Source organism: Anolis sagrei, chromosome 3 (genome assembly GCF_037176765.1).
Source record: "Anolis sagrei isolate rAnoSag1 chromosome 3, rAnoSag1.mat, whole genome shotgun sequence".
Lineage (NCBI taxonomy): Eukaryota > Metazoa > Chordata > Lepidosauria > Squamata > Dactyloidae > Anolis > Anolis sagrei.
This window is the reverse complement of record NC_090023.1, coordinates 246,550,165-246,776,821: the sequence shown is the minus strand read 5'-3', so window position 1 is coordinate 246,776,821 and position 226,657 is coordinate 246,550,165. Positions and strand designations below refer to the sequence as shown.

Below are 226,657 nucleotides of genomic sequence, written 5' to 3'. Positions count from 1 at the left end.
TCAAGCAGGGAAGGCTTTTCCCGCCAAATTTTGCTCTCAGAAGCCTACCAAGCAGGGAAGGCTTTTTTCCCCCTCCAAATATCCCTCTTAGAAATCTGCCAAGCAGGGACGGCTTTTCCTGCCTAATTTCGCTTGTTGGGAAGGCTTTTCCCTTCTGCCAAATTTCACTCTCAGAAGCCTACCAAGTGGGAAGAACTTTTCCCACCAAATATCACCCATGGGGAGGGCGTTCCTCACCAAATACTGCCCTCAGAAGCTTGCCAAGTGAGGAAGGCTTTTCCTTCCCACCAAATTTCGCTCTCAGAAATCTGGCAAGCAGGGAAGGCTTTTCCCACCAAATTCTTCCTCATGGGGAGGGCTTTTCCTGCCAGATTTGCTCTCAGAAGCCTACCAAGTGGGGAAAACACCCCCCCCCCCCCCACCACCAAATTTCAGTCTCGGAAACCTGCCAGGTGGGGAAGGCTTTTCCCTCAGGCCAAATTTCGCTCTCAGAAGCCTGCCAAGTGTGGAGGGCTTTCCCCACCAAATTTCACCCACTGGGAGGGCTTTTTGCACCAGATTTTGCTCTCTGAAGCCTACCAAGTGGGGATCATAGAATCAAAGAGTTGGAAGAGTCCTCATGGGCCATCCAGTCCAACCCCCTGCCAAGAAGCAGGAATATTGCATTCAAATCACCCCTGGCAGATGGCCATCCAGCCTCTGTTTAAAAGCTTCCAAAAAAGGAGCCTCCACCACACTCCGGGGCAGAGAGTTCCACTGCTGAACGGCTCTCACAGTCAGGAAGTTCTTCCTTGTGTTCAGATGGAATCTCCTCTCTTGTAATTTGAAGCCATTGTTCCGCGTCCTAGTCTCCAAGGAAGCAGAAAACAAGCTTGCTCCTTCCTTTTACCCAGCAAATATCGCCCTTAGAAGCTTGCCAAGCGGGGCTTTTTTCCCCTCCAAATATCGCTCTCAGAAACCTGCCAAGCAGGGAAGGCTTTCTCTCCCACCAAATTTCACTTCGGAAGCCTTCCAAGAGGGAAGCGTTTCCCTCCCACCCAATTTCGCTCCCAGGGAGAGCTGTACCCACCAGATTTTGCTCTTAGAAACCTCCTAGATGGGGAAGGCTTTTCCCGCCAAATTTCGCTCAGCAGGAGGACTTTTCTCTGCTGCCAAATTTCACTCTCAGAAATCTGCCAAGCAAGGAACGCTTTTCTTGCCAAATTTGGCTCGAGAGGAAGGCTTTCCCCACCAAAATTTGCTCTCAGAAGCCTACCAAGTAGGGAAGGCTTTTTTCCAGCGCCCTCAGAAGCTTGCCAAGCGGGGAAGGCTTTTCCCTCACACCAAATTTTGCCCTCAGAAGCTTGCCAAGAGGGGAGAACATTTCCTGCCAAATTTCACCCACGGGGAGGGCTTTTCCCGCCAAATTTTGCTCTCAGAAGCCTGCCAAATGGGAAACGGTTTTCCCTCTTGCCAAACATTGCCCTATGAAGCCTGCGAAGTGGGTTTTTTCCCACCAAATATCACCCTCAGAAACAGGGAAGGCTTTTCCCTGCCACCAAATTTCAGTCTCACAAACCTGCCAAGTGGGGAAGGCTTTCCCCACCAAATTTCTTCCTTGTTTACATGATAACTTTACTATTCAGGGATTTTTTTATTAGTATTATTATCCCGATCTTAAAGGCACTTCAGCATGGATCTGCACTGCAGAAAAAGATCACTGGGGTTTCCTAAACTTAGTCAAGGGCCTAAATAAACAATAGGCCCATTGAATCCATTAGATCAGGCATGGGCAAGCTTGGGCCCTCCAGGTGTTTTGGACTGCAGCTCCCACAATTCCTAACAGCCGGTAGGCTGTTAGGAATTGTGGGAGTTGCAGTCCAAAACACCTAGAGGGCCCAAGCTTGCCCATGCCTGATCTAAATAACACAAAAGTCACCCTCACCTCATGAAATGCCAGTTAAAGTTTTGGAATTGTCACAGCTGGCAGATCAAATAGGCTTTAGGGCAAATGAAGGTATTTCCAAAATGCCATGAATTATTTAGATTGAGAACGCACTTTATTTTGAAAGTGTTATAAGAGATATTTGAAGGGGTCACTTTTTTCTCTTTTTGTAGAAATAGAGGGTCTAAGTCAAGTCAGTGAAGTCTGATTTGAAGTTGTCCAGGTTAGGTCAGGAAAATCTATTTTAGAGTGACAAGGCCTCCATCTATATTGACCAAGTAATGCGGTTATTGAAGACAGATTTTCCGATGCAGATGATTACATAGTAAATCCTGGAACCAATTTAAGGCCGGCATGGTGATTACACAAACCACAAAGCACTGGTGGGCATTATGGGTGTTCTTTGTCTCTCTATTGTGGAAGTTTGTTATCTGGCCACCACAGTTTGAAGATAGCTTCCATCTGTATCAAATGACCACTGTAGATGGCCCAAGTTAGGTCAATTTTTTTAAGGACCAAGCGTTGTTCTTTGGCTTGCTGTGAGTTTTTTTGGGCTGTATGGTCATGTTCCAGAAGCATTCTCTCCTGATGTTTTGTCCACATCTATGGCAGGCATCCTCAGAGGTTGTGAGGTTTGTTGGAAGCTAGGCAAGTGGGGTTTATATATCTGTGGAATAAGGTCCAGGGTGAGAGAAAGAACTCTTGTCTGCTTGAGGCAAGTGTGAATATTGCCATTAGCCAGCTTTATTAGCATTGAATAGCCTTGCAGCTTCAAAGCCTGGCTGCTTACTGCCTGTGGAATTTTTAGTTGGGAGGTGTTAGCTGGCCCTGATTATTTCCTGTCTGGAATTCGCCTGTTTTCTGAGTGTTGTTCTTTATTTATTATCCCGATTTCAGGGGTTTTTTAAAATACTGGTAGCCAGTTTTTGTTCATTTTCATGATTTCTTCCTTTCTGTTGAAATTGTCCACATGCTTGTGAATTTCAGTGGCTTCTCTGTGTAGTCTGACATGGTGGTTGTTAGAGTGGTCCAGCATTTTTGTGTTCTCAAATAATATACTGTGTCCAGGTTGGTTCATCAGGTGCTCTGCTATGGCTGACTTCTCTGGTTGAATTACTTTTCAGTGCCTTTCATGTTCCTTGATTTGTGTTTGGGCAATGCTGCGTTTGGTGGTTCCTATGTAGATTTGTCCACAGCTGCATAGTATACGGTAGACTCCTGCAGAGGCGAGAGGCGCCCTCTTGTCCTTTGCTGAATGTAGCATTCATTGGATTTTCTTAGTGCGTTTGAAGATTGTTTATAGGTTGTGTTTCTTCATCGTCTTCATTATGTGGTCAGTGGTTCCCTTGGTGTATGGCAAGAACACTTTTCCTCTGGGTGGATCTTTGTCTTCACTCTCATAGAATTATAGAGTTGGAAGAGACATTGTGGACCATCCAGTCCAACCCCCTGCCAAGAAGCAGGAAATTCATATTCAAAGCATGCCCGACAGATGGTCATCCAGCCTCTGTTTAAAAGCCTCCAAAGAAGGAGCCCCTCCAGCCCCTTCTGGCTGATCATGGTAAACATGTTTCAAAGAAATGCATCTGTCACTACACAAAGTGTGCTTAATACAAGTAGTGTTACTTTTCACTTTTGAACACAACTATTTAACAAGTCCCACTAAGATCATTAACATTGTTGCCATCTGTGAACTCATTTATTTGCACAACATTTCTATGTAAAGTGTAAACACATGCAGAGGAATCGAGATGATTTATTGTCTTATGTCCTGAATTTCTGGGAAATCTGTTACAATATTCATTTTTACTGGGCTCAAGTGTTAGATTTTACTTATATCCTAATTTTCCCAGCCACACTTGGAATTAAGGTGATGGACAACAAAATTAATTGAAAAAGTATAAACACAATGACAAAAAAATGGATTAATGAGACACAATAAAATTATATTAATTACTAATAAATAAAAGTGATGTAATAATTTATTAGCTACTTGAATGAATAGTTTTACCTTCATCATTTTCTGCATAAGGAAGTCTGAAGGTTGATCAATTTGGGTCCATTGGCATCCAGATTTATCTGCTTTTACCTGGATTATATGGCAGTGTAGAAGGGGCCTTATTCTTATGGTCTAGTAGCTGCTACTGCAGAATCTTCCTGATTGATCAGATTGGAAGGTGTTGGGTAAAATACACACAAGTTGCAATTTCCCATGCATGAGTGACCTTATCTCAGAAAGCACAGGATGTTTGTGATGAGATCAGAATTGTGTGCTCCAGACATAACAGGACTATAAATTTATAAAGGCCAGAGCAGAGCTGAACCTTATGCAGTTGGTGATAGTGGGCTCAAACAGAAATAAATGTCTAAGATGATAGTAAAAATATATATTAAATCAATAGGTCCAAAGGCTATAGTTGTTTGTGATTTCACAATCATGTCTAAGATGGATATTATATAAAAATGCTGCTAAAATTCATATTAATGTATATTTATTATCTTTTTTATTTAATTGTGTATTTATTGGTGTTTTCATATTGTTGGAAGCCACCCTGAGTCCCTCTTCGGAGGTCGAGAATAGGACAGGATTCAAGTGTTCTAAATAAATAAATAAATATTAATAAAGGCATCAAAATTGGAATGATGTGTATTATTTTTCCCACAGAAGTGAACTTGGTTACATACCATTTGATCCATCATTGATTTGGTTTCATATTTTAATCCTGTTAACATTAATGAAAATACATTTGATTAATACCCAAATAGATTGATTGCAATGGATTATAAAACAAGATGTATGTTAGTCAATTGAAAAAGTGGGAAACATTATTTTGCAGTTCTAAAATGACATTTTTATGCTGGAGAAAATAGCATGGGTTGGGCCAAGTGTGATATAATGTGTAGAAAGTTGGAGACATGTTTATATCTCTATTTCACCTCATTGTTCTCAAGTTAATAAGTCATTCCTATTAAGGATTGTTGTGATGATAACATGGAATATGGCTTGACCATGTGGTATGCAGACAAGACTGACAAAAAAAAACAAGGCATGGAAGAAAGGAAACCTTGAAAAAATCATGTAACTATGCTGAAGAATACTCCTTTCACTGTAAATAAATAACCAAACTTCAGCAACTTTTCTCATGGGCTAACAGCAAAGAAAAACTGTTGAGACAGAAATAAAAGAATTTTTAAAAGGGGGGGGGGATATTTTGAGAATATTCATACAGCTGCATGAAGGAAGTTTTTAACTTTCCAGACACAATTCCAGACATATCCCAGATGTTTACATGACAGGCTGTAAAACCTAAATTTAATTTTATCAGGATAAGCAGATGTTTATGTATTCTGGAAAGATAAGTATATCATTATTTATGACACATTGACAAATTTATATCATTGTTTGTTTTTTCAATGTTACTTTAGGAGACATCTCTTAGTATGTTTCAGTTTTGCATTCATCCTCAATCAGTAAATTATAAATACTGATGTCCATAGAGAAAATATACATGAGGCCATTCACTGATAAAGACTCGAGGATTGTCTGTGAAACAGATGGTGGTCACATTGTCCATCAATAAATGACCCACAATGTAATTACTGGCCTTGTTGAGATGCTTTTTCCTTAAGCATCCAGGAGAGGGGGTGCTCTGTGTTGTGCTTGGAACAGTCGAAGGCATGTTCTGTTCAGACTTGTTTGCTTAGGATTCATCAGAAAATTGCTACAGCCACTTAAAGAGAAAGGAGTGAAAATGGTGAGTATATGATACTGACCTAGTTTGCGCAGTCAGTTTCCCACTTGTTAAACTAATTCAGCAGCCAGGAATGAATCGGGAATCTTGCACCTCTATTTCATAGTGTCCTAGTTTGATTTAACAACATTTAAGGATTTGCTGTTGCAAACAACAGCAAGTGTTAAATTGGGAACTGTGGATTAATGTTTTAAATCCAAACCAATTTCAAATTGTGGTTAGTAAAGTGTGGTTAATCAGTTTTCAATAAGCTGCACTTCTCCATTTTGGTCATAATGGTTCACTGTGGTTTGATGTTTATTTGGATACATACTGCAAGTCGCTTCTGGTATGAGAGAATCAGCCGTCTACAAAGATGTTGCCCAAGGGACACCTGGATGTGTAATCCTGCGAGGAGGCTTCTGTCATGTCCCCCAGTGGCTTTTTTAATTTTTCGTGTCAGGAGTAACTTGAGAAACTGCAAGTTGCTTCCAGTGTGAGAGAATTGGCTGTATGCAAGGATGTTGCAGACGCCCAGATGTTTTCTTTTACCACCCTTGTGCTAGGTTTCTCTCATGTCCCTGCATAAGGAGCTGTAGCTGATAAAGGGAGCTCAACCCACTTTCCCCAGATTCTAACTGCTGACCTATTGGTCAGCAGTCCTGTTGCCATCGAGAGTTCCCCAGTGGCTGATAGAAGAGGAGATACCCCCTGGGCACACAGAAGAATTGGCAATCTGGAAGGTGCTAAACAGGCCGCTCTCTGGCACCACGAGATGCAGAGCCAACCTTAAGAAATGGGGTTACAAAGTGGAGTCCATGAGATGTGAGCGTGGAGAAGAGCAAACCACAGGCCACCTACTACAACGACCACCCTGTCACTTGTACAATGGAGGACCTTCTCACAGCAACACTAGAGGCACTTCATCCCTCTTCTCCTTTAGAAGGAAATTAAAAATGTGGTTGTGGGGTCAGGCCTTTGGGTAAGCTTGCAGACCTGATGACAACAATGACGACAACAGCTATGGAAACGGTTTATGGACAAGTTTTCAATTACAGGACTTGACGGAACAATGGCCACCAGACCGACTTTCTTTTTAGTAGACTTTATCATATTAATCTAATGTTTTTAACTATTTATAATTATTGTTTTTATGTGTGTTCTGTTGTGTTGCTTGTCGGCATCAAATATGTGCTGGCTAGAAGCCGCCCTGAGCCCCCCCCCCCCCCCCCCGGGGTAGAGAAGGGTGGGGTTTATTTATTTGTTTATTCACAGCTTTTATATTCCACCCTTCTCACCCCGCAGGGGACTCAGGGTGGATTACAGTGTACACATATATGGCAAACATTCAATGCCAATTTTTGACATACAAACATATACAGACATACACAGAGGCTATTTAACTTTTTCTGGCCGCCCGGGGTGCTGTCGCTTTCATCGTCCATCTGCGACGCTGATGAAGCACTTCCGCATTCCCCGCATGCTTCCCCCGCTGGAATGCTTTGCTGGAGTCTTCTTTATGGCCTCATAAATCAGTTAATTTAGCCACCCCACACTTTAAGGTGTTTCCTAATTTTCCTACTTGACAGATGCAGCTGTCTTTCAGATTGCAAAGGTCGACAACAGGCTACACACAATTGGTTGGAAACCCCTCCAACCCGGGCTGGCTTCGAACTCATGACCTTTTGGTCAGAGTGATCTTAATGTAGCTAACACTCAGCCAGCTGCGCCACACCCTAAATAAATAAATAAATACACAATCAAAGCATTCCCAACAGATGGCCATTCATTCAGCCTCTGTAAAAAGCTCAAATTCACACTTCCACTAGTTCTTCTACTGGTTGTATTTATTTATTTATTTCGTGTACTTATACCGCGCCCTTCTCAACCCCCGAGGGGGGACTCAGGGCGACTTACAAAAAGGCACAATTCGATGCCTACACAGTAATACAGATAAAATATAGACAGCAATTAAAACAGTTATAACAGTTAAAACAATCAATATATATCACAGTCAATAAAAACCAATCTTATGCTCAGCGTTTGCAACTCAAGAGTCCATAATTTCATTCCACATTTTCCATTCCTATCGGTCGTCATTGTCCTTTATTTATCTGCCAGATTGCCCAAACGCCTGGTCCCAAATCCATGTCTTTAATTTCCTTCTAAAGGAAAGGAGGGATGACGATGATCTAATTTCCCCAGGGAGTGAATTCCACAGGTGAGGGGCCACCACCGAGAAGGCCCTGCTCCTCGTCCCCGCCAATCTCACTTGTGATAGAGGCGGGGTCGAGAGCAGGGCCTCCCCGGAAGATCTTAAACTCCGAGGTGGGACGTAGATGGAGATACGTTCGGACAGATACGCTGGGCCGGAACCGTATAGAGTTTTGTAGCTTCAGGAAAGATCCTCTTCACAATGAGTCAATCTGGTTCTTGGTAAGGTAGGTAATTAGTTGTGTAAATATGAATGGATAAAATCCCAGCTTCAAAACATTTTTCATGAATTGTGTGGCCTTTGAAATAACAGCAGGATCCATCTCTATTTTGTATTTCCAAACAAACAAAAAGGATCAGCACTGAGCTCTTCTATTGTCTTATGTCATACTAAGCTGTGATGTTGTGTCCATTGTGACATCAGTCATTGCCACAGTTTCTCTCACACACTTCCCCTGGTTGTAGCTTCAGGAAAGGTCCTCTTCACAATGAGTCAGTCTGGTTCTTGGTAAGGGCCAAAATAGGTAAGCATTAGCTTTGCTGTGTGAATATGTATCTTTAGGAAATGCAAATGAAGTTGGATTATATAGTGTTAGGAATTTTGGGAGTCGAAGTCCAAGGGTCTGGAGAACAAGCCCTATGAGGAGCGGCTTAAGGAGCTGGGCATGTTTAGCCTGAAGAAGAGAAGGCTGAGAGGAGATATGATAGCCATGTATAAATATGTGAGAGGAAGCCACAGGGAGGAGGGAGCAAGCTTGTTTTCTGCATCCCTGGAGACTAGGACGCAAAACAATGCCTTCAAACTACAAGAAAGGAGATTCCATCTGAACATGAGGAAGAACTTCCTGGCATTGAGAGCCATTCAGCAGTGGAACTCTCTGCCCTGGAGTGTGGTGGAGGCTCCTTTTTTGGAAACTTTTAAACAGAGGCTGGATGGCCATCTGTCAGGGGTGATTTGAATGCAATATTCCTGCTTCTTGGCAGAATGGGGTTGGACTGGATGGCCCATGAGGTCTCTTCCAACTCTTTGATTCTATCTGGAGAGAGGGAGGGAGGGAGGGCCCAAGTTGGCCCATGCCTAGTGTTGGATTTGAACTTTGAAAGGATGGCAAGAAAGTCCCTCCAAAAACCGTTAGTGACGTCAGCCCCACGGCCCCGCCCACTGCCTTTAACGGCCACGCCCCCTCTTGGGCTCGAGGCCTCCCCTCGCTCTTCTTCCGTTTACTTACGAACTGAATCCCCAGGCAGCCGCTGATTGGCTCGAAGCGGCCGGCTTCCCTACCGCGCATGCGCAGCAGGCTGATTGGGAGGGAGGGGAGAGAGAGCAGGGTTTCGCCGCCCGGGTTGGGACGAAGGAGGAAGGAGCGAGTTTCGGTGCGAGGCTGAGGTAAAAAAAAGGATGAAGCGATGCATAACGATACATAAAAATATAGAGGAAATGCTGAGGAGGCGACAGAGACCGGTTCCGGTTCGTCCCCCTTTTTCTCGGGTACTTTTGAGCACCAGGCCTCAGTCTCTCAACTGGAGCAGATGGATTGAATCGGTTCCTGGATGGTAAACCTGAAAAGTATCTGTTGTTATTCAGTCCTCAGAAGTCTCCACAAAGGACTCCATTTATTTATATTTATTTTATTTCAGGGGAATGGGGTGAGCTCCTGCTGTTAGCCCCAGCTCCTGCCGACCTAGCAGTTCGAAAACATGCAAATTTGAGTAGATCAATAGGTACAGCTTCTGTGGGAAGTTGTACCTATTTATATTTATCTTATTTCCATCCTGCAGCGGGTTAAACCTCTGAGCTGCTGAACTTGCTGACTGAAAGGTCGGCAGTTCAAATCTGGGGAGTGGGGTGAGCTCCTGCTGTTAGCCCCAGCTTCTGCCGACCTAGCAGTTCGAAAACATGCAAATTTGAGTAGATCAATAGGTACAGCTTCTGTCTGAAGCTGTACCTATTTATATTTATTTTATTTCTATCCCGCAGCGGGTTAAACCGCTGAGCTGCTGAACTTGCTGACTGAAAGGTGGTCAGTTCAAATCTGGAAAGTGGGGTGAGCTCCCACTGTTAGCCCCAGCTTCTGCCAACCTAGCAGTTCAAAAACATGCAAATGTAAGTAGATCAATAGGTACATGTTCTGTGGGAAGGTAATGGCGCTCCATTCAGTCATGCTGGCCACATGACCTAGGTGTCTACGGACAATGCCGGCTCTTTGGCTTACAAATGCACCGGGATTGTGGCACAGCTGGCTGAGTGTTAGCTGCATTAAAATCACTGACCAAAAGGTCATGAGTTCGAAGCCAACCCGGGCTGGAGTGGGTTTCCAATCAATTGTGTAGCCTGTTGTCGACCTTTGCAACCCAAAAGACTGTTGCATCTGTCAAGTAGGAAAATTAGGTACCACCTTAAAGTGTGGGGAGGCTAAATTAACTAATTTATGAGGCGATAAAAAAAGACTCCAGCAAGCACCCCAGCAAAAAGCATGCGGGGAATGCGGAAGTACTTCATCAGTGTTGCAGATGGATACTGAAAGTGACAGCTCCCCTGGTAGCCAGAAAAAGTTAATGTCTATGTCTGTATATGTTGTATGTCAAAATTGGCATTGAATGTTTGCCATATATGTGTACACTGTAATCCGCCCTGAGTCCCCTGTGGGGTGAGAAGGGCGGAATATAAATACTGTAAATAAATAAATAAATAAATGGAGATGAGCACCAACCCCCCAGACTTAATGTCAAGGGAAAACATTTACTTATCTCTTCCTACGGAGACTCAAAACAGCCCACAATCCAATTCATGACAACTTAAAATATACAACATTAAAACAGTATTTATTTATTTATTTTGTATCGAAAGCATTGCAGAAATTAGTATAAAACCAATAAAAATAGAAGGAGTGCAGGTGGCTAAATAGAGCAAGAGCAATGGCCTCTGTACATGAGGCAGGGCATAGTGGACATATATGACTATATATGTTACTTGTATTCACATGATCTTATAATGGTAATAGGCCAGCAAAGTGGGATATAACTGGAAAATTCAGAAATATTCATATGACGATGAATACTTGTTAGGACTAAGGGAAAAAAGTACAATTTAAGATGCAGCAGACATCTGTTTAGAAAGCTACATAAGTAATCGTAGCGATGTGGGAGTATTTCATGCACCAGATTATAGTAAGTGAAGATGTAGAGTATCAGATATTTTAAAGCTATTTCACAGTTTAAACAAGCGATGTTTAAAGAAAATGATAAACTGAATGTGCCCAGTGAACCTATTTTCCTCAAAACAAACAAGTAAAGGGATAGAAATAAATCACCAACTGAAACTAATGAATATTTTAAAATTATTTATTTCGTATCAAAAGCATTGCATAAATTAGTATAAAATCGATAAAAATAGAAGGAGCACTGGTGGCTAAATATCTTTTGACCAAAAACAGGCAAGAGCAATGGCATTGTCTGTAGCCTCTGTACAATTCTTCCTCTGTACATGAGGCAGGGCATAGTGGACAAGCATACAGATGCGGAGTTGTCTGTTCTGCTCCACAGTCACATAAGGTGTGGGGTTCTTTTAGGTAGTGTCATTTTGCCAGGTTGTCTCTTGATCTGCCCACTCCACTTCGGAGTCTGTTCAGGGACTTCCAAGTTGCCCATTCTTGGTTTGCCCCAGGAGGAAGACCCTCGTGGGGGGCCATCCAGTTGGGATTTCCTGGTCTAGTTGCCTAGAGGGATACCCTTGCTGTTGCTGGGGGGATACCAAGAGGAGTGGTAGTTCTCATAAAGCTTTCCCTTGATTTGAGTCTACTGGGAGGAGGCTGGTAGCCATGTAGTGGGTGGCTTTCAGTGTTCAACCTTATTTCTCTCACATTTAGCAGCAACTTCCCGTCGCACATTGGGGGAGGGGGGCAATGCCAGCTAGCTTGTAGAGTTTATCAACAGGTGTAGGTTTAAGACATCCTGTGATTATTCTGCATGTTTCATTGTTTCATTCAATGCTATGTTCACCTGCTTTGCATGGGCAGGCATACTCGGCCGTATGATCTCTGAAAATGATAAAACAGTGTGATCATTATATTGGTGCTTTATTTCTAAAATCATAATGTAATTTGACATTTAATAGACTTTTCCTAAATATCCAGCATTTTCGCTTATCCAGCGTCCTGCCAGCCCATTTATGTTGGATAAGTGAGACTTTTCTATATTATATTGTATTATATTATAACATTATCAATATTATATGTATATACAATATTAGCATACCATGGGCATAGGCAAACTTTCTAACTTGGGGCAGCATGGCGGGCAGGAGTGGGGTAGGTGGGCCAGGAGGGAGGGGGTCTTCTCCAAGTCCCTTTCTTGCCAGGAGGGCTGGCTATTCAGAGAGGATGTTCTCGCCTGTCACACCCACCTCTCACTTTTACTCTCTTTTCCTCCACAATGGGTTAAACCCTTGTGCTGGCAGGACTGCTGACTGAGGTCAGCGGGTCAGCTCCAGCTCCCCATGCAGGGGCATGAGAAAAGCCTTCCATAAGGATGGTAAAACATCAAAAAAAATTCAGGTGTCCCCTGGGCAATGTTTTTGCAGACAGCCAATTCTCTCACACCAGAACCAACTTGCTGTTTCTTAAGTCGCTCCTGACAAGGGGAAAAAACCCAATACGCATGTACATTTCCTTTTGGAGGCTCAGCCTTTACACAAAAAGGAGTGTATGGGAAGGGATGGGGGTCCATTTGAGATGGGGGTGGTGAGAAAGCTGAGAAGCAGCTGAAGAGAGATCTCCCCCCCCCCCTTCTCTTTTGGAGGCAGAAAGTGAAGGAAAGACTTGATCAGGATGAGATGGTGGACAGGAGAGAAAAAGTGTATCCATTAGATCCCCATATTTGCCTACTCTTGATATATAATCCTAAAGCTGGAAGAGACCCCCAAAGGCCTTCCAGTCCATCCCCCTGCCATGCAGGGAGGCACAACCAAAGCACTCCCAATAGACACTCCCAATAGACAGCCTCTGCGGAAAAGCCTCCAGAGGAGACTCCACCACACTCCAAGGTAGTCTACGCCACTCTCCAGGATGTTCTTCCCAATCTTTTCAGTCAAATTTCTTTCCCTGTCATTTGAACCCATTGCTCCCTTGTGCCCTGGTCTCTAAAGCTGCAGAAAAAGTTTTCCCAATCCTCCTCAATGGGACACCGAAACATGGTTCTCAATTGTCTCTTCTCCCAGCTAAATATCCCCCCCCCCCCCGCCCCGGGAGGAAAAGAGGAAGGAAAAAGAGAAGAGTGTAAGGGAAAGAGAAAAGGGAAGGAAGGGTGGAAGGGAAGGAGAAAGAGGGAGGTAAGGAAGGAAGTGAAGGAGAGAAGTCAGAAGCAAAGAGAGAAGGAAGGATAGCATGGTGAGAGAAAGAGGACCCGAGAAAAGAGCCCAAGGGGCTGCATCCAGCCCCCGGGCCTGGGTATACCCATACCTGGTATAGCACAGTATGTGTGTCATATGTTATTATATTATACTACACCACTATGCTGCAATATTTTAGTATAAGGAACCCTCCCTTCTCCTTTAAAAAACAATTTAAAAACTATTTCTGTTCATTGGCATACGGAGAGGAGGACTAGAAGTTTACATATAATTAATACACTATACTACCATTTGGAAATTGTCATTATACTCTAGCTCAGTTGGTTTCGGCTTAGTTGGTACCATTGGTTCTGCTGGCTTTATTGGCCGCATAATATTTTAATAACTGTTTTAAAGACATTTTAAGTGTTTTTTTTTATATAATTTATGTTTAATGTCTGTTATGTTAGATGTAAATCAATTGATAGGCTGTGTTGTTATTTAATTTTTGTTATAATTTGGTTGTAGATGTTGGGGTTTTTTGGGATCCAAATGGTTTGTTTTTGTATTTGTACCTATGAATGTATTTGGCATTTAATGTTTGCTATTTTTAATTGGAATCCATTTGGAGTCTCCTCGAGGAGAGAGGGTGGAATACAAATAAAGTTTATTATTATTATACCACAATATATATAATATGCTACTAGTATATTATACTATTTGTATTCTATAATATATTGTACTATATCATACATTGTAGTATATATAATATGGAATATATTACAACATTATATTAAAACCGCCTTGAGTCGCCGATAAGGCTGAGAAAGGTGGTATACAAGTATAGTAAATGAATAAATAAAATAAAACAATATTATATATATTACAATAATGCTAATATATTATACCCTAGTTCATAACCTAGTGTTTTGTGTTTTTATTGGTGTTTATTGTAAGGCGTTTCTTTTTTGGTGACTCCCACCCCATCAGTGTGCATGTGGTAGTGCTTATTTAATTATTCTATAGCTATTTGCATTAAATCAATCATGCATCAGATGTTGGAGTGGTCTAGGATGCTGGAAAAGTGGATGGGTATTTATGACATCTGCAGATCAAACACATGTATTTATTTATTTATTTATTTGCTTTATTTCTATACCGCATTTTTCAGCCCAAACAGGCGACTCAATGCGGTTTACATTCTGTTTTCTTCCATGGCACTTTCCCCTCACAGAAATGCCATGGTTTGTGAAAGACAGTTCTCAGAAGAGTAATTCACTTTATCCTATGTGATTCCTATCAAAACATTCATGCACCACATATCCTATAAAGGTTTTAGCAGTGTTGAAAGTTCATATCATGTGGATGAAAGTCTTAATTATAGACCACCTATTCGGCAAACTGAAGGACACCCTGCATTGATCAAGATGAAGAGGATGACTCCTTTATGGCAGCTGCTAAACTGTGGCTCAAGCATGCAGGCCCTAGTTCCTAGGTGGCATAAGGCTGTTGAAGGGGATGGGGAGTATGTGGAAAAGTGATATTTTGTTCCTAAAGCAGATAATAAACCATGGCATCAGATTGTTGCTGATTAACAAAATGTGGCTTTTCTTCACAGGGTGCTTTACACATTACAAAAGGCTAGATTTTAACAAACCACATCAGAGTTTGCGATTCTTTGTAATATCCCATGTGTCTTTAAAAACTGCTTGGCTCTGGCAAAGTAGGTTGTCATCTAAACAGCTGCAGAGGGATACTGGGGGTTAATTGTGTGGACACTGCTCCTGGGTATTGACCATTTGAATCAATGTGCACTGGGTCTACTGTATCCATAAGGGTTTGGTTCTGGGACCTTATATGGATGTGAAAAACAACTCGCCATCTTTGTTACCTTGGCTGTGTGAAAACGTAATTCTGTTATGTTGTTGTCTAATTTGTGGTAGTGTCTTTATCACTTTTATGTAGTTGTTTTGATTTGAGGAGTTTTGGTTGTTTAAGTTCTGTTAGCACCTTACGGCACTGAATGTTTGCCGTTGCTTGTTGTAAATTGGGAGATATGGCGGCATATAAATAAAATTATTATTATTATTATTATTATTATTATTATTATTATTATTTGAAACAGAAGATGAGTCCACAGCAAACAAGATTACTCTGCTGGCTGTTGTATTGTATCACATGTCAGACACTTCCCAAGTCTCTAGGACTGTGTGATGTATCGGCGAATAATGCATGCAGATCCCAGTAAGGTAGCCTTTTGCAGCTGGCAGATGGTAATTTTGTTAACGCCGATTGTGTTTAAGTGCAGACCAAGGTCTTTAGGCACTGCACCCAGTGTGCCGATCATTACTGGGACCACTTTTACTGGCTTCTGATGATGATGATGATATCTTATTCAATGGCAACACGCACACATCAGTGTCTCCACACTCACATCACTGCCATACAGGGAGTGACAGGTTGAATGTGTGGAACAGGCAGATGCAGAGAGTTCACTGTAAAGAAAACATTAGCTATCGTTTAAAGCTTTAAATCACAGTGAGTTCTTTGGCTAAAAAGTAATCCAGAGATGTAGCAAATATGGTTTTTAAAAGTTTTTTTAAAAAAACAAACAAAAACAAAAAAACATTTGAAGGCAAAATATTTGAAAATTCCTAATTAGAGAAAAAAGTCAAGTATGAGTGCTTTCTTGTTAATGCATTATCAAAGGATCATTTTAGAGCAAGTATATTTTAAAACATTAGTTTTAAATTCAGATTGTGCAGGGAGGAACTTTGGACATTTTAAAGAATTCAGGCTGTTCATATTTTTTAAAAAAAATGTAATTTCTTCATTTTTTTATTGAATTGAAATAGAGATCTAATTATGACCTTTTGTAACAATATGAAATAATCTGAATGTTAGGTTGGTCTTTGTCCAAGGAATGCTGATACATGTTATAAAACTGGTACTGAAATTTTGCTGTGGAAGGTACTTTTCACATATCCTCCCGTAGTTTGGTAACATTAAGGGGAACCATTTATGGTTTTTTCTTGGCAAAATTTGTTCAGAGGGGGGTTACGTTTGCCTTCTTCTGAGGCTGAGAGAGAATGGCATATCCAAGGTTCATTCAGTGGGTTTCTATGGCTGGGTGGGTATTCGAATCCTGGTCTCCAGTCATAGTTCAATGCTTAAATTTTTAAACAGGGCCAGGTCACAGTCCCTCAAACTGTTGGAGGGCTGGATTATAGTTTGAAAAAAACATGAATGAATTCCTATGCACACTGCATATATCTTATTTGTAGTTCAAACAACACTTAAAAACAATACAGCAATTTAAAGCTACCTATTCGACCGCATCTCTGCCTATGAACCCACCAGGACTTTGAGATCTTCCAGGGAGACCCTGCTCTCGATCCCGCCTGCTTCTCAAGCTCGGCTGGCGGGGACGAGAGATAGGGCCTTCTTGGTGGTGGCTCCTCGGCTGTGGAACGCCCTTCCTACGGACATTAGACTAGCACCATCTCTAATGGTATTCCGCAAAAAAGTGAAGACCTGGCTGTTTGAGCAGGCGTTCCAATAATTAGTGCAATGATTGGTTAATGAACACTGGAATGGAACAATGGATGACGAATCTGGAACATGTTTTTGATGACGAGGCGACAGTGAATGGGTATTGTAGTAACTGTTTATTAATTGTGTAATGTGTTAGGTTGTTAACTGTTTCTATACTGTAGCACTGAATTTTTGCTGTTCGTATTTGTTGTGAGTCGCCTTCGGACTGAGAACAGCGGTATATAAGTAAGATAAATAAATAAATAAATAAAATGAACAATTTTAACAAATATAAACTTATTAGTATTTCAATGGGAAGTGTGGACCTGCTTTTGGCTGATGAGATAGGATTGTTGTTGTGTGCTTTCAAGTTGTTTCAGACTTAGGTTGAGGGCCAGGTAAATGACCTTGGAGGGCCATATCTGGCCCCGGGGCGTTAGTTTGAGGACCCCTGGCTTAATCCATCACACCATGTTGGCTATGATAATTATAGAAACCTTCAATTTCTCTGATCAAATGTAAAGTTCTATATGTTATGTAATTTTGGATTACTGATCTTGGTTTTAATGTACAAAGAATAGTACTGCCTTAAATTAGGCAATCTCTTGGTTTCTTTAAATCTTATACATTTTCTCATTTTACACTAGCCATATTAATCATGGAAATATGAAAACCTATTCTGAAGAAACAAGGAAATTTAGGATGCTTAATTTTTAAAAACCCCCAATGAACAAGTATTTCATACTGTCTCTGCAAAATGTATTCCTTAATACTCTATTCAGATAACTAGTTTCTTTTTTTTAGCAATAATGAGCCACTGCCACTTATATGGGAACATATTTTGCAAGTGTTCTTTATTTACAAACTCATTGTTTAGTAATTATTTGGGTACTTGACTCTTAAGCAATTCAAGTAATGGAACCTGTGAAAGTAACACATAGAAATGCTGTAGTGTCATTTGTTGTGGAATATCATCTTTACTTGGCATTGACTGCTTTAATTTATGCTGGTGTTCGTATTTGAAAGGTTACAAAAACTTTTTACTCATTTTATTTTAAAAACTGAAACTAGTTTCCCATTAGATCAAATTATACATGCAATTTAAAAAATGACTGAATTACTTAATATGCTAAGAAATCTAGAATAAAGACTAGTTTCATTACACTGTGTTGTAAGACTGAGGTTCTACTTCACATGTGTGGAGAATAATGCTCAACATTCACATTTTTGTGCTTTTCTTCCTGAGGTAGAAACAAAGCATTAATATTTTCACTATATGTTTATTTTTAGAAAATGCATCACTTCGAAGAGGAGCTAACATGTTCCATTTGCTATAGTATATTTGATGACCCCCGTGTACTGCCATGCTCTCATACATTTTGTCGAAATTGTTTGGAAAGTGTTCTTCAGCTGTCAGGCACTTTTTCTATATGGAGACCTTTAAGGCTTCCACTGAAGTGTCCTAACTGTAGAAGCATTGTTGAAATTCCACCAACGGGTACAGACTCTTTGCCTGTAAATTATGCATTAAAAGCCATCATTGAAAAATATCAGCGGGAGGACCATCCAGATGTTGCTACATGTACTGAACATTATAGGCAGCCATTAAATGTTTACTGTCTTCTAGACAGAAAATTAGTGTGTGGCCAGTGTCTTACAATAGGAAACCATCATGGCCATCCTATTGATGATCTTCAAAGTGCCTACATGAAAGAAAAAGACACACCCAGCAAGATGCTTGATGAGCTGACTGATAAGCACTGGAGTGAAATATGTTTGCGTATTGAATACCTGGAGGAACAGAAAGCTGAATGTGAAAGCATTGTTCAACAGGATAAAAAAACTGTGTTGCAGTATTTTAAAAGGCTTAGCGATTCGCTTGAACATAAAAAACAAGCTTTGCTTGCAGCTTTGGATGAAGTAAACATGCAGATAACAGCAGAATACGAACCTCGCATTGAAAACCTGAAAGCAGTACGAGAAGAACAACTAGACCTTATGTCACTCAATAACCTTATTCAGAATGAAGAATCTCCCCTTTTGTTTCTAGAAAAGGTTGAGGATATACGTCAGCGTGTTAAAGCATTGAAGAAAAAACCTTTATTCGATATTCCATCTGTTGAAATCTATCCACGAATAGAGCAAGTGTTGGAAGATGTGTGGAGCAAAAGTGAAATCAGTCTGGTCAACAACATTCTCACTCCTAAAATAAAACTGATTTCAAAAGAAAAAGCTCGTTACACTGGCCATGGACAGAAAAATAGATCATCTAAACAAAGTTTGTGGCCCTTAGAACTTTGGGGACTTCTATTGATTTTTTTGGTACTGGCTATTGTTTACTATGGACAACATTTATTGTCATTTATAAATAAAGTGGCCTTTCCATATGTTCTCAGTGCCTTTCAAACAATTTATCAAGACACAAGTAAGAGATTGCAGGTAGCCGTGGAAACTTTGTGGCATACTTCTAACCTTTTTCTTGAATATCTATATAGTGTGCCCTCTCCCATGTGAATACTGTTGTGTTAAGCAAAAGAGACCTTATGGAGTGTTAAATGGATTTTTAGCCTTAATATGATAACACTGAAAGATAGAGTGATTGGCAGCTGGTTCAAACTGACATTTTCAGAGAGAGAGGGCTATTCATTTCAGCATAAAAAGGAAAACAATAAGGAAAATGAGAAATATGCAAATTGTGATCCATTAAACCTTTCTGTCTTTCTGTACCTCTAACATATCCAACTCCTAGGTCTGAAGAAATGGACTGATAGCAATAAATAAAATTCATGCTAAAAATAGCAGTCACATAGATGTTTTAGCTTTTCCTGTTTATGCTCAAACTGAAGTTATCCTAGAATGGCAAATGTATACTGTATATAAGCATCAGTATTTAGTATAAAGATCAATTTTGGTTAAGAAATGGAACCATCTTATTTGCATTTCTAATCCTCTTGCAAATATGTCTACAAACAGGTAAGAGCAAAGAGGGTTAAGCTATGACCCTCCAGATATTTTTGAAATGAAACTATTCACCAAAAGTTAAGCTACGGATTGATGAATTGTAGTCTGACAATGTCTGGAAGGCAGCCACATGCCCACTACTAGAATTAAGGCCAATGGAGATGCAGGCCAGATTGTGATTTGTCATGATATCCACAGCTGCCTTGTGCTGCCTTCTCCTGTCCTTTACATTTTTTCATATTTTTATGAACACCTTTCCTTCCTATGAAAAATATCAGAAATAGTAACATTATAGTTGCAAATGGATCTAAGCATTCTTTAACAGTTTAGAAAATTTCTTTTGCTCATTGGTGTTTAATATCAAGCATCAAAGACTCAAAATGTATTTTTTCAGAACAAAGTGTGATGTATCAGTCAATTCAGATAGAAACACTTAGGGAATGTATAGGAGCTTTTAATTTTATAACTCCTGTCTTGTAAGTTGTATATGCATTTTAGTAATCATATGAAGTACGTATACAAAAAGTTTGTTTTATCCCTTAAACTTGATTTATCATACCTCCAAGATTTTAGCGGACCACTTTGTTTCAAGGGCTGATTTACAAAATTCACTGTAGGTACAAATGCTTGTTATTTATTAGAAATGTAGAAAAGGCTTTCATTATAAATTCCACTACCAACTAACTTTTACTTAGCTAGAGAATGGTCTGTTGAGTTTCATGAATTACACAATTTAGTGCAAATCCCTGGGGGGTTTCTTGTTTTACTGCTCAGTAAGGGTTTAAACCTCTGCCACTTTTAACACTACTACTAGAATATTTTAGTTTATAGATATACTAGAGTTGTACATGCTTTGTACATGCAATTCACTGTCTCTTTCTCTCCCCTCTAGTATATATGCCAGTGAAACTTTTACAAATATTTGCCAAGGGGTGCTACAGCAGCTAACAAGTGTATATGTTACCACAAAAAACAGGGAGAATTGTGATGTTTGATGCAAAGTTCTGCATCAGAAGTACAGATCTGAGAGTGAAATAAATGTATCTGTAACTTTGAAAAAATCTTTACTTGGTTTGATGGGCCTAGGTATTGTAATAATGTGCCTGGTGGTAAGTTCAGCAAATTTCAATGTGGCAGCCATTTGATTACCTACAAATCTTACCACAGATCAAATTAGCGATTGTATGTGGGTAATACACTATTAAATGATTGCCAAGAACAAGCAGGTTCTATGGCATTTGGATTTGCTATGCCAGTGCTTATGTGAAAGATAATCTATGAACTATAGGATATCTTCGTCTAATGTATTCTTTATGCTTTCTAAATATAATATTTGTAATAAGTTATTTTTCCAGATTTTAAGAATACTGAATTTGTATTTTTCCATGTACTGTTTTAACTTCATGAAACTATTTGTAAAACTGCTCTAAAATATTTTAAATAAAAGCCAAAAAAATCTTCCACTTGATCAGATAATCCTTAGAATCATTATTTTAAAAACTTATTAAAATATGATTACAGAAAGGAAAATGGGAAAAGGAAATATGAACAAAGGCTAAACCTATATTACATGCTGTGTATTTCATATCCCTTATTCTAGATTTTGGAATGCTTGCATATAATGAGATATCTCGGGAGACGACCACCAACATTACATTTTCTGGCAATCATAGGCTACTAGAACTGGATGCCATTTCAAGTGGCAAGACAAAGAGCCATGGGTGGAGTGTCCCCCTCACAGCAGAAACCCTACTCTTGCTGCCCAGTTGTGAGGTCAAATATTATAACAGAAGTAATGCTGAGCAAATACAGGGTTAGTCAAAATGCATAGGCCAATAAGCCATTGTACTTTGCTTTAAAATACTTTGCTTTACTCCCATCTTGAAAGCATATTGGTCAAAGAAGAGTTGCATCAAAATACTGCCACTCACGAGTATCCCTTCTTTGGCAGCAGCTACTTTCCCTGTGTTGGAGGGGAAACCAAGTATGGGAGCTAAACTATTCATGGGTACACTTCTTTGTTTTGGATGTCAGGGCACAATCTGTAAATTTGGGACTTGATGACCAATATGGTCGGTTGATTCAGTGTTCCTGACTAAAATACCTTCTAGCAAGAAATAAACTGCCAAATAAGCATCAGTATCAGTTGATGCAAACTCATATAAGCCACAACAGGAACCTGATAATGCTGGAACCCGGGAAACTGCTTTATACAGAATCAAACCATTACCTTTCTAGCTCAAAAGTTTCTTCACAAATTGGTAGTAGCTTTCCAGAGTTTCAAACAAAATCTTTCCCAGTTCTACCTAGAGATCCAGTGAATAACATCTAGAATATATGTCCTATCACTAAGATACCAGAATTAAGAGTGTAATCTTACTTTCCTTGTTGGTCCTCCCAGTCCTGCAAATGACTGCACCATTCCAGAACCACTGGATAATAGAGAAAGTTTCAGTATAGAAACCACACTATGAGTTGTTCTGCAGCTGTTTGCTTGCTTTACAGATTTTTATATATTGCTTCCATGTATTAGAACAGACTTTGGTGTTCAGGAACTTCAGTTGTCTTAGCAATTCACTTATGCACAAAAACGCTTATAGAGGTCTAAAGAAACAGTACACTAGCTTATATTTTATTTGAGCACATAAATAAAATCAGTATAAAGGTTTTTAAAAGTCATTTTTCTTATCAAAACAAAACAGTATACAAATATGCTGGTTAAACAGTAAATTAAGAGCTGAAGAGCTTAGCGTCCTTAGAGAAGAAAAGTCTCAGACAAAAATTAAAAACTACTTACAATGAACTGATGTTAAATATTGAGAAATGTTCACTAGAACTTCTACTTGGTAAAATGAAGGTAAGTTTCACAATCAGACGCACCCTATAGAATCAAGTTCAGTGAGTCCTTTTGATGCAATCACTTTGGGATTTGTTGCAACACTTTTTGTTGTATTGTATGTCTTGTAAATGCCAATTAATCTGTCTGCAATTTCAAACATATTGTTTCGAAGTGAAATAATGATGAACTGTGCATTTTTGGTTTGCTCCTGGAAATAAAAATATAATCAGAATGAGTATGCGAAAGTTTTTAACAGAAAACTAGTGTTACAATTTATCCAAATAAATATACCTTTCTTGATTACCAAGTCTGCTTCTTTGTTAGTTACTAAGCAAAGTCCCAGTAAGTATCAGGACCAGTACAGGCATTCCCCAAGTAACAACATAGGTTCTGTAGCTTTGTTAAGTTGAATTTGTTTGTAGTTGGAATAGGTACATTTTTTTGAATAACTCACCAGTACACATATGCAAATTTTGTTAATACCCCCATGTTGTTTGTTTTGCTACCAGTGCTCCTGTTCAGAAGATTACACCTCACTTTCTGTCCTTGTAATTATTGGATTTTGAAAAAAAATGGTTTGTTGTAGAAACAAGGATAGGTGAAAAAGTTTCAGTGGATACACCTTTCCCCATGGTAACTCTTTCAGGAGTAAATTTCCTTTCCTAGGTGTAGATTTCTCTCACTTCTTGTTGTCTCACCTTAATTTGTAACTGTGAGTAAGTCAGATGTTTGTTACTTTGGGACTATCTGTACTTTTTTTCATTGGCTTGAACAAGGATATAACTCAGATTTCTACAGGGAAGAAAGCTAATGCCCCTATATACTCTATGCCAGTCTTAATTTACACCATTTTCTAACATCTTTACAATCAACAAACTCATAATCTAGACTTAGCATCTCTTAATGTTATGTTCATGGTGGAAATGACGAGCACAATCAAGATTTAAGCCAAGTAGTGCATCAACTGAAGAATTCCATGGTGCTGCAGATCAGAATGCTAGGAATGATTGCAGCGCTCTCCTAAGCAGGGGCTGCACTAAAAGCAGCAGCAGTGACAGGACCCCTAGGTGTCAGTTACCAGTTTCAACACAAATAAAAAATTGTCTACAACTTGAAGAGGAAAATCTACTTGAAAGACTATCTCTCTGCGGATCAAACCAGAAGCACCCCCCACCCCAATCCTTACCTCCCCTCCCCAGTCTAACCCGCTTCCCTACCTTACTGTCAGTCCCCACCTCACTCCCCTTTTCCCGCCAACTACCCCTAATTACAACCCTTTCCCCTTAAACTTTCTTGCTCTCTCTCTCTTACTTTTTCTTTCTTTCTTCAATTTGATTGTTCCCTCTTTCATTGTAAGTGAAAATGGTAGAAATGGTAGAAATAAAGATGATTAATAAGAATACAGAACTGATATTTTTAAAAATGAAATAATTCCTGTCTCTCAATAGCAAAAAGCAAGACCTTAGTCTGTCCTGGCAGCACCAACCTCTACTTTTTCTGCCATTATGCTAATTCTGGTCTTTTTGAATGAGTGGGTTGGAAAATGGTATCAGTGACAGCGCTGGCCCTGAGATGGCACTGGTGCTTCCTGCTCCCCACAGAATGACTTTCAATCTATCCACAGATAGTGCTCAAATCAATGTATTGTCGAAGGCTTTCATGGCTAGAATCACTGGGATATTGTAGGTTTTTGCGGGCTATATGGCCACGTTCTAGAGGCATTCTCTCCTGACATTTCGCCTGTATCTATGGCAAGCATCCTCAGAGGTAGTGAGGTACCTCACTACCTCTGAGGATGCTTGCCATAGATGCAAGGCGAAATGCCAGGAGAGAATGCCTCTAGAACGTGGCCATATATCCCGAAAAAACCTACAACCCAATGCTCAATTCCATAGTTTTGGCCCCAAAACCTGCCCTCAACTGATACAGGTTCTAACTGTAGATTATTTTGATACTAAACAAAAATATGCAGATTTTGGTGACTTGTGCAATACTTACGTATATATAAAATGCAACAATAGATACATTTTTAAAATCAAGAGCTGCATCGATTTCATCCATGAAATAGAGAGGAGTTGGCTTATAATGATGCAGAGCAAAAACCAAAGCCAGTGAGCTTAGTGTTTTCTCTCCACCTGACAAGTTAAAGATCTTCTTCCAACTTTTCTTTGGTGGCCGGACACTGAAATAATGAATTTATTATAAACGTTACACTTGTTTCTAGTTTCATTTAACTTCAACATTATGACTGTTAGAAGCACGTTACATACATTAATGTAGTAATTCTACAATAAATGTTTAATGTATTACAGTGGCATAGTTAAAGCATTCAGGGCTATCCTTGAAGGATTTGGAAGACATTGATGGTAGTGAAAATGGAACAGTTTGATTACTGACGGAAACATATAGAAATCACTCTGAAAGAAACTGCATGGGCTGCCAATGTGTTCTTAGTCCGATATCACTTAAGAAAAGTACATGCCATACAAACCTGAATGCGATTCCTTCAGAGAAAGGATCCAGGCTATCTACAAGCTCCAGCTCTGCATCTCCTCCTAATGTAAGCATTTGATAGTTTTCCTTTAGTTTATTTGTTATCACATTAAACCCAGTCATAAATTCATTAAGTCTATTTTTTCTAAGTTCTTCATAAGCTTCTCTAAATCGGTCTCTCTCATTGGTAATTTCGTCCAACTCTGCCACACGTTTTAAATACAGCTCTTCCTAAAAACAAAACAAAAAAATCACAAAACAAAGAATCACACTTAAAAACATCATTTACATTTAATATACGTAGATTAAAACATAAACACTGATGACATCTGTAAAGAGGAGCGTATATGCCACCAATTTGTAACGTCTTAGGAGAGAGGAGGGACGATTTATTATTTATTACTCTTAATGGTGCCACCAATGTGTGATGTGAGGTATTATTGGGAGATATGGCACACTGGACGCAGAATTAATGGAGATGAGGCAGTCTTCAAACAAAAGAGAACAAGTTTATTGAGCACAAAGCGTGTGGTTGCAAGTTGTAACTTTTCTTATAGAACTCAGAATAATGCTTGGTTAGTTGAATGTTACACTTTTTCAGGTTATACAGTATCTTCCTGAGGTGAAGCACTTATTACAGAACAAAGTTCCAATACAGGGATGTCTCCCTTATCTGATCCTCCCTTGATCAGATACTTAATAAGCTTATTCTTTAGCCTTTCTTTAGACTAACGGAATACTGGTTATGTTTCCCTTATCAGACTCTCTGGCTAAGAAACTTCCAGTAGCTTAATCTGGCTTTCTAAAGCCTCGAAACTTTGCTTCACAATTCACTCTTTTACAGCTATAACCTCCTAATCTTTCCTCTACCAATTCCTCACCCTCCAATCTTAACTCCTGACTGCTCACTCCTCTAACCCTAAACCCTAACTCTGACTGAACTTAAACTGTCGTTTTTCAAACTCTCCCCTCTAAGCTCCTCCCACTTCTCTACAGCATCGTCTCCATGGTAACGCACTCCTCTCAGCTGTGTGCTCAAATATTCCAGCAATGTGAGGTAAGAATGCCTTTTTAAAAAACAAAACAAAATAATTATACCTTTTCTATGAATCTCAAACATATGTTGATTTAAAATAGCTGATTACCACACAAACTCTGTTTTTAAAGGATTGCTTTTGCAGGGAACATTCATATTTGTATTGAACCAATTTAGTAATTGGTAAACATACATGTCCTTCCTATGATTCACCCACAGATCATTTAGAAGTTTCAGTTACAATTTCTGGCTGCAAATATGCTACAGATTTTAACTGGTTAAAATAATTATAGTATGATATTGAAAAAATGCTTACCTTTTTATTATATTCAGCAATTGCACCCAAGTTTGGTTTCATTTCATGACACTCGGCTTCTAGAAGAGCTATCTGATTTTTAATAATATTGGGATCTTTAATAGCTTCAAGTTCATCTTGACTGAGCACAGGAAGTTCTTCCGCTTCTTTGTCTTCCGTGGGATGCAAAGATATTTTCGATATCTAAAATATATTTTCATAATTTAAGGCCACAGATGTATAGCTAGACCACACTCGATCATTGAAAAAGCAGTCTCTTGGTAAAGCATAGTATCAAAACCAAGAGGTCTGCCGTTCCCATTTCAGATACAGTGTATCCATGCTTGATGCGTAAGGACAGAAAATGTCTCCCTGGGCCCAGAGAACCCACAATGAACAGGTTTCTTTGAGGGGGTCATCAGTGCCCTCACAGAAATGGGTCTTGCGCCTGCAGGCTCACCATTGGAATATTCTAGAACAGTGCTGTCAAACTTGTGACTCTCCAGATGTTTGGGCCTCCAAATCCCAGAAGGCCTTGCTAGCTTGTCCAATGGCCAGGAATTCCAGGAGCTGGAGTAAAAAAAAAACCTGGAGGGCCTCAAGTTTGACACACCTGTTTTAGAGCTTTGTAGTCCTGGGAGGAGCTTCGCTTTATCGTCTCTTCCTCACAAGCTCAGTCCCAATATGACTTTTCTCCTCAGTTACTTGATCCAGCAAGATTCTAATACCGGTCGTTAAAAAAAAGAAGGGAAGAGGGAGGGTTGTATTTGGGCACAAATTGCTATCTGAAGGAACACAGTTGCAGGTATGTAACCCGTTTTTTCCCCTTGTGGTTTCTATGCTTCAAAACAAATGTGTGATTAACAAGCTACCATAGGTAGTGGGCGAAGCCACTGAAAAACAGAAGAGAACACTGCCTGATCAAAAGAAGCATCCCGCCTGAAGTCTAATTGGAAATTTTGAGTGTGCTGATGAATGCATCCAAAAACCTTAAGCTGTCAGCATACTGCAGTGAGCTCCCCATCTGAACAGAGTCTAGTCAGAGTGGGTCTGGCAGTAAATACATCACTTCTGTGATCAAGTTAGTAAAAATGTTGGGAGGGTAATTGACAATGACCAATGGGAAAAAGATTGGGAAGACATGCAGTGTTTTATATGTTCTAGCAATCAAAGAAAATTGTATAGTACCTCACAGATACTAGCTAAAATATATAAAAGCAGGAAAGATTTATGCTGAAAATGTGTGTGAGAGAAAGGTACACTCTATCATAGGTTATGGAACTGTAAAAGAGTTAAGAACTATTGGAAGAAGATACATAATACAATTAATAGTATTTTACAATGAGAATTAGAATTAATGCCGCAACAGTTTCTTCTCAGCGTGATAGATGTACAAATAAACCTACAAGGAAAAAAATTATGTATATGATTACAACAGCAAGGATAGTATTGGCAAATACATGGAAAATAACTAAAGCACTTTCCATCTATTTGCAACTGAAATTAAGAGAAATCGCAAAAATATGGACTACAATAACGATGGGGTGCATAAAGAGTAGGAGAAAGCAGAAAAATATTTTAAGGAATAAGTCTTTTAAAGCAAAAATAAGCATTGTGTATTTAAGTTTTTCTTATTACCAAATTAAACGCAAGAAGACTTAGGACGAACCTCTACCTCAAAGGTAGGGAAGGAAGTAATGATTTTGTATTTATTGTTTAATTGGATTATGTTATGTTTGCTTGGTTTGTATGTGTCTTTTCTTCTTTGCGTCTTATGGTGTTGTTGTTTTTGTTTGTTTTCTTTCTTAAATTAATACAAATATATATATTTAAAAACCAACCATGGAATGACTTGCCGGCAGCTAAATCAGCTGTCAAAATTAAAAACACAACTGAAGACCCATCTCTTTCAGTAGGCCTACCCAGTCACTTTTAACTTGTGATTTTTAATCTACATTTTAATGGTGTGGTCTTGTGTTATATGTATTTTAGTCGTTTTATTGCTCTGTTGTACCTCGCCTCAAGTCACAAGGAGAAGCAGGCAATAAATTCCTTCTTAATACATTGATTTTATCACAAATTGGCCTTCAGGATTATTCTACAAATAAACAGAATCATGCTGATTCAGGGTGAGAGAACAGATTATCAAAACTCTTCAACTTGTCCTTCTCCCTGAAGTTTTGAGCAGTAGCAATGATTCAGCATGATTAACATGTCACATCTAGATTACATATTTTATGTCTGCCTCCAATGGCCAATCAGTTTTCAGATTAGGAGATCTTAATCCTGACTGTTTCATAAGGGTGGGGGATTTATCTGCAGATGAAAAACATGCTATCAAGTTCACAGCAAGCCAGATTAAGCTAAAACAGATCATGATTGATACGTTATATAGCAAAACAGGCTGTTTGGGCAACAGAAGGGTGCAAAATCAGGGGCAGACAACTCTTCATATGATGTTCAACAGCAACTGCCATAATCCCTATTGGATGTACAGTCAAATAACATCTGGAGAGCCACAGGATAACAGTTTATAACTCTGTATGCTTCCTAAAACAGCCTTCCCTGGGCAAGATTTATATTTTTTTTTATCTGAATGTTTTTTCAGGAACTTGATGCATTTGTGTGTGGCCATATGCGATATTTTTATCTATGTATGAAAGCAATTGGTCAAACAGGCATTTTGTTGTTTGAAATTAGTACACAATAAAATGTTCATCACCTCTTTTTGCCAATACTTAATCTTGGATTGATGCTCAGCAACATGACTGTCTAACTGTTCCATTTTAAGTCTAATGCTCAGAGCCTCTTTTTGAATCAAATGCTCTTCTTCTTGGATAGCTTTAATCTTCTGAAGCACAGAGCGATGCTCCTCTTGGATCTCTGGTAAAGCCTCCTAAACAAATCAGAAGTTAGACATTTTAATATCCCTCCATTCCAAAATTATCGCATTACACCAACACAGTTATTATTCAAAGTTAAGAGAATTGAAAAATTCCAGTGAACTTGTCGCAAATAACATCAAGGCTAGGTTTTGGTCAGTTCTTTGCTTCTAAGAAGAGTAAAGATGAATAAAGTAATTTTAAAGCTTACAAATTATAGTGTAATCACTCTTATTTTTATTTAATATTCTGAATCTCAAAAACTGTCAATTGTACAAATTGCCAAAAACATGATTAGATTGTCTGGTCTTTGCAATTTTTCACATTGATGGTGTGTGTTTGATGTAAGTAAACAAGAACAGAACATTCTTCAGATGTGCCGGTTGATACTTCATTTTTAAGGGAAATTGTTGTAAAAAACTTGATTTGCACCACTTGTGTCCTCTAATCAAGTAAGAAATACCTCTCACACATATACAGAGTGACAGACAGGTTTTTCTTCCTTTCTCCCTGAAGCCTGAGAAATCAAAGCATCATAAGTCAGACACGGAACTCTCTGAAATTATCTTTACAAGAAAGACACTAGTTTATACCATTGTCACTGTTACTCTTAAAATAAATCTCAACTTTTAACAAAAACAATCTTCCTTTTATCCTATAGGCCAGTGGTTCTCAACATTCCTTAATGTTGAGAACCACCCCTTAATATAGTTCCCCATGTTTTGGTGACCTGCAACCATAACATTATTTTCGTTGCTACTGCATAACTGTAATTCTGCTACTGTTATGAATCTGATATGTAGGCTGTATTTTATTCACTAGACCAAATTTGGCACAAATACCCAATATACCTAAATTTGAATATTGATGGAGTTGGGATGGGGGATTGCTTTGATCATTTGGGAGTTATAGTTGCTGGGATTTATAATCCCAGCATTTACAATCAAAGAGCATTTTGAACTCCACCAATGATGGAATTGAACCAAACTTGGCACACACAACTCCCATGACCAACAGAAAATACTGGAAGGGTTTGGTGGGTACTGACCTTGAGTTTTGGATTTGTAGTTCACCTACACCCAGACAGCACTGTAGACTCAAACAATGATTGATCTGGACCAAACTTGGCATGAATACTCAATATGCCCAAATGTGAACACCAGTGCAGTTTGGGGAGAATATACTTGACATTTGGGAGTTGCAGTTTCAGGGATTTATAATTCACTTACAATCAAAGGGCATTCTGAACCCCACCAATGATAGAATTGGGCCAAACTTCCCACACAGAACCCTCATGACCAACATAAACTATTGTGTTTTCTTATGGTTTTTGGAGACCCCTAGGTTGAGAAACACTGCTTATAGACAGATATTATATCAGACATGGAATTTTAATAGGATGGCAATAGAACATGCCGATGTTAATATGATTGCAAAAGGAAGAATATGGCTTAAAGTGTTAATATTTAAAGGCTATAGAAGACCGAAGGAAATTTGTCTATCTGGGCAGCAGCAACAGTTTTAACAGAAAGTATCTTCAGTGGAGTACACTATATTTGAGTCTTCTCTCAAACACCACTTCCGCTAGTGCCGGAGACCCATCATAGGAATCATTACTTGTAGTGAAGCATTACACATTTTGCATAATATAAACACATTTAATATTTATATACTGCATTGATTTTTAAAGTCACATTCCATCTGAAGAATATAAGCCAATCTCATACATACTTCAGCTTTTTTGCTGTCATTCATAACTACATCAGCTCTTTCTTCCAGTGCAGTCAGCTGTTCCATTAATTCTTGTAAGTTCTTTTTATTCTCTTCAATTTCTTTCTCAGTGCGAAGCACGGCATCCTCTGATTTTTTCAAGTTTCTGAATATAATAAAGCAGATGTAACGCTTCTTCTTTAGTTATATTTAAGAATTTGAAAATAATCAGCTCTCTAAAGAAATATAAGATTGGTGCCAACAATTTCCATGCTGTTTCATAGCCACATGCAGGTCACCCTGCTTCTGTGGCTTGGCACCTTTAGCAGCTACCATTCCTTCCGAGTCCATCTGCAGCTCCATCTGCCCCTTCTCTCTAAAGCAAAGAGACTTCCGTCCTACAAACATATTCCCAATTGTAATGCATAGAAATGAATTGTAAACATTGTCGAAGGCTTTCATGGCTGGAATCACTAGGTTCTTGTGGGTTTTTTTGGGCTATAGAGCCAGAGGTCAAGAAGCATTCTTTCCTGACGTTTCGCCTGCATCTATGGCAAGCATCCTCAGAGGTAGTGAGGTCTGTTGGAATTAGGACAAAGGGTTTATTCCACAGATATATAAACCCTTTGTCCTAATTCCAACAGACCTCACTACCTCTGAGGATGCTTGCCATAGATGCAGGCGAAACGTCAGGAGAAATGCCTCTAGAACATGGCTCTATAGCCCAAAAAACCCCACAAGAATTGTAAACAGCTTTGGAAGTCAATTTTGAATGAAACAATAGTAGCAGTATAGACACATCACACACATAACACACTTGCATTTTTACAAGCGCGACCAGCATACATTTTGGCAATCCAAAATAACCGTGAATATTCATTTTAGACCCCCCCCCCCCCAAATACACAAATAATAATCTCACTTTTACACAGAAAGCATTTCAAAATCTGTGTATTTCCTAGCAAACAAAATTACAGATCTATATTTCCCCACATATTTAACATTTTCTTAGTGTTCCCTATCCTTTCCCTGGCTTTTACTCCCAGCTCACTATGCTCTATCCTACTGTACATGCGACTATATACAAGTTCATACACCTAACCATAGGTGACAATCCATGCACAGAAAATGTTTAGAATGTAGCCTCTTTAGAAAATACTGAGAAGCAATAATCATGTTGTAAATCCTTTACCAAATCCAGTAATTTCTTTTGTTAAAAACCGAAATACATCTATAAAGTCATACTTACATTTCTATATTGGCACACAAAGGACACAAAATCATACCTGTCTGCTGTCTTGATGGCCACCTGAGCTTTGGTAATAGTAGAAGTACACTGATCTATTTCCTTATTTATTTTATCAAGATTATCTTGCTGAGTTTTAAGTTTTTTATTGTTAATTTCAACTATGAGATTATGTAGTCTTTTAACTTCTGTTTCCAGTTTATCAGCCTTTGCAGCAACCCGATCATACTCTATCAAAGACATATGATGAAAATAGTGAATATTTTAAAAGTTATTTCACAATACTTTGTTTTCTCTATTTCAACAGACAGGAATTTTGAAGTTACAAAACTGTAGGCATTGTTCATTTATTTTTTGCTTCAGAAAAAAATATTTTCCTAAAAGGAAAAGCAAACTTATTGAATAAATAGCAGTTATGGCTTATCAATGGATATCCAGTAAATCTGAATTACTTTATCTCAGACATAATTTTCTACTCCTGGAAAAATCTATAATGATATATCAGCTGAGGAGGTAGTCAGACTTTACTCACAAGTCCAGCCTCAGGTATCCTGGACATTAACAATGCCTACATCAAGTATGTATCTTTTATATACCTGATAGTGTAGTCCCTGTGGCTATGATTACATGGCATTCTTAGAAATTGTGAGTCATCCTATGTTATACATTTAGATTATTTGTTGGTTGGTTTTTTAAAATTGTGGTATTAAATGTTAATCAGTTCTGTAATGTATTTTAAAATGATGTTAAACCAATAGTAACAAAAATTCACTTTGGATTTCATTCAGAAATGTAACACATTTCCCCTACGCATTGTTGTAACCTACAGCACAGACTTCTCAATAGAAAAATATGCAAAGATACAGAAATGTTTTGAAAGAGTTGCTGACAACAAAAATATTAAATGAAAGATCACACTGGTAATGAATTATTTACATTACTATTTATATGACTATATTATTTACATTTTTTACATGACTATATATGTTACTTGTATTCACAGATCTCACAATGGTGGGATACTGTATAACTGGAAAATTCAGAAATATTCATATGATGATGAATACTTGTTGGGACTAAGGAAAAAAAGTACAACAATTTAAAATGCAGCAGGCATCTGCTTAGAAAGCCACTTAAGTAATTTTAGTGATGTGGGAGTATTTCATGCACAAGGTTGTAGGAAGTGAAGATATAATCAGATATTTTAAAGCTATTTCACAGTAGTTTAAACAAGCGAATTTAAGTTTTATAATAACAGATCCATTAAAGAAAACTGAATGAATGTTTTAAAATTATTTATTTCGTATCAAAAGCATTGCATAAAATAGTATAAAACTGATAAAATAGAAGATATGCAGGCAGCTAAATATCTTTTGACCAAAAACAGGCAACAGCAACAGCATTGTCTGTAGCCTCCAACAATTCCTCCTCTGTACATGAGGCAGGGCACAATGTACAAGCATAAAGATGCAGAGTTGTCTGTTCTGCTCCACAGTCACACAAGGTGTGGGATTCTTTTAGGTAGTGCCATTTTGCCAGGTTGTCTTTTGATCTGCCCACTCTTCTGAGTCTCTTCAGGGACTTCCAGGTTGCCCATTCTTGGTTTGCCCCTGGAGGAAGACCCTCGCAAAGGGCCATCCAGTTGGGATTTCCTGGTCTAGCTGCCCAGAGGGATACCTTTGCTGTTGCTGGAGGGACGTCAAGAGGAGTGGTAGTTCTCATCAAGCTTTTCCTTGATTTGGGTCTATTGGGAGGAGGCTGGTAGCCATGTAGTGGGTGGCTTTCAGTGTTCAACCTTATTTCTCTGACATTTAGCAGGGGGGGATGCCAGCTAGCTTGTAGAGTTTATCAACAGGGGTAGGTTTAAGACACCCTGGGATTATTCTGCATGTTTCATTCAATGCTATGTTCACCTGCTTTGCATGGGCAGACCTATGCCAAACAGGGCAGGCATACTCAGCAGTTGAGTAAGACAAGGCTAGGGCTGATGTTCTTCTTAATTTTGGGTCTGCATCCCATGTGCTGTCAGTAAGTTTCCGCAGGATTTTATTGTGTGCCGCTACTTTGTGCTTGGTGTTCAAGCAGTGTTTCCCATATGCTAGTGTTCGATCTAAGGAGACACCGAGGTATTTAGGATGGAAACAATGTTCAAGTTCTTGACCTTCCCAGGAAAATATTACCTTCATTTGTATCAAGAACCCCCAATTTAAAATATTTCTCCAGAAATTCTGTACTTACAGAACACAACCCTTTTAGCAAAATAGCATACCATTTATTTTTGAAATATTAAAGGATCAATAAAACCATCAAAACTCACTTTTTATTTTAAACATATTTATCATATTATAAGATAGTGAGCTTCATGATTATGTAAATCAGAAATTATGAATTTGTACTCATTCATATTTCAACGTAAGATATACACACCTTCTTTGAACTTATTACACTTTTTCTCCATGTCTTTTTGCTTGATTTTATCTGGAGCTGCAGCAATTACATTCCCTTCAAATTCTTTAACTTGAATTTTTAAGTGAGCTTCTTGCTCTGACAAACTCTAAAGTATAAAAACAGGCTTGTTACTTTTCTGCACAATGTATTAGGGTTTCTAAGAAATAACCATGATACTTATCAGATTACACCTAGCAGTACACTTCTTAAGTCTGCTTCCCACCTGCGACTTCTAGTAAGCATGAGCAACTGGAAAGCACTTCCTTCATAGAAGTGCTTTCCAGTTGCCCATGCTTCCAGATAAAATTACAAATGCATAGCTCTGTGCTGAAATATTTTCCATCAAGAAGTATATACAAACGAAAACAGTTAAATGCCCAGTTAGGTCTTGGGTCATGAAGGTTGAGCACTTTCAAACTGCAACATACATATACTCCCCCCTGACCATTTGACAGAAGATCAAAGGAAGAATAACTAAGGGAATAATAATTTTATGTATCTTCTGGGAATAATCCTCAACATACTGCACCTTTCCTACCATGTGACAGGGAGGGATGCAGTTTTTAGGATTTTGTAGTTGTAGTCCAATGCAAAAACTACTATGTCATATGCTAATGTATTATATATTATTATAAGGAAAAGAAGATCTAAATAAAGACAAACTCAAATGAGAAATAAGAGATTTTGGAAGTGAAGGGGGAAATGCTAAAACTTACCTTTTGCAAGGCAAGATTTTTTTAAAAATGAAGATGACAGAAATAACTGGCTAAAAGAACGAACTTTGGGCTCCTGTCTCCGATGTCACAATGAGGAGAAAATAACCCACGTGACTGTGGATTGCTCCTTTGCAGCATCCAATGAATTCTTCCAACTCCTACGCTGGCAACTTTTAGACAGAAATCTATAACTAGTGAGCAGACACAGTGCTCACTGGGCTTTGTAGGGAGAAGGCCTATTAGGTTTTTCCTCCTATTTTTTAAATGTATAATTTTGGATTCCCCATGTGTGTTTTAATGAATGGGTTGTGCCATTGCCACTACACACATGTGTGAGGATTTCCACATGAAGATCAGTATTAGTATTACCTGAATACTTGCACTGTACTTTTCTAAAGTGTTCTTCATTTCTCTGACACTCTGACGCAATTTTAATATCTCTTCCTCCAGCTGCACTTTACATTCCTGATATTGTTTTGCTTTTTGGGAGTTCTTTTGAAGCTGAGATTCCATTTCATTTACCTACACAAAGTTATAATGTAAAACCATTAGTAACATACATGTAAGCATATAAAGAAATGGCTGAGTTCATATTTTATTGATAAAAAGTTTAGTCACAAAAGACATATGAACAATATGTAAGTTTGCCAGCAGCAAAATAAGTAGAAAATAAGAAATGTAAAAACGGGTTGCTTATCTGTAACTGGGCTTTTTAAGTGGTCACCTGTGTCCTCACACAAATAAATTTTGCACCTATACAGAGCCATCACCCAGAATATTCTAGAGCTGAGTAGCTGGCAGTAATCCCACCCCTTCCCTATCCAATGCTCCTATCTTAGTTCACCAATCAACCATTACTTTGTTTCATAAACCGCCATTTAACACAAGGGACCTCTATGTGAGATCAGTCCGGCAAGTTTGTGTCACCAAAGTGATAATCTCTGGCTTCTACATCCAATCTGTAAGGTAGATGACTGCAGTTAGGTTGCTGTTTTACAGAAATTGTGACAACACTTCTAAGCAAAGTAGTAGATCTAGGCTGGTTCAAACTGTACAAAATCCAACTGGTATTGGACTCCTGGCCAGTTCATAATTAAGTCTGATGGTTTCAACAACTCATTTGGAGAGACATCTACTCCCACATCTAAGGCCATCATGGCGAACAAACAATTTTTTGATTGAAAGGTTGATGTGAAGTTCGCATAGTAGGTAAAAGCACATTGAACACTAAATGATTTATCCAATAGAGCAGATGGTTCCCGATAACAGCTAGTTAACAGTATATCTTGATTAATACAAAATTGAGATACAATCTTGGGGATGAATGCAACCTTGTCCTTTATGGTGGAGATGGCAAGTTTGTACTTAACATCAATGCTGATATATTTCTTCTCAATAGTGATGTTAAGTACCATCCAAGACATCGGTTACATGAAGGAGATTTTCTTCTTGATCTGAAACATGACAAGAGACTTGCTTCGATACTCCCTGGAGAGGTAGGGCTATGTCCCAAATTATCTGTGCTAATTTTGAGGCTCATACTTGGTATTTCAAAATAGGACACAGCTTTCAAATAATGTGCTACTGTAATGTTTGCAGCATGTGAGGAAGAACTGTCTTCTTCTGCTGAAGTGGTAGGAAGAGATGCCCTTGAACATGATGTTGGCACCAATGATCTAATTTGTGCCAGTATTGAAGACTGATTTATCTATAAACAAAGATATTGATCCTGAGGTCTTCCCTTGAGCAACCTATTTCTTTGGGCTTAATGCTTAAGACAGAAGTATTGTGGATAATGGATCATCACCATCGGGGTATAAATCATGAACTGTTAGGATCACAACCTAATCAGGGTAGCAGAGTTTATTTGGTAATGGATTATCGCTGAGTATGTAGATATTTTATTTCTGTATGTTTTTCAGCATGACGAACATAGATTTCATTTTAAAGATAGCAAGTTTTGTTTACCGATAGCTTCAGATACAGGCACAATTACTTTAAAGGTTTAAAAACTTCAGTAACGTTTCAGAGAGTTTGTATCTTGAACTTATAATCCTTAAATTTCTTCATAAACTATGTTGCTTTATGCAGCTCTCTTTAATAGCCTTAACAGTTTCTAACTTCTAGCTTCTGCACTCTTGAGACTTCTACACTCAAGCATATTCAAGGCTCAACAACACTTCTCTAGCAGTCATTCCTCAACTGACATTTCCTGTCATCCTGTTTAAACCTGAACATTCTAAACTGTCACTGAGTCAGTCACGTGACTTGCAGCCCTTCCCACTGCTTTAGGTATATAGAGACAAGGAAACTGCAAATCGAATAAGATATATACTTCAGGTTATAACAGACATATTACAAAACAGACAAACATCATATAGAGGAGGCTTGAGAAGGTTGCTTCCCCCAACAACAAGCAGAAAAATGAGGTTGTTTTCTTGATGCATTGTCAGTTACTCCTCCCAACAGTATAATCAGTCCCTGTGCTCTATTCTTTAGAGCCTGGCATGTGAAGTTTTGGCAAATTAAAACAAATTAAAATGTGTCATTTGCCCAAAGAAAATAAGTACTGTTTATAAGCATCACGAAACGATACTTTGCACCTGCATCATCATTTAACGCTCACCAAGAGTCATTAAATAGGGAAGAAAAGGCTTGTTTAAAAACACAGGTTTTAAATAAAGAAGAAGAGGCCATAAAATAGAGAAAGAACACAGATTTTTTAAAAATAGAAATAATAGGGAGACATAATGACACAAGAGGGTTATTTGCAAAAGAAATGCAGGCAAGTTCATATGGAGCCCCCAGTGGCGCAGTGGGTTAAACCCCTGTGCCAGCAGGACTGAAGACCAACAGGTTGCAGGTTCGAATCCGGGAAGAGGCAGATGAGCTCCCTCTATCAGCTCCAGCTCCTCATGCGGGGACATGAGAGAAGCCTCCCACAAGGATGATAAAAACATCAAATCATCCAGGCGTTCCCTGGGCAACGTCCTTGCAGACGGCCAATTCTCTCACACCAGAAGTCACTCCTGACACGACCAAAAAAAAAAGGCAAGTTCATAGTGCCCAGTCAGAGAACACCCTGAAAGATGTGAACTCTCTGGCAGACAAAAAGAAAGAAGTAACAGTTGATTGTTGGATCCAGACAGGCACATGGCATAGAGAGAGGTACGGGTTACTGCCAAGATACTTCTGGTATATTTAGACGATGGCTTTGTTCCTATTTACATGAGGCAGATACCATGAAGAAAAAGTTCATTTGTCTGGGAATTGTGGGCTGACCAAGAAGCAGGAAATGGAGATTCAGTACAACAAACTAAAAAAGGCATAGATAACAGAATTTTAATTTCAAATGCAGTGTTCATTAGGTAGGATCAGGTTAAGGGTAAACAATTGTAGTATTAGCCACTCTACTTAATTTATTTCTGGAAGTTTGGGGATGGGGGAGCTCTCATCAATTTAGAAATTATTTCATAATTCACCACTGTCTTACATAGAGTAGTGAAAAATAAGGACATTGTATCTTTTAGTACAATGGGTTAGTATTACCGAGATAGCTACCTTGTCAAAGTAAGTTATGAAAGGCTATGCTGGGAGATGAATTAAATGCTAGGCTAAAATTCACCTAGGTTTCCATTCATCAATATACCCTAAGTTATCACTATGACCAAATGCAGCATGAAGCCAACTTTATTCTACAGATACTGAGGAACACAAGACAACTGACAGAATATGAGCCTGCTAAACCCCAAACATTGAACTCCATTAACTCAACTGTTTCTCTTATTGATAAGAGTGCACTGAATACCTTAAAGTATTATGATATCACAATATTTTCTACTAGCTTTGTTCAGCTTATTTCTGGAGGAAAAAATTGAGAATTCAAATGATCAATAAATGAATTTGAAGAATACGGCAGCCATCTTTCAACCAAAACTTTCTTGAGTATACTAACCTGATCTTCTGATGTTTCAGCTACAACTGAGGATCCCATTCTACCCTTCATTGGTTTTCCACCACCACCAGTCATTGTCCCTATGGAAGAACCAAAACAAAACGAAATAAAATATTACTGCTACCAATATCACAGTCAACTTTTGTTTGTAAGTGCCATTAGGCAGCTTTGACATACCCGACTGTTCTATTATTTGTCCTTGCAGGGTTACTACTCTCCATCTCTTGTCTTTCTGGAATGCAACTCTGGTAGCTTGATCCAGGTTATCTGCTACCAAAGTATCCCGGACCGCAAAATAAAAAGCTTGGCGAATCTTCTCATCTTTAACTTTTATCATGTCAAACAGGCGTGGAGTATTTTCAGGAGTCTGAATTTTGCCCATGCTTTTCTCCCACACTGCCATCTGGAAGAGGATAAAAAGTCTCACAAAAGTAGCAGCATGAAAAATCAAGAATAATCACAGTCATCTGATAAACATATTACACTTCTGAGGACATTTTTTTTGCATTTTGATTGTACTTTTTAAATAGTACAAGTCAAAGCGGCTTTCCTCAAAAGGAAATTTCACTGTATCCAGTGGGATTTTGTCTCTCATTTAATGTTCTCAGGATGGCTGTCTACACTCTTCTCCTTTCAGTTAAAACAATGACAGTCATTATGGCTGTGCTTTGACCACATAAACTTGCCTTTGAAGTAAAAACTGAGAAGTCTTAACACTTACAATCAACCATAAACATATCCTAGTGAGACTATTTAAACAGAGTATAATAAGACCAGTCTTATTACAATAGCTAAGAAACTTTAGCATATGTAATCATAAATCGTAATAAACTTGGAAATTAAAGGTACTGCAACAGGCCTGATGCCATTTTGGAATCTATGAACATTTACTACATACAAAAGAATATAATGTACATCACATACTACTAAGTTAAATGAAATAACTGTGAAGTGCACAACAGAACTGAAAATGAATAAAACCCAAGGAAAATTTATTCTAGGCAGATTTTTTTAGTTCTTCCATTTCATCAGTGTAAAAGTACCTATCAATTCTTTTTCATTGAAACTGATACAAACCTTGTCAAGGCCTATAAAAGTTGCCACTCCAATATTTTGCTTCTTTAAGAAATTAACACATTCTTGAGCGGTATCAATTGTATCAACAACTATGTGGTCGAGTGCCCAACATGATGAGGAAATTGCAACATCATACTTTTCATCTATTGCACCTAAATCACCCTATTGGTAAAAAAAAAGGAGAGAATTTAATGGATTAGGTAACAATAGACATGAGTATGATTTTGTTTGTTTACTTCTTTCCAAGTCCCACTGATTTTATAGGAATTCACATTCAAGTACCGTATATACTTGTGCATTTTTTAAAATATCCCAAAAACAGATGTTGACTTATACATGGTCAAAATGGTAACTCTATGTGCTCCACCACCATTTCTGGCCTGTTTGAATTTCTGGGCAGGAAAATGGCTGCAGCTTTTAATGACATTAACCTTTTCTAGCTGGAAGAGCTGAGGGAGTCAGTACTTCTTTTATGGTAGGGTCCCTCTGATGGACTCTTTGCTGCACCAACAGTTGTATGCAGTCAGCTTGCTTGTCTCCTCCCTTCTCCTTCTCTGAGAAGGTGAGCAGACAGGCTGCGAATGGAGAATGGAAGCTGAAGAAGGCAGGCTACGAATGGAGAACGGAAGCTGAAGACGACGGAAAGGGATTCTGTCTCAGTGGTGTGCAAAGAGACACCAGGAATACCACAGAACATTTGGTTCAAGAGGTTGATTTCTAAAAGTTTGCCTGCACGCTCCAACTCCACTTCACGCGCACACACACCTGCCCTCAACTGCCCACAGCCACCCACTTGTTCCTTCTTCCTTCCCAACCACTCTGAGAAATCAACCAGGCCTGCTGTGACAAGGGAGGGCAGGCAAAAGACAAGAAACCAGCAACCCCTTCAGCTAAATATTTCTCAGTGCAACTGGTGTTTCATCACTCTCTATTCAGATTGATGCCCCTCCTGCAGCCATCCTGCTTGACTCCTCAAGAGAAATTGCGGAGAAAGAGGAGACAAACTGGCAGGTGTACAGAACTAGGGGGAGGAGCACAGCCAAATTGGAGCAGCCCCTTCAAAAAAATTCCTCAGCAGCACCAAAGTTGAACCCTCAATCTCAAAATCTCTCCCTCATTTATACTTCAGGGCAACTTACACAACTAAGTATATATGGTAAGTATTTTCATTTAAAGAAATGCAGTCATTCTACCTTTCAGAATACCCATGTAAAAATAAGAATAGCAGAGACAGTGGCCACAGCCTTTAAGCAGGGCTAGCTACAATTTAACCTAGAGTTTTAGGAATAGTTTGCTCTACAATAGATATGAAAAGTGCCATATCCTGCTTTGTCACCAGTTCAACAGCTGCCCCCTTCCCCTTAGCAGTGAATGTATTTAGGACTGACTGAATTACATCCAGGAATCTGTAGGATAAAACACTAAGAACAGAGAATGTGTATGGTATGGGGAAGAAAGCTCAAAATAACATGGCCCACAGTTAAGATTCCTAAAAGTTAAGGACTGAAGTCTCATTTTGAAGAGATTTACTTTATAACAAAATTTAAGGAGTTTTGTCTTTATGTTCTTTTTTCTCCAAAACTTTATTTAATTTCTATTTAGAAGATGCACTGATTTTTTACATTATATCTTCTTTCATTTAGAAAAAATCTTTAAATCTGCAAGAGGGATCAGATAGTCTTCATCCCAAAATATGGGAATAGTATATGACCCAGAAACACCAGTTTGTGTTGCCAAATTATTTTGTCAGCCACAATTCTCCAAATGCCTACCCAGAAGGAGAGGAAGGAAACCTAAAATATGGCAAGGGAAAAAAAAACACCTTACCAGTCTTCCATATATTCCAGGAATGCTTCCAGATTTCTTCTGCTGCATTAAAGCTTCAAGAACTTTTCCTCGACTTTTATTTACTGCCAATGAGCTTCTGGCTTCTTCCACTTTTTGACGCAGATCTTGAACCAAAGTTTTTATATTTGCTTCTTCTTTCACAAGTTTTTCAAGTTCATTCTCTTTCTTAAAAACAGGGAACCAAACTTCATTCTATTTACTACTCCACAGGAATTAATAAAATCTGTTTTAGAATTACTCATTGTTACATTAGTTGAAATAGTGAATGTGCTTAAATGCAAATAATTCTAGCAACATTTATCTTTAGCAAAATAAACTGGAGAAAGGCTAGAATGCACTGGTATTTTCTAACACAAAATTCCTCATTGGGAATGATGGCGCAATCCATTCAAGATACTGCAATAATGACAATGAATGACAGTGGGACTTCTACAAGGAAAACACCTTAGCTCAATCTCTGTAGATGAAATTATTAGAATGTTATTTATATTTTGTTCTACAGCTCTCTGTAATGACAGAAAAATCATTTAGGGAAGAATATGACACACTATTTCTTTGAAGCAAAGCGTGCACCAGTGCCACCACAGAATGTATTTCTTATTATGTTCAGTGATAAGATTTATTTGGGAAAATTCTAAATTAGATTCTTTTCCAGTGACCTAAATTGACTGGAGTCTAATTTAACGTGTGATTAGATCAAATTGTATTTCATTTATCTCTCTGATTACAAACCAAGTGTCTGAGATTATAATGTATTTTTAAAAAAACAGCCATATAATTTAAACTGTGATTACATAGGCAGTCATGCCAAACTGTGCTAACAGGTAGAGCTCTGCATGTCATTCTAAACATGTTTTTTGAATTTTCAGAAGTTACTTTGTCTCTTTATTGCGATATGAATCTGTACTTTGTTTTGAGTTAAATTATACTGTAATAGAGGGTGACTCGTATGTTAGAATTGGATTGTACAGCTGGCAAGAAGGAATAACTAGCTCCCAGGTGACAAAAATGAGCCTAGTAGTGTGCAAATATTACTGTCTTTATAGAAATTGAAACCAATTCAAATTTGTTTGAACATACAAATTACCTGGTTTTAAGAAGCTGATAGATTTCTCCATCAGATTCATTTTACGGATGTTAATAAAATTTGAAAATTTTCTAAAACATACGTATGTTCAAACAATAGAATATATCTGCATCACGACAGTACACTTACGTACTGCTACTTCTCTATTCACACTGACACAAATATTGTACTCAAAAATCCACTACACCCATCAATTTCTGAATGTTATCCAATTTCCTTAACTTTTCAAAAGTGGCAATCCTATCACTTAGGATATTGGCAATATTCTGCTTAATTGACCACGATACATAACTATGATAATAGAGCTATACCAGTGACATGATTTACAAAAATGCTAAAGATATGTAACAATGTCCAATGGAGCACTGCACAATGGAGGATGCCGCTGTTCAACAGATCATCACAAAAGGTAAGGGTATTTTTACAGTGAGACACAGGGCATCCATGTGCCCTTTATTCAATTAACCAATGCCCTGTAGCTGTTTCGCCATCTCCTTGTACTATCACTGTGCAAGGATAGTCCGTTTGACCGAATGCCACACTGTTACTCAACGGCCATGCCGGTCAATTCACTTGTGCAATAATCCTGACGGTGCAGCTATGACAATATTCCTCTCCTGAAAGGACCATTCTGTAATGGCCGCCCTGAGTCCCCCCCGGGGTGAGAAGGGCGGGGTATAAGTAAGTGAAATAAATAAATAAATAAATAAATAATTCATAAACTGTGGAATTTTAAACTAATTTAGTGTCGTAAATTCCCAATAGGATTCCAGCTGTAGTTTGATTATTTCAATGATGATAATACACATTATCATCTTCTAGTAACCTAATCTTACAATTCAATACAGAAATGTTTTGAAACATAGTGTCAGAAACATTCTTAAAAATAACAATGAGAAATCTTCCTACATATGTCTTCATTTCTTACTGTTTTACAAGCATTAAGATATACAGTGTTACAAATATTATTTTACTATTGGTTTTACTATTGACCTTGCCTTTCTGATACTCATGATTCTGAGAGCCCATTAGCACTTACAAAATTACATGTTTAAGAAACAAAGACATAAAATCTAACCTTCTTTAGATCATGTTCAGCTTGAGGTAATTTTGACTCCAATTCTTTGATAGCAGCTGTCCTTTCCTTAAGTGTTCCTGAAGCAGTTTGTAGAGCTCCTTTCGCAGTTTCCAACTGAGATACTGCAATATTATGACGACTAAGATAAATATCAAGTTCAGATTTTGCCACATCGAAATCTGAACGTGCTTCATTAACTGTTTTGCTAAATTCCATGAGTTCTTTTTCTTTGTTCTAGAAAAATGAGGGGAAAGATTTTAAAGAAATGTGTTACGAAATATTTTCCCCCCATATAAATTAAGAGTTAAATACTTCCAGTTCTTCTTTATGAGAATATATTTCATTCCACCTAAATAATAGATTAGAATTGCAATTTCCTTCTAAAGCTCTTCTCACCAATAATCACACCATCTTAGTCCTTGAGAATTGTTGAAATCGGGACCCTTTGACTCTTTCTTCCCAGAAGAGGTTTTTTTTTTTTTTGCAGCTATTGGTACTCCTGAAAAAACTTTCAGGAGGGGTTAATAAAATGAGACTGAACTTACCATGAATGTTCATTTTCTAATTGTTAGAACAATCCACTATGATTGGATTTATCCCCACATGCCAACTGGATAAAACAGGAGCCCATGTTCTTTTTCAGTTAGGCCCCTTTCCCTGACAGTTTGATTATCTAGTTCTACCTATGCAAGATCTTCTTCTCTTACTGAACCCTAGTTCTTTCTTTCTTTTTTAATTTAAGGGAGCATGTTGATTGTTCCTCCTCCCATCCCAGTATGAATATTTGCATCAAGCCCAGTCTTGGGAAGCCATGAAGCAGTAAGCCACTATTATTGAGACTGAGTCATTTTCGGATGAGCACATTAAGTATAAATTAGTGATTTCAACACAATTTTGCTGAATGCCACCTGCATATTGATCTAATTCATGATCTATATAAACAAAAGTCAAAATATATGTGTATGTATGCATCTGCCTATGATTGTTTGTATTTTTCAAGATGGCTCTCACATCTGGAGAGCCCTGTGGCTCTCTGGCTATGGACCAAACTTGGCACATATACCCAACATTACTAACAGAAAGCACCGGAGGGGTTTGAGGGAAACTGACTCTGGATGTTAGGAGATGTAGTTCACCCACAACCAAAGAGCCCTCGGAATCCAACTGAATCTGGACCAAATTTGGCATACATACTCAACATGACCAATTTTAAATACTGGCGGGGTTTGAGGGAATTGACCTAGAATGTTGAGAGTTGTAGTTCATCTACATTCAAAGAACTCTGTGAACCCCACTGATCTGGACCAAGCGTGGCACACATATCTATTATGATCAACTTGGGGGCAAGTTGATCAGGCGATGATGGGAGTTGTAGTTTACCCACATCCTTGTGCATTTTCAAATAGGACCATACATAAAATTCAAAAACAAACAATTACTATTTTTAATATTTATACTTACAAAAATCTTAACCTAATAATCACTGGGTACCTAAGCTAGCACATAATAAAAGTTGATGGTTCAAACCATCCTGAATCATCACATATATATATTCCAGGAATGTATTTCTCCTGAGATGGGATAAATTATGATTGTTGGTTTTACTGATGGGTCTATGAATCCTAATAAATTGTTTTTGTTGTTCAGAAATATCGAAGTAGCATAAGCTATACTTGTAGCCACAGACTTTGTGGAATGGGGTCACATATTGCTTGGTCTTGGTTTGTGGTCATAACACTGAAAAATGCATGTCCTCATCCACCTATCAATAACTATCTTCAATGGTATTTGTCTCAAATTTCTAGGTACGTAGAAAACAAAGCTCGTGAATGTCTGAAATCAGAAATTCTCTTCAAAAAGACCTTACATCCAAAGTGTGCCACCAGTGCTACCCTGGATGATTTGGTCTTGCACAATCAAGGCTCTGCTTTTCAAATATATCCTGGATCCACAGTATGATTGCCATGACAATAAGTGATGCTGTGGAAGATGCCAGAATAGGGTAGAGACCTCATGAGAATGTTTGAGAGAAGTGCATGCCACCAGAGCCTAAGGATCAGATGTCCTTCCTAAGGCAGCAGTGTATTGGTCAGAAGTGCTGAAATTGGCCATTGATGAGACTGGGATTAACAAGATTCATAGCTTCTGGAGGAAGCGTATATAGCTTTGTACTACATCAATTCCCTTCCTGCTTTATATGGGGTTATTATAATATTATTATCTTAATTTATAATATGAATGGATTTATAATAATAATAATGGATTTTCCCATTCTTATTTAACTATATAATTGAATTCAGTGGAAAAGGAAAAAGAGACATTCATGAGGAGAAGTTGATTCTTGGAATCATGGCTGTCTCTCCGCTGGAAGATTCAGGAGTTAGAGGTGTGGAAAAATCAGACTGGGATTCTGCTGTAACTTTTAATAAAAGAGGAATACAACTATTTTTATGAAAATCTCTTTTTCCATTCCAGAAACTGACAATTTTCACACTTCAGAGTCAGAAAAATCAGTGAGAGGAGTTGAGTGAAGATTGTGACTCCTCTTCACGATCTTCAAAGGAATGAATTACCTCTGTTTCTGAACTTGTCTGTAAGAGCTAACTCTGCCAAATTCTGTGAAAGGAACTAGAGAGACAGGAAAAGCATGTGATGTAGATGGGGCAAGAGTTATCCATATCTCTTTTGGATATGGAGGCTGGGGGTGGGGTGGGGGTGGGCAATTGAGTCAATCCTTGAAGTTCAGAAAAGTTGTTTCAGCCATGAATCCTGATTGGAAAATGGAAAAGGAAATGAGAAAACCATTGGAAAAGCTTGATCAAAATGGCTGACTTCTGCCTATGATTCAAAATGGCTGTCGCAATATGTGCAAGAGCATGAGTATAATTTCTAAAATGGCCACTTAGAGCTAGCTTTTTGCTTTCATTCCCCTGAGTAACCTGATTTATGGAATTAAGGACAGCAGATGCCATATTGAGCTGCAGTGGAATGGGAACATAGTCTCAATTCTGCTGTTATAGTATATGAAACTACAATGAAAGCAGCACTATTCAAAATCATGGTTTCTGGATCAGTGCTACTCCCTAAGCAACTAATTTCTAGTTCCTGGCAAAAGTTTTCAAGAAAGAAACAAGTGTACTGAGTGGTCATAAATACCATGCCAGTTTTTGGCATAATGGCAGTGGGGAAAACAAGCTTATACATGTACTGGGTCATAAAACTGGCCAACTCAAATTTTGGTGCCTGAAATGTTAGATCTGTTTCTGGATTTGTTTGACCTGCTGATTCCAAAAATGGCACATTTTCCTCCATCAGTTCAAGTTTTTGAGATACATAGGATATGCCATCCACCAGCAGCCATCTGTTCACCCATAAAGAATCATAATAACCATATCTAAAGAGACTAGAGCTGATGTGGTCTATCAAATCCAATTTTCTGAATCAGCATCTCAAATAACCCCAGGAACACTTCTAAAAACCAAGACACCAAGTTTTTTTTGGTTGGGGCTGTGTAATTCAATAGAAAGAGCAATGTTGTATGCTAAAATACAGTACCCTAGAATTGTAGTACTGCCTTATTAAGAAAAGCCAGTGTTATGTTTGTTGCTGAACCGTCGGTGGGCAGATTCACAATCCAACAGAGTCCAGTATCTTGTAAGGTAGTAGTTTATTTCAGACATAGGTAACCAGATAAAGCCTTGTCTGAAAGTTGTTTTTCAAACACTGCTTCTAGTATAAATACACTGCAGCTGTATTAACAAGGGGCTGTGTCTTTACGGCACCTTACACCACAGCCACTGTACTAATGGCTCAGTCTTTAGTCTTAAGTATGCCAAGAAGTCAGAACAGAGCCAAAACCAGAGCTACTATAATGTAATAATTTACTTCCAGAAAATGTACTGTACTATGGTAGGCCTTTAAATTTCTACTTTACTCTTATAAAGGAAAGCTAAACAGAGCTCATTTTGGGAGAAATGGATTAATACATGGTCATTATCAATGCAAACCTCTTTCTCTTGCTGCAATCCTTGGGTTTCTTGTTTAAGGCTATCCATAACTTCTTTGAGTTTTTCTTCTACTTTTTCCTTTTCTTTTTCTAGAACTTCTCTGTTTGTTGTTGCTTCTTTAATGGTAGACTCACTATTAGCTGGAACACTTCTCAAGTCTTCAACCTATGAAAAGGGTAATGGTATTTTTTGAATTCTTCTAATAACAGAACCATTCACCCAATATGAACACTATTACTTTTATAAAAGAATTATGTGAAGTTAATGTCCAGATAGCTGTTGGAATATGTACAGATTAGAACAGCTGTTCATAGTTTTAAAAGAACAGATTAAGAAGCTAATATTCAATAGAGCTAAAGACATGATGGTTACTTACCTGTAACCATGTTTCTTCTAGTGGTAATCTGTGAAATTCCCACATATGGCAGTTGCGGCACAGGTGCATCAACTACCATATGTGCGCATTTCACAGAGATCACAGAGAAGAAAAATGACTTACTATAAAGACGGGTATTATTATTGATAGTACAGTCAACGCGAAAGTCGATGTGACAATGTGTACTCTTACAGTAAGGTTCACAAGGAGCGAGACTTGTGTTTTGGCTGTACTTCTTTGTCATATATGCCCATAATCGGAGGCCCCCGTTGGCACAATGGATTAAGCCCTTGTGCCAGCAGGATTGAAGACCGACAGATCAGAGGTTCGAATCTGGGGAGAGAGGGTTGAGCTCCCTCTGTCAGCTCCAGCTCCTCATGCAGGGTCATGAGAGAAGACTTCCACAAGGATGACAAAACATCAAATCATCCAGGCATCCCCTGGGCAACGTCCTTGCAGACGGCCAATTCTCTCACACCAGAAGGGACTTGAAGTTTCTCAAGTCGCTCCTGACACACGCAAAAATGCCCATAACACATTTCTTATTCAGGATAACTAGCATGCAAGACACCACATCCATCAATTTTGGCAATAGCCAAACAACTCACTTAGTCTTTGAAAGAAGACTTGAATTTATGCATATCAGTCCCAGTTTATTGAGAGCTAATGGCTACCTGAGCTTAAAAATATTTATTTAATTTATGAAATGTATGCCCTGCCTTTCCCCAGTCAAGGGCCCAAAATATATGCCATGAAGGCAATAATTTCAGAATGCTGCTGTTTTCAAAATACACAATTTGATCTGTATGGAGGCAAAATGAACCCATGTAAAGTTGTTTGATTATGATGTATTTTTAAAGCGTTTTTAAAGTAATTTTACTTTTGCATGATCTGCCTTGAGGCAAAACAAAGTACAAAAAGATATTTTAAGAACACCTCTCTAGCTACACTGTCTAGGCTGTTAGGAATTCTGGGAGCTGAAGTCCAAAATACCTGGAGGGTTAAAGTTTGCCCATGACTGCCCTAGGGTAACACTAGGATCAACTTTTTAAATTTTAGAGAAAAATCAAATCCACAAAAAATTAAAACCATGAACGAGAAGGACCGACAGGATTCACTCAATACTTTCAAACAAATCTTCAATTACACAGCAAAATCTGCCTGCCATAGGCTACCCAGTAAGAAGAGGTTGGTTGCACCCAAAGGCTGCCTAAGAACAATACTGTTTATATAACAAATTAACAGGACAAAACTCCTCAGCCCAAGTTTCCTGAAAAAGTAATAATACTAAATGCTACATTCGTACCTTTTCTTTATCTTTCACAAGCTGCTTTTCCAGTTTTTTTGACTTGCTCTTCGCATGCTTTAGTTGTTCCCTTACTTGAACATCTTCCAAATCCAGCTGTGTAAACTTATTTTTGTTTTCTTCTATAAATGTTGTGATTTTATTAAGTTTTCTAATAGAAGGAAACACATAAATAACATTTGCAATCAGTTTAAATAATATAGTAAAACTGAAAAGTCATCAATATTTTTATTACATAATAATAATATTTTTGTTACCCCCCCCCCTTCTGCTTGAGGGGTACAACATAGTTTAAAAACACCATTAAAACACAACACAATTAAAGTATACATATTAAAATGCACAGGACAAAAATTAATACAATACTAATAAAATGTAGTTAAAATTCACTTGTTTAAACTTTAAAATATTTAAGCACTAACAGCAGAATGTGTACATATAGCACTATTTAATATCTTGTAAATAATGCAAGTAACATAACTAATGTTTACTTTTCCACGTCTTTTAGGGCTGATTTCTTATCTTTCATTTCATCTGCCAGTTTGCTGCTTTTCTCATTAACTTCTTTAGTTTCTTCATGTATTTTTGCCTTCTGTGTTTCCAGTTCAGTTATTTGTTTCTGTAATTCATGACTAAAAAAATAAAAAGTTAGTTTCATCTTATAATATAATATATATAAAAACAGATAACTATACAATCTAATAAAAAGAAATTAAAGATTTGTTTTATTTAAATTAAAAGCACATGAAAAATGTTCTACTAATTTCACTAAGCATTTTATAACAAGACATTATTAAGTTTTGAAAGTTTTTAGTGCAACCCTAATCTTACTCCAGCCATGTCACCATGCTGCAGGTAAGAAATTGCATGGTGAACAAATTCTAGGAAAATTGATTCATTTTAATGCACAAGTTTATTGCATTATCAATTCAGGGCACCTCCGAGCACATTCTAATGGTATTACTTACATGTAGTATTGACATATTTTATTCTTTTCTTTGAACATTTTGTTCTCCAAAGACAGGAATTCAAGTGCTTTGTTCCGTTCTCCTTCTAAGGCATCTTTTTCTTTTTCCACCATTTTAACTCTGTTCAGCTAGATAGAATATTAATGAATGCTGGAATTGCTTTAATTACAAATACATTGTATAAATACACAGGCAATGATAGGGCAAGTTTCTAAGCTCAACTCAGGATGTTAATTTTCATTTACAAAGCCCTAAAAGGTTAGGGGCCTGGATATCTGAAAGGCCACCTCTTCCATCCAAACCTGTCTGCGATGTGAACCTGTCTCCCCTGTTGCACACATGCTCCGAACCTGAGCGCAGGAAAGCCAACAATGAAGCATAAGCCAGCAAGAATTCTGTGCCATTATCCTTCAATATCCAAACATTGCTACATATTAGGTTCTTGTGGGTTTTTTCGGGCTATAGAGCCATGTTCTAGAGGCATTTCTCCTGACGTTTCGCCTGCATCTATGGCAAGCATCCTCAGAGGTTGTGAGGTCTGTTGGAAGTAGGAAAAATGGGTTTATATATCTGTGGAATGGCTGGGGTGGGACAAGGAGCTCTTCCCTGCTGCAGTTAGGTGTGAATGTTTAGCTGATCACCTTCATTAGCATTTGAAGGCCTGCCTGAGTCTGGGAAAATCTGTTGCTGGGAGGTGTTAATCTGTGCCTGGTTTTTTCCTCTCTGTTGTTTAGCTGTTATAATTTTAGAGTTTTTTAATACTGGTAGCCAGATTTTGTTCATTTTTATGGTCTCTTCCTTTCTGTTGAAATTGTCCACATGCTTGTGGATTTCAATGGCTTCTCTGTGTAGTCTGACATGGTGGTTGCCCCACCCCAGCCATTCCACAGATATATAAACCCATTTTTCCTACTTCCAACAGACCTCACAACCTCTGAGGATGCTTGCCATAGATGCAGGCGAAACGTCAGGAGAAATGCCTCTAGAACATGGCTCTATAGCCCGAAAAAACCCACAAGAACCTAGTGATTCCAGCCATGAAAGCCTTCGACAATACATTGCTACATATTGTTTGAGCAACAATATTTTTGGTTGTTATTTCCATCTCTACCTAACAACTGACTACTAAGGTCCTTAGCCAGCTAAGTTTATTCTGTAGAATTGCCAATCTAAGAATTCTCTATAGGTGCATCCATGTTGTTAAATGAATGCAGGTTTGACACCACTTTAACTGTCCTGGCTCACTGCTCAGGAGTGTTGATCACAGTGGCGCAATGGTTAAACCCTTGTACTGCTGGACTGCTGACCTGAAGGTTGACAGTTCGAATCCTCAAGACAGGATGAGCTCCCATCTGTCAGCCCTAGTTTCTGCCAACCTAGCAGTTTGAAAATATGCAAATGTAAGTAAATAGGTACTACTTCTGAGGGAAAAACCAAAGAGACGCTCCAAGCAATGTTGCCAACCACATAACCAGGAGGTGACAATGCTGGCTCCTTGGCTTGAAAATAGAGAAAAGCACCTCCCAGAGCCAGAAATGAGCACCGCCTCTAGAAGCCAGAAATGAAAGGAGAAGCCTTGCTTTTGTTTGTGTTTGTCTCATGTGACTGTAAAAGACATTGAATGTTTGCCTATGCATGTAAATGCTGTAATCTGCTCTGAGTCCCTAGGGGAGAAGAGCAAAATATAAATAAAGTGTATTATTATAAACTGCCTCCCAAAGGAAGTGAGACTGTCCCCATCCTTATGGTAGGTATCCAAGATCACATCTTTTCCAACTGTTCTTGAAAACAGGATTGGTTATGTAACTATTTTATTGTTTTTTATACACTGGTTTATAAAAATTATTTCAGGGGAATGAGTTTGTATGTTTTTATCTAACTCAACCTATCAGAATGAGAAACAACAGTACTTTTAACCAACAACATTTCTGTAGCATTCATACCGGTTGCCTCAGTCTGCAAGTAATAAGCAGCATTCCATAGTACATCAGAAGCTAATTGTGAATTGCCCAAAAGCTTATAATTATGTTTAAAATTTTATACAAAAATAAGTCTTACCTTTTCACCTCTCTGTTCATTTATTATCTCAACTCTTCGACACAGTATTTGAATAGGCTCTTTTAACCGTCCTGATCCTATTATATCTTCTAAATATTCAAGCATGCCTTCATCGTGTTCATTCTGTCCTTTTGCTTTCATCATTGCTATTTGTTCAACTTCCCCCTAAAATGGGATTTGACAAAAAGTCTTGCATTCAAGTCAAAGAGACTTCAAAACCACAACAGGTGACATGAGATGACCTACTGTTATTTCTGGTAACTTTGGTTGTATTTATACAGACCCCCACATTCTAATTGAATATGGGGCAAAAATAAGAAATACTGTATATCAAGACTTCTCAAAGCAGTAGCATGGTGACACATATAACAATATAATGAAGTTACAGTAAAACATGATATACTGCAAGGTACAATATAGAGCAAGAGTGATGAGACAGAAAAACAGCTATACAGTGTGCCCTATATTTTTATAACTCAGGTTTCCTTCATATTAGCCAACATTTCAAAGAGCATTTCAAAGGTTTCACCAGAAATTTAGTTTTGAATAGTGTTATGAACTGATAATCAGGAAAGAAAAAAATGTGATTAATAACAGATGTGAATTTTTCATGAGATAACTACAAAAAAACAGTATTCACGGGAAATCAGATAGTCATGGTTTGAGACTTTTGAAATTGAAAGGTATTGTTGAAGCAAGGGTACACCACAGCAAAGAAGATTGTAAAGTGGCCAAGTGCTCAAGGTAATTTTTTTTTGGGGGGGGGGTACTAAAATGTATAAATTTAAGTACATTTGAAATGAAAACATTACACTTGGTACTCAACTTTTGTGGATTTGATTATTTGCAGATTTGATTAATATATAGGAATTTCTAGGTCCTCCAAGGCAACTCTATAGTCATCGACCATTGGGTAATCCTGGAAGACCTAGAAACATGTTCTCTTAGGTTAAAAGAATAGTTTTTTCATTTTTTACAGGGATCCTGCATCCATCATCACTACAAAAATGCAGTCTGTTATAATTAATAAAAAATTCTTCTACTCAAAATAAAATTCCACTTATAATTAATAAATCTAGTAAGCAGAGATCTCAGGCAACTAGCAAAATATTCAAGAAAATCACGCTTTAAATGAAGAAATCATATTTTATAATATAGTAAAACAGTAAAAACTGTATTATATTAAGTTAGGTTTGTTTTTATTTGCCTTAATTTGCTTTTAATTACTATATTTCAACATTAATATCAACACAGTTTATGGCATGAGATAGCATTAGTTAGGTCTATTTTTAATAGTGACTCTCAAGCAACAAAAACTACATTAATCTGGCATCCACCCCATGGGTGCCGGTTAACTGAAGATCTATTACATACATTTATATATAAAAATGCCTTCATGTTGCCTGTCAACTTATACGCATCCATGAATTTCATAAGGTTTTCTCGGTCAAGAAACACTCAAGAGGTAATTTTTCCAGATCCTGCCTACAGCACTATGATGGTCTCCCATCCAAGTACCAAACAGAAATGACCCTTACTTAGCTTCCAGGTTCAGTCTAGAGTGTACTACACAGAGTGGTTTCCTGCTAAATTAGAATGATAAAAACTTTTATTTTAAATATAATGGGGAATACTAGGGGATGCAATCTGCTGGCCATATTTTGCACAACTGCCTTTGGTCCTTTTCTTTAACTGCATGAAAATACTCAATGTAGAACCTTTCCATTGCATGAAGAAGCTTCATGGTAGTGCTAAGTCAATTCAATTGGAAAAGCCATAAGACAAGTGGCACCAGATTTTACAACTAGGATGAGTTTCTTTATGAGGAAATAAGACAATGTTCATCTCCCAGAATAAAACTAATGGTGGAAGGTCAAACTGTGCAGGCCAAACTCCTACACAAAAAATTAACAATTTTTCAACCCAAAATAACAGAAATAAAATTTAATTTAAGGGTTAGGAGAACCAATTTCTTGTAACCCACAAGCAAATCCAAAGTAGTAGCACCATACTTGCCCGAATTAAGGCTAATTTTCTTTCTAATTTGGGAGTAGTGAACATGCACGACAAATTCAATTTGCTACGAGAATGTTAGAAACCCAAGGAGGTAGAAAATTGTTTTCTTGAATACAAATATTTCATAACCCTTTATGCACAAATTGCCTTCCTGATCACACAGAAATTAATGAGCATAATTGGGGGGGGGGGGGGGAGCAAAATTATTATAAACTAAGTTTAATCCAAATTTAATTCATTCTTCAAAAGTCTACTTTATCTTTCATGAATCACCTGCCTCCTAAGAGACATTAATAAAGTGACTGCAACTCCATTTAGCCTATTAAAGGAAATGCCAACAGAGCATACAATGTTCATTTATAGCAATTCAGTCAGGAAGATTCTGTTCAAATATGATTGTCATGCATCATAAATTTTCAGAAAGATGCACTATATAAATTGAAGCCTGAACCAGATAGAAATTCAGATACATTGTTCAATGATATAGACTAGTGCCATGCTAGGGTTTTATAATTTGCTTTGCAACATGCACATGACATTTCTACTTCAAATTGGTATCATTATACTTTAATCGAATATGTAACTAAAATTAGTAGCTATTATAAGGGTTTATTACAAGGTTGAGTAAGTAATCCCACTATAAATTAGAATACAGAGCAAAAAAGTTGGTGAAGTAAGCGATACATTTTTGCCTGATAATGCAAAAATGACATTTTTGTCTGAAAGTGCATTGAAATAGTAACTAGGTGTTAGATAAACATGAATTTTAAAAGACATAAAATCTAATAACTGTTTCCTTTTAAAACAGTTATTATATGATCATTGGGGTTTTTTTAATGAGAAAAAACTCTAATTCTGAATCTCTGTCTTACTATGAAATAAAATATCTGCTGCTTAAGGTAAAGGACATTACTAATATGGGGAAATGATTTGTGATTTTTTTCTTGCAGATATAATAGTAGGCTAAGCAAGTGGCATTGCAAAAATATAGCTATCAGACTGCAGGAAAGTCTAGTCCATATTTCAGCAAAAGAATAACAAAATAGACTTGGGAAATGTAACTAACTGTTCACGTCTTGCACTCTATTTGGCCAAAAGAAATTTCTCTTGGTCCACACATGTAATAAATTTATAGTTAATCTCCTAGATTAAAGTCATAAGAAAACAGCAAGTTGCCTAGCAAGCAAGTACCCTTTTATGTCTTTATGTTTATACAAAACTAAGTTCACCTGTAACCAACATGCAACATTAAATGTGAAGTAAAATTTAATGTTAAAACTATCAGTTTGCATCTATAGTACAGCTCAGATTCTCTTGCTTTCCTTGAAGTCTTGAAAGAAACTCATCCAGCTAAGAGTCTCAACACTAGCATGTTCATCTCTCACTTCTGATAATTTCACTGTACCATTACATATATCAGCTTTCAATGTACAAAAATCAGCTAACAAACCTATCTACACTTTTCTGCAATTTAAGAATGCATTACTCCAAGCATAACTGTATTACACCTGTAAATAAATTTCTACTTATTTTTGTCAATATCAACATTTTAAAATTAGAAATGTGCTTAACATTTATTTTTAAAATGCAAATCGTTATATTGCTATAAACTTGTGTGGATTTAGATGGATCTTATTTTATTATATAACTTCTATATTTTGGCATCGAGAACACATATTGAAGAAATATTTGAGAAAGAATCCATCACTACTGTCTTTTGGGGGGGGAGTGTTTGAATACATCACTCAAATTACACAGGAAACAGATCTGCATGGATGGCTAACATATCACTTTACTGAAATAGTAATGAGTGCTATTTTATACAATTACAAGCTTTTTATTGTATTATTAAGTGTGAGTAATGTTAGAAATTAAATAATACAATCTACCTGCAATTCAGCTTTTAAAAAATCTTTCACTGAGAGATTTACCAGTAATCATATACTTAAAACTTCCATTGAAATCAAGGATTTTACTATGACTGGATAATACCTCAATTCCACAAGATTCAATATTGCTTTCTAAATAAATCACAGGCATGTGTACTAATTGTGAGACAAAAACAATGAACCAGTGTCCTGACTATTAAGGTTTTACACAGGAGTAAAATGTTGTGTGAATTTTTAAAAAAAATTTTTAAAGGACAATGATTACATGCAGGAACTAGTGTACATTTCTTTGGGGGAGGGTATCAAACTATAGCAGATGTTTCTTTTTAATTCTGATGAATTTCAGATAGGTTTTAACATATGACACACAAAACTAGCTAAAACCTTTTTCACTAGACCATGAATCTACAGTTTGAATTTAATCAAGGTGTATATTCATGGTCTAATGAAAAGGTTTATAGTAGAACCACACCCATATACTTCAGAATATTTCTTTGTACTATCATTTCTTATTTATATATTAAAACTAAATTATGTTTGAGATAAATTGTACTTGAAAATCATAGAACTTCTTTGCATTGGAGGTTTTTTTTAAAAAATACCCTAACTTTATTTTAAAAACATTACATTATTAACAATACAACCTTGTACATACAGAAGTCACACAAAGCCCGGGTACTCTTCTCAATCTAAGTACCTAAAGGATAATAGTCTAATTACACCATGTAACAGGAATTTTGTTCCTGGATTATAAATGTCATTTTCTAATTGGCTCTATCATAAAAACACAGAAAAGGTCTATTAAACCCCCAAAACTTTCTTTTTGCAGGACATTCTGCTGCACATTTTGCTACAGTTCTTCAATGATTATCTGCTAAGAGTCTCAATCGATTAATTCAACATAGTTTGTGGCAGCCACAAAACAAAGTTTCAAGAATATAACAACTTTCAAAGTAAGTACCGCACAATTAAGCAGGAAATAACTTTTTTTCCAAAATTTGTTACATACTGTGATGTAATTAAAACTACTTAGTCATTTCTGTATTAAACTAGAATAAGAAGTAGACATAGGTTTTAATCATGCACAAAGGTTTTTCTTTCAAAATATATGTGCTTGTTCCAATCAAAATTTAAAATTTGGTGGTGCAACTTTAAAAGGGATTTATTAAATCACAAAATTGACCCTCAAAACTTTTCTGGAATTATTCACATATTAATGCAAGTGATCTTTCTGACACATTGCTCTTCTGGCCTTTCTGAATATTTGAACACTGTAGTGTCACTAGAGGATTGGGGAGGGGAAACACCAAAAAAACTGCCACCACTGCAATTTCCAACTTATTTCACCCACATGGACCTACTCCACTGCACTTTTTCATTCTGGGCCAGTCAAAAGTGGAGAGGAAACTGTAAACTCGGAAGTAAGCAATTTGAGGATTCCATACTTAGGGTGCCTTCCATCTTAGCCATTGCTGTTGAGACCTCTGCTGCCCTTCCTTCTTCAACCAGTGAGGCCTCATCCTCATGCTTCCATCCCAGTTCCTGCTCTGGCAGCGTGCTTCTCACAGAGTGCCAGGAATGCCCCAGAACTGCTGTTGTCATCAGAGGAGGCTGCAGCCACCAGCAGCCCTCATATTTACTATAGCCATCCTGCCGCTCAAAAGTCAGAGGAGTGTACATTGCTGCCGGAACAGGAGCACAAGTCCTCATTAGCCAAGGGGATTATAGCAGTGGCTGCTGCAGCAACAATTGGGAAAACGGGAGGTGGCATTGACAAAAGGGAAGAGAAGTGCTTACTTATAAATAAGCCACCTACTCTGAGAGTCCCACAAGGCACAACATAAAGATTGTTGTACTGGATGAAGTTGATGAAGGTGACACCATGTTAACAACCTTAGGTTACACCAATTCTAATGGCACCACTGTCTAGGTAAGAAAATGGCAGCAGCAATGGTTTTATTTAGCATTTCAGTGCTTCTGTTAGGTTATCCTAGGACACCCAAAAACTCTCACCTTTCTCCACTCTACTCAGAGAAGGGGATTGATCATCTTTGGTTAAAAGTTAAAACTATGCCTTCATTTTTATTTAATAAAAGGAAGTATCCTAAGTGGCAAAATGCCTTTTTTGAATGCTTGGATGGGAAAATTGCATCAGTGACAGGCAGGAGCAGCTGGACCCTTGAGGCAACATTGACAATTTCCCGTCTCCGTGGCATGACCCTCGACTTATCCATGAGTCTTATCACAATCAATTATTTTGACTCTAAAACCAAAACAACAAAAACATTAGATTAATTTATGCATCAGTATATATAGTATTTGGAGCCCTTAAATATCCACTAAAAGCACTGACTTTGGTTTTAGAGTTTTAACTTTTAACCAGATGATCAGACTCTTAAGAATTTATTAAGTGATTGAAGAAAAGATGTAATTTAAAAACTGCTAAAATACTATGCAAATAATTTCATACAGACATACTCCAAAATTAAACTGAATTATTTAGTTCAACCAGGGTACACCAAAATAAATGCTAACATAGCTTTCAAGTGTGACAGACAAATATCAATTAAGGTAAAGGCTTTAAAGTTTCAGTCACAGTAAACTTTTTATGGCCTAGGAGATAAAATATAAATTTAATGCAAGAATACCACTTAGTCTCTTATAACTGAATCCATTACGCCATTCAAAAAGCATATCCTCTAGTATCAAACCAATAGTATTAAATGCTGATATTCTATGCAAAAGAATCATGGGGAAAATAACTTGCATCTAAGAACAAGCATTATATATTTCATATTTACTTCAATGTAATTTGGTTGCGATCAAAATGATTTTATACAGAAAAAAATCCTACGATAGTCCATTCCATAAATGTTGAAGGGACATTTCAGAATGAAATCCAATATGGTGCAAAGAACACTGACAATATTGCTCCCCTAGTGAAAGCACTTACCACTCATGCATTTTGACTGTCTGGGTTTAAAACAAACTTTGTTATGAACCTGATGCTAGCCAACAGCCAAATACAGTAAATCATAATAGCATCTCTAACCTCTGGTTCCATAAGCTATTACCCTTTAAATTTGAGATAAGACAACTTTGTGCCTTCCAGATATTTTGGATTCAAGACACCCCAAATCCCCATGCAGCAATCACAGGCTTGCTCTTAAGAGAATTGTAATGCAAAATATCTGGAGGGCCCCTGTTTGCTTGTTCGTGTAAGATAATCTATTGACCCAACCAATGTGGTATTGGCCACCAATTTTATTTATAAAATCAAAGCACAGGAATTCAAAGCTCCATATATGGTTTGCTGTAAGTAGAGAATAAAATAACTTCCCCACAGACCATGTCTGGTAAAGTTCTCCCAAACAGCATTCTATAGTTGAGTTCTAGTGCTACAAGCTAGCCATACTCTCCTAATAAGCAAACACCAATAGAAGTTTTGTACCCAGAAATATTGCATTTCTTTCAACCTGTTCAGTTCCCAGGTTATGAATATACCCATCCAATCTTAAAGTATGAAGCAGCGACTAAGTTTAGAGCATTTATCTTTGGAGTTTACAAGAACTTATACCTTAAACCATTCAGATACTAGTTCATACATTTATAGACAATGTATGGCACTACTCAGTGTATTATACTCTACTACATGGTAGGTCTGCCCACTGTAATCTCTTTGCTCACCAATTTACTACTAGTTTTCCAGCTTGTAGTAGAAACTCTTCAGATCACTATTAACTCAACTTCCTGGGAAGCTGGAATTTAGCCTGCAAGTCAGTGAAGTAGCTCAGCTCCCTTCAAAAGTGTACACAGAAGCATGGAGCAACAGACAATGCAAGCTGAATTCTGCTTGTGGAATAAGATTTTCCCATCTATTTCCCTATTGCAGCTTTGTCCAGACTGCTCTGAAGAGACCTCCCCGCCCCAACCTGGAGGCATAATTGAATACTTCTCAATTCCAGCAGAAGAAACTGTTCCATTAGGATAATGTGATAACATAATAAAAGCCATATTTTGTGTAAAATTAATTTTCAGTTAGCAAAAAATCATAAGTAAACATGTTAGTTAAATAATTATGCCAAAAGAAAGAACACAACTTATTATCCAACACCTATTTCTTAATCAGTTCATTTTAAGTATCACAGAGTTAGCATGCAGGTTGCTTAAAAAAATATCTGATATACAATTAACTTATTTTACCATAATAAAAAATTAATTTCTAGATATGTTTATTCAGATATAAACCTGACTAACTTCAATTATAATTATTACTAGGAAATGTATAAACAACTAAAGGTTTAAACAGAATTTCCAAATTTACTTTACAGAAAATGTCTCCAACCCTATTTTCCTTCAAATACATTGAACTTTCATCATCCTCAGACAATATGTACATGGCTGCTAGACAGCAAACTTCAGAGAATGATTTATATTTAATTATGACATATTTTTCAACCTGAGTAAAAGGGGGGGAATCCCTTTTGGGGCAACATGGCACTCAGTAAGGTTAGCCAGAAGTGCTGTTATCTTGACTTTTCAAATCAAATGCGAACTACTCCCCCCCCCCCCCCAAATCCCTTGTGGTGAAATGGCTTGCAAGACCCATTGTTGAAAGTAGCACAAGCCACATCGTAATATGGCTGATGGAAGGCAAAGTATTTCATAAAATAGTATGCAAGGAGACCACACTCTACCTTTAATTTGGGGCTTTTTTAAGAAACAGAGTTTGTAATTCTCAATATAGAAATTGATATGGATTCATTCATGGATGTACTTTGTTATGAAGTGATTAATCTTTTAAAATATGAATGATCCTATCTATGTATCATTAATTTATGAAACTGAGATCCAGACCCTATTATGTTATATTGGTAAATGAAAGTTAGACTATAATCATTTATGACTTTGACTAAATAAACTCATTATAGCGCACTATTTTTAAAGACAAAGCTTGAATAAGTTACTAGTGTTCTTAACTTATGTATATCTACTATTCATACTTCACATAATCCTGTTACTTTTTAATTATAAAATATGATTTCTAGAAATTTAATGAAGTTAAAAATCTGATTTTATACTTGTATTTGACAGAAAAGCACCAATATCTATTGTATTCTTACATAAACAACTTTATATTTAAATGTATGAGTTTATACAAGTGTAAGTACAAGTAGAAAACTAGGCCATAAGGAACCTTAAGCACACATAAATGCCTCTGCAGAATAATACTTTTTGCCTACTCCTTTCAAGCCCTTGTGCTATTTCAAAGAGCATTAGAAAATACTCCTGCTTAGGTTGTATGGGAGCTGAGGGCCTAGAACTCACCACAAGGCTTTTCACTGTTTGCTTGGAACTGATAAGTATTTTCTAAATAAATTCCAAATGCGTGATTTGTGTGCTTTAAAATTATTCCAGAAGTAACCCATAAAATTACCAAGTGCACTTAGCTCCAGTACATTTAACTTAATTTCCAATATTTTTTTTCAAAACTGTATAAATTTTTTAAAAATCATTATTTCTTAGTAAATATGGGCTATCATCACAAAACAGAAAGTGGAAATAACTGAAAGCTACTTCCTTTTTTCAGGGATTTTGTGTGTGGCTACAAGTGAAATATCAGTTATATAAATTGCAAAGACCAACCATTAATTAAACCTGTTACCAATAGGTTTTTTTAAACCCTTGTCTTCCACTGCTGTGAAGGTAAAATACCAACTGCTTTCAAAGGCTTTCAAAAGTCAAAAAAGTTAGAAGACAATGCTACTGTTTATTTCAATCACATAGTTAATTCTGCACTGGCAATACAGAACAAAAATAACAATGTTGCTTAATCCCTGCCACGCTTAAGCAGCACAACAATATTGGGGTTAAGATTATCTTTACTACACCAATATTTACGTGCTGCTAGGGCGGAACAAGAATAACAATTGTTTTATTCACCTGGCTATCTATAATGCAGAAATAATTTTCAAATGATTCTCTTCTTTAAAATTCTAAAGCAGCAAATAATGACTTGCATATTTACTATGACATACAAATCATGATGTGCTGCTAGAGTACTTTAAAGCTTCCAAAACATAAGACTCAAAGGTACCTATCCCTATTTAAAGACAAAAAATATATTTAGGAACAAAATAGTCAACATTACCTGTAAAATCAAAAACCTATTATGATCTAGATCAATTCCATGACTCCGGAGCAACAACCCTACATCTTTAAATGTTGCTTTCTTTCCACTGATATGGTATACTGAAGAATTATCTTTGTAGGCTGTTCTGGAGACATAGAAATTGCTATTGGGAATGACTTCATAATCATCCCCTTCCTGTTTTGAAGGAAAACAAACCAGAAAAACAATTGTTAGTATTGAACCACACGTCTATCCAAATTTTCAAAGTTAAACTGTTTTATTCTCACAAGTCTGAAAAATCCTATTTCACACTACCACTGAAACTCATAAATCTTATAATATATGCACCTTATTAGTCATGCCAAAATTTGTACTGTCATATAAGTCTTGAAAATACAGAACCTTTCCATATAGTCTAAGCCCAGTAGCAAAACATTTGAACAATCTAATGTACTGTCCAAGGTCTTCTTTTGAATAAATTTGCAATCTCCACTGGAATTAATCCAAGATAGACTGTATATAAGGGTTGTAGCCTTAATGTTTGTCAACCACTACCTGGTAGAAAACATGCTTCTCTCCCATGTTCTTCCACTCAACTTATAAAACAGCCTGTCAGTTCAGGGTTACTACTAGTCTTTAGCAAGGAAACCCCTCAAAATCTGAATACTGATGCTGAACCATTCTGAATGGGCAGCTTGAAAAAAAAGTGGAATAGTATGAAAATAATTCAAAATGAATTATATTACTCACTATGCTTAATAAACTTTCTAATAAGCCATACACAGCTTTTGTGACATACAGCTTAAAACCCCACAACATCTCAGTTATGTATAAAAATTGACTGTTTTCCTATTCTATTTTTTTTAAAAATAATGTAATCCAATAATAATATTATATAGAAAATTTGCTTTTAAAAGGTTTTTTAATAGTAAAAACTGTAATGCAGGATTAGATATGGTTAGGTCATGTAAATAGGGGAAGCATTTTCTGCTTAAAAATATGCTAGAATTAAGAATTTCACATATATATATATGTGTGTGTGTATATATATATATATATATATACACACACACATACACATAGTACTCTCAGTTAACTAGAAGACAAACAACCAAAACTCTCAAGCAACCGGGAAAAAATCAAAGAAAATACTGCATTCACAGCACCAGTTTTATAATATGTTACATTAAGTTACGCTTGTCTTTGTTTATCTTAATTTGCTTTTAATTACTGCATTTTCTTAATAGCAAAATCAAGTCAATTTTTTGGTATAGTATAGTATTAGATAGGCCTATTTTTAATAGTAACTCTCAAGCAATCACAAACTACTTTTATCTGGCATCTACCAATCCCCATCGTGCCGGTAAACTGAGAGTCTATTATATTTACATGCAGGCTGTAATAGCAATTATGATAGTTTAAAAAGGCAACATATCATATCACCTACAATTGTACCCTCTATTGCCCTTCACCAAGCTCTCATTCTGAATGCTAATTCCACAATATTGATCAAGATAGTGTTTTGAAAGAAAAAAAATCTGAATTTAGAATAATGTTTTTAGGAGGAGAAGGTAGTATCAAAGATGTGCAAATCATGTACTTTTGAAGAGATAGATAGCTCCTAATGTTTTATACCTAATGATAAGCAATACCAAAAAGGTTATTTTTAAAAAGCCAATGATGACCTTATGAGGTCCCAATAAAGAATATGGTAATAATTCATAAGTTATTAGGTGGCAGATCTTCCACAAAATAAAACATACCTTGTCAATGATCTTCTGAAAGTGAACTTCTATAGTGCAGCTCTGAATATCACTATGTTCATCAGAGTTATGTATCAGTACTGAAAGCTTTTTGGATCTTATTTTTTGTGCTCGATAACCAAAAACAAAGAGCATGGAATCAATCACATTAGACTTTCCACTGCCATTTGGTCCAATAATGCATGAAAAACGCTACATAACAGAAAAAAGAGAGCACTCCAGTTTAATAGCTACCAATAATTATGCTTCAATGCTTTGTAGACAGTTTAAAATACTGTTACACCTAGTGCAGGAAATTGCGAACTACTGGAAAGCTTAGTTTTTACAGCCAAGGATAAAAAGTACAAGCTAGTCAAAGACACCACCTATTAGATCAAATTTCTAAAGTTTTATCCTGTAAACTTTGAAAAATGAGCTGAATCCAGTAAGCAGAATCTTATATAGAAGCTTCTTCACAATTAGTATCACCATTAAAATCAAAAAGTTTCAAACTAAGCAAACTTGAACTTTCTACTTTAATTACTGGTCATCATTCAAAGGTAACAGGGAACAAAACATTTGTTTACTTGTCACTAACTCCACAAAAATCAATGTCTTAAAAAAAGAAGTAGACAATAGCAACTGAAAGTCTTTCATTTCTTCCCCTACCCCCCAGGTTAGTTGGCAATATGAAGTTACTCTTAACTGTAAGCAGCAGAATAAAAAAAGGCTTTCCTCAGCTTAGAAATAATTTAAAATAGAAAGGATACCTTATGAAATGGTCCTAGAATTTGCTCCCCAGCATAAGATTTGAAGTTCTGGTTTACAATGTGAGTTATCATGAGACGAGGAGCTCCAGCTTCATTGGTCATTGCTGGAGGTGGGGGAGGAGAGATGCTACTCAAAATCTCTTCCAAACTTCGATTGTCAACTACTTCGTCTGAGACTGCTAGAGACAGCCAAAAAGAAGCAGAGACACACACACTTATTGGCTACTTACATCTATAAGTACCTTATTAATAGAGAATAAACAATAGAAGCTAGGACCCTTCCCTTTAAGATCCTCTGCTATAGGAGTGTCAGCGCATTTCTACCCATATGCTTACTAAGGGAATCAGATATGTAATATATCTCATATGGTTTTATTGAATTATTCACAAATTAGGCAAACATTTCACCAAGCAATATGCTGCTACAAAAGATACTACTGTTACATCTGATTCATATAAATCCAAGAAAATAATCAAATATTGCTATTGATTTGCAATTCCAGGCATATCCAGAGCTTACATATAGTTTTGAGGACATGGTATGGGGACTGCTGCACAATGACAGCAGTAGTACTATTCCTCAAAGACAGGAAGTCTGTCTGTCTGTCTGTCACACACACACACACATAACTGGGCACTTAGATTTCAACAAGAAGCAGGGCCTTTTTTAACTCCTTGAGGCAATCTTGTCTTTGAATGACTTGATGAGGAACAGATTATAACACCTATTCCTCCCTTTTAATGCAGACATATAAATAGTAACTGACTAAGAAAACAAGCAACAAGTAGCTATTTTCACATATCTCAAAATTGTATCTGTTTAAGCTATTGGCCCACATTTCTAGCATTTGATGATCTAAGACTGTAGAGTGAATAGCAGAAATAAGCATTGGATAGTTAGGAACATCAAATATTGCCTCTAACACCATTAAGAGTTAACACTGAGAAGTAGTGTATAAACCATCAAAGTATTACAAATATCTGTGCACTCCTAACATCAAACAAGCTATCTGTAGGGCCAGGTTTATACAACAAATATATCCATTTGGTAAGAGACCGACCTTGCTGGGGTAGTCCAGTCACATGTCTATTGGCTTCAGGTTCCCCGTCATTAGAGGATTCCTCCAATGGTTCATTGCTTTTACGTTGGACTGCTGTAGATACTTTATTTCTTTTGCTTGGCATGATTTCTGTTGGCTGTTCAAATTCCAAACAATCAATCTATAGAAGGATTGTACCTTTGTTGCTAATGCAAACAATGAAATCCAAACACCTATGCTTAAAGGTGTATCCTTAGCATTTACTAAGTTTCAAGTCATTTTTGTAAATGACAGGCATAGGCTTTCACACTTCTAATACACAACCTCAATACTAGGATAGGATTGTACATTCCAGCTCATAATTTACAGCTGTCATACAGAGTCAACATATGAAAAAATTAAATAAACTGGCAGTAAAACAAAAATACAGGCGGTTTTCTGTATCCATGGACTCAGCCACCCACAATTTGAAAGTATTTTTTTAAAACATTCATTTTGCAAAGTTATATAAGGGGTGCCATTTTATCACAGCAGTTAATACAGTGGGACTTGAGCATCCACAGATTTTGATATTCACAGCGATCCTGGAACCAAACTCCATTGGATATTGAGGACCCTTCCTAACTATTCAGAAGGATATAAAAATATATGAAGACTCTGCTGTACACAAGTGTAACTTCTTACATTTCATGTGCACTTTTAAAAAATATAGCAATATGATTACGGGGTTGAATTAGCAGAGTGCTGCTTCCTCACTCGTTTTTTAAAATAAAATAAATAAAACCTCAAACTGCCTATGAATGTCTTAATCCAGTGACAACTGGACTGAAAGAACAGTTGTCAAGTTTTCGTGAAACTTGATCAGAAAGTTTAATACTAAACACCATACTCTGTGATATTTAACACTATGGGGGAGTTAAAAGACAAGGGATGTTTAATAGATGTAATGGGGTTTTTTTTATTTAAAAAAAGACAGATCAGATCATAAAATTTCAAGTTTTAAAAAAAGTCTCTCGATGAGTGTCGACCCCGTTTGGGAGTGGCAGTGACTAGCATGTCTTTTAAGATAACGGTGCACTTAGGGAAAGTATTGCAACTGTTCCATTTCGCTGACATTCATAGCTTTCGCACACTCTGAAAGAATTTAACTGAAGGAACCAACGTTTGCTTTTGAGGGCTAAAAGGAAGCAGGCTCCTTCAAAGGGTGTCGTTTTATGCCACAAGAATTGTGAAAAGTTAGGCGTCCTCATAAACGAGTCAGGCTTTTTTTTTTAACCTCCATAAATCCATCATCTCTTCCCCACTCCCCCCCCCCCCACTGAAAGGGGTTAGAATTTTTGCCAAAAACACTTCTGGAGTTACAGCCAGATATCACTCAGCAGCTCCGGGCCAGAAAACCCCAAACTCCACTATGAACCGAATGTCGAAGTTTTTAAAAATAAATACTTTGACGTACTGCAAGTTGCCTCCCTGAGATTTAGTGAAGACCAGGAACAGGCAAACTTTGGCCTTCCAGGTGTTTTGGACTTCAACTCCCACAATTCCTAACAGCTTACCAGCTGTTAGGAATTGTGGGAGTTGAAGTCCAAAACATCTGGAGGGCCGCAGTTTGCCCTTGTTTGGTATAAACCCATATAATGCAGCTCACTTTGAACTACATTATTTAGCAGTGGAGATCCTGCCTTGGAGATGCCCTTTTTGTCGCCTTTCCATTCCATTCTATTACTTTTAAGTTTTTTACTCTGGTTACTTTTGGGTTTATATAGTATATTTATATACTGTCTTTCTCATTGGCAAGAATTCAATGCCACCATACATATAATAAAACAATAGCTAAACACTGGCATATAATTATAAATTAAAATCACTAAAACCATATAAAACACTAAGGCAAAGCATTAAATCCTAATATAAATATTAATTCTTACAAGTTTATATTGAGGTTGTTTTTATTCACCGTTTCTGATTTGGATTTTTCCTGTTTGCTTATTATGGCATTAAGGCAGGAATGGGCAAACTTTGGTCCTTCGGGTGTTTTGGACTTCAACTCCCAGAATTCCTAACAGCTACTGGCGGTTAGGAATTGTGAGAGTTGAAGTCCAAAACATCTGGAGAGTCGAAGTTTGCCCATGCTTGCATCAATGCCATAATAGACAAACAGGAAAAATATGAGATTGATACATGCTTGCTAATGTATTGTCGCATGCTTTAATGGTTGGAATCACTGGGTAGCTGTGAGTTTTCTGGGCTGTCTGGCCATGTTCCAGAAACACTCTCTCCTGACATTTCACCCACATATATGGCAGGCACCCTCACAGGTTGTGAGGCTTGTTGAAAACATTAAGGCTTGCCTTAATAGCACAACCGGGCAGTGTTTTAAGACTGCGGAAGGAGGTTCTGTTGAACTTCTGCCGTCACTAGGGTTGGTGTCACTCTGTGTGGTAACAAATAGTGTCGACCCTTTGGACCTCCTATTGGACCACACCAGACTCCATAGAGTGTTGTAGCTAAATTACTTGAGAATGTGACAAAATCAAACACTATAAGAAAGTTCAGTCTACTATGTTAATAATAAAATATATTGGGTTGTTGTAGGTTTTTTCGGGGTGTATGGCCATGTTGTAGAGGCGTTTTCTCCTGATGTTTTGCCTGCATCTATGGCAAGCATCCGGTCACTACCTCTGATGATGCTTGCCATAGATGCAGGCGAAACATCAGGAGAGAATGCCTCTAGAACATGGCCATACAGCCCGAAAAAACCTACAACAATCAGGTGATTCCGGCCATGTAAGCCTTCGACAATACATATAATATATTGTATGTACATATAATATTGATATTATAATGTAATACAATACTACTAACAATAAATAATATAATAATTATATATGTATTACATGTAATATTACTAATATTGCATTATAGTGGTACAGTACAATATAGTAATATATAATATTTTGCTATGCTAATAATATATTGGCCATGTTCTAGAGGCGTTTTCTTCTGACGTTTCGCCTGCATCTATGACAAGCATCCTCAGAGGCTTGTCAGTTGTGAGGCTTGTTGGAAACCACCCTGAGTCCCTTAAATAAATAGGGTGGGTTACAAATAAATTATTATTTTTTTATCATTATATTACAATTGGTAATTGGTAATTTTTTATAAAAAGTAGGACCAGTTTCTCTGCTGATTAAGGCTTATTCATTTTCATTTAGGAAACAGGTGAAGACTTGGTTATGGAGATAGGCATTCGACGAGTGAGCCAACACCCTGAGATATGGATGGAGGATGATGAGCAACGATTTTAGTATGACAGGTCGCAGGTTCGAATCAGGGGAGAGTCGGGTGAGCTCCCTCTATCAGCTCCAGCTCCTCATGCGGGGACATGAGAGAAGCCTCCCACAAGGATGATAAAAACATTAAAAAAAATCATCTGGGCATCCCCTGGGCAACGTCCTTGCAGACGGCCAATTCTCTCACACCAGAAGCGACTTGCAGCTTCTCAAGAAGCTCCTGACACGACAAACAAACAAAAAAAAGTATGATGACTGACCATTATAGTTATTGTATTGTCGAAGGCTTTCATGGCTGGAATCACTAGGTTCTTGTAGGTTTTTTCGGGCTATAGGGCCATGTTCTAGAGGCATTTCTCCTGACATTTCGCCTGCATCTATGGCAAGCATCCTCAGAGGTAGTGAGGTCTGTTGGAAACATGGCCCTATAGCCCGAAAAAACCTACAAGAACCTAATTATAGTTATTGATTGTAATTGCTGTTTTAATGTTTTACTGTAATATGTATTATGATGTTTTATTGATTGTATGTGATATTATGGTTGGAAACCGGTCTGAGTCCCTCAAGAGAGGTGAGAAGGCCGGTATACAAAACTTTTAAATAAATAAATCGACGAAAAATAATATTTTCAAAAATTAGAAAAAATATTATCTCCTGTGACAACCTTAAAAAAGCATAAGGTTTCTAATTGATTGTAATTGCTGTTTTAATGTTTTACTGTAATATGTATTATGTTGTTTTATTGATTTATGTGATATTATGGTTGGAAACCGGTCTGAGTCCCTCAAGAGAGGTGAGAAGGCTGGTATACAAAACTTTTAAATAAATAAATAAATAAAACGACGAAAAATAATATTTTCAAAAATTAGTAAAAATATTATCTCTTGTGACAACCTTAAAAAAGCATAAGGTTTCTAATTTCTCCCATTAAAAAAAATAGATAGATCCATAGAGGCAAATTGTGGCGGGGAAAAAGGGAAATTAAAGAATGCCGCCTTTTTCCTTTCTTTTAAATTCAGACTCCGATGGAAAACAACACCTCATCTTGTCTATTATTATTATTAATATTGATCATAATGATCATGATTATATTTTTCCCTTCAACCCCACAGAGAAGTCATAGACCCCATTTATGGGGGAAGTTTCTCTCCTCTGATTCGAGTTCCTCCAATATCTCCAGAAGCTGAAGCAATCAGTAATGGTCACAGTATGAGCAGCGATGATTTCCAAGCGTGGGGCTGCCTTCTCCCCCGCTCCCGGGATCCCAAGGCCCGCTTACCGTCCTGCGCCTCCCTTCAGAGCTTGCTCCCTCCGCTCGCTTCCTGCCTGCAGCCTTGGCGGCTTCCACACTCGAAAATGGCGCCCAAACGGCAAACTCGTAACGAAATTCGTTAGAAATGCGCAAAGCATGCTGGGGGAAAAGGAAAAGGGGCGGGGCTTCCACGGGTTTGAAAGGAGGCGAAAGAAGAAGGGAGGGGGGAGAGGAGGGAGGAAGAAAAACCCCCTCAAGCGCCGCCATCTTGTTTTCCCGTTAGCGAGCTGAAAGGCGGCTGTAGTGGCTGTAAAAATGTTTTCCACGTCAGGAATTAGCTTTTTTTCCCTCTGTCTTATTTTGACTCGTGGAATTGAGCAGGTATTCTTATTTATTTAATTTTGCTATCAAATCTAAATCGTATGGGTTGTTTTGCCGATATAAAGACGGTTTTTGACAGGTCGGCGCTCTGACGTCACGACGGGTGTGGGAGGGGGGAAGGAGCGAAGAGTGCGATCGGAGAGGAAATCTCGCGAGAAGTCGCTATAGAGACGGAGCGGCGTCGCCAACGCAGGGCTTTGGGCGCGAGCTGAAGTCGCAACAAGGCTCCTCTTGGAGAGACTCTGGATTCCCTATTTATTGGCTTCTACAGGTAAGGGAGCTGATTTTGAGGGTCTTCAGGGCGTAGGTCTCTGCACTGACATTCCACAATGGTTTACATATCTCTTAGTTTGGGTTGTTGTAGGTTTTTTCTGGCTATATGGCCATGTTCTACAGTAGTGGTTCTCAACCTGGGGTCCACAGATGTTTTTGGCCTACAACTCCCAGAAATCCCAGCCAGTTTACCAGCTGTTAGGATTTCTGGGAGTTGAAGGCCAAAAACATCTGAGGACCCCAGGTTGAGAACCACTGTTCTAGAGGCATTCTCTCCTGACGTTTCGCCTGCATCTGTGGCAAGCATCCTCAGAGGTAGTGAGGTCTGTTGGAACTAGGAAAAAGGGTTTATATGAGGAGTTTTATTTGTTGGATCAGTGGCTTAAATCTGGGTTTAGAAGGTTGCTTTTACATATTAATATATTGTTGTAAAATAACCTGAATCACCATTAGTGAAGGAAGATAGATGCTTTTGAACTGTGGTGTTGGAGGAAAGTTCTGAGAGTGCCTTGGACTGCGAGAAGATCCAACCAGTCCATCCTCCAGGAAATAAAGCTCATTGGAGGGAAGGATACTAGAGACAAAGTTGAAGTACTTTGGCCACATCATGAGGAGACAGGAAAGCCTAGAGAAGACAATTATGCTGGGGAAAGTGGAAGGTAAAAGGAAGAGGGGCCGACCAAGGGCAAGATGGATGGATGGCATCCTAGAAGTGACTGGACTGACCTTGAAGGAGCTGGGGGTGGTGACGGCCGATAGGGAGCTCTGGCGTGGGATGGTCCATGAGGTCACCAAGAGTCGGAGACCAAGGTAGAGACATCTCCAGCTTATCCCCTGTTTGGGTATCAGCCAGCACGTCAACGACTTAAATCTAGAAATAGTTTTCTAAGATCTACAGAGACACTCGCTGGAACACCTCAGCAAGCGAGAGTCCAAAAATGGCAGGCTCAAACCCAGCACCTCAACCAATGGCTGATACCCAATGAGAGACTCACTCCTGGGCACACAGAAGACTGGGTGACTTGGAAGGCACTGAACAGACTGCGCTCTGGCACCACGAGACGCAGAGCCAACCTTCAGAAATGGGGCTACAAAGTGGAATCCTCGACATGCGAGTGTGGAGAAGAGCAAACCACTGACCACCTGCTGCAATGCACCCTGAGTCCTGCTACATGCACAATGGAGGACCTTCTTGCAGCAACACCAGAGGCACTCCAAGTGGCCAGATACTAGTCAAAGGACATTTAACCAACTACCAAACTCACAAGTTTTGTATTTTTCTATTTGTTTGCTTTGGTCTGTTAGAAATGTAATATAATGGACTAGTTGCTCTGACACGACAAATAAAATAAATAAATAAGTCGGAGACGACTGAACGAATGAACAAAAATAACATATCTGTGGAATGACCAGGGTGGGACAAAGGACTCTTGTCTGCTGGAGATAGGCGTGAATGTTTCAACTGACCACCTTGATTGGCATTTGAGGGCCTGGCAGTGCCTGGGGCAATCTTTTGTTGAGAGGTGATTAGGTGTGTCTGATTCCCCCCCCCCCCCCCTGTTGTTTTGCTGTTGTAATTTTAGAGTTTTTTAATACTGGTATCCAGATTTTGTTCATATTCATGGTTTCCTCCTTTCTGTTGAAATTGTCCACATGCTTGTGGATTTCAATGGCTTCTCTGTGTAGTCTGACATGGTGGACAAGAGGGATCCTCTCACTTCTGCAGGAGTCTACCGTATACCATGCAGCTGGCAGAGGCGGCCCGAGGTAATTTTCAACGGTAAGCAAACAGTATTTTGGCACCCCCCACCCCCCAACCAATCACTGATATATATTTTCTGTTCGTCATGGGAGTTCTGTGTGCCATATTTAGTTCAATTCCATCATTGGTGGAGTTCAGAATGCTCTTTGATTGTAGGTGAACTATACATCCCAGTAACTACAACTCACATATGTCAAGGTCTATTTTCCCCCAAGAGCGCCTCAAGAGCGCCCCTGGGCAAAATCAACTATACTGCAAATGCTTATTTTGCGTAATGGGTTGAGCTGTCCTTGAGCTGTGGACAAGCCTACATAGGGACCACCAAACGCAGCGCCCAAACACGAATCAAGGAACATGAAAGACACTGCAGACTACTTCAGCCAGAGAAGTCAGACATAGCAGAGCACCTGATGAACCAACCTGGATACAACATATTATTTGAGAATATAGAAATGCTGGACCACTCTAACTACCATCATGTTTTCTGATGGTCTTTGGTGACCCCTCTAACACCCCCTTGCGACCCCCCTCAGGGGTCCCAACCCCCAGGTTGAGAAATGGTTCCTTACTATCTATCTCAGGCATGGACCAACTTTGGCCCTCCAGGTGTTTTGGACTGCAACTCCCACAATTCCTAACAGCCCAAGCCTGGCTTAGGTAGATAGAGCTGAAAGAGAGATATATAATCCCTACAAAACACTATCTACTATTTTGAAACTGGTTGCCTTTAAAAGTAATTTTCCAAACTCTATCCAGGCAAGTTACATTGCACAGGGCTTTTAAATGTATTCAAATGGCACTTGATTCCCTGCTCTAACCCACCCCACAGAAATTTCCTTTGCTATATTAGTTTTACTCTCGGTTGATCTGCTGAATTTGCTGAATGGTTGGCGGTTCCAGTCCGGGGAATGGGGTGAGCTCCTGCTGTTAGTCCCAGCTTCTGCAAACCTAGCAGTTTAAAAACATTCAAATGTGAGTAGATCAATAAGGTACCGCTCTGGAAGGATGGTAACCGAGTTCCTTGCAGTCATGGTGGCCAGATGACCTTGGAGGCATCTATGGACAACACTGACTCTTCAGCTTAGAAATGGAGATTGAGCACCCCCCCTCCCAGAGTTGGACACGACTAGACTAGACTAATGTCAAGGGGGAAAGCTTTACCTTTTAAAATGCTAGTTTGAACATTTTCAAGGCTGCCTTTCGCTTTAGACTGGCTCTTTATTTCAAATTGCTCTTAATCTGTCTTTAAAATAATATTTTTTGCTTGTAAAAAAACTTAAGAGTTTGGGTTTGCCAGTTCCAAGAGCCGACCATAGTTCCCTCATCTCTTCCATCATTCCGAAGGTGCAGGGAGATCTCAAGCAATTCCTAACAGCTTCTCTTAGGAATTGTGGGAGTTGAAGTCCAAAACACTGGGGGGGGGGGCAGGTTTGACCATGCCTGTTCTAGAGCAGCAGAAAACAAGGCTGTTCCCCCTTTTCTTCAGACCAAACCACATCTGATTGTTTTAACTTCCCTAAGAATGCTCTATGAAATCCATAGTGTCATCATAATTTGACAGGTAACTTGATGACATATACACACATAGTGGTACATTACATTTTTTGGATGGAGGTCTGGATATTTTGTGATCCCAGATGTGATAGTTCCTCCTCTGTGATCAGTTGACAGTTTTGACAGAAAATAGTTGTCCCTTTGGGACAAGGCGTTCTATCCCCTGCTGGATTATCCAGTCAGCTATCTCAACAGCTGTCATGGAGCCCCAGTGGTACAGTGGGTTAAACCTTTGTGCCGGCAGGACTGCTGACCAACAGGTCAGAGGTTCACATCCGGGGAGAGTGGATTGAGCTCCCTCTGTCAGCTCCAGCTCCCCATGCAGGGACATGAGAGAAGCCTCCCACAAGGACTGTAAAACATCCAGGCATCCCTGGGCAACGTCCTTGAAGATGGCCAATTCTCTCACACTTGACACAAAAAAGCCCCTATCATACTGTTTGATGGAAGAGCCATAAGTTATATCTCCTTGGCATTGTCATAGAATAGAATCACAGAGTTGGAAGAGATTCCAAGTGCCATCCAGCCCAACCTCCTTCTGAACAGTGACATACAATCAAAGCCCTCCCAACAGATAGCAATCCAGCCTCAGATTAAAAGGCAGCGTTTTTTGGACTCTCCTTCTTTTAATGTTTTTCAGCAGAGGCTGGATGGACACCTGTTGGGAATGTTTTAATTGTATTTTTGTGTGTGTCAGGATGGGGTTGGGCTGGATGTTCCTTGGAGTCCCTTCCTGCTCTATGAAAGATAGCAAAGATGTGAGGCATAGGAATGTAGGGCAGGCTAGATGGAAGATGGTAGGTGCTCCCTTTTCAGAGCAAAGTAGTCTAATAAAATTTTTTCTGAGCTTAGCATGTATATGTCCATTTCTTTTCTGCTGCCGTCCCTAGTTGGACAGGTTGTTCAAACAGCTAACCTACAAAAACTGCTCACTTGCATTCTGGATACATCATCTGTCACCTTAGACATTTGGAGCTTAAAGCCCTACCAATGCTTACTTGATCACTTGGTGTTTTGGGGACTTAACGTTCGAAGAAATAGATCTGTGTTGATGAAAAAGCAACCGTTTATCTCTACACTGTGCTCCCACTCTCTTGTTCATTTGCTTTTCAGCTCAGCTTTTCTTTCTCTAAAGACTCAGAGCAAGTTTCAAATAATAAAAGAAAATGAAAAAGTTGGTGGAGAAATGAAATTGTGTTAGTGATCCATGTTGTTGGAGTTCTGTAGGGTTGGAATTGAAATTCCATAATGCGATAAAGCAGAAAACGTTCAGTGCTGCCTTCCTTGCAGCATTCTTTATTTGTAGATGTTATTTCTTTGATAAGATGACAAATCCTTACTGCCCTTCACACTCGCATGTCAGCAATGCTGAAGTGTTCCTGGATGCATGCAAATGAACTGTAAGAGATACAAGTTGTATACATTTATAATAGCAATGGTAGAACTGGATCTTCTTTTCCAGATACTGTCATTAAATTGGTGCTTTGAATTTTCTTGAAGAACTGTGTCCTTACAATGAAACTTTCCATTGTACATTTCTTTGGAATAAAATGGGAATTTGAAAATATGAAACTTCAGGTGAATGTTAATAATTTTGCCCCACCTAAATAATCTATATGTTCAGAAGGAAATATAATACTTTATCATAAAATACAGATCTAAACAAAAGGCTCTAATAAAGTTCTGACTTCATTCTATATTCTAGTGTTTAGAAATAGAATTTTCCCCTCCTCCTCATTGTTTGCAGTTGGATAGAATAGTGGACCTCTCTTCAATATATATAAAAATCATTTGCCAAAACAGAACACCTGTCTTTTAAATTAGCCTGAGCTTGAGCCTATTTTTGCTTTTTATGAAAAGATGTGCTGTGTTGTTCCAGAATGTACAGGGTTAGTCAAAATGAATAGGCCAATAAGAAAATTAATTTTAGACGAATGTATGTTTATTGTAACCAAACTACAGCTACGTATCGACAGATAAATTATCAAAGTTTTGTCTCACCTTCAGAGATAAGTTAATTAATAAGTTTCTCCCCAGGTTCTCTCATTCTGGACAATTAATTTTCTTATTGGCCTATTCATTTTGACTAACCCTGTATTGTGAGTTTATTTAGATGTGGGCGAGTTCATTCAAAAACTAAAAATGCAGCATAGCATCACAATGTAGAATTTAGGAGATGTATCCATCCATTTACAGTAAAAACTGTAACTTCAATGAGAGAATGCTCATTTTATTACTTTAAAATTAATCTTAATTTTGGGGTTTTTCTAGAGTTACAAAGAAATAAATGAGAAATATGTATTCAGTCTAGGGCAAAGCAAGGTAGTGTGTACAAAGACTTGGTCTAAAGGCTTGAATAACCTTTACATAGCAAATGTGTGGGTGGGTTGTAGTTCTTTTGTTGCAGAAATCCCAAGAGGTTAGAGGTCATATGTTGTGAATAATGGTATATTCCCTTCTGAATAAGCACGTGTTCATTAACTAACATTAACGGGAATTCTAGCTGTTCAAGAATTTATTTGGAGTGTATTATTTCTACGGAATCTTTTGTAAATACCTCTACATTCTCTAGATAACAAAAGTGTCATTTGTTATGCTGGGTTTATAGATGCTTTCTAATTGTTACAAAACAAATTTGTTTCTGTTATCAGTTTCAACTGTAGAATGTCATAATTGCATCAGATGGAATAGTAGCTAATAACATTTATATGTATTTCTTATACAACTTCTCACTGCATACCTTTTAGGACCTAGTCTTTGTATGATGGCTCATGTGAGTAAAACATAATGAAATAAAACCAAATTGCAATAAAATGAGACAGTAAATCAAAAATAATTTAAACAGTAGTTTTATTTAGATAGCACAATTTACAAGGAGGAAACCTTACCCATAACTTATTCATCCTCTAGAACAGGCATGGGCAAACTTCGGCCCTCCATGTGGTTTGGAATTAAACTCCCACAATTCCTAACAGATAGAGGCTGTTAGGAATGGTAGTTGAAGTCCAAAACACCTGGAGGGCTGAAGTTTGCCCATGCCTGCTCGAGAGTCTTTGAAACTGAGACAAATTTCTAGTGCAAGCCTTCATGGACTCAAAATTACTACATGATTTTTTAAAACATCTTTGCATGCTAAAACAGACCAACACAACTATGTCTTTGAATATTTCATAAATTCTATGAATATGCAGACAAAATATCCAGAAATGGGGGCCTGAAAAATATAATATTTAAAAACACATTTGAACATTGGCAGGTTAGAGTCCATAAAGCCTCAGTGAGAGGAAGTTCTATGACCCCTAGGACCATTTAATGAAAAGACCTTGTTGCTTGTGCCTGTCAACCATGTATTCTTGGAAAAGGATTATAGCAACTTCCTGTACAGGTGTATTAGTGTAGAGATAGTCTATCCAAAACCACAAAACAAAAACAGTACATGGATTCACTCCTGAAAAATGCCAGCAACCATTACAATTGAAATAGTAGTGCAAATATTGCATCTTCTAAATGGTTATATTAGATATTGGGAACATGCCACCAGTATTGTAATAGCTGCATTGTTTACCAGCTGCAGTTTCCAGGTAGCCTCATAGAGTGTGTGGTATACTATTTAAACCTGCATATGAATCGTATATGGTCAACTAATGTGTGTAACTAACTCAGTAGATTTACCACAGCTGGAATAGTTGTAAAAGAACACTCAGGATCATAAGCAGAGTTAAGTCCAGGAGGACCCCACACTATGAATGTGATCTTTATAGGTAGTTTATTTTGGGAAGGCATGACCTTTTAGAGATCACAACCTTTTGGAAAATCAGGAATCTCCGTAGACTTTTGGAAGCATGACCCTTTTGGAGATTAATTGGCATTCACACTATTTGGAATAATCATAACCTTTTTGTAAAGTATGATCTTCCTGAGAAGAGTTAAATACTCATTTGAGTGAATCTTCTCTTTTGTGGTAAATATCCACTAGTATTCATGCAAGGCAAATTATGTTTCTCAGTTGTTAGACAGACATACCTGCTAATCTCCCAGAACTGTTAGCAACAAAGATATGCTAGTTCACAAAATATATTGCAGATCTTCAGAAGTGTTGTTTAGGTTGCCGAAAAAACACATACTCTTCCATAAATATATTGGTTTTTAAATCATGGTCTCAAGAGACCAAAAATAGATAGTCTTCATTAAAAGTAACTTACACACTTCATGTATTCAGCATACAGGTACATTTCTTATTGGTTGAGAGTTTAAACAGTAGGTTCTCTAAAGCATTCTATTGTAGTCTCTTATTTCTTGCATACAGACTAACACTCTCCAGTCTAATAAATTTCTGAACATTGAATCAATATAGACTGACTACAGTAACACTGACTTTACACTAACACTTCTGACTTCATAAACTGTACTGATGCAAACTCTTAATACAAATTGTACTGTTTCTGATACAAACAGGCTTCTAAAATGCAGTCTCAATCTGAATAGTCCCAGATCCGGTTACATGGTCTGCAGTCCCTCCCACAACCTCAAACAACATAGAGTTAAGGGGAAAACTGCATACTAAATCATATACATACAATATAGTAAGCAATCACAATTATATACATAACAAATAAGTAGTATAGCAGGCTTGTTGAAGGTTGTTATTTCCAACAGTTTGATCCCATGAGAGACCAATTATTGACCAATTATTGCATTGATGATCAACTTCAGACCCTACAAATATTGCAGCTCCCATCAGCCCTCTCCAGCAGAACCAGCATTGATGTATTAAGGAGTCCAGCAACATCCAAAGGGGACAAAAGTTCCTGCTTGATCATAGAATTGTTATCTATCTCTAGACAGCTATTCGGGAGTTTATCAGCTTTGTTGGAATATATAGATAAATAAGAAAGCTACAGTGCCTAGGTCTTCAGATGACTGATGCATACATTTATGATGTGTGACATTACTACTTTGAGCCTGAAGGGGTGTTAATTAGTTAAGGTGTGCTTGTTGTGGTTAAAACTAAATGTTAATACTGGCTGCTAAGCATTTGTTTTTTAATATTCACAGGTGTAATAAAGAAGACCTCTTTATCAATGCATCAGCTGGATCTTTGGCACCAGAAAACCTAACCAAAAATGAGATTAAAGATTTCTCTGTTAAAGGAACCAAAACATATCCTTTGTTCGTTTCAGAAACAATGTTGTAATATAGGTGACTTTATCACCCAGTGCGTGTAAGAGTGGAAATGTATCAAAATATGAGTTGCATCACTGTAGGAGCAGAAGGCAACTTGAATTGAAAAGCATTCGAAACCATAATATCTCAATGTAAAACTTGTCAATTTATTTTATACCCTGCCTTTCTCACAATATGTGACCTGAGATGTCCCACAGATTAAGACAAAATAATATCCTAAAATTATTTTAAATAAATCTAATGAAAAGACATTAAAAACAAGTACAGTTTCCATAATCACATATAAAGCAAAGTTTCTTAGTTGACCAGGTGGGGTTAAGCTTTATAGAAATCTCTTTGGGTTTACTCTTTTTGATAAAAAAAAGGCCATATTTGGACTTGGTTTCCTGTGTACAGCTCCCTGCAAGAGTTACTGTCCTCAAGCCATGTACTCTGGAGTAATCCTGTTGATTTTTGGTAGTCCAGGTGGTCTGAATGTAAATTCATTATTTCTTGCACCATAAGAGAAAACCTTGAGATGTTGGTAATTATTGTAAAAACAGGGCAGAGATCTAATTTATCAAATTAACAGAATGTAGGTTGTACAGATTCCTCCTTTACAACCTGGTCTTGCTTTCTGACTTTTTCTGTTAATCCAAATTCTCATGACTTTAGACACTTATATTCATCATTATTAAATGGAAGACATTTAGAATTTGCAGAACTATAAAGAAAGCATTTGGGAAATACATCATTTGAAAAAGTTGCATTTGTCTTTAAGAGTTTCTGGTGTATCCCCTGTATCCCTTTTTCTAAAAGAAAAATCTGGATAGGTTTGTTGCCAGAATTAGGTGAGGGGCTTTCTTGGCTCACTTCTGATAGAGAAGATATAATTTCTGTTTACCCATTTTAATGTAATTATTTCATAATTTCATAATCTATTTGTTATGTTCTATTATACATAATCAGGTTTTATGTCTGACTTAGCTCATTAGATCTATTTAGTCTACCCATCATAACCCGATTTTTTTGCTTGTTTAATTTACCTTTTTTAACCCTTGCACACTATGCAATGTATCCTACATCAATTAAGGCCAACTGTAAATACAATAACATTCCACAAAGACAGAAAAATGATGGAACAGACAAGTTCATAGGGAAACATAAGACAGGAAATTAACTACATGGTAAATTGAGGGCTCACTGGAATGAAAAAAAAGTTTCTGCTGTCTAGCAGAATATAAAAGCAGCAGCTAATGAAGCCTTCTGTTTTTAGATCAGGGTATCCTGGAAATTCAATGAGAATTCATAACATATATATGCATGTTTTGCTGCTATATGTACCTTTTTATGATGAAAAACTACTTGTATATTTTGCACTTCTGTAATGCTACAAGACTGATTGCACTTTACAAATGTTGTTCAGAAAGATCATGTATGACACGGGTTCAGGTTATTTGAAGGAGTGTATTCTCTCTTGTATTTTGAAATTCACTGCAAGGCCTTTTTTCATGTCCCAACACATTATCAGGTACAACTGATGAAAACATGAGAGATGGTCTTCTGAGGGTGCATAAACACTGTAGAATTAATGCAACCTGACACAACTTTAACTGCCATGGTTTCAATGCTGTGGGATCATGGGAGGTATAATTTTACAAGTTAGAGCAGTGTCAGACTGCAGTAATTCTGTAGTGTAGATGCGCTACAGATAGAGGCATATAGTAGCTACCCCTAGGTTCTGTAACTTCTTTCCCCTCTCAGTAGACAGGTGAAAGAAACATTTCTATTTCAACAGGCTTTTGAGGACTGGTTGTACCAGGCCACTAAACAATGTTCTGGATTTTTTATTTGTTACTTTTGTTCCCAGTTTTAGTGATTGTGTTTTAACTCGTTTAAAGTTTTTGATCATTCAGTCACTTTGATTTTTGTATTTTGTAAATTTAAAAAATTCAATCTGTTGTAAGCCACCTTGAATCCACACTTGGAAAAAACCAGGATATTAATAAATATATTGATAACTAGCTGTCCCCTGCCACGTGTTGCTGTAGCCCAGTCTGTGCATATGTGTTTTATGTGTGTATACATTTGTGTATATATGTAGTTTTGTGCATGTGTTGTAATGGTTATTTTTTCAAGCTTGCTTGTCCAGGCATTCAGAATTTGGGTCCCCCCTCCCCCAAATTATTGAAAATGGTTGAACTTACTGTTTTGTTTTAAATTGATAATGGGAGATGAGAAAAACCACTTGCCATAGGCAAAATCCCTTAAAATTGTGTATCTGCATCATGAAGAAGGGTCCTATTGTATTTACTAGTTTCAAACAGACTGAAAATTTACCACATTTCAGTTAACGATATCTTCCAGCCATCTAACTGGTAGGCAGAAAACAAGCATGCTAGAATGTAGTTACACAGATTCCCTTGAAGCTGCAGGTGCAGCAAACCCACAAAACCATATTCTACATTTGAAATATAAAGGTACTACAGAAAACACATTTCATTCAATTACATGGTAGAAATATGCAATCCTATTTTCTGACATTAGATCTAACATTTTCTATCACATCAAGATTCAAGCAAAAAAAGTTAAACATTCACTTCTAACTAAACCTTGAATTGGTAAAAATCCCTTTAGCTCATCCTATCCCATCCTAACTGTTCCAGGTTATCCAGTCTAACTGTTCCAGTTAAAATATCCTCATCACCAGAACCATTTGGAATGGACCATAGAATTTTAAACTCCTTTCAGTTTATGTAATCATAATTTACTCTTGCATTTGAATTGGACAGTATTCCAAACTAAACAGGATTGCCTTCAAATCATGGTTTCAAATAATGATTTGGAACCCCCCCCCCCCCCCCCGGTTATTGTTAGTGATTGTGCATTTGTAGGCAATCTGTTGTTAGTTATCTGGTTCACACTACAGTTCCCTTAACTCCTGAACATTGCCTATTTTGGATTAGGTTAATGGGTATTACAGTTCAAAACATTCTAAAGGACACAATATTGTTTTCCTCTGCTGTATTGTCTCTGGGTAGGGCTTTTTAGAAAATTGATTATTCCAAACTGAAAAACAGAATTCATGCCCAGATAACTAAGATTGTAACTTGATTGGTAAGCTGAGTTATTTTCTTTCTCATTTTAGTTTTTTCCCCAACCAGAAATGTGTGCCTAAGGCTATGTATCACATGCAGATTCAAATAATCAGAAGTCACTCTGAATTTCAAAACACAGTATTTTTCCCCTTTTCAGAAGTCCAAGAAGTTAGAAATATTGTCGCTGTACTGCTTCTTAAGTGGCACAAAGACAAAATATTAATTTCCTGAGTTTAGTAGGTAACAATCATCCCAGGAGCCCGTTAACAGCAGACAAATTAGCTTCTTTCTACATTTTCCAAACTCTTTTGTCATAAAATAATTATTTTGGTAAGTTGGGCAAAGTTTAAAACCTTTCTTACCATTGCAGTTTGGATAGTTGGTTTATACAGTAGATTTGTATTGAGACCAAATTAATCATTCTATAGTTATCCGTGTATACAGGCAGTCCCCAAGTTACATCCAACTTACAAGCAACTTAAAGTTAAGAATGGGGGTGAGATAACAGAAAGGGAGAGAAATTTACCCCTCAAAAGGGAAATTCTCGTCTTGTAAGAGTTATCATAGGGAAAAGGTGTCTCCACTAAACTTTCTCACCAATCCTTGTTTCCACAACAAGGCATTTCTTTTCAAAATCCAATGATCACAGAGACAGAAAGTGAGATAAAATCCTCTGACCAGGCGCACTGACAGCAAAAGAAACCCCACAGGGGTGTAAACACTTCCCTATGCTATCCAAAGGTGTGTGTGTGTATATATATAGCCGAAATTACACTTTATAGATGTACCTGCTCTGACTTACATAAACATTCACTCTAAGAACAAACCTACAGAACCTATCTTGTTTGTAACTTGGAGGTTGCCTGTACATCCCATTGGTTTCAGTGGGGCTAAAATGTGATTTTATTTAGACCCATGCCAAGATACTTATGTACTAATTTATTTTTTATCACATTTTGGAAAGGAAAGTAGATTTAATGCTAAATTTTACAGGTTTATAGTTAAGGGTTTACATTCGGTCCTCTGTATCCATCGATTTGACCATTCAAGGCTTGATATATATATGTATATAATCCAAAAGGCAAATCTTGATTTTGACATTTTAGATAAGGGGTGCTACTTTACTACACATTTCTATATAATGGGTCTTGAAATCAGAAATTTTGGTGTCCTTGGTTGGCGTGGGGTGTCCTGAGAGCTCACTGTACAAATATTTAAATATTTCTAAGCATAGAGGCCAGAGGTAAAGATTTAGAAATGTAGAAAACATTGTGTATGTTTTCAAATATTTATGATAGAACTGTAATAGAGATAGAGTTCCTTAATTCAGTTAAAACATAAAGAATTAGTTAGCTGTGTGGGCTGGACAACAGCAGATGAACTGTATTCATGCAGCGATGACCACCAGATTATAAAATGGAACTTATTAAATGGTGAAACAACACAAGTAGTGAAGCTTCCAGATGACATCTACCCCATAGATCTTCACTGGTTTCCCAAAAATTTAGGCGGAAAGAGGCACACCCAGGCCGAGAGTTTTGTACTCACAAGTTCTGATGGTAAGTTATCTTGAAAGTGAATGCTTCTTGTTTTATCATATATACTTTCAGTGCCATTTCCTTTTGTAAATAAATGTGCAGTTCTGTGATAGTATCATGCCATACAATGAAGCATCATGAATCACCAAGTTGTGGTTCTTTTTGAATATAACATTTTATGTTTCTTGTTTTTATACTTCTTTTATTATTAGCTCAAACCATTTTTCTCTTTTCTTTTGAAATACTCAATTGTAACTTAGAACGGAAAGTAAAGTGGTCATTCATGGGATATGTTCGGTATGGGGTTGTTATTTGTGTATGCTTTTGAAGGACAATGTTAATTACAAGAGCATCTATTAAAAATATGAAATTGATAGGGGTGCTATATGGAATTTAAACAGAAATTCTGTGGCTTGGATTCTACACATCAAAGATATAAATAAACAAGAATCAATGTGGCAAAAAGAATAAATTCAGGGATTCATATTGTGTCCTTGCAGAGCAGCACTAAACAGCTCTGCCTAAATTACATTTTTATTCTTTGCCTAGTGCAATTTCTTTTGGAGAAAGACATCAGTTGTTGTTGTCTTTCAGTACAAATGACTTTTTGTTAACCTATGCTACACTGAATATGATAAATATTTTACCATATTATTAACTGTGTCATACCTTCACCACATCTGTTTCTGAACAGGAGATTTTGATGTCATAATTAATAGAAGAAGCATTACCTATTTTTCTTCAAATTGGGAGTCTGACATGCTATGAGTATAATATGTTCCAATTCTTAGCTACAGATGAACTTATCCCATAATCTAACCTAGTGTGGTAGATCAGCTTTTTGAGGAGAGATAAGATTCCTTGATTGTACTAGGAATTTTATTTTCTACACCTTGTTTAGGAAGTGAATATTTTCACATGTAATTAAAGGACAGGACATTTGCATTAATAGGCCATCAGTTTTCCCTGGATTTGTAGATTGTGTTGCTAATCATTTGTTAAGTTACTATTATTATTTTTATTTATTTATTTATTTACTGCACTTATATACCGCAATTCTCAGCCCCCAAGGGCGATTCATTGCGGTATATAAGCTAATTTATTTAGAAAATTTGAACTTCAAAAATAAAAGGCTTATCAGTTGTTCATTTGTCATGTAAACTCATTTTATTTGCTAGAAGAATAACCCTTATGGGTAAACTAGACTAAACGGCAGCAGAGTTGTATTTGCACTACACCCTTCACTTTCTGTGACTGTTTTTCTCATGCATGAGTCCGGCAACTATCCCAAAAGTTTTATTTTAAATGAGGGCATTAAGACAGCTCACTTTCTCATACATACCCATCTTCACTTCAGAGACTAAGCCATACTGGATCCTACCATTATACGCTAGTTGCAGACACAGGTTGACTAGACATATTTACTTAGGTTAGGTTCACACTAACAAGTCAATTTCAAGTCCAATTGAAATTGATTTACTTCCAAACTAACATAGGTAGACGTAAGATGTGTGGCACTTACTGCAAATGATCATCATTTTTGATCCAGTACAATCAACCATTCATGTTTGAGTGCCCAGTAGAAATTGAATGCTTTGGGTATAAAAAAAACTGGCTATAATTAACATTCTCCTGCATCAAGCAAGTTTTTTGTATGTATATGCATCAATATAAAGAACATCCTTTACTGTAGTGAGGCAATTAAAAAAATGCAGAAGCCAGTAGTCAGCTTTGGAAAAATCTAAATACGGAATATAACTTAAAAACCTGTAGATCTAAATGGTTATTACCTATAAAGCCCTAAACAGTTTGGGACCTGCCTATCTTTGCGACCACATCTTTCCTTATGAACCTGCACGATTTCTAAGATCTTCCGAGGAAGCTCTTCTCTTGCTTTCACCTCCAGTACAGGTACGGTTGGTGGGGACGAGAGAGAGGGCCTTCTCAGTGGTGGCCCCCCAGCTCTGGAACTCCTTCTCCAGGGAGATTAGACTATTATCCACCCTGTCCATCTTCCGCAAGGATCTAAAAACATAGATGTTCTCTGTCCTTTTGACTAAACAATTCCCAGGATAACTTAGCCTCAGTTAGGACTCAAAAATCTGTCCTAGTTCTGTATCTAAAGTTATAATGCTCTATCTTATATTGCCCTCTATCCTTGCTCTTGCCAATTGACTACACATTTTATCCATCAGCCCTATCCTCACAATTGATTTGCACCAGTCTGCCCACCTGTGCCCAGAAACTGATCATTATTGCAGGTTCATTGGTTGTTGGATTGATGTATGCTTTTCAGTTTGTTATAATGTTGTTTTTATTTGTTTATGCTGTTGTTTATGTACTTTAATGTGTTATATTTTTAATTACATTGTTTGGGCTTGTCCCCATGTAAGCCACTCTGAGTCCCTTCGGGGAGATGGAGACGGGGTACAAAAATAAAGTTATTATAATGGTAATGAAGGAAATAAGTGTGCTAGTGAAATTCTGTTCTTTTTCTCTAGTTGTGCAAGTGGTATTAAGAACTGAAATATTATGATCCAGATATTTTTTTATAGCCTCTAGCCATTCTGTGTTTGTATAACTGGCTGCACAGCCAATTTTGAAACTGATTGCAAAACTAGCTGCAAACAGTTTTTGACTTTTCCTCTTGCACGCTGTCCCCGACTAACTATTGCAAGTGCAACATCATTTATACTAGTAAAATAGCACTCTTCGATATTAACATGAAGATTTCTTTCCACTGGAAAGTGATCGTAGGGTCATGCTTGGAGGATCTAGAAATCCCTAGAGAGAACACTTCTTTAGGAACCTTAGGTTTTCGAGTGCAGTCCTATAGTCAGTGTTCTTTGGAAGTTGATCACAGAACCATGCTTAATAACCTAGAGATTCTTAGAGGTGTTTTCTCTGGACGGGGGCACATTTTTTAAAGTCACATTTTTAAACTTTTGCATGGGTCCTATGCTCTTAACCTCAGCAAATGTAGATTGTAATAGAATCCCTCTTAAATGACGATAGACTAATTTTAATCTTTCTTATATTATTAATACTGCAACCAGAATTCCCTTGAGTTCACTGTTCTGTAGGAATACATATTATATTTTAATAGCTGTGTAAAACATTGCCTCTGTCCACTGAGACTGTTGCTTAACCACATATGTAATAGAGGGACCATTATGTCTTGAAGCATATCTAACTAGACAGCTGCTATAATTCATTGATTAACAGGAGTAACACATCTTCTGAAAAACAAAGCAGTAGTGTAGAATTTTTAGATTTGCTGGGCTAATCATCTGTGATTGTCACATTTAAGACCAACCACACTAGTAGCCTGTACACAGTATAGGATTTCATAGAAAAGCTTTTATGGTACTTGGCTCTATAATAGCTCAGTATCTCACATGTCTCCGCTATTCTTGGAATAACAGTGCTACAAGATGAGAAATACTATCCTTATTCATTGCTTAGATTTCTTATTCCATTATTTCATAAAGACATAGATAATAAGATAGCATAGGCATAAAAGTATAAGCAAAATACATAAACGAGAACCTGATCTTGTATCTTCTATTTCAAGGGAGTTGTTGAACTTTTTTACTTAAGGTGGCAGACAGAAAGATTAAAACAACTGGAAGTAACCACATAATTTTCATTATTTTTTGAAGTACAAATAACAAAAATGAATTTGTAATGAACTAATAAAATTAAACCGTTTTACTCTTAATATACCATTAATTTTTGGTGGGTTGGCTTATATATTATCCACCAGAAGCTCCTTTATCAGAAGCCAGTTTGTTGTTCAAAGTAGCTGAATAAAATAGTTTTCCAATTTCATTTTGTATCTATGGAGTTATGAGGACATAATAATAGATTGTCTCACTTCAAAGAAGGTTTGGTTCATAGTATCCCATGAAAGAAGCCAATATATTATAATAGGTTCAGGTTGAATGTTAGATCAACATACTTGGATAACATAACTGGAAGCTCCACTCAGCCATGGAAACACACTGGGTAACCTGGAACAAGTCACACTCTCTCATCCTCAGAGAAAGACAAAGAAAGTGGCAAACCCCTTGTGAACAGAGAAAAACTTGTGATAGGGCCACCATAAATAGGAAATGAATTGAAGACACATAATTGCAATTCCATTATACATGGATGGTAATTCCACAAAACTCTGGTTTAGACAATTCTTATAGATACTTGGTTCAAAGGAGACATGATATGGTAGTTAATTAAATATATATTCTTTGTGTTCTTGGGTGTAAAGGGGTTGGAGCAGACTATACTAGAATTTGCTGTAACCTGGGGTCCTCTATTGGGTATGATCCCCACAGAGAGAAAGTGAAGGATATTCTGCACCTCCAAGCAGGCTGTTAGCAGAACAGGGAATCAAGTGTGTCATCTTGGATAACAAATCCACCACTACCAGAATGGTAATTTGACCATTCATGTAATAAATATAGAGCCATAATAGTCCATAAGGATCATCCTCCAGACCCCAGAATAACGGATGTCATAAGCCAATGGGTCTTCCTATCTGATCCTTGCCACAATGATCCTTAGTTTCAAGGCCACCAAAATTCCCTAGTGTGGAGGGATAGGCTTATACAACTCTTAAGTGCGCCACAGGCTGATTGTCAAGGAAAGGACCTTTCAACAGGAGATTAGAGGCATGTAGAAGCACCCACAGTAGTACAAGAGCCCATCCTGAAAGGAATACGGTAACTTGCTGATTCCAAATCTGATTGAACTGTGGGGAAAATTCATGTGAACCACAAAGTATTTTTGTTAGGGAATGATAGAAAAAGTCTCCTTTCCCTTCAAAGAGGCATGTTCTGGTTTCCTAAATGAGGTGTCAGCTTGCTGGTTCTGAGTGGGGAACAAGTGAGTGTGAAATCGTGCAGAATAAAGAGTAATGCATTGTGGTATTCAAAATTGCAGACTTTGATCAGTTGTGCTCCTCCTCCCCAGTAGATGTCTCCATATCTCGATTGCAGCTTTGATTGCCAGGAGTTGCTTTCTTCAAATGATATAATTATCTTCTGTTAGCGTTAGCCTTCTTGAGTAGTAGACACAGGGAAGAAGATGTATCCCTGACATTATAGGTTCGAGAATCACTGCAGTTATGGCTGTATCAGTGGCATCAGTTTCTACAACAAAGGGAGTCTGGCTATTGCAGAATTGGCTCCAGTATAATTTCTGGAAGGCTTGTTGAGCAAATGGACCCCAGGAAATTTTACTTATACCTTGCAGAATGTTGGCTAATGTCTTGGTAGGATCAATTACTCCCTATGGAGAGTTCCAGTGACCAAGGAGATCCACTGCAGAGAGGTCAAGCACTCAAATTTCTATTTTAACAAAGAGCTGGTCTTCTCACAGATGTTGGAGAGTAGCTTCGATGAGCTGTCTGATTCAAAAAATATTTGAAAAAGTAATCTAAGGAAATGATCCTGTTGAATTCTCTGTAACGGGTTTTTCAGTCACTGAGTCCTTTTTGAAGCAAAAGTTTCTTGTAGAGCCCCAAGAAATGTTTATATATTATATTATGTATAATGTATATATGTCAGACCTAGGCCAGTAGCAGATGAATGGAGAGTGCTTGTGTGAACTAATTCATACAGTGCAAAAAAAGGAAAGAAAGAAAGAACAAAACAAAACAATATTCTAAATGAATAACAATTTTAACAAACATAAACTTAATAATATTTTAGTGGAAGACCCCCGTGGCCATCCAGGCCAACCCCCTTCTGTGATGCTGAAAAACACGATCAAAGCACCCCCAACAGATGGCCATCCAGCCTTTGTTGTAGTAATAATACCGTAATGGTGGTAATAATAATAATAATAATAATAATAATAATAATAGCTCAAAAGTTTGATTTCCCCGCATTTCTCAGGAGGAGGAAAGAGTAGTTGGGAAGCAGCGTGGTGCCACAGAATCTCACTATCACCTGTGGCACCCCAAGGGTTCTGCGGAGCACAGTTTGAGAACCTCTGCTATATAATTGTTACAGAGAGAAAACATTCCACATTATTACATCTCAAAAAAGACCGGGACCTAGCTGGAGAGTTTGAAAATTGAATGAACCTACAGTGTACCCCCCCCCCACCACCACCACCACCACCACCAAGACGCCCTGCAGTGCTGCTGGTTCTGGTTCTGATAGGGAATAAATGTGACCTGCTGGAATAAGGGACCCGGGACTAGATCAATTGCATAGTCATGTGGTCAGTGTTGGCAGTGGGTAAAACTCCTTTTTATCAAAGACATCTGTGAAGTCCTGATATTTGATTAACAACATGACAGGAAGTCCCGCTGCTGCTGAGTCTTGAGCAGTATAAACCTGGTTAGCAGTGCTTCTGGCAAAACTCAGATGCAAAGAACACCTTTGCCTGAAACAAGAGATATGGACATCCTCAGGACCAAGAAAAATCGAGGCACTGTGTTTTAATAGAACAGAACTTCTCAGAATGGACCCGGATCTCAAGTGTCAACTCAGTGTTTTCATGGGGCTGGAGCACAGTAGATGACCATCAGTGTACTTTACAGGATGAGGTTCCTGCAAACATAGCATGGAAATGTGTTCTTTGCACATCAAGATTTCTTCCAAAGAGGCTGCAGTGGAGGTGGTGAGGGTTGCTGCTGATTAATCTGTGCCCAAATTGAGCTGATTTACTTGTTCAGCCAGAACCAGGTTCTGTTGGATCTTTGCCTCAATGATAATCCGCCCTGTGCTTCGGTCAGGAACCAGATTGCAAAACTTGTCAAGATGTTAGTTCAGTCCACATTGGTCACAGTTGTCAAACAAAATGAAGAATTAAACAAGAGAGCAGTTGTCCACCAGTCCAAGAGTCATTGTAGCAAGTCAGTATAGCCAAAGCCAGCAAATAGTAAAATAGAGGTTACTTATAGCTAGTTCAAGGTCATTGAAATGTTGAAAATTACTGTGAGTTATCAGAAAAGAATGGTTGAAAGCAAGCACAATATCAGGGAATTGCTGGGACAGCTATAGATGGCTATCTCAAAGCATCAGTTATAGATAGTTATTCCCAAGATAACAGTTACCAAATTAGATCGGTTTCTCCTACTTAAAGAACTATTGGAATTGGTGTAGTCTCTCCTTGTCGCTTAGCTGCTTGGTGAATGATGTTAATGGGTCTTCAGCATCTGCAATGTCCCAGTAGGGGGTACAGCCCCCCCCCCCCCCGCTTGAGTTCCCATCTCTTTGGATTTGGATAGACCACCATCATCATGATTTCTATTCCACTATCTAAATAATTTATAAAGATGTTAAATAGCACCAAGACCAAAATAGAGTATTAAGGCGCTCTAACAGCCAATTCTCTCCAGAATGAAGACCAGTAATTGGTAGGCACCCTCTGAGTTAGCTAGGTCAACCAATATTAATCCATCTAATACTAATCCTGTCTAGCTCACAGTTCACCTGCTTTACTCAAATCAAGATACACTGCATCTTCAGCACTCTCCTAATGTACCAAGCTTTTAATTCTTTAAAAAAGAAGAAAAGATTGTATTAGGTTGGCATGACTGATTTTGATAAATGTATGCTGCCTCTTAGTAATTACAGTATTACCTAATTAATGCACAGACTAACTGTTTAATTATCTGTTCTAGAAGTTGTTAGTTTGCTCTTTTAGAAAATGGGGTCAAGGTGTCCAAACTATCTTAGAGGATGATGTGAAGATCATTTGCATTGTTACTGTAACATACTTGTGATATGATGTGAAGGTAGCTTTTAGAATATTCTGACTTCTCTCGATCTGCTTCAGGAAATCCAAGTTGTTTAATTACAAATCAATATGTATGAAATCTGATCCCACACACTAATTTGCATTCGCAATGTATTATTCAAAAACATCGTAATGAAAGTCCAACAATCTTGGAATGTAGGTTTTGAAATTACACAGTAATGGCATTAGAACAGATAGCAAACATCATGGGAATCCAAAGAGGGGGAAGACTTCAAACAAAATCATAAGGGTGTGAACATAATAAGCAACAATGTGAAAAATAGCTAAACCAAGGGTGGACAACTGGAGGCGTAAGATGGGCATATCCAATACCTCCGAGTTTTCATGGACAGATCACTTTCTGATCAGGGCTAGTATCACAGCTACAACTCAACCTATAGGGGTGGAGGACCAATTAAAGTGGTCTGCCCTTGAAAGCTAATAGATGCTTTGAGATTCCAGAAGGACTTAGTGCAGTGTTTCTCAACCTGTGGGTCCCCAAATGTTTTGGCCTTCAACTCCCAGAAATCCTAACAGCTGGTAAACTGCCTGGAATTTCTGGGAGTTGTAGGCCAAAGCACCTGGGGACCCACAGGTTGAGAACCACTGACTTAGTGGCTTCTATGACTGGCATCACCAATAATCCTGTTGAATCCCTGGTCAATAAATGGAATTGAAATCTAACCAGGGCTATTGACATGATAGTTTCCAAATTTCCTCTCTGACCCATTACAAATCAGGCTACCTAATATACAGAGACCCTCAAGGAAATGAAATGAGAAGGATGACAACTAGAACTTTATGTGACAAGACATGGTATAGAGATAGTGATGTTTGAGGATAGCTGCTCCCCAAAAATGAGCTGTTATATGGCATCCCGCAGGGCACCATTTTATCCCCAATGCCTTTTAAACATTTATATGAAACTGCTGGGAGACATCATCGGTAGGCATGGGGCAGAGTGTTATCATTATGCTAATGATACCCAGGGGCAGCTCAACCCATTACGCAAAGTAAGCATTTGCAGTATAGTTGATTTTGCCCTGGGGCGCTCTTGAGGCACTCTTGGGGGAAAATAGACCTTGACATATGCGAGTTGTAGTTACTGGGATGTATAGTTCACCTACAATCAAAGAGCATTCTGGACTCCACCAATGATGGAATTGAACCAAATATGACACACAGAACTCCCACAATGAACAGAAAATATATATCAGTGATTGATTTGGGGGGGGGGGGATACTGTTTGCTTACCATTGAAAATTACCTAGGGCTGCCTCTGGTGATACCCAAATATATTTCTCCATCCCTTCAAAAATAGCCTCAGCTAAGGATACTGTGTCTCCTCTGAATAAATGCCTGGAGGAGGTAATGGGCTGAATGAGGAAAAACAAATTGAAACTGAATCCAGACAAGATAGAGGTACTTGCCATAAAGAGTCCTAACCTAGGAATGGAAGCATGTCAACCAGTTCTGGATGGGGTCACACTCCCCTAAAAGACTGTGTTCGCAACTTGGAAGTACTCCTGGATATGTCACTCCAAATGTCAGCCCATGTAGATACCACAGTTAGGAGTGCTTATTATCAGCTGTGGCTGATAAACCAGCTATAACCCTTCTTAGAATTTGAGGGCCTAAATATTGTAGCACATGTGCTGGGCTACCTCTGTACCAAGTTCAAAAACTCCAATTAGTTCACAGCAGCCAGAGTGGTCACAGGAACATCCAGGACTGAGCATACTACGCTTACTACTAGTCACTCGACTGGTTGTCATTTAGTTTATGGGCAAAGTACAAAGTGTTGGTTTTGACCTTTAAAGCTCTACATGGGTCCACGGTATCAACAGGATCGCTTTCTCTCGTACATACAATCCACCCTGCTCTCTTAGGTCCTCTGTGAGGTGTCTATTTTAGCCTGCCAGTACCCGACTGGTGACAGTCACCCAGATGACCTATTCATCATCTGCCCCAAGAATGTGGATTGACTTGCCAGAAGAGCTTCAACAGCTAGGTCAGTTGTCAGAATTTCAGACACAATTGAGGACCCATCTCTTCCGACAGGCCTACCTAGTCAATTTTAAGTGGTGAATTTTAATTTGCTTTTTATCAATGGGATTTTAACTTGTATTATGACTCTGTGTATCTTGTTGTGTGTCCTTTAATAGTGTTATATCTCTTGTTTTAATGACGTATCTTGCCTCAAGCCATAGAGAGAAGCGGGCAATACATTAACATCATTACATCTCCCCCCACCATGGGCTATATGGCTCACCGGATGTGATGCCACTTTCATTTCTGAAGATTGACAGAAATGCTTCTGATTGTTTCAGTCTTTGTGAGCGTTGATTGTACTGGGAAAGGGGAAAGTCAAATAGCCACGTGTTTGTAGCAGACTGAATAATTTTCATAAGTTTTTCGATTTTTTTGTCAGCTAATGAGGAGGAGTGGGTTTTGTGAGCCACAAAAGAGCTGACAAAATGTGCTATAGGCCATACCTTCCACATTCCTGAGCTACACAAATGTAGACCTACTGTGATAATCAAGGGACAGGCAAAAAGAGGTCATACTATAAAGATGCACATTATAATCAACAGACTGCTGAAGTCTTCACAATTCTAACATTTGGCGGAAAACTAGACAGAATGGCACTTTTGGTTCTATGTAGAATTTTGGGGGGAGAGGGTTACTGTTTTCTGGAACTCATTGGTTTCATATTCCACTACATACAGCAGCATACATTAAAAAATTGCTCTTCAGTTTAATCTGTGAACAAGATCAACGCTTATTTCTATTACATTAACTTTTTTTTTTTTTACCAAGCAGTGATTTTCAGTTAGACATTTACTTGGAATTAAGTCCTATGAACTCAGACTTACTTCTGTGTAAGTGTATATAGTATATACATTGAGCGACTTGTTTGTAATTTGTGTATTTTATATATTTAATCTATGTAAAGCTGTTACTTAGGAAAAAAGTGAATTTGTGTGAATATTAAATGTTTTTATTGCCTGAAATACTTGGTTACAACTTTAATGATTAATTAAGTACAGTCTGTAGTCGTACTTTAAAAAAATACATACTGATAACTAATCATTAAAATCAGAGCATAATATTTAAGAGCTCTGTGGTAGCAAATGAATACAACAGACATGGTTCTGTACATGCTGTACTTGAATCAGCCACTAATCTCTTATTTGAATGCTTTCCAGAACTGCAAACAGCTTCAACTTTGAGAACAGTTTATGGTTTCATTAAATAATAAAAACAAGAAGAAGGGAGCAGTATTTTATAAAACTGAGAATTAATTTAAGGTTGAAACTGAATCCCTTTACATTCTGTTCCACGCTATATTATGAACAAAGCATATGGTCAAACGTTTCACTTTTTAAATCTGGCCTGTAAGAGCAATTTTTAAAAAATACTTGTACTAATGCTCCCAGAGTAAATGAGTTTTGAACATGTATTTGTTTAAATAATCTTCACAGCCAGCACCATGAATCAAGTGACATGTGGCAACTGCCTGAACCCCATAATAACTGTTTATTTTGTCACTGTTTATCATTTGTAGTGCATATGTGACAAACTGTTTAGTTGTCTTTCACAGTTGGAATTCTGCTGCTCTAGACCAGCATCTTAGGCTTGGTTTCTTTCCGAAGCTTATCATTTTAATCTAGAATTCTGCGGCATTGTTCTGAAATAGAACACTATAATTCTTATTTATGTGATGCAATATTTTCTTGGGCAAAATCATTTCCACCAGTATTGATGAGACCTGCTTTCTGTAGCTATGTCAATTCTTATTACCCAGCTTGCCCCAATACAGTGGTGGCAAACATATAGCACGGGTATCAGAAGGGACACATGGCACCCTCTCTCCTGGCATGTGCACCATTGCTTGCTCTCCCTCCCGCTCACCTGCCCCCGTCGCTCTCCCCCTGCTCATCTGCCCCCCTGTTTCTCACTCGACCCCAGCTTGCTTGCTCCCAAGGCTCACCTCTGCTCCAATTCCCTGCGCACCACCCCCGAGTGACAAACCACCCACCCACTGCCGGTTTGGCCACGCTGTCTCTAAAAAGTTTGCCATCACTGCCCTAGAATTCCACTAGAATTCAGATCTTCTTTCAGACTTCTGTCATTTGTCTTTGCCTTGAAACAACAGCAGCAGTGACAAGTTCCTGTGAATACCCACTCCTTGTTTAAAGCAGGGATGGAGAACTAATAGCCTGTTAGCCACATCCAGCTGTATCTAACTATCCTCACACTTGCCTTGCAAATGCTGTTCCCAGTTAGAGAAAAGAAGCTTTTACAATGTTGTAGAACCCTTTAAGATAAACTCTTATTTCCTGATAGGAGTGACATTTTTTTCTCAGCAACAGATTCTGGGTGTGGGCACAGTAATATCATATATGATTGTTGTGAGTGGAGGAGTCTTGAACACTACGGTGAGAAAAGGCTCATATCATTTATAAGAAGCAATCATATTTGGAAAAAAAACATTTTCTTATTGGGACTAACCTTTATCACAGACTAGGAATTATTTTCTATACACATAGCTTTATATGATTTTGAAAAGAGTCAAGTAAATCCGTTTTCTAGAAGACAAAATATTGACAAAAGAGAGCATAAACAAATTGTATGTTTTTGTAGACAAGACAAAGTTGGTCATAGCTTATAACACTAATGACTCAGAAATGGAATTTCAGACAGTTTTAGATGGACAAACAGCCCCCAGTGATCAGACAAGCAGTTTTGAGAGTATGTCTTGTCTTGGCTGAGATATACAGACTTCTGAATTCCTTCACTTGAGAAGTTCGGTTTGCTCCCTGAAGGCTAGCTTTTGGCTAGATTTTTCCCCTGGTGCTTGGTGATGCTTTTGTGCTGTTTATTTCTCTAGTCTGCGATTCTGATGGTATATTTTTAGTGGGTGACCCTAGACTTAAACATACATGTTAACCATTGCTAGCAGGATACTGGTGTAATTAAAACTGGACCCAGATTGGGGCTTGGATCCAGAGAAAGCTTTCCATCAGAGTTTTGACCAAATAGAAGTATGAAAGCTGCTATAAAGAATTCCTTTTATAACTTTGTGTAAACATGGCGTGCTACTAGTTGCTGTTTTCTTTTGATTACAGCTTCTTGGGACCTATATCTGTACAGCGTTTTCTTTAAAAAGAACTTATTGTTACATTGAGATAATTTTTATATCGGAATATGTGAAGAAATGTTGTTACATAACTACTAAATACTCTAGAAGTATATATAAAGCTAAATAATGAATTACTTTTGAACATCTACTATTAGCATGACTTGAAATAGTATTAAAATGCTTACAGTAACTGCATGGTATTAACGTGCTTTGTTCTAATATTATGATGCATTCAGTAAAAGATTTAGGTGCCATGTGGTAGAAACATTTTAGAAATACTACTTTAATGCAAAGGATGAAAGTGATAGTAATAAGAAAGAACATTGAATTTGGATTACATATAGGAACATTATGGAGATAGTTGCCAGCTATACTGTTGACATAGGCTCTAGCCCAGATTTCAGTTGGGCTTAAGTTATTCTCATTAACTTACCCTCTTAAAGTAACGGACATTTAAGTATCAATAATTACAGCTGGATAGGAGTCATACTGTCTGATAATTTGGGGAAGTGTTTTCAGTACTGGTCTGCATGAGATTAAACAGAGGTTATTTATGACTAGAAGAACTTATTGGGAGGTGATCAAGGAATTAGAGAAAAAATAAGAAACTGTTTTTGAGCTTTAAAAAATAAAATATATTTCTAATACGACAATCTGAAATTTATATAGGTAAGTTCCATTTCATTTCCAAAACTGGGAGAGTTGAAAAAAGTGTTGAAGCCCACTGTGGAGCTGTTCTTGCAGGACGATGGAATTATGAAGGAACAGCACTTGTTACAGGTAAGAAGATTTTTTTTAAAATGAAGGAAAACTTGATTACCTCAAACTTTATCTTCAAAAGTAGAATAGATTCACTTTTCATGTATAATGTTGTTAAGAAATAATAGAAGCAAATGACGTTCACTTAATAAAAACAATCCATTATGATCCAGACATGAAAGATAGAGTATTAGTGTAATCTAAGGTTAGATGCATCTTGTAGAACCAAGGTTTCATGAGCATGTTTTTACTCATACAACCTTTGGACCAGAAATATGAAGAACAGGTTCCTACATCCTCTTATCTTAGGTTAACATTCAGTTGTGTGACCAGGCAGTAGCTATGCTAATAATTGTTTGTTATGAATTATTCATATTTGTGTCTATTACACCTCACAATTATTGACAATTGACTGGAATGCTTCCAAGTATGGTTTTCTGAAACTTGTTGGGTCCATATAAATTTAAGACCACCATCATTTAATTCCACTGTGCTAAAGTAAGTACTTTCTTTTCTAGGGAATCAGTTTTTAGTTATAAAAGTACATCTCAGTTTTATTTTACATGTAATTAGTATTAGAAACGAATAGGATCAAGTTCATTTTGTCACCTTCCTCCCACACAATGAACATAAGCTAGCTACAGCACTTCATCAACTGAAGCTGTTTTTTTTCTGACCCACTGTATACAGTCTAGTTAACGTGGGAAAGGCTCCAAGCTTACCTCGTCATGTGACTTACTTCACTGTACAGACAACAGCTTCACCTGCACACACATTCCCCTTACAACTATGACTCGTCACAAGGCTGAATCCAAAAGCACTGGGTTGTAGAGAGTAACAGTACTGACTTTCAGACTCAGCCCAGTGAAAAGCCATAGCTGTAAGGGGAGCAAGCACACAGGTGAACCTGTTCATACAGTTCAGTAAGTCACATAATGAGGTAGGCAGGCCTGGATTTTTTTCTGTGCTATCTAGACTGTATACCTGTATACAGCAGGTGAAGCTGCCATTGGTAAACTAAGTCAAGTGATGAGGAAAGCCTTTCTGCACTAGCTACACTGTACAGTTAGTCTGCCAGCAGTAAATTGGCACAATAAATCAAAGCAGTGACAATTATGTGAGGAAAGGGAAAAATTATTTTGGGACCCCAAAAAGTGGGTGTGACTATTATGCAGTGGCAACTCTTATGCAGTAACATATGGGAATACAGGCAGTCCCCAAGTTATGAACAAGATAGGTTCTGTAGGTTTGTTCTTAAGCTGAGTTTGTTTGTAAGTCAGAACAGGTACATTGTTTAAGTGTAACTCCAGCCAAAGGTGTATGTGTTTGTGTGTGTGCGCACACACACACATACATAAATGGACTTTGGATAGCAAAGGGAAGGGTTAACATCCCTGTGGTGTTTCTTTTGCTGTTTATGCCAGTGTTTAGAAGATTTCACCTGTGAAAATTGGATTTTGAAAAATTTGGCTTGTTGTGGAAAAAAGAATTGGTGATAAAGCTTCAGTGGAGATACCTTTTCCCTATGATAACTCTTTCATGAACGAATTTCCCTTCCTAGGGGTAGATTTCTCTCACTTCCTGTTGTCTCTCCCCTGTTTGTAACTATGAATCATTTAATAATAATAGTTAGAACAAGAACAACAACTTTATTCTTATATCTTACCATCATCTCCCCAAAGGGACTCGAGGAAGCTTACTGATGGCACAAATTGCCTAAAAACAAACATAAACTGATGACAATATAAAATAATCTTCGGGCAGTCATAGGATTGAGAACACTTAACATAACATAAGCTCGAACATAAGCTCGAACATAAGCACACTGAACATAAGCTCGAGAACACTTCCCTTATTCAGTCCACTCAGCTCCCTTGATGTTTCATTATCTACCTCATCATCAGAAACATCTCTACCCAACGCCCAAGGGAGATTATTCCCCAGCCCGATTTCTTCCTCTGAAAGCTGACTAGTTACAGATCCCGGCCTTGAAGGGGGGGGGGAGGGTTCCGGAGGAAGGGGGTGCCATTCAAGTCGTGTGGGGGAGGAGAATAGCGGGTCACCGATATCCCAGGGAGAAGCGCAACAGAGTCCTTGCGACCCTGGAGAAGGTAGGTAGTGGTAGGCTCCTTGGCAGTCCCCTTGGTCTCAAGGTCCTGCTGATTAATGCCAGATCCGTTAATGGTAAGACTGCGGCCATCCAGGACTTGATCCTGGATGAGAGGGCGGATCTGGCATGCATTACCGAGACCTGGCTGGACGAGCTGGGGAGAGTAAATCTCTCTCAGCTGTGCCCACCAGGTTTTGGAGTGCATCAGCAGGCCAGACAAGGGGGGCGGGGAGGAGGGGTCGCAGTAGTCTTTCGGCAATCCATCGCCATGATCAGATGCGTTGTTCCGCAGGCTTCTGGGTTCGAGTGTGTCCACTTGAAAGTGGGGAGCCGTGACAGTGTGGGGTTCCTGCTGGTGTACCGCCCACCCCGCGACCCAGCAGCTTCCCTGGCTGAGCTAGCGGAGGTGGTCTCCAATTCGGCCTTGGTTTCCCAGCGCCTGGTGGTACTGGGAGATTTTAACATCCACGCTGAGACCACCCTATCTGGCGCAGCTCAGGACTTTATGGCCACCATGACGACCATAGGACTGTCACAGATAATATCTGGCCCCACTCATCAAGCTGGACATACTCTTGACCTTGTTTTCGTGGCGGACAACGAAATGATTAGAGTGGAAGAACAAAACATCCTTCCGGTGTCATGGTCTGATCATTATCTGATCACTTTTAGACTTGCTGCGACTCTCAACCTCCGCAGGGGTGGATGACAGATTAAAATGGTCCGCCCTAGGAGACTGATGGATCCGGACGGATTCCTGAGGAATCTTGGGGTTCTTCCTGCCTTGGAGCCTGGCGATTCTATCGACACCTTGGTAACTCTCTATAATGGGGAGATGTCCAGGGCGCTAGATGTGATCGCACCCGAACGCCCCATCTCATTGCGTCGTGACAGGCCATCTCCCTGGTTCACCGGGGAGCTGACTGTGATGAAGCATACGAGAAGGGGGCTAGAGCGCAAATGGAGGAAATCTCGGGACGTCTCTGATCGAGCACGGGCTAAAGCCTCTCTTAAGACATACTCCGTGGCTATACGGGCGGCCAGGAAAACATTCACGACCACCCGTATAGCGTCTGCAGCAAGTAGATCATCGGAGCTGTTTCGGGTCGTGGGGGAACTCCTTCACCCACCTGTGGTGGAGGAGGTCACTGATGACCCAGCAGCTCGGTGTCGCGATTTCGCACACCATTTTGCAGATAAAGTCGCTCAGATACGCCTCGAGCTCAACTCCAATTTCATCGCAGTGCCAGGGGAGGTGACGGAGGCACCTGCTTGTCCATCTTTGTGGGATTCTTTTAGGCTTGTTCTTCCTGAAACCGTAGAGGAGGTTCTTGGGGCTGTGAGGGCGACCACCTCACCTCTAGACCCATGTCCATCTTGGCTCATTAAATCTGCCAGGGAGGGGTTGGTTGATTGGTTTGTGTTGATTGTCAATGCATCGTTGGAGCAAGGGATTTTTCCATCTAATCTGAAACAGGCTGTGGTTCGTCCACTCCTCAAAAAAGCTTCCCTTGACTCCACGGTGCTGAGTAATTACAGGCCAGTCTCCAACCTCCCTTTTCTGGGTAAGGTGCTGGAGCGGGTGGTCGCCTCCCAGCTCCAGAGCTTTTTAGACGATACCAACTACCTAGATCAGTCACAGTCTGGTTTCAGGCCTGGTCATGGCACCGAGACAGCCTTGGTCGCCTTGGTGGATGACCTCCGCAGAGAGCTGGACAGGGGGAGTGTGACTCTGCTGGTTCTCTTGGACATCTCAGCGGCTTTCGATACCATCGATCATGGTATCCTTCTGGGTCGTCTCTCTGGGATGGGCCTCGGGGGCGCGGTTTTGTCGTGGCTCCGGTCCTTCCTGGAGGGACGAACCCAGATGGTGAAGCTGGGAGACGCCTGCTCTGACCCCTGGCCTTTGACCTGTGGGGTCCCGCAAGGCTCTATCTTGTCGCCCATGCTTTTCAACATCTACATGAAACCGCTGGGAGAGGTCATCCGGAGTTTTGGAGTTGGGTGCCATCTTTATGCGGATGACGCACAACTCTACTACTCTTTTCCACCTAATTCCAAGGAGGCTTCTCGGGTGCTGGACGAGTGCCTGGCCGCTGTGTCGATCTGGATGAGGAAGAGCAAGCTGAAGATCAATCCCGACAAGACAGAGGTCCTCCTGGTCGATCGTAAACCGGATCGGGGTATAGGGTGGCAACCTGTGTTGGACGGGGTTACACTCCCCCTGAAGCCACAGGTCCGCAGTTTGGGTGTCCTCCTGGATTCTTCGCTTACACTTGAGGCTCAGGTGTCGGCGGTATCCGGGAGGGCCTTTGCACAACTGAGACTTGTGTGCCAGCTGCGACCGTACCTCGTGAAGGCAGATCTGGCCGGGGTGGTCCACGCCTTGGTCACCTCTAGAATGGATTACTGCAATGCGCTCTACGTAGGGCTGCCCTTGAAGACGGCTCGGAAACTTCAATTGGTCCAGCGGGCAGCAGCCAGGATGCTAACCGGAGCTCATTATCAAGAGAGGTCTACCCCTCTGTTTAAGGAGCTCCACTGGCTGCCATTTATTTTCCGAGCCCAATTCAAGGTGCAGGTGCTCACCTACAAAGCCCTGAACGGTTTGGGACCACCCTACCTGCGTGACCGCATCTCCATCTACGAACCCACACGCTCACTCCCATCATCTGGGGAGGCCCTGCTCATGATCCCACCCACGTCGCAAGCGCGCTTGGTGGGGACACGGGACAGGGCCTTCTCTGTGGCGGCCCCCCGACTTTGGAATGCCCTTCCAAAAGATCTCCGACAGGCCCCCACTTTAGCAGTTTTCAGAAGGAACCTAAAAACCTGGCTGTTCCGATGTGCCTTCGCAGATTAGGAATCCCCATCCCAAGTCCTAGAAGCACTTTAGCACAACCAATGTTGCTGCACACTGCACTTTTAATCCTACGTTCCTCCTGCCATCTCAGCACTTTTAACCCTGTACCCCATTGCGCCGGCCGAACCAGTTTTAATAGTGTCTTGATGTATTGATGTATTGTCATTGTGGTTATTTGGCTTAATTGTTTTGATTTGCTTTGTTTATTGTTGTGTTATGTTTTCTATTGTATTGTGTTTTGAGGCTTCGGCCAGTGTAAGCCGCATCGAGTCCTTCGGGAGATGCTAGCGGGGTACAAATAAAGTTAATAATAATAATAATAATAATACAATAAAATAAAAAATATGTAGATGTTTGTAAGTCGGTGTCTGCCTGTATTGTAGTGGCATAGGAATTCCAGATTAATGAGAATATGATCCTGTGATTCCTCAGAAAACATTAAGAAGTATTTCCTGTCTATTAGTTACATTGATTTTGCATGTAAAGTTAACTTTGTACAGCATTAAAAAAATCTGAGAGTTAAGAATGCAGTCCCCTCATTTGAAAATCAATTTACAAATGGTCTTTTGTTGCAGTTGGTGAAGACGGACAAATAAAAATATGGTCCAAGAGTGGAATGCTGAGATCAACTTTGGCACAACAAGGTAAATTTCATTTCCTTATGTTTACACCTTTTGAAATCTGTTTTAATATATCATTGCATTTATTCACTCCTCAGTGGTCTTGTACTTCAAATTACAACATATGAAAAGTAGATAAATAAATGTTTCCAATATTTTTTAGAATTCCAAGGCTTATAGAATGTTGTTCCTTAAGAAGAGTAGTATGCAACTGGTTGACAATTTGTCTATTCAGCAAATTCCAGACATAAAATAGAAATGAAAGCCTTTGACAACAAATAAAATAGAAATATAATTCAAGTAATATGTTTAGATTTTTCAATACAAAAATCAGACCTCTTCTCCCAAACCTTTGTTTTGTATCCAGCTATCAGTATTTTAGTAACCCCAAATCTCTGCATTTGAGTTTTAAATACATACTGTTACTATACTATATTATTATTGCAGGTTCATTGGTTGTTGGTTGATGTTTGCTTTTATATTTTGCTATAATGCTGGTTTTATTCTATTTTATGCTGTTGTTTGTGTATTTTAATGTGTTATATTTTAACTATGTTGATTGGGCTTGTCGCCATGTAAGCCCCATGTAAGAAATGTTTATAAACCTGTTTGAAACTCTTCCATTCTACCTTGGGTACACTGAAGTGAAGCCGCCACAATACTTTTCAGAAGTGCCAATGTTTATGTATGTGAAAAAGCACACCCAGCATTAAAATGGGAACACTGAAGCCTCATCTGTACGAACACACAGTATATTTAGTTTTTCACAGACCAGTAAAAGGACATTTTCCAATATTTCAGGCTGATATATTTCCTATGTTAACTAGGGCTGTTGAGAGCTACAGCCAACAACATCTGAAAGGACAATCCATGAAAAAGAAGAGATCTAAAGGGAGGGCTTCCACAGAAATTTGACCTCTTTTCTTATATGGAAGAGTAAAACATAGGTCATTCTTCTGCTTTTGCTCAGGTAGGGAGAATGAAAAGTCAGTCAAGAGAGGGCCATCTTACTAAATCATCTTACTTCCCTCTTGAGCTTCAGAAAGATAAAATCTCAATTTTTTCCTTCTTTAGCTCACTTTTTCCCCCAAACTCTTTTATACGAAATAAAATCATTGAAAATCTATCTGCATTTCTTCTTTTTACTGTTCCTTCTTGAATTTGAACTTGCATCCAGCTTTAACATGTCTGCTGTGACCAGGATTATTCTTGTTGTTAATTGCCATCAAGTCAGCTTCAACTTAGTGAAACCCTAAACTCCATACCACTTTGTAACAGAGAACATTATCACAGAGTGTCTGTTAGTCCCACTGTCTTGTTTTCTGTGTAAACAGGGACACACCAGCATTTCCCTTCTATTTTCACTCAAACCTCATAATAGAGCTTTATTAATACAAATCGCTCTACCTGCTTACTGCACCACCTCATAGACTGCTTCTCCCTATTTGTGCTTTGCTCTTCCTAGCACCTGCACCTTTAAAAATATTGCCCTGTAAGTAGAAGAACTGCACAATTTGGCAATTTGGCCCATTATCATGATAAACCTTGGTTTTATGTTTTTTTATTATGCTTTTTGCAGTTTCACAGTACTGTTTTCTGTGCATAATAAATATAGATGCATTGCCAATTCCAGAGAATGGCATTGTACTGAAAATCCCGGCTTTATACAGATTTGGGGTGCTAGGGCACGGCAGCAGAATTCTGAAGGTTCCAGTTGTTGCAAAGATTAGTTGCCATAATTCAAGGGGTTATGTCGCCCTATTTTTGTCCCTCTGTGAAAACATAACTGACAATTTGTACACTTTCTGAGTTCAAGCCACTGAGATGTCCCATTTATCAAAGCACATGAACAGACATGCAACAAAATGGAAAATGTCAATGTAGCAGGTCATCAAAATCAAACTATAAATGTTAGGGTATTCTATCCCACCCCTGCCACACAAACACATACAATATTCAGTTTTTCCTGAACACCCTTTATTCTTCCCTCTGAACCCTGCCTCTTATCTAGGAACTCGGGAAGTGGCCTAAACTGAATTAACCATATGCAATTTTGTGAGAGACTGTTTCATAAAACTTTATCTCTCAGGGTCTTCCACATAGCCATATAACCCAGAATATCAAGGCAGGAAATCTCACAATATCTGCTTTGAACTGGGCTATCTGGGTCCACACTGCCATATAGTCCAAAGCAGATACTGTGAGATTTCCTGCCTTGATATTCTGAGTTATATGGCTGTGAGGACGGGCCTTCAGTCATCTTCTCTGTTCAGTCTCCATCTCAAAAAAGGGGTGATGCTTGTGTGTTTTACTAACATGGCTACCCTTGTCAATCCTTCTGCTGGTGATCCACTACCAGTAGCTGATTCTATTCTGTATACCTCACCTACCAAAAAGATGAAAGCCCTTGGATGTAAGCAAGCAGTTGGCTATGATCAGCAGTCAGTTTTGATCGTCCAGCAACTAACATAAGCCTAGTTGGAAAGAAGTTGCAATATCAATATCAATCTCCCTCCCTCCCTCTCCCTCTCTCTCTATATATCCTATTCTATTACATTTTTAGAAGTGGAGTAATCATCCCAAACTTCTTAAAAGGATTTGACACTCATGGCTCTCTGCTTCAACTTCAATTTAATTTAATTTAATTTATCCTATCACAATTCTTTTCTGCCTGAAGGACAAAACCATGGGGTTGTTCCCTTGATTGAAGGACACAATAGGCCTAGTGCACATCAAACAAATGGGTGAGAGAGCCACCTTAACCCCACAGTGATCTTTCTAGTAGTTTAAATAGGGATGCAGGGAGGTAGACTACATAGGCAGGATAAAGCAGTGCTGAAAAAGTGTGAGGGCAGATAAAGCAGATACTACAATTTTAAATTTAATTTTCAGAGCTCAGATTTAACTTATGCATTTATTAGAGTCTAATCCAGGAAATACCTTTATGTGGCAAAAGTGTTTGATTGTTGTAACTCATTCCTTTTGATTTAATTGAAAATATTGTATTACAGAAATCTAATATTTATTGAAGTAATATATTAATTTGAGAAAGTTGTAGCATCTGCAGTTAGTACTTCAATAGTCAGTGCAACAATTGCAGTATTCTAACATATTTTCATATCATAGGTAGCACACACACAATGCAGTTGACATGTTAATAAGACATAATTCATTGGTCTTTTCAGCAGGTAGTTCTCATAGTATTGAAAAATACATATCAAAACTTACTATGTTCTGCTTTTACTGTATATGAAAAGATGCAGAATTTCAAGGGCAAAATCCTTTATTAAAAAGCCACTATTTTAACTGATATTTTAATGAAATAATTTAATTAGTCCATCCAAAGCTAGGCATGCATACAGATATTTTATGCCAGTAGAAAAGATAACTAATACTGTATATGGCAAGAATAAACATTCTCAACAAGTAGGACGTTGCCATATTAACTGGCAAATCGTTTAAAGACAACCTCTATTCTTCACTTCTAAGTCTTCCACTCCCCCTTTCTACTGTTAAAACATAGTTTTTAGGGACATTTTCCAATACTTCTATTTCATAGTTTCTCCAGTGGTAATACAATTATGAAAGCTTATGAGAAGCAGAAGAATAGCTATCCTTTATTTCATGAGAGGGAAGGCATTTTACAAGGGATTTGGGATGAGGGAAATAGTTTCAGTCAGGGACTTGCTAGGTTTAAAACACCTCACTACCTCTGAGGATGCTTGCCATAGATGCAGACGAAACATCAGGAGTGAATGCCTCTAGAATATGGCCATATAGCCCGAAAAAAAACTACAACAACCCACAAAATGTATTTGTATACTACAACTTCCGCCATCTCTTTGGTATTTTGGAAATGCAAGAGAAGCTGGAGTTGCGAAGGAGGATTACTTCCCTCCAGATTCTACTGATGAAACAGTTCTGTTAGATATCTCTGATTGTATCTGTACTTAGCTATCCACATTTGTCTTAGCTGTCTTGTACATGTGAGACTAACGTATTTGGAAGCTTTGATTCTGCTTCTGTAGATTCTTGTATTTACTGCTATGTCTGAATTATACAATAACAAATGAATCTTAGCAATTTCCATATTCATATGGCTTTTGGTCATGCAGTAGCCCTTAGGGTTTGTTAGAATTTTCAGGTCTGATCTGGATTTTTGAAGTAAGAAACTTAGGAATACCACAGATAATACCTCTCTTTGTTCTTCCTGCTTCCTATGAATGCATATATATGTTCCTAAATTCTTAGGTACATCAGCATTAAATTTAGTGCACTTTCCTTCACCTTTAATAGGCCACTTGCAGTGAGTGCAGCTGAGATGCTATCTTAGGTAACTGACGTTGGTGTCACCTGGAGCCCAGATGCTAGCTCAGTAGGCTCTTCTGCTTGGACCTCTTGGCCTGCTGTTTTGGTGGGGGGGTTTTTTTAAAGCAACATAAACTTTGAGTGAAGCAGAGTATATGTGTAATCTAATATTCCATTAAAGGCTTAACCTTGTCCACCAAACTCCAGTTCAGATGGAAAGTTACTGCAGTTCTTCCAGTGTTGGTGTATTCATTTGAGATTTTTCATTGGAGGGAGTTAATTCATTCATATCTGCCTTTTCTGTTTACTGGACAGAAAAAATGAAGATATATTCATGATCAAAAATCCTGTACCAGAAACTAAAATAGAAAACTATTCATCAACTTAAGTCATCATTGGCATTTTGCCCTCACTATACCTTTCATTTATTGTAGTATCCTTTGTTCTTCTGCTGTTTCTTTATTAGTTTGCCCTGTAAAACTTTTTTTTTTGACCCTATCAGTCTAATTACTGCTGGCTATCGTCTTCTGGGATGTTGTGTTTTGTTCATATTTGTCTTTGCCCATGCCCTTATTATGCCTTTGGACTACATTGTTTCACCATGCTATGTATATTGTGATCTGTGTCTTCTGGCAACCCATCTGCTGAATGGGGAGTTTGCTCCAGCCATTTAAACTTAAAAATGGCATTGCCAAAAATGGCAATGATGCAAAGATTTAGCATTTGTTTTCGATATAAAAGTCTCAATAATGATTAAAGCCGTATGTACTTTATGCCTTTAAGTAGTCACACTGGTAGCATCTTGAGCACTGATGTTATTTTGATTGTTGCTATTGACAAGGTAAGAAGGAAAACATAATATAACTGATATATGAGGGATGCAGCATATGTAGTTTTTAAGGTTTTCAACCAGAAACATAGCTTCTAGTAGAATGCAGGAAAAGAAAAAGGTGGAATATTAAGATCTAGTAAATTTCTGGGGGACAGATGTTATATGTACTATATAGCTAGGTCTTAAGCATTAGTCCTTAATAATACTAAATCTCTTTCTAATTAAATATTCCTAGAAATACATTTAGCTGCCTGCAGACTTGAAACTCCCTCAACGTTGTAGGCCATGTTCTATAACTCTCTGTATATGACAACAACTTATGTATTTTATTGTTATTTCCATCAGTTTTAAGTGCTTATAATTTTCTTAATAAAAATACAGATCAGGTGTCAGTATTAGATCATTCTCTAACTCTAGAGTAGGTCATACTCTAAATATCAATAGACTGTACTGTAAATATTACTTTCTTACAAATGTATTGCAATCTCATTCCTCTCTCACTTTCACTATTGCATTCTACAGGAACACCAATATATTCTGTAGCATGGGGACCAGATTCTGAAAAGATTCTTTACACATCTGGAAAGCAGCTTATTATCAAACCACTTCAGCCAAATGCTAAAATTCTGCAGGTAATATCTGCTAGCATATCTGCCATACTACTGAGGGATATTTACCCAACAAACAAACCTGGATCATATCTCGATTGAAAAACATGCAAGAGAAAGTGCATCCAAACAGTGTGAATAAAATACATTGTTATGCAGATCTTAATGTTTGACCCAAGAATATACATGTTAGAATAGTGGGATCAAGACAGTTATTATTTCCAGTGGATGGATACTCATTTTGTTCAGGTAATCCTGTGATCGTAATGGCATAGGAACTATGTAGAGTTAAACATCAGTCTTATCAGGAATCATTAACTGTTGGATTCGGCCATAGATTATGCATTGCTTTTAGGTCAGAAATTGATTGTAATATTCTATTACTTCTTCCTCAGTGGAAAGCCCATGATGGAATTATTCTAAAAGTTGATTGGAACTCTGTTAATGATCTTGTCCTGTCAGCTGGTGAAGACTGTAAATACAAGGTATGGAAATTTCAAGTCTGATAATATGTTTTTAGCTATTTGCATTATCCCAAAAATATATTTTATTCTTCATCATATAACAAGAAGTTTTATTTAAGATTAAATACTTTAAAAAGTGAGAGACAGTATAATGTAGTAATTTGAGGATTGGGCTATGGGTTTGAATGTCTTCTTGACTGTGGAAACCCATGGGGTGACAGTCTCTCAGCCTCAGAGGAAGAGAAAGGCACAATAAAACTTACCAAGAAAATCCCATGAGAGATGCACCTCAGATTCCAGAGTACCAAAGTAAAATGAATTTTGTAGAAGAATGCCAACATAAGACACTAAAGCAGTGATTCACAACCTGTGGGTCCCCACATGTTTTGGCCTTCAACTCCCAGAAATCCTAACAGCTGGTAAACTGGCTGGGATTTCTGGGAGTTGTAAGCTAAAACACCTGGAGACCCACAGGTTGAAAACCATTGCACTAAAGTGAGCGCCAAACTAGGTTTCTATATATAAATTGTTCAGGCTGCATAAAGTCTTATGCATAAAGGCTGTATAAAGTTTTGAATAAAAATCTCCAAGATCTTATTTTGCATGGAAGCTAGCCATATTATTTCACTGAAATCAGATCAGTATATAGGATACACCACTCCAGTTCCATTAAAATCAGTAGAGGTGACATGCTAATGTTCAAAATCAGAAAGTTGCCTTGCACAAAGTCTCACTATTTGTCCACTAGTGTATGTCCTCCCCTTGACATGTTCTAGCTTGTCAATATCTCCCGAAAATTATACTATGAATACAGTATTCCAGGTGACTACAGTTATAAAGGAATAACTCTTCCACCTCATTTCTATATATGATATTATTCACTAAGCCATAGTGGGCAAGATGCAGTCCATCATTTGCAGTTATTCTCTCTGTCTTTTTCTATGGCTATAAAACAGTAGTTCCCAAGCTTTGGTCTTCTAGGTGTTTTGGTGATTTGGACACCCACAATTCCTACCAGCTGGTAAGCTGGCTGGGATTTCTGGGAGTTGAAATCAAAAACAACTGGAGGACCAAAGGTTGGGAACCACTGCTCTCAAGGAGTTCTTGGGTATCTTGGCTATCAAAATGTAGTGCTGCAATGAGGAAAAGTAGTGGTGTCATGTTAATACCATCATTTATTGTTTAAACAAGGCTTGCAAGTAGGCCAGTGCTTTTGGAAGGTTTCATGAAGTATAAATCTATGTAAACAAGTTGCACATCTTGTTAAAAGTAAAATAATTAAAATTTCAAAGTAACAGTCTTCCTTTTGTTGCCATGGACAACATTCACAGCAATGGCGGCATGATTCCATTACTTGTGTGTGTTTTGGAGGGTATGTAGTGGCCCTCTATGGAAACTGCCCACCTCTGCATCAAGCTATTGCACAGAGTGGAGCACAGGAGTGGGGAGGTCTAGAGTAAAGATTGGAAGATTTCATTAATCTGTGTTAGACGAATGCATTTTGAAATTTTAATCATAGGTTGTACTCAGAAAATAGATAGGATGACTTTGGAATGGCTATGGTATACAATTTCTGGATCATGGGATTTTAATATTTATACTGGGATTTTTATTTTATTTTATTTCCGTGTCAGTAGCGACTTGAGAAACTTCAAGTCGCTTCTTGTGTGATAGAATTGGCCATCTGCAAGGATGTTGCCCAGAGGACACCCGGATGTTTTGATATTTTACCATCCTTGTGGGAGGCTTCTCTCATATCCCCGTATGGGGAGCTGGAGCTGACAGATGGAGCTCATCCACATGCTCTCCGGATTCGAACCTCTGACCTGTCGGTCTTCAGACCTGCCAGCACAAGGGTTTAACCCATTGAGCCACTGGGGGCTCCTATACTAGGATGATTTTATGCTTTGTCTGAATGTTTAAATTTTATGTATGTCTTATGTTTAATGGTTTTGATTTTAAGTTCATAGTTATATGTAGTAATTAGTTATTATGATTTCTTTGTGTACTGTATGTTGGCATTGAAATTTTGCCATTAGTATGTTGTAAACCGCCTTGAGTACCCCCCAGGGGTGAGAAATACAGTAACTAACTAAATAAAATTAAGATTAAAGATGGGACTTATATTTTTTATAGGTGTGGGATAGCTATGGTCGTCTGTTGTATAGCTCTCAGTCACATGAGTATCCCATCACTTCTGTTGCTTGGTCTCTGGATGGCGAGTTATTTGCAGTAGGATCCTTTCATACTTTACGGCTGTGTGATAAAACAGGGGTAAGTAACTCTAAGAAAGAGTCTGTCGCACACTTTACTAATACTACAGTAAATAGTTCAAATTATATTCACTCATTAAAGAGCAATGATATCAGCTTTTGAGTCCATCTGATTGGTATTCAAATAATCCCAAAAAAAATATCTTTTTTTCCCAAAAAAAAGATTAGTTTTCAGAAGATTATATTATATATTAAAATTCTCAGTTGAAGGAAACTGCGTCAAAGATAAGTAGTTTTCATGTAGATGTTTCTGTACTTCAATGGTAAGGTGGAATAGTAATAATTTACAATCATTGTATCTTGTATTTTCTAGATTATATCTTAAAGTTTTAAATGAAAAGCTATACATTACTCTCCTTTTGCTATATTCTGATATATTCAGTCTACAATTACTTTTTTCATTCATCCTATCTTCAGATTAGTTTGTGTCCCCTTCTTGTCGGTTTCAGTACTTTTTGTCATAATGTTATATTTTCAGAATTTTATTGATGAACTTTGGGAAATATTTATAGTTGCTGTAAACTCTGAGATTGTGAGCCTTATCGAATCAGCCTCCTCTCATGCTACAACTGCATTGTTTGTAAAAAAATGCTATGCAATCGAGATTTCTATTTTTCCTTGTGCAACTTCAAACCTTTTCCAAAATTATAGCATCCATAATTGCCCAAATTGTATTACACTTAGGCTGCCTACCCACTACCTCCACAACATGATCATTGGTGTTATTTTTCTGAGGAGAAGGAGGGAAAAGCACAGTCAAGCTGCCTCCCATCTCAATGCAGTGTCAATCAAATGTCACTTGAGTGCTTTTCCCAGGGGAGTCTTCCCTACATACCCTTCTCTCCCCCCACCACCACCCCCTTTTTTTGTTTTTTTTTTTTGTTGCAGTCATGGCATTCTGGAATGGAACTCAGGCATTATTCCTGCATGAAAGGTGACAAGAAGAAAGTCAAAGAACCCCTGTCCTCTTTTGTGTTCCCCTTCCGTCTCAATCCTATGCACCCCAATCCTACAACAGCATGTATATGTATATGTGTGTGTGCATCTTAGAGAGAGAGAGAGAGAGAGAGAGAATGAAGTGCTGTACCATTGTTACAACAGAGACTTGGGAAATTGACTGGATCGCTCACCAAAAGCAGGTGCTCACTAACTGCCTCCAAAATTTACATAACAGTGTGATTAAACTTCAACAAAGGAAATCATAGCGTGACAGAAGCAGGAAAGGTCAATAATGGGTTTTTTTCTATTAGGAAAAAAGAATAGCTTTTAAAAGCAGTCTCCCATTAGACAACAACAAAAGAGCGATGGTCTCATGTAATTAGCCCCAACAGAAGGTTCTGTTATCTAGATATAATTGTGATTTATCTGGTTTCTGAGATAAGACCCTTTGTCTCATGCAGAAATATTTGCTGTAGTTATTCGTAGTTTCAAAGCAGATACATCATTCTGCTGCTTCTTTTGAATATGCCTGGAGTATTGATAAGTAGGAAGATGTCTCTTTTCAGTCAAATCCAAGAGACTGATTCTGTAGGCTGAGGTGCTTGATGATTGAGTATCCACAAATGGAAATGTCTGTCCAATACATAATCTGTTCTGAGAATATGTCCTGGTATAGATAGCTCATAGTGTGGGCAGGCCGCAGTCCTGAGTAGGGTCATGTTTCAGAAGCTAGTATGAAGTTGAGAGGTATTTGGGTTAATGACTCTTCAGAGGACAAATATGTTATTGTACTCACTACTCCTCAGCCCTGAGGCATGATCTGGTAACTTCTTGTACCTCTTCTCTTTCTGACTTGGACTACTCTTCCTTATGGACTTCAAATGACATGAGTGTAAAGTACAGTTATTCGCACATGCTCCTTACCTCTCCATGGAAGTGCTGAATCAGGGTTTAGTATTTTAATGTGTGTGTGTGTGTTTCACTCATGTGCTCTTTTAATGTGATTTGTAAGCATTGTTGTACGCCTTCTTCCTACCCCTAGCAGCCCTTAAAAAAGACATGCCAAAGTTGACATTCCAATAAAAGAGTCAAGCAACAACAAAAGTCCTGCAAATTCTTATTTTTAAACAAGTGTCACATATATAGAAAATTAGAAACAGGCACTAAACACAGATAATAGGAAGTTCAGAAATCATTATTCAGCATTTTCCTCTGAATCTGAAAATCTGTTCTCAATTGTAACTTCAAGGTCTGTTCATCATTAATTTATTTTTACTTCTGAAATGATTTTTAGAAGTCAACTAAGAAAGTGTGTGTGGGGGGGGGGGGAGGGGTAGTTTTAAATTTTAAACCTTCAACATATTTAATATTTTTGTGGGTTTTAAAAAACTCACAATATAAAAAAAACAGTAAATGGGCTGTTTCTAATTCAGATTGACTATAGTTCTCTGACAAACAAATTTGGTTTTAAGGGTTTTAAATCATAATCTTTTCAGACAAGATACTGCTTTTCAGAGAATAAACTGATTTTCCAAAGGTAGTGTTGCAGTTGAAACACTGAGTAAGTAGATGCAAAGTTTCTTGTGATGTGATGCTATTATTATTTGTTTGTTTATGTATTTATTTATGTATTTATTTATTTATTTGCGGTACTTGTATACTACTCTTCTCAATCCCGAAGGGGACTCAAGGCAGTTCATAATATTGGCAACAATTCCATGCCATCAATAAAAACCAGTATAAAACATCAAAATTGACCCTCCCCTGATAAAACATTAAACATTATTAAACACAGCACATAAAATCAGATATTTCACAATGACATTTACATCTGCCACTGTTTAATCTATTTAATAATCAATGAGTACTATATACTTATAAAGAGTGAAACATAGGGTTACTAAGAGTAATGGCATGAGAAGTCATGGAGAATTAACTTGGTTAACCATATATCACTTAGCATGTCTTTCCATCACTGTGCCTGCCACTGTGTGAAGCTGACACAAATTTTAATGCCTATTTTTTGGATGACATTATGTTGTACAGAACTAAAACAGTCTGGACTTTGTATACTGGGTTTTGAAAATAAAATATCAAAATAGATTATAATGTAGGTATGGTTATTAAATTCATCATTATGTTGCTTCTACTGTACGATAGATGTAAGAATGGGCAGCACATTTTCAAAATAATGTTATAATACTTTGAAAAATAATTAGTATAATTGAGACTTGCAATCATAAGTTGGAGTTTGAAGCAGTTTTGCTCAAAATTTCACCTATTTCACTCAATTCCATTTAACCTTTCCCTTTCCTGACTCCCCGCCATAGTCAGCTGAACATTACCAGTCCAAGCAAACTATTCTTTGCATTCCTTAGGATTTTTTTTTTGTAGTTCACCAAATCTTGGACTTCCCCCAATTATTCTGCTGTCTCCTTTGTGTGGGCAGGTGGGCTTTAGAAATATATGTAGGTATTTAGGGTAGGGAAACAGAATTTTTGCTGCATTTAATTGAATAAAACAATCTGCATTTTCATCCTATATCCTACCTGAGGTCACATCTAACAAATAAAATACTTATTTTCATCATTCCCACCTCATTATTTTTTGATGTCTGTTATGGCTTCAACTTCTGAAATACTGCTTTCTCTTGCTCGCATCCCTCTCCCAGTCCTGCTGATATATGCTTGCACTCACATCTCTCTCTCTCTAAGACCTTTGGAACCAGTGGGACCTGGCTGCTGACAGTTTTATGAATGAAGTGATTAGAAACTTGGAGACAGCTTCTTGAATAGTATGATATAATGCATGGTGCAACGTGGCCTAAATTCTGTTGTATCAGAAAATCTCTGCTTTTTTGTGTATTATGCTTTGCATATCTTGTCTCTCTGCCCACGCCCCAACCTCCAGTCATCCTGTCTTGCACATCTCTTTTGTACATTCAATTCCCCCTCTTGGATGTCCTCATGTTTCAAACAAATCCTCACTGTGCTCCTTGTACCTCTTTTTGTCCTTTCAAATGTACTTTTAGTATTCCTCTTTGGCACTCTTCAGGGTGATGTTTTTCAGCCATAAAAACAAGACGTACTACTTACTTTAGACCAGAGTTGTGCCCATTACCAACAAGAAACAATTGTCACATCCTGGTAGTAATCAAACATGTAGAAATTGGGTTTTGTATCAAACACATGACTCTAGTTTTTCTTCAAGTAATTGTATTTTGGCATCTGTTTGACAAATGTAATCACTACTTGGTTAGGTTTAGACTCACCAGGGCTCTAAACCTCTGCAGGGGTGGTGGACCGATTAGGAAGGTCCACTCCAGGAGGCTTATGGATGCAGAAGGATTCCCAATGACTCTTGGGGATTTTCCTGCCACTTCAGTAGGTTATTCTGTCAAAGCTCTGGTAGACCTCTGGAAATTGGAGGTGGCAAGGGCAGTTGACACAATTGCTCCCAAACGTCTCCTATCGCAAAGCAGAGCCACATTGGTTCCTTGGCAATGATGAAGCAAGTGATATGGAGACTAGAGTTGCGTTGGCAAAAATGTCATAGTAAATCCAATCGAGCAAGGTCTGGAGCTCTAATAGCCTATTCTGCTGCAATGAAGGTGGCACAAAGATGGTTTGTGACTGCCAGCATTTTATCTGCAAACAGCCACCAAAGACAGCTGTTTCGCGTGGTCAGAGGACTATTAAAGCCTGCTCAACCAGGGAACCCTGACCAATCGGCAGCAAATTGCAATGAATTTGTCAGATTCTTTGCCGATAAAGTTGCGCAAATCTGTTCCGACTTAGACACCAGTGTTGATGCAGTCTCCGTGGATGTTACTGAAGCAGCTGCCTGTGGATTCTTTTCAGCTTGTGAAACCTGAGGACGTGGACAAAATCTTGGGAGAGATGAAGGCAACTACCTGTTCTCTGGACCCTTACCCATCCTGGCTAATTAAACTAGTGGGGGGGGGGGGGTGCTGGTCAATGTCTCCTTGACTTTGAATTTAGAATTTTTTTTGAATAATATGAGTTTCAAAAGCTAGTTATTATACAGCATTTACATCTCATTAAAAAGATCTTTGCTGTGCTTAAATTAATTCTCTTTCTTCATCCTTCTTTTTTTCCCAACAGTTTATAGTACACATTACCATAAATAATATTTTACGATTTTTTTAGACTAACAAAACTAGAAAAAATAAGCAGAGGAAGCAAGCATCCAGCTGCATTTGTTAAGAGGACCTGAACAATCTGCCCCAGTCTCAGTCAAACCTCTCCAAGTGTTCTCAATCACATGAGGTCTGAGGTACTACTGAGGTAGCTTTCAACCTCTTACACAATTCCAGGTTTACACAGAAGGAACAATGTAGTTGGTGCGAGCCAAATCCCTGCTGTGTCCCCAACTTATACAATGCTGCCAATATGCAGTTCTGGCACAGGGGAAAAGGTAGCTGCAGCAGTACCTCTTCCAGGAGCACAAGTCAATAGTGGACATTGGGATGAGAGCTTGGAAAAAGTATGTTCAGTAGTGGAAGGAGGACATCCTCATGTGGCTGCTGCGCTTCTTCTCACGTGAAGATATTCTCTATATAGTGATGAAAATGAACATTCAAAAACCACTGTTCATCTAGAGGAATTTTATAGAATGAAGTGATAATTGCGGCGGCCGCAGGCAAGACATCAGTCTCGCTAGGACTAGCTCGTGTGCCTCTGGGCCCCAATTTGCCATATGCTAGTGCCAAAGGTGATGGTTCAGTAGAAAATTTTCAAAAGCTGACTTCAACAGTCTCTTTATTGTTACTGTGCCTTTAGGTTGTTTTTGACTTACAGCAAGCCTAAGACAAAGCTACCATGGGGGATAAAATTTGTTCTGATTAGGTTTGCCTTTCATTTCCTCTGAGGCTGAAGTGTGTGACTTGGCCAAGGTCAACCAGTGGAGTTGCTTGTCTGAGTGGAGATGACATTCTCCAAAATGTCACAAAATAGTGAACAAGTTTTCAATTTCACAGAATTTTCCATGAGGCTAGACATTAAGCCTCATCAAATGGTGAGAGGAGAGAACACTGTCTTTGAAGAGAAACCATAAAATCTGCATTTAGTCGTAGCCTAAAAACTATAACAACCCCCCCCCCCCCCCCCGCAGTCTACGTCGGAAGCCGCGGTTAAACCTTTCTGCCTGCTGAACTGCTGACCTGAAAGTTGGCAGTTCGAATCTGTGAGATGGGGTCAGCCCCAACTTCCCATGCGAAGACATGAAAGAAGCCTCCCACAAGATGGTAACACCCCCGACACCCCCTGGGCAACATCCTTACAGACAGCCGATTCTCTCACACCAGAAGCGACTTGCAGTATATTCTCAATTCGATTCTGACACAATAAAAAAGTAGAAGCGTCCTCAAATGCTTCTCCTTAGTATTAGTATTTAAACACTTTTAAACCATTGTGACATACTACTAAAATATTAAAGGGAAGGTTTTCGCCCTCCACTTTTTCAAAGAAGAAGAAAATAAAATTTTAAGTAAGGTTATTATTACTCATTTTCAGTTAATATTGAGAAGCAAAAAAATTGGTCTGTAGTTCATGAAAGTTTATGCTGAAATGCAGGGTGAGGCAGCAGAACTTCCTTTTTTAAAATGCGTGCCATTCAGTCGGTTGAAGACGTAGCGGAGCGCTAGTGGTCTCGTTCGAGAGACGGGAGTATAAAGTTTTGTCCTGACACAATTCAGTCACCATCATGCGTTGGAACAGTGCTTTTGCCATTGAGGCCTACTTTTCGAGCGGATTTGGAGTGGCCGGCCCGCTCTCCAGATTTGGCCCCTTGTGATTTTTTTCTTTGGGGTTTTTTGAAATCCCATCTTTATGTGAACTGTCCAAGGACCCTACAAGATTTGAAGACCAACATCCAGGAAGAAATTGCCAACATAACGCTTGCTATGCTGGCAAGAGTCATGAGAAATGCCAGAAATCGGTTTACTCAGTGTATGGAGAATGGGGGACGTCACCTACCTAATTTGATCTTCAAAACTACGTAAAACAAAACTTTAAGTATGTACCTACATTATAAAAAAAAATTCTGATTCATACAATGGGTTTTATTAAGTTTTGAAAAAATAAAGTTATGCTGCCTCACCCTGTGTGTTTGTTTCTCTTAAAGGTGCCACAAAACTAGTTTAACTCTGAATCAGGGTAGCAGAGCTGTTTTTCTGGGCTCTTAAATCACAACTGCAATTTTTTGGGGGGAAAGGGTGTAATTTATCAGATGTTAAATTTACTTATTCCAAACTGACCATGTCCCTCATTGAACATACAGCATAATATAATGTAGCAAAGTTTATTTACTTTATTTACTGCAGAAGTTGGGCGGGGGGAGTATTAACGGTAGCTAAAGCCAGATACTATCTATTTCTTTACAGCTGGCAGGAATAATTTATGAGGTTTGCCTTATACGTTTTCTGCCCCCATTTACTTAAATATAAATAGCTGCAAAAGAATTAGCCATCTTGGTGCTGAGAGAGAAGAGAGAATGAGTCACATAAGCAGTGTGATAGTGTTTGAAGAGAACCAGACCTGGCTTTCTGGTCAACACAGACATTTTTATTGTGTCTGATGTAATGGAGCTGAATCAGCGAATTGCTCCCTTGAGAGCCATCAGGAGATATACATATCATTAACCCTTCTGCAGCATATGCAACTGGTTACGAAGCATAATTTAATTAAATACACTAACATGCGCTCTTTTGCTTCCATCTCTTTGCTGCTTCTTGACTGTTTCTTTGTTCTAACATCCATTATAGTTTTCCACTTTTACAATAGCATTTTTGGGAAACAGATTTAATTTAATGTTTTGTTCACAAATCAGGGAGGAAAACCAGCCCACAACCACACTACAATACCAGAGTCAGTTCTGGCCATTGCGCTTAACATTCATGAGAGATATAAAAAGCGAAACTTTTAACGTTCAGAGCCAAATTACACTCAAAGCCAAATATTTTAAGCATTATATGAAACGTAGTTGCTCCTCATTGTCCTAGTTTTAATTATTCTTAGTTGATGATTAAAAGAGCACTGCCTGAAGCTCGGGTTTATTGCTACATGCCTTGTGGATGAATTTCTGTGGGATTCTATGTCTGCTTTGACACGGTTGGTCATGTTGCAATACTCTTGACACAGAAATAGAAGTCAGGAAGGACTGAGACCTTCTAATATTCCCCCGCCCCCACAGCTACAGAAAACAAATCATAAGAGAGGACCCCCTTTTAGTGCCCCAGAGAATGAAAGAAGTTGTTATTTAAAGCATTATAGACCACACAGTTTATAGTAATTACAATGTAGCATTATCAACTCCACAGTCTGTTTAGTTAGATTGTTAACCTCAACAAATAAAGATATATTTTTCTTGTTGTGATAAATTCATCCTACCTTACTTTTGTATAAATGATTATTTAATCATTTAGCTCTTTCCCCTCAGAAATTCTCTTCTTTTGATTATTGTGATTTTTCTTCTTTTTTTTCTTTTTAGTTATTTATTAAATACTTTTACCTATGTATATATTTAATGCCCCCAGTGGCATAGTAGGTTAAACTGCTAAGCTGCCAAACTTGCTGACCGAAAGGTCGCCAGTTCAAATCCAGGGAGCAGGGGTAAGCTCCCGTTTTTTGCCCCAGCTTCTGCCAACCTAGCAGTTCGAAAACATGGAAATGTGAGTAGATCAATAGGTACCATTCCAGCGGGAAGGTAACGGCACTCCATGCAGTCATGCTGGCCACATGACCTTGGAAGTGTCAACAGACAACACCGGCTCTTCGGCTTAGAAATGGAGATGAGCACCAACCCCCAGAGTTGGACACGGCTGGATTTAATGTTAGGCGGAAACCTTTGCCTTTACCTAATAGCATGGTATACCTAATACCTTTACCTAATAGCATTTTGGCATAGTAAAAAAATATGCAAATTAAATGTAATTGTTTAATTGGAATGAGTAACCATTGCACTCATACTTTTGTAACTTCTAATGAACACTGTTTAAATCAGTGAAATTTTACTATATGTTAGCATTTGGTTATGCTCTTGGTTAGGCTCTTGTTCTTGATCTCTCCACTATGTCACATGTAGTCTTTTCACTGTGCTATATATACCTTTTTAATGAGTATGTTGTCTTAGTTGTGACCTTGTCTTTGTTACAATTATGCATCTTTCTTGCTTCCTTTCTATTTATGTTATTATTTAATTTGTAAAATGCCAGAGGTTTGTAGGAAGAAACCATGTGAAAGAATGGCCTATATGTTAGAAAGATGTGGTTGATGATATTACAAAAAGTCGATGCTTTCTAAGAAATTTCTGTAGTTTGGCTCTCTATTTATTTGATCAATAGGAGAAATTACTGTACTGAAAAAGGGTTGCTTCCTGCCCTTATAGGGCCCTGCTGTCTAGTATGAGAAAAGCAAGAATATCATTGTCCTATCTGTGCTCACTAACCATGAAAACAAACTTTTATATAACTGGGTAACTGCCTGGAAATCTGGAACTGTAGTTCTGTTTTAAAAAACCCTGTTTGTTAAGACTTTGTGAAATATTTACAGGGCCCACTTTGCCCTTGTAAATAATCTTGCAAATAGGGGGTTGCTGTTGCAAGTCACATTGGAAGAGGTCCCCTGACACTTTGGAAACTTGTGGGTAGGTTTTATAAAGTGAATATTTGATTTGGGGCAAACATGCTCCACAGTCAAAAGGCCCAGTTGGCTGATTTTCCTTTCTTCTCAAAGTCTGTCAAGAGTCACCAATTTGACAGTGAGAATGGATGTTGAGTCAATCCTGATTGCCTTTTTGGTTACTTTTTTTTGAGGGGGGGGGGTCACTGTTTTGGGTGAATGATTTTCAGATAACATATTTTGCTTTTAGAAAGACTTTTACATGCTTTCTCCAGCCTCAAATAGAAGGGATTTGAGATTTAATTAAAGATGATGCTATAGGGAGTTATTTGCTCGTGACGGGATATTAAGGGCTTTTTGTAAAAATTATAAATGACTTTGTGATTCCATGGCTACTTAATTTTAGTACCACTTGTCCTATCATAGTAAAGTAGATAAGGACTATTTTTCTGATGTTTGAACTTTACGACTATAATATCAAATACAAGCATATAACATCACTTGTGAAGGATCCATGCATTCATAAAGTAGGGCATTTTCCTACAAAATTTTTCTCTTGCTATAAAATTAAATTTTATTGAAAGCCTTTCATCATTGATGTTACTTGTACTGTGATAATAAATTATTTTTACTGTGATGATAAGACCTGCTTAGTAACAGATAATCCTCTATTTTCATGATATCACATGATAAGTCTCAACAAAAAAGAGAAAGACCAACGCACATTTCCCTCTTAAGATTAGTAATGAAGATTCCTTTTTTAAAAAAAAAAAAATCATCTACACTACCTTCTGTGCAAGGAATAAATGTGACATTGAAAATCAAATTTTCATTCGGTAACTGTAGAAAACCTGACACTTTTTTTTCCAGTGCAGTCCTGGGATTGTGTTCTATTTCTTCCAAATGTTTTTCATGGAGGAAGTTGTGAAATTCAGATTCATTTTTAAAAAACACTTGGAAAATCAGATATTTAAAAAATATATTTTCATGGAATTGATTGGCAGGAGATCAACTAGAATTTCAAAGGCATTTTTCAGGAGTAATATAGTTCTAGAGCAGGGGTCCTCAAACTAAGGCCCGGGGGCCGGATGTGGCCCTCCAAGGTCATTTACCCAGCCCTCACTCAGGGTCAATCTAAGTCTGAAATGACTTGAAAGCAAACAACAACAACAACAATAATCCTGTCACATCAGCCAAAAGCAGGCCCCCACTTCCCATTGAAATACTAATAAGTTTATGTTTGTTAAAATTGTTCTTCATTTTAATTATTGTTTTTAAGTGTTTTGCACTACAAATAAGATATGTGCAGTGTGCATAGGAATTCATTCCTGTGTTGTTTTTTTAAAATTATAATCCGGCCCTCCAACAGTTTGAGGGACTGTGACCTGGCCCTCTGTTTAAAATGTTTGAGGACCCCTGTTCTAGAGTAACTAACTTTGATATTACATAATTTACTAAATGGGATCTTATACTAATATTGTGTGCATTGGTTCAACTTTTGAACTGTTACACCCAGCAAGAGCCAAATCGTTGACTCACGTTCCAAGATTAAGAATGAATGTAGGAGACTGGGGGGGGGGGGGGGGGTTGGGGGGGAGAGAAACATTCATTTTAGGCAGAACACTATTCATTAAATAGAAAAGTCAAAGAATTCCAGTATTTAATTATTTTTAGTTCATTTGCTCATTCTTTTTCAGTAAGTTTTGTATACAGCAATTGCTGTTGGCATCACAGGGAAGATGGAAACTTTGAACTAGATGGCTCAGCACATAAACAAATAGACATACTGTACTCTGTTTTGTGAAGATGCACATATCTATCCACAGATTCAGTCATCCACACATTGAGAATATCCTCAAAAAATTCCAAAATAAACCTCAAGACCTCTGAGGATACCTGCCATAGATGCAAGCAAAACGACAGGAGAGAATGCTTCTGGAACATGGCCATACAGCACAAAAAACTTACAGCAACCCAAACCTTTATTTTGCCATTTTTATATAAATGAATATAATGTGACTTAACCATTTAAGAATTCTTGTATCCATGGGGTGGGGCTCCAGGAACCCAATCCCAGCAGATATCAAAAGCCCGTTGTATAGATAAAGAAGTAATCCATTTTACTTTTTTATTCATATTATTTCATTTTTTTTAATAGAGAAACTTTGAACCATCAGGGAAGATAATAGACATTAAAACCAATGATGAATGTAATAAAATACAGTAACAAAATTGACTAGTATAAGAAAACAGATGACGAGTACAAATAAAGTAGTGGATAAAACTCCTTAAACAATGCCTACTTAAAGTTTTCATAACATACAATATGCAATCAGAGAAGGTGACCACCTGTCTCTCGAAAGAAGAAATCCCCAATTTTGGTTTAGCCACCAGGAAGACACTTTCTCTGGTGCATATCAACTATGTTTCCCATCAAAACTGGGATACATAACAGGGCTCTCCATCAAATCTTTGGGCAGAAGGGAGGATGTTTATGGAAAGGGGTGGTTGTTAAGCTGTCCTGGTACCTATGCCATTTGGGGCTCTAAAGACCATTACCAGCACTTACAACTGTCCTAGAAACAAATAGGTAACTCTGCAAATTTTGAAGAGTACACATGATATGATCCTGTAAGACAGACATTCTCAACCTGTGGGTCCACAGGTGTTTTGGCCTACAACTCCCAGAAATTCCAGCCAGTTTACCAGCTGTTGGGATTTCTGCAAGTTGAAGGCCAAAACATCTGGGACCCACAGGTTGAGAACCACTGCTGTAAGAGAATGCCCACCAGTACAGTGCATTCTTATCCAACAGCAGTTTTTCTAAATTCTTCAAAGGGATCCCATGTGAACTACGTTACAACAATCCAAATACCACTTTTACATGTGCCATCCTACTCTGGTCTCAAGTTGTTTAGAAACCATTGCAGTTGGTGAACCAGCCCAATCTGAGTGGGGGCACTTCAGGCTGTGACAACCTTTCGGCCTTATAAGACCATCTCAACCAGGCTATTCAAAAGAATATCAAAATGAAATACTATTGACCGACCCAGCAAAATAATACAGATGTTTGCAATATAGTAACATTAAGAGTAAAGCCTAACCAGGGTTCCAGCTTAGCCCATAAACTAAAGCAGAAACTGGGACCACATTGTCCCCTTCTATTACCTATAGTGGATCTACACTGACCCTCTATCCTGGGGCATATAAGGTGACATTTCCTGTTCACACCATCTCTATATAATGAGGCAGTTCAGGTGGTGAGGAACATGACATTCTTTCTTGTCAGTGAATTACTTCATCTTACACCACTTCCCGTTCACAATGATGATAGGAAAATGGAACTCAAAACCACTGGAATGCATCAATATGTGGAAGGCTCGGTTCCTCACCCTGTGTTAGGTTAAAAGTCATGATTAGATGAAACTCAGCTATTGAGATTAGTGGCTGAATTGAATTTAGAATCAAGTCCTCAGATTCAGCACATTCCACTCTGTTTGTTTATTTATTTATTTCATACACTTCTACCCCGCCCTTCTCACCCCCGAGGGGGGACTCAGGGCGGTCTCACACAAGCACCGTACAATGCTATCACCATATAAACAATCAACAAATACATTAAAACATTAAAACAATTCATTAAAACAATAGATTAAACATGCCAGTTAAAACCAAATCCAAGTGTTAATTCAGTGTTGCGGGTTTCCTAAGTGTCCTTTCCAGTTGCCACTATCCACTAATTGAACGCCTGGTCCCAAAGCCAAGTCTTCAGTTTTCTTTTAAAGGACTGGAGGGAGGTGACCAGTCTGATGTCCCTGGGGAGGGAGTTCCATAGATGGGGGGCCACTGCCGAGAAGGCCCTGTCTCTCATCTCCACCGATCGCATTTGCGATGGTGGTGGGATCTAGAGCAGGGTCTTTCCTGATGATTTTAAACTTCGTGATGGTTCGTAACAGGAGATATGTTTGGACAGGTAGTCTGGGCCAGAACCGTTTAGGGTTTTAAAGGTTAAAACCAGCACTTGAATTGTGTTCAGAAGCTGGTCGGCAGCCAGTGGAGCTGACGTAACAAAGGAGTTGTATGTTCCCTGTACGCTGCTCCAGTGAGCAACCTGGCTGCCGACTGTTGGACTAGTTGATGCTTCTGGGCAGTCTTTAAAGGCAGCCCCATGTAGAGTGCGTTGCAGTAGTCTATACGGGATGTAACAAGAGCATGGACCACGGTTGGATTAGTGGTCAGAGAAAGTAAAAAATACCTCTTTCAAGAGTATTTTGTGAAATTTAAATGAGAGGAATGGTACATGAAAATCATTCCGCAATATATCTGTTTTTCAAATAACATGTTCTATCAACTTTCCTATTTGATCTGTTATTTCACTATTTCCTCTTTCTTGTGGGTGGTGGAGTGGTAAAGGGAATTGTTTTAAAAAAATCAACCATACTGATGCTTTCAGTGAAAATCGAGGATTAGTTTTTGCTTTCTAATATCAGGTTACAATTGAAATAATGTGAGGGAGCTTTTTTCTCCTTTTCTTTTATATTCATAGTTCTTGAAGAAAATTTGCTTCATGCTTTGCTTCAAAACACAATTTAATATATATTAACTTCTCATTTTGCTGTATGTTAAGCAAAGTATCACAGTTCCAAGGGTTGATAATTTAAACAATTTAGACAAAATTGTGTTGACATTGCAGCACTGGTACACATTAATTACTGTATATGTATATATGTATAGTACATCAATTACAGACCTGCCATTTTGTTTTTAAAAATATTTTACAGTGGTCCTATGCGCTAGAGAAACCAAACACTGGTAGTATATTTAACATTGCTTGGTCTACTGATGGCACACAATTAGCTGGTGCTTGTGGAAATGGACATGTGATTTTTGCCCATGTTGTAGAACAGCGGTGGGTGTGGAAAAACTTTGGAATAACTTTAACTAAAAGAAGAACCATGGAGGTATGTATATCGTATTTCAAGTTTTGTGAATAGCCAAATATTTCTTGTTTAGAATAACTGTTACAATGTGAAATCTTAACAGAAATTGATAACTACTAATGATTTTTGGTGTTATCAGTGAACAGTGAATGAGTGGCATATGTCCTTTTTGCCTGTTAGATCTCCCCATGAAAATTTATCTAATAACCAACTAGGTTGAGCAACTTTAACGATGCATCCCATGAACCAAGCATAAACATGACTGGTATGTTTATGAACTGCAGTGAATATTCACAAATCACTATGATTTTTATTTTTTTTATTTTTTGCTATTTTTGTAGAGTACATGAGAAGTAGATTGCATATGAAATTCTTGCAGTGGCTGGAAATTCAAAATCAGAAGTCTTGTTTATGCTAGAAATTATTTTACAGCAGCTGGCAACAAAAGCACAGCTACAGAAGCACTAGCATAATAGTTCATGCATAGACATCCTGGGTCTGTTAGCTTAAAAGACCCGTCAGAAACATGCCTTGTATACAGATGTGGTTTACAATTGCAAAAGCTGCAAGATTGTTGGTTGTTACTGTAGTGCAGGTTTTTCTGCCAAAAGTGGGACTCACAAATGTGTCTGTTTTCTTTGATCTCCAAAGCATTACATTAGACAGGCAGTACCCACCCACCTATCTCCTACCGCCCCAAAAAGCATAACTATGACTTTAGATGAATATTTTGTCCAAATATTTCATTTCTAAGTCATACTTGTTTTTAGCTAGATATAATAGTTTTTATGAGTTGTTTCTACTGCTCAGTACTGGATTCAGTTGAATTAACTTGGTTACTACTATAGATTTTAGACCCTGTTAAATCCTTTCCAGCAACATATTTATTTTTGATTTTTTAAGAATAGTTCATTATTGTAAGTGATCCCATAATATAGTGTCTTCTTGAAATATATTGAATTAAAAGTGGAGCTGGAGTATTTGAAAGTAAATGCATAAATTGATTTTTTTTACCTGCTAAATGTTCTGTTTCACTGACCAGACACTGACTCATAACATCCCACCCAGAGGACAAGGAGATAATATACAATTTCTGTTGTTACAAGTTTTCCCAATTACATGTTCAGTTTTACAATTCAGGCCAAGCTTTTCAGTCCTTGGTGCCCAGCATTAGGCTCCCAAATCTATAATTAGGCACCTAAATATCTTTTGGGCTGAAGTGGAGTCTTCTTTGATGCTGAATATATAATTGGGAAAACTTGCAACAACAGAAATTCTATATTACCCATCTGTCCACTGGGTGGGATGTTATGAGTCAGTGTCTGGGAATATAGAAGACAAATTGGCAGGTAAAAATCATATTTTTGCATTCATTCCCAGACATTGAATCGTAGTGAACAACTCTGTCTAGTGATCACTGAAACTCCAATTATATTTGGTTTGTGCAGATTTTTGAGAAAGATGTACAGTGGGGTTTACACTAGTATTCTATGTAAATGATCTGTGTTTAATTTAAATTATCTTACTGGGTTTGTCTAAAGTCAAGGGGTGTTACCCAGTTGCTAAGTTTGCTATGGAAAGAAGCATAAATGCTCGGTTATCGTTACATTCTCTACCTTATCTAATCACTTTAGTTCTTTTTCTTTATGTGGTTCTGTAGGTAAAAAGTGAACTGTTACTGCTAATTATACCCCAATTTACTGCTATAAGGGGTATCAGAATTTTCTGTCCAGAAGTGGTTAATTCTCATTTACATTTCCTTGTTCCTCTTCTACAATTTTCACTTTCTAGTGCCAGGTTTTTGTGATGATTTTTAACAAACGACTAGGTACCATGTGTGATAGTTAGGAAATTATTTATCTGAGGCATGTTAAGTTTTCTACTTTCAGTCTCGAACTGCTTTGGTCTCATTTAAGAGAGAAAATCAGATTATTATTGTTATTATTAGTCCTGCAAAGATGTAAAGGACAATTTCTATGGATTTCCAAGAACCAATGACTTATTGCATGTACAGTAGAGTCTCGCTTATCCAATTTTCATTCATCCAACATTTGTATTATCCAACACAATCTGCCTCCTGCCTAGATCCACAGCTGTTTCAATACATTGTGATGTTTTGGTGCTAAATTAGTAAATATGGTAATTACTACATAACGTTAACATGTATTGACGATTTTTTTCTGTCAGTTTGTTGTAAAACATTATGTTTTGGAGCATAAATAATTTTAGACCAAAACTGGCCACAGTGACCACATAACAACAACAACAACTTTATTTTTATACCCCACCACCACTTCCCCTAAGGGACTCGGGGCGGCTTACAAAGGGACAAGCCCAAGATTACAGATAAAAACAGAACATATTAAAATCAATCAAATAAAAACATAACATAGTCACAAAGCATCATCTTAAAAACAGTCTTATGGCTGAGATAAAAGTTGAAGCTGGATTCAGGCTCAAGTAAGGGCAAAGATTCCTAAATAGAGCCGAGGGACAGTGCAACATTCTAGCCATAAAGTGTCTGTAGCTTTAAACAATTCTTCCTCTGTGCGTGAGGCAGGGCATTGTGGGCAACCATACAGATGCGACAAATGAGGGTGAGACAACAGGAAGTGAGAGAAATTTACCCCTTGAAAGGGAAATTCACTTATTGTAAGAGTTATCATGGGGAAAAGGTGTTTCCATTGAAGCTTTCTCACCAATCCTTATTTCCACAACAAGCCCTTTTTTTTTCAAAATCAAGTGATCACAGGGACAGAAAGTGAGGTGAAATCCTCTGAACACGGACCCAGTCAGCAAAACAAACACCACAAGGATGTTAATCCTTCCCTATGCTATTCAAAGCTAAGATGTATATATATATATATATATATATTTGGCTGAAGTTACACTTTAAAAATCTACATCTTCCCACTTACATACAAATTCAACTTAAGAACAAACCTACATAACTTGGGGACAGCCTGTACAATCAATGAGTCCAAGAATATTGAGAAGACCACAAAAAGGAGATTCTGATATGAATTTGATAGTTTTAAATATTGGCTTGCTCCTAATTTCTTTCCCTATCTTGGAAAAGAGATATTCTGGATGGTTTCATTACAGTTGCCAGAGCTAAAAATGAAGGTATTTTCTGCTTTTAGTTTATAAATTGTATAAGTTTTATTTAATGGTAAGATTTTGTTTCCATTAGGTTCGTAATGTACTTAACGATGCTGTGGATTTACTGGAATTTCGTGACAGAGTAATTAAAGCCTCTTTGAACTATGGACATTTAGTAGTTTCAACATCTCTTCAGTGTTACATATTCTCGTAAGCAGTTTGAATGAATGAGATATAGTTAACTGATACATTCCAAAGATGTTGGTTTATTACATAATTATTCATGATTTGATTTGGGAAGTATCCATAATTTAATGGATCAATCCTATAAACCTCAGCTAACTGGCATAAATGTTTCATAACTACACATGTAATTGACTGACTGTATTTGTTTTCCCTGAGTGGGAATTCACAGTGAAGCCATATGTTATTGCTTAAAGGTCATCCTGTCTCCTAATGTGAGTGTTCACTATTTTGGTTTGTGTTTCCCTTTAATCATAGTTTGTGTCAAATTCTTGAACAATATTTTTTAATCTAAGGCACTTTGAAACAAAATTCATCATAAAGTTATCTTCAGAAGATAACCCCAAAGATCTAGTAGGTGTGTAAGTACATCTATCTGGATCTCAGAAGCTGTAATTAGCTTTTATCATGGAAGTTGAAAGATGTAAAATATTAGATAATCAGCTTCCTTTTAAACAAATTGAAAGAGAAATATAGACAACTGCTGTGTATCTTTTGAAATCTTGACATATATAATTTTTTGAGAGCAGTGGTTCCTGTGTTTTCGCCTCGACTCCCAGAAATCCCAGTCAGTATACCAGCTGTTAGGATTTCTGGGAGTTGAAGCCCAAAACATCTTGGGACCCACAGGTTGAGAACCACTGTTCTAGAGTATTTGAGAAAGCCCCACTATGTTAACTAAATGTGTAAATGAATTACATTAGTATTAATGTATTTTATGTGCATTTTTTCTAGAATTAAAAACTGGAATACCCCATTAATTTTTGACCTCAAGGAAGGAACTGTAAGTTTAATTTTGCAAGCAGAAAGGTAATGTATTTTATGCACAACATTTTATTTATTTATTTTGTATCAAAAGCATTGCATAAATTAGTATAAAACTGATAAAAATAGAAGGGGCACAAGCAGCTAAATATCTTTTGACCAAAAAAGGGCAAAAGCAACCACATTGTCTGTAGCCTCAAACTATTCTTTCTCTGTACATGAGGCAGGACATTGTGGACGAGCATACAGATGTGGAGTTGTCTGTTCGGCTCCACAGTCGCACAAGGTGGTGGATTCTTTTAGGTAGTGCCCTTTTGCCAGGTTGTCTTTTGATCTGCCCACTGCACTTCTGAGTCTGTTCAGGGATTTCCAAGTTTCCCATTCTTGGTTTGCCCCTGGAGGCAGATCCACGTGAGGACCATCCAATTGGAATTTCCTGGTTTACCTGCCCAGAGGAATACTGTTACTGTTGCTGAGGGAACATTAAGGAGAGTGGTGGTTCTCATGAAGCTTTTTCTTGATTTGAGTCTACTGGGAGGAGGCTGATAGCCATGCAGTGGGTGGCTTTCACAGTGTTCAACCTTATTTCTCAACAATTTATTTTATGAGAATACTATTTGCTCAAATTGTGTAAGACAATTGTGGTTACTACTGAAGGAATATATGTGTTGTTGTGGGAAAAATTAATCTTACTAATTTCCTTGCATCTTAATAAATGTAAGCAAGAGGAGCCCAAACCTCCCTCCCAGTTGCACAAGAGGATACAAAATTACAACTTCCTATTTCTCTCGGGTCAGTACTTGCTAGGTATGCCCAGAGATCCAAAATAAAATTTATCCTCTTCCTTCAGACTGCAGATTGGAGGCAGACAAGAATAAACAAATGGGATCACCGCTATAATTTTAAGCAAATTTGTAATCAATTGAGTCCTGGTAATTTGTTATTAGTATGTGTGGTTCTTATATGTTGGCCATGGCTCATTCAAACAGGAGATTGGACAGTTAATAATTTACAGTCCATTGCCATGAATGTTTGTTTCAGCAGAGTTTATTGCCAACTTAGTGTGCATCTTGGTCTAAAGCTTGATTTTGCTTAACTGTGGTTTTAAAAAGATGAGAAACTGGCCTCAGGATTTCCTGCTTCCGCCCATCCTGGTCCTTGAATGAATTCCTTCCACAGTGCTTAATTTTTGAAATTAGAACTGGATTGAACTTTTGGGGCAATTTTTGGAAGGATGAGGAGAACAGAGAGAAACGCTTAAAGGTAGTGCTGGGCAAGTTTTTGAGCAGAAGTTCACTTCACTTAATATTGTACAAGTTGGCGAAGGAGTTTATTTTTCTTTGCTATTTTTATATGTTGAAATATAGTTTGTGGCTGCGAGCCTCTTCTTTAACCTCCTGGATATGCTGCTTGTTGGGAGCTGAGCTAAACGGACAATGTGGTATCATTTCCATGGGTATTGCAGTCCAGCCTAAAAAAGGCAGCATAATTGTGAAGCTTTTCATTCATTACATGTTATCACAAGTGTATAAAGAGAAGAAATAAGCCCCCTTGTAAAGCCTTTTCTTCATATATAAACTAAGGAAGGTTCCAATGTTCAGTCAAATTCACTTTCCTTGAAAGCAACACAAAATAACCTCACCTTTTGCCTTTGAAGACTGTTCGGAAGCTCTAAATTGTCCAACAGACAGCAGAAAAATTGCTCACCAAAAGGGGATGCAGGGAGTACACAACCCCCCTGTTACACCAGATCCACTGGTTGCTAGACTGCTACTGAGCACAATTCAAAGTGCTGGCTTTAACCTATAAAGTTCCGGCCCAGCTTACCTGTCTGAACAAACCATCTCGGAGGTTAAGATAATCTGGGGAGGCCCTGCTCTCGGTCCTGCCGCCTTTGCAGGCACGATTGGTGGGAACGTGAGACGGGGTCTTCTCAGTGGTGGCCCCTCATCTATGGAACTCCCTCCCCAACAAAATTAGATCAGCACCCTCCCTCCTGGCCTTCAGGGGGGAAAAACATGGCTGTGGAACCAAGCATTTGGGCAGTAAGCAACACAAGGAATAATCAGGGATTATGTACAATTGTTATTTGATATTAGAATGGCCTACACTATGCTTTTGGATCATGTGATTTTAATATTTATATTATATGTTTTTAACTCCATGTTTTAATATTTAAAAGTTGTTTTGGTTTCTTATTTAATAGATAGTTTTATGTTATTGTTGCTTTATGTTAGTTTTTCATATTTTTGTGAGGCATTAAATTTTGCTGTAAATATATTGTAACTGCTTTGAGTCCCACCTGGGGTGAGAAAAGCGGATATACAAATGAAGTGAATAAATAAATAAAATCTTCAGTGGTCATTCTAGTAGTGACTCCACTTATCAAACTAGGATTTCTACTTAACTTTTGAGTTAGGTTACATAATTAACTGCCTCTAATCCTTTTTGATAGAAGTGCTGTAGAGTGAAATGCAAAAGTAGGCTTTTGTATTTCAGAAGGGAGAGAGGGAGTTTGTGGAGGGGAACACCTGTGACACATGTCCTTTTATGTGGTTAAGCAAAAAAGAAATGCTTTGTCTACACTGAAACTGTAACTTTCAATCTCTATTGATAATTCGGTGTCAACTCATCTTTTATCCTAATCAGAGGAAGAAAGTCTTCTAAATATAGCAAATGTAGTTGTATTGAAGAGCCAATGTGATTTTAGAAGTATGCACACTGAATGGAGACTTTGTAGACCAGGGTTCAAATCCCTGCCCAACTGTGGAAATCTAATGGGTGACCTTGAGCAAGTTACACTTAGTCTCAAAAGGCGACAAAGGCAAAACCCCCTCTTAACAAATCTTGCTAAGAAAACTTCATGTTAGGTTCGCTATAAGTTAGAAATTACTTGAAGGCACACAACACGCAGAAACATACAGTTATATGACAATATCATCATGCATCTGAGCAAAGTTATTTGGATAAATAAAATAGAATTGGTATAGTGTTTGATATTACATGCAAGATAAAATTGGCAGTAGGAAAAAATATAGCACCTGGGATTGTGAACATCACTGTGAGGCATTATAAAAAAATCTAAATAAATGAATAAATTAATCTGTTAATGCATCAAGTAGTATTCACAAATTAATGCATTTTTTGCTATTATGTTATTTCCCCCCTTGTTTGTAGGCATTTTCTTCTTGTAGATGGTGGGGGAATCTATTTATATTCTTATGAAGGACGTTTAATTTCCTCTCCTAAGTTTCCAGGAATGAGAACAGATATACTGAATGCTCAAGCCATATCTCTGAGTAATGATACTTTAGCAGTTAGAGATAAATCTGATGAAAAAGGTATGTTGTCCATACAATAAAAAGTATTTTTCCATAAAATGTATTTATTTTTGAATAAATATGTGGTGAAAAATTATACAAGATGAGGGGAGAAACAAGGTCTTAAAAATAAAGGTAATATGCATTTCTTAACCCATGCCGACATGATCAAGAAAAGAGGAGGTGGATTTAGGTAATTGTAGTATGTATGGAAAGTACGCCCCCAAAATGTAGATTTTAGGGGTGACTAAACTTATTTCTCTTTGGGCTTGTTGCATCTTCCTGGGAAGAAAGTGGGTTGGAACAGTGCAAAGAGGAAGTAGACAAGCTGACAGAACTCCACTAAAGCAGACCAGAAGCTTTGACATGAGAATTAGATGAGATTCTCTGGCCAAAATTTTAAAAACGTGATTTTATCTTAAATTCAGCAAAATGGAGTCTGTGTAGTGATTTCAGGCAAGCGGTGTCCAGGAGGCAGGTTTGATTTCCCCAGTACATTTGGATGATGCTTTAGGTTAGTTGCTCTGAAAAAGTGAACCTTCCAAACAAAACAATGTTCAGAAAGAGAAGTACAGTTAACAAAAAGAAAAAAAGGAAAAGGGGATTGGAAGAGAAAAATATATAAACATGTGGAGTTGATCAACCTTGCCCCAAAGGCGACCTCTCTTATCAGTGCCTTGTCCTGTCCATAATGCATTGTTTGCCAGCTGCCAGATGTCATATTGGGAGAGAAAACGGGGGCATATTCAATAGTTCAATTATCTAATCAGTATTCTTGGCACACCTGATAATGGCACACCATTAGATAATGGAACCAGATCTTTTCAGAAATTGATATTGGCTGTAAGTTTTCACTAGAGGTCTTCCTAGCGAAGCCTTCTCTGGCCTTAGCTAGAGCATTCTGATTCTCCCTTAAGTGGTAATAAGTGGATGAGAAAACCCCATTGTACAAGTGTACTTTAATTCGTTTGGATGTAACTATCTCATTCCTATTTACTTATGTACAACAGTAATACTTTCCCTCTGTAAGAGTTCCTTTTGTTCCTTAACAGAGAAAATCAATAACCGCAAAATAAAAATAACAGTCTTACTGTCCATGTAAGCAGTATTTAAAAGTGTATATCAGGTGTGTGAATCAGTTCCGGGTAAACACTTGCTATGGGAATTGTATTGAGTTCTTCAGGAGGGACTGAAAAGGCCACAGGAAAATCATGCAGTAGCAGTAGTGCAGACAATTTCACTCCTGGTGGAATTAATTTGCTGTTTATTTTCACAGAAAATGAAATGTAATCAAAATCCCAGAAGTTACAAAATTATTTCAGTAAAGTCTGGTTTTCCCCTAAAGTTCTAGTCTAATGAGGATTTCCTTTCCCCAGTGTCAGAAAGGCAAAGTTTGTAAAATCCCCTTCCAAGAACTTACTTAGCTATCTGCCCACAACAGAGTTCCTGAGTTGTTACCCTCCTTCTAGGATATGAAGGTGAAGTGAGGAATCTTTATTTTTTTAAAGATGATTTTCCTTGTATTACTTCAAAATGCATTGATCTAGACAAATTGAATATCTTAGGGTTTGTTTTCACCTGCTGCTTCTTTCTGAACTAACCAGCAATTGATGCTAAGCAATTTCTAAAACATTAACATAAATTGTTGGCTTACTCAGTCATTAATGTATCATTATGGATGAATATATTATGGAACGGTATTTTTATAATTGCAGTCTGATGCTTCAGTGTCAAATCATGCTATTTAGATCTTTTCCTTTTTAATAACCCATTCTTCACTGCAATGATTAGCGAATGCAAACGATGGCAAAATGAGTCATTTTCCCATCTAGCTGCTCTTCTGTTTCTGCTTTTATTTTTTCTTCCCTTGGGGTTACTTTGGGGTTTCCAGTGTGCATTTATAATTTTATTTTTCTAAAATCCCTGAGATAGTGAGTAAAAGTTTTGGTTTTGGTAACAGCACAAGCAGTGACTATGACAAGAGAAACCTTACATCAAAAAGAGTGCACAGCGCTGTCTCAGATCACAAGTTATTTTCCTGTGTTTACACAGCTGGCTCAAACCAGCACTGGACGTAACCCTTCTTTTTCCTTTTCATATGCAACCAACAACATCAGAACAGCACCTGTTCTCATAACATCGTTTTTCCTGCCAATATAACCAGTGACCGCAAACCAATATCCTGTATCCTCCTAAAAGAAACTCATGACACTATGCTGAAATGCAAATTTAAGCGTCTTTTAAAGTTAAACGTGCATGCCACATGGAATATAGATGACATATTATCAGCTGGATTTTGCACATGATGTCAAACTCTTTAAAAAGTGTCCAGAAGTACATTCGACTTCATATACATTTGCTGAATAATTTGGCATTTAGTTATAATTGTACATGTTCCTGTATTTCTGACCCCACACCCTCATCTCTTAGATGCACAAATACTGAATCCTTTGTATGGGTTAGAAGGAGTTAACACATGTATAAAACATAACATTGCCAAAAAAAAAATAGTGCAGTGCTAGCACAACAGTACTTTATTCTCTTTCCTTCCCACCTGCAGCCCTCTCTGTCATACAAAAACTGCTGGGATTCCCAATTTTAAGAGCAGACTGTTGGAGTATAAGGGGGCCGCAATGGGGAGAGCAGCCTGGCTCTTCCCAATTCTACAGACAGAAGCAGTTCTGTCAGTGAATGTTCCCTGTCATATGTAGGCCAAAACTTGTGATGCTAATCCTCATAGGAAGTGTACATCACTACTGTGCACTATAGCACACTACCTTTACAGTCACATCTTCTTTTTCTTCTTCACCAACAATGCCTTTTGATATACCGTAATTTGTAAGCTGCTTTGAAAATGCGAAGGATTTTCGACTCCTGTAGAGCACAGGAGTCGAATTTGTGGCCCCCAGGTGTGTTGTTTTTAAGCTCCCAGAATTCCTGACCGTTGTACAAACTGGAAAGGGTTTCTGGGAGTTGGAGTTCCAAACAATTGTAGGGTCACAAGTTTGACATCTCTGCTAGTGGATCATCCCTTCCAATTATAGCCAATATCTATTGATAAAAATGTATTTTAATATTGTTAGTACTTTAAAAACACCTGAGGGTGAATCCCGTGGAAATTAACAACAGTTCCTTCTCAGTAGGCATACACAGAATTACACTAATGTTTCAATATTTTAGATTTTATATCTGTTGAAATCAATTGGACTTAATTTTGTTATGAGAAATCTAAACAACACTAACCTTCAATATGCATTAAGTTTAAATATGATAATGTCTAAATATGATCCAGCCAGCAGGGACTACAGTTCCAGGTGAAATAAGGGACTGAACCTGTGTTCCATTAATAGTTGCGTAGAAGAAGCAATTTTAGCAGGTGATAAGCAACACCTTCTGAAATCCTCTCTTCCACACATTCATTAAAGGGATAGGAGTCGAATTAAAGGTCGAAGGTTTGAATCCGGGGAGAGCGTGGATGAGCTCCCTCTGTCAGCTCCAGCTCCCCATGTGGGGACATGAGAGAAGCCTCCCACAAGGATGGTAAAACATCGAAAACATCTGGCCGTCCCCTGGGCAACGTCCATGCAGACAGCCAATTCTCTCACACCAGAAGCGACTTGTAGTTTCTCAAGTCACTCCTGATACGAAAAAAAGTTAAAAGGATAGCCTTCACCATTATTTCAACTGTCTAAATCCTAATGAAAGAGTAACCTAAATACCTTTAAGTTACCAGATTTGATCTGATCTTGAAAGCTAAGCAGGTCCTGCCCTGGATAGTATTTGAATGGGAAATCTTCAATAAATACTGCGTGCTATATACTATATTTCAGATGAAGGAGTTGTCAAAACTAGATTTGAGTATTCCTTGCCTAAGAAAATCCTATGAAATTCCTAGAGTCACTGTAAGTCAATATGTCACTTGAAAACACATACATACTGTTAATGCAAACTTATTTTCAGTGTTGTGTAGTATTAGGTTTCAATATGGGAAACCTTCATGCAGATTCCTGCTCTGCCATTGAACTTTTTCAGGGTAGATGGATTTATTAAAACTAGAAAACAGTTGCTGAACTGCAGAATATACCTCAGTTAATGAAGTCAACGTGTTTCTAGACATTACTTCTTTAATAAAAAAAAACACAATAGTACCAGAGATCAAAATAACATGGAAAAATAGATAACTATTTACCACAAATGGGCTCTCTAGTGGTGCAGTGAGTTAAACCGCTGAGTTGCTAAACTTGCTGACCGAAAGGTTGATGGTTCAAATCTGAGGAGTGGGGTGATTTGTTGTGGAAACAAGGATTGGTGATAAAGCTTCAGTGGGGACATCTCTTCCCCATGATAACTCTTTCAGGAGTGAATTTCCCTTCCTAGGGGTAGATTTCTCTTACTTCCTGTTGGTTCATCCTCATTTGTAAGTATGCGTCATTTGTAAGTCGGATGTTTGTAACTTGGAGACTGCCTACAATATACATTGATCACTAATTTGTTATCTTCTCACTCCCTCTCCCCCCCCTCTCTTTGAAGTAATCTACCTCTTTGACCCCTTATCTGGCAAACCACTAGGAGATGGAAAACCACTTAGCCATAAGGTAATATGCATAATTTAATTTCTTACTTCTGTAGTTGTCTTCTCCCTCTCTCCCTCCCCCCTCTCTAAAGTAATCTACCTCTTTGACCCCTTATCTGGCAAAACCACTAGGAGATGGAAAACCACTTAGTCATAAGGTAGCACACGTAATCTTATAAATAAAAAATAATAATTTCTTATTTTTGTAGTTTTGCAAGATTTATTTCATTTTTCCAGGTCCAGGGATCCCAACATCTTGACATGGAGGTCCAGAAGCCTGGGGACAGTGCGGGAAACCATAGGGTAGCACCCAGTTTCATCCACTTACCGTGGTTGGCCATGAGTTGCCATCCCACAACGTTTCCTGACTTTCCCGCATGCTGTCCCCAGCTTCTACTATGAGGAGACAAGTAATCAGTCACCCATCTCATCAGGGCTCCCTCTTAGCATGCTGCCAGCATACTTCCATCACGTTGCCAGGGCGGAGTCCACTGGAGCCCCACCAGAAGGAGCCTTGTGTCATATGATGGGCTCCGGCCGACTCCATCCTGGTGGTGTGCTAGCAGCATGCTAGGACAAGGAAAAAACCCATCTGCTGAGGTGGCTAATCAGTTGTCATATTTGTAAACAATTTGTGTGCTCAGAAAGAGAGTCTACAGTCATTTATTCCATGTGTTCATCTATGCATGAAACCTCAGAACAGAAGCAAAGGTCCGGTTTCAAATATCTATAGTTAATCAAGAAGTGATCTGAAACCTTTGCTGCTCTGCAAGTAGTGTGGGATGTAAATGTGAACTATATGAAATCTCCTCTCTATGAATCTTGCCAAGAAAGCCCTAGGATATGATCATCGTAAACAGAAGTAGACATGAGGGCACACAACAACAACAAAACATGTCTATTCAGAAGGTCACTGGCTTATTTTGTGGTTGATTGTAGAAAGGGTTGTATCTTCAATGACTTGAAACAAGCATCAGTAACAAAATATTAATGTAACATACAGCTGTCCTTTCTAATTTGAAATAAATAGGAAGAGAATTAGGAACTATACATAAGTGCTGTAAGTAAAAAATGCGAGACATTTTAATTTAGCAATTATCAGTGTCTATATAACTGAGGTATTGCTTAGTTAATAGAAATTTGTAAATTCACTTAAGGCTACTTCTTGGCAGGCCAAGAAATGTTTTTGATTTAAGACAATTTGTTTTGTTAGTGTGGTAGACATTTCTTTAGCGTCACTTTAAATGAACAGACAGGAAGATCTGGGTATGTTTAGCCTGCAGAAGAGAGGGGTGAAAGGGTGAGAGGAGAAACGGTAACCATGTTTAAATATTTGAAAAGATGTCATAAGGAAGAGGGAGCAGCCTTGTTTTCTGTTGTCCTTGAGTCTAAGACTCAGAGAAGTGGGTTAAAATTACAGGAAAGTACTTCCAGACTGTAAGAGTGGAACTTTCTGCCGCAGAGAATGGTGGAGGCTCCTTTTTTGGAGACTTTTAAACAGAGACTGGATGGCCATCTGTTGAGGATGCTTTGTTTGTGCTTTTCCTACATGGCAGGGGATTGGACTAGATGGCCCATGTGGTTTCTTCCAACTATATGATTCTATAATCTCAGAGATAAGTTATTAATGCATTAAAATCAGCATAGCTTTATTTGAAGTCCTGTTTATATTTTTGAAACCCCCAGTGGCACAGTGGGTTAAACTGCTGAGCTGTTGAACTTGCTGACTGAAAGGTCACCGGCTCAGATCTGGGGAGCATGGTGAGCTCCTGCTGTTAGTCCCAGATTCTGCCAACCTAGTAGTTAGAAAACATTCAAATGTGAGTAGATCAATAGGTACTGCTCCAGTGGGAAGGTAACAGCACTCCATGCAGTTATGCCAGCCTCATGACCTAGGTTGTGTCTATGTACAACGCTGGCTCTTTGGCTGAGAAATGGAGATGAGCACCAACCCCCAGAATTGGACACGACTGGGCTTAATGTCAGGGAAAAACCTTTACCTTTACTATTCTTATTTTAAGGGAAATGTGAGGTCATACTATAACCTTTGTTTTTATAACCTTATTGAAAAAGAGGCCTGTAACCACAGTTATGATGCTTGATTTACAATTAGAAAAGGATTAGCGGCAACATCATTATTAAGCTGAAGATATCTTTGGAAATTTTCATCTCCAAAAAAATCTAGTCATGTTTTGTTATTCCTTATTCTTTATTTATTTGTATTTTACATCTTTCAAAAATACATGACATTTATTAGACATAATTGAATTTCTTTGGTAAACTATATCTTGGCTGAATTTTGCTAGTTCGGTGCTACTACCTCTTGTTTGTTGTATATTGTTTTTCTTCTTGTGTTATATTGGGAAACATGATCTCCTTCTTTGAAAGTTTTTTTTAATATTAACTAAAGACTTGCCTGTAAAAATAAATATTCACTTTTTCCTCAGCATTAAAAGTGGCAGGCTTGACTCAAGTTATACCATACATTCTCCTGAAGTTCCATGTTTGCTCCATAAGGCTTATATGAAAGTGAAGAGGTCTCTTTTAAGGGAAATCTGGTGTACAGGAGTTGGTGGTTTATTCTTATCTACTGATTATCTCCTGAAAATGGCTTCTATCCATTTAAAACCCATTATTTCTGACCTTGCTGAGAGGAAATGAATCCCACTGAAAGGTAGAATAGTAAATAGCTGGTAGGGCATCTCTGGGGAAGAATCAAATGGTATTTACATTTCACAGACATGCACACTCCTTTTTTTAGTTGGAGATTTAGTGAAGTTTTTTGTCTCTGTGTGATATGACAATGATTTTTGGGCTGATGTGATTATAGTAGGTAAGAAGGGAGATTGGAATATCCAGGTCTTGGATAAAATCCCTGTGTTTCAAGTCTAATCTCGCTTTCTGTAATGACATAAAGTAAATATGTGTTGTAGCTAGTTCATCATTTAAGGTAGAGGCTCAAACTTATGCCCTCCAGATGTTTGGGCCTTCAGAAGCCCTAGGCACCTTGTCCAATGACCAGGAATTTAGGGAGCTGAAAGCAAAAGCACCCGGAGGGCCACAAGTTTGACAACACTGATTTAAAGATTGATAGTAATCAGTGTACAGTATGCTTATTGTCTGTCCTCAATCACCCATGTATTTGTTTTTATTAAAGAGTTTTATGTCTCACATAATTAAATGTTTTTTTCAGACAGAAATCATAGAAATTGCCTTAGACCAGAAAGGTCATACAAATGAAAGAAAAATTGCATTTATTGACAAAAATAGGGATCTCTATATAACTTCTGTGAAGAGATTTGGAAAAGAACAAAAAGTTATAAAAATAGGTAAGAATTGGCTTCATGCAACAGATTTATATCCTCTTTCCTCTCTCTTTTTAAAACTAGAAACAGATAAATATAATTATTTTACTCTCCTTTGAAGACCTTGATTTTGTGTTTACTCTTAAAACTAAAAGAAATTTTAGAACCTCAATTTTACTTCTGCTTCTGGATAACAACAACAACAATAATGGAAATGCAGCACCTGTGGAGTACAAAAAGGCACTAATGTGGAAGCAAACGTTGACTCAGGCTAGCTGGTTAATATGCTTCAATATATTACAATCTTAGTATTTACCAAATTATTATTATTATTATTATTATTATTATTATTATTATTATTTATTCAATGTGTATACCTTGTTGAATAAATAATTCTGTTTCTGTAAACCGCTCGGAGCGGTTTACAGAAACAGATTTAAACAATACAATACAAAAATGACGTCGGCTTCTTTTTTTTTAAAAGAGTTTTCAAATGTAATAGTTTGTGATTGTATAAATTGACTTTCTAGTTTACACATCTCAAATAAAAAGCAGTATCCAAAGTTGTGTCCTTTTTTCAGTCAGTAAACAAAATTTTTTGAAATACCACAACTGTAGTGGTTGGGATGACGACCTTAATTGCTGAATTCCAGTAAGCTGGAGGCTTTGTGAATAGAATATTATCAGATCTCAACTTACCCTGGATAGGGTTGCACTTTCCCTAGGAACTAGATACATAGCATTGGAATGATCAAACAGTTTCTCTTACTGGAGGTCCAGTTGGATTTTGTGGCACAGGGTACTTGGTGGTTTCAGAGCTGACTGGCCTCTCATGGATGGGGACAACATTGCCACAACAGTTTGTGCACTTGATTGAACTATTGTAGTGCACTTTACATAGACCTACCACTGGAGATGATGTAGAAGCTACAGCTAGTGCAGAACACAACAGTAAAGCTGCTGACCACAATACCATATAGAAACTATTTGGCTTGAATTACACAAACTATTTATATGCTTCCAGATGGAATGCAAGGTGCTGGTATGATGGTGCCTCTAACAGCTGGGATACCTAATGCTTAAGGGAGTGACATGCTTTATATACTTCTAATACATGCATGTGCAAACTTTGACCCTCCAGGTGTTCTGGACTTCAACTCTCACAATTCCTAACAGCTGGGAGTTGAAATCTGATAAACCTGGAGGGCCGAAGTTTGCCCATGCCTGCTTTAATAGATCTGTTGGAGATGTAGGACATCTACTGTGAGGGTAAATGGAAGAGTGCTTGCTCTGCTGTGGTGTCCCATTTATGGAGTGCTCTTCCTTTAAAGATTCAGTCACCTCTAATCTTGGAGTCATTTTAGCACCAACTTAAAACATGGATTTTTGTTAAAGCTTTCGGGCAAATTTATTTAAGTGAATTTAGTGAAACTCCCTATACTGAGCTTTGTTGTAAGTGAAATCAGAAGAGCCGATGGCTCATTATTCACATCAGTCTTTCATGTTACATGATTATACATTCATTTTAAACTGTTTTAACCTCTTAAGTTGTTTTAACTTGGTAAAATGTTTAATATGTGTTTAGCTTGTTGAAATTACTTTTTCTCTTTCAAATTTAAATTATGTTTAGTGTAGTGTTAAATTGATTTCACTTGTACATTGCCTAGAAAGATCATGACAGAGAATAGGAAAAATTGTCCTTGCAGGATTGTGTTTTTATTTGTTTAAGTTGTTCAGGTCACAAATAATATTTTATAGGAAGTAAAACAAACTGTGCTTTAAAAAGTATCTGTAATTTCCTTACTGACAATGATACTTCATGGTAGAGAACTGTTTCAGATATTTATCCTGCCATGGAATGTGTTTGATCAGGCGTTTTATTTTGCTTATTCTTTGCTAAGGAACAATGGTGCATACTTTGGCGTGGAATGACAACTGTAACATACTTTGTGGACTTCAAGACACACGATTTACAGTTTGGTACTATCCCAATGTAGTATATGTTGATAAGGACCTCTTGCCAAAAACTTTATGTGAAAAGGATGCAAGGTATTATACACTTCAGGTTTATTAATTAATACATGCTCATAAAACATACTCCATTGTGTCTCCTCAATGTGGAGTATATGTAATTATATGAGAATATAGGACCACTTTCTTCACTGTGGAGTAAGTGCTTAATTTGAGTGAAGTATGCAGCTGCATGTTACCAATCCTCAGTTGAACTTTAAGATATAACTAACATATGGCTGTTTCTCCATGCTTTGTCTAGTTATGTTTTTAATTAACCTCAAAGGGGGTTTTTTTTTGGGCGGGGGTACTAATTGGCTGGACATAGCTGCCACAAACACTTGGAGGATAAGTGGGGCATATAGAGGAGGACTGTGTTCATTTTTCCATTGATGGTCAATGAGGAAGTGCAAAATATGCTTTATAAAACATACTTATACAAGAATTCTGTGGCCTTATAGAGGGATTATGTGCACAATTATAATTGTACCATACTAATTCTAAATTGTCATTTCTTATCATTATATTCAACAGTGAATTCAGTAAGAATCCCCAAATTGTGAGTTTTGTTGGAAGCCAGGTTACAATCAGGAGAGCTGATGGTTCCCTTATTCACATCAATATTTCACCTTATCCATCTATACTTCATGAATATGCAAACAACTCAAAATGGGAAGATGCCATGAGATTGTGTCGTTTTGTAAAGGTAAATATAAAATGCTTCATCAGAATCATCTTTTATAAATGCCATATATTGATGAGTTGTGATTTATTATTCAGTTCAGAAAGACTGGACTGGTTTGGGTTTTGCACTGGTTTTGTCTCCTTTATGCCTTCTTTATCTCTAGTTTCTCCAACACAAATGGTTTTTTAAACTGCCTTTTGCATTCTAACCTATATGTGCTGAAAGATCCTCAAGTTGAAAAAGCACGAGAATTCCCTATTTCTCTCTGCCGAAAGATCAATGACAGTCATCATTCTACATATAGTACAATTCTTCTAAAGCAATCTTTCATCTATATTGATAATGTATTACTGCTTATCTATGTACATGTTTTAAGTCCAAATTACTATGAATTATCACAGGAATTTTTATGCTATGATATTACTACTGAGTGTGTGTGTGTGTGTGTGTGTATGCAAAAAGCTTGCTTTCAAAAATGTTAAACACAAAAACAAAAAACTAAAATATACTGGTGCGATAGTTCTAAAAGAAAATTGGATAAAGATGGTATATAGATGGCATATGACACCACAAAAATTGGGAAGTATTACAAAAATACAAACATAAAATGCTGGAAATGTAGGGAAATAAAAGGCTCATACTTCCACATGTGGTGGACGTGTGGCAAAACAAAAAATTGTTGGAAAAAAATTCAGAAAAAAATTCAAGAAATTTTAGAGATAAAATCACCATTAAAGACGGAAACCTTCCTACTGGGGATATATGAACAAAAAAATAGACTAAAACAAAGACAAACTATTATTCTTATTAACTACTGCGGTAAGGTTGTATTACGATAGATTATGGAAAAAGAGATACCAGAAGAGGAAAACAAGATGATAAAAATTCAAGACATAAGAAACACGGACAGACTTACATTCCTGATCTCCAAAAACAAAAAAAACTCTAGAAAAGAGACTAATTGTAACCCAATTACAGAATATTTAAAAAGAAATAAAAAGGAAATATTGATATAAGAAGAGAGAAAAGGAAGAAAAGATGTGAGAAGCAGGAGTCAAAACATGTATTATTGTTTTTTTGTTTCTATCGCTTTTTTCCTTTTTCTTTTTTGCTTCTTTTTCTCCCGTTGGTTTATGTTACTATTAGTATCCCCACCCTAAGTTTTTTAAAAGTGTTTTTTTCCCCTTTTAATTGTTTTTATGGAAAAATCTCAATAAAGATTATTATAGAAAAATGTTAAACACGCTTTCTGAAAATGTAGTGTAATTTCACTGATTTAGCTAACAATTTTTATGAGCCTTGCTTAAAACACAAAAAAAGACTTAAGGTTATTCATTGTTTTGCATTGGTAAGGAGCTGTTGTCCCTGTTACAACATGAACAGAAATAATGTTACTGTTACACAGCAGTCTTCCCTTCCCACAATTGGCTTACAATGCATTACTTTTTAGATTTTATTTTACTCATATATTTTGGACTGGGCAAACTCTGGGAAAGCTGCCCTCCACACCAAGCAGGGCAGAGGCCACAGACATTGTTAGAACCAACTGGTTTTTCAATCACATCAGACTTTTGGAGTCTGCCAGGAGAACCAGTCCTCATCTCTGACTGGGCCACGGTCCTGACCGTGCTACATGCCTTAGTGGTTTGGGTTTAGCTTTTGCAATCTGTAGCTGCCTGGGAAAGCAGTGTCTCCTGTTCTGACCAACTGTCCATGTGCACAACTTACAGTACATCCTGGTCTCTGCTTTTCACTCATAGTCTCAGCTGGAGTGTTTTCCTAAAGAAGGAGCCCTTCCCTCTCTAAACAGACTTGTGAACCATATAATGCAGCTTTGGCTGAGATTTCTAAGTTCTGCACCAGGACAGCAGTCTCTCAATTTCATATAACGCTGACTGTGTGTGCACTACTTAGTCTAGGTATGAGTCAAATCTGCCTTAGCCACAAAGAGCATAAAGCATGTCACAGTACAGCAAATTCAGCCATCCGTGTAATTTCCCTCTTCCTCCTTCTACCCCTTATAACGATAAGATGGAAACCATCCCCATTATTATTGTTCAGTTAATAGATGGACAAATTACAGCTGTTCTTTGCTCCTCCTGAAAAGTAGTGCTGTTTCCATCTTGTTTCTGCCAGTAGTAGTGTGTTGCAATTAACTTACCATACTTAACATGAGTCTAATGTTCTTCTTTTTTGGCTAAATTAGATTGCCAAAATTGAGCTGTGCATTAGAATTGTGCACAGAAACTCACATACATGAAAAGTCTTGGAGGAACCTAGGAGCCCATAGGCCAGACAGGGAGATGGTGGGTGGCAGCAGCAGCCTCGTGACTCTCTAGTCTCCAGAGAAGGAGGAGGAGGAGCACCTGGTTGGTGACACAGTCATTTCTGCTGCTTTGCTATGAATTCTGCCTCCCGGGTGGGTCTCTCCCTCCACCCCAACTCAGTCCCACACAGTTCAAAACTGGTTTCATTCATGAGGCCTTCAAAACCTTCCTTTCAGTATTGAAGGCTTTGTGAATGAGACCAGCTGGGAATTATATGAAGCTAGCAAGTTTGCCAGCCTCACCCTGAAGGAGGGGCCTAGCTTCCCAAATAACCTCATTCTTGCTGCCTGCCCCCCCCCCCCCCGACATGTTATGCCTGTGCTCTTGGGCACAATTCCATTTTTTGTAACATGCATCTTCAAAATTGAAGTGCACATTACATTAAATACCACATTATATGGGTTAATGCACAACTTGCAAAGTGTGGTTCGAGAAAAGCAAGTATGGGCCCCTCCTTCACCTGAATCAGCTATCAATCCAGTCCTATGCACCTTTTAAAACTAGGTGGGTGTACCAGAATAGGGAGATATAACTGTTGCCAGAGGAAGACTAATATGCCCGACATTAAATTCTGTCTATACTGGAATTGACCTCAGTCTATCCGTTGTTGGAAACCATCCTACCTCTTAATATGGGTCCAGTTGTTTTAAGTGTTTTATTTTGTGTAAATTTATATGATGTGATTATGTCTGCTGGGGTTGTTAGCTTGATTTTTTGGTATACTATATTCTTATTTGGTATTAAGTTTACACTTAGGCTGTTTTATATTATTGTATCTCATTTTGATGTAATTTTTTGATATGTTTTGGGGTTTTTTGCCATTGAATGCTTGCCATATATTTTGGAAACTGCCCTGAGTCCCTCGGGGAGATCAAGTGGTTTATAAATAAAGTATTATTATTATTATTATTATTATTATTATTATTACTAGACTGTTCACTTGCAACAGATTTTAAATAAGGTTGATGTTGACAAGAAATCTTGTTGGATGCTTCAGCCTTCCCGCTCCATTTCTAAGGACTTGCATAGTATTGTACATGCCATAATCCTCAAACTCTTAAATTCGAATGGTGCCGCTGAAGTAAATAGAAATATTATCTGTTAAATGGTGCCACTGAAGTAAATAGAAATATTATCTGTTAAATCTAAATATCTCTAATCTAAAATTTGCCTCAGATTTGCCTCTGGAGAGCTCCTCAAACTGATGAATAGAGATATGCTTCCTAATTCAATGCTGACCAATGTTCATATAGTGATTCGGCTATTAACATAATTAAATCAGTTAAGAACAATTAATGTTTGTCACCATGGCCCTTCCAAAGCTTTTAAGTCTTGATAAGCTTACTGAGAGTGTACTCATTTATGGAAATTAATACTTACATTTTCCTCCATTGTGGTCTTAATGTAGAAATAAACACATGTTATCCATGGCTAACCACTTTAGACACCCAAGTAATTTTCAAAAGTAGGTTGTCATGAAGTGCAAAGCTTTGTGTCTTTTCTTCTAATAGAAAAAAAGCCCAGTACTATTTAGGACCAAGTATTTGAACATGAATGTTCCAATATATGTATTCAATCAGGTTAGCAATTGATAATTCGGAGAGAAGTTTTAGGTGGCAATAATAACATTTTAGAAACCTAAGCTCACTTCTTCAGTTGTGGTGGAGGTTCTACGTGTCTTTATTGGGTGAAGACAAATGTTTGCATTACATGAGATGGGAAGTTATTAACTTAATATATTCATTTAATTTTAAGGATCAAACATTATGGGCATGTTTAGCTGCTATGGCAGTATCTAATAAGGATATGAATACAGCAGAAGTAGCCTACGCATCGGTTGGAGAAGTAAGTAGATCAGGCCTAATCATTTGGATTGTCTTAACTTGAAAATGTGAATGTAATTAGAAACATTTTCCTTAAATTGCAAATATCACATTCTTTTTTAACTACAGATAGACAAAGTTCAGTATATCAGTTCTATCAAAGATCTTCCATCCAAAGAATCAAGATTAGCTCATATCCTGCTTTTCAGTGGCAATATACAAGAAGCTGAAACACTACTTCTTCAAGCTGGCCTTATTTTCCAAGCTATTCAAGTCAATATTAACCTTTACAACTGGGAAAGGTAAGATGTTTCTTCAGTTATGTCATTGTTGTAATATTAGGTTTTCCCCAATATTTTTCACTTATAATTGCCTGACTTTTAATTAATTTTTTTTTTAAATTTCACCCACGTTTTTGTTCATGTATATTTAATTCCTTCCATCTTGCTAAGACCTAACATTTTCATTCAGAATTAATGTTGGGTTAAGAGTTAAGAGAATCAGATTTTTGGGTTCCTTTATCTAGAATGAATCCCTTGGGGTAGGGTATCTCAGGTGTTGGTTTTAAGAGCTGCATTTTAATCATATTTTATCTTCCTGGGAATGTAAATGGTTTATTTATTTCATGATAATTCTATGTCTGACTGGGTCTGAGTGGGTTTTTCTACCTTTTAATGGTTCGTTTTATGTTTAACTGCTGTTGTAAATTGCCTTGAGTCTTCAGAGAAAGGCAAAATAGACATTTCCCAAATAAATAAATAAATAAATAAAGTTGTCTATGTAATTTGAAGAGCTTGATTTTTTTTGTATGAGAAACTGCTTAAGAAAGAGAAACCCAAAGCCCTAATGAATGTAGCATATGGAATTTTATGCATTTGTTTAAAAAATAATCAATATATTACATGTAATATCAGTAAACCTCTTTAGATATGTATGGATTCCTGGCTCACACATCTCATTTATAACACTGGCAGGGAGTTGTATGGGGAAATTGAATTTGACGGCTTACTGCATCTCATCCTTCAACCTTCTAATCAGAGAAATGGTGCTGAATTTGGAGCCATTACTTGGACACATAATGTTTCTGATAGTTTTAGTCTCAGATATTTTAGCCTCCTCCATAAGCATAGTAGACAACTTTAAGTAAGCTGCATTTCTCCAATGGCCCTTCTTCACAGCCATATAATGCAGAATAGCAAAGCAGAAAATCCTACTTGATTATCTGTGTCCACACTGCCATATATTCCAGTTCAAAGCAAATAATGTGGGATTTTTTTCAGATGTGTGGAGGAGGCCTTAGGTTTCAGTTTGGGGGCCCTTCCACAAAGCCCTATATCCCAGAATATCAAGACAGAAAATCCCACAATTAACTTGGTTAACTGAGTCCACACTCAGAGAATGTGGGACTTTCCTGCCTTGATATTCTGGGATAGAGGGCTGTGTGGAAGGGCCCCCAGTCTACAAGACGAAAGCAGTATATCAACCCATTTACAAGAGTCTGAATGTATATGAAGAACCACCACTGTACATGAAGATTTCAAAACATTTACAAGTTCTATTTATTTGTTGAATGAATGCTTCACCTAGTGTGTCTCATTAATGCACCAACCAGGGAGTAACTGTTTCACTTTAGCAAGGTTCCTGTATCGCATGCCTCGTTAAAAAAAAAAAAACCCTACTGTTGGTTATATTTTCACTTCGTCAGAATATTCTAGTAGTGCTGAATAAATTATTACACTAAAATTGTGAATTTATGGTTGTTTTAGACTGGAGAAGCACATTTGAAAAAAGTGATTTGCCAAGTTTCTGATCTAATGTTTCCTGGATAGAGCATCCTCCATAATGAGCTCATATGCACATTCAATTTTGACATTTAGAGCACTCCCCAACACTCAGCCTCTGTTCATGTGAATTCCTTAATATTATTAGAGACGTTGGACCCCCTGGTAGTGCAGGGGTTAATCCTTGTGCTGGCAGGACTGCTGACCAAAAGGTCGGCAGTTTGAATCTGGGGAGCGGGATGAGCTCCCATCCGTCAGCTCCAGCTTACCATATGGGGACATGGTAAAACATCCGGGCGTCCCCTGAGCAATGTTCCTTGCAGATGGCCAATTCTCTCACATCAGAAGCGACTTGCAGTTTCTCAAGTTGCTCCTGATATGAAAAAAAAAATTTAGAGATGTTGGATCAGTGGACATTAATGAAGTGAGATTGGATCCTGGTTTCACTTTTTTTTTCTAATATTGTTCCTGGGGCCACGATACACCATTACTATAGAACATTTTATAGATCCTCTTTGTCAACATCAAACATTACTTTGCTTAAAAATATAATAAATAAAATATATTCAGCGGGGAAATATACATTACAATTTTAATGTACAGTACAGAAAAGTAACTGCTTCTTATAACATAATTCATAAAATTTGTCGAGGCCATCATCATTGCCAGCGCTAATGGTAGGTTACTTTTTGCTCTGTGTCAGCAAAACTTTCCACCAGTGCAGTCACTGTACAGCATGTATTTTTATAAAACCAAAGCATTTGTAATTAGGCCAGTTTCTGAGTTCAGCCTGATGAGCTCATTATTGTTTTCTTCTAGGGCACTAGAACTTGCTGTGAAACACAAGACACACGTTGACACAGTTCTGGCTTACCGACAAAAGTTCTTGGATGACTTTGGCAAAAAAGAAACGAATCAGCGATTTTTGCAGTATGCAGAAGGGGCAAGTATTCTCTGGAAGCTGAGTTACACTTTTTCAGAAACTTAGCTTGGTAGTCTGTTTGAGCCTTGTAGTTCGAGCCTGAAGTTTAATGTGTGCTTAGTAACACTTTGAACTCCCCCCCCCCCCATTTTTTTTCCACAGTATGAAATACAATTTACAGCTTTTTATCATTATGTTTCAAAGCTCTTGTTCCGAGGCTTACTTTTTAATGTATTTGGAGCAGGACCAAAGTGTATGGGGGGAATATCCCCTGCCAGTTCTGAAAAGTGCACCATGTAAATATAATACAGCTGAGTAATAAAGATGTAGAATGAATGTTAGTTAGACGAAAGCTAGAAACTCTAAGGTGATATTTTTCTAATGCTGAAACTTTTAGGTTTGTGGTTCACCAGTGCAAGCTAATGCAAGAAAAGATTATCTCCTAACCTATACTAGTGTTGATTTCCTGTGGGATTTGTACAGTAGCTACAGTTCTGCTTAGCTTAGCACAGCCTTAAGTAAGGTATAGTGAATATTACCTGAAAGTTATATATATAGCTTTTGGCATCTACATCACAACCTTCACATTCATCTTGTGTAAAGGAAGGATAAAGACTTAGAAAAGCAGCATGCTTGGCTAGCAATATCTGGCGCACTTTGATTATACTGTAAGCATTCTCCATACCAGTCTTCTGAAACAACATAAAAATAGCTGTGGTAAAAGGGCCTCAGTTGGCTCCAAAAGCAAAACTGTTGTACCATCTATGATTGAAGTAGACAGGCATTGCTACACAAGAAGTAAAGAAAGTACAGGCTGGAATTCAAAGAGTTATTTAGATTTGTGCACAGGACCAATTGCATTTTTTCTATTTTATTTGCACATATGACTTCTTTAATATATCACAACTGCTTTTAAAACATCCCCAGTTTCTATAATGAATTCCCCAATGACACTGAGACTTGCTGTTTCGAGAACCAACCATAAAACCTTCTCAGGTCCAGAGAACTAGTTCTATGGTTCTTTGGATTCCAGCCATTTATTGATTCTAATAAAATTAAGAAATCTGTTGATGAAATGATGCTCTTTCCACTTGTTTTGTAATAAGTATTTGGAATCACTTGTTCTGCAACAGTCAAGTATAATTGGAGGTTCAGAATTGTGCAATATGAGCTACATTAGTATTGCAGTGAGCGTTTCTTTGTCAGCTCTTAGTCAACTAATGGGGGACAGAAATCACATAGTAGTTTGAGAAGACTCTTGATACTTTGATACTGAAAAGATTGGGACAAAACAAGAAAAAGCAAAAACGTTGCTTAAAAGATAAATATGTTACAGCTCTCTTACCTATAATGACTGCAAATGAAGTCCAGTGTCATGCTAACAGAAGTCAACTTGTATAACTAGACTGCCTCTATGGTTTGGGCCATATAATGGTCTTATACAGTAACAATCGAAGAAAGCTTCCTAACACACGGTATCTAAGTACCGACAGTTTGACTCAGATTTTCTGATGCTGGGTGGAAAAATGTATCCACAGAATAAAATTTATCAGTTGAAAAGTGACATGTGATATTTTTTATTTAATATACAATGCAGTCTTATGCATTTTTGTTCAGCTGTAATTTCCACTGTATTCATTGACTTTTTCTCCCAGGTAAATTTGTGTAGGAGTGCACCCTTAGATAGCTTGTAATAAATAATATTCAATTGAATCTTCTCTTGAAGAAGCTATATAATATTCAAGGTCAATAAAAGCATAATATATTTGGCCTTAGAATGTACTACAGAATAAAACTGTAGCTCAGAATCTGCCTTTAATATGCACACTGCTAGAATTATTGAAAATGTTTAAAAACATAGGTAAAGGGTAAAGGTTTCCCCTTGACATTAAGTCTAGTCGAGTCCAACTCTGGGGGGTGATGCTCATTTTTAAGCCAAAGAGCTGGTGTTATCCGTAGATGCCTCCAAAGTCATGTGGCTGGCTGGAGTGCCGTTACTTCCTGCCTGAGTGGTACCTATTGAACTACTCACATTTGCATGTTTTTTAACTGCTAGGTTGACAGAAGCTGGGGCTAATGACGGAAGATCACCCTGCTCCATAGATTTAAACTGTTGACATTTTGAACCCGTTGTGCCATGTTTAAATGCGAATAATGCGAATAATGTAATCAGTGTATTCTAAGAGCTCTGGATTTGCAAATTTTCCTGCCCTTGAGGATTACTTTACTTTTGCAGTTGATAACCATAATAAAAAGTGATGCATGTACAAATACGCAATCAGTCATATAAATTTCTTACTTCTTCCTATCTTCTTTTTAAATAACCACCAACATTTTTTTCTGTGGACTCAATCCACACATGGCACTGTTCACACATATTTATGCATTATTTGATATCTATACAAAGAGCTGGTGTTATCCGTAGATGCCTCCAAAGTCATGTGGCTGTATAGATATCAAATAATGCATAAATATGTGTGAACAGTGCCAAATGCATCACAAGTAACTATCTATAGATTATATATATTCCTTCCCTTCAAAATCCTAGTTCCAGAGGGGGAAAATTCTCAAAACCATAAAAGGTTAAAAAGTCATAACTACAGTGCAACATGTAATTCAAGCTAATTGTGTATGTTTGGCTGAAAGACTCAGTAATATTAGTTTCAGTATTTTAATCCTTTGGGCTAGAATCCAAACTGTCACTTTAAGAGCTCTTCACAATGGCTGGTTTTTCCAACACCTCTTTCCTCTTTTGTGCCCCTCGCCATCTTCTCAAAAGTTAGAAGACCCTGTAGAGTCATATCCCGCGAGGTGCAAGGGCTTGCCTCCAGGAAAGAAAACTGGCAAAACCTCATGTGCATGCAGAAGCATTTTGTGCACCCGCATGGGCTTGTCTGTATCCCTGCCATCGTTTTTTTAACTTCACTAACAGATTGCAGAAAGCTTCGAGCCACAAAAGGCTAAAAATATTATGCAGAATGTTATGAAGAAATGCGTAGCAGATGTAACATATAAAAACTTGCCAGGTTAATTTATATGCATCTACTATAATTATGATTAATGGGTACTCCTCTCCTCCTTCCCCCTCCTGTTTCCCTGATGCTGCAGCTTGAAGTCGACTGGGATAAAATCAAAGCCAAAATAGAGTTGGAAATTGCAAAAGAGAGGGAACGGGCTGCAGCTACTCCAGCAGTCAGAACAAGCGTAACCATACAGCGCTAAGTGCCATGCTGATTATATTAACTAGTGGTTTTATCACTCTGCTACTTCAGCAAACTGGTAAGATTTAGCAAACTGGTATATCTGTCTGGGTATTGTAAGATGGACGATAACGCTTGACTCTGGACTCCAAAGTTTCTGTAGGGCTTGTTTATTATTGACAAAAAGGAACGTATATCTGTGTAATCCTGTTATGAACTACAACACTATTTTGATTATAGTGCTCATATGATCATATGAGAAGTTTAATGTTCTTAAACTTATCTGAAGCAGATATTACTAAGGCCAATTCCTCTGGAGAAGGTTGTCTTTCATGGAGGCACATGGAATCTAGCAACATAAATAAAGGGGCAATTATTTAGATTCCCAATAGACAAGTAAGCAATTTCTTTTAAAAGCAGACCACTGGTTTTAAAATTTATGTGTGTAATATAAGGAAGAGTTTCTTTGTATACAGTTATATGGATCTGAAATGCAAGCACAGTCTCAGAAGCAAGGTAGCATTTTACCATATGTACAAGCTGCAGTTGTGAAACTTCTTAATAAAAAAATATATTGTCAAAGAATTTAATAGAAATTCTTGTTCCTTTTAAAAATTCTTTTCAGAGTGGAGCTTTCACTTTAACAATAATAAACTTTGCCATTTTTTCAGCTGTTATGAAACAAAACGTTGATATTGGCAGCATACAAAATAGGTGAAGTAATGGGTAATTTTTGATTGTACTAACTGCTGTTGACACCGAAGTATGCTTGAACTGTGCTACAAGTGTTTACATATTCATATATCAACATAAGTTAACTAAACCAGAAATACTGCTTTTAAAAACTGTTTTTCTCAGAGAGCAACATTGAATCTATCTGTTGTATACTATCTAGTTTTAAATAAGTACCAGATTTCCTAAAAATGTGTGCTGTTTGGCAAAAATTCTTTCTAAAGAAGATTAGCATATCCAGCTACTTAAAAGTGTTTTCTTATGACTTCTGGTTTCCTTGGTGCAGCCTGATTGTGTGATCAAAGTATCCCTCGTAATTTATTTTGAGAATATAATATTAATAACCTGGTTGATGAATAAGCAAAAAACATATATGGTGATACCAGTAGTAAAATAGTGTTACCCAGTATACAATATGTATATTTTAATATAAATGAATCAGAAGATATTTTGTCTGGTATGTACATGATGCAAAATGTATGCCTTTGTTAATAAATATTTCAAATATTTTACTTTGTGTTTCAATTTTTTAAACAAATGAAGTCATTCTCCTTAAGAATATACAATTCCTTAATATATTACAAACTCACTGCAGGCTTTGTTCCTTTTGCCAAAAAAGCATCCTTACACAAGACAGATAGTGAGATCGTGTCTACATAAGATACCAACCTGCCATAATGGACCTCATTATGGATGAATTCTGAGACTCCATCTTGGTTCTCACAGCAGCCATGGGAAATTCAGAAATATTAGCCCATTTGATTCTATAGTTCTGCCTTCTGCTCCTGTTTATTTTTATGTAGGTCCTGAAATCAACTGAATAATGTAGTAGCCTTAGTTGTCCCCTATATTTCATAGTACAAATAGAATGTATAAACTTACTATAGATAGAAAGCTAGGGAGAAAATGTAAACAGTAGACTGCTGTTTCACTTATCAGTGTTGGGATTCAATTTTAAAACATGTTGGGAGGTTACATGTTAAACTCAGTACTAACAGGGGAGTCTAAATACAGAGTGTTCCAAAAAGATGGTCCCAATTTGAAATCACTATATCTCTGCGACATTGAACTGCTCATGAATGAAACTTTTCCCACTTGAAAGGAGTGGGGCATAATTATTGTACTTCTAGATGCCTCTCCCAGGGCACAAACAGCCTCTGTCCTCATTCATTTGCAAGATGGAATCCCGCAACATAAGAGTGCTTACTATGCATCTGCTGGTGGTCTTGGCTAACTGATTTGTCAACATCTGTGGAAATTGACTAGCCTTCCCATTCATGAGATAAACCCCTCATGCATTGGTACCGGACTTCTGAAGACATGTGTAGTGTTAGTAACTGCTGCATCTTGAAACATTGGGTTGCAGAAAATATTTGGGAAATTTACAAAAGAATGAGAGTGCTTTTTAGTCTGTAATATACTATTTTAGAACTGTTATTGAAATATAAAAGGCATAAAGCAAACATTAAAGAACCAGGTTATAATACAGGTTATAATACAGGTTGTTTGTCATAGGAGTTGTCTATCGAAAGCATGACGAAACATCCACATCTTTAATTCCTTACGGGATATGGCTAGGGAGGGTGCCAGTCTAATCTCCCTGGGGAGGGAATTCCAGAAACGGGGGGCCACCACCGCGAATGCCCTCCTTCTCGTCCCCACCAACCGTGCCTGAGATGGGGGTGGGAGCGAGAGAAGGGCATCCCCGGAAGATCTTAAAGACCGTGTGGGATCATAGGGGAGGAGGCAGTTCACTTTCAGAGGCTCAATTAACTAAGGAGTGCCTGCATTAGGCATTGATCAGTGTTCACACCTGAGGATGTCTCACTGGAATGTGCATTATACATTTGTATATGTACGGTTCACAGGACACTTCTTTCCATACTTTATAATTTTTAGTATGGCTGATATGGAACCATGCAATTTGGAGACTAATTGCATGGTTCCATTTTGGTTGTATTTTATGGTACATCAGCTACAACAATGGGAGTATCCAGAGCCATATACCTTTTGCAATTGAATGTATGTTTGGAGGAGCCATAGCTCAATAGTAAAAAAAAAAATGTGCTTTTCATATAATTTCTAGGTAAAAATTAAGATACAGAGATGTAGGGGAGAACATGAAACACTTCTTCCTGAGCCTCTGGATACCATTCTAAGTGGGCAGCCTCACTGCATCTGTATAGGTTTTTCCTCTTGCTAATTTTCTCCCCTTTGCTTTTGCTTTCTCCTTTTTCATTTTCTTTGCTTTCTTTCTCTTGGTCAGTGGACAATTTGGATTCTTGCAAATATCAGTTTCAGGGTCCTGTTTTTCTCTGTCTTCAAACTTAGATAAAACCTATCTCTGAAATCCTACAGAGAACATGAAAGATGGAGAAATATGTGTCTCCTCTTCCAGCATGGAAAGAAGAAAAATAGTTTCTTCTAAGAAACATATGAGTTTCTTATGTTCCTACTATTTCAACTGAAATCGAGACCTTACCTTCTCTTTTTCCTTCTACTACAAAGGGTTAAAGCTGTTCATGGAACAGTAGACACGTGGCTAGTTACTTGCCCATGAACAAGCTGTTGGAACCAAATGGTTTCTTCCTTATTCCCTACTTCTAAAGTACAGATCAAGTGTACTGATTCTTAAAGTTAAGCTTTATGTTGGTGTTAAACTTGCTGTTAACAACACTAAGGGAAAGCAATATTCACAAAAAAGAAGTACCAAGATAAAACAAGCCATCTCCTTGTTCCCTGTCTTTCCAGCTTAGTTTGACCTGTTGGTAAAATTACATCTCTAGTGGCATAATGAGAATTGCCACTGTAGCTACAGTGATTGTAAGGCTGATCAAATGATGCTTGAGTTTTTATTTTGCATTTTATTAAACCAGGTCAGTCATTGCAGAACTCAAAGTGAATTTGGATCTGAGTTACAGTACTTTAAAATGGTATTATTTTCCAGATACAGCTAAATAATATCTATTTGATACTTTTTCTTAAGTTCTGGACATGTAAAATACCTGTGCTCATTATGTTTTATACACTTTGGCTGCCTCTTAGAACTAGTATTCTCTTATCACTTCCTTTAATTAAAAAACACAGTTGAAATGCATAACTTTGTGTTGCAATTCTTGAATTCTTTTGAAAGTTTAAATTTAGTTTCTTTTTGGCTAATGTTAATGGGAATTATTTGTAATTGACAAGGAATACATTGGTTAAATATAAATGATAAAAACTGCAGTGCTTGCATTTTTTAAAAAAGACCTAAAGAAGCAAAATCTGAACCAAAAACGTATGTCCCACTGACAAGAGCCTCAGGAATATGCCAAGCCATTACACACCCCAGTAAGGTTTTTAAAGTACTAAAACACTCCAGGCCTGGTTTCAAATGGGAATTGTGCCAACTTAAAATGCTTTTTCAAAGCAGAAAGCAAATTTGAAAAGTAATAGGATCCTGGCATATTTGTTTTGGCCTCCCTCACAGAAATGTTAAATGATTCCCATAATATAATTTGCAGTACTGAAGTAATTTGGGCTTCGCCTCTCATTTATATTTAATAAATGTGCCATTTTTATCAAACTTGAAGATAAGCAGGAACAGTGGGCTATGCTTTCTCTCTCATATGAAAAATATACAAAGCTGATAAAGCACACTTGGATTCTCATTCTATGTTCAAAAGGTAAGAACACGAAGTAGCCTTTCTGGGTTAGGCCAAAGGCTCATTTATTTTGGGACTGTCTTTGACAATCACCATCCAGATACTCCTGGAAAGTTGATATACAGAACATGAAGGCAATACTTTCCTCTGTTTTTCATTCCTATTGCTTGGGAATGAAATTTACTGCCTCTTAAAAAGGGTCTCCTACCCACCAGCCATTCTTCAAAACTAGCACAACTGAAAACTACTAAAGATGAAAACTATGCACCATTGCTTGGAGGGTGGGATCATAAGGACTGTGGTCCAGTTTGTTTCCCGAGCTAATTTTTAGATTTAATCCATTTTAGTTGTCTATAGTAGTGTACACCACTCTCTCTTGTGCTATTAAACTCAGTAAAAATTACTTCTGAGTAAACATGCATAAAATCAATCAGTATGCAAGTCACATGTTGTATAAAACAGTAGAATAGAATGTGACCATTTTCAGATGTCTCAGAGCATCGCAAATATTGGTGCACTTTGGTCATAATATTTTTCTCGTGTGCTTTCTCTATCCCATTTTGTGGATCTTCTCCTGGTTGATCTAAGCCTGCAGAGGAGTTGTGCAAGCTGATCTCACTGTTGGCTGATCACTGAAGGTAAATTAGCCAGCAGTTAGCCAACACAAGAAACATTAGGAGTCTCTCTGCAGGTCAGTAAAAACCTACCTCTCAGAGCTTATGAGACGGCTGTGTTATTCTCCAGAGTTGGTTATAGCTCATTGATGTGTTTGGTTTCATTTGAAGACTGTAGATGATCACTGACAATCATACCGTGTCAATTTGTTTCTTCGCCTCCTTGATCGTGTACTATAGTTTCAGAAATGTTGATTGTAAATCTAAGAGTTTGAGGCCTTTTTTGTGTAGCTCTGAGCACATGCAATTGTATCGGAGGGCTTGGCTGTAAACAATTGATTTGGTTGTGTGTTCTGGATAGCAAGTGGAAGCATGTAAGGATGTGTAGTGATCAACAGTTCTTCAATAGAGTGTTGTGCTTAGGTGTTCATTGCACAGTTGCCCAATTGTATAAAGAAAGTGAATGTGTTGTGTTGATTGTCCTGGATTCCGTTCGATAGTTTTTGGAATCCTGGTGGTGCTTCTCAAGTTATTGCTTTCCATGTGGCCAAATTAATAAGCAATTCATGTGCTTAGGAAGCTTTGTTCCAGGTCAGCTATGAAGATGTTTGCATACTGTGGTGTCCATGGCAGTGCCGCTGACTTGGAGAGACATATTGCTTCCTAAAGTGAAGTAATTACAAGTATGAAGTGGCTGGGTTTGATGACTAGATCAGGATGGTACTCTTGATGACTTGAAATATATTTTAGCGTGTAATGTATTGTGGGATTCCATATCCATAGTGGCTAGTATAATGTTCTTTGGGAGATTCTGAATAGACTATTGTCCTTGGAAAATAAGTTGTGTCCCTTACTTAGCTTGGAGTGCTGATGACATATAGCCTGATAACTTAACCCATATACCCTGACATCCCAAGTGTCAGGATTCAAATGCTTCAGACGATGCCATGTTTTGGATCCTGGGGTTCGTCCACTTAAATATATTTCTGCACATCATAAGGGCACTATACACTAATTTGTGTAGTTCCTTCAGATATTCATTGGTGTGATCTTTGGAGGCTGAGATAATATGAATTACCCATGGTTACCCAGTGGGTTTCATGGCAGAGCAGGAATTCAACCCTTGGTTTCCAGAGTCATAGTCCAATGCCTAAAACACTATACTATGCAGTATACCCGAGCATTTATTATCACCCTGTACTTCACCCGAAGAAATGGGAGCAGTGCTTGTTTAGGTGTCCCATAATGGACCCTCACTTTTTGCCATTGTACTCAGAGAAGGTGATGGTCAAGTCAGTAGATAAGTCTAATTTTAACTGAAATGTCTATTCTGCCCTGCATTTCCCCCTCTAAGCTAAAGATCTCCAAATGTTGAAACCATTCTTCATGTTGCAACGTTCTGAATTATTGCAGACCCTTGATTATTTTGGATGCCCTTATTTGCTCATTTTCTAACCCAGCACTGTCTTTTGGAAGAATAGTCATCAAAACAGTGAACAGTATTCAATGCTGTGGTCATACATATCATTGAATAAAGGCAGTACGATAGTGATAGTTTTATTGCTTGATGCCATTTCCAAAGAGCTACATTTTGTTTCAACCATAATAATCAATTATCCTAAGAACAAAAAAGGAGAACAAGCTTAACAATGGTTGTGAATCTCCCTAAATTGGATAGTCCACATATCTGCTCTAGAGGTATTGGAAATTGTGAATATATCATTGATGAATTGGACCCTGAGAGGGACTGTTAAAAATGTGCTTTTATTCTTCAGTTTCAGCATAGATTGTGAGCTAAAATGGGTCATTTTTCTCTTATTGTCAATAGTTTGTCTGCAACTTTTCCAGCTATCACTGTCCTGGAATAACATCCAGCACTAGGGATTGAAAAGGCCTTCATTTTACTTATTTGAGCCAAAGTAAATAGTACAAAGAGAATGAGTTAAGATAAAGGGAAGAAGAGATGTGAAAAAGGATATGGAAAAAGAACTCAGTAGAAACATGCATATTGGCATTATACTATGATTTGTATGATGGAGATTTGGAGGTGGGGAATGAAGATTGTAAGAAGATGGTAATAAGAAGATTGAAGAGTGGAACAGGGGTGCATGGAATGTAAAATGAAGACATCACAGTGCTCTTGACATTGCAAATGGATCAGTGGACAGAGTAGGACCACATGTGTGCTATTGGATTACAAAAATACTAGACATGGAAGAAGAGTTGATTGTTATGTATAGGCTCAAAATAACCAACCATAGCTGTAACCCACCTCAAGCCATAAGGAGAGGCGGGTAAGAAATAAAATTGTTATTATTATTGTGTTGTCGTGACCAAAATCACTGGGTAGCTGTGAGTTTTCCGGGTTGTATGGTCATGTTCCAGAAGCATTCTCTCCTGACATTTTATCCACTTGGTACATGGCCATACAGCCCGGAAAACTCACAGCTATCCAATTATTATTATTATTATTATTATTATTATTATTATTATTATTATTATTATTATTGAACCGAAAACTGTATTCCATATACATACAGCACTATTGTCAGAGGAAAATACAACTTTAAGCCTCAAAGCTATTTTAACTTAGAATAGTTTCAAGCTATTCTGTGTGCGTTTTTTCTGCCAATATAATTTATTTCAAATCCTACAAGGTTCTTCCAAAAATGCTTTTAGCTAATAAGTAAATTAGCACAGAACAGTGGCACTCTCACAATACCATGAGGTATCCTCTCAAATCTATTGCTTATAATCACAAATCCAAGGTTATATTTGCAATCCAAACTTTAGTGAATGGAGTAGAATATTTTCTCCAAAATCCCCAGAACAAACCTTCACTTTGCCATTTATATTAGGGATGCCACTGTACTTATGATGCCATCATATATAATGGGATTTAAGCACCCACATGATTTGGTATTCACAGGAGGTTCTAGAAGCAAGTTCTGGTAGATACCTAGAGGCCATTCTACTTCTTGGCAGAATGTATATTTCAGATCCATGTTTTGTGTACTAGGTCTAATTTCTTTAAACAGTACAGTATGTATGTATGTATGTATGTATGTATGTATGTATGTATGTATTATATGCTGGTGACAATTTTGACACTGAATACTTACATCTGGCACTTATGGCTGCTTACTTTAAACTGAAATATGCTGAATTATGAATTATGCTGATGGCATTATCAACCGTTTATGCCATTCAAATAAGTTAATATTGTATTTATCTTTATACAGATATAATAGATCTTTTAAATACACAAACACAAGCCACAATTGCCCTCACCTCTTCAAATGGTAGTATCACCTTATATGGCCAAAAATGGGGAGTCTCGAGAAGAAGGCCTGAACTAAACACCTCATTTTTTAGAGAGCTGGACATTGCCAGGATTGGTTTTATTTTTTCATTTTCCTTTTATATAGTGCATCCATCCTGATTTGAAGCACTTGTAATTAGCATCTGATGTTATGTTAGCCACAGTAAAAACATCTGGGAATTAGTTAGATGTAGTCTTGGATAATAATTCATCCTAGACAAATGTCTGTCAATAACCTCCTGTCTGAATTCTGTGCCTTGTTTAAATATGGTGTGCACGCGAGGGACCATTAAGAAACCCAGCTATTCATTACCTTGCTGTTAAGTTCACTTCTGTGCATTTGCCCTCATAATAAAGACACTGTCTGAAGCAATTCTGCTGCAAGCATGACAAATGGTTGGGGAACAATGTGTGTTGTAGTCCAGCAAAATCTAAATGGCTATTTTCTTCATCCTTCACACACAAGAACATGCAAATCATACATACAGGCTGAAAACATATTGGAGTGTTGTTGTTGTTCATTCATTCAGTTTGTTCCTACTCTTTATAACCTCATGGACCAGCCCATACCAAAGCTCCCTGTCTGCCAGCACTACCACCAGCTCCTTCAAGGTCAAGCCAGTCACTTCAAGGATACCATCCATCTTGTCCTTGGTTGCCCCCTCTTCCTTTTTCCTTCCATTTTCCCCAGCATAGTCTTCTCCAAGCTTTCCTGTCTTCTCACTATGTGGCCAAAGTACTTCATCTTTGCCTCTAATATCCTTTCCTCCAGTTAGCATCCAGGCTTTATTTCCTGAAGTATGGACTGCTTTGATCTTCTTGCGGTCCAAGGCACTCTCAGAATTTTCTTCCAACACCACAGTCAAAATGTGGTTTCCCCACATGGTCAGACTGTGAATCACACATTTGGTATATTCCTGCGCTCACACAGGCAGCAACGGACACTCACGAGACTGTTTTACTTTGACCATTAGAGTAGCCCTGCCCCTTTCTCCCCATCCACATAAATAGCCCTGCCGCGGGACTACTGCCCAGTTCTTATAATCCGCCGCAAAAAGCAGCAACGGAAACAGAGACGTTATAACGATAAGACAAAGCAATGACTACTTCTTTCAAGAAGTGTGTATCATGCCCAAATAAAATACCAGATAGTGATATGTAGAGCTGCGACCTGGTCCACGTCATTGACCTTTGTGAACCATTACAAACTAGATGTGATGTCCAAGAAAGACGCAGCCTTCAGCCAGGCAGTTCTCTTTTCAGCTGTGGCAATACCTTTGCAGGCAAGGTCTGATGGGACCTGCAATCCAGCAACTTCTGAAGGGTTACACCCCAGACCTAAAACAGGAACTGCTATAACTGTTCTTGGACTAGAATTCTGCCATCCATACTTCATGTTGTAATTGACCAGATAAACATGCTTCCAATCTTGATAATGCAAGATTGTTGTATTTAATTTCTAAACCCTGGGAAAGACTATAAATAAAGGTAATTCAGGTTAATCCTCATGCGTATCATAACCATTTATTGCTTCAGGCCACCTGTTGCTGTCTTCCTACATACGGTACATTGTTTGAGTACCGTTTGCACTTTAACGTGATTCTGAGTTCACATTAGCCCATTCCAGATTACAGCACCTATAGTTTTGCCCAAAGTTCTCTCCGGGAATAGAAAACAGGATTTGAATCTCTACTTGGCCATGAAAACCCATGCCTGACCTTTGGCAGGTCACAGCTTCTCAGCCTTGCAGGACAAATCATCTCATGCCAAGAAAACGATGTAATACGTTTGCTTTAGGTCAAAATGTCTCAGAAATTACTTGAAGGCATATAACAACAAGCTTATTTCTACCTGGCTTCTGGTTTCTTTGGAGGCATTAAAAAAACCCTTTTCCTGGCTTCTGGTTTCATTGGAGGCATGACCCCAAATGCTAAAACCTTTCAGTGACATAGATCCAAAACAACTAGAAGACACATTATTTCTCTTTAGATTTGCTTTCTCATTAAACTCTACTGCAGAAGCTTTCCTCAGCAATCTCTTGGTTGCTGAGGCAGAGCTGTGACCTGTCTAATCTGGGGTTATCTACATCTAGGAAGGATTGCCTTGCCTTGCCTTGACTCTAATGGATTTTCTATCACCTTAAGTCTTGTGGTTTTTGGAGGGCAAAATGAAAGTGTATATTTTACTAACTCCTTGTTTTACATCTATTTAATCTGCACTAGTCCAGGCATTTAATCTACAGCTTTTGTGATTTTGTTATTGTGATTTTGATGGGTTTGAAATGCATCATAAAATAAGAAAGACAGAATATGAATAATATTTTTAAAAACAATTTTATTTTGGAAACCAAACACCACAACAGAGGCTTATTCAAGTTACTAGAATTGTATAACCTCTTGGGAAAGTGGTGGGATTGCGACACTATAGACACCAAACAGTGAGTGCAGTGTTTTATTGGGTTCTGTTTCTGCTCTGGAGAACTGTTTTCCCTCATTTCAGTTTCAGAAAAAACGAGATATCCTTTTGCCAAGCCGATCAGGGTAATAGAGTTATGGCCTGTGCTGGGTGGGGTTAGGCTCCCCTTGAAGGCACAGGTTCGCAACTTGGGAGGCCTCCTGGACTCTTCGCTGAGCCTGGAACCTCAGGTTGCGGCAGTGGCTATGGGGGGCCTTTCACACAATTAAAACTTGTGCACCAGTTACGCACATACCTTGGGAAGTCAGACTTGGCCACGGTGGTCCATGCTCTCATTACACCCAGGATAGACTACTGCAATGCACTGTACGTGAGGCTGCCTTTGAAGACTGTTCAGAAGCTTTAAATAGTCCAATGAGAGGCAGCCAGGTTAATAACTGGGGTGGCATATAGGAAGCACACAACTCCCATGTTACATCAGCTTATCTGGCTGCTGATTTGCTACCAGGCACAATTCAAAGTGCTGACTTTGGCCTATAAAGCTCTAAATGGCCCCGGTCCAGTTTAGCTGTATGAACGCATCTCCCTGTACGAACCACAACGAATACTAAGATCTTCTGGGGAGGCCCTGCTTTCTGTCTCACCACCGTCACAGGCGTGTATGGTGAGGACGAGAGAGAGAGAGCCATTTCAGTGATTACCCACCAGCTCTGGAACTCCCTTCCTGGCGAGATTAGATCAGCCCCCTCCCTTCTGTCCTTCAGAAAGATGGTAAAGACCTGGCTGTGGGACCAAACCTTTGGGGCAGTGCAATGATGTAATAATAGGGAATCTACTCCACTGACCGGAGCTAGCATGGTGTCTTGAGATGGTTTTAAACAGCTGATTTTAAAGTAGATATGACTGATTTTAATGTTGGTGTATGTTTATAGTTATTTTATGTCCCGGCATGGAATGTTTGTCGTTTGTATGTTGTGCTCTGCCCTGAGTCCCCTTCGGGGTGAGAAGAGCGGAATATAAATGTTTCAAATAAATAAATATCTTAGACCGTAAGGATATATTCATAGATATATCTGTTACTAAGATAATAAAGGTTAAGGGATTGCCTATAGATTTGCAGAGGAGCAAAAACAATGAGCAATCCTTGCACACATCTCTAACAATATATAGTTGGCCCTTCACATGTCCAGAAGTAACTATAGCAGGTTTGATTAATATGGTCTCTCCAGGTCTTCTATGGCAACTATATGTGATAGAATCTGACCAGAGTTGCGGTAGAAGATGTACAGATTTTTAGAGATACTCTCTTACGTAAGAAAAATAATAGTGGTCTTTTATTTACAGTTTTCCCACTTTTGTGGGAGCCCTATGTCTCCAATCCCAGTGAAGATGGTGAGCTGACTACACATATATGTTCCCATATATACACTGCATGGGCTTTCATTCTAAAGTGTTGTGAAAGAAAAGACTTCAGTTGTATTTTAGAATTATTCTACATTTATGCCAGGATGCAACTGTAGCAGTACACAGGAGCACCTTATGCACCCCTAATTAATAACATGCCCAGAATCCTTTGCAACCTTTTTAATGAATTGGCTATTTTTTAGCCCCAAATATGGTGATATTAAGGGCCACCAAGAACATGGAAAATCAGCATTGCTATGTATGGAACCCCCAGTGGCGCAGCAAGTTAAACCGCTGAGCTGCTGAACTTTCTGACTGAAAGTCAGTGGTTTGAATCCAGAGAACGGGGTGAGCTCCTGCTGTTAGCCCCACCTTCTGCCAATCTGGCAGTTCGAAAACATGCAAATTTGAGTAAATCAATAGGTACCACTTGTGTGGGAAGGTAACAGTGCTCCATGCAGTCATGCCATCCACATGACCTTGGAGGCATCTATGGACAATGCCGGCTCTTCAGTTTAGAATGGAGATGAACACCACTCCCCAGAGTTGGACACAACTAGACTTCATGTCAAGGGGAAACCTTTACCTTTTATGGACAGTCAGCCCACCATATTCACTGGGGTTAAGGGATTTCTGGGAGCTGTAATTCAAGGAATTAACTTTTCTAGGTTTTTGATAAAAGCGTGCAATGCTAGAATGGTGCACACTCCATATCCAGTGCAATGTTTTGAAGTGATTGAACCTATAAAAGCATCCCATTAGCTCTTGTGAGGAAGGGATGTTAAATAATTGAATGAAATAATAGTTGCAAGGGATGTAGAAGTAGTTACATCAGAATTGGGCTAAAGTATAAAATGTTTCAAGGTTCACTGGGACTTTGGAAGATGTTTTGTACTGGAGTATCACATTTGCACAAGCCAAAAAACTAGCCAATTTTCACCATGGTGGATCTGTTCTCAACAAGGTAGATGACAAAGTCTGTCTTCTCAATGTAATATACCTTGAACTACCATATTTTCTCTGGATCTGTTACTGTACATTTGGCAGTTCCTTTTTATTTTGTTGCTGATTTTGTGTGCCTTGAAGTTGTGTCCGACTTTAGCGACCCTAAGGTGACCCTATCACTGGATTTTTGTGGCAGGATTTGTTCGGGGTTTCTTATTGCCTTCCTCTGGAGCTTAGAGTGTGACTTGCTTGAGGCCTCCCAGTGGGTTTCCATGGTTGAGTAGGAATTCAAACCTGGTATAGAAAATCATAGTCTAATGTTCAAATCACTACATCATGCTGCTTCCCTTTTCTTTTTTAACATACTCCCTTTTAAAGTGCTCTCTATTCTACAAACTCTTTCCCCCTTTTAACTTAGTGTGCATTTTGGCCAAAGGCACAAAGAAGAAATAATGTATTACAGTGGTAAGAAAAAGGGTTGTTGTTAGTTTTTTGGGCTGTATTGCCATGTTCCAGCTGCATTCTCTTCTGACGTTTTGCCTGCATCTGTGGCTTGAGTCTTCAGAGGTTCTGTTGGCAATGTGGCAAGTGGAGTGTGTGTGTATGTATATGTGTGTGTGCATCTGTGAAAAACTCACAGCAACCCAGTGATTCCAGCCATGAAAGCCTTTATTGTTATAAAAAGGGTTATGACATTTGTGTTGTTGAAAGCTTTCATGGTCTGAATCACTGGGTTGTTGTGAGGTTTCCAGACTGTGTGGCCATGTTCCAGAAGCATTCTTTCTTGACATTCCGCCTGCATCTATGGTAGGCATCCTCAGAGGTTGTGAGGTCTGTTGGACACTATGTAAGTGAGGTTTATATATCTGTGGAATGTCCAGGGTGGGAGAAAGAACTCTTGTCTGAGGCAGATGTGACTATTGCAATTGGCCAGCTTGATTACCATTGAATAGCTTTTCAGCTTCAGGGTCTGGCTGCTTACTGCCTGAGGGAATCCTTGTTGGGAGGTGTTAGCTGGCCCTAATTGTTTCCTGTCTTGAATTCCTCTGTATTTTGAGTGATGTTCTTTATTTACTGTCCTGATTTTAGAGTTTTTCAATACTGGTAGCCAGACCCTGAACATCCCACAGATCTATAAACCCCAATTGCCTAATTTCCAACAGACCTCACAACCTCTGAGGATGCCTGCCATAGATGCAGGTGAAACATCAGGAAAGAATGCTTCTTGACCTCTGGCTCCATCATAGCTGTTGGACTTCTGTTAAAACTACATGGCTTTTTAAGGTAGCAATTAAGCACTGGATAAATAACAGTTTTATGCTGGACTGTTTTAGAAAAATGCAAACATGAGTGGGTAGCCTCATTTGTATACACATTTATAATTCTAGTTTCACAAATTGAGGGTACACTCCAGGGCTTGGATGAGCCCTCCCTATAGTGGCTATGTCCGAGATACTTGTTTTCCCAAAATACACTGCACTTAGTCCTGGTTTGGGTGGACTGTGGGATAAAGCAAACCAAACATGACTGCTGGTACATTCACTGTGAATGTTGCCAGTGAGGGTTCCAGTGATTGCCTTATCTTGTCATATGGTGAGTCTGCACCTAGTCAGTCACCTTGACTGTTATTGTAAACCACAGTGAGGTCCACTGGGCTTAGAAGCATATGTATCTACAGCCTTAGACTAAGGACAGCTTCAGTGAAGTCAACCAGAAGGAAACTCAACCAGTACCATACCCAGAATTCACTTCTTAAAAAGGAGCCAGTGACTTGCAGTTTCTCACGTTGCTCCTGACAGGAAGAAAAATATATATCTAGAATTGGAACTGGCCTGCAGAAATCTGCTGCAGCTTGCAGCCACTTGATTCCATGACCAAGGTCGAATATTTCAATCAGTGCCTCCAAATTATCCAAAATGGAAAGTTCCTCTCTGTGACATCATAGCACTTTGAGGCCCTCGGCTGCAAGCCAGCATGCGGAGAAATTTCCTGTGGCCACCAAAACCCCTTTTCACCCACGATCATTAGTACTTTTGTAGTTTTCACAGAGTGTTTCAACTTTCAAAGTACTTTGCAGACATTATTACAGCAATGCTTCTAAAGTAGCATTATGGCCATACCGCACTTTTGAGATTACATCTGAGATAGTATTGGCTCCATAAAGGCTTCCCGGGGGAACTGAAGAGTAGCCAGTGCCACTTTGGCACATTAGTTCCTCGCACAGCAGATCAACGGATAGATCATAAAAGCAAGTAAACTTCTGGGACCCTCACAACTCAGCCCTTCTCTCAATAAGCAAACAAATCAGAGGGGGATACAGATACGTTGGTGCTGGGGACAATTAGAAGCACATACCTTAAAGTGGAATGAGGGAAAAGGTTGGGCAGAGTTGCTTTTCTGTGCAAAATAAACCAAATGTGTTCTACTCAGTATCATTTTATTTAAAAAATAATATCAGAAAGTGCAATGTCCAAAGGCCAGACTGGATAATTTGAGTAACCAGACTCGACTGCAGTGTTAGTGATCAGCCCTGTTACATTGACAGTCCTCACCTCCCCAATTCACCCAGTTCCACACACTTTCTCCTTCCCCAGTGCTTGGAGTCCTTTCATGGAGATGGCATTGTACACACCTCCAGAGTTTGGTCCACAACATCAGAAAGGGACACGTCCACATTTCAATTCCAGCAATCTGAAATCTTTCTCGACGATTCTCCAAATACTCCCAAGGCTTTCGGGATGTCAACCCCCAGCGTGGACTCCTCTTGAACAAAAAAGACACAAGCCCAACTAAACTCAAGGCCTTGAGGTCCAGATTCCCTCCTTTCTCCCCGCCTTTCCCAGCCCCAACTCTCTTCCTTTGATTCTCTTGGGAAAGTCTTTCTGGGGGAGTTTTTAAACTTTGAAGCGTCATCTTTCAAAGTCAGAAAGAACAGAAACCAACTTGACAACTGCTGTCACTTTTTAAAAATTGTCTCAATCCTTTCCAGTAATTTGATCTGCTGCGTGACTCCGCTTGAAGGGAATCAGGTAAAGCTTTCCCCTGACATTAAGTCTAAGTTGTGTCCAACTCGGGGAGGTGGTGCTCATCTCCATTTCTAAGCCGATGAGCCGGCGTTGTCTGTAGATGCCTCCAAGGTCATGTGGCCAGCATGACCACATGGAGCAGCATTACTTTCCTGGCAGAGCGGTACCTATTGATCTACTCACATTTGCATGTTAGGTTGGCAGAAGTTAGGGCTCAACAGCGGGAGCTCACCCAGTTCCCCGGATTCGAACCGCCAACCTTTTGATTAGCAAGCTCAGCAGTTCAGTGGTTTAAACTCTTGGAGAATACCCCTCTGGGAAATGAGGGGGGGGGGGAAGGTTTCAAAGGCCTCGCTGGGGGGTCCAGATGGGTTTCCAAGGGAGGCCTTCCAACCAGGCACTTGGAGGCGAGCAGGGAGGCTGTGGAGACTGAGACAGAGGGGAGGGGGCTTCCTCTCGGCGATTCTGGTGCAAATCCATGGGTCGCGTGTTCCTGTCCCGCGTGGAGCGGCAGCCCAGTAGAACGCCCCTTCCTCAAAGGGAGAGAGAAGCCCAGGGGAGGGGTCTTCAGCTGCCCCCTCCTCCTCCTCCTCCTCCAGTCTCGTCCAGGCTTCTCCTGGTGGCCAAACTGGTGACGGGCAAGACGGTGGCGTTGCGCATGGACTCCTCGTAGGAGGGCAGGTGCTTGACCTCCTCGTAGGAAGGCAGGTGGAAGAAGGAGGCGGGGGCGGGCAGGGGCAGCAGGGGCAGCGGGCGGTTGTGGCTGTGGCTGTCCAGCAGCGAGTCCTGCGAGGAGGCGGCCGTCCCGGCGAAGGAGGGGAAGGAGGAGGAGGAGGCGCCCCCGGCCCGGCAGCCCCGCGCTTCCTCCTCTTCCTCCTCCTCGTCTTCTTCCTCCCCTTCTTCCTCGTCTTCGTCCTCGTCTTCCTCGCTGCTCCTCCGCCTGCCCGCCCTCCTCCTCCTCCTCGCCGCCCTCGCCCTCCTCCTCCTCTCCCGGCGGCGCCGCCTGGGGCTGGGGCAGATGAGGCGCTGGAGGAAGTAGCCGATGGCGAAGAGGACCAGGAGGATGAGCAGCCCGGAGAGCTTGCGCACCAGCCAGCCCACGTTGTCCAGGAAGGTGTGGAAGGGCAGGCGGCAGCAGCGCGCCTCCGGGTGGGTCAGGTTGCCCCCGCGGCAGCAGCCCTCGCCCGGGCCCGCGCAGCCCAGCGCCTCGCACGCCCCCGCCGCCACCGTCGCCACCCCCGCCCCCTCGCCGCCCTCGCACAGCCAAGCCCAGCCCCACAGCAGCAGCCCGGGGGCGCGCCACATGGCCTCGCAGGCACAGCGAGAGAGGGAGAGAGAGAGGGAAGGAGAGCCTCCCGCAGCCCTCCTCCTCCTCCTCCAGCCAAGTCCTCTCAGGCTTGGCTCCGGCTCCTCTGGACCTGGCCAGGGTGGCACGCCTGAGCCCCGGAAGGCCGCCTCGGAAGGAGGGAGGGAAAGAAGGAAGGAAGGACACTCAGGCGCGCACACGAGGCCTGGGGAGCGGGTGGGGAAGGAGCGCGGGAACGCCGGGCGCCCCCTTCCAGCCACATGGGAGCCACGAAGAGCAAGGAGTTGGGAAGACCCCTGGGAAGAGTCTCTCACACACATACACGCGTGTCCATGAGGCGAGTTGGAAGAGAGCAAGGAGTTGGGAGGCCCCCTGAGAAGTGTCTCTCACACACATACATACACACAGGAGTCCATGAGGCAAGTTGGGAGAGCAAGGAGATGGGAAGCTCCTTGGGAAGAGTCTCTCTCTCTCTCTCTCTCTCTCACACACACACACATGCGTGTCCATGAGGCGAGTTGGGAGGACCCCTGGGAAGAGACATTCTCTCACACACACATGCACACGCGTGCCCATGGGGCGAGTTGGGAGAGTTAGGAAGCCCCCTGGAAGAGTATATATCTCACACACACACACGCGCGCCCATAAGGCGAGTTAGAAGAGAGCAAGGATTTGGGAAGACCCCTGGGAAGAGACTTTCTCACACACACACATTCACGCACACCCATGAGGCAAGTTGGGAGAGCAAGGAGTTGGGAAGCCCCCCTGGGAAGAGTCTCTTTCTCTCTCTCTCTCACACACACACACACATACACGCGTGTCCATGAGGCGAGTTGGGAGAGAGCAAGGATTTGGGAAGACCCCTGGGAAGAGTCTCTCTCACACACATACACGCGTGTCCATGAGGCGAGTTGGGAGTGCAAGGAGTTGGGAAGCCCCCCTGGGAAGAGACTTTCTCACACACACACATTCACGCACACCCATGAGGCAAGTTGGGAGAGCAAGGAGTTGGGAAGCCCCCCTGGGAAGAGTCTCTTTCTCTCTCTCTCTCTCACACACACACACATACACGCGTGTCCATGAGGCGAGTTGGGAGAGAGCAAGGAGTTGGGAAGCCCACCTGGGAAGAGTCTCTCCCTCACACACACATACACGCGTGTCCATGAGGCGAGTTGGGAGAGAGCAAGGAGTTGGGAAGCCCCCCTGGGAAGAGACTTTCTCACACACACACATTCACGCACACCCATGAGGCAAGTTGGGAGAGCAAGGAGTTGGGAAGCCCCCCGGGAAGAGTCTCTTTCTCTCTCACACACACACACACATACACGCGTGTCCATTAGGCGAGTTGGGAGAGAGCAAGGAGTTGGGAAGCCCTCTGGGAAGAGTCTCTCTCTCACACACACATACGCGCGTGTCCATGAGGCGAGTTGGGAGAGAGCAAGGAGTTGGGAAGCCCACCTGGGAAGAGTCTCTCTCTCACACACACACGCACGCACACCCATGAGGCGAGTTGGGAGAACAAGGAGTTGGGAAGCCCCCCTGGGAAGAGACTCTCTCTCACACACATACACACGCACATCCATGAGGCGAGTTGGGAGAGCGAGGAGATGAGAAGCCTCCTGAGAAGACTCTCGCTCTCTCACACACATACACACACGCGCTCGCCCATGAGGCGATTTGGGGAGCCCCCTCGGAAGAGTCTCTCACTCATACGCACACAGGCGCGTCCATAAGGCGAGTTAGGCGAGCAAGGAGATGGGGAAAAGTCTCTCATACACACACACGCGCGCCCATGGAGCGAGCTGGAAGAGCAAGGAGATGAGAAGCCCCTGGGAAGAGTGTCTCTCACACACATACACGCGCGCTCCTGAGAGCAAGGAGTTGGGAAGTCTCTCTCACACACATACACACGCGCGTCCATGAGGTGAGTTGGGAGATAGCAAGGAGATGGGAAGCCCCTTGGGAAGAATTTCTCGCTCACATACACACACGCGCACGCGCGCCAATGAGGCCAGTTAGGAGAGAGCGGGCACTAGGCAAAGAGTTTGACACTTCCACTCCCACGTGTTAAATTAAGCGAGTTGGGGAGTAGGCGGGCTATGAAGTCCCCCCCCCCCCCCCGGACCCGGCAACTTTGTGGAAAGTGAAAAAAAGCAGGCATGAGTTGGCAAGAGTGGTGCGCGGCCGGGTTTCAAAAGAGTTGTCGAGAAATATTCTCGAAGGCTTTCATTTCTGGAATCACTAGGTTGCTGAGTTTTCCGGGCTGTCCGGCCATGTTCCAGAAGCATTCTCTCCTGACGTTTCACCCGTATCTATGGCAGGCATTGTATTGTCGAAGGCTTTCATGGCTGGAATCACTAAGTTCTTGTGAGTTTTTTCGGCCTATATGGCCATGTTCTAGAGAAAACGTCAAGAGAAATGCCTCTAGAACATAGCCATATAGCCCGAAAAAACCCACAAGAACTTTATGGCAGGCATCCTTAGAGGTAGGAGCCCTCGGTGGCGCAGTGGGTTAAACCTTTGTGCCGGCAAGACTGAAGACTTGACAGGTCGCAGGTTCGAATCCGGGGAGAGCGTGGATGAGCATTATTCCACAGATATCTCAACCCCACTTGCCTAGTTTCCAACAGACCTCACAACCTCTGAGTATGCCTGCCACAGATGTGGGCGAAACGTCAGGAGAGAATGCTTCTGGAACATGGCCAGACAGCCTGGAAAACTTACAGCAACCCAGGGTTTCAAAGAGTTGCTGAGCTGAGAAGCTGCCCGGTGGAGGAGACGGGTTGGAGGGCGGAGCCAAGGGACGGGAGGCGGGGGGGGCGCCATTTGTTCCCCCGCCCACCAAAGGCAGTCTGCGAGGGGTCTGTCTGCTCCTTCCCTTTGGAGCGGGTTAGTTCTGCGGGTTAGGACGTGGCCACCAGAGGCGGCCCCAGGTAATTTTCAACCGTAAGCAAACATTATTTTGGTGCCCCCCCCCCCCCCCACCAATCACTGATATATATTTTCTGTTCGTCGTGGGAGTTCTGTGTGCCATATTTGGTTCAATTCCATCATTGGTGGAGTTCAGAATGCTCTTTGATTGTAGGTGAAAACAGTATATGATACTGGACAAAACTGTGCCAAAAGTAAACCCAGCAGAGTGATTTTGACAGAGTTAAAAGTGAACTTAGCCCTGTAGGTCTGGTATAAATTTCAAAACCAGATAGTAATTTTGGCACCCCTTCTAATCTATCAAAGGGGAAACTTTGAAGCTCTTATACAATAAGTCTCTAAAGTCTTAAAATGATGTCTGCATATATGGGTAGCTGTCATCTGCATAACAAAATGCATCAACACATTAATCTAAACTGATATATTCAACCAAGGAAAGCAAAATTGGCACAGGAATGTGAATTAGATACAGTCCTGGAAGATCTTCAGGTTTTGTGCATAGTCTTTCTTACTCAGAGCAAGAAGTCAAGCACTCTCATAGGTCTGGGAAAAGATAAACTCCATCAAGGATAGCAAAAACCACGAAAACTTAATTATCAGTAACATCATAGAATCAAAGAGTTGGAAGAGACCTCATGGGCCATCTAGTCCAACCCACTGCCAAGAAGCAGGGATATTGCATTTAAATCACCCCTGACAGATGGCCATCCAGCCTCAGTTTAAAAGCTTCCACAGAAGGAGCCTCCACCACACTCCAGGGCAGAGAGTTCCACTGCTGAACAGCTCTCACAGTCAGGAAGTTCTTCCTTGTGTTCAGATGGAATCTCCTTTCTTGTAGTTTGAAGCCATTGTTCCGCGTCCTAGTCTCCAAGGAAGCAGAAAACAAGCTTGCTCCCTCATCCCTATGACTTCCTCTCACATATTTATACATGGCTATCATGTCTCCTCTCAGCCTTCTCTTCTTCAGGCTAAACATGCCCAGCTCCTTAAGCCGCTCCTCATAGGGCTTGTTCTCCATCTGCAGACCTAAGGTTGCTGGCGGACTGTGAGAGCACTATCTGAGCAGGTTTAGGTTTTGATCTGGTGCCTCTCTCCTTTTATAATTTAATCTTGAATTGCCATGTGTTTTAATGATGTCGTTTTATCGATAATTAGTGATGTTATGTTTCATTCTCTTTGCCAACTTGACCACAACCCAAAACTGCATTTGGCATGGCCAAGATGATGGAAATAATTGGGCATCAGCAGATTTAACTCTGTGCTGGAGATGGTGACCTCTGAGTGTAAAAAAAAAAAGCAAAATGCAAATACATTATTTATTTATCCTGTTAGCAACTTGGTTATAATCCAAAAAAAGATTTGCTGCAACTGAATCTCTTTTAAGTCATCTTCCTTTTGCTTTCATAATGTGATCCTGAGCATGTTTACCCAGAAGAAAATTTCACAAGTTGCAATGGGACTGGATTCCTAGAAATTAAATGTTCAGTCAAGACTTATCTCAAATTTTTCCTTAGGATTTGTTTGTTTGTTTATTTGTTTATTTCAAACATTTACACCCCATCGTTCTCAACCGCCAAAGGGGGACTCAGGGCAGCTTACATCTGGCACAATTTTATTTATTTATTTATTTATTATTTGTTTATTTACAGCTTTTATATTCCGCCCTTCTCACCCCGCAGGGGACTCAGGGCGGATTACAGTGTACACATATATGGCAAACATTCAATGCCATTTTTTTTTGTAATTTTTATTAGTTCTTTTTGAAATATACAGTGAAAGAAGGGGAACAAAATTCCAGATAGAAAGGGTGGGAAAAAATTGAGCCGGTTTGTGTGGTGGGGGAAGAGAGGGGTGGGACGGGGGGGGGGGCAGTGTGGGGTTGAGGACGGGATCGGGTAGGGTCAAGGGGGGATAGGAGGGAGGAGAGCGAAGGGTAGCTGACTCCCGTTCGGTCCGCAGGAAAGTAGTCCATAGTTTAATAATTCTTCCTGTGATTATGTTGATCTGAATTCGATCTTGTATGTAGCATCCTAAATATCCAGCTTCATTTGTTTTCCTATGTATTCTCCAAAGAATTTCCAATTGGTTTGTTTTTCTTTGTTCTTTTCTTCTAGTATTTGCGAGAGCTTATCCGCCAATTTTGACATACGAACATATACAGACATAGACAGAGGCTATTTAACTTTTTCTGGCCACCAGAGGAGCTGTCACTTTCATCGTCCATCTGCGACGCTGATGAAGCACTTCCGCATTCCCTTCCTTGCTGGAATGCTTTGCTGGAGTCTTCTTTATGGCCTCATAAATCAGTTAATTTAGCCTCCCCACACTTTAAGGTGGTACCTTATTTTCCTACTTGACAGATGCAACTGTCTTTAGGGTTGCAAAGGTCGACAACAGGCTACACACAATTGGTTGGAAACCCACTCCAACCCGGGCTGGCTTCGAACTCATTACCTTTTTGGTCAGAGTGATCTTAATGCAGCTGACACTCAGCCTGCTGCGCCACAATCCCGGTGCAATTCAATGCCCACACATACAAACAGCAAAAAACATGACATTACATAATAGGTAAAAACATTACGTTAAAAAAAGAAAACAATTTAAAACAATATTATTAACCAAATAGCCAAATCCGATTCAGCAACCAACAACCCAGTCCAAGGCCTGTCCATAGACAGTTCTCAAAACATTGTGATTGCGGTCAGCCTGGTCTCCAAACCATGTTTTGAGCTTTTTCCTAAAGGAGGGATGCAGTTGACCTAATTTCGCTGGGGAGCATGTCCTACAGCCGGGGGGCCACCACCAAGAAGGCCCTGTCTCTTGTTCCCACCAAGTGCGTTTGCAAAGAAGGCAGGACCGAGAGCAAGGCCTCCGCGGATGATCTTAGACTCCGAGGTAGGAAATAGAGAGAGAGATTTTCGGACAGGTGAGCTGGCCTGGAACCATATCAGGCTTTATAGGCCAAGACCTATCAACTTATGGTGACCCCCATGACTCTCATAGGCAAGGAATTCTCAGAAGTGGTTTTGTGAGTTCCTTCATCTGAAATAAAGCCTACAGAACCAAGTGTTCATTAGCAGTCTCCTATCTAAATGCTAACCGGAGCTGACCCTACTTAGTCTGCAATCTCCCAATGGATATGCTTCCTTGAGGGTATTTTTTACCAACGAGAAAGCTGTGACTCTCAGATTGGGCTATCTCTACCCTAAAATGTGCACAGATCCAAAATGATTCTTATCATTACCTTGCCATTTTACTTTGAGGTAGGCATATCTGCAAAGAGGCAACACCAGTGATTATGCTAAGGAGGTTCTGCGCATTGTAATTTTATACCTTCCTGGGAGACATCTTCAAAGTACAAGCTTTTTGCTGTTAGGGAGGAACTTCAAAAGAATCGCTCTATCTTCAAAGGGTTTTCTTCCCTTGATAATGGAGAAGCTTAGCCTGCTTAATGTTGGCCTTAGTCATCAACACATTTGTTACACTCTCAACAATTCGAAGGATACAACCAATTGAATAGTCTTTGTGAAACTTGGCACAAGAGACTTTGATCCTAAACCCTCAAATTCTCTGCATGTCTTCAAGGCATTGACAGAGCCCACAAAGTTACTTTTTGAAAATTACTTGATTTGGCTATTTTTATGCGCTTTTTAAAAAAGTAATCTTTTGATGTTATTCCTTGTAATATATAAAATAGTTGGGCAATTCATTCCTTTTTTGTTTTAATCACCCGATGAGCTTAAGAATAGATATGAGAATGGCATAAAGTTTGATAAATTCTTGTCATTGTACCAAAAGAAGAACATTAAATGTGACCATTAAAAAAACCCTACAGGTTGAATATCCCTTACCTGAATGCTTGGGACCAGAAGTATTTTGGACTTTTTAAAAAATTATCTTAGAATACCTATATTTACTTATATGTACATAATGAGATCTCATTGATATTTCATACATACCTGTACACATAGCCTGAAGATACTTTTGTACCACATTTTCAATACTGTTGCACATAAAACTGTTGTAAATAGCAACCTTCTACAAGCCTCCTGTACTAGTTATTTGTTATGTATATAATTCAGATTGGTTACTATATTGTATATGTGTGTTTTCCCTGAACTTTATGTTGTTTGAGGTTGTGGGAGGAGCTGCAGATCAGATCTGAGACTGGGTTGTTGTAGGTTTTTTCGGGCTATATGGCCATGTTCTAGAGGCATTTTCTCCTGACGTTTCGCCTGCATCTATGGCAAGCATCCTCAGAGGTAGTGAGGTCTGTTGGAAGTAGGAAAATGGGTTTATATATCTGTGGAATGACCAGGGTGAGACAAAGGACTTTTGTCTTCTGGGGCTAGATGTGAATGTTTCAGCTGACCACCTTGATTAGCATTTAATGGCTTGGAAGTGTCTGGGGGAATCTTTTGTTGAGAGGTGATTTGATGTGCCTGATTGTTTACTCTCTGTTGTTTTGCTGTTGTAATTTTTGAGTTTTTTTTTAATACTGGTAGCCAGATTTTGTTCATTTTCATGGTTTCTTCCTTTCTGTTGAAATTGCCCACATCCTTGTGGATTTCAATGGCTTCTCTGTGTAGTCTGACATGGTGGTTGTGAGAGTGGTCCAGCATTTCTGTGTTCTCAAATAATATGCTGTGTCCAGGTTGGTTCATAGGTGCTCTGCTATGGCTGACTTCTCTGGTTGAAGTAGTCTGCAGTGCCTTTCATGTTCCTTGATTCGTGTTTGGGCGCTGCATTTGGTGGTCCCTATGTAGACTTGTCCACAGCTGCATGGAATACGGTAGACTCCTGCAGAGGTGAGCTGAGACTCCATTTTAGAGGACAGACTCCATTAGACTCTCAGGATGTAGATATGTTGCTGTTGATTCTAAGAAAGATGTCCTGTGCTATCTGCAAAGAAACCACTTCAAAACCTATCTGGATTGACAAATTATGTACTAGTATGCTGAATACATGAAGGTTGTGAGTAAACCAGATATGTTATTTTTAACAAAACTACTTATTTTTGCCTCTTGAGAACATGATTTAAAATCAAATATATTTTATGGGAGGGAAGATCTTTTTAGGCAACTGAAATAACACTTCTGCTATATATTTTGTTCATTGGCATAATCTTTGTTCCTAACAGTTCAAATTGATAACCAGGTATATCAGTCTAACAACTGAGATACCTAATTTGCCTTGCACAAATAGAAGTGGATATATAGTACTTGGTGTTGGAGGAAAATTCCGAGAGTGCCTTGGACCGCAAGAAGATCAAATCAGTCCATACTCCAGGATATAACGCCTGACTGCTTACTGGAGAGAAGGATATTAGAGGCAAAGTTGAAGTGCTTTGGCCCCATAATGAGAAGACAGGAAAGCTTGGAGAAGATAAGCATGCTGGGGGAAAAGGAAGGAAAAAGGAAGAGGGGCCGACCAAGGGCAAGATGGTTAGAAGGCATCCTTGAAGTGACTGGCTTGACCTTGAAGGAGCTGCGGGTGGCGACTTCTGACAGTGAGCGCTGCCTTGGGCTGGTCTATGAGGTCATGAAGAGTCGGAAGTGACTCAACGAGTAAACAACACATATACCACTAAAGAGAAGATTCACTTAAATGAGTTTTTAGCTCTTCCCAGGAAGATCATACTTTACAAAAAGGTTGTGATCATTCCAAATGGTGTGAATGCCAATTAATCTCCTAAATGCTTTGAAGATTCTGGTTTTCCATAAGGTTATGATCTCAAAGCCTAGAGAAGACAATTATGCTGGGGAAAGTAGAAGGAAAAAGGAAGAGGGGCCGACCAAGGGCAAGATGGATGGATGGCATCCTTGAAGTGACTGGACTGACCTTGAAGGAGTTGGGGGTGGTGACGGCCGACAGGGAGCTCTGGCGTGGGCTGGTCCATGAGGTCACGAAGAGTCGGAGACGACTGAACGAATGAACAACAACAATGATCTCAAAGGTCACCCTTTCCCAAAAGAAATCTATTGCTTATAGTACTAGTTAAAGCAGAAGCTTCTTGAAAACAGCAGGCCTTTATTCTCTCCAGTCTTTTGGAACTTCCTAAACTTGTGCTTATTTCAGTTTTACCGTCATGCCTACGATACAGCAAATGCCTGGCAAAGTGCATTGATTTTTCTTACACATATCAGCTTACGTCCAAGGTCCTGATCTGGCTATTTTTTGTTATTGCTGTTTGAAGCATCTTTTAGCTGACTCTGGGGACATCGTGAGGAGTGATACAGAATGCTGGATGTTTTAAGGGGCATGACACTATAGTTTTAAAAAAAAATTAGGAAAAACTGCAAGACCTACTAAGTTAGCAGAAGCAAGCAAGAATCAGTACATAGAGATGCTGGATAAAAAATGCAGCTCTTTTTTGAAAAATCAAGAAAGACCTCAGGGGAAAGAATAATAATATGCAGTGTTGCCTCACTTATTGCGGGAGTTCCATTCCAGGACCACCCGCAATAAGTGAAAATCTGCGAAGTAGAGGTGGCATATTAATTTTAATATTTATGCATTATTTTATATATTTTATATATTATTTTCTTACCTGCGCTTCCTTACCCGCCTCCTGTCCCATCCCAAGGGCGCTTGCCTGCCTCCCTGGCCTCCACAGAGTCTCTGGAGCTACGCAGGCGGCAGCAGGCCAGGGAGGCAGGCCTTCCCCACCACGCCTCAGGCTGCTGCACTTCTGGGGTCCCTGGCCTCCATTGGACGTAAATATTTAATATATTTTTATTAATATTTTCAAAAACCTGCGAAACAGCGAGTCTGCTAAAAGCGAACTGCAAAGTAGCAAGAGAACACTGTACTTTATTTATATTCCACCCTTTCTCCCCAAGGGTACTCAGGGCAGGTTACAGTACACATATACGGCAAACATTCAATGCCATTATACAATTAACAAAAACAGAAAGTACATAAACAAAGGTAAAGGCTTCCCATCTTTTCCATCTCTGGCATCTGGAGCCTGTGCTCAACTCTGGCCTGGGGGAGGGTGGGTGGGTGGGTGCTGCCACTCCATCTTCCATGCTGAGGTGCCTTTTATTACCTCCCCACCAAATCAGTACCTATTTATCTACTCACATTACTTTTTTCGAACTGCTAGGTGAGCAGAAGATGGGCTAACGGTTGGGAGCTCATCCCAACCCAGGCTTGAACTGTCGACCTTTCAATCGGCAAGATTTTCTGCAGCTGGTGGTTTAACCTGCTGTGCTAAAGCCCAGCCCCAAGAACCTCCCAAAGTTCCAGTCTTTTTGTCATAGGATCCCCTCCCAAATGTGACCAATGTTTCAGAATACATCCTAAAGCAGGGGCTTTGAGTACCTTGCTAGGATTTCCCACATCATCCTTTGGGACCATCTGATTGGCACAGGATTTTCAGTCATGGGATTCTATGACAATCTTGAGTGGCATCCAAATTCTGCCATGAAGGTTTTATGTTCTCCACCAAGGAAATTGAAACTACACTCAGCAAGGACAGCCTTTGGTCCAACCACCACCAGAGCATTGAATTGAGCCCTTATGAATTTCTAACTCATTACTCTTGTGTTTTTTTTAAATACCACAAATTTCCTCCTCAAACACACCTAGGGCGCCTCTTTATCTTCCTTCATGTATCTCCAGAGATTTCATTTAGCCCAGGAATGCCGCACCTATAGGATTCTGGGGGGCTGCCTTCATCTCCCTATCCTGAAATCTTGGTAGGGCCCAAAACTGTACTATTTGGGGATGCCTGGGATAATGGTGGTTACCACTAGCCATTTTGCCCTCTTTCCAGGTGTTTTCGGGGGGGGGGGATTCATAAGGATGGAATTCTTACCCTCATGTTGCCCTCCCCACTACACATATAGCTATGTTGCATAATAATAGTACTCTATAATATTGAGACAGGAGTCATGGATAATCAACAGAAATGAAGCACGAAGGTGACAAAAATGTGCTCTCAGGTGTGGACTCCTAGAAAGGACAGACAGGATTCATCTTTGTGGTCCTCCCACCGTCAGGTCAAAATATTTTTATATCATCCAGCTTTTGGAAACTGTTGGATGGGCATTTCATAGGGTGCTGTGCTGTTTTGTGGTTTGTATACAGCAGATCTAGGCCAACTTGGGACCTCCAGGGGTTTTGGACATCCACTTCCACCATCCCTAATTGTCCCAGCCCCAGTATTTATAAAACTATAAAATCAGGAAAGTAAATAAGGAGCAACACTCAAAAATGGGGAAATTCCAGACAAGAATCAATCAGGGCCAGATAACACCTCACAACAAAGGACCTCTCAGGCAGCAATAAGCCAGGCTTTGAAGATGCAAGGCTATTAAATGCTAATCAAGTTGGCCAATTGCGACATTCATACTTGCCTCAAGCAGACAAGAGTTCTTTCTCCCATCCTGGACATTATTCCAAAGATATATAAACCCTTTTTGCCTAGTTTCCAACAGACCTCATGATCTCTGAGGATGCCTGCCATAGATGTGGGCGAAACGTCAGGAGAGAATGCTTCTGGAATATGGCCATGGCAACCCTGTATTTCTAAAATTCTAGATTAAATCAGTGCTTTGAATAAAACTGTAAGACAATCTCAAAAGGAGATCACAGAGGATGCACTGGAAACAATGCATAGATATAGCACATTTCTGGAGCTAATGTAGCAACACCCTGCTTGGAGGCCAAAAGACATTATGATAAAAAAAGAAACAAGATTATGAAGGAAGAAAATAAATTTAGTTACCAAAATTTAAATAATTTTTCACTTTCTGTAACATTTCCAAACGGAAAGTCTTCCACCACCAGCCCTATGATTCCACTTTTAGTCACATCATTGCTTTTTATGGACGCCTGGGCTTTGTAGTTTGGTGCAACACTAGAGCTCTTCGAGATTTTGGAGTACTCTTTCATAAACTGCAAAACCAAGGATTCCATAGAACATTGTCATGGCAGTTGAAGAAAAATCATAGTGTTACAATTGAAAGGTGTAATAAAAGGTTTTGAGTTGCTGTTGAGCAAGACAGTTCTGGGAAAGAAGGAGCTCAATTGATGATCAGCCCACGCCAAAGCATTGCAATGAGATGAGATGCCCAGGAATGGTGCCAGTACAGTGCATCCTTGCAGAAATGCCAAGGACCTTTGCTGCCGCTTCTATTAATTCTGCTGCTAGACAGCAGGAACCATTGCGTTGTCCTTTTTAAAAAGATCTTGCCAGTTGCTGGCCACTTTTTTGTGCATGCAACAGCCAATGGAACTGTGGGGTGTTACCAGAATATTCGGAGCATCTGCATTGCCTACGTGGAATATTTTGACCTTTGCGGTAATGCATCCTAGTCAATAACCCACACAGAACAATCTAAAAGAAGAATTTTATTGAATTTACATGAGTAAAAATATACAAAATAATTGCATTGAGAAATAGTAAATATTACAATAGAGCTTTATAAATCGTGCCAGGAATATGAAGCATTTGGAGAACAAAACATAAAAGATACTGGCCAGAATGTTGGTGGGGTGTACGTCTGTGAGAATGACAATTTGGCAGTTTTGTGATATCCATACATAGGGGAGCAAGTAAAGTGACCATTGTTCCTGATGTATTTATTAGTGGCACTTTATTTATTTATTTATTTATTATATTTATAGCCTGCCTTTCTCAGCCACATGGCGACTCAAGGCAGGTTACAGATTGGCACAATTTGATGTCAGGCATTCATAAAAGTGCCATTAAAAACAATCAACATTTCAATATGAAACATAAATAAAAATATTAAAGCGTATAATCATTGGTGTCATCTTGTTAAAAACATTATCCAGTAACATTGTCTGGCCATTTATTCATAGATAACTCGTGTTATCTATTCCACTGCATTCTCAAAAGCTTGCTCAAAGAGCCAGGTCTTTACTTTTTTTTTTGGAAAGTCAGGAGGGAGGGGGGCAATCTAATAGCCCTGGGGAGGGAGTTCCATATCCGGGGGCCACCACTGAGAACGCCCTGTCCGCCGTCTCTGCCAATTGTACTTGCGAGGCAGGCGGGATCAAGAGCAGGGCCTCCCCAGATTATCTTAAGCTCCTAGATGGATCATAGGATGAACCATCATAGATCTTTAGGGAACACCTGGCTGCCTTGCTTCAAATTCCCTATAATTGTTGCCTTCTGAGAATAAAAAGAATACAAAATGAAAAAAATCTCATATGCTCATCCTCCAAACAGAATCATTGAGTCATAGAGTTGGAAGAGACCTCGTGGACCATCCAGTCCAGCTCCCTACCAAGAAGCAGGAAAATTGCATTCAAAGCACCCTCGACAGATGGCCATTCAGCCCCCGACAGATGGCATCCAGCCTCCACCCTTTAAAACCCTCCAAAGAGGGAGCCTCCACCACACTCTGAGGTAGAGAGTTCCATGGCTGAACAGCTCTCACAGTTAGGAAGTTCTTCCTCATGTTCAGGTGGAATCTCCTTTTCTGTAGTTTGAAGCCATTATTCCACATCCTAGTCTCCAGGCAGCAGAAAACAAGCTTGCTCCCTCCTCTCTATGACTTCCCCTCACATATTTATACATGGCTTTTATCATGTCTCCTCTCAGCCTTCTCTTCTGCAGACTAAACATGCCCAGCTCATAGGGCTTGTTCTCCAGACCCTTGATCATTTTAGTCGCCCTTCTCTGGACACTTTCCAGTTTGTCAACATCTCCCTTCAAGTGTGGTGCCCACAACTGGACACAGTATTCTAGGTGTGGTTTGACCAAGGCAGAATAGAGGGGTAGCTTGACTTCCCTGGATCTAGACACTAGACTCCTATTTATGCAGACCAAAAACCCATTGGCTTTTTTCCTGCTGCATGACATTGTTGCTTATGCATAACTTGTTACCATGAGGACTCCAAGATCTTTTTCACATGTACTGCTCTCAAGCCAGGCTTTGTCCCCCATTTTGTATCTTTGCATTTCATTTTTTCTGCCTAAGTGGAGTGTCTTGCATTTGTTCCTGTTGTATACATTACAGAAAACATCCCTCACATGCCAGCTAAGTACAGCATGCAAATGACACAAAGATATTAGGTAGTTTGCCATCTTTCATGAATAATGTTTTTGATGAACCACATCTTCCAGATTGTAATAAACCCTTTTTTGAAGGAACTGGCAAAACTAACTCTTGAGTACTCCTTGCCTAAGAAAAGCATGTTAAATATATGGGGATGCCATGAGTCAGTAGGTGATTTGAACACACACACACACACATATTGAAGTCCCCCAGAAGGCCACAGACTGGTTTTGAAGTTCCTGAATAAAATCTATTTTGGGAGAGAATCATCCTGTATCAATGCCCTTGGTGGGTGAAATGACTCAAGCCAGATTTGCTGGACTTGAGTACTGTAAAACCACTCCAGATGTTTTGTTTAGTATCTAGGAGGGCAAGAACAATTGGTCTAAGACCTTAGACAAAAAAGGAAATATGGAATAATAAAGTCTGGACTTTTAAGCTTGTGGTGAATCTAACACTCACTCATCCTAATTGACAACAGAGACACTATCACAACTGTTTTCAGGAGGCTTTAATGCCCAACTTGCCAGAGTATATCAAGCAGAACCTTCTTTCGGCTGAGCTAGCTGCACTTTGGCTTACTAAACATCGATTTATACTACCTAGCCATTTCTAGTGCTCTAGTGATTTTGTGTATTGCATGAGTCCCATGCTGCCTGAACAGGTGTGGCAACAGCCATTCTAATTTCTCTTATTTAAGAAAATCCAAATCATAATTAAAGCCTTTAGTTGAATAATGGACACCAAAAGATTATGAAAGAATCATGTTAATTATTTTTTTAAAAACCACACACACACACATAACAGAGAAATGGAGGTTAGGTTCTTGTAGGTTTTTTTGGGCTATAGGGCCATGTTCCAGAGGCATTTCTCCTGAACCCCACCTCCTCCAAGATGAACTGAACTGCCTCAACTGGGCTCTCCAGGCCAATGGATACTCCACCTCAGACATCAGAAGAGCTTCAAGACCAAGAACAAGCCACGAGAGTAAAGATGAAGATCCACCCAGAGGAAAAGTGTTCCTGCCGTACATCAAGGGAACCACTGACCGCATAGGGAAGCTGATGAGGAAACATAACATACAAACAATCTACAAACCCACCAAGAAAATCCAACAAATGCTACGTTCAGCAAAGGACAAGAGGGATCCTCTCACCTCTGCAGGAGTCTACCGTATACCATGCAGCTGTGGACAAGTCTACATAGGGACCACCAAACGCAGCGCCCAAACACGAATCCAGGAACATGAAAGACACTGCAGACTACTCCAACCAGAGAAATCAGCCATAGCAGAACACCTGATGAACCAACCTGGACACAGCATATTATTTGAGAACACAGAAATGCTGGACCACTCCAACAACCACCATGTCAGACTACACAGAGAAGCCATTGAAATCCACAAGCATGTGGACAATTTCAACAGAAAGGAGGAGACCATGAAAATGAACAAAATCTGGCTACCAGTATTAAAAAACTCTAAAATTACAACAACAAAACAGCAGAGAGGAAACAACCAGGTACATCTTAACACCTCTCAACAGAACATTTCCCAGGCTCAGCCAGGCCTTCAAATGCTAATGAAGGTGGTCAACTGAAACATTCACACCTAGCTTCAGCAGAGAGCTCTTTGCCCCACCCCAGTCATTCCACAGATATATAAACCCATTTTCCTATTTCCAACAGACCTCACTACCTCTGAGGATGCTTGCCATAGATGCAGGCGAAACGTCAGGAGAAATGCCTCTAGAACATGGCCCTATAGCCCGAAAAACCTACAAGAACCTAGTGATTCCAGCCATGAAAGCCTTCGACAATAAATGGAAGTTAATTTCCAGGACATTCTAAGATTTAGAGATAGAAGTATAGGAGAGCATAACATACCCTCCAGCATTTCATAGATGAAAATTGAGGCCTGTGCTTCTAAGCAACATTGGGGTGAGGTTAAGATGGCAAAATGCATTAGGAACAATTCCCAAGGCAGAAGAGACTTTCTTACTTTGATTTTGCCCAAGCCTACAGGAAGGCTCCTTCCTCTTCTTCCTAACCGAGAGCAAACTACTTGGACTCAATGTATTGTCAAAGGCTTTCATGGCCGGAATCACTGAGTTGTTGTAGTTTTTTGGGGCTATATGGCCATGTTGTAGAAGCATTCTCTCCTGGCATTTCACCCACATCAATGGCAGGCATCCTTAGAGGTTGTGAGGTCTGTGGGAAACTACAAAAATTGGGTTTATATATTTGTGGAATGTCCAGGGTGGGAGAAAAAACTCTTGTCTGTTGGAGCTAGGATTTAATGTTTCAGTTGGCCACCTTGATTTGCATTTGATGGCCTGACAGTTTTTAGGTGTGACTTTTTACTGCCATTTTGAGAGGTCATTAGCTGTCCCTGATTGTTTCTTGTCTGGAGTTCCCTCGTGTTTTAGTGTTGTTCTTTATTTACTATTATATTTTTTAGAGTTTTTTTTAATACTGGTAGCCAGACTCATTTTTGGACTACTTGGACTCATTTTACAGCAACTGAAATAAACTGAGAATAAAGTTGAAAAATGGGAGGAGGAGACAAAAAATGGGACATTTCAAAAGCATCTGAAAAAGTGGGATGGTGGATGATTAATTGCGGTTGTCCCTCAGAAATCAGGACAGTTGGGGAATATGGCATAATACAATGTGTACAGCAAAAAAAAAAAAAAAACTCCATACCTGCAGGGCCAGTACCCATGGGCTCAGCCACTCACATCTGATAAAAGATGTCATCTCTGAATGTTCAAATTCCTCCAGGGGATTCTATGATATGCTTCCACTGGAAGTTACCAATGAATTTACTTACTTACTTACTTACTTACTTACTTCATTTGTATACCACTTTTCTCACTGGGTGGGTGGGTGGGGGGGCTCAAAGTGGTTTCCAACATATTTATGGCAAAATGTAATGCCTCACATACATATAAAAGCTAACATAGAGTAACCATAACATATAACTATCAATTAGCTCATAAAAATGTAATAACATTTAGACAATTAAAACATGGAGTTAAAACATATTAATATAAATGTTAAAATCACAAAATCCAGAAATTATGGTCCAAGGCAGTTCCAAATGTCAAATATCAATTGCACATAATCCTTGAGCATTCCTTGTATTGTTAACTGTCCAAAGGCTTGATCCCATAGCCAAGTTTTTACTTTTTTTCTGAAGGCCAGAAATGAGGAGGAAATCCCTCCTCATTGGGGAGGGAATTCAATAGTCGAGGAACTACCACTGAGAAAGTCCTGTCACACCTGCGAGGGGGTGGGACCAAGAGCAGGACCTCTCCAGATGGTTCATAGGGAGATACGTTTGGACAGGTATTGCCCTGTAAGCGCTAACTAATTCCTAGAGATTAATTTTCTTGGTCTTCTATGGCAACTCTATGGTAGAAGGTAGAAGCCATTCATTTCATACGGGATATAATAAACCTGTGGCAAAAAAGCAAATGTCTTGTTTTAAACAATAGTCTATGCTGGCAGCATTTTCATTCTGATTGTTCTGATCCATCAGGCTTTTAACACCGAGAAGAGAAAAACAATTAGTGGGTCCATCCATTTAGCATCAAATGCTCCAAAGAGAAGTACTGTGAAAGAGCAGAAACTGAAATTGCAGTCTCATAAGTTCCCTGTTTACACTCCATTACTGGCAATATAAATAATTGTTTTTATTAGCAATGATTATTGGAACTACCAAAAAAAACATAACCCTACACTTAGAAAACATTGTAATAATTCTTCCAAGTTTTAAATTGAAAATATTCTAGAGAGAAGCTTTTGTTGATCTCTACACTGAACATATTCCATCCAAGTTGACTTGAGATTTCATTGTTCCTGAGAAACAATAAAATGTGAATTGGTATGGGGAAGGTCTCCTACTCCAGGCCATTTATAAAGTTTTATTTGTTGGATCAGTGGCTTAAATCTGGGTTTAGAAGGTTGCCTTTACATATTAATGATCCTAGTATATTGTTGTAAAATAACCTGAATCACCATTAGTTAGAGCAGTTTCTTAAACTGTGTTTCTCCAGATGTTTTGGACTTCAGATCCCACAATTCCTAACAGTTGGTAAGCTGTCTGGATTTCACCTGGAGGAGCAGAGTTTGAGAAACACTATGGCCTCTTCCACACAGCTGAATAAAATCCCACACTGTCTGCTTTGAACTGGAATATATGGCAGTGTGGACTCGGATAACCCAGTTCAAAGCCGATATTGTGGGATTTTCTGCCTTGATATTATGGGTTATATGGCTGTGTGGAAGGCCCTGAGTTAGAGTGAGGTGACCATGCCAGATAGCAGTTCTTGGGGTGTGTGATGGTCATTAGGCAATGGAGGATGCAACTATATGAATATCATATTGGCTGTCCTGTGTGGCTTAAATTCTCCTCCCATACTCTCTAAAACTCAACCGTCATCCATATCCTTCAACTATCTTGATATAATAGGGACAATCCCTTTTAATCTTCTGTTGTCCCACTTTTCCAGCTCCTTTTAAAATGTCTCAGTTTTTCTCTCGTCTTGATATTTCTCCTCTTGGTCTTGGCTTACTTAAGTTACTGTAAGATGAACCAAAAATAATTTGCATTCAATTAACTCTGCAGAAAAGATGGTATAAAATCTTACAATTCCTGGCAAGTTCAGGCCAAGCAAATTGCTGCAACTTCTTCTAAATGGTGTGTTTTTCTTTATTGATATCTTTTGCAATCTTGACCACATGTTTTGACCTGTGCAATGTTGAAAGTTTGTCTGTCTGGTTGGCTTCTGTTCAAGATGGGGAAGGAAGAACATCTTGACCTCAGGCAACTATGAAAGCTTTGTAAAATGGATACTTCCAAACAGACTTCTTCCCATTCAAGAGGAATGTGGAGCTGATTTACAACAGCATTCTCATGAAGCTGTTCAAAAGAAGTCAAAGATTTATAACCTGTGATAAAATAGTTGGCTAATTATTTAAGCCCCAGAATTTCATAACTGCTATGATGAAATGATTGCTATCGTAATTGAGCGCTTAAGTATAACACAGTTTTAATTGGGCAAGAATAACATGCTCTTACTTCAGCTCTCAAAATAGAAACTCATTTTGCCATCATCATTCAGATTTTTGGTCCTGTCCACCTGTGTTGGAAGTGAAATCAATCACAACTGGACATACTGAGCGATAATTTAAGTAATACACCTTCTGGCATGGTGTAGTGATTTGGGTGTTGGACTTTGACTGTTTGGCTGCCTTGGAGGGTAGTGGAGTCTCCTTCTTGAGGTTTTTAACCAGAGGCTGGATGACCATTTGTTGAGGATGCTTTGACTATGTGTCCTGCCTGGCAGAGGGTTGGTCTGGACTGGAGGGTGCTTGTTTTGTCTTCCAACTTTATGATTATATAAATCTGTGATTCCAGGAACCAGGGCTCAAATCCCTGTTCAGACATGAAATCCACCAGGTTACTTTGGGACAAGTCACATTATTTCAATCTCAGAAGAAGGTAAAGGCAAACCTCTTCGGAACAGAATCCCTCATCTAGAATGGCCAGTGGTAGTTCAAAAAAGTTAATTTCAAAGATGTGATTTGGACTCTGCAATTATAATACGCCTGTAGTTTGTTATTTATACTTGCTGTCAATCTGATCCCAGTTCAAATCACTCCTTTTAATAATAATAATAATAATAATAATAATAATAATAATAATAATAACAACACTTTATTTGTACCCCGCTACCATCTCCCCAAGGGACTCGGTGCGGCTTATATGAGGCTGAGCCCAAACACAACAATACAAGCATTAATAACAACAATACAAGCAATGAAAAAAAACATAGACAATAAAATATACAACATTATCAATAAGACAACACACAATTTAAAACCGTGGGAAGGCCAAATGTAGAGTTAAAATTGGAAATCATCATCATCATCATCATCATCACTCCTTTTAATATTTAAAGCTTGGAGCCCCCAGTGGTGCAATGGGTTAAACCCTTGTGTCGGCAGGACTGATGACCAAAAGGTCAGCGGTTCAAATCCAGGGAGCAGGGTGAGCTGCTGTCTGTCAGCTCCAGCTTCTCATGCAGAGACATGAGAGAAGCTTTCCATAGGATGGTAAAACATCCAGGTGTCCCCTGGGCAACATCTTTGCAGACGGCCAATTCTCTCACACCAGAAGTAATCTGTAGTTTCTCAAGTTGCTCCTAACATGAAAATAACAACAACAACAACAACAACAACAAAGTATGGATCGTCAATGTCGCAATCCCAGGTGACAGCAGGATTGCAGAGAAACAACTGGAAAAGCTGACACGCTATGAGGATTTAAAGATCGAACTGCAAAGACTCTGGCACAAGCCAGTCAAGGTGGTCCCAGTAGTGATTGGCACACTGGGAGCAGTGCCTAAAGACCTTGGTCTGCACTTAAACACAATCGACACTGACAAAATTACCATCTGCCAGCTGCAGAAGGCCACCTTACTGGGATCTGCACGAATTATTCGCCGATACATCACACTGTCCTAGACACTTGGGAAGTGTCCGATGTGTGATCTAATTCAACAGCCAGCAGAGTGTCTGCTGCGGATTCATCTTGTTGTGTTAATAATAATAATAATAATAATAATAATAATAATAATAATAATAATAGCTCTAAATGGCTTGAGAGGGGAGAGGGTATTTGAATAAAGTTTTCCACTCAAGTCTATCCCCCAAGCTATCATCTGAAAATGTCCCTCAGGTCACCAAATTTAACCAGCTGCAACCAGTCAAATGAATTGAGCACTATATATACTTATGTGTATGTTTAGACATCTTTCATTCCAAAATCCAGGGTTGACTTATCCATGAGTCAATCTAAGTACCAAACTTTAACTCCTATCAAAAAAGAATTATCTCCTTAGAGCGGAATGGCAACAGCGGGCATAGGTGGCTGGCCCCCAGAAGCAACACGGGCACTTTCCCCTCTCCATGGAATCACCCTCAATTTATCCATAGGTCATATCAAAATCTATAATCTGGACCCCAAAACCTGGCCTTGATTTATACACAAGTATATATAGTATCCATTTGTAAACCAAGCCTGAGCAATATACAGTTTTGCCAGTTTAGTCACAACTTGGCAGCCACGAATGGAAACCTGCTGGGGTCTTCATCAACTTTTTGTTGTTACTACGTGGATGGGATTGCAAAAACAGGATTGTCAAGCACCTGCTAGGCCCAAAAACATGATGGATATTGTGTTTGAATCATTTTGGTTTTGTGGGTCAAGGGAAATGTGTACATTTCATCTAACATATGGGAGGGTGCTTTACATGAACTGCTTTCTTAATGTCATCTTTGTAGGCGGAAACGTGTGGAACGGTTGACTGGATTCCTGCAAAAACTAGACATTTGAAAGTGTCTTTTTATAATGAGAAGATCTGATGCTTTTTGAGTCCTTTGGGAACAATGTTCTGAGGCATTTCCTGAGGAAACAGAATACACAATGTTGCACTTTTCACTGAGTCCGTGTTGCCAGTATCACATTACTGCATTTGTATTTACTGGAGGCATCAAAAGCTCCCTTGGACCCAGAATATTATAGCTGAGGCTGAACACAACAACGGACACATAGAACACACAGATATTTTATCAAATGTGTCAGTAAATAACTTTTGAGGATAACATGAAGATTCTTAATCATTTTTTCTTAGTCTTATTTTTAATTTGAGATTTTATTTATCGTGTCAGAAGCGAATTGAGGGTACAGTTAAAATGTATTTAAAACACAGACAAAGTTAAAAACTTGGCATTATGCTAAATGTCCTTTGACCAGTAGCTGGCCACTTGGAGTGCCTCTGGTGTCGCTGTGAGAAGGTTCTCCATTGTGCATGTGGCAAGGCTCAGCCTGCATTGTAGTAGATGGTCTGTGGTTTGCTTTCCTCTGCACTCACATGTCATGAACTCCACTTTGTAGCCTCATTTCTTAAGGTTAGCTCTGCATCTCATGGTGCCAGAGTGTAGTTTGTTCAGCGCCTTCCAAGTCACCCACCCTTCTGTGTGCCCAGGAGGGAGTATCTCATTTGCTATCAGCTATTGATTGAGGTTCTGGGTTTTTGCCTGCCACTTTTGGACTCTTGCTTGCTGAGATGTTCCTGCAAGTATCTCTGTTGATCTTAAAAAGCTGTTTCTTGATTTAAGACATTGGCTTGCTGGTTGATATCCGAACAGAGGATGGGCCAGAGATGTCAATGCCTTGGTCCTTTTATTGTCGGCTGCTACTTTCTGACAGATATCAGGTGGTGCAATACCAGCTAGCAGTATGATTTCTCCAGTGGTGTGGGGCATAGGCATCCTGTGATAAACCACATCCATTGGTTTAATGTGGTGAGATGTATTCCATAATGTGCATGCATATTTAGCAGCAGAATGTAATTTTTTTAAAAAAGGAGTTCACAATTTGAAAACTGTTGCATACGTATTGCAAATCTGAATATCAAAGTCAATAAAATATTTTGTCCCTCTGTCAACACATTTTCCTTTCTACCAAAGATGAGGTGAGTGACTTTGCAATATAACAAACATTTTTTTTTATTTTTTTCCAAGAATCCTAGCTTTTATAACAACTGTAATTGGTGTTGGTTGTGCCAGTCCATTAGAAATCCTTAATGTCTTATGAAACTATGGTTTGTCTGAAGCAACAAAATTACTTCTAAATTAAATTATGTGTGTAGTGAAAGGTTCATCAAACGAATGAAATCCATGGATCCACTAGTCATTTCAATCACTATAAGTAAATGTGACAGGAACGAACACTTGCACCTGTTGGTATGCGCTGAAGTATGCAATGTTGGACAGTAGTAATGTTGTTCATGGACAATTATATGGCTTAGGAAAAGTATAATTTGGCTCTTTGTGATTTATCACATTGGAGCCTGGTATAGCACAGTGTGCCTTGATGACCCCTGGTGTTTTTTAAACCTGGGGTCAAGATGGATTAAAAGGTTTACTCCAGGTTAAAATGCATTAGTCTTGGTGTAGCTTTTGGATACCCCAGACTAATGCAAGTGCTAAACCGCACAGTGTGGCAGTGTAACTAAGGTAAAGGTTTCCTCTGATATTAAGTCTAGTCATTCCTGACTCTGGGGGGTGGTGCTCATCTCCGTTTCTAAGATAAAGAGCTGATGTTGTCTGTAGACATCTCCAAGGTCCTTTGACCAGCATGACTGAATGGAGTGCTGTTACCTTCCCACAGAAGTGGTACCTATTGATCTACTTACACTTGCATGTTTTCGAACTGCTAGGTTGGCAGAAGCTGGGTCTAACAGTGGGAGCTCACCCCGCTTCCTGGATTCAAGCCGCCTACCTTTCGATCAGCAAGTTCAACAGCTCAGCATGTTTTTTTAGCTCTTAGCTTTAGTATTTTATTCTGTACATGTGGCCCACTCACTGTTACTGTGTTATGAATGATTTTATTTTAACTTTATATTGTTTGCTGTATTTTATGTTTTATGTAATTTATTTATTTATTTATTTCATATATTTATATCCCGCCCTTCTCCCCACAAGGGGGACTCAGCGTGGCCTCACATGAGCATCAGAGGATGCTAACAGCATAATTACAATAAAAATTACAATTTACAATAAAATCATTTTAAAACATTATACTACATCATCTGTAAAATTTAACAATAAATGAATATATTAACATGCCAGTAAAACTAAGCAGAGCTGGGAGAATCCGTATCGCAAAATCCAAATTTCCTTTTCCTATTGCTGCTGGCCTCTAATTGAATGCCTGGCCCCAGAACCAGGTCTTCAGTTGTCTTCTAAAGGAAAGGAGGGAGATGGCCAACCTGATATCCTTAGGGAGAGAGTTCCACAGATGGGGGCCACTGCCAAGAAGGCCCTGTCTCTCGTCCCCACCAACCGCATTTTCAAGATTGGTGGGATAATTTATTATGCTATTGTTTGTTTTTGACTTCTTTTATTGTATTGTGTTGTAGGGCTTGGACTCATGTAAGCCGCCCTGAGTCCCCATCGGGGAGATGGTGGCCAGGTATAAATAAAGATGATAATTATACATAGTTTCATCCACCCTGAAACTATGTAATAAAAAGATTCACCAAATAATCAAAAGATCCAGTTAATCCCCCTTGTGTCTGAACAAGGCACAGGAAGTATCTGAATGTTAAATCTGAAAGGCAAATATAAACAGTCCTGGCCCTGGAGCAGTCAGAATAAAAAGTCATCCTCACCCCGCAACAAATAGGTAAAATTCCTATGGGAGGGCTAGCCATTACAGACTTTTCCAGCATTTCTCAACTGTTTACAGGCTCTGAAACTAACCTAGGGAAGCTGATTGTTTCTGCTAGGTGGTAAGAAAATGAAAAAAAAAAACCTCCTGGGTTTTGATAGATCCAATTTGGATCAGAATGTGGCTTAAGAGATCTGGTGGGTCCGTGTGGGAGCTTGCAGCCAGTTCTGTGTAGGCATTTCAGAGCAAATCAATTCTCTTTGATCCGCATTCTGATCTGGATTAAATGTCTGTGGGGAAGGGTCCTGTATATACATCTTCATATAGAGACATGCATGTGCTGATTGATGTGCATATGCTGAAAAACAACCAACATATATGCACATTATTGTAGTTCTTCAGAGTAGAGCATTAAGTCTGTAATCCCGATAAGGTGGGCATCTATAGTTCTTTATCCCACCAGGTAACCAACTTCCCAACGCAAAATTTTGAGTCAGGAAAAGTTAAAAGAATTGGTGCTCCAAAAGAATTGGCAAGGCTTTGCGGCTGTTTTCTTGGGAAAGGGACATCTGGAAGGTCCAGAATCCATCTCTTGTGTAATGTGCAGTTGGCCTTGCTTAACACTCATTAATTACAAAGATGTTAAAGTCCAAATTGAATCCAGCCATTTCTGCCTCCATAAATGAACATCAATAATACTGAAAGCTTTCTGTACATTGATTAGAAGCTAACATCAATAGCACAAATTGATGTTACAAAGAGGTTGCAATATCAATACTTATTAGAAGAAACAGCTATTTCTAGCAACCTTTCTTTGTTTCCCCTGGCTCCTAAAATTTTGTGTCTAGTTGAGGGATAGGGAGACATTACTGTAAAGTCTAGACCAAATCTGTGTGTTTTGTGACCCCAAATACCATCCAAAGTTGCCACTTGCAGTACATTTTGCTATGACCTAAAGTGCTCCAATGCTGTTGCACCACCCTATAGCTTCCTAACAAATATCCTGTTTTGTTTTGTGTTCAGTTCCAGACAGACAGCACGCATTGGTTTATTACAACCATGGTGAACCACTATAGGCAGTACTCGCCCAAGCCAATACAATGCCTTCTTCAGCCATGTCTTCTCTCTTCCAGGAAACTAAGAACACAAGAAGCCTGAAGAACCATATACTCCGGGTTTTGGGGTCTTCAGGTGAGGTCCTTCTGTTACTTCTACCCCCTTACAAGAACATTTGATAACAATACCCAATAGAAACTTCTTGGTGGCTCTTCCCAGGCATTACAACTTTCTTCTAAGGATGCTAGACTAACCCCATTTCTGTTCTTCCAATGGTGCAGTGGGTTAAACTTCTGAACTTGCTGATCAAAAGGTTGCAGGCTCGAATCCGGGGAGCAGCTTGAGCTCCCATTGTTAGCTCCAGCTTCTGCCAACTTAGCAGTTCAAAAACAAGCAAACATGTAGATCAATAGGTACCGCCTTGGCGGGAAGGTAACAAGTCATATTGGCCACGTTACCTTGGAGGTGTCTATGGACAATGCTGGCTCTTCGGCTTAGAAATTGAGATTAGCACCAACCCCCAGAGTTGGACATGACTGGACTCGATATCAGGGGAAAACCTTTACCTTTACCTAACAAAATGTAAAGATCTTATTAATTCAACCAACCTGATGGTAACTATGCTGGGTTGTTACAGAACATGATAGTCCACAATCAGTTGAAACTGTGGATCAGGAGCCCACATTCTAAAAAGATGATTTCTTATCATATGTGGATGACATACGAGTGTGGAGAAGAGCAAACCACAGACCACCTACTTCAATGCAGTCTGAGCCCTACCACATGCACAATGGAGGACCTTCTCGCAGTGACACCAGAGGCACTCCCAAGTGGCCAGCTTCTGGTCAAAGAAGATCAAGTATAATACCAAGTTTTTTTTAAAAAAAAATACATTATAAGTACCCTCAATTTGCTTCTGACATGATAAATAATAAATATGTGTAGACTTTTTGATACCATCTGCACTGGTATCCTTTCTGGGTGGGAGCCTGGAGGCACCTTTTCCCAATCTTTCTCCTTTCTGAAAGGACAAGCCTAGAGTGTGATTTGGAAGGATTCCTTCCACTCAGTTTCTACAGGCTGATGGCCTGTAGAGCCTCCTTGGTTTGTTTTGTCTACCATGCTATTCAATATCTACACAAAAAAGAGATGTGAAGGAGTCCCTTCAGGCTGATAGGCCAGAATGCAAATAAATAAATAAATAAATAATGAGTACAACAAAAAGAGTAAAATTTAGTTGTCACGTGATTGACAGACGATGGAATTTTTAGGGAATTATAAATATTCACATGTCTGTCAAATAGTCCTTTTAATTTTTCATTCCATTCCAAGACATTATATTCAGCTATTTGAAATGGTTTCGAAATCAGTTATTTCTCTGTTAAGAATCTGACTGTTTGTTATTGAGTTGCTGGCATGTAATAGGCACTTTCCCCAACTACATCTCCAGACAGCCATCTGTATCTTGAAAATGAACGAGGAAGCCAGACAATGACTCTGCACATGTTAAAACACCAAAGAACTATTGCTTCACCGTGAAAAAATGTCTACTTCCAGCAAATATGTTCACAAAGACCACTGAAATAAAGGATGCTTGAAATATTCTTGCGTGAATGTGATTCCTTCCCTGAGTAGGTCATTCCTTTTGCTTAACATATTTGGGTGCTGTCCAGCCAGAAAATGATTTTTATTCAAATAAAGTAAAAGTGGAAACAATTCTGCAAATATTTGTGAAGGTCGCCAAGCACTTTGTCAGAGTTCCCAGCTGCTGTTATAGTCTGCTGAAAACAGTATTTCCCCCCACAATCCCGATGATTATTAATATAATGTGATTTTTTTCTAGATTGTAAGCCTGATAAAGTACCATACATTCTTTCACAAAGTCTTGTGTGTTTATCTGAGGTTTACTTGAAGATGTGTCTTTGGACTGGGTTGCAGATGCTATTTAGTTTTATAGACTAGCCACTGCTGTTGAAAACAGGAAAGCATACACACTGGAATACTATATCATTAGCACTGTTCAGCATTGCAGCACACCCAAACACCTGGGAGTTACCCTGGACCATGCTTTGACCAACAAGAAGTACTGCTTGAATGTCAAGCAAGAAGTGGGTGGTAGAAACAGTATCATATGAAAACTGACTAGTACAACCTGGGGATCACAAACAGACACAATGAAGACATCTGCCCTTGTGTTTTGCTATTCTGCTGCTGAATACGCAAGCCCAGTGTGGAACACATCTCACCATGCTAAAACAGTGGATGTGGCTCTTAATGAGATATGCCGCATCATCACAGGATGTATACGCCCAACACCACTGGAGAAATTATACTGTTTAGCCAGTATTGCACCACCTGACATCCACCAGGAAGTAGCAACCAGTAATGAAAGGACCAAGGCAGTGACATCTTCAGCCCATCCCCTTTTCGGATATCAGCCAGCATGCCAACACCTTAAATCAAGAAATAGTTTTCTGAGATCTATAGAGATATTTGCAGGAACACCTCAGCAAGCAAGAGTCCAAAGTGGCAGGCTAAAACCCGGAACCTCAATCTATGGCTGATACCAAATGAGAGACTCCCCCCTAGACACACAGAAGAGTGGGTGACTTGGAAGGTGCTGAACAGACTGCACTCTGGCACCATGAGATGCAGAGCCAACCTCAAGAAATGGGGCCAAAAAGTGAAGTCCACAACATGTGAGTGTGGAGAAGAGCAAACCACAGGCCACCTATTAAAATGTAGTCTTCCTGCCACATGCACAATGGAGGACCTCCAGAGGCACTCCAAGTGACCAGCTACTGGTCAAAGGACATTTAATATAGTGCCAAGTTTTTAAACTTTGTGTTTTTGAATACATTATAAAAGGCAGAATAGAGGGAAAACATGACTTCCCTCGATCTAGGCACTATACTCCTATTTATGCAGACCAAAATCCCATTGGCTTGTTTTGCCGCCTCATTACATTGTTGGCTCATGTTTAACTTGTTGTCTACAAGGACTCCAAGATCTTTTTCACATGTACTACTGTTGAGCCAGGAGTCCCCTCCCCGCCCCCCAAATAAATTAGCACTGTAGTTATTGTGCTATGTGTTGAATCTCAGTGCAATTTGCCCCCAGTCTCCACTTACTGGGCAGCAATCACTGCAGTTGACAGGGGTCTGTTACCCAGTGAGAAGGGAAGCAGCTCAATGGTGTTTCCATTTCCTCCAATGAACAATCCCCATTGCAACACACAGAAACAGAAGATCACTGACATTATGGGGTGGGAATGGCAGCCAGCTGCTTCCAAAGCAATAGGGGACTAGACCCCCAATTTGTCACATTGCCTACTTCCAAGTAAATGAAGATTGAGGAACTTTAATGGGACTTAGGGCCCTTCCCCACAGCCATATAACCCAGAATATCAAGGCAGATAATCCACACTATCCGCTTCGAACTGGATTATCTGAGTCCACACTGCCATATCATCCAGTTCAATGTGGATTTTATACAGCTGTGTGGAAGGGGCCTCCATCTCTAAAGAAGGAGCTTTGTAAAGATCATAAAAGTTCCCCAATCTCTATTTACTGTGAATATATAATAGTCATAAGTGCTTAATTCTGATACAGGATTACAGCCATAGTTCCTTATAAACTTGTAAATTATGGCCTGCTCAGAATTGAAATAATAAATATTAAATGTAAAACAAATGATAAAAATATTCATCTGTTGGGACACTCAATATTTGAGGGTCTACACTTAGCTGAGAGGAACAAGTACTTTTCTCAGCCCTGTTTTAAATATATTTGCATGGAAGATGTTTTAGGACACATGATAATTTTAGTCCAAACTAAGGACTTTTATCTTAAATTCTGATTTGAATAGAATATAATCTAGAGGAAACATGGGAGCCCCAGTATTCATATACGTGATCTGTCCCAAAAGCAATGAGAATTATTTTTTAAATTGTACATGCAGTTTGAAAACATGCAAAATGAGAGTAGATCAATAGGTCTACTCTCTTGTAGACCTTGGTGGGAAAGTAACGGTGCTCCATGCAGTCATGCTGGCCACATGGCCTTGAAGGTGTGTACGGACAACACTGGCTCTTTGGCTTACAAATTCAGATGAGCACCACCCCTCAGAGTCAGACATGAGCGCCAGGGGAAACCTTTACCTTTATACATGCAGTTACAGTTTATCACCTTCAAAACTGGTGCTTTGTGATTGAATACAGTGACTCCAGCACTGCTGCTACTCTTCATAGCAGTGGAGAAAGTATTCTCTTGAGATGTTGTTCAAAGTTCTTGTCGTACCTGCCTGGATGTTTTCAACTGTCCCAAAATGATGCCTTTTGAGGCAGGTTTTGAGCCTCAGATCACAGGAAGTCAAGGTTGTATGCTGGGTGGGGAAGTGTTCAGAACAGCCTTCATACAAACTGTACTGGATTCTTCCTCCACCTGTCTCAACCCCACTTTCCATTCCTTTCCTGGCCCTTCTGAGTTGCACAGAGTTCCTAACAGCTGATAAACTGGCTGGGATTTCTGGGAGTTGAAGTCCAAAACACCGAGATGTCCAAAGGTTGGGAACCACTGCTTTAGGGCAATCCTGAAACAACCTCATCATAATGTTTTCTTAGAAGTTTTCCTCTACAAGGGAGGTTTGTAATTGCCTTCCTGTAAAGTTGAAAGAGTTGGGTTTTCATAGCTGAGTAAGGATTCAATCTGTGGTCTCACAGCATCCAAGTTCAATACTCATGTGATGTCTTCTATTTGCTGATTTATTCTTTTTTTTCAGACTTTCCTAAACTCAGTACAGTGTACCCTCACTACTTCGTGGTTCGCTTTTTGTGGACTCGCTGTTTCGCGGTTTTTCTTCCTTGCTACTCACCAGGCTGAGTCCTGGTTTTGCCAGGATGTGGCCCGGTGAATAGTGAGCGAGTGAGCGAGGGCCACAAAGGCAGAAGCAGGAGCCTGGCTGCCTCTTCCAGGCTCCTGCTTCTGCCGCTGCTTCTGCCTTTGCGGTCCTCCCTCCCTTGCTTGCTCACCCACTGACCCATCCTCCCTCCCTCGCTCGCTACTCACCGGGTTGAGGCCTGGTTCTGCCATTGGGACCTGGCCTGGTGAGTAGCGAGGGAGGGTTGCAAAGGCATGGGAGGGAGGGTTGCAAAGGCAGAAACAGCAGCAGAAGCAGGGACCTGGAAGAGGTAGCCAGGCTCCTGCTTCTGCCACCGCTGCTGCTCTTGCTGCCCTCGCTTGCTCATTCACCCGCCCTTCCTTGCTTGTTCACTCACCGGGCTGGGTCCAGAACCAGGACTCGACCTGGTGAGTAGCAAGCGATGGGGGAGAGGGTGAGCAAGCGAGCAAGCGAGCGAGAGGGGTGGCAGTGGCAGCAGTGGCGGCAGCGGCTGCAGAAGCAGGAGCCGGGCTGCCTCTTCCAGGCTCCTGCATTCCTACTTCATGGATTTTCACTTTTCACTGGTAGTCCTGGAACGTAACACCTGCAATCAGTGAGGAAACACTGTATATACATTTCAAGATTTTTCTGCTTAAGATTTGTATGTTCTAGCCCATTAGTCACTTTTGGCCTCTTGTTTCCTGCTTGTGTCTAGGTTTTCATCTGTGAAAATCCAGAGGGTATGCATTTGGTCCAGTGTCCATAAGGTACATTTAAAAGGATGAACAAACCACATTGTAGGGCTGTAATATTCCACAAATCACTACAGAACTGCATACAACCAAAAATAAAATGCATTAATGTTTAAAAAGGCCAGTGCTTTGATTTGGAGCCATTAAAAAGCTAAATTGTTCTTCTAATTTTTTTTAAAAAAGGAGCCAGATTTTCTTCCCCCCTCTTGCCCCTCCCCAAATAGAAACCACAATCTTCGTTACTTGCAAACTTTCTCAGCAGACCGTAATGACAGAGTCATAGATGTCTGAAGGGTGATTTCATTTCACTGTTATTTACAACTCAATAGCTGAACCTCTTCCTATTATTCATGGTTAAATATAGCAACAGATTCTTTCCCATTCCCCTTTCTCTGGGTTTTTTTGGTTTTTTTTTCAACCACCCACACAAAGTATGTGAGTCAGAGAAACTGTTAAGAATGAGTGGTTCCCATCTGGCCAGGCTGTTCATTGGCAGCTTTGTTGACTTTGCTGATTGTATTCACACTCCTCAAGGTCACCTCAAATATAAGGAGGTGAACTAATGTCTGTCTGCAAAAACTCAGTTTCATGCCAAAATCTCAGTGTGCAATATAGATAGATATATTTTTACTGACATGCCCTTCACTAGTCACCTCAGACAATAAAGGGGATAGTGAGAATATGTTGAGAAAGACCCCCCCCCCTCCCAAATATATATATACCACTACTGCGTTCATTTTCTTCCAGATCTTGCTTTCATTCACATAACGTAGACATGATTCAGACACATAGATTTGGTGCAGGTCTTTCTTACCCAATTTACATTCTGATCAGATACAGAACGAGTCACTAAAAGATGGACTTGGTATGGTCAAATCTTATGTCTAATGAATCTGTCTCTAAAAAAGGTCTGTGCTCTGGATTTAATTAAGTACTATGTGTTACTAAGCAAGCCATTACATATGAGACTCAAGTCTTACGTGTCATGAATTCCACTTGAGGGTTATCAATTGTGCTATTATGCAGAAGTGGAAGTTCTTGTATTGTATACGAGGGATCCTGCTACAGATTGCATAGACACCAAAATTAGTTATAGTAGGTCCTTTCTGCAGCCATGATTGTGCATGATTGTGAAACTGGGTGTTTAAATCATAGTATTTATACCCAGGATGTATCTACAGTGTAGAATTAATGTAGCTTTACTCCACTTGAACTGCCTGGAAGTTTTGGTTTGGTGAGGCACCAGCCCTCTTTGGCAAAGAAGACTAAAGACCTCATAAAACTACAACTCTCATAGTTCCATAGCATTGAGCCATGGCAGTTAAAATGGTGTCAAGTTGCAATAATTCTACAGTGTGGATATGTCCCCCAGTCACAAATCAGAAGTCTGAGAATTGTAGAGCGTTGATGGAGGAGGATTTGGTAGCAGGATGGTATATCCTCCTCAATTATTCCCACTTTAAGTAGGAATGGCCAAAGAAATCATAGACCTTATATGATTTGTGTATCATGGTGTCCAGACTTGGCTAGCTGACAGGCCTGTCTCCTATAGTTTACTCTAAATTTATTACTCCAGCTTATTAGTGGAAATACAAGCCAGACTGCTGGATTTGGATGTCACAGTAAAGAAACATGGCCCATGGCTAACTGATCTTGCAGTGGGAGCAAAGTAGTGTGTGTATGTGTGTGCCTTCAAGTCCCCTGTTGACTTATGGCAATCCTGTGAATTTCATAGCTTTTTCTTAGACAAGGAACAAGTGGTTTCCCCACTTCCATCCTCTGAAATATGGACAACGTACTTAATATTGCCTGTGAAGATGGACACAGAGACATACTGATTTATAGAAGCACTGCTTCCCTATGATCCTTGCCAGGTGGTGAGCTCACCAGCAGCCCGTCTGTGTTCCTGCAGAGACTCACATTGGGGCCAGAGAGCGTGTGAACTGGACCACAATGATCCTCACATCAGCTATTTGCATAAATCCTGTTTAATGTCACAGTTGGTCCTCAGACCAATCATAAACACAATCACTTGGTAGCAAGTTTCCTTTGCTACACTTCCATGTAAAAGTGTCAGTCTATCACAGTGTTTTTCATTCCACAAATATTTTTTGGGGGGAGAGAGTGGAACCATCAACTAAAGGCACAATCCAGTGGTGTTTTGGACTTCTGAACTCCATTAATTTCAGTAGCAAAGCTCAGTCCCCACTCAATTTTTCCCATTGATAAATGTTGAAAAATGCTGAACTTTGGGTTGCGCACTTACTTTGCAAATGCAATTTTATTTCCATGACTGTTTGTGCCGCCACACCATTCCTTATGTCTTCAGTCCTGCTTTCATTTACTTTGGCCAAAGGATGCAGGCTTTCTCTATCAAATATGGAAATCTGATTTATTTCACTGGTATTTCTATGTGTGGTTGATAAAAATAATGAGGCATCAAGAAATGAATGGAGAGAAAATTGAATCCTTACATACAACCCAAAGTGCAGTTGGGGTAAATGTTTAACTGGGGAGACCATTAGCTTTAATATATTCATATGTAAACTTTAGACTTGCTTCTTTAAAAAAAGATTGATAACTTTAAAAGAAGGTCATGTTAGGTAACATATTAGCTCAGATTGGGAGCAATGAGTATGGCAAATTCCTTTAAAAATGTGACAAGTTTCCAAAAGCCTTCAAAATGGTTTGCAAAACTAGGAACAATTGAATATGAGGGAACTATCCAAGCTAGATCATTGTTAGAAATCCTGAATTTCAGGTACAAAAGAAAAAAGAAGGGAAGAAAGAAAAGGGTGGTTGAGAAAAATCACAGAACATAATCACAAATTAGGTATATATATTAACCAATTGTCCCCAAAAGTGTTCAGAATTAGCATCTGTAAAATACACATTTATGCACAATAAAGCAGTGAGTAATTTTAGCACAGCAGGTGAAACTTTAGCACAGCAGGTTAATCACCAGCGGCAGCTGCAGTAAATCTTGCCAACCAAAAGGTTTACAGTTTGAAGCCAGGTCAGGGTGAGCTCCTGACCTTCAGCCCAGCTCCCCCGCCCACCTAGCAGATCGAAAACAGCCATGTGAGTAGATAAATAGGAACCGCATTACACTGAGAGGTATCTTAGGCATGGCATTTCAGAGGAAAGTTTATGAACAAAGAAAGCTCTTCTGCAAGGAGATGAAACAACAGCATCCCCCTGTGGCTGGAACTGAGCACAGCCTCCAAAAGATGCCAAATAATGAGAAAAAGCCGAAATATACCTCTATCTGTTATCTGTCTTGTCATTGTATAACCAGCATTAAATGTTTGCCATATATGTGTTCTGTGATCCATACTGAGTCCCCTTCAGAGTGAGGGCAGAATATAAGCACTGTAAATAAATGAACAAATAACTTTTATTACTGATGAATGGGTAGATACATGTTTATATTATAACTCTGGCATGGAAGTATTTTTATTGCAAAAAGGTTGTGCTGTTTTCAACCACACTCACTATCCTCAGTATTTCAGGTCATGGTAACATAATCTCATGCAAATCTCATTGGACTATTTGAAAGCAAAACAAATGCTGAGCCATCACTTAGTAGCTTTACTTTTTTCATGCCAGGAGCAACTTGAGTAGTTTTACTGATATCAACATCAGAGGTGGATGATATCCCTCAAAATAAAACAGAACAATGTTGTCTTAACGTCGGTAAAACTAACATTTATTTTTACTTGAGTTTTCCTAGACTGTAATTTACTTCTTCAAAAGGAAGTGGACTATAATTTTCAAGCTGTGGATGGTTGACTCCATAGAGTCCATGGATACAAAGAGCCAGCTGAAGAACATCTTGATTTTTAGGGTGCTATAGGACTGTTTGTCTCTTAAAACATATATCTGTTAGTTTTAAAGGTACCAAAAGATTCTTCTTTCCTTTCTTATTCTGGGACAATTTAATATGTCTACCTTCAGGTGCCACACTTTGTTCTGTCATCAGATCTGCTATAGTGGTAAAATAATTCATGTTCTCTCTCTCTCTCTATCTCTTTCTCCAACTGATTTAAGAAGCATCATTAGCTTTGGAATCAAGATATATAACTGTATGCAGGCATGTAGCCGGGGGGGGGGGGGGGGCTTGAGGGGCTTCAGCCCCCCCGAAATTCTCATGGTGGTTTGCGAGAAGGCCTTACTGGTGCATTATTTAAACTTTATGTTTATTCATATCATGATCTGATCACCATACTCAATATATCCCATATGCATGGGGGTATTGGGGTAATGATACAAAAGGTTTGCTAGGGTAGACCCTCTTTCACTCAGACTCAGCCCCCCTGAAACTCAGCCCCCCTGAAACCCCCCCTGAAAAAAACTCACCCCCCCCCCCCGAATTGAAATCCTGGCTATGGGCCTGACTGTATGTCTTTGTTCTCCTTTAAAATGTCATTTTTTACTGAAGCGGCAAGTTCAGAGGTGACCAAACAGCGTTGCCTTTAATGGTTTTAGGGGCAGAGATTTGGTTTCTAGACTTGTGAAGGCGGCTTGCTCCGGTCTACATTGGGCAGCAAGAAATCTTTGTGCTTCAGGCAGGGATCTTTTCTTGCCCACCTTTGACCTTTTTGCATGCAAAGTGTGACTTCTACCATCTTCCCCTTATCAGACTCACTGCTCATATACAATCTCACCATATGGCTGCTTAGCAAAGGGTAGCAATCAGCAAAATCTTGAATGCCACATGGTTGTGGTCTGCAAAACCTAGACTGCATGTCTGGATTAAGATTAGTCTGCTTATTATTTTCTCCCTTGAAGAGTAGTGAAAATTCTGCTCAGGAAAAAAAACCTTCATAAGAATTCATTATCTGTAGCTGTCAGCTTTTATTGTGTCCTTTATTATCATTTGTATCTTATCCTGCATTAAATCTTTTCATTCTAGATTTGGCCAAAAGACATGAAAGTTTTTTTTTAGTTTGCTAGTTTTTGTTTTCCATGTCTGGAGAGTGGTGAATCTACTCCAGGAGTTAGTCTGCTTTTTAAAGGAGCTCTACAAGGACCCTTCCTGATAGAGCAAATCTATCAAAAGGATGCTGTATGTACTGATATTGCATACCTTCGAGTCATTTCTGATTAATGGAGACCCTGAGGCAAACCTACCATGGAATTTTATTAGGACCCTTCTGCACTGCCATATAATCCAGTTCAAAGCAGATAATCTGGGTTTTATATGCCAGTGTAGAAGGGGCCTGAGAGAATAAGATTTGCTGAAGATGACCCATTGGGTTTCCATGGTTGAGCAGGTACTGAAACCCTGGTCTCTGGAATCACAGGCTGGATCTTCACTCCCTATATCCCAGAATATGATCCCGGATTATCTGCTTTTGAACTGTAGGATTATATGAGCCTACACTGCCAGATAATCTAGGATAAGAAGGAAATCTTGGATCAGATCCTGGGATATAAGATAGTGTAGATCCAGCCTTAGTCCATGCCTGAAACCACTACCCAACATTGACTTCCTTTTTTTTATTTTTTGCTTTAGTTGTTTGGAAAGAATATTTATAGAACATTTCTGCTGTTTCAGACTATTCTCAGCATCAGGTGCAGTGTAAACCATAACCCAAATGAAATTCCCCTTTTTAATCCCAAAACCTATCAAAGCAGCATGTCCCATTATCTTGTCACCCTTTCCTTTTACCGTATATACTCATGTATATTAATTGAATCCATGTGTAACTTGAGAGCAGGTTTTGGGGCCAAATGTATGGATTGTGACAAGATCCTTGGGTAAACTGGAGGTCGTTCTGTGGAGATTGGAAACTGCCCAGAGAGACAAAAGAGCATTTCACCGTTCTACTCAGAGAGAATAATGTTTCATTTGTTGATAAAAGTTAAGATACAGAATTTGGTGCTCCTTCACCACAATTTTCCCACCCAAATATTTTTAAAAGGCCAGAATTGGCACCATGACAGAGAGAGTAGAGGGGCATGGGCCTGCTTTTAGGTTCTCCTGGGATGTACTAAACAAGTGGTTCCCAACCTGTGGGCCATTGCCCACTATGGTTTTCTGCGGATGAGCATATGGTGACTACTGGATGGCATATGTTCTATATCAGAAACTAGAGATGATGTGGTCTATCCAATGCAATTTTCTGAATCAGTACCCCAAATAACCAAACCGAATTTAAAATTGACCAAAATTGATTCATAACCCTTTTGGTACTAATGTTGGAGAGTGGTCCCTGGTCAAAGTGGTCCCTGGTCAAAAAAGGTTAGGAACTACTGGACTAAACTCTTGCCTTTCGTCACTGTACTCAAAGAAGTACAGTGTGTTAACTCCCTTCTTTAAACCAATCTGAACCCTTGCATTCAGCCATGGTTCAGAACCTTGTCCCCCAAATAGGTTTAGCATCTTTGATTGCTCTCAAAATTCAAACTGAAGTATGAATACAATTTGGATATGGAAAACATCACTTAGATGCTTTGTGTTTTTACATAAATACATACATTAAATACATTAAGGAGGCAGAACTATGTGGCACTCTTTTTATCTCCCAACTCTATTGGCTGAATGGGAGAACTTATGCATATATAATTATATAAATGTGAGTTTCATTTGCTAAAACCCAAACTGTCCTCTTCCTCCTCTGTAAATATCTACAGATCCCTGGGAAAGATATAGGCACAAAATCCAAAATTGCAACTGCAGTGTTATTTGAAAACCCCCTTAACAACCACAGCAATCATATCAGCTGTCATAACATCATAACAATAACATTGCTGAGAGGTAACAAACAGTAAAACCAGCGGATGTAATGTAATCAATTAAACTGTCTGAGTGAATTGACTTACTATTGAACTGCTACTGGAAATATAGTGCCGTTGTATATCTACCTGCACATACACTGTTTTTTCAAATGCTCCGTGATGGGATATTAAGGAGTAGAAGTGGGAGAATAGCAGCATCAGAGTCACAATTCTGTCTCCTGCCCCATTAATTTAGTATCTTCCATATCTGTAGCTAGAAATTATGAGCTGAGATATCCTGACTAGAATGAAAATAAGTATCCATTCAGCTTTGGAAAACTCCCTACTAAGTAGCTTTAAATCAGAAACAACTTAAACACGGACAACAGCAACATGCAAAGATAAATGAAGTGCATCAAATGGGTTAAACCCTTGTGCCAGCAGGACTGCTGACTGAAAGGTTGACTGTTTGAATCTGGGGAGTGGGGTGAGCTTCTGTCTGTCAGCTCCAGCTTCTCATGCAGGGGAAGTTCGAATCTGGGAAGTGGGGTGAGCTCCCCCGTCAGCTCCAGCTTCTCATGCAGGGACATGAGACAAGCCTCCCACAAGATGGTAAAACATCCAGGCATCCCCTGGGCAACGTCCTTGCAGACAGCCACTTCTCTGACATTAAAATAAATTAAATATGTTATACTGAAGAGCTGTTACTTTTTAAAACATCTTTTTGAAACCTTTGACATTTCAGATGTATTGGGCTTCAGCACAAAGAAACGCCATCCAGTAGCAAGGAATTTGGGAAGGTGAGCATTCCTTCCAGGAAGTGGGTCTTTTCCAGGTTGATTTTTTAAAAAGAACTTTGATATTGGTAGATATTCACAAGTTTGTATATTAGTACTAGCACAGCTTAGCTGAACAGAAAATTTGTTTATTTGCATGTATGACTGGGGGTGGAGGGGAGTGGCATGGTCATGGCAGTGTGGCTGAAAATAAGATTCGAAAGGTGGACCATCCTTTTAAGTGTCAGGTGAATTTGGCAGGTGGAAATGCATGGCTAGTTGTGGTGACCTCACTATGTCCCCTTCTACACTGCCATTGAATCCAGATTACCAAATCAGGTAATCCACTGGAACAGCACTGCCACCATTAAATATGGGATGTTGAAGACAAACAGGGCAATGAGGAGAATGGTGTATGTTGGTGTGTAACTGTGGCTGAGCACTTTAATATTTATATTTGTTTGTATGAGAGAGGTTTGACTCTTAAAATGCTTGTTTGTGCCTCTTTAATATGTGTAACCCAATACCATAAACTGAATCAAGAAAGGAGATTCCATCTGAACATGAGGAAGAACTTCCTGACTGTGAGAACCGTTCAGCAGTGGAACTCTCTGCCCCGGAGTGTGGTGGAGGCTCCTTCTTTGGAAGCTTTTAAACAGAGACTGGATGGCCATCTGTCGGGGGTGATTTGAATGCAATATTCCTGCTTCTTGGCAGGGGGTTGGACTGGATAGCCCATGAGGTCTCTTCCAACTCTTTGATTCTATGTTTCTATGATTCTATGAATCCTGTTCCAAATGATCTTCAACCATCTTCCTTGAAGTAAATCTTCACTTTAGTAACTTGACACAAGTCTTTGTTGTAAGAAATTGAACAAAGTAACATTTTTAAAGTATTCTCAGGCACACAGAGCGTATTGGTTACACAGTATTTTCTTCACAGCACTTCTTAGGTATTGTTACAGTTAACTTTTATTATCACGAACACTTGAAACAGTTTCTATATAACTTCCAGAATGGCTTATCTTTTTGCCAGCCTGGTTTAGTAACTTCCTCCACTTTAAAATATAATTCTTTCTCAGTCTCCTGACTGGGTAAATGTAATCTTGTAGTTTCTTCACCTTAGCAATATGTTAACTGTGAATTTATTTCTCAAAGAACACTTTTCTCCTCAGTCCCACTGACTGACTCTTAGGCACAGTTTCTTCTATTTACTTCAGCTCTGCCACTGAATACACAGTATAATACTGGGAATTTCTTTCCCCTAGCTCACAAGCTAGTTTCTAATTCAGAACTGGTTCATTTAAATATCAAGGCTGAAGACCTAAACTCCTTGGTCCAGCTCTAACACAGCCAGAACCAACCTTCCTTTAGCAAACCCGGCTAAAGACTGGCTAACATTTTAAAGTGTCCACTCATCTGTTGTTAGCTAGCTCTGCCCCTTTTCTCTCCCTAGATCTGCTGAAGTGGATACATTTCTACAGCAGGTTTAGTTACTATGGCAACGCATCAACCAAGCAGCTGAAGCTAAGGCTGACCTGTGCTTGCCATATACTAACATTAATAAACATATTCAAAACCTATATTATAATTAGATATTTCGTTGCATCCACATTATCTGCTTTGAACTGGATTGTGTGAGTCTACCTTGCTATATAATCTAGTCCAAAGCAGATAATCTGGATTTTATATGGTAGTGTAGAAGGGGCCTAGAATATTTTAATAGTACCGCTGATGAGAGGCACTTTATATATTTACTGCTGGGTTTGTGTGTCATATATACTTTTTGCACTGTCTAAATTCTGCTATTGACTGGAGCTGCATTCTCAATACAAAATATTAACAGAAATGTTCGCTTGAATCCTCTTGTTATTCCTAACGAAAATAATGTCTTGAATCAATAGGATTTACCTACACGTTGACTGATAAGTCAAGAACTGACTCAACATCTCTAGTGTGGTTAACATTAAATAAGATTCTGGTCATTAAGTTTAATGAAAAATCAGGATTTAATTATCTGGAGACAAAAATGAAAATGTGTCGTATTTGTGTACCATGTTTGTTATCTGAGGTATTATATGCTTTTCGTCTATGACTGTAATTCCATGTGAATGCTCTTGAGAACAAATCCTACTGAAGTCACTCGGGACTGTGTCCGAGTAAACATGTGTAGAGCACATGGTTATGTTTGGAATAAAATAAAATGTGAGCCTGGAGCAAATATGCCTTGTCAGACTGGTGCAGTTTCAAACCTAGCTTCCAAGGGCCATATGTTGATGTAAGAGGTTTGTAAGAGGTACATTGGAACAAAATTAAGGGAAAGAGAATTTTAGAGCAAGAAGAAATTGAGAAGGCAGGAAGAGCGAGAAGGCTTCAAAAGTTCTATTTTAACCTCAGAGTCTATTTGCTCAAAATAGCTGCAACCCCCCCCCCCCCCATCCCACCCCTTGGCCTTGGAGTTTATTCAGCCCCCGACATAGTTGTAACCTCGTAAACAGGAAGCGCTCTCCAGTTATTCTTGCAATAACAAGCGTCTTGCTTTGTCTTATTGCTTAATCGCCTCAGTCGGTCAAAACAAATTGCCCGACATTGTCTGGGTTTCATTAAAGCGTTCCCAGGATTAGTCACACCTGTGCAAATATGTGCACCTTGGCCAAACAAATGGGACGTCTCCAGCAGCCGCCTTCCTCTCCTCAGCTGGGTGCTTGTGCTTACTAGAAGATAAACATTGTTAGGGTTTGGCTTTTGCTGACATCTTTCCATGGGACCCTCATGAAAAGTAGCATGAGTGGATTTGTTTGGGAAAATACAAAACCATTATTTCGTTTCTGAAGAGAGAAAGAGGTGCAAAAGCTGAAGTTTCTCCAGAAGTGCCAGTTTCTGATGCAGAAGCCCTTTCTTTTCCCGTGGAAACCTATGCAGTTCTATATTTCATACTCACTAGTAGTATTTTATCTCATTTCGTGATTTTTTTCTTTGAATGGAGAAATAACTACTAAAATTTAGAAGGCAGTAACCCAATCTAAAACATCATCACAGCAATAACATTTTACAACCACCCCTGCAGCGTTTTTAGAATTTACTCAACAGTAGATTAAAAGGCATGCAACACTATACTGGGATAAGAAGTTTTCAAAAACAGTTTTCAGGTACAGTAGAGTCTCACTTATCCAACATAAATGGGCCAGCAGAACGTTGAATAAGCGAAAATGTTGGATAATAAGGAGGTGTAATGATTCATGAAGATGCCACTAATTTGTGATGAGGCCACCAATTTGTAAACGTTTGTAAAGGAGTCACCACTCTGTAAGGGCTTATTAAATTGATAGCGTGGCTTATAGCTAATAATATTGATTTGGTCTTTCTTCTGTGTAGCATGACTTAAATCATAATTTCAGCACTTCCGTGTAGTGGTTCCCAATCTGTGGTCTGTGGACCACCAGGGGTCCACAAGAATGAAAATATGGCCCACGACCTCACCATTACTACACCATTGCCTCAAAACCCCGTGGCATGCCGGCAGAGTAGTCCCCACTGAAGAGTACTCCTGACTTGCAAAAATGATGCATCAGGAGGTGGGGTGGGAAGGAGGGAAACCCCTCTCCCCCACCTTCTGATGTGTCATTTTTGCGTGTCAGGAGTATTTTCTGGAGGGGCCTGCACTGCCGGCAGGTCCCTCTGATGAATTCTGCAGAGGGGAATTGGGGCTAGATGCCATCCCCCGAGGGTAAGGCCGGGGTTGTGGAAGGGTGTGGGGACGGAAACCCAGGACGAACTGGGTTTTTTTTTTAAAAAAAACCCCATTTCCTCCCAGGATTTGGGCCTGTGTAAAAGGATCTTCTCTTTTTTTCTATTGTAAAACCAGTCTCACCTTTTTAGGAGTAGCAACTGGAAAAATGGGAAGTGAAAGGGAGAAGAGGAGAATCATGTCCATTCATTCATGCAGTGATATTGGGAATTATTGATGAAAAGGTAAACTCCATCAACCATTTAAATACAACAGGAGAGACACAATGTCATGTGATAAGTACCAGCTACAGACAATATTATCCTGCTGCAATTATGATTTACTTGTTTTTTTCCCTCCTGGAGATATTAAATGAACATTCAATTTACTCTGAAAAGCTGTGTGTGGATTATGCTTCCTGACTGACAAAAGCTCAAGGAGTCCCTGCACCAGTGTCTGTTTATAGTGCACAGTTACATGTATATTGTATCATCTTAACAGCATCACATGTACTCTGAAGATGCTTCTGCTTAGGTGCCTCTTCCTTGTAGAATTAATGCAGTTTGATACAACTTTAACTGTCATAGATCACTGCTACAGAATCGTTGTAATTTTAAATGTCTTTAGCCTTCTCTACCCACCGAACTGCATTTGCCAGGAATCCATTGCATTGAGCCATATGTGTTAATGTGTTATCAAACTGCATTAATTCTATAGTGCAGATGCATCTCTCAATTTTAGTAAGGCAGCTGTTAAGCCAGTAGCTCTATGCTCATATTTCAGCTCATGTGAATAGTCTGGCATCAAGGTGATAAGATATGAGAAAACACAGATTGATTGTTCAGTTGTTTTAAGTGTATAATGAAAAACATTTAGAAAGCTTGGAAATTCCCACATGTACTTTACAGTCTCAAATCTGTCTTCATGACAAGCCAATCGTAACTGATTTATTTTAAACATTTTTGTATCTTGTTTGTTTGTTAATTGCTGCACAGTTAAGAGTTCCAAGTTTCAACGGCATCTTAAATGTGTCACTTATATGTCCTACTAAATATTGCTGTACATTTACAGCAGAGAATAAGAGAAACAAAACAGTGAACTTTGAGAGCTATTATTAGGCCTGACAGTTATTGACAGAAGCAATCTTTTAAAACATAGTAATGCTTTAATGGTTTATGCAGTGTGCCTAGCCTACTATTTCATTCATTGCATAATTAACTCATTGCGTTTTAAACTCATTGTTTAATTGCTTTACAATTGATCTACAATTATACTGCTTTGATGTTCAGTTTTGGACTTCTATTCCTGTCTGCTTTTCTGCTGCATACAGATATACAATATCATTCAAGTGAAACAGGTAACTTTGCATTTCTGATAAAGTCATTGTCACTAAAAGCACTCTGCTGAAGTGGTTTGAATGTTGGAATATGACTCTAAAGACCAGGGTTGTAATCTGTACATAGTCATGGAGTTCCACTGGGTAAGCTTCAGCAAATCATACCATTTCAGTCCCCGAAGAAGGCAAATGCAAATTTCTCTGAACAAATCTTGCAAGAAAACTGCATGATAGGTTTTCCTTTGGGTCACCAGAAATCAGAAACAACAGAAAGACATTGCTTCAAGGACACATGCAAGCTGTAGCTTTGATTTAGTTTTCAAAAATCACACTAAGACTTTGGTATTCACTGGGTTTGGGTTCCTCCATGGATACCAAAACTATGGATGGTTGTTGTTGTTATTATTATTATTAAATTTATTTGTATCTCACTTTTTCTCCATAGGGACTCAAGGCGGTTGAATCCACAGATGCAAACTCCATGGATATGAAGGGCTAAATGTACCTTGTTTTAATTTGTTGCAAGCTGTTTTGAACCCCTTGTTGGAACTAAAGTGGGAATTAAATTAAAATACTGTATTTCATCACATAATAGTCACCAACCAGTGGATCCCTGGTGGTGCAGTGGGTTAAACCTCTGTGCTGGTAGGACTGAAGACTGACAGGCTGCAGGTCCAAATCTGCAGGGAGTGTGGATGTGCTCCCTCTGTCAGCTCCAGCTCCCCATGCGGGGACATGAGAGAAGCTTCCCACAAGGATGATAAAACATCAAAACATCCGGGTGTCCCCTGGGCAACATCTTTGCAGACGGCCAATTCTCTCACACCAGAAGCAACTTGCAGTTTCTCAAGTCGCTCCTGCTACGACAAAAAGAAAAGAAAAAAAGTTGCTACCGCATAATAGTCACACGCCCATTTTTTGGGTCCCCAAATGGCCTTTCCCCCTTTCCTCGTATAATCTCCAGGTTGAGAACCACTGGGCTAGACATTCTCAAAGCCTGTTTAAACATCCAAGTCTTCAAATCCATACGGAAAGAGGACAGTGTGGGAATGCCAATTTTATTTCATATATATTTCATATAATAGTCACACCCCCTTTGGGATAAAAATGCAACTATTATGTGATGAAAATGTTAAATTTCTCCCGTTAGAATATGCTAGAAAACATGAGCAACAAATTGCACTTACATTCTTATATGTTGTTGTTTATTTGTTCAGTCACTTCCTACTCTTCATGACCTCATGGACCAGCCCACGCCAGAGCTCCCTGTTGGCAGTCACCACCCCCAGCTCCTTCAGAGTCATGCCAGTCACTTCAAGGATCACATCCATCCATCTTGCCCTTGGTTGGTCCCTCTTCCTTTTTCCTTCCATTTTCCCCAGCATCATTGTCTTCTCTAAACTTTCCTGTCTCCCCAGCATTGTCGTCTTCTCTAATACTTATATACTGGTTGTACGTTTACTGCAGCTCACTCTGCCACAAGACTGTTCATATGTTCAATGTATTGTTGAAGGCTTTCATGGCTGGAATCACTGGGTTGTTGTAGGTTTTTTGGGCTATATGGCCATGTTCTAGAAGCATTCTCTACTCACGTTTTGCCTGCATCTATGGCAAGCAACCTAGAACATGGCCATATAGCTCGAAAAACCTACAACAACCCTGTTCTTATGTTCTTTGCTGCTGCTCTTTTCTATGGAAATCATCTTCTCCAGCTGGTTTCTTGCTATGGAGCACCATTCCATTGTGTTTACCTCCTACAAATATACACCAGAGAAAGGGGTGGGTGGGTTTTCATAGTGCCATGAACACTTCTTTCCACCCACCAGTTAGTATTCAACATGATTACTTCACAATATGTCTTAGGGTTACATGCACTCCAGTCCCTGTAAAGCAATGGTTCTCAACCTTTTGGGTCCCCAGATGTTTTGGCCTTCAACTCCCAGAAATCCGAACAGCTGGTAAACTGGCTGGGATTTCTGGGAGTTGTAGGCCAAAGCATCTGGGGACCCACAATTGAGAAACAGTGCTGTAAAGGCTACACTTGTAAGTGTTGGCCTTTAGAATTAACATGCATGAAAAGTTTGGACTTTCACACTGTTCAGAGGATACACTCATACTGCAGTTATGCACAGTCAAGAATGGACATGTTTCTAGAAAATATAAGCAGAGTTATTTTCTTTTGTCACATTACTGGAAACTTAATGCTTTGGGAAATATGAATCCTACTTGAAGCCAAAGGGGAGAGCAAATAGCTTTTTTAGTTTTCCCAGTCCATAATTATTTAAATATGGTGCATACGTAAAACAGTTGCATGTTTGTCCCCATACTCTAATAGATATTGTAGGAGAGATGAGTAATGACGAACGTATCTAGACCTCTCGGAATTACTTGGCTCACATTTGTGTATGTAGGAGTTTTCTGGAAGCAATTAAGACAAGAGTAATGAACTCACCACCTTCTAATAAATATTTCATCTGTGAGAAAAATCTTAAACATTTTAAAGATGTTTTGCATTAGAAAATGGAAGGAAAAAGATCTTATGTACTAGTACCAGGATAATGAAAAGAAGACCTTCTTCCATTTGAGGTTCTTTGAATCTTAAGATATTCTAAAATGCCTTTTGATATATCCTGAAACACTCTTGAGATGAGTTTGAGGGAGTCTTCTCCGGGCATCTTTTGGGAGCTTCTCATCAGACCATGCTCCTCTTCACTGATAGTTTTGTGATTCTGTCAACACATATCTTTTCTGACATATTTTGGGCTCCAAAATTATAATGTCTGAGATCCCACCATGGGTGATATAAAGTTCTTCCATGGGGGGAAACTATGAAATGTTTTCCTACTCTCTTCTTGTAGGATTCTTCTTCCTTGTAATTTATTCCATGATGGCTTCATCATGGTATGTGTGGCCAGACTCTTCTCAACTGTCCCTTGCTCTCCATTAGCCACTACATAGATATGAAGGGAGGAAGGAGGGTTGGTAGACTCTCAGAGGTATTTGTCTGCCTCACGAAAAGATAATTTTAATTTTCCCAAAAGTAAAACAAACAAAGAAAAGACACTACCCCTGTATATGTTGCTAATGGGATGCCACCCTACATGTCTTCTCCAGGTCTCTCAGCACAGAACTGGAGAACTTCCCAAACAGCAGAAACAGCCTCTTTACCATTATAAGAGATTTTCCTTTGCTCCATGGTGCTCAGAATTGATGCAACAGGGCTTTGGTGAGGATAGGGAGGAATTCCCTCTCAAAGCTTCATTGCTGTTGTATTGTTGCCGTGGCACTTGAGTGTTTTAATTGGAGGCCAGCAATTACCAACGGGGCTATGGATGTTGAAGGGGCATGAATAAAGGGCAAAAAGGAGAAACATGCCAAAAGGAAGGCGTGTTAAGCAAACCCTTGTCAAGACCGCCTTTCATCTGGAAAGCCTCCCATTACAAACCCACCACCAAGACTTTACCCTTGGAAGACAATCATAATTGGCCATGAGTGATCACCTATAGTGGTAGTATTATTGTATACTCAGAAGGACAAACAGAAAAGCACACTATTTTACCTCTTGCCTACACAGAGAGGCCTTGTTTCATGCATGTTTCCTGATTTTTTTTTCATGTCAGGAGCGATTTGAGAAACGGCAAGTCACTTCTAGTGTGAGAGAACTGGCCATCTGCAAGGACCTTGCCCAGGAGACACCCAGATGTTTTGATGTTTTACCATGCTTGTGGGAGGCTTCTCTCATGTCCCCGTATGGGGAGCTGGAGCTGACAGAGGGAGCTCATCCGTGCTCTCCCCAGATTCGAACCTCTGACCTGTCAGTCTTCAGTCCTACCTGCACAAGGATTTAACCCATTGCACCACCAAGGGGTTCCTATGTTTCCTGATGGAGAGCAGGTAGTAAATGCTGGGACTCAGAGATCTGATCTCAGCCTCTCTACTGCTTCCTCTCTTACCAACCTTGAAAAGTAACTAGAATTTTTTCTCCACTTCAGTAATTTTTAACATTATTATTACACTATGTTTCAAATATGTCATTATGTTAAAATAAAATAAAATAACCATTACAAGTAGCAAGATACAAGTAATTATCTTCAGGCTTTGGACTTCAGAGGTTTCTGACCTACTAGTGAGTGTGTGGAGGGGAATAGTGACTGATGGTAGAGTATTTCAAACATTTCTAGGTCTTTGTCTCATTGCACAGAACATATTTCCTTGTGGAATACGTTCCTGAATTTCGGGTGGATACGCAAGATATTACTAAACCTTATTGAAATGGACTTCTAGCTAAGGACTACTATCCTGGAGGACCTAGAAAATGCCCATAGAGGTCATATTTTGTCAGATATGGATATATGAAACTGCTAATACCATGAATATAGGAGTCATTCTATTATTCCAATTCTTCCTGATTGTGGCTTCATTTCCAAGCAGGCCAGTTTGAGTGTGTGTGTTTTGGGAAACTTTATTTCTTTATATTGTCGAAGGCTTTCATGGCTGGGATCACTGGGTTGTTGTAGGTTTTTCCGGGCTATATGGCCATGTTCTGGAGGCAATTTTTCTCCTGACGTTTCGCCTGCATCTATGGCAAGCATCCTCAGAGGTAGTGAGGTTTATTTCTTTACTTCTGTATCTACTAGGAGCCTCTGGTAGCACAATGGGTTAAACTCTTGTGCCAAGCTCCCATCTGTCAGCTCCAGCTTCTCATGCAGGTACATGAGAAAAGCCTCCCACAGGATGGTAAAACATCCAGGGATCCCCTGGGCAGCACAACTTGCAGTTTCTCAAGTTACTTCTGACACGCACACACACAATCCTGAACTGCCTTCTACAAAATTCCATTTCTTTTCTTCCTCCAATCTGTTCTCTGTTCTATTTCTGCATAATTAATTATGTTGTTTAATTCCAATGATTATAGCAAGTTGATCCTGAGATCATCTGCTAGTTTTTGTTTTAAAAACAAACACATAACAAACTTTTAAGCAACAGACCGCTTTGTCCTTACGAAAAATGACACACATTTAGTATGACAACAGTTTCTATTTTATTTCATTTCTAGAGTGAATCAGCTCTTTTTAGGTTTCTGAGTTACCTCATTGAAAATTTGGTCCTATCTATTTTAAATGTAATGGCCACGATCCAATACATGTCTTTGAAAACCTGCATTGATTTCAGTGGAGGTTTAGTGTATGGGAAAGTGGCCAGATATCTTACTACGTCAGTGGGAAATTTAATGATAACATCAGCATTGCCTGGGGTGAATGTTAGTAGTGGCAGATCAAGAAAATTGCTGTTGATGTAGTTTACCCCATATACCCGAGAACATGGATCCAACACAAACTTATGGAAATGTAAACTTGGATAAATCAGTTCCCATCCTATTTTCCTTGATATGCAATGCATGGGAAAGGTTGTTTTCAGTTACTACAGACCAGCAGAGACAGAAATGTAACTTAATCCCCGTCTCATACAGTATTTGGGAAAAGGTTTCTTTGGGACTTGTACTGTGGTGTGCAGCATTCAGCTCATCGCCCGAATCACACATTAGTCTATTTGGAATAACTTTTTTTATTTTGGCAAATTCATAGTTTTAGATTTTGAAACCAGTGGTAGAGAAAAGTCTTTCTCTACCCTCTGCTTTAGCATACTTTTTTGCAAAGGGCAAAAAACAATTTTATACACAACAGGTGCTATTAAAGCACTTGATGTTCTTAACTTCTGTTAAGTTGGTTTTAACTTATGGCGACCCAATGAATGAGAGTCCTCCTGGTCACCCCATCATCAACAGGGTCATGACTATATTGATTGATTCTAATAATCTGAAAAGAGGTTCTCCTCTTTTCCTGCTGCCTTCTACCTTAATAAGCATTATTATCATTTTATGACATATCCAAGCTATTACAGTCTGAGTCTAGCTGCCTTAGCTTCTAGAGAAGGTTCAGGCTCAATTCACTCTAGGGTCAATTATTTGTCTCTTTAGCAATCCATGGTATTCATAGAACTCTCCTCCACATATTTCAAAGGAGTTGAGTTCCATCCCTTCAGACTTCTTCCCTGTTTACCTTTTACAATCATGCATGGAAATTGGAAGAATAATGGCACAGATAGTTTAAACAGATAGTTTAAGATGACTGGAACGGAATATGGATTATGAGATTGGTTACGATTCTACGTTGAGACGGAGCGGATTATTTAGTGTAACTATATAACTGTTGTATTATGGATATGTTGTTATCTTGTTATTGCCTTTTGTAAATTGCCTTTTTATATGTTGTACACCGCCGTGAGTCGCCCTAGAGCTGAGAACGGCGGTCAACAAATGCAGCTAATAAATAAATAAATAATAAATAATAATAAATAATTTAACGTTGATAGTAAAGGTATTCCCCTGACATTAAGCCTTGTTGTGTCCAACTCTAGGGGTTGGTGCTCATCTCCATTTCTAAGCTGAAGAGCAGACATTGTCTGTAGATACCTCCAAGGACATGTGGCTAGCATGACTGCATAGAGTGCAGTTACCTTCCTGCCAGTGCAGTACCTATTGATCTACTCACATTTGTATGTTTTTGAATTATTAGGTTGGCAGAAGCTGGGGCTAACATCAGGAGCTCACCCCACTCCCTGGATTCGAACTGCTGACCTTTCGCTCTGCAAATTTAGCAGCTCAGTGGTTTAATCTGCTGTGGCACCCAATGACATATCTTTACACTTTAGGACACTGGATTTGTGGGTTTGCTATCCATTTCTTTGGGGCTGAGAGAAACATAATGGGTTTCCATGGCTGAGTAGGTTTTAAAACTAGGGTCATAATCCAATACTCAGACCATTACACTCTGTTGACACTCAGTAAATTCATATGGGAAGAAGAATATTTCAAGCATTTCAGTAATTAATGAAACTTACACTGAAAATGGGAAAATAAAAACTTAGTGCAATCTTCAAATTTAGAATAAATACACGGAACCAAATTGAGAGAGGGCCAAAACTGCCTGTCTGGGCAATGATCCCGAGAAATAAAAGGTTGCCAGACAAAACCGAAGCCAAAAGGTGACTCTTAGGGCAGATATCCAAGGATGACTGTGCATCGAACTGAACAAGAGAGTCCTGAAGCAGCTTAAAGCAAATTAAGCAAGAAAATTAAATCTTTATAATATGAGGGTTATCCGGAAAGCAAAGTTACAAGATTTTTTTAAATACAAAGAATGAGTATATTTTAATAAAACTTACATGGATTGTAGCATAGGTATTACATTATTTTTCCACAGTTCAATATTTTGTCATCTGTGGGATGAGTTTTTGATGCCTGTGTCCCTCTGCCTTTTTCAGCCAGTTCAACACTTTGATTTTCACCTCGTTGTCATGGTAAAAGTGTTTTCCACCAAGATGTTCCTTCAATTTAGTGAGCAGATTATAGTCACTGGGTGTGAGACGGGGCTGTGAGAGGTGTAGCTTAAAACATCCCAACCAAATGAAGCCAACAACTCTTGTGTTACATAGAGTGGTGTGTAGACGCGCATTGTCATGAAGGAGGCAGACTCCAGCCATCAGCATCCCACGACGTTTGTTTTCGTTGACTCTGCGAAGTTTCTTCATGGTCTCACAATATATTACGTACCCATTTTGTCACATTCTGTCTTGACATTATGTCTTCTCCATAAACTGAAATGATTTCGTGATGAATCACAGCGGCGTGCATGCCCTTAGCATTTAGATAGTGTATTACAGTGCGAACGTCACACTTGAAGGGAAACGGGATGAGAACTCATCTCTAACCTTCACCACAATGCCAGTTGATGAGCTACTGCCGAATGGTACTGCTTGTTTGCTTCCACTGGCTTCCTGCTACATGGCAGTTATACCAACTTCCCCCAAGAAAATTCCCCATGAAAGCTATGTGCTTTGTAACCTTACTTTCTGGATAACTCTCATAATTTAGAAGGAAGACCTGCAGGGATTAAACCAAAGAAAGCAGGGCAGCTAAGGACAGGAGCTGGAATTCTATGTCACCTTTTACTTCATATAACTTTATGTATACTTAGGAAAGCAGCAGATGTGCTAAGAAACCCTGTTAGTAAATTGCAAAGATGCATATTGAGACGCTGGCAAGAGTGTCCATTGCATATTGAGACCAATGTGCAGCAGGACATGATGCATATTGATGCATGGTGTCCGGCACACGGTGCTTGTTGGTGCACATGCTAGAGTTGGCAGATTTGAAGTCCTGATGAAAACATTATTTCTAGCTTTGGCAGAATGTTGGTTTGTAACAGAAAACAAAACATTGATTTTGTATTTAAAACTTGCTGAAGCATCATTCCACCGTGTTTCTTGTTAAAAGGAAATTTAGAAAGCCACCCTCCTTAAAAGAAAATCCCTGTTTCCTTCCAAATGAACCAAATAAATCCATAATTAATGATTTACCAACAAAAGTGGGGTGTTTTTCTTCTATTTTTTCCTCCTTAATGTTCTTCAGTACTGGCCAAATGATGCAAATATTTAGCAAAAGCCTCATTAAATCTTTCTGAGAGTCACTTAAGTGGAGCAACAGCTTATTTGGATGTCCTGGTGAGGCATGGTGCCTGATAGAGGCAGCGACCGTTTTGGCAGTTCTGATGGCAGCAAAATGAATTATTAGATCACGATAGAAAGCTATTGCTCCACAAGATGGCATTTTCTTAGAGCGATGAGTTGTAAATTATAATTTAATAAGCAAAAGCTCTGCTGTGAGGAAGTTCTCAGACATTTCTTCAGTGCCTCAAAAATGCTGTCATATCGACATTTTTGATAGTAGGCAAAATTATTTAAAATACAATTGACTGGTAAAGTTGGTTCACAGGGAGGCATCAGATATTTTCAGTGAGCAGAATATTATTATTACAAAATAGCCTTTAAATTCCTGAAATGTATCAGAACTGACTATCTAGCTCGGGCATGGGCAAACTTTCTAATTTGGGGGCCATATGCTAGCACTCCCCGCTAGCAGGACTGCTGCCTGGTGATGGAAGGATGGAAGGAGAAAGAGGGAGGTAAGGAGGGGAGGGAGATAAGGAGGAAGGAAAGAGAGAATGAAGGAAAAACAAAAGAGAGGGAGGAAAGGAAGGATGAAAGGGTGGAAGGGAAGGATGGAAGGAAGGGAAGTAGGAAGGAACAGGAAGGAAGAAAGGAGGAAGAGAAGGATGGATGGATGGAAGGAATGGATAAAAGAGAGGAAGGAAGGAAGGAAGGGATAAAAGGAAGGAAGGAAGGAAGGAAGGAAGGAAGGAAGAGAAAGAGGGAGAGAAGGGGGAAGATGAAAAGGAAGAAAAGACGAAAGGGTGGAAGGGAATGGAGGGAGGGAGAAAGAGGGAGGGGAGGGAGGAAAGAGAGACAAAAGGAAAGACAGAAGGGAAGGAAGGAAGGAGAAAGAGGGAGAGAAGGAAGGAAGGACAAAAGGGTAGAAGGGAATGAGAAATAGGGAGGTAAGGAGAGGAGGGAGATAAGGAAAGAAGGAAAGAGAGAAGGAAAGGAAGACAAAAGGGAGGGAAGGAAGGAAAGATGAAAGGGTGGAAGAGAAGGATGGAAGGAAGGGAGGGAAGTAGGAAAATAAAAGGAAGGAAGGAAGGGAGGAAGAGATGGATGGATGGATGGATGGATGGATGGATGGAAGGAAGGAAGAGATAAAAGAGAGAAGGAAGGAAAGACAAAAGGGAAGGAAGGAAGGAAGGAAGGAAGGAAGGAGGAAGAAGGAAGGAAGGAAGGAAGGAAAAAGAGGGAGGGATGGGGAGAGATGAAAAGGAAGGAAAGATGAAAGGGTGGAAGGGAATGGAGGGAGGAAGAAAGAGGGAGGGGAGGGAAGAAAGGGAGAAGAAAGGAAAGACAAAAGGGAAGGAAGGACAAAAGGGTGGAAGGGAAGGAGAAAGAGAGAGGTAAGGAGGAAGGAAAGAGAGAAAGAAGTATAGCATGATGAGAAAGAGGAGGGCCTGAGAAAAGAGCCCAAGGGGCCACATCCAGCCCCAGGGCCTGGGTTTGCCCTTACATGATCTAGCTGCTGGGTGGCATGTTTCACAGGTTGGATTGCAAAGTCACTGTTGTTGAAACTGCTGGCAATACATTCTAGTGGCCATAAAAGTTTTCCATGTTCCCTTGTTTCCTTTTTTTAAAACAGCGCAGCTCTGTAGGAGTTGCTAAACATCTGTCAAAAACAAAAGGGAGACAATGATATAGGGGAACATTGGACAGATTTGGAGGAGTCTTCCATCTGCTGTGTGATAAGTCAAAGGTGCATTATTTTATTCCATATGGAAAAGAGAAAAGCGGATGTGATGAAGTGAATATGAATCAATGTGTATCCAGTTCTCATCTAGCTGCCTTAAATCACAGGTTGTCTACTTGAAATGCATTTTCTGTGGTATGTGTCCTTTTGATAACACTTATGAATTCTTGGAGAATCAATAAGATCCTTGCAAAATCTGAATGGGCAAATATTGT

At 39.1% G+C, this 226,657-nt stretch overlaps 4 protein-coding genes across 12 annotated transcripts; 2 read left to right on the top strand and 2 right to left on the bottom strand.

Annotated features, from left to right (window-relative positions):
- Positions 1-5,623: 5,623 nt before the first annotated feature.
- Positions 5,624-21,158, top strand: TRIM59 (tripartite motif containing 59). Of its 2 annotated transcripts, none has more exons than XM_067466027.1 (2): positions 5,624-5,679; positions 18,020-21,158. In XM_067466027.1, the coding sequence occupies exons 1-2, from the start codon at positions 5,677-5,679 to the stop codon at positions 19,241-19,243; spliced, it is 1,227 nt and encodes a 408-aa protein (XP_067322128.1). In that variant the 5' UTR covers positions 5,624-5,676; the 3' UTR covers positions 19,244-21,158. The 2 variants fall into 2 exon arrangements, with proteins under 2 accessions (XP_067322128.1, XP_060623578.2); XM_060767595.2 differs by lacking the exon at positions 5,624-5,679 and adding an exon at positions 9,159-9,256.
- Positions 21,159-22,301: 1,143 nt separating this feature from the next.
- Positions 22,302-71,532, bottom strand: SMC4 (structural maintenance of chromosomes 4). Of its 4 annotated transcripts, none has more exons than XM_060767587.2 (24): positions 71,278-71,532; positions 66,727-66,886; positions 65,666-65,844; positions 64,917-65,108; positions 63,172-63,348; positions 53,116-53,280; positions 51,058-51,185; positions 50,581-50,721; positions 50,090-50,240; positions 48,408-48,572; positions 44,401-44,634; positions 42,215-42,400; positions 40,388-40,549; positions 39,488-39,713; positions 39,311-39,390; positions 35,725-35,877; positions 34,619-34,745; positions 32,232-32,421; positions 30,967-31,111; positions 29,076-29,249; positions 26,375-26,557; positions 25,021-25,253; positions 24,528-24,711; positions 22,302-22,737 (listed from the first exon to the last, which is right to left on the bottom strand). In XM_060767587.2, the coding sequence occupies exons 1-24, from the start codon at positions 71,515-71,517 to the stop codon at positions 22,561-22,563; spliced, it is 4,152 nt and encodes a 1,383-aa protein (XP_060623570.2). In that variant the 5' UTR covers positions 71,518-71,532; the 3' UTR covers positions 22,302-22,560. The 4 variants fall into 4 exon arrangements, with proteins under 4 accessions (XP_060623570.2, XP_067322122.1, XP_060623569.2 ...); XM_067466021.1 differs by having other exon boundaries at positions 65,666-65,841; XM_060767586.2 differs by having other exon boundaries at positions 66,727-66,862.
- Positions 71,533-71,549: 17 nt separating this feature from the next.
- IFT80 (intraflagellar transport 80) lies at positions 71,550-156,572 on the top strand. Of its 5 annotated transcripts, none has more exons than XM_067466023.1 (21): positions 71,550-71,631; positions 71,711-71,902; positions 80,276-80,383; positions 84,822-85,040; positions 98,587-98,697; positions 104,225-104,293; positions 109,932-110,041; positions 110,413-110,502; positions 112,618-112,755; positions 127,114-127,293; positions 130,466-130,584; positions 131,353-131,427; positions 134,560-134,723; positions 139,233-139,297; positions 142,469-142,604; positions 144,482-144,629; positions 145,125-145,296; positions 149,358-149,447; positions 149,555-149,727; positions 152,026-152,149; positions 155,237-156,572. In XM_067466023.1, the coding sequence occupies exons 3-21, from the start codon at positions 80,344-80,346 to the stop codon at positions 155,348-155,350; spliced, it is 2,337 nt and encodes a 778-aa protein (XP_067322124.1). In that variant the 5' UTR covers positions 71,550-71,631; positions 71,711-71,902; positions 80,276-80,343; the 3' UTR covers positions 155,351-156,572. The 5 variants fall into 5 exon arrangements, with proteins under 5 accessions (XP_067322124.1, XP_067322126.1, XP_067322125.1 ...); XM_067466024.1 differs by lacking the exon at positions 71,550-71,631 and adding an exon at positions 73,591-73,684 and having other exon boundaries at positions 71,639-71,902; XM_067466025.1 differs by lacking the exon at positions 71,711-71,902.
- A 14,252-nt stretch (positions 156,573-170,824) lies between these two features.
- On the bottom strand, positions 170,825-172,965 carry C3H3orf80 (chromosome 3 C3orf80 homolog). The gene has a single exon (XM_060766743.2). The coding sequence runs from the start codon at positions 172,733-172,735 to the stop codon at positions 171,998-172,000; it is 738 nt and encodes a 245-aa protein (XP_060622726.2). The 5' UTR covers positions 172,736-172,965; the 3' UTR covers positions 170,825-171,997.
- Positions 172,966-226,657: the final 53,692 nt, after the last annotated feature.

Bases quoted from the DNA above. Each gene is read 5' to 3' on its own strand.
- IFT80 (XM_067466025.1), top strand. From the start codon at position 80,344: ATGAGATTAAAGATTTCTCTGTTAAAGGAACCAAAACATA. The intron at 110,042-110,412 runs GTAATATCTGCT...CTTCTTCCTCAG, and splicing joins CAAATGCTAAAATTCTGCAG to TGGAAAGCCCATGATGGAAT. The intron at 152,150-155,236 runs GCAAGTATTCTC...CTGATGCTGCAG, and splicing joins TTTTGCAGTATGCAGAAGGG to CTTGAAGTCGACTGGGATAA.
- C3H3orf80 (XM_060766743.2), bottom strand. From the start codon at position 172,735: ATGTGGCGCGCCCCCGGGCTGCTGCTGTGGGGCTGGGCTTGGCTGTGC.
- SMC4 (XM_060767587.2), bottom strand. From the start codon at position 71,517: ATGGCGGCGCTTGAGGGGGTTTTTCTTCCTCCCTCCTCTCCCCCCTCC. The intron at 66,887-71,277 runs GTAAGCGGGCCT...ATCCTTCTATAG, and splicing joins CTGAAGGGAGGCGCAGGACG to ATTGATTGTTTGGAATTTGA. The intron at 32,422-34,618 runs GTGTGTATATCT...TGTCTTTGATAG, and splicing joins GTGTAATAAGTTCAAAGAAG to AGTATGATCGGGTTGCTGCA.